Below are 258,050 nucleotides of genomic sequence, written 5' to 3'. Positions count from 1 at the left end.
CTTGATATGGCAGCTATCCTCCAGGCTGAACTTCCTCAGAAACAAGTGCAGCTCCTCTTCCCAGGCTCCTTATCCAGCTCTGGGACCATGCTTACCTTATCTCTTTGCCCAACCTCTCCCCCACCACCAGGTTCTCTTGGTTTGTTGAGGCAGAGTTTCTCTGTGTAGCCCTGGCTGTCAGGGAATTTGCTCTGTAAACCAGGCTGGCCTCGAACTCAGAGAACTGCCTGTCCCTGCCTCCAGAGTGCTGGGATTAAAGGGGTGAGCCACCAATGCCCAACTTTATCTGTGTAACTTTTCAATGACAAAGTTATTGACAAATCCCTGAGGCCAGATTTACTTCAACGACAACCAGTAGCTGCCAATGACCCTCTGTGTGCCCCTTCCTACAGCAGCAGGCAGCAGCTGTCATTGCACGACAGCAACCTCCGTCACCAGAGCCTACAAGCCCAGCTCTGGAGACTGCTCTCTTTGCTTCAGGCTTCTTCTCAGGCCTGGTGTTTCTGCCCACCTCACCCCCATTCTTCCCTTCTTCCTTATACCCCTTTCTGCCCGTTTCCTGCAGCTTAGAGTCTCCGCTGCCTGATCCATCACCTCACTAGCTAGATGGTCATCTGCATGGCCCTTCCAGGTGACATAGGCACTGCCCTGCCATGGCCTCCCTTCCTTGCCCTGGAAGCAGCGCTTCATTGCCGCCTTAGGGATTCCTGTGACACAAAGATAGGTTTAATTTCAACATTTCCTGTCCCAGACCCCCAGCATCCCTTTCCTCACCACGGCTGTCTGTGACCTAAAATCCCCTTGAACCTGTCCTCAGATGTCACTTCCTCCTTCCCTCCCCACAGCCAAGCCAGGCCATCACCTGGCTGCCATTTTCCTGTGGGCAGATGCCTGCTTCTAGGCCAGGGGGTTAGCTGGAGAGAGAAGCCTCCATCCTAGTTCTTGGGGAGGCTAGTCCCAGCACTGCCCCCTTTCCATGGCTCTCTCTGGCTCTGCCAAGGCCAGCCCAGCTTGGGCAGGACCCCTGAGTTCATCCCTCTTCCAGTCTGTGTGCTCTATGTACTTAGCAGGCAGTTCAGCCTTCCAAACTGATCAGCCCATGTCCACGGTGCCTGTCTCCTCTTGGAGTTACCATGCACATACACAACCAGAGCTTGTGATAAGAGCAGCGTGCCCACTGGAGCAGGGGGTATCCCCACTCAGAATTAGCAACAATTCAGAAGTAAATCTTGAGCAAAGGCTGAGGCACTTGGAGATGCAGAGCCCAGATAAGAAGAAGCAGCACAGTCAGGATAACCAGGCTATTCTTAGCTCCCTACCCAGGGTTAAGACCACTACCAGGTCCCCATGAGGAGGCGTGGTTTTTGTGGAAACAGTCCCCCGGACTCAAAGACACTTTTCACCCACACCCCCTATACTGGAAAATGCTTAATCATCCTTTAAAAATGGCCTGGATGTCACATCCTCCAGGAAGTCCTCCACTAACACCCCCTATCAATCTTGAGTTCCCTGACCTTCTCCTGCGCTCCTCTAGTAACTCAAGACACACACTGCTGGTCACAGTGCGCTCTCTCTGTCCTCCAGTACTGAAGCCGCCTTTGGAAGAGACATGCACATCCAAAGGGGTCTCTTAACTATTCGCCATGCTCCTGTCGTGCTTCAACAAGCACATAGTAGATGCTTAATAAATATTTGGTTGACAAATGAAAGTTGGGGGAGAGGGAGTAGAGTGGGGCGGAGGACAATACCACAAAGTGGACACTCACATGTTGTTCTGAGAGGTCTCCCATGGGCTATATTGGCCCTTTCTTCGTCTTCCCATAGTGTTGGGTTCCCTCCAGGTTCCTAATGGAGGTGGCAGAAGGGAAGAAGGCAAGATGGGAGGAGACAGAGGGCTGGAAGGGAATGAGCACACTGTAAGTCACCCAAAAGGCAGCTGACTCAAATGGAAGGCTCCACCTAGGGCAAGGACAGGGGTGCTGCTACCCAAGTCCAGAGGAACCACGGGGGCCAGCTATGAGGCACAGTGGGGTCCTGAGTCAGGACATTCTGAGTTGGCTGAGTCATTTGGTGAAGAATTGTCGGTTGTCACTCATGGAACCCTGTGATACTGAACAAAATGATCTTTTCTGGGTTTGTTTTCTCACAGACAGGGTGAGTCCACATGACCTTCGAGGTCTGGGACAGCTGATGTGATCAGTTATCTTTTCCACGGAAGCAGCTTCTAAGCAAATTAGTGCTCAGCAAACACGAGCTGAGGACCACGAAGGCTGGGAATGGGCAGGGAAGTCTTTGGAAGGGATGAAAACGGGATTAGGGCACTGTGAAAGAAAGAGGATCTAGGGGCTGGAGAGATGGCTCAGCGGTTAAGAGCACTGACTGCTCTTCTCAAGGACCCGGGTTCAATTCCCAGCACCCACATAGCAGCTCACAACTGTCTGAAAATCCAGTTGCAGGGGATCTGACACCTTCACACCAATGCACATAAAATAAAGTTAAATAAACCATAAAAATTAAAAAAAAAAAGAAAGAGGATCTAATTCTGCAAGGCCATTGGTTCTTAAGTCTCACGCATCCAAAGAAAATTGTAGAATTTCTGGAGAGTTCGGAAATGGTAGCAAAAATGGTAGGAGAAGCCAGTTGGATTCCTCCTGGCATACAGTTGACACTGTGCTGTTAAAGATGGTCAAGCTGACTTGGTGATGAGAAGGGGACAGGGTAGAAAGTGATAAGACAGGAGTGGGGTAAAAGCAACTCAAAGAGCTAAAAGAACCCAAAGTGGGGGAAGATGCCTCAACAGTTAGAAGTGTCTGCTGTGCTTCCTGAGGACCCAGGTTCGGGTCCCTGTGCCCATATAGAGAGACTTATAACTAACTGCATTATAACACCAGTTCCACGGCTCAAACATATCCCTCTGGCCTCTGAGGGGACACACACAGGTACACACACATACAGGTATGCACCCAAACATACACACAGGTACACACACACACATACACACACAGGCATACATACACACTAGCCCCCCAACACAGTGTGTGGCATACACAGTACACAGAGACATGCAGATACACATAAATAAAAATAAGCCTTAAAAAGAAAGAAATCAGCCAGACAGTGGTGGTGCATACCCTTAATCCCAGCATCAAGGAGGCAGAGGCAGGCAGATCTCTTTGAATTTGAGGTCAACCTGGTCTACAGAATGAGTTCCAGGACTGCCAGGACTACATAGAGAAACCCTGTCTCAGAAAAAAAAAAAAAAGAAAACAAAAAAACAAAAAGAAAGAAAAGAAATCAAAGTAGAGAGGCAGCCATCACTCTCATTGCTTCCTGCTTTTCAGACAGCTCTGTCACTTGGACAGAGGCTATAAGCTCTTTGGCCTTCCACTGGGCACAACAGTACAAGCCACACCGTGTGGAGAAAGCAGATGAGTACCTGACCTCACCATCCCTTCTTTCGTTTTTGAGGAGATGGGGGGCGGGGGGTCAGTTAGAGACAAGGGTTTCTTTGGAGTCTGTCCTGGAACTCACTCTGTAGACCAGGCTGGCCTCGAACTCACACAGATCTCTCTGCCTCTGCCCCCACCCCCACCCCGAGTGCTGGGGTTAAAGACGTGTGCCGCCGCCACCTGACTCACCGTCCTTTGGAGCACTGAAATCTCTCAAACTCTTTCCAACTCCCATGTGCTGCCCTCACATCTCTGGATAACAGGAACCCAGCTTCTGTCTATATCCCAGCCCTCTGGTCCCCATGTGCAGAGCAAACCACACAGGGGCACTGAGGGAGGCTAGAGTCAGAATTCTGAGACTCTAAGAGAAGAGATTCTTGTCTGCCTCAGCCCTAAGGGAAACTCTTGTCCGCCTTGGCCCTAAGGGTCGCCTGACAAAATGAAGGGGAAGTCGGGGAGACGGAACAGGAGTGAGAGTTCTTGGTGGAATGTTCAAGGCTGGCCCAGGCCCTTGCAACAGGCCTGTAACCACACCTTGGCAAGAAGATTCCCTTAGCAATCCGGTGTAGCTCCACCGGCGGAAGGCGTGCAGGGCCTTCACCTATTCCCTCCAGGTCTCCTGCCCACAGCTCATCCAGGATCTCATTAAATATCTTCTATGTCTCCGAAATGACTCTTCATTCAGCTGAGAAACTTGAGCTCTTGACGGTTAATGTCTTTCAAGAGCTGTAAGAACCACCGCCAATGCCAGGCCCTTTAGCATGCCAAAGCTAGATACCTGGCAGCAGTGCGGCTCCAACCCAAGCCTCCTGGGAGGTGGCTTTCTCAGGACAGAGTTTTGAAGCCACCATGAGGCAAGCAGGGCTACGCCAGAATGGAGCTAGGTGCTTCTGCTTCTGTCCAAGAAGGTAGAAGAGGAAACAAAAAACGTATCCCATAGCCTGTACTGCCAGGCCCAAGAATTCTTGGCTTCCTTCAAGCTGCAGACCTTCCCAGCAAGGGCAGGTCTCATCCCCAGAGCTCCAAAGAGCTGGGGGTGTGAGGCTTTGAGGAGGCTGATCACCCCAAAATAGATTTGTGTTTTTCACAACTTTTTTTTAATGAGCCACTGGCATCTCTTGCGGCATGGGAGAAAAATAGCCTCAACTGTTAACAAATAAAGATTATAAAAAGCCCCAACTCTTCCCCTATGGGTGTCTCTGTGGCTACAGGGAGTGGGGTGAGGGAGGTGTACAACCCAGAGCCTGGATCTCTTCCCTCTGACCTGCCCCCTCCCCCTGAGCTGCCAGAAAGCAGGGGACATTTGCACCTTCGGACATGTCCACTGTGTGCCAATGTTCTTGTTTTCTGCTTCCAGAGACACAGGGCAGCTTAATACAGATCACGCTGTAGCCAGGCTGGTTTCAGTGAAGCTGGAGGGTGGCGTTTGTGCCATCCAAACTTGGAAGGCTCCTTCTTGCTAAGGTCAACTTAGCCTACAATTGAATCCCCTGGGTGTTGCTAGACATCCGTAAGCAGTCTGAGTTTGAGGCTGCAGCTGCTTTTGACCCTGGTTGTGGCGTTGCTGGGGCTGTCCAGGAGAGGATGCTATCCTCACTCATGGCCTGAGTCTCCTCAGAGAGCCCCAGGCTGAATCCTGCAGGGCCTTTTTATGCCTTTACCCCAACCCTGGGAGCCTTCTTGGTACCTGGACGTCTAAGGACACAAGAGAGGAAGTGATGTAAATGCCCTGGCCATGGGTTAGTAACAGGGCCTCTGTCCCTGCAGAGGTTTCAGACAAAACACGGGGTGGTTGGTTGACCTGGGGGACTCTTGTGGGATTCTCGGCCTTGACCACACCTATCTTTGGCCCTGATCTTTGTCAGGAGAATAAAGGCACTGTAAGCTCCAAGGAGGCCCCTATTCTCTGCAAAGCCTAGGATTCATCCAGACCCACTCCGCCCACCTTTACAGGTTCGGCTCTCCTCTCTCCTTGTTTGTCTCCCTTTTTCTTCCCTCTCCCTTTTCCCACCTCCTGGTCTAAGATGCACAAAAATAAATGCACGTGGCTCACCTTAGATAGCTTACAAGATGAGTAGGCAGGTGACTGGCCAGGATGCTAGGGACTCTAAGTGGCATTATTCAACCCCGATGACCGGATTAGGGACTGCTGAGCAGATGTTTATTGGGACAGCTCCAGTGATGAGAAACCCATCACTCATCATCTCCAGTGATGAGAAACCCATCACTCATCATCTCCAGTGATGAGAAACAGTTGTAGCATCCCTGACCTCCTCAGGACCCCACTTCTCTCAGGCAATAGCTTTCAACTGGGTAAAAACTAGAGCAAGAGCTGTGTAGAGATCGCTGAGAGGCCACAGAGCCAGAGCTATGGTTGGACGGAAGTTCAGGCTCAGAGGCAGTCCCAAGAGGAGTTTGGAGCAGGAATGGCTCTGCCATACTGCCCCCATAGGGAGCCTTGAAATCCTAGCTTGGGTCACCCAGATGCAGACCCGAGGACTAAAGAAGCAGGTGCATTGAGATATGGAGTCATGGGTCCAGCTTGGGTGTTCAGGACACAGGCTGCCTCCAATGCAAGGTGGTGATGTCTCAGTCAGAGGCAGTGTAGGGGCACAAGCAACCCTGCAGGAACAAGATGGTGAGCAGTCTGTGCAACCCGTGCCAGGCTGCCTAGCTGAGACTTCGCTTCCTCTGCAGGTAGTAAGGCTTCTTTGCTCACTTGTCCCTGTCATTGGCCTCGTTCTCTCATTCATCAAATGCATGCTAAGCTCCTTCTGGTGCCTGGTGCTGGGCTAGAGGTCACAGAGATTACGGAGTGGCAAGGATGCCAGCAGTCCAGGCCTCGGAGGGACTTAGGTTTAGGAGAACAATAGCTACTTATTCCCTTATTCCGTGGTTATAATATACATGCCCAGCATTGTGCTCTATGGGCTACCTTGTTCAAAATTTTTAAAATCCTGTAGGAAGAAGTCATCATCATCGTTGTCGTCACCATCAACATTATCTTTTTTCTTCTCCTCCCCATTGGCCAAAGAGGAAATGGACATCGAAGCTTCCAGAAGGGATAGGCTTTTTCCAGGGTCACAGAGCAGGCAGTCAAACAGAAAGATTCCCATGAGGCTGAGAAGCTAGGTAAAATGCAAACAGCCTGGGGTGAGGAGGGGAGTAGAAGTGTGGGCCACTGCCACTGTGGTGAAAGCACATCCCAGGTTCCATTGTCTGGGGCTTGTCACGTGTCATGCAGTGTTCCTGACCTCCCAGAGACTACCCTGACCCCCTTCCTGCCTTGGCTCTGTCTCCCTTACAGGGTGTTTTTTTTTTTTTTTTTTTTGCCTTCAGTTTCTCAAAAGGTACTAGGTAGGTAGCTGACCCTCCCACCACCGCACACACCTCCACCCTCCATTTTTGGAATTCTGAAGTATGATATTATCTTGTAGCTTTGTCTGCTGTCAGGGAGGGTCAACATGGTTTCAATGGCTGGAGGGAGAAAGAAATCAGGGAAGCAGGCTCTTCTAGCCTGGGGACCTCTTCCCGGATTCTCTGGGTGGGGCTGGAGCCCTCCTTTCCTCACACAGAGTCCACAATATGAGAAGGCATTTGTCTATTCAGGCTAGAGTCTAAACTCAGTATTCACTTGACCAATGAGAGCCTGGTTGATCTTAACATTACAAGTGAGAAAGTATGGCCTGGAGATGGGGCGAGGGGGACAAGATAGAAAATTCCTGAATTTAGTGCCTGGGGCCAAAGTGAACGTGAACCAGGTCCATCTTTAAATGGCTACTTCAGAGAAGCTCTCTTAGTCGCCCAGATTTGAGCAAGGTGTGTACCGTTCGACCTTAGCCCATGCATGAATTATGACTGCCCCAAGAAGTCTCAGGCTTAGACCTGATTCCCAGCGCTGTCCCTTACTGAAATCGAAGGAGCCTCTTAGTTACTTCTTTGAAGAGACTAACTGCAAGTCTTGAGGGGGAGTGGGAGTGTTTGCTGGAAGCCTGTGAGTCCCTGGTCAGCAGGGAATGGAAAGAGACAAAACATAAAGGTTGGGGGTACAAAAGGGGGGAATGAGAATCTGAGTGATCGATTTCTCTTGGGGCCTGCAGATTCTATTGCCTAAAGGACTGAGAGTCCCCAAAAATGAGGAGCATCATTCAGCGCTCAGGGATCAGAAGATGTAAGTTATCCCAAAGGCTAGAGACACTAGCAGAGGCTTTCCTGGAGTATGTGAGGCATAGGCCCCAACAACTAGGAGAGGCTGCAGATCAGGTCACCATGAAGGCCAAGGTGGCCCCAACATCATTGTCACTGTGGTCTATCTTGACCCGTGACCACTTTCATGAATAAGAATTCAGTGGTCTGGCTGGGCAGTGGTGGTAAACACTTTTAATCCCAGCACTCAGAAGGCAGAGGCGGGTGGATCTCTGTGAGTTTGAGGTCAACCAGGTCTATGAAGTAAGTTCCAGGACAGCCAGGGCTGTTACACAGAGAAAACAAAGACAAACAAACGAACAAACAAACAAAAGAATTCAGTGGTCTGGAAAGTGGGGGAGGAGATGGTGTTTGCTTGTACCACCCTTTCTTACCTACCCTTCCATCCAAAGCAAAGAATGGAACCGAGGTTTGCCCTGGCCCATGGCTACTAGCATAGCAGCATAGCAAAGGAAGCCCTTGCTCCGACCCCAGCAGGCGCAAGTCCTTTGTCTCTTATTCCGAAGCTGGCTGCCACAGGTAGCTGCTGGGCCACATTCCAGGCTAGGCTACAGGTTGTCAGATCAATCCCCAGGTTCCTCAGCCACCTACTCTTTTTCTGTCTTCATATGTCACCTCTCATAAGAGACCCAACACTGAGAGCAACGTGCAATGGTGAAGCATGACCGAAGTAGGCTGGGGTGAGAGATGAGAGAGAGCCCTTTCTCTCTAGTTCAGAGTCCAGGGCCAAGAGGCGTAAGCTTACCTGCTGTGTCTCCTGAGGGACCCAGCTGGCTTGTGTCACTGTTCCTTGTCTGCAGACAGTGGTGGACTGGGCCAGCTTGTTGAGAAGGGAAGTGTAAAGAAACAGCAGACCCATTGGATTTTAAGGCTGAGATCCAAATCCCAGCCTATGGGACAGCGGGTAAGCGCTCTGGTAACCAGGAACGTGGCCAGAAGGTTGGCCTCCTGCTCTGAAACTCACACCCCACCCCACCCTACCCCACCCCACCCCACCCCTGCCTCTAGGTCTGCAGAGAGCCCAGTTTAAGCCACCTGTTCACACCTTTGGCCAGGTGAGTGTTCCCAGTGCTTGGCCTAGCTTCTCTCTCCCTTGGAGCCCTATTTAGCTGCCCTCAGGCTCCTGGCAGGACTTGGGCCCTGGCCTGTCCTCCTGGGTCCCTGGTGACTCACACCACTTTGGAATTTCACTCCCTGGCGCTTTTTGCTGCACTTCCTGACAGCCTGGCCTGGTGCCAGGGAATGGCACTGTAGCAGCAACCGGCTTTTGTCTATCGGGACTCCAGGCCATAGAGATTGGGGAAAGGGAAGTCGGGCCAGAGGAGCCAGGTGGGGACAGAGGGACTTTGTTCTGGCTTGGGCTCACCTGCACACAGGTGGAGAACAGCAGGAAAGCTGAGGATTAGCATGGTTGCCCGGGAAACAGAAGACAGAAAGCCTAAACTGGCTACCAGGCTTCTTCCTTATTGTGTGTTTTTGAGATAGGGCCTCTGTTGCTTAAGCAGGCCTCAAACTCCAGCAATCTTCCTGCCTTGCCCTCCCAAGTGCTGGGATTGCAGGGTCTCTTGGAATGCATTGGGGGTGGGGAAGGGCTCCTTTGACCGGCTTGTGGATCTCCCAGGGCTCCAGAAGTAACTTGCTGTGAGTGCCTGTACCACTGGACTCTTCCAAATGGCTTAGGCTACCACTCCCTATTGCTGCTTGGATAACTGTCATCACAGACGCACATGTCGTTACCCTTGTTCTCCAGCAGGGGTGCTGCTTTGGGAGACTGTGGAACCTTTAGGAGATGGAGCTGGATGGCATAAGTGGGTCACTGGAGGCAGGGTTTGTTTTTTTTTTTGGTTTTGTTTTTTTTTGTTTTTTTGGTTTTTCGAGACAGGGTTTCTCTGTGGTTTTGGAGCCTGTCCTGGAACTAGCTCTTGTAGACCAGGCTGGTCTCGAACTCACAGAGATCCGCCTGCCTCTGCCTCCCGAGTGCTGGGATTAAAGGCGTGCGCCACCACCGCCCGGCAGGAGGCAGGGTTTTGAAGATCACCCAGCCTTTGGTTCCTGGCACACCATAGTGTGAAAAACCCTTACCACGTGCTCCCAGTCACCATAGGCAGCTACCGCCATGCCCCCTGGTGTGATGGACTGAAAACCAAAGCATGATTCCTCCCTTATGCCGCTCTATCGGGCATTTTGTGACAATAACTAATAACATCCCTCATTTCGAAAATCACGCGAGGGGTCGGTCCTCGACGGCATCTCGGAAAACAGAAACGGGAGGAAACATTGCCACCACAGGGTTGAAGAGGGGAAATGGAAGATCTGAATTCATTCTCTGCTTCCCTGGTTTCCCCAAGGGGTCCCACTTCACATGAGACAGGATCTATTGCATAGCTTCCCACCCAGACCCTCTGGAAGGCCATTTGCTTCTATTCCCTGCCTTCTTAGCCTCCCTCCCAGCCTGAGGCTACCACTCTGCTCCTCCTCCCTGCTCTGCTCCTCCACAGAGAAGTCCAAAAACTGACCCTGTGGGTGGACTAAGGGCTTGCCAGGAGTTCTGAGTAGATTCTACAGCGCCGTCAGTCACTCCATCAGAGTCAGCCACGGGCCGTGTCTCTGGCCAGGTTAGTAAGGAGGTGACATGATTGTGAAGCCACACCCCGAAGTCTGTGCGTCCTTTTCAACATTTGTTAGCTTGGGACAAGTCCCCAGGAAAGCTACCGAAGCTTGTCAGCTCATCTCCTGCTCCCTCTGACCCCTCGAGGAGACCCTAAAGGTGATAAAGAGAAGGGATAAGAAAATGAACCCAGAGCCTCTGCTGTGGTCCCAAAGTGGTGGTGTCTTTCTAGACTCCTGTGGAAGCTGGGGTGTGGGGCCATGGCAGGGGCCTCAGGAATGGATTCATGTTATGAGAGAACGCATACATTTTCACAGGACTGGGTTAGTTATCGTGAGAGTGGATAGCTGGAGAACAGAGCTAGCCCTTGTTTGTCTCGTCTATGTGCATTCATTCATGTGTGTGTGTGTGTGTGTGTAATATGCACGCACAGGAAGTGTACCTATAGAGACCAGGAACCAGTGTTTAGGATCTCCTATTGTTCTCCATCATTACCCTCCTCTCTCATTTGGTCTTGGAGCTGACTGTGGGTTCTGCAGGTTAGTTAGCAAGCTCCTGGAACCCACCTGCCTCTCACCCTCGGCACTGGGGTTGCTTGTGCACGCTGTCGTGCCCAGATTTACACATGCTCATGTTGCCATGATTGCACAGCAAACACTTGACCATGGAGCCATCTTCCACCCCTGCCCTTCTGCTTTCCACCACGAACTAAAGCAAACGAAAAGTTGAGATGATAGCAGTGCTGTCACACTCTGAGGTCTCAGTCCCCAACCTGTGAACTGATAGAAACCTCTTTGCTTTATAAACTTCTCAGTCCTGGGTGTTGTGTTATGGAAACCAAAATCGACTAAGATGGGGTCTACTCGCATAAGATTTTCTTTTTTTCTTTTTCAGAATAAAGGAACCTTTAAGTACATCGTGGACAAGTGGGTTTATGGCTTTAAAATCCTAAATCAGATTCTCAGAGTTTAAATCAAAGGCATGCTACTTACAGGTTTTAGATATGCTTCCGGTTTCCTTCTGTGGATATTAACAATCCTTTAAGTCTCATAATATATAATACAAAAATACTACATGCCCCCGAGTTATAAAACATAGCAGAGGCCAAACAATTGTGAAGGCCTTACTCAACTTTAGAAGCATAATATAATCCCAGATGGGAGTGGGTGGCACACGCCTTTAATTCCAGCAAGTGCATCTCTGTGAGTTCAAGGCCAGTCTGGTCTACAGAGTGAGTTTCAGGACTGGCTCCAAAGCTACACAGAGAAACCCTGTCTCGGGGAGAGAAAAAAAAAAAACAAAACAGAAAAATATGCTGTGGGACAATGGTCTGTACCCTGCCTCTGGTATTTTATATAAACACTGATGGGCCAGTAGCCAGGCAGGAAGTAGAGGCAGAGCAACGAGAATTCTTGGAAGAGGGAAGTTTCAGTCTGCAGTCGTCACCCAGACACAGAGGAAGCCAAACATAGAGCAAGCAAAATGTGACTGCCTTGCCAAAAAAGGTACCAAGCCACGTGGCTAACACAGACAAGAATTATGGGCTAATGTAAGTTATAAGAGTTAATAAGAAGCCTGAGCTAATGGGCCAATCAGTTTCTAATTAATGTAGGCCTCTATGTGTTTCTTTGGGACTTAACAACTACAGGAACGGGGTAGGACAGAAACCTCAGTCAACAAAGACAGACTTGTTTCACTCATTCAAGTCCATGTTCATAAGGCATAGATATCTCAATATTTGTAGCTAATGCTCGTCATGCTACAGAATACTAGCCCTCAGCTACAGTAGCACAAGGCTGCTCAGTTTCCTTGAACATTCTTGTGCTTATCTTTATGTGTGTATATTCAATCCCTCCTCGTTGGTGAAATGCCTGGACTTGGAATGCCTGAACGATAGAAAATCAGCATGTTCAGCCACACAAGAAAATGCTAAAGCATTTTCCCCAGTAGTTTCTATGAGGTCCCAGCCAATCACAATAGTGCATACTTGCAATTCTAGCACTTGAGATGAGAAGGTAGAAAGATTTCAAATTCTAAGAAGGACTGCAGTACACAGAAAAACTCTCTCAACAATGAAAAAAATAAAAATTTCCAGCTGCTTTGTATTCTCGTCTCCAGGTGGGATTTTAGATGTGACCTTACATCTTTCTTTGGGGTGTACAGTGTGTCCTTGTTTTAAAATCTGTGGCTTGATGATTACTAACAAGACCAAAAAATGTATTTCCCTGTATCTTGGTGCATTGTGTTTCTTTTTCTATGAGATGCCCGTCTTTATCTTTCACCCTTCTGTGGACGCTATCATTTCCTCTTCCTCTGTTGTGTATAGCAGTTATTTGTGGATTCTGGGGTCTTCTGTCATTCATGTTTTATTTATGTGAATGTGACACTTTCTGAGGACGTGTGCACATGTGTATACAAGAGTCTCTGGGGGTCAGAAGAGGGTGTTGGTTCTTCTGAAATTGGAGACACGAGTGTTTGTGAGCTACCGTGTGGATGCGGGGAACCAAACCTGGGTCCTCTGCAAGAGGGGTTAGTGCTCTGAAACACTGAACTGTCTCTCCTACATCCAGTCCTCTCCCCTGACTGACTGATTGATTGATTGATTAATTTTTGAGACAGGACCTCACTATATAACCCTGGTTGGCCTGGAATTTGCTATGTTGACCAGACTGGCTTCAGACTCAGAGATCTGCCTGGCTTTGCCTTCGTGACAAGGGGCTGGCATTAAGGCCTATGTCTCTGATCTTCCCAATTACAAGCATGACAGATGTGTTCTCCAAGGTTGTGGAGTTTAATGACTTTCCTGTTGTGTCTTTCGATGAACATAAATTCTTAATTACGTCGCAGTTGAGTTTATCAAGCATTCTTTCACGCCAGTTCTGTTCTGTCTTAATCGAGAAGCCCTTCCTTACCCCAAGATGACTAATTGGATTTTCTCCATTTTCTCCTTGGGTGTCAAGTCCTGCTTTTCCTCTTCGAGCTTTTCTGTGCTTGATATTTAAAAATTGGGAGGGCTTTCTCGCTTGTTTTTAACCTTAAGAAAAAGAGTATTTTGTTTGAAAAGGATTCTTCCCCCTGGGCCTGGAAGTTGGTTCAGCACTTGCCATAGATGCCTGCCTACCCAAGTTTAATCCCTGGAACTCACTTCAAAAGCCCTAAACCAGATGTGATGTTGCACATCTGTAATCCCAGCACTTCTACGGTGATGGCGGGCAGAGACGGGAGAATCTCCCAGAAGCCTGAGGCCAGTTATCATCCAGCAGTAGAGCCATAGACACAGGGCCCTGCCTCAACAAGATGGAAGACAACAGGCTCCAGAAAAGTTGTCCTCTGACTGTCACACGTACACTGCAGCACGCACACGTGCATACACACATACACACACACGTACACACACGCACACACACGTACACACACGCGCACACACACACGTACACACACACGTACACACACACTTTTTATCAAACTCAATAAATCAAAAATAAGATAAAAACAAAACCTTTTTTTTTCTCTGTGCTCTAGAAATAACTCAGTGGTAAAGTGTTTCACATGTGAAAGGCCCGAGCTCCATTACTAAAAGGAAAATAATAACTTTTTAAAAATCATACTTTCTTGGTTCCTTAGATACACATACCCATGAAGGAAAAGAACCCTGGAAAACATGAAAACATAGAAATGGTCACCCCGCCAGTAGATACAGAAAACTGAACTCTGAGCCCCGCATTACACTCCAGAGAACTGTCTTCATTCTTTTGTCTTTTTTCCCCGTTTTGTAAATTCATAGTAAAGCGTGTAGAAAATAGGAGAAAAGCTCACACAGCAAGCCTCACACAGCTCTGAAATGTAACTATTTCTCCCATCATCCTCATTGATTACCCAGGAGCAGAGCTCTCCATTGGCAAGAAGGGGAAAATATTTCAGATCCACAGACACCACCGCCATTTGAAAGAGCTCCTAGACCTGCCCATGGTCACTCCTGACTGCTTCCTGTGGCCAAGGTTTATCTCTAGGAGACCTCCCTGACCCCGAATAACTCCAAAGAAGCTGACTCACATTCAAGAAAATAAATCATACTGATGACTATTTAATGGAAACATCCAGAGTACACAGTTTCAATCGTTTATTTAGGTGGTGGTAGGGGTACAACCCAGGCTAGAGAGATAGCTCAATGGTTAAGAGCACTGCCTGCTCTTCCAAAGGTCCTGAGTTCAATTCCCAGCAACCATATGGTGGCTCACAACCATCTGTAATGAGATCTGGTGCCCTCCTGAGGAAGAGACCTGGTCAGTTGTCCTCATCAACTTAGACCATGGAGCCCAATATGGACGAGTTCAACAGAATTGCCATATACAGGCTGCCCATGCATGCTTCAGCATTGCCAGGGCATACATTTCATTTTTCTCAGGGCTACAACCCAGGGCCTTGCTCATGCTGGGCAAGTTTCTACCACTGAACTACATTCCCGTCCTTGAAACTGCCTATTTAAGAGATAATAAGATCAGAACCCTGTCCTTTTCTTCCCGAAGACAGGAAACAAAAATTGAGTCTATGGCTACGACCAACTCTTTTCCTCGTGTTTAGCTACAGTTAAACAAACTGACTCAAAAATTCTGCCCCCCCCCTTTCAAAAATTTCTCTCACTTTGAAAAATTATAAGCATACTGTGGGTATGTGTACTGTGTACTGTGTGAGTGCAGGATCTGCAGAAGCCAGAAGGGGCCTTGGGTCCTTCGGAGCTGGAGTCACAGGCGGTTGTAAGCTGTGGGTGCTGGAAACTGAACTTGGGTCCTCTGTAAGAGCAGTAGGTGCTTTTCATCACCGGAATCCCTCCAGCTACCCCACCCCCACACCTCACCTTTTAATCTAAGCTATCTACCCTGTTTCCTTGGATTAGTGCCAGGAAGTCTGCCTACCGATACAAACTCCATGCTTCCCCGTCATGACTCACAGGTCTGGTCTCTGTAGTTTCTAAAGTGATGTCAGAGACACCTGACAATTCAGATAGTGTCTCATCCACAGGGCTAGAATTCACACAGAAGCCAGGGGTACTCAAGATTCTGCCCTAGGAGAGCTAGGGTCTAGAGGTGTCCTCCAAATGTTTATGTAGAAACATAATATCTGTATGGGACTGGAGAGATGGTTCATCAGTTAAGAGCACTGGCTGCTCTTCCAGGGACCAAGGTTCTATACCTAGAACCCATATGTCAGTTCTCTATAGTCCCTAAATTCAGTTCCAGGAGCTCTGAAGCCCTCTTCTGGCCTCTGGGGATGTGGACTGCAGACATACATGCAGGCAAAACATCCATACATATAAAATAAAATAATGAAGGGGCAGTGGAGAGAAGAGAGATATAATCTGCATTTAAGAGGCAGAGCTTGAGAAAAAGGCTAAGTCACAAGGTCCCGTCCTTATAAGCAGGATTAGTGTCCTAAAAATGACAGAGGGAGCTTGTTTGCAAGTCATGTGAGGGCAGTCAGAATGTGATGTCTAAGCCAGGACTGGCAGAAGAGGTGTGTAATTGCAGCCCCTGGGGAGGTAGAGGCAAAAGTTCAAGGCCAGACTGGGCAATTTAGTTTCAAACTAAAAATTTAAGAGAATCGGAGATGTAGCTCAGTGAAAGGGACTAGATTCATCAATCACCAGGACCCAGTGCTCAAAATCTCTGGAGACAGTCACCACCTTGTCCTTACAGTGGGGGCTTTGAGGACCCAAGAGGGATGGATGCCTGGGGCTGAGGTCACTTACGCTGAGGTTCGGGGAGATGACTGCGGCATCTGGGCGGAAAGTGGCGCAGGGCACTGAGGGCCCGGGGCCAGAGCAGCCAGAGAGGTCGCTGCAGCTAGCACTCAGCTAACTCGGCTCTTGGCCAAGCTGAGGCCAGGACCTGGCACCGTTGGCGGGAGCTGGCCTCTGTGAATCCGGAGAGCGCCGCATAAGCTCTGCAGGGCAAACTCCAGAGTGGGGGGGCTTCGCAGACCCTCCCCTGCCTGCCTTCCGCTTCTAGCCTTGCCCCTCCGAGGTCAAGGGGTCTGAGCTGGCCACTACTTGCAGAGTCCGAGTAGGGACCTGGTGACTGACAAAAGACTCAGCTCTAAAAACCAAACCGCTTGAACAGTCTCGAGGGGCCAGCCCTACCTAGTTAGTTCCAAAGAAGCAAAGGAGGCGTTGGCTGGGGGTGGGTGGGAATGGGAGGGTGGGAGGGGCTTCCTGCTGCTCTGGAGGGTCCCACACTGGGGACCAGCTGAGCGCAGCTCCTCCTAATCCTCCCCAACACAGGTTTGAAAAGAATTGTCACCACAACGGGACTTAAACAATTCCTAGCCACCAACTGTGTTTGCAGAAATCCCGTCCCTAAGAATTACACAGAACTCCTTATGCCCGGGTATTAATGATTTGCTTTTACAATAGGAAATGAAACTGCAAAAAAGAAAAAAAGAAAGAAAGAAAGAAAAAAACCCCACAAAATCTTTGGCTTTAAGCTCTGCAAACAGATACAAGATGACACCAGGAAGAAGACCGGCCCAGAGCAATTTAGCGTTTTCTTTTGATTGGCTGTAGCTAAAAGAGAAAGCTAAATATTAGGAGATGTGAACAAACTTTAAAAATATTGGTTTTGGGTGACAGGCTATGGGGTCTGGGTGCACTTAACAGTGATCAAGTTGAAACACCCAGGTTGTAATTTGGGACCTACTCAAGCATTTGGGGGTGTCACACAAAGTTGGAGGGGGATCAGATTCCTTGGAATGTAGAACTGAAATTTTAAATATCTACAGAATTTGTTTGGTGAAAAAACTTGGCACCGGACATCCGTGCAGTATTGTACTCTGAAGACAGCTAGGATAACAATCAAAACTGTGCTGGTGAGACGAACTGACTCTTTTGTTTTTCCAAAATTAGGAAGGAATTTGGTGATTCAATGAATTCTTTTTTTTCTTTTCTCACTGGTAAGAAAATACTCAGGGTTTTCACTGTCTGTCCTCATAAATATTCTGATGTGACAACTGAGCATTTAAATCTCCAGGGATTTAATGTACTTAAATTATTTAAGCAAATTAAAAATAGGCAAAGAACATGCAAATATGATTCATTAAAAAGGAATTAAACGCAGAAACATTTTAAAACGTTTTACATTGGACCTTACGTGGCAAGGCTGTCAGCTGAGATCCTTGGGCGGTTGAGGCAGAAAGGTCTCCAGTTCAAGGCTCACCTAGGTTAGTTACAGAATGAATTCTGGGCCAGCTTGGGCAACTTCACAAGATCCTGTTTCAAAACAAAAAGTACTAAGAAGTCTGGGGGAAGTAGCTCAGTGGTACAGTGCTTGCCTAGCATGCCCAAGACCCTGGGATCCTGGCATATTTAGAACTGAGAACAAAAGTGAAAATTGGATTAACACCCCCACCTCCAGGGAGGGTCTCCAGCCCAGGACCTCCCTCAAGCATGCGTATAAGAACATTTTTTGTAGGGGCTGGAGATATGCCTCAGGGGTTAAGAGCTCACACTGCTCTTGCAGAGCGCCTGAGCTCGGTTTCCAGAACCCACACAAGGTGGGGAATCAAGGGAACAGACACTCATGTGCACACACCCACACATAAATATGCACATACAAATAATTCAGTAAGATCTCGCTCTCTTTTTAAACAACATGTTTGTTTCTAAAGTACAGCTTTGCTATGTGGGCTAAACTGGATTGGAACTCTTGATTCTCCTGTTTCTCTCTCTCCCAAGTACAGGGCTATGATGTAGACCATCACAGGGGAGATTAAAATGTCCTTAGATGATAATTCTCTATTCCCTCTGCTTGATGGGAGTATAAACTGGCAAACCTTATCTGGCGAACACTTAGATGAGGTATGGAGGGGCCCAGCCAGAGCCCCAGGACTGCTATAAAGATTATTTAAGACTCTCATCACTTTAGGAACCAGTTACTTCCATTTTATTTTATGCGTATGGGTGTTTTACCTGAGTGCACGTCTGTGCAGCATGTGTGTGCAGATTCTTCAGAGGCCAGAAGAGGGCGTCAGATCCCCTGGAACTGGAGTTACAGACAGTTGTAAGCTGCCCTGTGAATGCCTGGTCCTTTGGAAGAGTTTACAGGTTGAGTCAGCTCTCGAGTCCAGTCCAGCTACAATCCAGTCTTCCTTGACTCCACATATGTACAAACAAACCCTTTTGTTTCCTTTAAGCCTGTCCTGTACCACTTTAATTCACAGGGGTAGGGACTGTACATAATAGGGTAGAATGGTTGTTTTGGTTTTTTTTTCCTCTTTTCATATATATTCAGAGGCTTAAAGCATTCTCATCTACTTTGGTCCAAGAAAGTAGAATAAAATCTAGGAAATAACATTAGTCCAGAAATATTTAGCGATATCAGTCACAGTGGGGGAAAACATGAATGAAAATAAGAATACCACAGAATAGGGAAAGATTTAAATCATTAAGACGGAATATGAGTAGCATTGACTGTCCCAGTGCGCGCACACACACACACACCAGCTATATAATTGTTGATTGTTTATTAGTACACTCTCAAGTTATTAAGGAAAAATTCACCCATAAGGAAAAATTCAGAAACACATAATAAAGTTATTCCTAGGTCTCCAAATTACAGATCTTAACACTGAATTTTTTTGCATATTTTAAAAAATGTTTTCCAAACTTATATAATACATTTAACTTTAGATTGGGGTGGGAAAGCACCCCAACCCTAGATTGCAAACCCGCGTGGCAAGACCTACTTCACCCCCCAGGCTCTGGTCTATATCATGGTATGGGGGGGGGGTTCTACTTCTCCAGCCTGTGGTAAGGAAAACAGTGCAAGTCTGAATCTAGTGCGGGAGAAAATAGCAATCTGGAGCTGGGTAAACCCTGAGACATGTGAAGCTGCTGCTGGCAGAAGACGGCCTCCTTTTTCACAGGAAGTTCTGCGAGTGGAAGGGGTGCGTTCCGAAATCGCGATAAAAGCATAGTACGGCACACATGCCAACGGCATACTCGTTACCCCCAGCAAGAATGATGGACGAAGCCAGGCGTGCTGCTCACACATTCCAGCGTTTGGGAGATGAGACAGGACGATCCCAAGGCTACATAGTAAAAACACAATGACAACAACAACAACTGAAAACAGTCTTTTTTTCCCATCAGACAGTGTCTCACATCTGTAATCCTCTTGGAAGGCTAAGGCAGGAAAATCACATGTTCAAGGCTAGCCTGAGTTGCGTAATGAGTTGGAAGTCAGGCAGGATTATATAAGGAGACACTGTCTCAACACAGTGCACACACATGATCACACACGAGCACATACACACACACACACAGAGTACTGGGGAGATGGCTCAGTTAGTAAAATGCCCACTGCATAAGAACACAGACCTGAGTTTGGTTCCCTAGTATTCACCTAAAAGCACTTGCTGCTCTTGCAAAGAATCTGGGCTCAGTTTCCAGCATGCACATGGTTTCCAGCACCACCTTCTATAGCTCTAGCTCCATGGGATCTGACACCCTCTGTTGAACTCCATGGACACCAGACATGCGTATGGTGCACACTCATACACACAGACAAAAACCAAAAACACTCATACACTTAAAATAATTCTAAAAATGAATATGAAGAAACTTTGAGCAGTAATGAGATAGACTGCCTGATAACCAAGACGATGACTGAGTGGCTAGGCAGGCAGCAAATACACAGAGGATACACGGGACAAAGGGATATGGCAGGTCCTGGATGAGGCAGAGCCAGAGGAAGCTCGATTTCTACTTGCTGCTCTGAATAAGGCACATTTAAAACATAAGAATTATTTCTTTCTGGAATCTTCAATTGAGCGCTCTTGGACAGCAGTTGACCTAGGGTAATGCAGACGACATAGAACAAACCATCGATAAGAGACTGTTCTCTAAGTGCCCTACCTACACCGGTGATGCGCTTTACTCTGTCTTGTCTTGAGCTGTGTCCCTCTAGAAGGTTCTAGCCGTCCTCTGCCCCCAGCTCAGATCTGACACTCTCAAGTCCAAACTCAAGCTCTAAAGATCTTCATCTTTCCTCATCTCTGCCTTTAGCTCACATCTTCTTGTCCGTTCTCCTGGGTCACTTCTGCCCATCAGAACTTGCATCATAGAAAACCCACTCCGTGTAACAGTTCCCAGGGGAGTCTCTCCCCACTTCTTGGGGGTATTTCCAGCTGGCTGTGCTGGTTACCATGTGATCCATTTTGTATGCTTGACAAACTCAGTATCTCGTTGTCAGTCAGGCACTAACACCTTGTCGGTAGCCGGCAATGCTTCCTGCATGTGACCTTGGCATCTTCCCTTCCGCATTTAGGGCATTAGGGAAGTCCTCATTCAGCCCTTGTAAGATACAGGTCAGGAATGAGGTAGATGGTGGGACCTGGCCAACAGCAGCACTCCGCTAAAGTGCTGATCTGGGTGTAGAGGTGGCTTGTCGCCTTGGTGAGGGGAGCCAGCAGGATTTGACTCTTTGGAGAGAGAAGGTACAGGAGATGTAGGTTTTGGGGTCAGCAGCCTGGGAACACACACTGGGTCCTTTAGAAGGGTATGGACATCTAGAGAGATCATAGGGTATTAAGGGACAAAACGAAGTGGAGAAAAGGACACAGTGTGTACTTAGGAGGTAGAGTATTGACCTTGCCCCTTTTGTTCACAGGCCTTCCAAATAGGGGGAACTCTGAGTTCTAGAAACTGGACCAGTCACCTCCCATCAGCCCTTGCTCTATCCCTACTGGTCATGTGGTTTAATTATGAGCTTGGGAAGGGATTTCTGGTAGAGGGGACCTAACCCATGACTGCCCTGCTGACTAGACTTCACGAGCCAGCATCAACACAGCCTAGCCTCCAATCCTTGCAGGCCTCAGGGAACCAAACCTTCCTGACCTGTGCGGCAAGGGCTATGGGAGTCTCCCTTAGCAAGACCTTGGGGAGCAAAATTAGAATGTGAAATTGTGCAGAGCCCTATGCCTGTGGGAGTGAAAGGGAGGCCACCCGAACCTCAGCTTTCTATTGTCGTTTGGGCCCTCGTGTGAGACTCACAGGGCCACTTGAGTCTCTCCTCTAGATCTGCAGGCTCCATCTTGTCTGTTTGTCTCACCCTTAACACTGAAAGAGACACAAAGAACCCGCAGGCCACCCTGCACCCGCACCTTGCCTCTGCCTTGTGACTGTGCTTAATATAGGCCAAACGAAAACAGCTCCCAAAATAGAGCTGCTCTGAGAGGCAGCTGCGGCTAGGAAGCACGCCACAGAAAAAGAAAATGTGCAGGTGACGGGGGAGCCTAGTTCTCCTCAGGTGTTACATAACCCAGGCTAGGAAACTGGGACCCTAAATCAGCCGAGGGGGGCAAGCTCACCCTGGCCCTCCGGACCAGGGGCTCAGCTCCACTTGATTTGCAAGGAAGGAGTTGGGCACAAGGTCACCCCTCAAAGCATCCCCAGGGAGCCTGTCATGCATGCCTAAGTGGTCACGTGACTTCCCAGAGCTGGCTAGGAGCCCCAGAGGGGTCAGGTGACTGGGGTGGGTTTCATCTGACCACAGGGGTGGGGGCAGGAGGAGAGGAAAGGAACAAGATGGCCAGAGGAAGCAGCAGCAGCAGCAACAGAGGCTGCCCTGTGGCCAGCATTCTCTGGAGTCTAGAAGAGGCTCCAGTCTCTGGCTTAGCATTTTTCATGTCGCTTTAGCCAGGAGGAGACCTCTATTGTTGTGGAGAGCTGCTTCCTCCCTTCACTGGCTCTCTCTATTCCTTCAGTGGTCATTTCATTGCAGAAAGAAAGTTCAACTTCCCATCTGACATACTTCTACTCCACTTCCGGGCTGACGGTGGGCCCTCCTTGGCTTGCCATATAGTTTCTCAGGTTTCCTTTCTCCTCCCCAGCTAGTCGTCCCTGGCTCTTGTCCTTCCTCTGACATCCTTTAAATGTCATTGTCCTTTGTGTCTCCAGCTGGCTCCCAACTAGATGTAAAAAAGACCATCTCTTTGCTGCTAAAGTTGCTGAATTTAGAAAAGGGAAGAGCCGAGGACCAAGGGGGAGGGGAGTGGAGCCCAGAACAAAGAAGGCCACCGAAAAGGAGCACCCAGAGGGTGCAGGGGTCATTTTGGGGCACAGCTACAGAAGGTTGAAAGGTGCCAGTCAGTTCAGGGAAAGGGAAGGAGAGCTGTAGATGATCCAGGCAGAGGACAGGGGGCATGCGCACAAGCCCGGGGGCCAGACAGAGAGCATGCTTTCACGACAAACTATAGCCACTGCAGATAGATTCTGAAAGGCGGGATGAGGGATGAGCACCATGCCGTGATTAAATGTCACACAGTCACAGAGGACTCTGCACGGCAGGTAGAATGTTTTCCAACCTGATGACATTGGGGCACAACTGAGGCTGAGGGTTCTCAGACTGGGTAGCGAAGAGCAGGATAGAAAAGCCAATCTCTGGCCTTACCTGAGATCTGCTGCATCAAAAAGTCTGGGCGTGGGCCCAGTGTTGGAAGTTTCCGGAACTGCTGAGGCTCAGGGTGTGAGCAGTTTAGAACGACGGCTGGTTTACGGGAAGATAATGGTGTGGAACAGGGCAAGGCGAGGAAGGAATGCCTTTAGGACACACTGGGAGGGCCCAGAGCAGACACTTTGCATCAGCACTGCAACTAAAGCCATCGGCTCTCCCAGGGCTCCTGGTAGGGTCCCCCATTCACTCAGTTTCCTGGATGACTGTACTTCACCAAGTGGCCCTGTGTGGCACACCTTCTGCCCTTGGGATACTTTTCTTTTTGAGAGTACTGGGATTTGATCCCAGGGCTCCATGCATGGGAAGCCTATACTCCTCTCCTGAGGCTCTTGTTTGTAGGGATGCGTGAGTTTGGAGTCCCCCTTTGTGGCAGTCATGTGTCTGCGAGACTTACAACTTAATGAAATAAACTTGTCACTCACTGGAGAAGGCCTGCCTGAGGATGGGTGTTAGTGTGGCCCAGGCAGCTCCCCCTTGGCAAGTCCAGAAAGGTGCTAAACTTTCACTGTCAACAGCAAGGTAGGAAAGGCGAGTATATACTTCTGTCCAGGAGGGGGCGCCTGTTGACCCATCACAACATTGGTTACAGAAGGCTTTTGAAAACATTCTTAGGTGGCTCACAACCATCTGTAATGAGATCTGGCGCCCTCTGGCCTGCAGGCATCCACGGAGGCAGAATGTTGTATACATAATAAATAAATAAATAAAATCTTTAAAAAAAAAAAAAAAGAAAAGAAAGTGCTCCTAAGCTAACATAAATGAAAGGGAGGGATCACAGATGAAGAGAAGGCAAAGAAATAAATGAATGGCAGGAGGCAGAGGTCTGAAGCCAGAAAAGGGGAAAAGTCCTAGGTTCCTGGAAGGACGACGTCCCATGTTGGAAGGAAGGTGGGACAATTCTGGAAACTCTTGTCAATAACTCCTATTTTACCCTGCAGAATGGAAAGGAGAGAGGCAGGGGGAAGAAGGCTTATTGAGGAAGGGAAGGTTTGCAAAGGTTTGTAAATCGGGAAGGACATAACTGAGACATAGTTGTAGCATAAAGCAGTGAATGGATTGGAGAGTTGGAAGGAGGTTGTTAGGAAGCCTTGCGAAATGTCCAGCTGCTGGAGTGAAGTGCTTCTGGGAGAGGTAAAGCACTGGGGTGAGCTCCGGGCCATGGACAGCAAGACAAGATGGTGGTAAGCACCCAGAAGGGGTAGCGTTTAAAGACTAGAAGCCAGAGTGTGCTGTAGCTCAGATGTGTGGCGCTGGCTCTTGTCTCTAAATGGTCTGAATAGAGTAGATGATGATGGGCCTGAACATCATCAAGGGATGAAGGGTGGTACTGATAGGGAGCTGGAGAGGGTAACGTGTCCTGGAGGCTGGATGACCAACCTTAGTTGTGTCTCTAGGCACAGGACAGAATTCTGTTTGCTAGAGGTTCGTCTGAAGTCGCATCTCCCACTGTCCTAATTAGGGTTGCAATTGTTGTGATGAAACACCATGACTAAAGCAACTTAGGGAGGAAAGGGTTTATTTGGCCTACACTTCCGCATCACAGTTCATCACCAAAGGAAGTCAAGACAGGACTGGAATCTGGAACAGGGTAGGAACCTGGAGGCAGGAGCTGATGCCGAGCTGATGATGGAGGGGTGCTGCTTACTGGCTTGGCCCCCCATGACTTGCTCAGCCTGCTTTCTCATAGAACCAAGGGGCCACCAGCCCAGGAATAGCACCACCTACAATAGACTGGGCCCTCCTCCATAGATCACTAGTTAAGAAAACAGCCTCCTGTGGCTGGATCTTAAGAAGGGATTTTCTCAGTTGAGGCTCCCTCCTTTCAGATGACCAGCTTGTGTCAAGTTGACAAACTAGCCAGGACAGCCACCATATAAGAAGCCACGGATGCTACCTTTGGCCCACTGATTTCATTATTTCTCCTCTATCAGTTTGCTCATTCCTAGGTCCACCCATTAAACTGGTTGTGAGCATCTGGCGCTTCTCTGGTTCCTGGTCCCAGTTCTCTCTGCTCCATCTCAGTCTTTGCTCCAGCAGATTCGAGGAACTCGGCCAGGCCTTCCTCACTATGACACACTGCAACCTTCTGAAACCCTGACCAAAACAAATCTTATCTCCCGTCATTGATGTGTTAGGTTATTGATCATGGTGACATGAAAGGTAACTAACACAGAATCCCAATGCAGAAAACAGAATCACGCTCCAACCACTTGGCCTCCCCTCCCCACATGACTTATCCCAACGATTCTTAAAGAACTTCCACAGAGCATAGGTCTGCACATCCAGAGCTCCAAATCCATCCTTTACCGAAGAGTGGAATCTTCTCTGTAATGTCCCTGGTGGGGGCATGGTCGGACCTGTCTAGACATTCTGCTGAAGAGTTTCCTGTGAGTCCCCAGATAGCCCACAAGAGGACTTACCATCGCATCTATGATTGCTTCCCTTATACTAGAAATCTGCCTCCAGGTCACTCCATCCCCTCTCCTATGACAGTGAGACTTCCCTGACTCTTTATCCACACGCCCTGGGACGGTGTGGGAAATGATCACACAGGTGAGGGTTGCATCTAAAGGAAGACAGAACAAACTGCACAAAGACCTGCCCTTTTCCTGGCAGGTACCCTCTGATAAGCCTCCTCTCTGAGTAGGCATCCCAGGAGGAGGACTGTGAGCAGGTCACACTCAGCTTTCCTTTGAGATCGCAAAGAGGAGATCAAGACCACATCCTCGCCTCAGGCCTGATCTTTGTATTTTTGTTGTTGTTGTTGCTGTTTTTGTTGTTTGTGGGGTTTTCTTTCTGATGTTTGTGGATGCCCTGACCCACAGGCCAGGGCCTTCTCTCATTCAACAGGCTACCCTTGCTGTAAGTGATTGTCTTGGGGTTAATGACTTGGCTGTATTCAGTCCTCCATCTGGCTACAGCACAGCAATCATATGATCAGATGTGAGGGTTTGGGACTAAGGTAGGCCCTAAGGATTTGATACATGCATTCTAGACCCATCAAAGAACAGAGGTCGAGCTTACGAGGCACAGCCTTGAAGACTCACCGACGTACTACGTAATCTTCAATTCTAGTCTCATGAGACCGTGGCCCTAAAACTAGCTCTGACCCACGACAGCCCTTCAGCTCAGGACCTGCTCTCTGCCCTTTAGCGTCTGTTCTTCTCATCGCAGTATCTGATATTAAGTAAGTGCATGCCTTTCCCATTAAAGCGCATGCTGCTGTGTGCGGCCTGGGACTAGCATGCAGACTGAGATCACCACTCTGCACATGGGAGGGCTCGAAGAGGTTTAGGATTTGGCAGCTTCTCCACTCACCTTCCCTCAGAAGAAAACAGCTAAGCCACCACTTCAAACCTGGCTGAGACTCCTATTTTTTTCTCTTCTCTAATCCCCCATTGATATTGCAGTAAGATAGCCAAACCCCAGAGACTGGCAGCGTCTGGCCTGGAGAAGACCCAGAGACTGTCTGTTGACTGAGCGAATGAATAAATGAATGAGGAGGATGTCCAAGAAACAGGACTCAAAATGTCCTGCGGCCGCTGCAGTTTTAGGGGAGTGAGAACCAAAGAGACAGTTTGCAGCAAGGAAGGGACATTTGTGTTCACAGGACCTTTGGGGGGAAGACAGAAAATGCAGGCAGCAGAGGGAGGATATCTTAGCAAAGGGGAGGGTAAGCACACAGGCTTTGGATACAGAAGAATCTGGGTTGGGATCCAGCTCTTCCATTCACTAATTGTGTAGCCTTTGATAAGTATGCCAAACTTCAGCAGCCAAGCAGGGACCTAGGTCACAGGGCTGGATTAAACAGAACAGTGCAAGTTAGACATGCTCACAGGGTGCTTGGCACCTGGTGAATGCCAACACTGTCCCTGTCCTTGTACAGGCTCAGTGGCACCAGCATCCAGGAAAGCAGGATACCTGGAGACAGAGAGCAGAGGCAGGAAGCGTTTATCCGCCCTTTCCTTCCTGCAGACTGGCTCAGGAAGCTGTGGGACAGTCAGATATGCCTGTCCTGAAGCTTCCTTTGGAGGTGCTTCCGAAAAGGGAGGCTGGAGGCCAGCACTAACTGTGATCTCATGGCTCTTCTGCAGTTCAGTGGCCCCAAGGACCCCTGGATGCCAGCAGGGACGATCTGGAAGGAATGCCCTCACTGAACTGGAACTCACTGGCACCTCACGAACTGTCGTCTTGCAATGCTGTTTGTCGTAGCCCAGAGACTTGCTCATCCTAGGCCAGCTCTCCACCATCATCTTTGGGTAAAATGGGCTAAGCTTTGAGCTAGGCAGTAGAGGGATCAGCATCTTCCTACCGCCAGCACCTTCAAAGGAAAGGAAGGAACTCGGAGCTGGCAGGTCCAGACTCTCTGAGGAAGAATCTAAGGTGTCTGGGTCTTGTCCTCAGAGAGTTCAACAGAATTCCCCTCGGTTATGACAGCATTTGCTATTTCCTGGTCTCTAATGGGCAGCCAGGGTTGAAAATGAACTAGTGTATGAACTTCTTTTGACCTCTCTCCTCTCTCTCTCTCTCTCTCTCTCTCTCTCTCTCTCTCTCTCTCTCTCTCTCTCTCTCTTTCTCTCTCTCCTCCCTCTCCTCCTCCTGTACTTTCCTCTTCCTCCCCTTCTCTTCTCTTTCCCAGTACAGGGCGTTAAAAGTAATGCCTTGGGCATATCGGGCAAGTGATTTGCGATTGAACTATACTCCTACCCCCTCTTTTTTGCTTTTTAAAAAATATTTGTTTGAAACAGGATTTCATATAGCTTATGTGTCTGGCTTTGAATTTACTGTGCACTGGAAGATGACCTTGAACTTCTTGATTCTCTCGCCTCTACCTCCTCAGTGCTGTGATTCACAAGTCTGCACCACCTTGCCCAAATTTACGTGATGCTATGATCAAACCCACAAGTTTTAATGCACTAAATAAGTACTCTACCAAAAGAGCCTCATTCTCAGTCCCCCCTTTTTAAAAAGATTTGTTTATTAATATACTTTATGCATATCTGTCTTCATGCACACCAGAAGAAGGAATCTGATCTCATTATGTGGTGTGTTTGCTGGGAATTGAACTCAGGGCCTCTGGAAGAGCAGTCAAGTACTCATACTGCTGAGCCATCTCTCCAGAACCACCTTTTCCTCATGTTTTATTTTGATACAAGATTTAACTAAGTTGCTGGGACTCACTTCGAATGCCCTCTATAGCTCAGTTTGGCTTCCATCTTGAAAGTCTCTCTTGCCTCAATTTCAAGCAGTTGAGATTGTGAGTTTGTGTTCTCAAGTTCTTTATTTTCCTGGGAGGAATTCTTTGGAAGGAATTAAATAAAGTTGCAAACCCAGGTGTGGCTATTCAAACGCAGCAGGAGATCTAGGTTCTGAGTGAGACCCAGAGTTTTGTCCTGAGCTCGGTCCTTTGCAGCTGGAAAGAACTGCAGCTATGGAGGCTGGGAGTGAGTTCTTCCTCTGAATTTCTCAGGTCACACAGGACGGGGAGGCAAAAGACTCCAAGGAAGTTTTCTGTCTGAGCCTTTCTGAGTTTGCACACTCTCCGGTGCTGCTGATGTGTGTCCACATGCCGCACCCAGCCAGCTGTTGGCCTTTCTGACTCTGCATCTGTCTGCAGCTTTCTCATCCCGGCTCTATAGCGTCCCTTGAAAAATAAGAGGAACAGGGAAAGAATCGTCCTTGAAGTTCCCACTCTCTGCCTTAGAATCCTTTGGAGGACAACCTCTCCTGTCCTTCTTTTCCATCTCCGACCACCCTAAGTAAAAGCACCTCCTTGGAACTTCCTGGAATTTTCTCCAACTGCCTCCCCAACAGCCAACTGCTTCCCCTGTCCTGTGCTTCCTCTGGGAACATTCTCCAAGACTCTCAGGCCCATTCGAGCAAACATTGTGAAGAGTACCCAGAGGGACCTCTGCCAGCTCCAAAACGGATCAAAATCCCCCAGCTGAGGTCAGAAGCAATACAGTAGCTAATGCCATAGACCAGGTAAGTGAAAAGGGCACTTTCGGCTTCCTTTGTGAGGTTCCATAAGCCGGAGGAAACAAGAGGAGAGACCGAGATACAGAAGCTATGCCTAGAAAAGTGATAGATACTCGTGTCGAGGGTAGCATTTTCTAGCCCTCCAATTTCATGCGATTTGAATACATCATTTATAGTGTTTCAAAGTGTTTTGTTTCTGAGCATAAATACTTCTTTAACCCTCTTTAAAAACAGCACTGGAATTTTTCTCATTCCTGGGACTCAGGGCTTGGCAAAAAGCTCGAGAGACCATAGCATGCCTCAATTCTGACAGTCTTAGCATGTTGTCTTTCTTAGAACAATTTTATTTTAGGTATCTCTGTGTGTGCCACATGTGTGCAGCTATCCACAGAGGCCAGAGGAGGTCATTGGATCCCCTAGCTGGAGTCTCAGGCAGATGACCAAATATCCATCGTCTGCAAGAGCAGCAAACACTCTTAACCCCCGAGCCATCTCTCCAGTCCCTTATTTTCTTCTTCAGTGGCATCCTCTTTCCTTTTGTGAAACAAACAAAAAAAAAAACAAAACAAAACAACAACAACCCCCCCCATTTCCTCCCACCCTCAGAAGTATGGGGATCCAGACATTGAATCTGTTCGTGGAAGGAGAAAGTGAGGTTCAACTTTCCAGCTTGTCTTTTTTGCTTCTAATCCTTGTGCTTTTGATATAAAAAAATAATGTCATTGATAAATCCATGACAATTTAATGACAGTTTCCTCCTGTGTTTTCCTCTAAGAGTTCTGTACTTTTTATACTTAGATTTAAAACTGTGACCAGGTTTTTATATATGGTATATTCCTGGACATGTGACTTTCTGACTTTAGTCAGTAACGCCATTAGTTGAGATGGTGGTCTTTGTTTTATGTTCTTAGTATCTTTATTGCAAATAATTAGACCACAACACATATAAAGGGTTATTTCTGAACTTATTATATAGATCAGGCTAGTCTTGGACTTACAGAAATCTGTTGAACACTTTGTCTTGGGCTACCAACCAGCTCCCAGATCATGACATGGAGACTTATTATTAGTTATGAATGCTTGGTCTTATCTTAGCTCTTATTTTAATCTGTTTCTTTTTATGTTTTGCCTTGGGTTTTTTTTCTTTTTCCTTCCTTCCTTCCTTCCTTCCTTCCTTCCTTCCTTCCTTCCTTCCCTCCCCCCCCCTCTCTCTCTCTCTCTCTCTCGACTAGATTTTTCCTTCTTCTTATTCTTTCTATCTGCTCGCCCTGGTTTTTCCTCCTCTGCCTCACTATTGGCTATTCAGCTTTTTATTGAATCAATCAGGTGCCTTAGGCAGGCAAGATGAAAAAGCGACACATCTTTACATCATTAAACAAATGTAACACATCTTTGCCACAACATTTCCCCCTTTTTGTCTAAATAAAAAGGAAGGATTCAACTTTGATAGGGATCTACCTGTCTCTGCCTCCTATTCGCTGGGATTAAAGGTACACACCACCACATCCAAACCTAATTTTTTAATATAAGCATTTCCTGTTTCTTTTTTTAAACAATTATTTATGTGAACGTGTGTGTGTGTGTGTGTGTGTATTCATTGCAGATGACAGAGAGGACATCAGATATACCAGAACTAGAATTACAGGTGGTTGTGAGCTGCCCAACACTTTGTGTTCTTCTTAACCATGGTGCCCTCTTTCCAGCTCCATCTTCACTCACTGTTTCTGTTCTCTCTCTCTCTCTCTCTCTCTCTCTCTCTCTCTCTCTCTCTCTCTCTCTCTCTCTCTCGGCAGGGTTTCTCTGTGTAGCCTTGACTGTCCTGGAACTCATTCCATAGACCAGGCTGGCTGAACTCACAGAGATCTGCTTGCTCTGCCTCCCACATGTTGGAATTAAAGGTGTGTGCCACCGCTACCCAGCCATTCACATTTTCTTACAGTGATCTGAGAGCATGACAGGTTTTCTCTGTATCCAGTCTGCCTTGGTATATTGTACTTCCTTTTAATTTCTTTTTGGTTATTCTCTGGTCTCCCTCCCGATCTGTTTGTCTGTTTACTGGTGTGCTGTTAATGGACTGAAGATGTCCTTTGGGGATAGATAAATTGCCTAGCAGGCATGAGACCCTGGGTTTGATTCCCAGCATCACCAAAAATGTGTGCTATTTCATTTCAACCTGCTTGTGATTTTTCCAGCATTCTTCAGGCTTGCAGCAAACACCTTTGCCCACTGAGTCCTTTCAGGAGAGGGTTGAAGGCTGAAGGCTGCAACTATGATCATGCTATTTTCTAGTTTTACTCCATGGAATTCAAAGCCCACGCTGTAGGATTTCCACATTTGATATCCATTAAGACTTGCTTTTGTGGCTTAACATGGTATATGAGAGAATATTCCTGTGTTTAGTTGGGGAACATGTTTATTATCCTGTTGTTATGTGAGCAGTTAGGTTTATCTTAATACATTCAATTGGTTTAAAGTATTGTTTGGGTCCTCTATTTCTTTATTGAAATGGCCCGGTAGGTAAAGTCACTTGGTGCCAATCCAAGCCTCATGATCAGAGTTAAAGTCCTAGGACCCAGAGGGTAAAAGGAAACTCCCATAAATTGTCCTCTGACCTCCACATGCACACCATGGTCTGTGCATCCCCCACAATGAGTAAATGCAATAAAAAAAACTTCAAAAGTATGCTATTAAGTTCTCTGTTATCATCATGTTATCCATTTCTCTATTTAATTCTGTTAATGTTTGAAATCTCCATATATTTATAGTATAGTATATATATATAGTATATATATATATATGTTTTATATCTTTATATTAGTCTGTTGTCTGTTGCTAAAATAAAATACTCAAAGATAGTTACTTTATAAAGAAATGGGAGTCACTGAGCTTATAGTTTTGTGGGTAGAAGAGCATGGTACCAACGTCTGCCTGGCTTTGGCAGGGAACCCTTTGGCTGCCTCATGTGGTACGTACGTGGCACCAAAATGGCAGATGAGGCCAGACGCTAGAGAGCTGCCTTCCAGACTTGCTCCTTTATAATAGTCCTCTTGTGACTAACTCCTGCCCAGGACAGGGCCCTTAATTACTAAAGCATTGCCATTAGTCTCTATCTCCTTTGGTTTCCTCATAGTTTTGTTTTTCTTGTTGTTTGATTGTTTCTTGAGACAGTATCCCTTTATGTAACCTGGGCAGGTCTATAACACACTATTATAGCCCAGGCGATCCTCCTGCCTCAACCTCTACCAAGCACTGGGATTAATGGCAAGTGCTACCACGCTAGACGATGCCTCCTAAAGGGTTGTGCATTTATTTTTCTTTCTCTCTCTTTTTCAGTTTTTTGTTTAGAATTACTTTTATTATTTTATGTGTCCGCATTTGTGCACCATATGCATGCTTGGTGTTGTGGAATATATTTTTAAGATGTGTTATATTTGTTTATGCTGTGAAATATTTGTTTAATGATGCAAAGGTGTGTCACATTATTTTATGTTATATTGTTTAAATCTGTGAAGCTGTGTTACTTTGCTTGCCTAAAACACCTGATAGGTCTAATAAAGAACTGAATGACCAATGACTAGTAGTCAGGAGAGGGGTAACTGGGACTGTCAGGCAGAAGGAAGAAACAGGAGAGAGAGAGAGAGAGAGAGAGAGAGAGAGAGAGAGAGAGAGAGAGAGAGAGAGAGAGAGAGAGGAGCGAAGAAAGTATAAGGAGAGGAGGACGCCAGGGCAAGCCACCCTACTAGCAACAGAGTAAGAAGGAAAAAAGATTTATAGAATGGAGAAAGTTAAAGCCCAGAGGCAAAGGTAGACAGGATAATTTAAGAAAAATTGCCTAGAAATAAGCTGAGTTAAGGCTTATTTAAGAATAAGTAAGAATAAGTCTCTGTGCTTTTATTTGGGAGCTGGGTAGTGGGCCCCCAAAGAATAGAAAAAACAAAACAACCCAACAACACGCCCCACCCAGGCAAAGGCCAGTTCTCCTTCGCCCAAAATGCTGTGGTTGCCAGGAAGGGGCGGAGCCAGCTCTCTCAGGCACCCTTGCACCCTTGCTGTAGGTCAGCTCTCCTGAGCCCTTGACACAGGGGCCAGCTCTCCTGCTGCAGCTGCAGTTGACTGGCAGGGCCAGCTCTTCTGAGCTTCTGCCACTGGGCTAGCTCTCCTGAGACTACAAATTGAGTGATTTAAATCTAAAGTAGTCACCAATAGTCAATGACTTTTTTTGCCATTTAAAAAAGTTGTTTTTAGCTCCCCCATGCCATTTCCTCTCCTCCATGTGATCAGCTGAGATATATATATATCTCAAATGCTATATATATGTATGTATATATTTATATATACATACATACATATATATGTGTAGCATTTGGTTAACTTTTAATCTCCTTTTGTGTATATTGTACAGATTTACTATGTAGGTCACATAAGACCTCCCAAAGTTACCAAATCCAGTTTAAATAGATGCACACAACTTTAATTGCTTATAAAAACATGTTCTTATAGGGCTCTATGTTGTCCTCCTTTTGAATGTTATTGCTGCCACAATTTATATCTTTAGGTACTGTATACCTAACTAAGGACACATTTACGGTTCTTTATATTTAATGTCCTCAAATCTTGTATTTTAAAGGGGGAGTTACACACTATATGGAAATAAAAAACTTTTAATTTTATTATTTTCCTCTAATGGAGATCTTCATACCTATTCTGCATCTATTTTCACCTTGGTTTTCATGCCCACCCGAACATTTGGTTTATCATCTCTTGCAATACAGCCCCGCCGATGGTGAGGTCCATCCTCATCTGTTTCCTTAGCTTCGTGGTTAATTTCTCCCTCTCATTTTGAGGACAGCCTTCCCGGATATAGAGTTTTTGGTTGACTGATAGCTGGCTGGCTGCTTGTTCCAGCACTTGAACTACATCATCCCATTTCCGCTGGACTCCAGGATTTCTCGTGAGGAGTCAGCTGCTAATGATTATTGAGGATCCTGTACAGAACGAGTTACCTCTTTTCCTGCTTCTTTCAAGATTTTCTTTGTCTTTGGTCTTCAGTAGTTGAAATACGCATCTCGGTGTAGGACTCTTTGAGTTTATCCTAAGAGTGGGTGCTGATGCCACGGGGTTCACCGATCCATTTTCTTCTATTGATCTCTTCTGAGTATGGGTTTCACTCAACACCGAGTCTTTAGAATTATATATAAATGAGTTAAGGTTTTATATCAATGTCACAAATCCAAAGAGAAGTATTTTAATTCAACCAAGAAGTTGCGATACAATATTTAGATGCACATATTATGTTTCCATAACACACAAATATTTTCTGTATTGAGTATAGTTGACAATTTGCTACTATAAAGTCTTATTTTAAATGTCATTACTTAGAGAAATATTTAATGTTTTAGTAATAGACTTTTAAAAAGGGATTTCATAGGCGATGAATTGACAATATGGGGTATTTGGTTTATGGACCATATTCCTTTATGATATATTTTCTCAAAAAAAATTCATATACTTTTTTGTTGTTTTCTTTGTTTTGTTTTTTGAGACAGAGTTTCTCTGTGTAACAGTCCTAGCTGTCCTGAAACTAGCTCTGTAGACCAGGCTGGCCTCGAACTCACAGAGATCCACCTGCCTCAGACTTCTGAGTGCTGGGATTAAAGGATTGTACCACCACTGGGCCAGACACAATTTTTTTTATGAACCTATGCAAAAGGGTATAGCAAGCTATCATTTTTTCTCTTATTTCAAAGTAGAGGGAGTTTCCTCTTCATGAAGTATGCTGGTTCTCTGCCCCTTAGCATTTTTTATATTTAAGTGTGAAAGAATTTCTATAGATGCATAGCATGAATTATATTTTCTTCATTGGATAGTAAAGAATCTATACAATTGCCTATGACAATGGAGCTGTACACAGAGTAAAAGAAAAACAAGGGATTCTTTTTGTATCAATCTACTCTCTGAAGATGGGTAGTGGCAGAAGCAGAAAGTTGGCAGACAGATCCTAGGACTTCACTGCTCATCCCAAGATCTCTAAATGCTCACGTGTGTTATAACCTAAAGCCTCCTTGGAAATGGGACTAGCTGGAGCGATTGTGGAGGTAGAAATTTGCGGGGTTAGTTTTCAGTGAAAATACTGTCGTTTCCTCAGCCCCAATGGTGTATCATTTGTTATTTCATAGGAACTCAGAGTAAAAAAAATGGCCAGGTGGTGGTGGTCAGGAATTCAACTGCCATCTTCCCCAGACAATATCGTGCTCTGACTCTGGATGACCTACAAGCTTTGTGAGCCCAGGCACAGCAATTGGTCCATCTGTATGCCACAATCTGGCATGTAACTAGATAGAGGGATGGATGATGGATGGGTGAATGGGTAGGTGGATAGATGGATGGATGAATAGATAAATGATAGATGATAGATAGATAGATAGATAGATAGATAGATAGATAGATAGATAGATAATGTATGGATGTAAGTAAGTAGATGAGTAGATCTGAGGTGTGGTTAGCTTACCCAAGATGAGCGCTTACTGCATTCTTGCAGTGTAAGTTCTTAGGATGGGGGAGTCATGCATGTTTGGCATGCTTCAGAGTGTGAGACTGAAAAGTATGCTCAATTTGTAGGACCCAAAGGAAGAATGTCCTGCTAGAGTTGGGGTCCTGGAAGCAGAATACAGAAAAGAGTTCCACTGAAAATCAAGAGACACACCCTCCCATCTCATGCTCCCAAGTGAGGGCTGAGGGTGTCGGAGTCTTTTGACTTGTTCTTGTGATGGGGCATGGTGTGACTTGGCAGTTACTGGAGCAGAAGCTAGGGGACCAAAGTCCCCAGTCTCTGGGATCAACAGGGTAGATCACACCTAAATAGCCCCTGCTGCAAGTTCTAATCAGAATTCCATACCTCAAGCCCAACTGAAGGGTTACTTCAAGGGACAGAAAGCTTCATAACAGGAACACTACCCCATCTTCCCTCATCCCTCACCTCCCCCACCCCTCATCTTTCCCACAGCCACCTGCCACCTCCACCCCAGATTGGGACAGACCCTGCTGCCCACCTTCAAGCTCTACGAAGCCCCCTTCTCCAGACAGAGTTATTTTGGGAGCGCATTGTGCTCAGCACAGTGCAAGGCACAGTCAGGCACCCTCTGTCCCCAGGTGACATTTTAGAGCTGGTCTCTGGGTGGTGGCCCCATCCCACATAGCAGCAGCCCCTCTTACATAGGGTCGCTCTGTCCAACCGTCTCCACCTTCTGGTGGCCCCTAGGCCACGGAGATAGGTAGCAGAGAAGCCAAGGTAAAGTAGAGCAGTTGTGGGATATAACTCAGCTAACCCCCCAGCCCTCCCCAGTCTGGACAGTCTTCTTCAGAGCTGGCAGCCAGAACAGGAGTGTCAACAAAGCTATGTCCTGCCAGGGAGGGGCCTCAGCCAGAACAGCAAACAGAGTCCAGCTTGGAGCAGGCTCCAATCCTCCCAGAGTACAAGCAGCTGGGTAGTGGATCAGTGGCTGGAGCCCACCAGGAGGACTCTGGAGTGGGGCCTAAGAGGGGAACGGAACCCCCGCGTGGAGGCACTGCATCACGGCATCACGCCAGCTTTGGTTTTCTTTCCTTCAGTTGCCAGGGACCGTGCCAATGAAGATGTGCGCAGTGGCCCTTTTCTTGAGCATCCTTGCGGCCGCTGTGTGGTTGGGCCTCTCAATGACAACACCCGAGTCCTCTGGAGGAGGTGCAAATCCTGGAGGAGAGGAAGAAGGAAAAGGATGTGTTCCTACACTGTTGCCGAAAGCGGACGTTGGACTATGCGGGTAAACAGAGCGGGCGCGGTGGGGAAGGGTGGCCTGACGGAGTGTGCATCTGGAACTCAGTGGCACAGGTGTCTTAGCCAGCATTTGCAAGAACAAGCATAAAGCCTGGAGATCACCTTACCTGGGGCGGGGATGGGGCCAGAGGGTGGTGCTCGGGGGAAGCTAGTCATCAAAACCCACCCAGAAAGCCCCCTCCCCAAGGTTTCCAACAAAGTGGCATCTTAATGGAAGAAGCCCTGCCCGTCTTCAGAGATTACTTTTTCACCAGTCGGGCCCTGTGTGTTTTGCCAGGGAGCCTTCCAGAGAGTGTGGCCCCAGCTGGAGCTGATCTCTCTTCATTCCTTCCAAGGCCACACGGCCTCCTCACTCTGGGTTGGCACCAGCTACAGACCCCAGAGTTCCACAATCTCCCCAGAGCCCATAGATTGGAAAAGTGAGTCTTTAGCTCTCCAGACCCCTGAGCCACCCTGAGGTTTCCCTTGCCACTTTTCTGCCATTCTCCCTGCAAGTTGCTGGCTGAGGAGACTTGACACAAACTAAAATCACCTTAGAAAAAGAAACCCTAATTGTGGAATTACCTCCATCAGACTGGCGTAGGGTTGTTTATTTGATTAATGATTGATGTGGGAGAACCCAGCCCACTGTGAATAGTGCCACTCCTAGGCACTACTGATGTGGTCCTGGGCTGTATAAGGAAGCAATCTGAGCAAGCAGTGTTCCTTTGTGGTCTCAGCCCCTCGGTTCCTGCCTCGGCTTCCCCAGTGATGGGCTGTAAAATGTAAGATGAAATAAACCCTCTCCTCTCCCAAATTGGTTTGGTAGGTGACCACAGCAACAGAAAGAAAAGCGGGACTTTTCCTAAACAGTACCACCAGCTAGGGACCAAGTATTCAAACACAGGAGCCTCGAGGGGACATTTCTCATTTAAACCTCCAGACCTTTTAAGACGTGGCCTTGGAAATGAAGCTACGTCAGGTCAGCCCCGAGGACAGAGCGATAACTTCAGTGCGGGATCTCTGCCAAGGAGGCCTGCTTAACTTAGTTCCAAGTCTTGACTGCAGAGTCTGACCCTCTGTGGAGTCTGGCAGGGAATTCTGGAATGTTGAACTTAGTACTTAAAAGCATGGATCCATGAGGGAGAAATGTTAGTCCTGTTTCAAATGGTGTTAACTTATCATTAAGATAGATTTTCAGGGCAAGGCCTTACCTACATCTGGTAGAACCTAGGCTCAGTCTCAGAACTGGAATCCATCTGACTTTGTCTGGTATCCTCCATGGTCACAGCAAATGTGCATGGGGTCCTGTGAACCTTCCCCACAATGGGGAGCTTCTCCCAAAGCCACGCAGGAGATCTCAGCCTTTCAGAGTCCCCCTTATCTGCACGCCTAGGATTCTTCTTCAACTTTAGCCCATTTCCCCTCATTTTGCTTAAGAAACTGCATACGACTTCTACAAGTTCTTTCTTCTTAAAGAAAAACATTCTTAAGTGTATGCAAGTTTATAAACACCATGTCCCCTGCCAATGCTTCTTGGCATATCCTCCCATGTGAAACAACATGAGGTCTTCACACGCTGGACTGGCAGTGCCCTTTAGGTGAGGTAGGCGGGCAACAAGAACACGGAACTGCCACCCTATCCCCTGGCAGGTCCAGTCAAGCAGTTTCTATGGCACTGAACCCACCCACCAAACAAAGGTGCTGGAATCAATTGTTTAACCCTTTCAGTTATACTAGGACAAACTGGGGGAGACCTGCTACGGGGTGAGGAGGTCTTCTGTTTTTTCCTCCTTTTGACCCTTAGTTTTTAAAACCCAAGTCCCTGCCACATGCAGACTGTTTCTCTTGTGCAAGAGAGCATCTCCTCTGCCTCCCTCACATCTTGTTAGCTGCAATGAAAAGTCCCGGAGGCAGAGTAGAAGTGAGTCATATAGTCTTCAGAATGCTGCTACGAATATAAATGCAAAAAGAAACGCCTTTACTCCCAGCACTCAGGAGGCAGAGATAGGTGGACCTTTGTGAGTCTAAGGTCAGCCTGGTCTATAGAGTGAGTTCTAGGGCAGTCAAGGCAACACAGAGAAACCCTGTCTCAAAAAAAAAAAAAAATGAACGAATGAATGAATGAAAACCCATCCACTAAGATGCCTTCAAAACCTGCCCAAACCATACCATCCTGAAAGAGTGCTGTACCCATGCAGGAAGTTAATAGAAACAAGTAAAACTCCTGAAGCATTGATTCTTCCACCTTCTGGGACCTCAGCAACTAAGTCTAGACGGTGGGGGTGCCCACCCACCAAAGCACCCTCTGTATCAGAGCAACCCATGGGCTCAGCTGCCTTTGTCCAAAGCTGAGCCTCCAGAGCTGCTGGACGGATGGGGGACAAGGGGTTGGGAGGGCCACGTGGGGCCCACTAGGAGGCCGTCCTCAGCCTCTTCTCAGTTCTGCTCTGCAGGAACTCTCCTTAAATTACGTTCTCCCCCGTACCGCCCCAGCAGAGCATGGTGGACTGTTGTAGGTAGCCGTTGTCTATTTGGGGAATAGCTCAGCTGCACTGGGCTACTAGGGAAGGCGATAAGAATGTATGTGGTTTTTTTTTTTTTTTTTTTTTTTTTTTTGCATTGGCAGGGTCTACATCTGTAGATTCAACCAATCATGAATTGGAAATGTTTGGGGTGGGGGGATTACCTCTGACCCAGATACAGTCACACATTTGTAAGCCAAGCACTCAGAAGGTTGAGGCATGAAGACAAGAGTCCCAGTGCAGCCTGTCTCAAAAAGAAAAAGAAAAAAAGGCAGGGATTATGGGAATATAGCTCAGCGGTAGAGTGCGTTCCTGGTATGTACAAGTCCCTGGGTACCCCCCCCCCCACATAAGCCTATGCATACACATGCACATATATGCACATACACATGTATACACATAAAAATATATACATGTGTACACATATACAGATATACATATATACACAAATACACATGTACACATATACAGTATGCTCATAACAACATGCATATGTATAATATATACACAAATACACACATGCACACATACACACAGACATTTACTTAAGTATTGAGTATGTATAGACTTTTGTCTTCATTCCCTAATTGCATAAGAATTTTGCTGTGTGTATCATGAATATAGACATGATCTGACTACACAGAAAGACGTGTGTGTCAGTGCAGACATACTCTTTTTTTTTTTTTTTTTTGAGGGACTCACGTATCTGAGGGTGTCCATGGACGAGGTGTCCTGGAGCCAATCTCTGGGCATACTCAGGATGACTACATTCCTCCTGGGGCACCCACAGTGTGCCAGTGATCTACCCCCTGACCGATGCTGTATCCCCACAGCAAACCTATGAAGCAGGCACCAGCTCTGTTACAGGCTAGGAGACCTAGGCCAATGACATCAGGCAACTCATGGGTCACACAGCTACCTAGTGGTGGGGTTAGGATTTAGTCCCATAGTCCCACCAAGCTCTCCCTGTCCAGGGGTATAGACTCTAGCCTTGTGAGCCCCAGAAGTGGTTGACACCCTGGCATGAAGTGGCTTGCTTTCTTCTCTCCGTAGGAACCTTGAAGTTTTCTACGTGGAGTTGGGGAACGTCAGCTGCAAAATTATTCCTAAGTGCGAGCTATACAGACAGAAGATCACAACATGGCCGCAGCCGATAGTCAAGTTTCCCGCAGCCATGGATGTGAGTGAATGGGTTGACTGAGGAAGGGATGGGGGGTCCTGACATGTCTTTGACTCACTGGTTTTGGTGACTTGGAGCCTTATGCAGAGCCCCCAGGGCCAGGTTTGCTTAGAGCTATTGCTTAGAGCAGTGGTTCTCAACCTTCTTAACGCTGCAACCCTTTGTTCCTCATGCTGTGGTGATCCCCCCAACCATAAAATTATTTTTGCTGCTATTTCATACATATCTGCAATGTTGCTACTGTTATGAATTGTAATGTAAATATCTGATAGGCAGATGGTCTTTGACAACCCCTGGGAAAGGGTCATTTGACTCGCGAAGGGGTTGCAGCACACAGGTTGAGAATGATTGGCTTAAAGGTTGTGTGAACGCTATTATAAACCCCTGTAGGATGAGACCTTTGGACTCCCTATTAATTCATTACTTCATTAATCCCAAGGGAGTCTCTCACTCTGGGTTGCTATTGCTGCAAGGATCCACTAGATGGAAGTGTCGACTGCCAAGCTCCTGATCTCCCTCCTGGGAGGAATCGGAGGCCAGTCAGGAGAATCTGATCTCCTTGGGTTTACTTGATTGTCCTGGGACACAGACACACAGCAGAGAGGCCATGGTCTTGGCCACGCCCTGAAATCTACAGTCTCATTCTGGAGGTGAGGGTGGAATTGAGAGAAAAGAGACTTAATGCAACCGAGGAGTATCAAGACACAAGAAGGAAGGACTGGGGGAAGCAGTGGGCAGAAAGGGGAAACGGTTGTGTACTAGGACAGACCTAACAGAGCCGTGAGAAGGTAAAGCCGGGGGAACTGTAAGTGCACCAAGTATCACTTCATGCATCTATGCCATTGGCCTGCTTATTTCTCTCAACAAGCCTAGGGACTAAGTATTTGCTTTTGTAAAGGGGTTAGTGGTAAGTCCCAGGATCCTGACTGGATTACATGTTAGTCCCCAAACCAAACAGTGGCTTCAGTTATCCACACTGAGGGTTTGTGGGAATGGGGAGTAGCAAGGGCTGTTCTGGTGGATGTAAGGGTCTAGCCTGCGCTAAGCTGGGCAGTGCCAATGCCAGGCTCAGCACATAGGTCTGTTCAATATCCAACTCGAGAACCCTTGGGCTCCAGCATTCAGTCACTGCCCAGGGATCTGAGGAGGACATGAGGGATCATCCTTAAAGAGGGTGGTGGCTGGAGCTTCCTTATAGAGATCAAGGAAGGAGACAGCTATAGAGAGAGTAACGAGTGGGGCAGAGAGGAAGTCGATGCTATATTGGAACAGCGTACCTCAAAAGCTAAGCAGGGGTGGGAAGGACTTGAGTCTTCAGCTAGAGGAGGAAGGCATTTCCTCAGAGTCCACAGGGTTGATGGAAAAGGGCAAGAGTGGCATGTGGCTCCGTGAAAACAGCACCTCTTTTCCAAAGTGGCTGAATTTAAGCCATCAAAGTAACAACTATCAGGGGACTTGCCCAGGGAGATCCCACCCCCACAATGCCAAGCAAGCTCTGAGGCCTGGGCAAGAGTACCTCAGGCATGGGGCAGGTCTCTGCACCCCCATGGAGGTCCCTGCCCCGCCACACCTTTGTATAGGCTTCTCCCATTGTTGCCCCTTGCTTTCCCCCTCCAGGAAGACTTTCGTGGCTGCTGGCTCTGAACCTCAATTCCATCTTTGCTGATCTCTTGCATAAAGTTCATTAAATATCCTCTGCCTTCTAACCAGAACATCTGCACTCCCTCTGTTGACCAAACTTATCCTCATACCACGGCAATCACAGTAAACACGGACTCACCTACAGCACCTGCTGGCATGGTGGATCCTGTGCTGAGTGACTGGGTAAGAGGGAGTGAATGATGGATGGATGGATGGATGGATGGATGGATGGATGGATGGATGGATGGATGATGGATGAATGGATGGATAATGGATGATGGTGGATGATGGGTGGATGGATAATGGATGGATAATGGATGAATGGATGGATAATGGATGGATGGATGGATGGATGGATGGATGGATGGATGGATGATGGTGGATGATGGATGGATGATGGATGGATGGATGGATGGATGGATGGATAATGGATGGATGGGTGGATGATGGATGGATGGATGGATGGATGGATCAATGAGTGGATGGATAAATAGATGGGTGAACATACAAGTGTATGGATGGATGTACAGATGGACAGATAGTGAGTAGATGGGTGGATGGACATGTGGATGGATGGATATGCGCATGAATGGATAGGCGACTGAGTGGGTTAACAGATTGATGAATGGATGGATGGCAGGCACAAAACCATCCCTTGGTGTATAAGCTATGAATGGTAAGCCCCACTGCTTGTCTGTTAAGCTGTCTGGAGTTCTAGGCACTGTTGAGACCAGAGGCTCAGGAAAGCGTTATCTTCCCAGGTGGAGTTAGCTTAGAATTGGAAGGGAAAGCAGGAAGGGAACTGGAGAAGGTCAGGGGTCCTCAAAGGGCAAAGGAATTCAGGAAGCAGGATGCCTCCCTATGATCTGTGGCTGAGAACTGAGGGCCAAGAGCAAGCTGGTTAGTGGATGCTTTTCTCCCCTGGTGTTCCCACCCCGTGTTCCCTCTCCTGGTGTTCCTTCTGACAAACATTAAGTGGCCAGCATTTTAAAATGCATCCCGTTCTCCAGCCAACGAAAACTGAATAGCGCCGAGAAGCGTCTTGACTAAGGCTTATTCTTCACTTTAAATCTAACCAGCTGGAATCCTCTTGAAGGGAACAAATTGCCCTTAAGTGGGGAGCATGTGCTTGCATTAGAGGGATAGAATAAAAGCCACAGCACTCTGTCCTGCTGTCCCCTAGGTTTCCAATCAAGATCCTGAAAGCCAGTGACCCTGAATGTTCTCCAGAGCCGAGCGGGCACATCCCCCTGCCGCCTGCGTCTGCAGCAGCACGTCTGTGTTGCTGCCCCCTAAGGACCACCTCCTTGCCAACATTGTGAAGACAAATTTCTCAAGGGCTAGCAATCTGGGGACAGGCACAAGGGGCAGGCAGCCACAGACTGCCTTCAGCAGGGCTCAGCTCTCACAGGCCTACCCCAGCCTTCTCTTTCCACATGGAGGAGGAGCCTGCTACAGTCGTAGAAGATTTCACTGTGGGATGACACAGGGCTTCAGAAACCCTGAATAATTCTGGGCAGAGTGAGCAGAATGGTTCCTGGTGGAAGGGACAGATTTACGGGGTCTGGAATCAGGCCTTCCGGGCAAAGGGGAAGTACATGTATACACTGTACCTGTAAGCATTTGCCCGAGGGTCTGTGACCCCACAGGCTAAGCCGTGTTAGTGACCTAAAGAGAGTCGCACGCTGTGTTCTCTGCGCCGTGAAAGTGCTATTGACTTAAAGATAGAAGATGTCATCACTTCCAGAGTAAGTGGAGGAGGCAGGCAGGTAGCCCCAAAGCAGAGGGATCTGGGGTACGTGTGGGCCATGACTAGTGAGGGACAGACAGCAGCTGAAATGGCCAGGTGGGAAAGTGTGGTGTGGGATGCAGCAAGGCCCTGATGGGGAGCCGGGATTTCATCGAGAAGCTACTTGAAGCCACTATCTCATGTTTAGGCAGGGGATTGTGAGCCACATTGGAAGGGCAAGGTCATGGCGGCCACAGATAGGATGGGGGAGGGGAAACTGAAAGAACCCCATGGCAATGCAGAAAGAGATGCCAGGGTGGTGGTATCCTCGGGGTGCTGTGTCTGTGGGGATAGCAGGTGGGTTTGAGTGAGGCTGAGTAGCCAATTTATCATTCCGAACAGGACCTTCTGAGAACGGAGGCAGCATTATTTATACTCATGCCTAGATGTGGTCTCCTTGGGCACTGTCCTAGAACAGCACACAGCAGCGTACCCCGATCCTAAGAATGGCACCCCCACCAAGCAGAGGACACAAAGGAAGCCTTAGCTCTACCAGGGACAGCACCTGGCAGTAGCCCCTTCGTTGTTCAGCGTCTGAGGTCCGTGTGTGTGCAACAGAGCTGCAGACAGAAGCACAGCCTTGTCTGATTGACTTCAGATGGAAAGACTGGGCTGGCTACCTGGAACGGGGTCTCCAGTGCCTGAGTCGGGTGAAGGTTGTAGAGCAAAAGGGTCCTCAACCTTTCTAATGCTGCGACTCTTTAATACAGGTCCTCACGTTGTGCTGATCCCCCAGCCATAAAACTGTATCTTCGTTACTCCATAACTGTAATTTTGCTGCTATTAGAAGTCATAATGCAAATACCTGCTATGTGGGGTAGCTGCTGTGTGAGTCCCCATGGGGTCACGACCCACAGGTTGAGAACCACTGCTGTGGTGGCAGCCTCTCAGGTAAAGGATGTGGCAAGTTAATAGGCGCTGGCCAGAGGTGTCAAGCTAGACATGCAGTGGAAAATATGCATTGGAGCCAACTGCAAGGGAGTCCTTGGTGGCTCTCATGAGGGGACTAGGGAGAGAAAGGAAGTGGACATTGTGGAGTAGGCTGGTGACTCATGTCAGTTGGCCAAGAGACAAAGATACCCAGGGGTGTTTAAATCTGGCAAGACAGAGCAGATAGGTGGAGTAATGCCAGACTGGGGTGGGGGAGTGGTTCTGTCGGAAACCTTTACATCTGATCTGCATCAAAAGAGAAGGACAATAGAGGGCAGCCCACAAAGAAGACTCCCAGCTAGCCTCACAGACCTTGGAACTCACTGGATCACTAGAGTAAGGATCTCCCAAAGACCAGGAAGTGGAAGAGGGGGCGCTGCCAGCTCTGGGGTGAGGGCCCTGTGCACCAGAGTCTCACCAGCAGAGCCTCAACTCAGGGGCATAGAAATGATGTGGGAAGTATCCTGGAAATGAGTGGGAGGCTTTGGGTGCAGAGCACGAGGGATGGTTACTCACGCTGTTGGGTATGGCAGGAAAGGATAACGAAGGAGAAGGTGAGAGAGGCCATAGCAGTGGCGAGGGGTCTGCCTTCCCTAGAAAAGAGAGGGAATCCTACCACCCTAGAACAGCAGTCTAAGGGCAGAAGGTAAAGTGTGACAGGGTGTAGGAAGGCCATCGACACACCAAACAATGGTTTAGGGAAGAATTGGCGAGATATTTACTCATTGCTTAGCACCTAACAGAGCTTAGTGAATGGTACCAAGTTGTATCGGGTGTTATTGTCCAGAGGGACTAGAATGGTTTGCAGTTAGTCTTTTGAAAGGCAAAGGATGGAAGAAAGACTGCTTTCTGAGGCTGTGGAATGCCTGTGTGGCTGGAGGCAAGAGCTAGGAACCCATGAGGGCAAGGCTGCAGAAGTAGGGGTGCCGACAGTCAGAACTGAATCTGGGTAGGCAGATGAGAGCATCAGTCACAGACTAGAACACATCCAGGAGACTCTGCTCATTCAGGTGCCATTGACTTCTTTTTTAAAAATTTATTTATTATGTACACAATATTCTGTCTGCGTGTTTGCCTGCAGGTCAGAAGAGGACACCAAGACCTCATTACAGATGGTTGTGAGCCACCATGTGGTTGCTGGGAATTGAACTCAGGACCTTTGGAAGAGCAGGCAATACTCTTAACCGCTGAGCCATCTCTCCAGTCCCTGTCACTGTCTTCTTAGCTTGAGTGGTCCAGCCTGTCTGTGTCCCATTTCAGCCTAGGCCACATGGCCATCCATTGTCTGGGGGCCACTTCTACACACAGCAGAGCCAAGTGGTGAGGAGGGGGGGCCAAGAAATTCCCCAAGACGACAGGTGAAATAAGAAGCCCCAGACAGCAGACAGGCCCGTTCTTTCACACACAGAATCTTGTCTCTAAAACCTACCCTGAGAACATCCACTAGTGCTTCTGCTAGACTCGGGGTGCCATTCCCTCGCTGATGCATGCATCTATATGTGCAGCCATCATTCCTTCATTCTATCCGTGCATCCATCCACATCTTCGTTTGTCCAGCCCTCTGTTTATTGGAACTAATCTTGATGGAGGTTCGCTTTCTGCAGCTCCTGCCAGACACTATTTCAGGAGCAAGGGATGCAGACAACACACTACTGTCCTGCCCAGACATCTCAGAATAAGAAGGCTCTTCGCGGCTGCCGTTTCCACGCTCCTTAAACACTGAACGGCAAATGAAACCAACTATAGCGGAGCTGGGAATACAGCTTCCTATAAACCGCGTGTAGTAGCACTACCTGTCATCCCAGTGAAACTCAAAGTCATCCTCAGCTACACACTGAGCTTAAGGCCAGCCTCAAATAATAAACGTGCCTCCAAAACTAAAACAGAATAAACCGCATGCTTAATGAGCCGTAAGCTCCTTGGTCTTGACCTTTGACATAGTTCTCTTCATTCCCCCCCTCCCCCGCCAATATCTTTCTTGTTGAACTCAGTCTTTTAGGGCTTGCAGGACTTCCAGCCAGACCTCGGTCTACTCAGGATCCCCAGGGGTCCCCCAAATGACCACCCCAAGCACCAGCTGGTGCTTGCTCCAGGAGCGCAGTATCTGATGTCTGATCTCAGCCCAGGCTCCCAGGCAAGGGGTGAGGAAGCACTAGCAGATGTTTTTCAGATCAAATGATGTCTCTTTGAACAATCGTGTGGGCCACTTGCATGGAAGGGCACGTGGGACGCGAGAGGAGAGTTCAGTAGGTTTGCATCTGGTTGAGGCAGGAACGCGTGTCTGTGTCTGCGGCTCTTCGCTGCCCACAGTGGTCTGTTGAGCTTCTGTAAAGGCTTTTTAGAGTTTCGAACATCTGCCCAGTCATTGTTGCAGTCTATCTCAAGGGTTGAGCACAAACATCTCAAAGGCTACAGAGACTTGCTGCTTGCCCTCACTCGAGAAAGAAGGTTCAGAGAGGTCTGAGAAAGGCTTTTGCAGATTTTTTAAGAGATGAGGGCATTATTTATTGTTCACACTGGCACAGTTGGTGGCGAAGGGAGGCAAAGAGCCGAGGAGGGACAGTGACAGGAGGCAGTGCAGTGTGGAAGCTTGTTTGTTACCCTGACTTTAAAGGTTTCGCTCAATCTGCAGGGACCAGCGTGCCCCATCCCGTTGGGGAGATCATTGTATATCACGAAGTCTGCCTGACCCTAATCACAGCCTTGTGGGCATCATAAACAGGCTGAACAGGTTTCAGGGCCTCTCTTTGCAAATGAGGAAACACAGTTGCAGGGAAATGATTTAATAGACTTTATATTTTAGATCGGTTTTAGGTTTGCAGTAAAATGAAGCAGAAAAATCAAAAGTCCTCCTCTCCCCTCCCTAGCTCCTATGCACATAGCTGCCAATATCCATCTCTGTCACCCCAAGCTGGTGTTGTACAGTCCATGGCTTTGTGGACTCCTCATGACATGTGGCCGCTGTTACAGAGTAACCCAGAGTAAGCTCACCACTCTAAGGACACTTTGTATTCTTCCTGTTTATCCCTCCTCCCGGCTAATATGCCTGGCAACCGCTGATCCCTTCACTGTTTCCAATTTGCCTTTTCCAGAGTGTTACATAGTTGGAATCATTTGGCATGTAACCTTTTCAGACTGGCAGAGCCTCTGCTGCCACCAGGCGTCCTAACTCCTGTGACAGTGTCTTCTTCCCCTCCAAGGGTTCCAGAAAATGACATCTATCTTTGCTCAAGCCAATGACCAGCTGCCCTGGGCTCAGCTTTTCCTTTGAAGATTGCTCTTTCTCTAAATGGGACGTTTCTACCAACACTTTGGTGTGACCAGAGGACCACCCCCTTCTGCCCTGGGGTCAGTTTCAACATTCCTTTTTCTTTTTGTCTCTCCAATGAGAATATGAACTTCTCTAGGGCAAATGTCTATATGCCTGGGAAAGAAACAAGATCACAGGTAGTTCTCATGGAGTGAGATTCATGCTGAGATACAGAGCAGAGTGCAGGCCACTGGGAGTTTTGTCCCTTGGTAATAACAGGGTACACGTTATGATTTTCAAAGCACTTTCCCTGTTATGACAGTCTTTTCTGCATGCTCTATGCCATACTATAATTTCACATTTCCTATCTCAGATCAGTCCCCGTAGATAGGATGGACGGGTGTGGGGCTCTGTCAGAGGGAATCTGAGATCCAGAGAGGCACAGGGATTCTCCCCAGATGCCCCAAGAAAAGACAAGTATGGTTTGGGGGTAAAACTCAGTTGGTAGAGTTCTCGCCTAGTAACACTCCTAGGTCTGATCCCCAGGAGTGAAGAAAACCAAGGGTGGTGTGTGTGTCTATAATCCCAGCACTCAGGAAATGGAGGCAGAAGGATGAGTTCAAGGACATCCTTGGTTATGTGGGAGTTCTAGGTCAGCCTGGACAACATAAGACCCTGTCAAAAGGATGCACATTAACCTAGAGCCCAGTACTCACTGCTTGCTGCCTCCAGGCCTTATCTGAGTCTTGTCACTACCCTGGGACGTTATTTTCCTACAACAGGGAGACCAATGCTCCGGTGTACTGACTTCTAAGTCATTCGCTATTCCTTCCTCCTTCCATTCCCACCATGCCCGGATGTTTATATGGAGATATTTACTGCTGCCAGCTGCTGTGCTGAGCACTTCATGAATATAACCACACTTAAATCCCGATACCACCGTGTACAGTAGATTCTAGGAGACCAAGGTCTGGAAAGATTCCTTGGTAGGAGAGTCTGGAATGGAGCTCCCATCACTTCTTACTGCTTCCTGTGGGGACAGTGAGCCCTGCCACATGGAGGGTGCTCTACACAGTCCAACTGCAAGATCCGGCTGTGAGTCAGGAAGCACCCCACACTGCTCCCCCTCACCCCCACCCCCTGCAGCCTACATGGCCCAGTCCCTTCCCAGAGTGATGGAAAGAACACAGGCCTAGATGCCCAAATGTCTCTCTCCCCAGATTCAAGGGAGAAGCCAGGACAGGAAAGCAGAACAGGTAGATTGCAAGGTTACTCCAGATCCCACTTTCCTTTACAGATATGTGATTGTAAATGACCGCAAATGTTCCATAAATGTCAAGTGTCTTAACCAAGGGACAGGTGGAGGAGGCTTGGTGCGGGACAGAGGTGTGTGTACATCGTGAACTCTGCATTTCTTTGCCGCTTTTTGGGTCTGCAGGGACAGAGTGACATTTAGACATAAAGACCTGTGTTCTTTCCACCACAGGGGAATGAAGAGGAAGTAGACCATGGGGTTCAGGGAAGTGTGGCCCCCCAGACTTACTGCAGGAGGGTGTGGTGAGGGAAGGGAACGCAAAGGTGCTCTAGGGGTACAGTTCCCTAGCCTGCTTGTGGGTAGGCGGAGATGGCCTTCTGCTCAGTCTGGGACTGCAATGAGAAGAATCGCCACCAGGGGGAGATAGGCGACCGTCATCCCGCCCCAGATAACCCAAAGCTCACTGCTTGACTGGGGACACCAAGGCAGGAAGGCCCCTGCTAGTTGGTGGCGGGTGAGGAACCCATAAGTGAAAGCAGAGTTCTCCGTTTGGGTCTGGTAGGAAGTGTTAGGTCGCAGGCCCTGCTGGGTCTCTCTCTTCCCCAGTCCAGTGTGAAAATGCATTTCTGTTATGACAATACAAATAACTAGAAGTGGAATTCTTTCCATTTAAAATGCCCCTAATTAGCCCCCAACTCCTGATTAACTGGGTGAAACGGCTGATAGGAAGAACAAGAGGTTACCTCCCGCTACCTACCCCAGATCACAAAGATTTTGGAGAAGTGCGTGTGGCTCCCTGCTCAGCCTGGGCTTCCCCAGCCTACAGACTTCCTGAGGGGAAGCTGTGAACCATGAAAGCTGCCTGCCTCAGTTTGCGGAGGAAGCTCCGAGCCAGGGACCCTAAGAAGGTCTAAACCTTGGTGCTGCTGCCGCCTGGAGCTCTGCCACCTCGTGCAAAGTCCCCAGTCCCTTAAGATTCCTTGTTCTCACCTTAGAGTCCCGAGACTATCCCTTTCAAGGTTAGGAGCCCAAGGGCAGTCCTCTGTGGAATCCTTCTTGGTCCCATCTGGGACGTTTCCCCAGTGGGTGTCTCCCTCTTGCGGGACACAGATGGATTCCGGGACCCATACTCTCTGGGCTGGCCTCTTCCTCTCTTATTCATTTCCCTGTCCTCTCTCTCGTTGTCTGTCTTTCCCTTGGGTGGCCTTATCCACACACCAGTGACATCAATCGTCCTGTGCGACTCTCATATGTGGTACGTACAACCCCAAGTATCCAATCCCCTTCTGCGCCCTCACCAAACCTGCTCCATCCTCAGTTTTAACTCCAGGATGGGAGGAAGGTGTAGCTTCTCCGTCTCTCTCCCTGTGCCACTAGGGCACCAGGGGAACCGCCTAGAAGCTAGCTACTTCTCTCCTCATGGTCCAGGCTTGAACGGTTGCCAGCCCTCTTTTGACCTGCATGTTGCCACAGTCCCTCACCAGTGTCCTTGTCACCACCACCACCTCTGTTCGTCCCCCAAGGCCTGGCATGGTCTCAGTGCAGCCATCAGAGGGAGCCCTTAAACCCACTGGTTGCGATCAGTTCAAACCTTTGCTCAGAATTTGTCTTGCTTCCCTTTCCTGAGTAAAAGCCCCAGCACTGCCAGTGCCTGCCAGAGGCCCTGGGATCTGACCTGGGCTTCACATCCTCTCTCCTCAACATTTCTGCTGTGTGTCCACCTAACCTAGCTGGCTTCCCAGCATTCCAAAGGTCCTTTGTATACACACACACACACACACACACACACACACATACACACACACACACACCGTATTTGCACGACTCTTTCACTCCTTTTTAGATCTTTGCTTGAAGGTCACCTCTTCAAGGAGGTCCTGCAGAGTCCCCTTCCTCCCCTCCACTTCTCACCCTCTTTGCAACCTTTCAACCTATGTCTACCTTCGTCATGAGCTCCGGGTTTTGCTAGTTTGTTTTTCTGTTGCTACCACTATGCCACAGCTAGAACCTAAGCTCTGGGAGGGCAGGACGATTTATCTGCTTAGCTCCCTGCTGCCCGTAAGCTGGAGGACAGTCTGCACATAGCAGACTCTAGCACAGGTTTGTTGATCGCATATGATTCAGAGAAGAGTTCTTCCTTCCTTCCTTCCTTCCTTCCTTCCTTCCTTCCTTCCTTCCTTCCTTCCCTCCTTCCTTTTAGGTAAAACTGAGCGGTGTTGTTGTTGTTGTTTGTTTGTTCTTTTGTTTTTCTTTACTGCACATTAGTAAGGTTCCTTGGTAGTATTCAGAAAGATCACAGCCATGGTGTTTTTCCTGACGACTTGTAGTCTTCCATAACGAATCGGAATGATTTGTATAAACTCCCTGTCAAACCAGCAAGGCCATATTTATGCACCCATCATCTTCAGGATGGTTAGCAACTTGGGCACACTTTCCTCATCCCGCCTTGCCTTCCTGTGTGACTAGGCCCAGCTCATTTACGTTCACATCAACAACTGTGCCTGTGGCGGTTACACTCAGTGTTGTATAGAATGGGGATGATGGATGCTTTTTCACACCAAGTGTTGGCAGGCAAAAGGTGGCTTTCACCTCAGGGTGTGTGACACGGACTATTTTGAAACATAGGCCCACCGGCCTAATGAACTTTTCTATTTAGGTGGTTTCCTCATACAACCATTGCCGGTAAGGCAGACTTTAGTAACCATCCTCTTCCATGCCTTCTTTCTTTCTTTTCCTTTCCGAATAGCTCCCGACATTTCTGTTCTGCTGTGGAACAGTGGTCTTTCATCCTGACACTTGTATTATTTTAATAAAATGCTGATTGGCCAGTAGCCAGGAAGGAAGTATAGGTGGGGTGACCAGGCAGAAAGTAGAAGCTGAGCAACGAGAATTCTGGAAAGTGGGAAGTTTAAGTCTGCAATCGTGACCCAGCCGCAGAGAAAGCAAGATTTGACTGCCTCGCCAAAAAAAAAAAAAAAAAAAAGGTTCTAAGTCACATGGCTAACATAGACAAGATTAATGGGCTAGTTTAAGATGTAAGAATTAATTAATAAGAAAAGCCTGATCTACTAGGCTGATCAGTTTATGATTAATGCAGACCTCTGTGTGTTTACGTGGGACTAAATGGCTGTGGGACCTGGTGGGACAGAAACCTCTGTCAATATTGCTCCTCCTTGGGCATGGACTTTGTGTAGTGGGACTTCCTATTGCTCCTCTTTCTATTGCTCCTCTTGGAAGGTGCTCTTGCTCTGGCCTGTCCCTCTCTGTCCAGCAGAGGAGCAGATAATACTCCCGGCAGGGTCTTCTCCCGTTGTTTTCTCTGGTGTTTCTCTTTTCATGCGTCTCAATCATTATTCATCTACAGTTTTTCATCATGGCGCTATCTTGATGGTAGAGCTTAACCTTCAGACCAGTCTTCTGACTTTCTCTTTTTCTCCTGGTAACGCAAACGCTACCCATAACACCTACAGTACGATTCAGTGTATTCATTGTGGGGCATGATGGCAGCAGGGGGGGGAACAGTCTTCTGAAACTTCTGGGTCTCACCGTTCCTGTATGCAAAGTCTGTTGGTGTCTGACCCTAACGCTGTGTAGATGATGATGGTGGAGATGAGATCGAGATAACAAAGTGATTGATAGATAGTCTCAGCTGTCCAGGCGACTGCTGCAAACTTACAACCTGACAGTCAAAGCAAGGTCGAGCCTAGGTAGCAGGAGAGTGAAAATCAAGATTTTTCTCCCTCCCTCCCTCCCTCCCTCCCTCCCTCCCTCCCTCCATCCTTTTCTTCTTCTTTTTCCTGGGACTCTAGGGTTCCTCGAGTACTGTTGGACTGGAGAGAAGAAAAACATTGGGGGACCAGAAACCCTAGGTCCTCTCTGCACCCAGTATTTCTTCATGATGAACTATGTCACAGAATTCTTCACCAAGTCTATCTTCTTTTTTGTTTGTTGGTTGTTGTTTGAGACCGGGTTTCTCTGTGTAACAGTTCTGGCTGTTCTGGAACTCACTCTGTAGACCAGGCTGACTTTGAACTCACAGAGATCCGCCTGCTTCTGCCTTCCAAGTGCTAGAATTAAAGCCATGAGCCACCATCGCCCAGCGGATCTCCATATTTCTAACTCTTCATGCGTCTGGGGCTCCTCATCCTCCCAGATAGGGAGCCAAGGCTGTGTGAAGTGTACCTTGCTTGGTGTGTAATCATGGAATGTCTCTTTTCTGCTCCAGTCATCAACAGTGTCCCAGAGCCCCCAAAGGGAGGTGTCAATAAGGCCAAGGTCAGACAGGCAGATGCAGGTGGATCAGGTCCTGCTTCTGCCGGGCATTGTTCTCTGAGCCAGCCCACCAGGCTCCTGCCTCAGAGCTCTCAGGGAAGTGTGTGCTCCGCTGCCCACCTGCCCAAACCCATGGTGGCTTGCAGCAGTTCATGCAAACCAAACCCAACACAGAATAACCAGAAGGGCAGCATTTGGGTAATATCAATGTGCCTAAAAAGAGGATCAGAAGATAGCCAATCAAGGCCAGGACAGATGTGAGTTACAAGATTTAAAAACTTCTACATTCCCCAAAGTGCCTCACAGAGATAAGAGTCCAACACAAACATTTATTGTCTTTACACATAAGGGTTCTTGAGAATCAGTATCCGAAAGATGAATAATCCATAGGAAAAAAGATACAAAGGATGCAAAGAATGTTGCCAGATGATTCTAGAAAAAAAAGAAGGTTCATTAAAAATATTGGAGGTTGAATATATACGGTTAAAAATGTATTTTTTTTTTTTTTGAGACAGGGAATCTTGTAGCCCGTGCTGGTCTCAGACTCAGTCTTTAGTTGAAGATGGTCTTGAACTTCCAATCCTCCTGCCTCTGCCTCCCAAGTGCTGGGATTGCAGACATACCTTTGGCACATCTGGTTTGTATGCAGTACTCGGGACCAGATCCAGAACTCGGAGCACGCCGGGCAAGCACCCCACCAACTGAGCTGCCTCCTCAGCCCCACATTAAAATATAATTTAAAAATGGTATAGACTTTATGCGAAAGCAACCAGATGGCAGTTTGTATCCTTATCTTAAAGGGGAGAGTGCTCCGCAGATACAGGGAGAAGTTGCTGCGACCTCCCGGGAAGGCGATCCTGTGAAGCATACGCAAATTATTAGCATGTTCGTCTATATGGACAGTAATTTCAGTCCTAAGGAATGTATCCTAATCAGATGACTTAATCAGCCACAAATGGACATTTATGTAAAGGATGTTCATTGTAGTGTTATTTAAAATAGCAGGGAAAAAAATGAAAGCCATCTAAACGTGCAGTAATAGACAGGCTGCAGTGAATGTACTCTATCCTTATGAAAAAACACCAGCAAGCCATTAAAAAAATGACATTCTTAAAGAATATCTTCGCTATTGAAAAGCTTCACAATATACGTTAAGTAAAAGAAAACCAAAGGATAAAACAGTAATTTCACTCTAGCCCCAATTTTTTTTTGAGTGCAAATTAAAAAAAAAAAAAACTAGACAAATGGAGAAATGCATGAAAATGTTGACACTGGATCATTTTGGATGGTGGAATTCAGGGTGAATTTTATTTTCCTCTGTACACTTCTCTGTGATTTCCATATGTTCTCCAATGAGCAAGTATTATTTTAATAATAAAGAAAAATGCTATTTGGGGAGGGGAAAAAAAGTGACTGTGAAGAGAAAAGGCTTCGGCTACCCAAATGGTCTGAGAGCTGGTTGCTGTGGAAACCGGAACTTTGAATTGCCCAACTTTTTGTGAATTACTTTGCTGCTCTGCAGGCTTAGAGCAGGCGCAGGATGCAGCTTTCTTCAGGCTGACACGTGCCTGGGGGTGGGGGAGCTGGAAACTGGGGGCCCTGGTTTCATTCTGCTTTCCTTTCTTCTCCCCAAATGGGGAGGGCCCTTGCTCCCACAGTAGATGCTGAGATGAGAGCCGCTGAGCCTGCCCCTCTGATCTGGCTTCTTCTAAGCCTCGGAGGAACATTTGATGGTTCTTGTACCTCTCCTAGCCTGGAGACCAAAGATGGGGTTCTAGTCACCACATGGGGTAGGTGCACGCCAGCTCAATGAACATCCAAGGGTATGGATCCGCAAAGCAATCATTTGCAGAGTTCGGTCTGAAAGCAAAAGTCTTGCTTGCTCAAGCTTGGTCTTGCTTTCCTCTTGTGCCACCGGAGATAGTGCACACCTCGAAGCAAAGCCAAAGGTGGAGGCTGGGTACCAGGTGATCCTGGTTGAGCGGTAGTGGCGAAGGCACGCTCCTCAGCCTGCTCTCGGGCCACGGCATGGCTTGCCGCTGCCATTTGCAGATCCCATCGGGAACTCTTGGGTGTGGAGAACGGATCGAGGCAGCCACAAGTTGGAATTTTAAAGAGCCATGTGTCCTTTGAGCGGGAGCCCGGGCTGGGGGCTTCGCAGGCTGTCGCTTTGTCCCGGGGACCAGATGGAACTTGTTTTTCTGTACACTCCATGGTTTAACCCTTCATTGTGCTTCCTCCCCAGCAGACCCGTTCAGGAACTGCTGCCTCTGGGGTGAGGAGTTGGGGGATGAAAGGGAAGTCACGCATTTAAGTCTCAGAGATGTTGCTTGGGAATGCCTCCTCGCCTTTTTATCTCCCGCCCATGCCTGGTTATTTTGTTGTATTTAGCAGGCGCAGGCATGTGCCAGACAGGGCTCCGAGCACATTAGAAATATTAACCCATCTACTTTTCAGAGTCATTATTAACCCCGTTTCACAGATGTAGAAACTGAGGTCTAGAGAAGTTAAACAACTTGCCGGAGGCCACACAGCCAGGGAGTGGTAAAGCCCAGATCTGGATTAGAATACTTAGTTCTGCCCCTGCCTCACGTTTATGCATCTAAACACAGCCTCATCCCCACGTTTTACATACCAGGTAAATAAATCCTGTTGTCAATGTTTCTAGCACCATGGCTGAGTTTTCTCATGTAGAGTATTAGGAGCATCAGGCACCAACACGAAACCCAAACCTGAAAGGCCACGGCCCTCTTTTCAACTCCACCGGGCTGCTCATAAAGTATGTATAGTGTTATATAGAAAGACAGAGGGGCCAATGTCTACCTGTACCCTACCCACAGCGCATGCAAACTCGGGCTTGCCCCCATCCCCCGTGGGGTCTGTAGTCATGATGTAGTCTCCAGGTAAGTCTTACTGTTATTCCCACTTTCCATACGGAGAACCACAGGGTGTGTCTTACCCCGAGTCACGACTGTTAAGCTTCAGGGTTGGCTTCCAAACTCCAGTGATGTGTCTCTAGAGCAGTGGTTCTCAACCTGTGGGTTTTGACCCCTTCTCAACCCGTGGGTCTTGACCCCTTTGGGGGGGGGTTAAATGGCCCTTTCGTAGGGGTCGCATATCAGATATTTACATTATGATTCATAATAGTAACAAAATTACGAAGTTATGAAGTAGCAACAAAAATAATCTTATGGGTAGTCACCACAGCAATGGGAACGCTCACTCTATCCGCCTCAAGCTCTGATCAAAGGAGAGCTGGGAGCTTGGTGTCATCAGCCTTGGAGTGACCTAGGCTTGGAGTCAAGAAATACACTTGAATTTTAATTATTACCTTGAATGACAGTAAGACCATACACCACACATAGGATGAAAGGAGCTATCCGAAGCTCATCTTTTGAGTAGCATCATCCCATTCAATTATGGTCCAAATGTCTTATTTTCATCATTCCTATGCTGCTTCTGCTTCTTCTTCTTCTTCTTCTTCTTCTTCTTCTTCTTCTTCTTCTTCTTCTTCTTCTTCTTCTTCCTCTTCCTCTTCCTCTTCCTCTTCCTCTTCTTCTTTTTGAGACAGGGTTTCTCTGTAGCTTTGGAGCCTGTCCTGGAACTAGCTCTTGTGAACCAGGCTGACCTCGAACTCACAGAGATCTGCCTGCCTCTGCCTCCCGAGTGCTGGAATTAGAGGTGTGTGCCACAACCACCACCACCGCCCGACCCCTATGGTACTTCTAAATAGTTTACATATGACCTTGTCTTCTTTGCCCGGGTCTAAAGAGCATGATTTGACTTCTGCTAAAGTTGTTCTTGTCATCCTGTAAGCAGCTGTCACACAGCGATGTCCTCCCTCAGGTCTCCTTCTTTCATTTCTTTGAGCTGCTGGCTTTTATTCTGATGGGGTTCTGTGGGTTTGCTTCTCCCAGGCCAAGGCCACACCCCTCTGGGAACCTAGGCAGATCCAAAGGTGGAGAGTGAGTGCTTGAGGGACAGTTTCAAGACCAAATCCCCAGGTCCAGGGCTGGACCCATCCACTAGGGTCCTGATTCCTAGTCATTGATTATGTAAATGACAATGCAAATGACGAACAATGGCTACTTAGCCCCAGATCATGGGGTTTCTTACTGTTCTCGCCCTGTTGTTCTCAACCTGAAGAAAAGTCGCCCATTGCTCTGCTCTGATATGCTGTGGCTCCTGAAGATTCCTGGACAGACTGGGGGTTTGATGCCCCGTGTAGTTGAAGCACAGCAATGGAACTGTATCAGCAAGTGTGTGGCCTATTGAGAGGTGGCTAGGTCCTTGGAGGAACCCCTTTTGGAAGGGATTACTGTCTTTATAAAGTGAGATCTCACCAAAGTGGATTGTTATCAAAGAACGGCTCTGGCCCCTGCTCTTTTTCTGACTTCCCATCTCACCTCAGTTTCTCTGTGTCTCATCTCCTTCCCCTCTTCTGTCGTGTTGTGTGTGGTCCCACCATGGGAATTCTCATCAGGGGCCATAGATACGAAGCCACCTGGTCTTGGACTTTCAGCCTCCAGAACTGTGGGCCAAGGAAACCTCTTTTCTGAAATAATCTTTGTCTTATCATTTCTGTAATGCTGAATAGGACTGGGACCCTACCGGGTGCCAACCTAGCCGTAGGCCCGGGAACCAGGTTGGTTATGAAGTTACCTAATACTCCTCCCACCTCATTAGACAGGCCTGTGCTCTTGGAGAGAGTTGGTGGCATTCCTTTTCGATGTAGGGACTTGGGGAGGAAGAAGTCTTCTCCTGGTCCAGCCTGCCTGTGTGGTTTTTAATGCCTATCTGTTGTCTACACTGTCCTACACAATGAAGGCCACCACTAGAGTTCTAATGACCTGTACTCGATGAGTGATAGCTGGGGGTATTTAAGTCTTGTTTCTGTTGCTATAATAGAATACCGGACCCTGACTAGGTTGCACAAAGCAGGGGCCCAGCCTTGCGCATTACGACGGAAATGATAAAGCAGGGGCTACTCTGCATAGGTTCATCTGACTTTGTATCTCTTACATACTGGCTTCCCTCTTTACAGACTCCCCATCTTTACTAACTATGTTCATAACCTCCAGGGTGCCGAGGACAAGCGTAGCACCCCATCCCTAGGGCAGTGTCTCAGAAAGAGGAAAAAGGATCTTAAGGACTTGGGAGAGGTCCAGCTGCCCTACACAGGGTGGAGACTTATTTTCTTGGTGCCTGGCTTGCTCAGCAAATAGAGATTGTAACCCACACTTATGAGGAATGCAGGAACTTCTCCGACTGCTCAGTGGTATCTTAGGGATCAAGGAAACTTGTGGGGTTTCTTGCTTTTCCCTGAAACTACCCAAGACTGCTAAAATTATTTTAAAATTTATTTTCCTCCTGTCATCTGTCACTTCTTGCTGCTGTCAGAAGATGATTAGTATCCTTATGGTCCCTCTAATTCTTGACAGGATGGGAAACCTAATAGCAGAGAATGTCAGAATTATGTCTAAACTAAGAGTAAATAGTCCCAGAATGCGGATGCGAATCTAGAGCCTGCAGTGTTAGCCTAGTCCCAAACATGAAAGATTCATTTGTGTGACCTTTCCTCACTGGTGGTGAGGACCAAGAAGGCCACACAGTGCACAACCTCAGCTCAGTCCCCACATGCAAAGCAAGGCAAGACTGAGTTCAGCCCCCAGTTCTGTATCTAGCTAGCAAACGTACCTCTCAGGGTCTTTTGGCCTCATCTGCGGATATGGATAAAGGGGCCGAAGAGATAGCTCAGTTGGTAAAGTGGCAGGAAAACCCCAGTGCAGTCCCTAGAAACTATGCGGCTGTGGTGGTTGAGGGAACGCTGAGCATAGTGGTACGTGCTCGTGACCTCAGCACCAGGTGGAGACAGGTGAATCCTTGGGGCTCATTGGTCAGCCAGCCTTGCCTACTTGATAAGGTCCAAGTCAATGAGATACCATTTCAAAAAAAAAAAAAAAAAAAGGTGCCATCTGTGAAATGACAACCTTTGTTTTCCTCTGGCCTCTACGTACATGCGCAAACACACACACCCACAGGGAAAATATACTCAAGGGCCTGGAGTCTTTTCCACAGCAGGTGTTCCACTAAATGCCATCTTGTACTCCCCCGGGGTTTCTGATACTCCACCGTGCTTAGTGGGATGGCTGGCCTCCCTCTTGTGCTCTCCTCCGATTTTCATAGAAGGTTGCTTCCTTTCAACCCCTTCACCCTTTCGCCGGCGTTGGACCAGTCCTTCAGGGTTGGGTGGCATATTTTCCTGTCTTCTGTTCTCCAGCCAAATCCCACAGAAGCAGAGGCTCTAGCCAGAGGGCACACTGGCAGGTGGCCAAAGATTTCCCCCACTACCAACCAGGTCTCCTGCCTCCCTAGAAACTTCTCTGAGCCATGCTCCTATTATCATCTACCCGATGGCCACAGGTAAGGTTAGCCATCAAGGACCTTGACTTCTTTTTTTAATTTTCTTTTTATTGATATTTATTGAGCTCTACATTTTTCTCTGCTCCCCTCCCTCCTCTGTCCTCCCCTTCAACCTGCCCTCATAGTCCCCATGCTCCCAATTTGCTCAGAGATCTTATCTTTTTCTACTTCCCATGTAGATTATATCCATGTATGTATCTCTTAGGGTCCTCATTGTTGTCTAGGTTCTCTGGGATTATGATTTGTAGGCTGGTTTTCTTTGCTTTATGTTTAAAAAACACTTACGAGTGAGTACATATGATAATTGTCTTTCTGGGTCTGGGTTACCTCACTCAATATGATGTTTTCTAGCTCCATCCATTTGCCTGCAAATTTCAAGATGTTATTGTTCTCTGCTGTGTAGTACTCCATTGTGTAAATGTACCCCATTTTCCTTATTCATTCTTTGATCGAGGGGGATTCAGGTTGTTTCCAGGTTCTGACTATGGCAAACAAAGCTGCTATGAACATAGTTGAGCACATGTCCTTGTGGCACGATTGATATATACCCAAAAGTAGTATTACTGGGTCTTAAGGAAGGTTGTTTCCTAATTTTCTGAGAAATTGCTACACTGACATCCAAAGGGTCTGTACCAGCTTGCATTCCCACCAGCAATGCAGGAGTGTTCCCTTTACCCCACAACCTCTCCAGCATAAGTTGTCATCAGTGTTTTTAATCTTGGCCATTCTTACAGGTATAAGATGGAATCTCAGAGTTATTTTGATTTGCATTTCTCTGATGGCTAAGGATGTTGAGTGTTTCCTTAAGTGTCTTTCAGCCATTTTAGATTCCTCTGTTGAGAGTTCTCTGTTTAGGTCTGTACTCCATTTTTTTTTATTGGATTATTTGTTCCTTTATTGACCAATTTCTTGAATTCTTTGTATATTTTGGAGATCAGACCTCTGTCTGATATGGGGTTGGTGAAGATCTTTTCCCATTCTGTAGGCTGCCATTTTGTCTTGTTGACCATGCTGGACCTTGACTTTTTATGTCAGGTTCAGTGTGGTGGCACACACCTTTAGCCCCAGCACTGGAGAGGCAGAGGCAAGTGGATCTCTGTGAGTTCAAGACCAGCTTGGTCTACATACCGAGTTCCATGCTGGTCAGAGCTAAACAGGGAGTTCCTGTCTCAGATGCAAAACAATATTCCTAACCACCACTAATGTGTGATTCTATTATCTCCTTCAACTCAAAACAAAAATATATCTATTTATTTGGGGAATGGGCATCTACCACAGGGTCCTTTATGGAGGTCAGGAGACAGCTTGGAGGAGTCAGGTTTTTCCTTCTCCTGTGTGGGTTTCAGGGATCTAACTCAGGTCATCAAGCTTAGCAGCAAGCCCCTTTTACCCGCTGAGTTGTCTCGCCAGCCCATCGCCAATGCATCTAACTAAAGAGTCTTTGACCTGGGCAAGGGTGATGAGGCTGAAATGCCCTCATCAATCCTTGTACCCAGGTCTACCTGTGGACTTCTTTGAGGATTTCCATGGTCAAGGAGCAGGGCATGACGGGAAATGACTGCGTGTCAGTTACTACTCAAAGTTCGTGTGTGTGTGTGTGTGTGTGTGTGTGTGTGTGTGTGTGTCTGTATTGTGCTCTCTCTATCTCCATTTTATTAACCTTGAGATGGTGTCTCTCACTGAACCGGGACCTAGGCTGACTGGACAACAGCTCCAGGGGTCCTTCTGTCTCCACTCCCCACAGTGCTGGGGTCATAGTTATATACATGGCTGTGTGCAACTTTTATGTGGGCAGTAGGTATCTGAAGTTTGCTCCTCATGCTTGCGCCAGAAGCACTCTTACCCACTGAGCCATCTCTCTGGCTCCCCAAGTTCTTTGCAAGTCCTACTGTCATTTCCACTTTCCATATGGAGAACCAGGATGTGTCTTGCCCCGAGTCACTACTGTTGAGCTTCAGTGCTGGCCTTCAAACTCCAGGGATGTGTCTCTGTAGCTAGAGCAATGGTTCTCAACCTGTGGGTCTTGACCCCTTTGGGGGGGTTGGATGACTCTTTCATGGGTTATAATATCAGATATTTACATTATGATTCATAATAGTAGCAGAACTACAATTTTGAGGTAGCAACACAAATGAGTTTATGACTGGTCACCACAACATGATTGAGAACCACCGCCCCTGAGGCAGTGTACCGACCACTATGCCGTACTGCCTCTCCAGGTCAATGGCTTTAACTAACCGTGACACACTTCTGTGAAACATTCATAGCGGGGACCAGCAAGGGACAGCAAGGGAGGTGGGGGCTCAGTTTCTTATCCAGTCTGTTGGTCTGTTTGTCTTGATGAGGCCAGGCCCTTACCATCTTTCTCAGCATCCCCTTTGGGGACATATGGGAGATACTGTAGCCCTGCCCTGACCTTTATCCTGTAGCCACGGGGGGCCTTAAGCTTTTGTTTATGTTCTGTTTTGTTTCAAAGATGACCTCTTATTTATTCTTTGACAATTACATGCAGGTAGGAGATGTATCTTGATCATACACACCCACACTCAACTGCCCCATCCCACACTTCCAGATACTCAGTATTTCTCCCTCCACCTTCATGGCCTTTATTTTATTTTGTTTTGTTTTATTTTATTTTGTTAATGTTGCCCACTGGCTTGCTGACTATTAATGTTGGCTGGCTTAATCTTATACAGATCTTCTGCAGGCAACCACAGCCACGGTGAGTTCATGAGTACCATGGCCATGCCACACAACGGCCTGGTCATACCTGACAGACAGCACTTCTTTTAAGAAAAAATTTTTAGAAATTAAGTCGTGTGTAAATGTGTGGCTGTGTGTGGGGATGTGGACACGAATGCTGGTGTCTGAGGAGGGAGGCCAGTAAAAGGTTTTGGGGGTCCCTGGAACTGGGGTTTTAGGCAGTTGTGGGCTGTCTGACATGGTGGCTAGGAGATCAACCACTCTGCAAGAGCCAGCCTGTGCTCCCAACCACCGAGCCACCTCTCCAGCTCCACAAAGACAGATGTCACAGTACTCTTTCCCATTTTCTGGCTCTTACCCTTTGCTTCCTCTCCACCTGTTTTCTCTAAGCCTTGTTGATGTGTGTGTGTGCAAGTGTGTGTGTGTGTGTGTGTGTGTGTGTGTGTGTATCGGGGGATGTCTCCGTAAAACCATAGTATTGATCCACCAGAGGCAAGAAGGCAGTTTGGTTCAACAAGACAATAGCTGGTGTTGCTTCAATTTTTTTTTTTTTTTTTTTGGTTTTTCGAGACAGGGTTTTTCTGTAGCTTTGGAGCCTGTCCTGGAACTCCCTTTGTAGACCAGGCTGGCCTCAAACTCACAGAGATCCGCCTGCCTCTGCCTCCCGAGTGCTGGGATTAAAGGCGTGCGCCACCACCGCCCGGCTTGCTTCAAACTTTGAAAATCTGGCCTCGGGTAGTTTATCTTAGGTCTATTTAAACATAGCACAATTTGGAAAAAAAGTTCCCCGATGATCATCAACTCAATGCCGTGTGCCAAAGCTTAAGACATGACAACATTGGAACTGTGTGAAGTACAAGTGGCATCTTCCATAAAGATAGGTTCTGTGGATTAACTGAGAGCAAGGCTCAAGATAAGGGTCTGGTCTGGGGAAGGAACTGGCGTGGTTTGGCCTCCCAGAGAGCACAAGGGTCACTGGGCTATTAACCACATCTGCTCCAAGCCTTCTGGGTGGAAAAAGGTCAGACATGTTTTCCTTTGAAGAGGCTGCCCTGTGTGTTTAACCTTCCTGGTTCTCCTAGTGCTTATCTGTGAGCCCAAGAGCCTCCTACAGGCAGAGACAGCCCATTTAGGGCTAAGCACTCAGCAGCTGCTTGTTCTTAACTCTTTCACTAGCAATCAGTGTTTGTATTGGTGCTCACTGCAGAGAGAGGCTGCTCTGGCCAAGACTAGCCTATGGGTATAAACATAGATATTTAGAAAGCAGTTTGAAACATCATCAAAATAACAGCAGACAGTTCCCCCAAGGGCCTATGATCCTGGGCTTTGGATCAGGTTTCTAATACCAGTAGGAAGTCCCTCCTAGGGAGCAGGACTCAGATCCAATCACAAAGTGGTTGGTTCCTCTTGTGACCCTCATGCCGTTATCACACCAGTGTTTGTGGTCCAGTGGTCCAGCACTGGGGAAGACTACTGATGTCTTTTCTCCCCTGGCAGCCTGCCCAGTACCTTCTGGCACCATGCAGACTAGCCCTTTTTCAGGTCAGCCTCAGCTGATCTCTCCATGTTCTACAATCGGAGTGTGCTGTTTCTCCAGCAATAGGGCCTTACCAATGTATAGCAGGCAATCAAGAGCAGTGGCAGGGGCTAGAAAGATGGCTCAGTGATTAACAGTTCTTGCCGCTCTTCGAGGACCAGAGTTTATTTCCCAGCACCCACGCCAGGCAGCTCACAATCACCAATAGCTCCAGCTCCAGGGGATCCGATGTCCTCCTTGGCTCTCAACTGGCACCCACACATTTGTGGCATGCATGCATAGAGGTATACGTGCATACACATAATTTTTTAATTTAAAAAATAACAATGACAACAGTCTTCGTTGTTTGGGATGGGAGGCTCTGAGGCAGTAACTTGGAAGGAGGTATCTTACACCCGGCATTGAGATTTTCCTTTAATAATCCGTGGCTTCTGGGGCAAGAATTGTTCGCCCGTTCAGGGTACCAGAGTTCAAACTCCTTTTTAAAAGCTACATTTATTTTAGTTTGCTTACAAAGAAGGTTTTCACATATTTTTGGCTCTGGAGAATCCACCTTCGCTCCTGCCACCCCATCTCCACTTAACCCTTTAATCCCCAGTATTCAGCCCTTCACTTCCGTATTGCATGTGTCCTTTGTCCCCTTACCCTTTATGGCCTTGGTCTCTTGATCTTCTTGCCCCAGCCCCAGTGTCTGAAGGGTCCAGGATTTCAATCATGCCTTGCCTCTACAAGGGGTAGCTCATATACCCCAGGATTCCTGAGAAAGGCTTACCAATTGCAGATCAAAAAGAAATCAGGGAAGGAGGAACTACTGTACGCCCAACAGTCTATCCATCTGGGGCAAGCCATGAGAAGAGCACCCCCGTAAGGAAAAGCAGCTGTGTTTATCTTCAGCGCAGGCAGGACTGGAGCACGGAGCACTTTGGTGGAAAGCCTGCGCATTAGATTGAGCTGTTGGTGACTGGGAAGATTGGCCCCGGATGCTGAGATGGAGTGGGCAAACCTTTCACTTTGCTGCAACACAATTTCAAGGATCCAAGGCTTAGATAGTAAACATTTATCCTCCTAATTCTGGAGGCTCGAGTGCCGAATCAAGGTGCTGGCAGATTCTTTGTCTTGTCAAAGCCCGTTCTCGTGCTCAGATTGTATGAGAACTCACTACGCGCTGACGTGGTGGTGAAAGGGGCGGAGCTCTGCTGTTTGTTCTCGTGGGGCACTAATTTCTTCAAGAGGGCCCCGCCTAATCGCTTCCCAAAGGCCTCATCTCCAAATGCCATCACAGTGGGGGATGGGGACTGTGAATTCGGGGAACAGCATTTAGTCTACCACATAAGAGAGTGATTAAACAGGGCAGCAGTTCTAAAAGACAGGTGCGGAACGCCAGGGTTCTCTGGTCTGGGCGTGGTGCATTGGAGATGCTATCAGATACCAGGCAGACATTGCAAAGAATGCTCTTATAATGCAAGAGTTTGATGTTCAAGGGAGTCATATGGGCTGGAGACAGAAATAGATTTGAAACCTACCTTTCCAAGAACAGTTTCTCAACAGCAGAAAAGGAGCCAGGATACCTATCTCACAGGATTGCTCCAAGTTTTGAATAAAACCACAAAGCATGTATGTATGCATACTAGGAGCAGAGAGCTAACGGTCGAGAGTCAAAGGACAGCAGCAAGCATGGAGGAAATCGTGAAACCACTCTCCCTTGTCAGTCTTCCAAAGGCCCTGTCCTTTCCGCATTCCTGTCCCCGAGGATACAACAGCATCCCTTTCTTTGCCATATCCGGCCACAGGTGTCCTCATCTGACTCTTCTGAAACACACCATAGCACACCACAGGTTACGACCGACCGAGGGAAACTTGAATATTAGCCATCCCCAGGGACTTTGCTAAGTAGTAAGAGGTTAAGTAGTCTTAGTCTAAAGGAAAAACAGAAGAAGGAAGGAAAAGAGGAGCAGGAGGAGGATGAAGAGGAGGAAGAGAAAGGGGAGGGGATGGAGCAGCAGGAGGAGGAAAGATGCTTTTCTCAATTAGCAGAAAAAAAATACAGATTTTTGCTCAATTTTAGATGTTTCTTCTATACTCTTCTTGAATCTTTCTTACATATCAATAGCAATATTAAGTCTTCGTCTCTGCTGTGCCTGGGGGCATACACCTTTAATCCCAGTGCTTGGAAGGCTGGAAGGCAGAGGTTTGGAAGGCGGAGATCTCTGTGAGTTCAAAGTCAGCCTGGTCTACCTTGAGTTCCAAGGACAACCAGGGCTACACAATGAAACTCCATCTCCAGAACACCAACCAAGCAACAAAACAAACAAAAGATACATAGTATACTTGGACATTTGATTCACACACATGTACACAGACACAGAAAAGCAAGGACGTAGATAAACAGTTGTCTTTCGCATCTGTAGCTTCTCCATCCTTGAATTCAACTAGTTATATTGAAATTCAACTACTTATATGAAAAATATTTTTAATTAAAAATGCATTTAATGTGTATGAGCATTTTACCTGAATCTTTACATGTGTATCCCATGCATGTGTGGTACCCGAGGAGCGCAGAAGAGGGCATCAGCTTCCCTGCAACTGGTGGTCAAGGGAGCGTGTCCCCTTGTGGATGCTGGAAAGCTAACAAATGCTCTAATCTGAGCCATCTCTTCAGCCCCTGAAAAAATGTCTATTTTTTATTATCATAATTTTTTTACTGACTCTTTGGGAATTTCACATCGTGCACTCCAATCCCGCTCATCTCTTAGTCCTTCCATATCTACCTACCTGCCTGTAACCCTCCCCTCTATAAACCTCCCCAAAGACAACAAAAAATTAAAAGTAAAAAACAACAACAAAAGCAAAAACCGTCTCGCCATCTCCTCTGGGCAAGGGCCTGCTCCTCTGTCAATCACAGCCCTCTCTTCCACCCATCACAGCTGCCCTGTCTCCAGCTCCTCCCTCCCTACTTAGCTCACTCTGCTCCATTTCCCGCCTCTCCATCACATATTCACTTGCTGTAGTGGCACCAGAAGCTGCGGTGTGTCACACAGCAGACCCTTCTGCCCAAACAACTGTGCTTACAAATATCGTTGCAGTGAGTCCCTGGGGTCTGGTTCAAGGCTTCTGGCTTTTGCTACACCATCAGTACTAGCTCCTCACTGGGACTCCTCTCAGATAGCCTGCTGTTGACCTGAGCCATGGAGAGCCTGTGGCTATGGCTCCATGGGATGGGTCCTACATAGGCTCCAGCAACTCATAAGTGGGGTAGATGTTAGGGTGGGCCAGTTCAAAGCCCTGGATCTGAGTAACTGAGTCTATTAACCCGGGTCTCCAAGAGGCTCCCCCTTTGGAAGAGGGTGGGGCCGGCTCCCCTGAGCCCTCCTCTGAGTCCTCCCCATGCCATTGTGCTATAGCCAGTGAGGGGCGGGGCCAGCTCTCTATGCTTATTACTGGCACTACAGATCAAAAACATTGTCATTACAAACATACATAATGACCTCTGTGTTGAACACTTACATGTACAGACACTTCCCTGTGATTAGTCCCTAAGCAGGGACAGAATGTCACTTCTCCAGTATTAGCTCTAGACGTACATTAAAGCATCTGGGAAGATGTGTGTAGCTTTAGAACATCTTTTTATATAAGAGAACATTATATAGGGCATCATTTATGTATAAGAGATGAATATTTTGGAATCTACGTGGGGGGAGGTCCGGAAACCATACCCTTAGATAGTAAAGGACAGCAAAGTTATCCACTTTATTTATTTGATTTAGGAATGGCTAAAATCTAAATATATCACACACAAACATATTCAAATGTATTATACGTTGTGGTTTGATCTCAAATGTCCCCTATAAGCTTGTTGTGAACATTGGTCCCTAGCTGGTGATACTATCTGGAAAGGCTGTGGAATCTAGCTGGTGAAAATATGTCATTGGGTTAGGCATGGAGGGACACACTGCCTGGTTCATGGTGGCGAGAGCTTGTGGTGGAGGCTGTTCCACACCACAGCAAAACAGGAAGCAGAGAGGGAGGCCCTGGCAGCGTGTTCCTCCATGCCTTCCCTACCACGACAGACAGACACCCCAGAAACCATGAGACAAGATAAGTTCCTTCCTTACGTTGTTTCTCTCGGCTATTTTGATCAGAGCAGCACAGAAGTAACTAGCATACTGTATACGATATACCTCGTATATTACACTTTTCTTATTACATGTGATCTGTGAGCACAGAGAAGCCGTCATTTATCAATGTAAGGTGAGAAATCTCGAGTTGCAGGATGGAGAGACACTGACTGTGGAGTTCCAGGAGTCGTGTTTGTGGACGTAGTGAGATGTTGAGGCACCCAGCGTTGTGAAATCCTGTCTTACATATGGTGGCTCGTTCTGCCCTTTGTCGTGATGCTCCTATCAATGGCCGAGTCGGGGTAGCTGCTTGGCCTCCACTTCGCAATGAGAGAGTCAGACCGAGGACAGGGTGTCAAGGGAAATGAGAAACGAAATATCCATCTTCACAAAATGCTCCATGAACAAAAGAAAAGTAGGGGTGTGCCTGTCTCTGCCCCCAAGAGGCCTATAGAGACAAAAGGGAAGGATGATGAAGGGAGAGATCAAAGACTGTTTAGCTTCAGGAAGCAGGATGGACCCCTGATAATGTTCCCACTGAACATTGCAACTGTCAGTTAAAGAAGCCACTAGTTGGAAGTGAGGGGCCATCAGGGCCGAAAGTCGACAATGACTGATCAATGGGTGTTAGCTCCAATCCATTCATTGCCCTAGATCAGACCTTCATGATCACACCAGTGCAGCAACAGCAGATCTCTGAACTCTAGTCTCCGTCCATTTTCTAGATTAGCCTCCTGTCCCCCTTTGGACTCCCACATCACCCCACGTTCTGCTGGCACTTGCTCCACAGTACATCAGGAAGTGACATTCTGGGAACATGTCCCAGATTCTGGTACCAGCAACTTTACAGCAGTTCTCTGTCAGGCAACAGACCTGCCCCAGGGAAGAGGCACTAGGAGGCAGTAACGAGGAGCTCAGGCAGGCAGGGTAGCATGAAGAAATCCGCCCTGCAGAAGCACAGCCTGTGCCACCTAGACTGAACTCACAGATGGGTCTCATGTTCTTGGGAAAATGGCAGAGGCTTAGTCAAGCCTAGGACATCAACCGACTTAACTGGATGGGTTCACTAGCAAACTGGACACCGTAGCTGAAAGAAGCAATGAACTTGATGTCAGAACAAGACACGGTCTAAACAAACAGAAAGAAGCTTGGTGGACAGGCCAGAACATCCAAGCAGCGTGAGGCAGCCTAACATACACACTAGTAAGACTTCATTAAGAAAAAAAGACGGAGCATGGGTCAGGAGAAATGTCTGGCAAGATGATGACCGACAACTTCCCCAAAGCAGTGGAAGACAACAAACGGCAGAGTCATGAGACTCAGAACTTGAATCAGGATTTTTTTTAATTACCCACATATCACAACCAAACTGCCGAAAGTCAAGGCACTCTGAAGCCACCAAGGAGAAAAAGAAAGCTGACTTCTCCTCATTGAGGCATCTCTATGTGTCCATGAAGGAAAGAGCTGTCTTCAGGGGACAGAGTTGGAGAGGCATGGAGGATGACCACGTATGTAAAAACCACACCTCCCCCAACATTCCTGCAGCTCTCTGAGTGTTCAGATTGTTCCCTCTAGGTTACACCACAGAGCTCCTGACACTGTGGTTCCCTGTGGTATAGAATATATTAAGCTCAGCCGTTGTCAATAACCCTCTTAGCATATAAGCTCACACCCACATAATACAGCTAATTCTTTGGGTCTAGACTCTACATGGGTCCACAAGACCCAATAAAATATTATCTTGTTTTGTATGTGTACACGTGTGCAGCTGTGTGTGCGGAGGCCAAGGAACAGCCTCAGGCCTCCTTCCTCAGATGCCACCCACCTTGTCTCGCTGGGGCCTGGAGCTTGCCAATTAGCCTTGGCTGCCCGGCCAGCAAGCCCCAGGGAGTTGCCTGTCTCTACCTCCCCAGCGTTGGGGAGTGTTTACTTCCAAACCTGCTGGTTTTACATGGTCTAACTTGGGTCCCCACGCTTGCATGGCAAGAACTTCGCCAGCTGAGCCATCTCCCGGTTTAGCTGGTGGCTTTTTACCACATCTGGAAACGTCATTTGTTGTTTCTTCTAAGTTTTTTTTTTCCTACCTCTTTCTTCATGGACTGGCAAACCTGGTTCCTCGGAGATGCCCACGTCTTGCTGACGGTTCCTATTGCTATGCCTCTTTTGTACAGCTCACCTTCTGCCACTTCCCATTCACTTCATGTTTTATCACAGGCATTGAAACACATCTCTTAAAATTCTATGGGAGCATCTTTAGAAGCTACTTTCCACCTCTCCGGGGGAGGCTTAAGCATTCTTATACTTTGTTGGATATAGGGAATATGGTTGTAAGAACTTTTAGTGGGCTGGTGTGTACTGTTCTGAGTATCTGAACCGTTTCTGGATCTTTCCCCATTGACTGAGTTTTGTCTTTGTTAAGGCTCAGAGTTTCCTGCATCTTTGCATGACCAGTAAGAGATTTTTAGGTGCCAGACCTCGTGAATCTTTACTTTGTTGGTGTGAAGTGCAACCGAAATCTTGTAAACAGGTCTCAGCTTTGTTCTAGCCTGCTGCTGGGTTCATTAAAACATTCCCATTCTTCCTGGGGTTTGATATTATGCCTTGGGAAATGAAACCATGACAGCCATTTTTTTTCTAGAGCTGTAGCTCTAGAAATAGATAAACAATAAAATAATAAAAACCCAGAGACAGGTATTGGGGTTCAACCTGAAGATCAGAAGAGCAAATCCGCCAGCCACTAGAGAGAACTTTTACCTCTACCAAATCTTCAGGCCAAAGGTGGGAGATCTTCTCACTCCACACCACACTGAGTTCCTGTCTATTCCATTTTATATTCCTCTCTCTGCCCAGCCATATCACTCCTGTCTCCATCTCCCTAGTGCTGGGATTAAAGGCATGGGATCCCAAGTTCTGGGATCACCTTTGTGTGAGCTCTGTTTCTCTTTTAGTCAGATTTAATCTTGTGTAGCCCAGGGTGGTCTTGAACTCATAGAGATCAGTCTGCCTCTGCCTCTCAAATCCTGGGATTAAAGGTGTGTGCCACCACTCCCTGGCCTGTATGGCTGCTTTGCCCTCTGATCTTCAGGCAAGTTTTATTTATTAAAACACAAATAATATACCACTATATTTCCCCCTTTTTGTCTAAAATAAAAAAGAAGGCTGTAACTAATATGAGAAAAACTATATACAATAAGTATAATAGCTATATATATTATATAAGGCAATAAATACATCAACAATGTCTAGTCCATTTGCATTTGACAAATTCAGAGAAAATACTCCATATCTATCCTATCTTGGTGATTTCAAAGTCTTATACCTAACTTACTTTCTATCAAAACTTGCTTTCTGCACTTGGTAAACAAGGAAAACTATAACTATCTAGTCTTCAGCTCCCTCAGAAACCCAAGAAGGAAATAATATTAACTGAGTAAGCAGGATTATGTGGTATACCTGTAATATGCTTTATATTATAATAAGCAAAATACTGCTTCATTTTCTTAGAGACATATGCTGGAGTATTGACTATCTTTATTTGTATAGGTATACCCCTGATGGCCATAACTTTTAGCAATTGTGTGATTACCAAATCAGGCTTTTCTGAACTTAAAGTAGTTGCCCATTCAAAACCTGGATAAATACTAATGGTGTGGTGTACGTATTTTAGTTTTCCAAACTCTACAAAATAAAACACATCTGTATGCCAGATTTCATTTCTTTAAGTAACCTTTGGGTTACTTCCTGCAGGTAGTGGTGTTTGGTTGTTTTTTTTTTTTTTTTTTTTTTTTTTTTTTGAATTTTTGAGACAGGGTTTCTCCATAGTTTTTGGTTCCTGTCCTGGAACTAGCTCTTGTAGACCAGGCTGGCCTCGAACTCCCAGAGATCCGCCTGCCTCTGCCTCGCAAGTGCTGGGATTAAAGGCGTGTGCCACCAGCGCCCGGCCTGGTGTTTGGTTTTATAAAGAACGGGTAAGACATTTCTTTGACTTTTTGACACATGATGGGAAAGTCTTTTTAAAAACCTTTGCTATTGACATGATATTTTTAATGAAATTCTGTATTCATTCATTCATCCATCTATTTATTTATTTATTTATTTATTTATTTATTTATTTTTTGAGGCAGGGTTTCTCTGTAGCTTTGAAGCCTGTCCTGGAACTCCCTCTGGACCAGGCTGGCTTTGAACTCACAGAGATTTGCCTATTTTTACATATTGCAAATAGTAGTAAATATGTTGAGAGGTTCTTTAAAATCCCTTAGTACTATGAGAATAGCATATAATTCTGAGTTCTGGACAGAACCATAAGGGCTTTATTCTGATTTACTTAAATTTTCTGTTTTGTAACCTGTCTTTCCTATTTTATTTGCATCAATACAAATCTAGGGGCTCCAGTTTCTGGTATGTCCTGTACAATGCTAGGAAGGATCCAGTTGTTTTCTTTATAAGTTGAATTTTCTTGCTTTTGGGAGAGTTGTTGTTAATCTCTCCCAAAAATTACTCCAAGCTCTTTGCCAGGGTTCACTTTCTTCCCATAATTTTTCAGTTTTATCATTATTAAAATGTACTATAATTTCTGTTGGGTGGGTCTACTCTTGCTATTTGATGAAGTCTCTATTTTCCTTTTAGAATTAACTCAGAAACCTTTCCCACATAAGTTTTTAATTTTTTTACTCAGTTTATGTAGTAAAAAGATATATTCTAAGATAATGTCTTTTCTTTGCATCAGAATTCCTATAGGGGAATATTTAGAGGGTGATATGACCAGAATGCAGTTAAGATTCAGATCCATACTATGTGTGCCTTCTGTTATTTCTCTTCAGTCAAAGCCAATTCTCTCTCCTGTGACTATTTAAGTCCTTGTAACAATTTAAGGGTTTGTTTAAATTAATCAGTTTATCAGGTTTTATCCCAATAGTGTGAGAAGTATCTCCTAGCCATCTTTGGAAGTCATTTAGAGTCTGCAATCACTGTCTCCTAATTTGGACATTATGGAATCTAATTTTTAGTTTTATAGTCCAAATAATTAATAGAATCTCCTCTTTGTATTTTTTTTTTCAGGAGTAATTTGTAATCCCCAACGAGGCAAAATTTTCTTTACTTCTTCAAATATTCTTTCTAAAATATCTACATTTGCATCAGACAGTAAAATGTTATCCATATAATGGTAAACTATAGATTCAGGAAATTGCTTACATATCATTTCCAATGGCTGACTTACAAAATATTGGCACGGGTGGGGTCATTAATATTCCCTATGGGAGAACCTTCTATTGATATCTCTTAGCAGGTTGAGAATTATTGTAAGTAGGCACTATGAAGACAAGTTTATCTCTGTCATTTTCTTGTAAAGGTTTAGTGATATAGTGAAGAAACAACCTTCTAAATCAATAACTGTAAGAGGCCATCCTGTAGGCAATAGAGAAGGCAAAGGAATGCCAAGCTGTAGAGAGCCCATTGGCTGAATCACCTTATTAACAACTCTTAGATCTGTTACCATTTTCCACTTTCCAGATTTCTTTTAATAGCAAATACAGGAGAATTTCAGGGGCTGATTGATTCTTCAATATGGTGAGCATTTAGTTACTCCTGTATCAGTTGTTCTAAAGCCTGAAGTTTTTTTATTGTAAAAGGCATTGTGCAGCTCTTACAGGTTTGTCTGTCAACCATTTTAAAGGCAGGACTGTTGGTGCTTTTGGAAGATCAGCAGCTGTAGTGACCTGTTCTTGTACAATCTGAATGGTTGGTGACTGTCCTTTATAATATATTTCCCAGAAACATATATTAATTTATGGTTTGTTTCTAAGACTGGGGGAATGTTAATCTGAGTATTCCGTTGCTGTAGCCAGTCACATCCCTGCAAATTCATTGCTATGTTAGCCACATATGATTTTAATTATTCCTTTCTATTCTCTTGGCCCTATACATTTGACCCATCTCACACTCTGCTTTACCTGAGATAAAGTTCCTATGCCTGAAAATTGAACATTTACACCCTGAAGATATCAATTTGGATGCCAAGATTCAGATGAAATTATTGCTACATCTGCACCTATGACTACCAGAACTTCAATGACAATGTCATTTATTCATATTTTTAATTTTGGTCTTTGTTCATTTATAGAAGTTTACCAAAATACTCACTGTATGGTTTCTCCTGATTCTTTTGTTCTCTCTTCTGTAGCTGTTTTATCATTCAGAGCAGTATGATTCCTTACAATAGGCATTAAGTTCTTTAATTGCTCTGGGAAAGAGTTTCCTTTATGATGGCAGCAAATAACTGAACCGGATTTGGCATAGGGGCCTGCAAGAGGCCCCTCATGGAGTTTCTGGATGACAAAGGATTACCTTTGAGTATCCCTTGTTGACTTACATTCATTAGTACAACACCTGCCTTTGCCATATTTTCTACATAATCCAGAAGAGAGGGGCATTCTGAATGGATTATGCTTAGAAAAAACAATGTTTCTAGGAATGCGCCGTTTAAAATACCTTTTAAAGTCACCTTGTTTGCCAAAATTGAAACACTTGACATTGCCAAAATTGAAACACTTGACATTTCAATTTTTCTTCAAACCTCTGGAAATCACCTCTCCCATCCAAGTATCATCAGGGTCATGAGATTCAATATTAATTGTATCTCAGATCCATTCCTCCAAAGGTGCTGACCTTGCCTTTAATGACCTGATTATCCTTATGCATTGAGAATTAGCATGTTCCAAAGCCAGAGATTCAATTATTTGTCTAGCTTCTGAATTTGGTATCATTTACTGCTAAAATCAATCTTTGTTAAAAAAAAAAAAAAACTCATAAGGGATTCCTTTGGGCTGTGTATATCTTTAGTAAATGACTCAATTTTCTTTTCTATTTCTTTAATTCTGTCCCAAACATTGAAAGCTGTTGCATGGCATAAAGCCAGGGTGTGGTCATCATATTCACAGATTGCTTTTTTATAGTCACATAATCTCCCATGAAGTTGGTCGTGGGAGATTTCCCTACCTCTAGCTTTACTCCATTGTTCAATAATCTTAGTCTCTGTAATTGTAATTGTGGACCAGGCTCTACAAAAGCCTTAACCAACTCTTTCTGGTCTTTAGGGATAATTCTATTACAAATTGACCACAAGTTTAACATTTGCTTCACAAAAGATGAATGCATGCCATACGAGATTATCACTTCCTTGAAGCTCCTTAAATCTAACATTGGTACATGAGCCTCTTCTGTTTGGCAAATCCTATGAGGTTACTGGATATCTGTGATTTGTTTAACTTACTTTTTCTAAAACTTTTATCTTAGCACTCAGATTAATCAACTTTTTTAGTGATAAAGCAAAATGATAATGCTGATAAAGTTTACAATTGACATTATGTATAAATTCCATCTAAATTAGTGATTCTCCCATTTAATTATTCCACTTCCAAACTGTCTAGCATACAATCATATGGAGTCCCAAATCCCTCTATTGTAATGTTTTGTTTTGCTTTTTTTTTTTTTTTTTACCATTTTTAATTCGAGAAAAAAACCTCTCTCTTTTAAATAATTCCTCTGTTTAAGAATTCCCAATTGTCTTCCCAAATCTGCTGGTGATTTTGATAAGATGTGAGACTTACTGCTCCTGCATAGAACAGGAAAAGCCTGACTGGATTTCAAGGCAGTTATCTACTTTGGCAGCAGACCAAGAAGGGGGAGTCAGGGAGTGCCAGGAGAGAAGAAAAGAAAAACCTACCCCCAGTCACTTTGGTTGCTTGTAGCTCCGGCATATGCTGGTGGCTGTAAAGCTACAGGCAAATGACTTTTTCATGAATTTTTTTAGCTCAATCATTGGGTGCCAAATGTAGCATGAATAATAAAAACCCAGAGACAGGTATTGGGGTTCAACCTGAAGATCAGAGAAGTAAAGCCGCCAACCTCTACCAAATCTCAGACCTAGAGCACCAGATCCTCTCTCCAGGAATCTTCTAATTCCATACCATACTGAGTTCCCGTCTCTTCCCCTTTATACTCCTCTCTCTGCCCAGCCATATTACTTCCAACTCCCTAGTTCTGAGATTAAAGGCATTCTGTTCTGTCTACTCCACCTACCTAATTTTCTGTCCTATCAGGGCCAAGCAGTTTTCTTTATTAATTAACCAATGAAAGCAACAGATAAATACAAGACCCACCCCCATCACTTGCTTTAGTTTTCCATGATCTTAGGGAGCAAGGAAAGTCTTGCCTCTGACACTCATCTTGGCTGGAGCCAGCAGATCCTGAAATCCACCCAAATAAATAAGCACGCCCCTCCAAAAGAGGAAGATCTATTGCCTGCACCCTCCTCTCATTTCTGATGCTGTGTCAGTCGGAGCTCGTTTGCAGAAGACTCAAACCACGTTCTAGCTCTTTAAAGCAGAAACCTAAGCTCCCCCAACACGTGTGATGGAATCAGCAAGAGGCTGGAGCTTGGGCCTCCAGCAAACCCCACCAGGAACAAAGCTGCCTAAACTGGCCTGCACGAGGTTGCTGAGCACTTTCTGCTATTGTAAGAAGTCTGGGGGAGCTGAGAGGTCACTGTCCACTTTACCAACAAGCTACAGTCTCAGTAGTTTAGAGATCAGGAAGCCCCAGTCTCGCCGATCCATGAGCCTCTAAACTCCTGTGCTGGCTATGCCAACTTGACACAGAAACTAGAGTTGTCTAAAAGGAAGGAACCTCAACTGAGAAAATGCCGCCAAGAGATTCACCTGTAGGGCATTTTCTTAATTAGTGATTGATGTGGGAGCCCAGTCCGTGGTGGGTGGTGCCATCCCTGGGCTGGGGATCCTGAGTTGTATTAGAAAGCAGGCTGAGCAACCCAGGGGGGAGCAAGCCTGTAAGCAGCACCCCTCCATGGCCTCTGCATCAGCTCCTGCCTCCGGGTTCCTGCCCTGCTTGAGTTCCTGTCCTTAATTTCTCCCCACCATCAGTGATCTGGAAGTGTAAGCCAAATAAGCCCTGTCCTGCCCAAGTTGCTTTTGGTCATGGTGTTTCCTCTCAGCCATAGAAACCCTAACTAAGACAACTCCCATGAAGTGAGAGACTAGACTTGACAAGATGGAGTCTAGAGGTCTCTCATTCCAGTACTCTCTCCCCAGATCCATGAATCACATGTCCAAACCCCATCAGTCATGTGACTACTGTAGCCCAGGAAGAAGGAGGTAGCCTCTGCCTCACTCTGCTTCAAGAGTCTATCTCCCTGGGGAAATCACCTTTGCCTCTAGACGTAGCATCTTCAGGGCAGGAGCTGCCCTTTTTCTATCGTCATCTGCTTTCAGATCCTTGGTCCTCTCTGCTTGCTGGGAATAGTGAGGTCTAGCTGGGACTCTCCCCACTCTTTTCAAGGAGTGTTATTCTTCCAGGTAACATCTGGTGGTACTCAATGCCTCGCTCAGAGACTTCAATATTGCTTGGCTCAACCAAAAAATAAATTGGAAAAGAAAATTGAACATTGCATCAATTTGGAGCAAGTTTATAAATTCTGCAGCTAAGCAATACCAATAGAAGATGATAGATCGCCACAGCGCGGGGCGTCCCTGCAGTGATGTATAGTCACATTAGCTGAAATACCGTATTACATGATTCTGCTTTATTACCCGTACTGGTGGCAGACAGAAAAACAGATTACACTTGAGTTCAAATCGATAGGAACTTTATTTACTGGCCTTTTAAAAACATATTTCTGCACTTTATAAAAACATACGGTAGATGCTATTGATAGAGCTTGTCTACTTGTTAAAAAGCAATTTGCCCAGAGCGAGGCTTTTAAGCTGTAATTTACGGCATTACTTTTTGCCTCCTTTTTTTTTTTTCAGCGTTCTGTTCATCTGGCTGCACTTTGACGACTTCCTTAGACTTCTCCTGCCTTTAATATTCTCTCCCACTTACTATCTCCCTAAACACCCAGCTACCCTGAGCCTTCGAGAAGGATGGAGGACCAGGTAGCATCTTTTCCCAATGGAGGCTGAGCGATGTCTCCTAGAATCCACTTCCTTCCTATCCTCAGCTCATCCACAATGGCTCTGGACTTTGAGGAGACTCTCGTGGCTTTAGATAGTCCCTTAAGGCCACTTTGACCCTTGAACCCTGATCCCAATGGTCCCATGTGGTGGGATCCTTATCCTCACTTTATAGCTGTATAAGAGTTTTGACTCCAAGAGGTCAAACTTAGATCTTCTGAATCCAAATCAAAACAAGGTCTGTTTAGGTTCAGGATGTGCCTGGCAGGTAGCGAGGCACTATGGGGACACCGCAGGTAGCTGACACATGAGCTAGAGCGTCCAGCGGGTGTCACTGATCCAGTTGGGGAGGGTGAGTAGATGTATTATGGGAAGCGTGTGTCACTGCGTCGGTGATGCCCCACATGGTTGTTTGAAGAGGAGCAGGTACAGGCGGTCGCAAGCCTGGTGGTCTTCCTGGTGGAGAGCTAGAGAAGCCCTGTTGTTTGAGTGTGCCTGCAAAATTCACTTGTTGGAGGACAGTGGCGGGAGATAGCTGAGTCAATAAAGGACTCGCCTCCTAAGTGTGAGGACCTGAGTTGGATCTTGAGAGCTGATATTATTTTTAAAAGATGGCTGGTGAGATGGCCCAGTGGATCAAAGCACCTGCCTTCATGCTTAAGGGTCTTGGGTTTGACTCCTGGATCACACAGTGGAAGGGGAGAGCAAAATTGTCCTCTGATTTCCACACACACTGTGATACATGTACTCCAGCCCTGTCTCTCTCACATGCATGATAAAAACATATGTAAACCAAAATAAGAGGATTAGGAGAAAAAGAACAGGAGGACCCCAGGGGAACATCTGGAATTATCTGCTGGCCTCCACACACCTGCACACATGTAAGCACATGGGCACAAACACATTCATATAGACGCATTCACATGTTGGACTGTTGGACATTCAACTTCCAAATTTATGTATTTAGGGAGTTTAGAGATGAGATGCCCAGGAGGTAGTTAGGGCTAGGTAAGGTCATAGGATGGGTCCACTGTGGTGGCGTCAGTGGCTTTATAGGAAAAGGAAGACGTGCTTGAGCTGGAACACCAAATCTGTCATACCATGTGGTACCCTGCTGTTGTCCTGAAGCCTGCAGGCCTTCTCCAAATTCCTGTGCCGTGCCATTGGATGTCCCAGACTTCAAACACTGAGGCCTGAACCCTCTGTCCTTTGTGTCTTGGTAGTCTCGGGTACTTTATTATAGCAACGGAAAACGGACTGATTGCTCATAGTTAGCCTTGGGTTATTTCCGCCCCTGCCTCAGAGTCCTTGCTCTCTGTATAATGTGTCTAGTCAGGTCTCACCTGATAGGTCACACTGTTTTTTTTTTTTAATCTCTGTCACTGTCTTTGTGGCTACTGGGCGAGGGGCAGATGTGTTGACGGCTCCCGAGAGTGAGTCAATCCCTCATAAGTTGCCAAGGCTGGAAGATGGTTCGTGTGAGCGTGTTGGGAGCTAACAAAACTTTAAAGAGGTGGGGATTAATAAAAAGCCACTGAGTCATTTGAGGCTCTGCCCTCAGGTAAGATTATGATGGTTCATGTTCACATGACAGCAAGCAGTTTTAAAAAGAACAAGCCTGGCCCCCTGAAATTGCTCATGTTCTTGTTCGTCGTGTGATCATGTGATCCTGTCCCACCCACTCCTGCTATCCACCATGTTCTAAAGCAGCTAAGGTGGCCCTCACTGGAGGCCACAGATGGCACCCCTGAGCTTGGACTTTTAGCCTTCAAGTGGAGCTATATGATCCTCTCTCGTCTATACATTATGCACCGTACGTTACCCAGTCTTGTTAAAGCTACAGAAAACCGATGAGGGTAGAGAATTACTGGAAGGACTGAGGACTTAACTCAGGTAAAGTCCTCAGCACTCAACAAATACAAGCTCTCTTTATTAACCAGAGCCAAGCAAGGATGGCATGGACATCCTAGGGCCCGATGGGACCAGTTTCAGTACAATGGTGACTCTGTTCCCCACTGAGTGGACCACTGTGTGTGAAGATATTATTACTCCATCACTACTTCCAACAGGCACGTGCTTTGTGTGTGTGCTGGGGAGGGGGCTTCTGTGTGGGAGGCAGCTGGGCAGATATTAAACAGTGGATGCTGCTGTGACTTGAGATGGAGGCACCTGCAAAGCTGGCACTTTCTGGAAGAGGAGAGCTGGGAGAGGTGGGAGGGACTTGAGAGAACCCAGGGAAATGAGGAAGACGTCTCAGGCAGGGAACAGAGAATAGGAAAGGCTGAAGACTGTGGAGGCAAAAGCGCACACTGGAAGATGCAAAGTGAGTGAGGAGGAGACATTTGAGGGAATATATAGAGAGAAGAAGATCAAGCCCTGTCACGGGAAGGCTGGGGACCAGCGGGAAAGGCAGTTAAAGGAAAAAGGAAAGCACCTTGGGTTTGGGGGAGTTCAAGTTAGAGGGAATGCTGGTGTTTGGTAGGGACCCCCCCAGTCCAAACAGACAAGAGCCAAGCAAGTCTTGTCCACGAGCTTTCCTTTGATCAGCTGTTTCCCGCATTCTTATTTGTGATGCACGCAGGCTCCTGCCTAATCGCCATTGCTGCACTCCGCCATCCTGCCCAGAAAGAAGAATACATACCCTGACAGTACAATAGGCTCAGCAGAGGAGGCAGTACTGTCACTGCAGTGGTGACAGCGGGCTCCAAGCCCTGCCAGGTAGCTTTAGCAACTTTCTAGTCTTCCTTGTCTGACTAATTAGGAGAGTCTATCTCACTGACTTGGGCTATGAGTCTCAGAGAACAGCTATACTTTCATAAGTGTGTCTAACTGGCTACTAGAACCAGGTATATTTGATATTCGTTTCTAAAAACGCCAAAAGCCTGGAACCCGTATGTGGCCCCTCTCTGGACTGCAGGGACCAGCAGGAATGCTGCTGATGACAGAGGGTGACATCTAAGTGGCTCTTCAGTTGCCTCCAAACTTGCAGACTCCTGAGCCCTTGGGCCCTGCTCTATCTTCCCCACACTCACCTCTGGCTCCGTTTTGCGGCTCAAGGACCTGTGTCCAGGGTACAGGAAGCCTTTCTACCTCAACATAAATATTTGTGATCACTAGAACCAACGGGGGAGATCCCCTCCCGCTTCTCGCAGCCTCCATAAATAGAATACAGTCATCCAAGTTGAAGCCGCCCGAGATGAAATAATTGCTTAACAATCATATAAGACAAAATGATTCAACAAATGACAATGCCGCCCCTCGCTATAAAGAACAGGTGCATCCAGTGTACCATATTATAATGTGCTAATGCAGGATTGACAGCACAATAATAGGAGTGAGCAACAGCTCAGCCTATAATTCCAAGCCAAATTCGAGGCTGTCCACAGAACTCAAATCCTAGCAGGCTGTAAAATTAGAGGTAACACCGCGCAAGGTTCAAGACGACTCATTAGCAGGTTGGCAGAGTGTTTCGGGAGCAAATTTGTCTGTTGAAGGAACTAATTTTGTGCCATCTTTGGCTCAGTTATTTTTTTTTTAATTTGATTTGTATTAAGTGTGCAGATACAGTCTTCCCTGGAGAAGAACGTAGGAGTTTTGGGATCTGGCTGTCGTGGCCCCTGCGGCATAGCCAGGACACTGGGGTGAGTGACCGGGTGGCCAGAGTTAGGAAGCAGTCTGGGTATGTCGTGGGGTGAGATGCAATGCAGAGGCGTTAATGCCTTTTGGCTGGTTGGTTTGTTTGGAGACAGGGTTTCACTCTGTAGCACTTGCTAGCCTGGAACTCACTTGGTAGACCCAGCTGGCTTTGTGCCTACAGAGATTTGTCTACCTCTGGCTCCCCAACTACTGGGATGAAGGGCACACATCACCATGCCTAGTGAAAGTGGCAAAGAGTATTTCAGTCAGGCCTATTGTTTTAGAGATAATTCTCTTTATGCGTATGATTTTTTTTTTTTTTTGGCCAGTATGTATGTTCATGCATGAGTGCGCCTGTAAGATCCCCTAGAACTGGGGTTGTAGACAGGTGTAAGTTCCCATGTGAGTGTTAGGAATCGAACCCTAGTCCTCTGCAAGAGCAGCAAGTGTTCTTAACTATAGAGATAACTTCTCTAACTTCTCTAGACCCAATTCCAGTTAGCCTTAACATTTAAAAGCACCGAGAGTTCCTACTGGCTCCTACTTTCCATCTTGCGAGAAAGGGTTTGATCAAGGATGTAATTAAGGATAATTGTGGCAAGGATCCTTCCAGGTTCAAGCTTTCTGAAGCTCTAAGCAAGCATTATATATAATCCCTGCCTTGTTCGGGTGTCCCTGTTATGTTGAGGGTCCTCGGGATTGGTTTTAATCAGGTATGATTAGACACAATAATGAGAGGGCAGACGTGAAGGAAGGACCTCACTCTCACAGAGCCCTAGACAGATGAAGTATGTCATGCTACCCGGGGCCACACGGAGAAGCTGGTCAGGAAGCGAGGGCAAAGTGTGCATAGGACTCTGGATTGCAGTTCCAGGGGGAGGGGGGCAGGTGAGGAAAGGCGAGCAGGCCTGGGGCTGGCTGGTGTGAATAGTTCAGCAGGCTCTGGGTGCCAATGGAGTCCCTGTCAGAGGTACTGGCCCTGAGTACTCAAGACAGGCAGCCAATGAATGGCCTGCAGCAGTAGATCTGGCTAAAGGATTGGTCGCGGTGCACATGACAAGAGTTCAAATGGTGTTTATTAATTTTCTCTGAGAAGTAGCTTTCCCTTGGGGGGGGGGCAATCTTTTCAGAGTCAATGAGGCTCCAACACATCAAAGCATTTGTCTTAGTTAGGGTTTCTATGGCTGTGAAGAGACACCATGACCACGGCAACTCGTTTAAAGGAAAGCATTTAATTGGGGTGGTGGCTTCCAGTTTCAGAGGTTCAGTCCATTATCACCGTGGCAGGGAGTATGGCAGTGTACAGGCAGACGTGGTGCTGGCTACATCTTGGTCAGAAGGAACAGGAAGTGGTCTGAGACATTGGGCACTATCTTGAGCATAGAAAACCTCAACGTTTGCCCCCACAGTGACATATTTCCTCCAACAAGGCCTTATCTGTACTTCAGCAAGACCACACTTCCCTTCATACCACTTTGTTTGGGGCCATTTTCTTTCAAGCTACCATGGGGGTGGGGTGGGGGGCGGTATATATGTATCTCAGCAGATCAGGAAGCCAACAAAGACGAATACTGATCTCCTCCTCCTTTTTATGGGAATGACGTCAGCCACATTCAGAGCTGGCAGTCTACCTAGCTTAACTCTTTCTGGAACCATCCCCACAGACTTACTCAGAAATGTGCCTAACCATCTTGATCAGGTGATTCAAAATTGATTAAAGTTGACAGTGGCAATTTACCAACACACTTAAGAAGTGGGAATTGACAAGTTCAGGGTCCTCTGCGTGGCAAGGCCTTGTCAGGTGACCATCTTTGACCACCAAAGCAAATGAGCGCCCTCCTCCACAGCTGGCCCTTGGTGTCTGGGTCAGCTGAGAATTTTCAGCTTAGTCCAAATCTACATGAGTCCTGAAAGTAAAGGGGATAGTTGTTCTGGGGTAGTTGTTCTGGGGTAGTTATGCGGAGGTAGTTGGGCTGGAGAGATGGTTCAGTGGTTAAGAGCACTGCCTGCTCTTTCAAAGGTCCTGAGTTCAATTCCCGGCAACCACATGGTGGCTCACAACCATCTGTAATGAGATCTGGTGCCCTCTTGAGGAAGAGACCTGGTCAGTCATCCTCATCAACTTAGACCCTGAAACCCAATATGGATAAATTAATCAGAACCGCCATATATGGGCTGCCGATGCATGCTTCAGCACTACCGGGGCATACATTTCATTTCTTCCTCAATTGTTCAGGGTAGTTATTTGGGGAGTTGCTTCTGGAGATGATGCAGCATCTGAGGCATGAAGAAAGGTCATCCCAAATCAGCAGCAACAAGAAGCAGTTCCCATCCTCAGGCTGGAGAATCTGAGTGAGGATGAGGAATTCTAGATCCCCTGAGCCTAGGTATCCTTGGGAAAGTGTGAACCAGCCAGGTAGACATGACTGAGGGCAAGATCATTGTCTGGGGCCAACAGGGAGAAATGGAAATATTCCAGCTTCCTCCCTCTGCCCTTTAATTCTTATGAAATACCTTTGGATGACCCAGGCAAGACTAAATCCAGCCACTACAGGAGGTTGCGGAGCCGTTTGCAGAAGTCAGTCACTGTACTGCAGCAGAGCAGGAAGCAGGAAGGATAGCTCTTCATGAGGGCTGAGGCTCCCCCTTCTAACAGGAATGCCTCAAGGGCAGCGAAGCTCCTGGTAGGTCAGGGGAACCACTGGTTTTCAGGACGGAGAAGTCACTTTCCTTATGTGGAAAGCAGAATACCTTCAGAACCATTTGGCCATCTGCGGCCCATTTCTGCTCCATTCATTGCAGTGAGGTTCCCATTCATAATACCAGCTGTGTCTCCAAGTGACTTTGTGTGCGATTTGATGCTGGAGCCTTGTGAGAGACATGTGCCTAGACAGTAATAAGGTAAATACAATCAATCATACCAGAGTTCCCTGGTAGACAGAGACCATCCAGGGATTCTCTGCTTAGCTGATCCTTCCTGATAGCCCACTGCCCAGACTCTCATTGTTGTAATTTCCATCCCATAATCTGCTTTATTCTGGGCTCAGGCGTTGGGCAGGACAGAGAAAGACAGTCCTGTTCATGGCTGGTCCACTCTCTTGTATCAATTCCAAGTTTGGGAAGAACTATTCTGGCTTTATTGTTGTTTGTTTGAGCCAAGGTTTCATGCAGCGTGGGTTGATCTTGAACACGGTATGCAGCGTATGGCTGTGAACTGATCCTCCAAGTGTGGGACTCCAGGCACGTCCCATTCCTGGCTGGGTGGACCTACTCTGATTTGAAGCCAAACACACATGTGTGGCCCCTTACGTTTCAGAAAGAACAAAAGAAACACGATTTCAGCTGCTGTAAAAACCAGTTGCAGCCACTCACAGAGATGCACGCCTTTAATCGCAGCACTCAGGAAGCAGAGGCAGTCAGGTCACTGTGAATTCGAGGCCAGCCTGGTCTACATAGTGAGTTCCAGGACAGCCAGAGCTATGTAGTGAAACCCTGTCTCAAAAAACAAAGACAAAACAAAACAAACAAACAAAAACCCAGTTGCCACCACCAGGAAGTAGTATGTGGCATGTGGTATTTTGTGAGGAAAACGGCACATAGAGTACTTGTTCCCTTCTCCCTAAGAGGGAGGGTGAGAAATTTTGGTGGTTGCAGCTCCCATCGGCCATCATTGCTCGGGTCTCAGAGATAATTGCGTTGCTGCCACAGATGTGGGCTGGATCGTGCGGCTCAGTTGGGTCTCCAGTGTGTGTGCCACTCTGTCCTCTCCCAGCAGCACAGGATGGTACAGTAAGCATGCCAGGGTGGCAATCCCATGCCTGTTTAAAGGATGTCAGGGTGGCAGTCTTGTCCCTGTTTAAATTGGTCACGTGTGGGATTTATGCATGGCCTCGCCTCTGTGGTACACCATTGTCTCTCCTGTAACCTGAGGAGTTGAAACCTAATTGCTCCACAGTTGTTTCCACTTCTGTTTTCCTTTAGGTCTTTCCTTTTCTTATTTTTTTTTTAAATTACCCTTCGGTAATTTCATAATACACAATGGCCATTCTGATTATTATAACCCCCTCCTTCTAGCCTCCCTCCATCCTCTGCTACCCCCTACAAGCCCCCTTCCCACTCCCGTTTTTATCGTTGTGATTGCTGTCGTTGTTTGAGATCCGTTGAGTTTAACCAGGATCATCTGTGTGGCCACGGGTTTGGAACTATCTGGGGGAGCCTGGTGAGCTGCTGAGTGGGTACACAGCTAATGACAATGACTACCTCCCCGCCCCCAGAATCCATCAGTCACCAGTAGTTCAGCTAGGAGGGTTGGAGCCTGCACGTTCCTCCCTGATGCATGACTGTTGGTTAAGCCCAGTCTTCCCTTAGCCTGCTGCAGACACTATTGCTACTATGAAGTCACGCCTGAATTAGCTGTGCCAGCCCAGAAGCCAGCATTTCACTGTTTCTATGGTGCTTCTTGGAAGGTTAAATGTTGTCTTTGTCACTTAATGAATCACACAGGCACAACCCACTGGTGGATCATGTGTCTCTTTTGCGCCTGGGTTTGGGCTTAGAAATCCGAGAGTGACTTGGGTGAAGTCCTTGCCTCTGGGGTGCTCCCAGGCTGGTGACTCGGGCATCCCAGATCAGATACATTGTGACTGGAGTTTTAGGGCAAAATCCCTGGCTCTGAGAGCCGGAGTGGGCTAGGATCAGTCACCTGTCCAGTGTACCAGCAAAAGAGAGAGCAGCAGTGGCGGGCACACAAGGAGCTTTGATCAGGTGCCCACATTGGAAAGGGAGCATAGACCTGGGACTTTCTAGGAAAACAGAGCAAAGGAGAAGAAGGGGAAGTGCGTCACCGTCTGCCTCACTACAACCTCAGCTCAGGTTCCACTAGGGCTTTTCGAGGAATCATTATGGCTTTTTCATCCCCCCTACTTTAGGGAGCAGTGTCTGGTCCATCCTTTGGGTATGATCTCATCATGGGAGATCTGTTCTGTGAGGCTTGCTGTTGCCTGGGGGTACTATTTGATATCTTGTCACAAAGATGTTTGTCTATCAGTCCAGTCCATCATTCCTGGAATCTAGGGAACTCACAGCCAGCAGAGTGAATCAGGGACAAAGGAGTTAACGCGCTGCTCAGTTGGTAGAAGTGTTTCCCAGCATGCACAGAACCCGGGGTTCAACCCACTGCACCACACGAAAGACAGACAACAAAAAAACTGGGGCGTTGTGGTGCATGCCCCTAATCCCAACACTCAGGAGGCAGAGACAGGAGAATCAGGAAGTTCATGGCCATCTCCAGCTATGTAGTGAGGCCAGGTAAAGTATAAATGAGACCCTGCTTGAAAAAACAATATGGCAAAACTAGACCAGTGAGGGGCTGTATAGAGTTAGTTAGGCCTTTCAACATCACAATAAAATATATTGAGGATCCCTCCAGAGGGTGTGCGCTTCTATCCCGTGTACTCAGATAAGTTATGTGTATTTGTGGGTATCCATCATTTGAAGATACCTTCCTACCTGCCTGTCTTATGGCACCATTGGCTATGAGTAGACTCTAAGACAGGAAGACTACATCTGAGCAAGAACTGAAGCAGAACTGTCTAGGTACAAAAGCTTGTCTCCGCCTTCCTTCCTTCCTCCCTCCTTCCCTTCCTTTCTCCCTTCCTTTCTCCCTTCCTTTCTCCCTTCCTTTCTCCCTTCCTTTCTCCCTTCCTTCCTTCCTTCCTTCCTTCCTTCCTTCCTTCCTTCCTTCCTTCTTTCCTTCCTTCCTTTCTTCCACAAAAGAGACGGAGGTACCCAGTCAAGTTTTCCACTCTTGTTCCTCTCCATTGTTCTGCCATCCGAAACCAGGCTGGCATCATCCCGCCAGCCCTCCAGGCTCTAGGCTCTGTCTGTCCATCATGTCTTCATGGAAGGAAGTGCAATTAAAGAGCAAGGATGTTTTGGAAAAAAGAGTTCAGTCCCCAGCTTCCCACACACCCCAAGTTCTGTCCTATCCATGCTGTGTCTCAACTTTGGTGAGTCCAGGGAGTACACACTCCTTCCGGCCGATCCTGAGTTCTGCCCCAGGTTGGCCAGGAATGGAGACGTGCAGAGCTTGGGAGAGGAGATGCCTGAAGACCAGGACCCAGATCTAACAGAGGGAAGCCTTCCACTCTCTCTGTGCTCTGCAACGACATGTGAGCGCGTGGAGTGACTCACAGCGGTCACTGGCAGCAATCTCACTAACTTGGCACCTCAGGTAAACTGATGCAAAAAAGTGTGAAGGTGCGAGCCAGACACAGGAGCCTTCGGCAGCCACACAAGAACAGCGCCTTCTGGGGGTGCCCCTGAGCACCTGGCCTCTCCCAGAGAGTCCATACTGAGCTGGTCTGAGGAATGTTAAGTAGAGTCCACCCCCAATACCAATTAAAAGGCTGTAATCCTACAACCCCTAATCTGAAATCCTGGGGAAATCGCCCTCTACAGATGCCACCCTCAAGCCCAGCTCCCTCTCTGGAGCTACCGCAACTGTCTTCCATTTACCTGCAAACAACCAGCCTGAAGCAGCAGGGGTCTCAGGTTCCCTGTGTCAGCCAGGCTAGTCTTGAGGACATAGGAATGGCTGGGTACACTGGCCTGCCTGCCTGCCTGCCTGCCAGCCTGCCTGGCCAGTTCAGCTGAAAAAGCAACAATCCTGTGTGTTGACTGATGCCGTGTGTGGGTGTGAAGTCATCTCCTTCTCCGGTGGGGCAGAGAACTGATCTCCCTGATGCTGCTGGGTCTCCGGGTGCCTTCTCCCTCCTGCTGCTGCTCCAACTCCTATTGGCAAACACTGCAGGTGTCCCACAGGCAATGCTTATGGAATCAGCAAGCTTTGCAGCGTGCTATATCAAGCAGCTGTTGGGGATGCCTTATGTAGAAAGGCCTTGTTGCTCACATATGCCGTTGTCCTGGCACGTTTTGTAGGTATCAGGTGAGTCACCGACAGGTGTCTTGGACTTGCACCAGGCTGACCTGGGAGCCTCCTGGCTGTGCTGTGCCTGCCCACGTCACACATGACCAAAACACTGATCTCAGGCTTCCAGGGTGATGCACCTTCCCTCTCGACCCTCCCAGTGCATTTTCTAGTAGATCAGCTATGGGACAATACTATGTGCCTCCCTGGCTCTTGACTGCAGTACCCAGGAATGGCATCGTAATTGGATACACTCTCAAAGTAAGGACATCTAAGCTGGCCCCTTGTGAGCATTCGAGTCTTGGGGATCTAGTTGTCCACTTAGAAGGTACAGAGGACGTGGACCTAAAGCGAAAAAAGTGTAACCTAGAGATGGGAGCCTCATGCAGGTCACCAGCACAGCTCCTTCTCAGAGTTCTCCTAAGCATCTGGTCTCTCCACATCCGAGCTGGCCTGCAGAGTCTTAAGAAGAGAGTCTGATTCCTAGAGATATGACCTCACCCAGATGGCCATGGACAGGAAAGCTTCGTCAGTTGGGATGAATGGCGAGGGAACCTTGTGCCCAAGGTCGGAAGGGGTGAGTACAAGGGAGTCTCCTCACTGCTTAGCTGGTTAGGGGCTGTCTCTGCCTCACTAGGAAAGATGGTTTGAAAGCAGCATCTCAAACATGAAGTCCATTTGATGAGTTTATAAGGACAGAGTAGCTCCCCAGGGCTCGGACTGTAATTCAGAGAGCGAATAGGCATAGAGAACATCTCTGTCCCAATAATCAGGCCACATAGTTTGTGCTTAGATCCTTACCTGGACTTTGGGAAAGGGGCACTGTAGAAGGAGCAGCGGGCTGTGTTCCTGCCACCCGGCTCCCAGCCACCTGACTAGCTTATGCCCTGAAATAACAACACACAAATTGTATTCTTTTAAACACTGCCTGGCCCATTATATCTGGCCTCTTCTTGGCTAACTCTCATATCTTGCTTAACCCATTTCTAATAATCTGTATAGCACCATGAGGTGGTGGCTTACTGGGAAAGATTCTAGCCTACGTCCGTCTCAGGTTGGAGAATCACGGCGACTGCCTGAATCTGCTTCTTTCTCCCAGCATTCTGTTCTGTCTACTCCATCTATCTAAGCTGCTGTCCTATCAAAGGGCCAAGGTAGTTTTTTATTAACCAATGAAAGTAGCACATAGACAGAAGACCCTCCTCCATCAGGGCACAATGATTATTCTCATTTTAAACACAACCAGCTAAGGCCCAGAGATATCAAATAACTGGTTCCAGGTCACGTGGAGTCAAAGGGAAAGGGTTCCCATCAATTCCCCAGCCTGCCTCCACGTTTAACCTTCCTAGTTTGGACTTTACTTAAAGAAGCTAATGGGGCCTTTATTAGCCCTCTAGAGTAACATTAGTTCTCTAGAGTAACAACTTACAGAATGAATCTCTCTCTCTCTCTCTCTCTCTCTCTCTCTCTCTCCATATATATATATATATATATATATATATATATATATATATATATATATTGGATTTGGATTTATTGGAATGGCCTACAGGCTGTAGTCCTGCTAATCCAACAATTGCTGCCTATGAACAGGGGGTCCAAGAATCCAGTAGTTGTTCATTCCCGAGACCGGATGTGTCAGCTGGTCTTTAGTATACAATGGAATCCCAAAGAAGTAGGCTCCAATGCCAGTGAAGACTTGGACATGCTAGCAAGGAAAGAACAAGCAAAGAACAAAACTTCCTACCCCCATGTCCTTTATATAGGACAGAAGAAGGCACGGCCCAGATTAAAGGTGGATCTTCCCACTTCAGATTAAGCAAAAATTCCTCACAGGTACGCCCCTCCATTTGGGGCTTTTAGCTAATTCCAGGCGTAGTCAAGTTGACAACAACCAAGAGGAGCCATCACAGGATCCCAGCAGCCCAGCTGAAAAATAGACTTGTCTGAGGAGGAAAGAAATTCTTCCCCACTTTTCTTCCTTCTTATTGTCTACTTTGAGGGTTGTTTGGTACATAGCCCAAGCACTGTAAACATACATCATCTGGAAGGTAGCCCTGCTTGTAAGCTGGAGTCTAGACAGGAAATGGTACCAGCCTTCTCCTGAAATGGGGACCGTCCCAAAGAATAGAGGAGTGAGCTGGGTATGAATGGTTCTGGGTAGTTCATTCATTCAGTTCTTTGACAGCTGCTGGATGCTGTTCATGTAACCATGACATCACAGACTGATAATGCAGGAAGTCCTAAGACATGTGCTCTGCCCAATAGGAGGCTTGCGAGGATGGCCAGAAAGGTGTGTGGAGGCACAAGAAGAGCTGAACCTGATAATGAAAGAAGCAGGTATGAATAGGTGACATCTAAGTGGAACCTTGAAGACCCAGGAGAGACATTTAGAAAGGTCAGAGAGAGCAGGCAGGTGGAGGAAAGAGAGAAAGTAAAGGCAAGTGTTGTAATATGAGTGGCGGGCCGCTTTCCGCCACCCAGCTAGCTTTACCAGAAATAATTACATGGAAACTGTATTCTTTTAAACATTGCTTGGCCCATTAGTTTTAACCTCTTATTGGCTAGCTCTTAGATATTGATCTAACCCATTTTTGATATTTTGTGTAGCCCCACGAGGTAGCTTAACAGGGAGATCTAAGCCTGCTGTCTGGAGTGGGAGAATCATGGCGACTGCCTGACTCGGCTTCTTTCTCCCAGCATTCTGTTTTGTTTACTCCACCCACCTAAGGGTTGGCCTATCAAATGGGTCTAGGCAGTTTCTTTATTAATTAACCAATGAAAGCAACAGATTATAAAGAAATCACTCCCACATCAGGCAAGGTCTAGAGAGGCGGGATGGATTCTGAAGCATAGCCCCAAACTACTGGTTTTCAGAACAGCGTGAATGGGAATTCTGGGAAACAGACAGGGTGGATGGGCTGGGCCAGATCTCAAGAGCTTTGTGTGATCAGATTGGCAGCCTGGACCCCTGTAAGTCCCAGCCTCTACCCTCAGAGATGATGGAGCAGGGTCCTGAGCATTTTATTATGGACAGAAAGTGACAATGGGGACTGGAGAGATAGTTCAGTAGCTAAAGTTCTCGCTGCAAACATGAGGGCTTGAGTCTGCACCTTCAGAAGCCGTGGAAAGCTGAATGTCTCCATGTAGCATCTGTAGTCCCATCATATTCCTCCAGAAGGTAGAGATGGGGACAAGAGAATCCCCAGAGGCCTGAGGGCCAGCTAGCCTGCTGTGTTCAGTGGATGTGAGACTTTGTCTCAAACAAGTGAAAAGTGAAGACCAATACCTGAGTCTGTCCTCTGACCTCCACACACATGCCATGCCATGAACCATGTACACAAACATGTGCCCCCGTACATGGGAAATGTCAACATTTGTGAGCAATGTCCTCCTTTATTAAAAAGCAAAACCAAAACTGAACCTGATAACTGGGTGTGGCCATGCTCGCCTGTAATCCCAGGGCTCAGGAGAATTGTCACAAGTTCAAGGTCAGCTTTGAGACAAACAAAAGCCAACACCAAAAATTTGGGTCCTACTGAAGATCATTACCACACGGCTCCAGAGAGAAAATGGGGAGTTTGATTCCATGCCTGCTCATGGGAATGTCTCTCGTTTGGCACACGAAACCTCATGAATCTCAGCGGAGAAAAGGCTGCTTGAGGCTGACTCCAAGGGATACGCCATCATTTCGCTAACAAGGCTGGGTCCCAAGGCCATGGAAGGAGTTTGGAAATTTAACGGCCTAAACGGGGAGGCAGGCAACCAGTCACCAACCCCACTGTTTATAAAGCGTGAAGGTAGGTGGACCCCTAGACCCTCGATCTAGGTTTTTACAGCCCCGAGGAACAGCTGGAAATGTCTTGCCTGTCTGGAAAAAAAAATAATAAATTCCACATTATCATTTCAAAGCCTCCTCACACAAATACTAAAGAATCAGGAAAGCGGGTACCTCATGTTGCTCCCGGAATCTAAGAAATGGTATCTTTCAGTTATCGGATTTTATTTCTTTGCAGAATTACGTTTTATACATATTTATTCATGCAGAACAGAAGCACAGAGTTATTGAGGCTGCCATGGGAGCGGAAGGAAAAGCTGTTATACATAAGAATGCATCGCATTTACGTCCTCACACTTCCAACAATTGAACTATATGCAACCGCTTTTTTTTTTTAATAATAATAAAATACCTCTCTGGTTTGCATTTAATTTGCTGTTTTTTTTTTTCTCTTTTTTTCTTACACCTGAATTTTCATACGCCGGTAGAAAATTTGAAAGGGCTGAGGGATCCAGATCCTTGAAGATACAGACAGGGTCGGGGGCTGGCAAGAGGCTTTGATGCAGAGGGGATGGGAAGCCACAGCTAGGTTAGAAATCTTTCTTTCTTTTCTTAAACAGGCACAGTTAACTGAACTGCAAGCATTCATCGCCTGATTTAATAACTCCTTCTTCCTGCGTGGAGAGCCAGCGTATTACAGTGCGGGTATTGCTTTTCAGGTTTTTGAGTGTCAATGATAAATTCCCATCTTCTAATAAAATACATTTTCATAGTAATTGAAATAATAATTTCCCAGGTACTTAAAAAGAGACTTTTGCCCTCTTTCCCTCTGCACTCTCCTGACCTTATTATTTATTTTTATTGCTGAAATTCTCTGCATTCCCAGGCTCTAGTGAGCTGGCATCTGGGCTCCATCGGCCTGCACAGCCCGTCCCTGCTCACCGCCACAGGATGGCTCCAAGCACACAGCTGGCTGAGGGGATACAGGGAGCAAGACCTGCAATTCCTTGCTGAGTTTGGCTTTTTACTTTTGCTTCTTTAGAGCTGAGTGGACAGGGGTTGTGACCAGACACTTGGGCGGGACAGAAAGTCACAGAGGAACACTGAGGGGTGGGAGCCTGCAAATCCTGAAGTCACGTACCAGGCAAGCCCTATGTCTCCCCCCACACCCCAAAACACCTCCAGGTCAAGATCTGGGGCACACCTTTTCCATGCCATATGCCTTCCTCAGGTTGCAAGTACCGCCATCCCTGGGAGCGAACACGTGTAGCATCAGGGGCTGCATTCATTTCCCACACATAAAACTGAGGCAGGAGTGATGTGGGCCTTGACAGTACGAAGAGCAGCGTGTCTAATCAGAGCTTCCATGAGCAGGGTTACTTTAAATGCTGTCTTAGTGAACTTAACTTGAACTGAGAAAATGTAAAGCTGTCTCCTCAGACATCCGTTCCCTCATGGCTGACAGTGAGCAGAAAGAAAAGAATGTCACTTAAGATTGATGGTTTTAAGGTGAACAACGGAAGTGCAGCCAGCCTTGGGGGGGGGGGGGCTGGCTATTTCTCGGTGTGCCCTCACCAGGAACAAGGGATATTGGGGAGAACTTGCTTAGTTTAGGCTGTTGTTCAATTTTAGCTACAGCAATGTGCCCATTTCTGTGTCTGATTTTTTTCCCGAATCTACGAAAAAACCTGGGGTTTAGAAACAACCTTGGGCAGGAAATCAGAGAAGTCACAGAGGAAATGGCCAGGAAAACTCACGACTTCAAGGGCAAACGCTTTCATGTGTTTCCTGTGTCTAAAACAAAATGTCCAAGACTGTGCAGTTCATAAAGAAAAGAGGTTTACTTAGCTCACAGTTCTGGAGGTTTGTGGGCATGGCACCAACTTCCGCTTAGTCCTGATGAAGGCATTGTGATGATGGCCTCACAATGTCAAGCTGGAGGCACATGGGAAAATGAGATGTCAGAAAATGGAGAAGGGCCAGGTTTGCATGAATGTATATGTGTGTGTATGTGTGAGAGAGAGAGAGTGTGTATGTGTATGAAAGTGCATGTGTGTATGTGTGCAAATGGGTGTGAAAGCACATGTGTATGAATGTGTGTATGCATGTGTGTGTGCATATGAGTATGAATATGCATGTATAGGACTCATGTGTGTGAGTATATGTGTGTATAAATGTGCATGTGTGTATGTGTGCATGTGTGTGTATATGTGTTATCATGTCTGTGCATGTGCATGAATGGCTTGTGTATGTGGGTGTGTGTATGTGAGTGTGTGTGTGTGTGCATGAGTGTGAGTATGCATGTATATGACTGCATGTGTGTGTGTGAGTGTGCATGAGTATGAATGTGTATGTGTGTATGTGTGTGTGTGAGTATGTGTGTGCATGTGTGTTTGTGTATTGGAGGTGGATATGTGGTTGTCAGGACAGCTTTCAGGTGTTGGTTTTCCCCTTCTCTTGTTAGAGACAGTTGTCCCTGACTGCCTAACCAGGCTGGCTGACCCGAGCCTCTGGTCATTGATTCCTGCCTATACTTATTGAAAACATTTAAGCGTTTTTTTTGTGTGACCTCTGGGGATCCAAACTCAGGCTATCAAGTTTGCCCAGAAAGCATTTTTCACCCACTGAACCACCTCCTCAGCCTGAGCCTTGCTCTTTTTGCTAACAGCCCACTCTCAAGGGAGCAACTCGTAGGCCAGCATTAATCGCTTCTGAGGGCAACATCCCCAGTGACCTCCCCACCTCCCACTAAGCCCCATTACCTCTCCATCACCACACTGAAAACACAGCCTCCAGCACACAAGCCCTTGGGGGACAGACCACAGCTGAACCACAGCATGTAGTAATGGAAATCGTAATTTTTTTCCTTCCTCATTTTCTCAAGCACTTAAAAAAAAAAAAAAGACTCTAGTTTCCCTTTCTCCCTCTTCATCCATGTCACAGGTATGTTCTTGGAGGTACACTTTCATGCATGTAGAGGGTTGGGTGCTCATCCATGCTAGGCAAGTGCTCTTCCAGTGAAGAACAACCCCATCGAGACAGGACCACTGTCTTTTGGTCTAGTTGACCTGTTGTGTGGCTTGGCAAGGTGGCCAGACATTAAATTTTATTTTATTTATTTACTTTAATTTTTTCAATGTATTGCATTATGTCATGTGTATGGATGTTTTACCTGCATGTATCACTGAGTACCTCATGTGTGCCCGCTGCCCTCAAAGGCCAGAAGAGGGTATCAGATAGACCGAGACTGGAGTTACAGAGAGTTGGGAACTGCCATGTGGATGCTGGGAATCAAACATGGTTCCTCAGCAAGAGCAGTCAACACTCCTAACACTGAGCCATCTCCTCAGCTGCCAGACACTGGATTTTGGTTCTCCTTTTGCCTGACAGCTTCCTGACATACTCTATTATGTCCACATTTATGCTGCCTTGGGCAAATAGCTTGATTTTGTACTTTTATGGTAAGACTATTGTATGAACTAAGTAAGATTATATGTGTGGCTCTTTTAGCACAATCCAAATCTCTAAGGTCACAGTGAGTTTATATTCATTCACTAATTCATTCATTCATTCTTGTCTTTATTGCACATTTCAAACTATGACAGATAATGGGGGTGACAAGCTGAGATGTGAAATGTCCTCAGGACAGAAGTACTGGGAGAGAGAAAAATCAAGAACTGGCTTAATCTTGCCTTCTAGGCAGAGGCCAGACTCCAGGCGCTGCTTCCTGGTACCATCCTTCGCAGCTATTCCTGCCTCTCTGTTTCTCTCCACCACACCCGGGGACATGGCAATATTTCAGTGGCTTCAAGGATCCAGCTTTGCATGGTTAGAGCTGGGGGTTGAGGGCAGCATTGAGAAGTCTGTCTTGCTGTTCTCCAATTGAACAGAAAAGGCCCCTGCAGAGTCTTCTGGGATCCTGAAACTTTTGAGATGAAGACTGTTCCAGAACAAAGCCAATCCCTGACAGAGGCCCACGGGCTTCTTTAGATAGGAAAGAGGTTGCTATTCAAAACCTAAAAATTTAAAATCCATGGCTAAGCTACCCTTATTGGAGTAAATAATGCCAGGCTCATGCAAGCAACCCTAATTAAATGTGGGGGGGGGGAGCTTAGAAGGCAAAGAAACTTAAAATAGGAAAGAAACTTCTTGGGGAAGAGGGAGGGGCATGACAGGAGGGGAGGGGCAAAGGGGGAGATAAACATAAATCATATATATGCATGAAATTGTGAAAACAAAACAAAAAAGACTAGTGGTCAACTCAACTTAGACCCTGCTTTAAGAACAGCTTTAGAGCCGGGCAGTGGTGGTGCACGCCTTTAATCTCAGCACTCAGGAGGCAAAGGCAGGCGGATCTCTGTGAGTTCGAGACCAGCCTGGTCTACAAGAAACCCTGTCTCAAAAAACCAAAAAAAAAAAAAAAAGAAAAAAAAAAGAACAGCTTTAGAATCACAGCAAAATGAAGTACAAACTGCAGGAAGTTCTCATAAAACACCCCAACCTTGCCCATCCCTCAATCCCACCACACACAGCTCTCAAAATCTCCCACAAGACTATGGGTGTTAGATTCAGTAAGCCTGCAGAAAAATCACTCTTGCCCAAAGTCTGTCGTTTCAGTCCTTGTAGTACACGTCTGTGGATGGGTACTAATGCCCAATCACATCCATCCATCACCGCAGCAACACAGAAAGAACTCCCATGGCCATAAACATCCTCCTATCCATCCTTCCCCTGCCCCTTAAGCCCCAGCCAACCATTGATTTTTTTTTAAGGTTCCCATAATTTCATCTTTCCCAGAATGCCACAGAATTGGAATCAGACAGTATGTAGCCTCTTCACATAGTTATAATGCATTCCAAGTTCCTCCAGGTCACTTTGTGGCTTCACCAATCATTTTTTTTTTCCAAGACAGGTTTCTCCGTAGCTTTTTTGGTTCCCGTCCTGGAACTAGCTCTTGTAGACCAGGCTGGCCTCGAACTCACAGAGATCCGCCTGCCTCTGCCTCCTGAGTGCTGGGATTAAAGGCGTGCGCCACCACTGCCCAGCTTCACCAATCATTTATTTTAAGCGATAGAAACATCCTCAAATGGGTATACCGTGTTTACCCATTCACCTACATCTTGGCTGTTTGTGAGTCTTAGCAATTTCGAATACCTGTAAGTAGACAAAAGGTTTCACCTCCCTCAGGTAAATATCAAGGAGCACAATTGCTGACTGTATAGTAAGAGGGTGTTTTGTTATATGAGAGACTGCCAAACTGTCTCTCGGAGCACCTCTATCAGTTTTGCGTCCCCATTGTCCATGGATGGCATCCCTGTTGCTCCATTGCTTCACTGACTTTGGATGTTGTTAGTGTTCTGGATCTGGACCATTCTAACAGGTGTAATGGCTTTAGTTTGCAATGCTCTGATGACATACAATGGTGAACATCATTGCATGTGTTTGTTTAGTGCCTGCACATAACAGTGCCCCCCTTATCCATGGCAAATACATATCCCCAAGCCCCCGTGGATGCCCGAAACCACAGGCGGTAGCAAAGCCTATGGGTGTAATACCTGTTCCACCTTCTCTAAGCATTTATCAGGCGCTGTGACTTTAACTTTTGCAGTCTGAGGTGCCGCAATGAAACTGTCTTGAATTTTGTTTGTTTCTCCACGATCTCATGGATAAGTTCATTCATACTTACGTATGTCTTAACAAGCTCTCAGGCACGATTCCCTTCCTGAAGGCAAAAACTTTTACCTTTCCACTTAAATGGTACTCTACAGATTCTCTCTGGCATACACTAGTTGCTGGCATTGCTATCCTCATGCTCTGGGATCGTGCTGAAGCAAACCGAAGGTGACTTGCACACAAGTACTGTAGTCCTGATACAGAAGGTATCCCATGCTGGCTACCAAGTGACCACTAGGCAGGTAGTACGCACAGAACATATCCATGGGATAAAAGAATGATCCTTACCCCAGCAGGAAGGAATAAAGGGCACTGGAATTCAGCAACCTTACTTAGAATAGCACCTAATTTAAAACTTGTGAATTACTTAGTTCCGGGATTTTCCATGTGATATTTGTAAACCGTGGTTGATTTGGGATAACTGAAACTTTAGCAGTCAAAACTGCCAATTTGGGGGAGGTGATGCTTTTCTTCTTGGGTAAGAGCTTTGGTCTTCTCTTTCTTCTGGAGATAGAATGCGAACCCAGGGCATCTAAGCATTCATTCTGCTGCTAAGTTACGCTTCCCATCTCTGGCCCCTGTCTTTGTGTCATGTTTTGTTTTTGTTTTTTTTTTTAGATTATGCCCCCAGTCTTTATCAACCCCATCTTTTCCAATCTGTCTCCTCCCTCGTGACTCCATCTGGTTATGTCCAGTGGGCCCGTTGGTTGAAATGAGAAGAAGTCAGGGTAGTTGTACAGGGCACTGATTCGTGGGGCACATGTACAGGGCATGTGCATGAGTGGCCACCAAACTACAAACTGAAAGGCTTATCCACTCCTTAAACACCCCTTTAGAAAAGGCACCAGTTCCTGGGGCTGGAGAGATGGCTTAGCGGTTAAGAGCATTGCCTGCTCTTCCAAAGGTCCTGAGTTCAGTTCCCGGCAAACACATGGTGGCTCACAAGCATCTGTAATTACGTCTGGTGCTCTCCTCTGGCCTGCAGGCATACACACAGACAGAATATTGTATGCATAATAAATAAATATTTAAAAGAAGAAAAGGCACCAATTCCTGCAGACATGTCCCTGCAGGGGAAAAAAACCAGTAAAAGTTCCTAACTTTGCCAAGCACACATTCTAGTAGGGGCACATATATTATGGGATACAGGTTTAAAATAGATGTAAGTATACTGATATCTATGATATCAAGATCTGAGATTTACATGAGAATACAACAAAAAAATTAAGAGAGGCTAACACAGGGGACGCTGGGACCTTGCAAAGCTCCAGGAACTTGATCTGACCGGGGCAGCAAGAGAATGAAGAACAGACAGACACATGGACACAGAACAGCTGGGGGCAGGTGGGCTGGGCTCCACCATGGAGAAGCCTCAGCACCCTGGAAACTCAGCCTGTTTATTATGTAACAGTTGAACAGAGAGGTGGGGTTGTTGCTTACAGATGAGCAAGGAGGTGGTGTTATTATAGACAAGGAGACAGGTTTGACTGATCTTGGCAGGGGCAGTTTCTACAGGGGATCAGTCTTCAGGCCATAAACACCCAGCAGGAGAAAGCTATGGTGGACATTTTCCGCACATGCTATCAGGACCTGCACACAGACCAGAGAAAGTCTCACCCTGAAGGGAAGGTTTACCATTCCCACGGGTCTGAGGCTACAGAGTCTCTCTCTCTCTCCTCCCCTTTCTCTCTGTACCTGCTGCCCATAAATCAGGCTATAAATCTCTCAACTACTGCTCCCGTGCCATGCGGGTCTGTGTCTCTCCATGATGATCACAGACATGTAAAACCATAAGCAAGCCCACAATTAAACGCTTTCTTATGAAAGTTTCCCTGGTCATGGTGTCTTTTCATAGCAATAGAGGGGTGACTAAGACAGGGCCCTTGGCATGGCTGTTCTGACATCGACAGCACACATTCCCTCAGGACTTCATTCAGAGCTTCCCCCCGAGGAGACTTTCTCTATCTAAATATGGTGGCAGGGTGGGTTTCATCAACAAAGAGGCATGGAATGTAAGCAAACGAGGCTCCAGGACAACCAGAGGATGGAGAAATTAGAGGGATGGTACCAGGAGAATGGCTGATGTGCATGTGATCTCGAGGAAGCCGATGTGATTAAGCTATGCGGAAGAAGTCAGGTAGCATGAAGGAGAGTTCTGCTCCTGTAAGCTCTCGGTCCTTGCGTATCTATGGCTTTTGCTTGGAGAGTAATGGGGTTTCACGGGGAGAGATGGGAGCAGAGAGGTGATGTGATCCCACTTTGACAACAGTTCTCTGGCTCCCATGTTGAAGGCTGGCCCAGGCTGAAACAGGGAGGCCAAGGCAGCAAACCGGAAGGAAGGGGCGGGGGAGAAGGAAATAGCATCAGTTACATGCAATTGGTTTCCCCTCACGCTCAGTGGGGTCGCTGCAGGGTTAGATGTGCACCGAGAAAGAGAAGGCTCATACATGACCCCAAGGTGTCCAGCCTGATCCCTGGAAGGACAGCGCTGCTGCGACCTAAGCCAGGGAGATAGGCCCTGCATAGACGAGGAGCCCCCTCTCCTCTCCCTGATAGTCAACCTCCTTGAGATATCAGGTGGGCTTGGAGTCCAGGGTTGTCTGCATACCTTGATTGGGTGCTTTGGAGGATCAAAAGAATAAAATCCTGTTCCTCCTGCCCCCACCTCTGCAGGGACTTCCAGGGGAGGTGTAGAGACTTCAGGAGAACCAACTCATAACACAGCCTCGCCCAACAGAGAGCAGCTCTCCCAGACTCGCTTGAGGTTTGAGGCAGTGAAGAAATCCAAGCTGCCAAAAACCACACTCAAGAGGATTAGATAGAGGACCTCCCCACCCCATCCTGACTCCAACCACAACTGCTCCCTGCTAAAAAGGCAGAGAAGGGGGAAGTCCTGACGCATTTCCTTTCCCCAGTGGCAAGGAAATAGACCTTGGAGGTTTTAGCTAATTACAATCATAGTGTGCGTGCCTCTTCATCTCCAAGGCAAGCAGGTAAAGGAAGAGGGAGAAGGTTAGGGGCGGGGAGGGTACTCTCAACCTACATCTTGGGCCAATCTGATGAATCCCAGCCCGTTGGCCAGCCAGTACTGGCCTGGGCCCTGCTGTCTAGTATCCTCTGTGAGTTCAACTAGGTAGCTGTGTAAAGAGAAGCCATCTATGACGGTGGCTTCGCTACATATGAGCCCAGTATTGGACAAATTCCTCACTTCAGTAGCCCAGGCTCCTGGTCTAACATACCAGCTGTGTCCTCACCCTGGAATACATCCAACTGCCCAAGCGAGAGTTTTCACATTCCGCGTCCCCGACTCTCTCGCTAAGTGGCAGATGGTGAATTTCATGCAATGACGTGAGCAAAGGCCCCTCTATTTCCAGCCTGGAGCTCAGAATCTTCAGAGGAGCTGCTAGGCTGCTTCCCTTGCGCTCCAAGCTGCGTCTCTGGGGTGGGAGTGGGAGGAGTCAGAGAAGCTTCTTGGGGCTGGACCAGGATGGGGGAAGAACAATGAATTGATTGACCTTTCCTCCCAGGTTCCTAGGCAGGGAAAGGGGAACCGGGGCAGTCGGACAAGCCCGGGGTAGGGGTAAGGGACAGGACCTGCCGTCCACCACCTGGAAATCTAGTGCTTTAATAAACCAGCGCTGATATTAGACCCCGTGTGCTGAGGGGACCTCAGAGAGACAGGCGGAATGGCCAAGTGGGGGTTATTGATGGAATGTCTCTGCAGGCGCTACTCAGAGAGAGATTAAAACCAAGTTATGAAATAGGGCCAGATTAATGAAAATACGTCCAAAACAGCCCATTCCATCTGCCTTGATTTCCACCCAGCACTTGGCACCTTCTGACCCAAACATGCTGACTGCGGCATCTAATGTCCTACACCCAGCTTTCTCACCTCTGAAGACAGAGAAAAGATTTATCACATAATAACCTTCAAGAATCGCAGCCCACTTCCAGACCACTGGCTCAGGTCCCCAAGGGACTTCTAAGCAGGGCAGGTTGCAGGGCAATATGAGGGGCTTGGAATCTGCCACCAGGGGCTTCCCTAGGAATGGGACTGGGGCCTCGTTCTGTCCTCTCTCCTCTTTATTCCTTGCTTTTTGTTTTCCCAACAGGCCAGTTTTCCTGCAGTTTCTTGAGCGCCCCCCCACCCCCCAAGCAAGGCAAACAAAGCTCACTGCTCTATGTGGCTCTTTCCAGCTCCCAGCTCCACTCACCCCTCTACCCTCATGAAGACAAAAGTACCGTCTTTAGGCAGCTCTGCATTCACCCTGAACATTGATAACACGGGTTTCCTTCTTAGAAGCTTCATATTCACTATGGCAAATATGGTGCTTGTGGGAAAAAAACCAAGAAGACAAAATCACCCGTCATTTGGATATATATAGTCTCCTAGTCCCCCCCTTCCCATTTATTATGTGTATTTCAATTGAGAGCAGACTAGGGGGCTCACTTCAGGCTACATAGTTAAACACAAAAGAGGCCCACTGTCATGGTGGCTCGCTGTGGGTGAGTTCTGGAGTCTAGCTGTATATAAATTTGCGATCCAGAGACCTGAACAGTGACTGTAACTGTTTTTGTATTTAGAATATGTAATTGTCATCAAGCTTTTATATGTAATTTTGTTTTCTCCTGGTGCAGTACCTGCATTTAGGGATACCCACCCTAGCATCTCCCTGGGGACATAAACAGCCAACCCCAGGGCCGTGTAATATCCCCAAAGGATAATGCCTAGAGCAGGGAGGGAACCCAAGATTTGCTGTTAGAACTGCTTATTTGTCCCACTGATTGGTGAGACAGGACTAGTAATTACGAGCGTGCTGACGTTCCCCTTCCTTTGGTTGCCAAACAGGTACAAGCAGGACATCGTGGCCCTGCTCAGGAAGCCTTACTTTGCAAGTGAAGCTTTAGTTGAACAATTTCAGGGGACTCCGGTACCATCTAGGTGATAGGGCACCATGATGGCTGAGGGTCCCTGGAAGCCCTGTTCACCTGGATGTCTCTGTGGCCCCTGCCTACAGACTTTCTGTACCCAGGATCTTATAGTAGGGGTGACAGGCTGGTCCGGTCACCCAAAGACTACATTCCCAGTGCATGTGGGGTTTTCAGGGCACCTTCCCACTTGCCCTTCTTGTCCCCCAGGGTGTGTCCTTCACCCGTTTGGTGGGTGAGTTGAGCCGCCTCTCTTGCGATCCCGGTTTGCCCCTCAGCCTGGACTCGGGGCACAGCTGAAAGCGAGTACTCAGCTTGTGGCTGTCTGCTCCCACGGGCAGCATCCCGGGCTCCTCCTACGGGTGTGTGTGTGTGTGTGTGTGTGTGTGTGTGCCGGGAGCAGCCGGCCGTGCACAGGAAGCATCCTTCCTCTCCTCTGCTCAGTGGTGGTGCTGGGGCACTCTCCAACCAGGTCTGGGGACAGTACACACACACCCACACCCAGAGGGGCAGGTATGTGTGGACAGTCAAGGATCCTGAGTCCCTACAAGCAGACGGGGGGGGGGGGCAATTGCCACCCTAGCCGCATTCACCCCTTGCCTGACTACCCTAAACGAGTGCTTTGTCATTTTACAAAAACACCTTCCACCCTCCCCACCCCGCCCCCAAGATGCTTCAGAAATGGCATTGAGTCAGGCCTGAGTCACCGGAGAATGTGGGCCCCAGGCCTTCTCCCAAGGTTTTGCCCAGCTGTGGCCAGCTCTCCACCCAGGGCTCCACAGCCCAGCAGACTCCTACCTGGCTCCCTAACCCCTTCACCACCTCCCAGGGCCAGTCCTGGCCTGGCCTGTTGTCCCTGGTACTGTGAAGACAGTGTCTAAATCCTTTGGTCCAGTCTCTTTCTCTGTCCCTTGTCCCCCAGGTACTGCGAGCCACTTGCCTCTCACCTTCCCAAAGGGAAGCCCTGTGTCGGGAGTCAGTGCAGGAGCCCAGGGCTCTGGGGAGGACAGACACTATCCCCTGGAGCCATTAGCTCACCAGAGTGCGTTGCTCGGCATGGACTCGGGCCAGACACCTCTACCCCTGACTACCTTTCCTTCACCCTTCCACCCTTTCCCAGCTCTGTGTTAGAAGGTGCCACGCTGCTCTATTTTTAGTCCCAGCAAGCTGCCTGCTCGGAGCAGCCTCCATCTGCAGCGCGCAGAGCCCTTCACAAATGCTAATGAGTGGGAGCGCTTCCTCTGAGTGAGGGAGCCCGTACCTCACCCTCCTCAATGGTACTCTAGGAGGGGAAACTGAGGCACGGGGTTAGGGTTCGGAGAGGGGATCCAGCTACCCATCCAGAAAACTTTAAGCTGCCTTCTGCCTTTAGGTCCTGAGTTAAGTTCAGAGGGTAGGCAATGCCTTTCCTCCCAGACCAACCAACGTCCCAGGACAGGTGAGCCTAGACACTGATCATCCAGCCAGGCCCGCGGCTACAGAAAGTGTTACTGAGCATGGGGAAAGGGGGCGGGCGGGTGGTTGGTGATGTTCAGGGCCCGCTTAAAATCCCATTGAGCTTCCGGGAGGAAATGACACCCGAGTCCAGACTGTGGTTGAAAGCGAGAGTTAAGTAAAGGGCAGAGCGTGTGATGTCAGACCTTCTACAGAAACACCCGGCAGAGAAAAGTCCAGGGTTGCTGCTAGTGAAATGTGCTGTGCGGGGAGAAAGGAGGCAAAGACTTCAGTCAGGGTGGGCGGGCATGGGCCAGCCGAAGGGGGTCTGGTAACCGTGCTGGTGGCTGGAAGGAGCATAGAGGCGGTAGGTTAGGAAGCTCTTGCAGTCATGTGGGCAGGTGGTGATAAATGTCTTGGAGAGGAGCCCCTGATGGTCACTTAGCAGAGATCCCGGTGGCAGCACCTAACTCTCCCCTGTGACCCCTTATCAGACAGGTGTTTCCCCAGGACCACGGTCAGGCCCTCCTCACACAGGTGGAGGAACTGCCTCCTGCCCCGCTTTGAGCAGGATGCCTGGTGTTCCAGGGAGGTAGGTGCCCCGCCTTCTGACTCTGCCATGGCAACCAGAGGCCAGGCATACCTTCTGAATGCTTGTTGATCCGATGAACATAAACAAAGGGATAGTAAACCCTCCCTGCACTGGGAGTGGAGGGGGTGCAGGATGGCGGGAAACCCTTCCTGCCCTGGGAGTGGAGGGGATGCAGGATGGCAGGGTGCAGGATGGTGGGATGCCATATCACAAGCTCGGAAAGGATGCGGGCAAGGTTCCCTGTTTGGCCTTCATGGCCCTGTCTGTGGATCTGGGAATGCACCTGCAGGGAACCCCCTTACTAGTTTCAGGGAACCAACTTCTAAACCCCAAATTCAGAGCCGTTAACTTTGAGTGTGCTGTATATATTCTGCCTGGGGAAGGCCATACAGACAACAGACTTGGGTCAGCTACTCCTTTCACTTTCTGAGTAAGGCTGCAGCAGGCTCAGGTTCTGTCCCCACCCTCACAGAGTTGGGTCACCTCAAGCCTTTCCCAATGTTCCTCTTTCCTCCCCTCATTTGCATTAGGCAGCCTTCCACCACCAGCAGAACATTTGACATAATAAACTTATAAAGAAAACAAAGTTGCTCTTGGTTACTTATTTCAGAGATTCCACCAGATGTGGAACCCATAGCTGTGGGTCTCTGGTGAACCTGCTGGAGGGCAAATACAAGCTGGGAGCTTGCAGAGGAGCAAAGTGCTCGCCACACAGCAGGAAGCAAACAAGAAAGAGCAAGGGATGGAGTGTATAATATGCTTTGAAGGCAAGTCCCCAGTCCCTATTGACCTTTTGGTCGGACACACTCCCTATTAGGTTTCACCCGCATCCCACTCAGCAGTACCACCTCGGAGCCCTAGCCTACAGCACACAAACCAATGGAGCATCATTATACAGCATTTCAGTCTAACACCATCTCACTTGCTCCCGAACCTTCACTGCTGGCCTGTGTATCATCTGCGCATCAGCCAGGGAAGGAGAGCCTCCAGGAAACACAGGAAGCCCTGTCTCCCAGGGTTGTGGGACTGGCAAGTCCCTGGTCCACGGAGTAGGCTGTGAGGAAGATCAGGCAGGCAGCTCACTGGCATGACCTGACCTCAGCTGGTAGGCAGCCCTTCCTCTAGGAAATGCCTCGTGATGGAATGGAGCCCACCTGGTCATTGGATATGAATCACATCTACAGAATACCCTCACAGCCACACCAGCATCAATGCTTGCTGGTTTCTTTTTTCCTAGTGAAAACAAAAGTGTGTTTAGAATAGACAGCTGTGCCGTTTGGATAACCCTGGTTTTATTGGCCACTTGCTACTTTGGCAGCATCACAATGAGGAGCTTGTGGGTTGTGGACTGACCTCTCTCCATCAGGCAAGATGGGGCTGAAAACTGCGTTCTGTAGCCTGCCCATGCTGACCCATCAAACTGACCACCGTTGTTCCTTCTCACAGCTCAGTGCCACAGTGAACACAAAAAACTCTGTCTTGTCCCTTTCTACAATGTTTTACATGATGTTCCATGGGTTGTGGAAGAAAGCCTAGGGGCTGTCAAGTTGGCTCAAAGGGTAAAAGTGCTGGCCGCCATGACTGACAATCTCAGTTCCACTTCCAGACCTACACGGTGGAAAGAGAAAACTAATTCTGACTTCCTCCCATGTGCCACACACACACACACACACACGCATGCACACACACATACACGCACGCATGCACACACACATACACACATGCACACACACGCATACACACACACGCATGCACATACACATACACACATGCACACACACACGCACACACATATACACACACACGCACACACAAATAAATAAAATAGATGTCATCATTTTAAAAAGTCAAAGTTTGCCTGTCCAGATCTTCATGCTGGCTCTATACTTTCCTTGGAGATGTGGACCCAGGTGTGCTTAACCTTCATGCCTTGGCTTTACTGCTTGTAAGACAGGTGTGATATAAACATTTATTTGATCTGTGACAAACACCCATCTCTTGGGTTTATCAGGAGGACTCAGTGGGTTTTTGGAAAGTACCGAGAGAGCCCAGCCATGGCACACTGTGGCAATTCATGCAACCTATTTCAGGAAAAACTGAGCCTCAAACTCTCCCTGTGCACACAGTGACATTAGTGGCTGTGAGGTGAACACTCCACCGTGGCCACAGGAACCCAAGCCTGTGCCCTGGCCTTGTGTCGGGGTCAGCCCTGGCAATGAGTGGGCACCGACTTCCCTCTCATCCTGTCAACTGGTGAATGGCTGAGAAGTCAGGAAGCCCTGCATTCCCCAAGGATGTGGTTCTAATTCCAGTTAAGCAGTGTTTATTTGTGTCCACTGGGTCCAATACATTGTGCTGGTCAGAGATCCTGATGGAAAGTGTGGTGTAGGCCCTAAAATTCTGGCAGGTAGAACAGGTATCGTGGAAAGGACCACGAAGATGTCAGAGTCATAGGGGTGTCACCAACATGGGCAGCCAGGCTGTAGTGGAATCCTTCAAGTATGCTGGACCTGGACAGACCACGAGGGAGCGGCTGGCTTTTCAACCTTATGTCCCACTGCCACAAGACACTGAACAGGGGCTCCAAACACCTGTGTGACCCCTACAGCGAAGGAGCTTGAGGACAGCTTCCTGGGGAGCCACAGATTGTAAGCTCTGAAGATAGTCTCAGATGTGGCGAGATCAAAGAAACCCATGAGAGGATGTGGTTTATCCACACAAGGGAAGAGGACCGGTCTTGAAAGAGATGGGAGTTCTGAGGACATTCGTCTGACTGAGACAGGCTCACCACAGAAAACACAAACACTGTATTATTGTTCTTATTTGAAGTTCTCAGAATAGTCAGATTCCTAGAGAGAAAGCAGAATCGTGGTTGCCAGGGCTTGAGGGGAGGGGAGAACGGGAAATTTTTAAAATGAGTGCAGTTTTCGTTTGCATTTGCAGCGTGAAGAATCCTGGAGATTGATTATATATCGGTGTGAATACACTTAAAAGTAGGAAATTGTGCATTTGCCACACATATGTATATACATGATACCCATACATAGGCATATATTAGATATACAAATATGCACATAGACCATACATACACACACATGCTGTGCTGGCTACTTTTATGCCAATTTGACACAAGCTAGACTTACCTGAAAGGAGGGAACCTCAATTGAGAAAATGCCTCCATAAGATCCAGCTGTAAGGCATTTTTAAAATGAGTGACTGATATGGGAGGGTCCAGTTCATTGTGGGTGATGCCACCCTAGGTGGGTGGTCCTAGAGTCTATAAGAAAGCAGGCTGAGCAAGCCATAAAGAGTAAGCCAGTAAGCAGCACCCCTCCATGGCCTCTGCATCAGCTCCTGCCTCAAGATTCCTGCCCTGTTTGAGTTCATGTCCTGATTGGAAGTGTAAGCCAAATTAACCCCTTGCTGCCCGAGTTGCTTTTGGTCATGGTATTTCATCACAGCAATAGTAACCCTAAATGCATGTATATTTATGATATGTATTATGCACGTATTATAAGCATATTTTTGCAGTGATGGAGACGGTGAACAGCCACAGTAATGGCTCAGTAGGCAAAGCACTTGTAACTCAAGCATAAATGACTACCTAAGTTCAGTCTCCACCACACACGTAAAAATCCAGGCATGGTGGTGCACACTTGTAATCCCAATGCTGGGAAGCAGAGATAGGCAGATCTCTGGGGCTTGCTGGCCAACCAATGTGGACGAATCAGTGAGTCAAATCAGAGGTCCCAGTGACAGACCCTGTCTAAGAAGGTAAGGTTGACAGTTCTAAGACACCATCATCTTCTGAGTACTGGGGGGGTGTGATCTCACACACTCGAACATGTATACACATCAAAACACACATAATTAATTAAAATGACAAATTTATGTTACATGTTATTATAGCTTGGCTCTGAAATGTGTGATAATGCCTCCTGTATTTGAATGTTTGGTCCCAGCTGGAGGAATTTTGTTTCATTTGGTTTCTTGAGACAGTTTTCCTGCATAACTGCTATGGCTGTTCTGGAACTTGCTTTGTAGACCAGGCTGGCCTTGAACTCACTGAGATCTGCCTGCCTCTGCCTTGCAAGAGCTGGGATTAAAGGTGTGTGCCACCAACACCTAGTGTCGGTGGCATTGTTTAGAGAGGTTCTGAAATTTTTAGGACGTAAGGGCTGGGCCCAGGAGGTGAGTCATTAAGAGGCAGGCCTTTGTGGGCATGGCCCAGTCCTGGTTCCAGGCTACCTCTAGCTCTCTCTGCTTCCTGATCCCTCAAGATGTGAATAAGCCATGCCACAGTTTCCTGCAATCAGAGCCACCCCAGCTGCTGTGCCTCCTCCACTTTAATGGGCCATATACACGGATATCATATGGCAAAACAAACTTCCCCTCCTAGACCTTGTTCCTGATAATTTTGTCACATCAAGAAAAAAGTCACTTAAACATGTGTATTAGAACATCTTAAAAGTAAAAATAAGATAAGGACGGGAGGTAAAGTGAAGAGGCAAGACATGCAAGTGAAAGGGTGCTTGATGGACAGGGCTTCAACTTAACGAGCAAGACAGGAGATGGGACTACAAGGAGACAAAACGGACCTTGAATGCCATGTCAAAGAGTATGGAGTTTAAAGTTTTACTTTCAGTTTGGTGTGTTACTGAGGACTTTCAGTGTTCTCTTTAACTTTGACTGCTGTAGAGCAAGTATGCTGTGCTATTGTCTCAGTTCTACCCCTGGTTTAGGTTTGATCTAACTGATCCCCCTGAGTGTTCTAGTCCTAGTAACTGATGGGGATAAGTGAGATTTTCCTGATTCACTTGATTTTTTTTTTTCAACTGGAAATCCTCAAGTCATCCCAGTGCTGTGAACTCAACACAAGGCCTGTCCCTAAATCTGCCTTAGTTCCTTGGACTTCTCATCTTTGGCTTTCTGTAGGTGCAAGCTCCCAGAGAAGTCTGATGGCCGCATGATGAAGTTCCTTGGCACATGGGTGCCACCTAGTCTCGGTTTGTTTCCTGGGCCCTTGCTTTGCCTAAAGCCAGCTGAAGACCTGCCCATTGATAGCAAGGAGGATTTGCCTTAGGAATTTATGAATTCAGTTATATTTTATTATCCTTAGTGTTTGGGTGTACTGGGCACACCCATGCAAGGTTGGCGTCTAGATAAAACTGGGAGCCAGATGGCCACAAGACAGGCCTCCCCGTGTAGCTCCATCATGTGTTTAGCACAAAAATTTTAGGCTTCTGTTCTCTTCTACAAGAATTTTTTTTCCTCCTATAATGAGTGTCATTCCTTCCTGACTTTCTAGGGATATTGAGATGATGAATGAAGTAGAAACAGGACATATTTGAACTGTGAATAATAAGATGAGATAATAATAATAATACACATGCTTAACATTGACAGTATTGTGGATGTCCCAGCATGAAGAGAGAGAGAGAGAGAGAGAGAGAGAGAGAGAGAGAGAGAGAGAGAGAGAATATGAATATTCTGGCCTGACCTGTGGTTCAGTCGGTAAAGCATCTGCCTTTCAAGTGTAAGGACATGAGTTCAACCCCTAGAACTGCATAAACTAGAAAGGGAAAAACAACAACAAACCAGGTATAGGGACCTGTGTGTCTGTTATCCCAGCATCGGGGAGGCAGAGACTGCTGGATCTCTGGGGATCGGCCAGTCTAGCCTAGTCTACTTGGTGAGTTTCAGGTCAATGAGAGAGCCTTTCTCCAACAACAAGATGGATGTCTTAGTTAGGGACTCTATGGCTGAGAAGAAACACCTCGAACAAAAGCAACTTGGGCAGGAAAGGGTTTGTTTGGCTTACACTTCTACATGTGTTCATCATCTAAGGCAATCAGGGCAGGAACTCTAGCAGGGCAGGAACCTGGAGGCAGGAGCTGACGCAGAGGCCGTGGAGGGATGCTGTTTACTGACTTGCTCCTTGTAACCTGATCAACCTGCTTTCTTATAGAGCCCAGGACCACTAGCCCAGGCTTGGCTGCTCCACAATGGACTTGGCCTTGCCTCATCAATCACTGATTAAGGAAATACCTTACTGCTTGATCTTACAGAAACACTTTCTCAGTTGAGGTTACTTCTTCTTATGTAACTCTAGCTTATGTCAAGTTGACATAAAACTAGCCAGCACAGTAGATAAGGCCTGAGAAATGACACGTGAGATTGATCTCTAGCCTCTATACGTGTACACATATGTACACATGCACCCCACACACACAGAAACACACACACACACACACGTGTGCTTTTTTCTTTGTTTGCCTTTCCCCAACCTCTACCCTTTTGAGATAAGAGTCTTATGATGCAGAGACCCTTAAACTCACAGAGATTCACCTGTCTCTGCCTCCGCAGGTGCTGGGGTTAGATTTACGAAGATACCCTGCCTTACCTGTTAGGAAGATTCTTGCATTGAGATTGACTTGACGATGAACAGTCCCTGAAGTGGTCTTTCATTAAAGACAGCCAGTTCCCCTCTTCTCTTTAGCAACATTGCTCAAAACAACTGAATTATGGCTTTACTACCTGAGAGTCAAGAGGAAAAGATGCCAACCTCACCTGTTCCTTGTCCCTTTCAGCAGTCCTCATTGAGCCTTTGATCAGTTGCGTCTGTGGGTACAACTCCAGTTCCCTACCCTTCACTCTGGGGTGTAGAAAGGACCCCATCCTTAGTCACAATAGCAGTAAGAAAAAAAACGTCTTCAAGTCCCCTCAAAGAATTCTACCATATGATCTCCATGTTGTGCAGAAGGTGGAAGAGATGGTTGGCATGACAACAAAGAGTTTGCTCCATTTGTGGTTCATTAAAAATAGCCTACTACCCTCTGCCCTGTGAGAGAGACATCTGTAAGTCACCCCATGGCTACTGCCATGTCCGGCAGTTATCACCAGAAGCTCTTCTCTTGCATCCTATCCGGCATTTCCCGTTCATCTCCACAGCTCACAGACGCAAGGTTGCCCAAGTTGTCTTAAATGCATACCCTTGAATTTCTGATGAGCCTTCAGTACCTTGGCTCTGGAGACTGGGGATGTAGCTCAGTCAGTAGAGCGCTTGCCTAACATGCACGAAGGCCTTAAGTTTGCTCCCAAACACTGCATAAAGTAGGCATGTAATCCACTTGGGTGGTCAAGGTTAGGGGATTAGAAGTTCAGTCTTCTTTAACTATATAGTGAAATGGAGGCCAGCCTGGGCTATGTGAGATTCTGTCTCAAAAGAGAGGGGAAGGAAGGAAAGAATTTGGCTCTGGCCATGTGTGCTCCTCAAGATTGGAAAAAGAGGCAGGTGTAGCCTTTGGGGCACATGTGAGACCCATGCTGTGTGGAGGCTTTCTCTTCAAATTGTGCATTGTTTCTGAATCCCTTAAGGTATTAAACTAAAGTAAGTGTGTGTGGGTGTGTGTGTGTGGGTGTGTGCCACTTTAAAGAGGAACTTAAACGTTGACTATAAAAATTGGACTAACTAGATATTTTTAATTGTTTATTTATTTTATGTGTATGGTTATCTCGCCTGCATATATATCTGTATACCATGCACATGCTTGGTGTTCACAAATGCCACATGAGGGAGTCAGACTCCCTGAGACTGGAATGACGGACTGCTGAGAACTGAACCCAGGTCCTCTGGAAGAGTGGCCGGTGCTCTTAACCACTGAGCTATCTGTCCCAGAACCCAACTAGATATTTTTAAGGATAAGAAGGAGAAAATGAAGCGCTCCTGCTTTCACACCAGCGACTAGCAGAAACGCTGGGGCACACATTCTTCCTTTGTGAACTCTCCTACAGCTCTCATTGTTGCCACTTTGCAGTTCATCAGCCCACGCTGTCGGGCACTTGCCTCTCCTTGTCAGTGACTGACTTAGTGTCCCCAGCCAGTGGCACCTCCCCCAGCACACTCTGACAGTCCCCCTTTCTCGGGTATGGAGTTGCTCACGTGGAATTTTTCCCTTCGTTTCAAAAATAGTTGGAATCCAGGAGAACTTAGAATCTGATTCTTTGACTATATTTTTAAATTTTTTAGGTAAGATACCAGAAGAAGAATTACTAAGTAAAGGGTATTGCCTCTTTTTTTTTTCATTGCTAAACTGGCTTTGAGGACTTGAACCCATTTCTTTAAACCTATTTCTTCACACCTCACCAATACTGTAGAATTTACTAAAATAATTACTAATGTAATAGGTTAAACATTGTATCTCTCCCACTGACTGTGCATTAGACTGCTTTACTTTCTCTGCTCTTTGGTCATTTGTACTTGGTTTCTGTTTTTTCTAGTAAATTGTTCATATTAACACCTCATGTCATATGTGCTGAAAATGTCTTCTTAATCTGCGGCTTTATTTGCTTCATTGTAATTTTTTAATGTGGAGAGATTATATACATTTTTTTTAAAAAGATTTACTTATTATGTATACTATTCTGTCTGCATGTATGACCTTATTCCCAAAGAAGGCACCAGATCTTACTGTAGATGATTGTCAGCCACCATGTGGTTGATGGGAATTGAACTCAGGACCTCTGAAAGAGCATCCAGTGCTCTTAACCTCTGTGCCATCTCTCCCAACCCTATATACATTCTTACATAGTCTACTCTACCAATCTTTTCCCTTTAGGATTACATTTTTTTAAGAATGATTTTTTTTAGATTTATTTGTGTGTGTCAGTGTTTTGCTGCATGTATGTATGCACCTTCTGTTTTTGGTGCCAATGGAGGCCAGAAGAGGATATTAGATCACCTGAAACTGGAGTACAAATGGTTGTTAACCACTATGTGAATTCTGGGACTCGATCCTGGGTTCTCTGTAAGAATGACAGCACTCTTAACCATTAAGCCATCTCTCCAGTTCCTCCCTATATGATTTCTCTTTTGATATTAGTATTGGGAAGGCCTTCCTCATTCAGCGCACCTTTTCTCACAAGAGCACAACATTCAGCATCTGAGTCACTGATCTATGGATACGAAGAGGCACCGTGACCAAGGCAACTCTTGGGAAAGAAACCATTTAATTGGGAGCTGGCTTACAGCTTCAGAGGTCTAGTCCATTATCATCATGGAGGGGAGATTGATGACAAACAGACAGGCACTGGAGCAGTAGCTGAGAGCTACATCCTGATCTGTAGACACACACACACACACACACAGACGTGTGTGTGTGTGTGTGTGTGTGAGAGAGAGAGAGAGAGGGAGAGAGAGAGAGAGAGAGACTAGATCTGACTTGAGCTTTTGAGATCTCAGAGCCCACCCCCAGTAACACACTTCTTCCAATAAGGCCACACCTCCCAGTCCTTTCAAATAGTGCCACTCCCTTGGGGCTGGAGAGATGGCTCAGAGGTTAAGAGCATTGCCTGCTCTTCCAAAGGTCCTGAGTTCCATTCCCAGCAACCACATGATGGCTCGCAACCATCTGTCATGGGATCTGATGCCCTCTGCTGGCCTGCAGGCATACACACAGACAGAATATTGCATACATAATAAATAAATAAATATTAAAAAATAGTGCCACTCCCTCATGACTAAGCATTCAAATATATGAGCCTATGAAGGTTGTGCTTATTCAAACCACCATACACAGGGAAGTCATGCTCCAAAAGACTTGTGGAGTGAAAAATGGGAGAAGGGAGAATGTAGGTCTTGGTACAGATCCTAAATGCGCCCTAATTGATTGAAGTTCTGCTTTGAAACCCCACCCCTGTGGGCCCCACCTGAGAGAGTTACCTTCTTGTTCAAATCTTGGCAGGCATTTTCTGGGTTCAGAACAATGTCTACATCATAACAAGTATCTCTTTTCTAGGAGTTCATAGGGTCACAAAACTAGGTGGTCTGTTCACTGACATGCCCGCTCCTGCAGGGCACAGGTCACCCCAGGGACTTTACAGGTGAGAAGAGTGTAGGGGAAGAGGAATAGGGGTTGGTCCTGGGTCAAAGAGTTATCATGGCCGGCAATGTTACTGACTGACTGGATACGGGGATGCTGGTCATACCCAGAATGTAGCACCCCTTCCAGAGGCAGAAAATTTCCCCTGTGTGTGCATGTGTGTACATGATCATATACACCTGCCTACATGTAGACACACGAGAGAGAGAGAGAGAGAGAGAGAAAGAGAGAGAGAGAGAGAGAGAGAGAGAGAGAGAGAGAGAGAGAGAATATCTAACTTCACTATTCTGCGAGATATTTCCAAATAGAAGAAACTATCTCTGCAATTTGAAAAGGATAAGTGGTGGTGGTAATGGTGGTGGTGGTGGTGGAGGTGGTGGTAGTGGTGGTGGTGGTAATGGTGGTGGTGGAGGTGGTAGTGGTGGTGGTGGTAATGGTGGAGGTGGTGGTGGTGGTGGTGGTGGTGGTGGTGGTGGTGGTAATGGTGGAGGTGGTGATGGTGTTGGTAGTAGTGGTAATGGTGGTGGTGGTGGAGGTGGTGGTGGAGGTGGTGGTGAGCTAGTAAAACCTCAGGTAGAACTAGGAAAAGAAATGAGCATGTGCAGAGTAATTTTTCTCCTGCATGTTTTATTAAAGAATTAGATGACATAATTACACGTTATAATGTCTTTACACATATTTATGGTAATTACGTCAATGCACACTTGATGTTCTGTAATTACAGTAAATACACAACAACCCTGACAAATACTTGATCAAGAATTCAGATTCCCGAAGTGAAGATGGGGCAGGGCAAGGTTAACCCCTCAGCTTCCTGACAGCCCAGACCCTGGGTATTCCTCCTGCCTTTTCTAAGATTTCTGGGGATGTGAAATATGTCCTCCGGTGTCATAACACACAGCTACAACTTATCAGGGATGTTCAGCGAGATTGACTGCTAGACAACCCTCCTCGTTTGGGTCACTTCCCCTGTAAGGTGCTCAGTTTTCAGGTAGGATGAGAGGAAGGGATGCCCAGACTAGGGGCATGCCCAAGACTCAATTAAGTGGTGAGCATACGTATCCGGGAGCCGTCCCAGGTTGTGGGAGCGGCGTCCAAATGTGGAGTCTTATGAACCCCAGAAGCATTTCTCTTAGTCACAGGTGGTCGAAGAGCCACTTTGCAGCTGGGTCAGCTGCTAAGAGCAGGTCATGCCCCGCTGTCGAACCGTTAGACAGACACACTGGGAGTTTTCACCATGGTTCTGTGACGTCACTGATGTGCACAGCATTGTTATGGTGATTATATTGGATGTATTTCCTTCTCTTACATGGTTGTTTTCTTTATGGTCTCATGCACATAGTGATGTTTTATTTATGTTTTATTAAATATAATTTGCCTAAAGATCAGAATTTGTGCTACACTCTGGATTCTAAAATTGGGGTTTGCTGTTGTGTTTTTATTTTTTAAGCCCCCCTCCTTTTCAAGCAGGGTCTTGCTATGTAGCCCTGACTGACCTTGAATTCACCATCCTCTGCCTCAGGCTTCTGAGTGCTAGAATTACAAGCAACTGCTGTTCTTGCTATATATAATTCTTCGCCGGTTTCTCAAAAATTGTTCCAGGCACGTTGGAGCACACCTGTAATCCCAGCCCTCAGGAGGATAGTGAGTTTAAGACTAGCCTGAGCTACACATAACAAGACACCCTATCTTAGTAAGCAATTGATGCAATTTTTGTCCCAGTGGAGATATATGTCCTGTGATCATTGTCTGTGAGTCACAGCTCATCCGCCCTAAGGCCAGGAAGCAGAAGCATGTATCTGCCTTTACCTGACAAATTTCTGGTTAGAACTATCCATTCGCTTGGGTCATGGTTACTTAGCCCCAGGAAGCTCTGAGCTGAGTCCAAAGTGTGGGCTCTGGCTCTGCAAAAGGACATAGCCATGGTTCATTGTCAGACTGAAAGTAGACAGAATCAGAGCTGGGAAGTCCTGATTCTCTCTGCAGCTCCTGATCCCTGGCCAGCACTTTGCAAACCTTTCAGAAGGAGAAGGGAGCGCTCCCCATCCCACCCCACCTCCCAGGGCCTCAGCTGATAGACATTAAATAGCTGTTAAGTTAAAGCTTTCAATAGTGTAAGGACTTGTCGATACACTGTCTCCATCCTGCACATTGACCTCCTTCAGTATGGAATGGATACAGGACAGGCGTCTGGATCGCTTTATTATTCACCAATCCCATCCCACCTCTGTGACCCGCAGGAACCAATTATCCCTGGAAGAGGTGGTCTCAAAGAGTGATTTCTCTGGTCCCCACAGAGTGGGTGGGGTGGGGGTGGGGAAGAAATTTAACCACCCTGGTTCACTGCAGTTCAGGAAAGGACTAAAACGAGGGCTCACTAATGACTCATAAAAGCAGCAAACTTATTGACTAATACATTTCTTAGTCATAAATTCACCATGTCCCGTACATACCGAAATCAAAGCAATTACGAATTTAAACGAAGCCATGATTTTTAGTGCAGAAAATGCTTGTTTTAGCCCAAGATGCGGCTCGGGACTAGTGACCTCTAACTCCCCTGTAATGAGAGCATCTTGCAGCCTGAAGACTTCTGGGTAGTAATTGCTACGGGCTGAGAGAGTGATGGCTTTGTGCTAATGATGCCTTCTTCTGAAGTGGAGCTCCCCTGTTCAGCAAGGGCCAGGATCGTACAGGGGTAGATCGAGGCAGAAGTGAACCCATGGGCTCCTGCCTCTCACCATCCACACTTCCCATCATCGCCATCCTCTTTCTTCTCCTTCCCGTCTTCTTGCCCTTTTAACCATTAGCTGCTCAGGACCCGGTGAATTTCAACCTAGGTCTCGTGGATGTATTTAAAACATGTGAGCAAGCGAGATGGAAACAGATGCAGCCTTTTCGTTTTACCTCAATTTTTTTTTCCTTTCTGTTCAGTGAGGACTTCACATGGCCGGGAACCATAATTCATATTTTCTTCACAGTCACAAAAGACTGCTGGAACTGAGTTCCTGTTGGGAAACAGATTTTCTTCCGGGCTCTTCCCGGTTGGGCTTTGTGGTGTTGTAAACTGCTGTGCATTTCTCAGCTCCTAGAAAAGGTGGGTTCAGGGGGACACCAGACAGAGCTGCCTGTCTGTCTGCATAAATTCCGACAAGAAATTGTGATGTTTGCATTCCAAAGAGTTGGGGGGGGGGGCTCGGGATTTGTTCCTGTCGTTGGAGCAAGTCCATTTTGCCAAAGCAATTTCTAACCTCAGTACAACAGGTAGGTAGAGAAGAGAGGAGCGGGGGTGGAAGGGAAGGAGAAGCAACACGGCTCTTCTCATTTCCAGGGTTCATGTTTTGGAGGTGGAGGGCAGCAGTTTGAAATTAAATATTCGAGAGAGAAATCAGCAAGACACCAAATCTCCAGGAAGGGAATGTCCATTAAGTTCCAGTGATGGGATTGCCAAGAAAGACTGTTGCCACGGGCCTCTTCCTCACCTCTTCAGCACCCGCAAGGGTGCCTGGGAGCTCAATAACGCTCATGGAAGGATTGTAGTCTGTCCTCCCTATCTCTGCCTCATTGTTAGCTGCTGGTCTACCAGGTGCAGCCCCTGGGAATTGAAAATTAATTTCGTTCCTTGCCCCATGCAGCTGATCCCAGCTGGCCAGTGCTTCCACTGAGCTCCGGGGTCAGCTGCATGAGACCACCAGGTACCCGGAGTAAATGATAGGGGCCTTGGGCCGAAAAGACGTCTACCAATTCAGAAATCGCATTTTCCGCTTAACTCAATTTCAGTGTGTCCCTTTGTCTCCCCGCAACAAGATTCAATTATCAGGGCAATGGGCGTTCTCTCTTATGCATGTCCCGTCCCCCGTCTTGCTTACCTGTGTGGAGTGTTTAGTGTTCCTTCTTCCTGGTAACTGTGGGTAATGGGACTTCTTTAAGCAAGAAAGGGAAGAGATTCTCTTCTCCCTCCCTGTCAGGAACTGAGCATCTTTGATCATTGCTACACCATGGAAAAGCACTGGAATATCAGTTGGAAGACACTGATTTTAGCTGTGTGACCTTGGGCAAGTCACTCAGCCTTTCTGAGCCTCTGTTCTCCCCAACTCCAACCCCTACCATACAGTAACGAGTTATAGCAGGGCTCGGATGACAACTTCATTCCTAAAGTGCTTGCCACACAAGCATGAAGACAACCTGTGAGTGGGCTATGGGGGTGGGGGCGTATAATGATATGTGTTTATAATCCCAGCACTGAGAAGGCAGAGACAGGCAGACCCCTAGGCTTCACTGGCCAACCAGTCTAGCATACTTGATGAGTTCCAGGCTAATTAGAGACCCTGTCTCAAAAGAAACAGGGTGAATGGCGCTGAGCAATGACATGTGAGCATGCACGCGCAAACACATGTGTGTACACACACTCACACACACACACCTTAGTTACAATTGTTTATCTCTGAGTTCATCATCTACTTAGAAAATCCTGAGGGACCCAAAGCACTTCCTTGACAGAGAACCCTTATTCCAAAGCTGACTTGGACGCAAAGTCACAGCAGAGACCATTCAGGGCTCCAGTTATAGGGATGGCTGTAATGCACCTTTGGGCTTCTGGTCCAGGGTCTTCTATACTCCTTCCTTAGAAAGCCCAGAATCTGCTTTAGGTCTACATGGCAGAACTCTTCTTGTATCCTGGGTGTAGGTGGGAGCAGGAACTAGATAGAGACGATCCCCAAGACCCATTTGGACATCGCCCCTTAGGGTTTGCCTGCCCAGGTTCCCCACCCCCTGCCTCTCAGTTTCTCTCAGTTTGCGAGGCTGTCACTGGAAATGGGATCCAAGCATTGCTGATTCAGTGGTGTTTGCCCAAATGCCATTTCCTAAGAACTGGTGGATGCCCAAGATGCTCCAGGAGTCTGTTTGCTATTTCCAACAAAGCCTGCTTTCTCCTTTTTTTTCCTGGAAGTGGAATGTGGCATGAAGCCCGCAGAATCTGAACCCAAGTCTGTTCCCACTCCCTCCTAAACTCAGCAAATACTGCAGTGAAAGACTTTCCTCCTATCCTTCCCCAAAGTCCTGAGACTGCGACTGCTCATGGGCACTCACGCTATGTGACAGACTACTTAGAGACGCTGGCCAGTGGTTCTGGGCCCATCCCCTCTTTTGTGTGTGGGGTGGCAGGTTATATGTGCTCACCTTTGTAGGCATATGCACACTGTTTGTGAACACCAGACGTTGGCACCGGGTATCTCCCTCAGTCACTCGCAGCCTTACCTTTGAGACAGCATCTCTCCCTGCACCTGGAGCTCCCTGTAGGCTAACCTAGCCATGCAGCAAACCCCTGAGATCCTCCTGTCTTTGCCCTCATCTCCCAACCTTGGTTGAAACCTGTCCTTCCAGGAAGTTCCATTTTTCATGCCTTTATCTGTGTGCGACCCACTGGGTTTAATTATGGTTGCTTGCAAGAGCGTGGTTCAGAGGTAATTTACTGGACCACGGGCAACTTTTTAGTGGCTACCCTATCACCTCCCCCAGCAACTATTAACTGCCAGGAATCCCTTATAAGTCTTTCTCATTCAGGAGGAAATATCGGCAGCACACTCTTCCTCAGCATAGGATTTGATAGCATCACCATCATTATCAGTCTTTAAAGGGTCTGACGGCAATATTTTCTTCACTGGAGTCTCGGAGGAAGCCACTAAGTCCATAGGAGTGAAGAACTGTAGGACACAAGCCCCTCCGTGCCCCCGTTCCACCCCAGGTGACGAGTTCTTCTCGGCCACGCACTGATCAAATGCCTAGCCAGGCTGTTCTCTCTTTAAACTGTACCGGAACCCTTTTCCCCCCGTCCCACTTACTCACTGGTTGCATTCTAGGGCAACAGATAACAGACTGAAGCCATGAACCTGCTAGGGAAATCTAGTTCAGTGGGGAGGGTGTTCACTTACCATGCACAAGGCCCTAGTTTCAATCCCTGTGACTATAAAAAAGCAAACAGACACATAAAACTGTGGATACTTGTCTGTCTTGGGTTGGCTTTAGTAAGGAGCATTAGCTTTCGACATATTTTCTCTTTCTCTCTCTTCTTTCCTCCCTCCCTCCCCATCCCACCTCTTGTGCTTGCTCTCTCTCTCTCTCTCTCTCTCTCTCTCTCTCTCTCTCTCTCTGCATAAAAAGTAGATACAGAAGAGAAAAGAGTACAGTAACACCCCAGGCCAAGTAGCACATTGAAGACAGCATGGCAGGTGACATCCAGGATGTCAGAGAATGTGACAGCAGCACCCGGGATGTGAACAGCATAATGGCACACATCAGTGTTGCCGACAGAGCTCCGAGGAGCTGGCAGTGGGCATGGAAACACCGTCTGGGTCAGGAGAAGCCGAGGCGAGCTGGTGTGTTATCATTGGCTCGAGCGACACACGGCCGCCACCAAGGCTGCTAACATGGTAGCCACGTCTCAGCTGTCTGCTGCCTACTTACTGACCCCAACTGGTGGCTTTTTGTTTCCCTGCCCGTCTGTACCCTGAAGGTGCCACGAAAGCATGGGATTTTGCGTGTCAAAAACCCGTGTTGCGGTAGATGGAGCACAGCACCCACAGACTCAGCAGCCACCTCAGTGTGCTTGATTCTGTGCCTCAGTTTCTCCATTTGTAAATGGAAAAAAAATTGTCATGTCTTTTAAAGCATGTATGGGGGGGGGAGACGCAGCCACAGGAAGTATTAAAGCCACCTATCAGCACGATTTACTGGATTGTGACCTTCTCTGTCTCTTCCTGGTCCCAAGTACTAGACACCTGCCACCTTCCCAGCTAGGCCCTGCACTGTCCCGGGGAGAGGGAGTGGGGAGCCCAGCTCATCTTGGCATCTTCTGATCCAGAGGTGGAGTAGTGGACTTTGGTCCTCTGCAGTTCTCCAGACAGAAGCAGTTCCACCTCCTTAGCAGGTCCACCTTTTTCCAGAACTCCTTGTCACTTGGTGATGACATTCCCCTTCACACACCCTAAAAACACAGTGGAGGCTGGGCCATCTTTCCTTTTTTTTTTTTTTTTTTTTTGCTGATTTCCTTGGCCTCTGCCCAAATGCAGCAACTTCACCTACATATCTCCACATTTCTACTTCACCCTTCCTCTGGTCATCAGGTAACCAACATTGATCCTTTACCTATCTATCCATCCATCTGTCTATCTATCTATCTATCTATCTATCTATCTATCTATCTATCCATCCATTTATCTACTAGATTTGGTCCAGCCTCAAAGTCCCTCTGCAGCCCAGACAGGCCCTAAACTCACAGTAATACTGAGGGTGTCTGCCCCCCACGTGCTAGAATTACACAGATGTATATGTATGGCATCATATCGGGTTAATTTTTACCTATTTTATTTTTCTTTTTGATGTTTTCATAGACAGTCTTATATAGCCCAGGCCGTCCTTGAACTCATTATTAAGTAAGCAAGGCTAGCCTTGAACTCCTGATTCTTCTGTCTGCTCCTCCAATATGCTGAGATTACAGCATGGGCCACCACCGTCTCGCTCTAATACCGACCCTCTCTTATGGCTCCAAGTGGAGGTTGACTCCGCAGGGAAAGAGCCAGGAATCAGGAGTGACATCAGACAGCAGGCACAGTTCCTAACACAAGTGTGGGAGGAGTGAGCACACACGTACATACAAAATACACATATGAACACATGCACGCTCACCTCCCCCTCTCTGAGCCTCCAGGGCTCTTTCTCCTTTCTTCCCTTTGGCTGATCCCATCCACTGATCCTGTCCTAGGTTCTGTTGCCACCTCTCAGTGGCCCTATACCTCACTCCCTTGAGCAGATGCGCCCCCCCCCCATCTCTAGCCTCCTGGTGCTGGGCGGGGGCAGGGACGCTGTGGGATAATGAGTTGAGAACTTCCAGCCTCCCGTCTCTTCCTGGCTGCTGAGTGACACAAATGGGATTCATCTTTAATCATCTGTTAACTCGTTGTCTATTATAGCTCTTTAATAGCACCATAGATATTCTTAATGAAGCATGATTTAAGGTATTTACAGCGCAAGGACCGACAGACATCACTCACAGTGTGCGGGTAATGAGGCGGAAAACGGCTTTTGAATTTCCCCCAAAAGAGAAAGCACACAGAGACAGAAAGAGCTTTATAGCACAGGGGCAGAGGAAAAAAAAAAGGATTAGAAGCCTCGTGTTGTAAGGTTTGTTTTATAATGTTTAGGCATTTAAAGTCATTTTAGCTCTTTTGAGGTGTTTGGCTCACAGAGTTCAGCAATTACAGCTCAGAGGGAGGCAAGCTCTCTGGAAGCCACCTCGGGCCCTGGGGCCGTCACCCTACCCTAGGGACTAAGGAGGGGCTGGTGGGATTGCTGGAGGTGAAGCACGGAACTCAGGCCTTCCTCGGTTCTCTTCGTAAATGTCTTCCCTTAGGGCACTCCCTAAGGGAGTAACCGCTCCCCAGCATACAAGGGTTCGCCTTCCTACCCAGTCAGGGGCTGTCAGGGGATGGCCCCTGTTCTTACCTCACAAAACCTCCAAGTTTTCTCCTTGAAGTGAATGAAGCCTGTGATAAATATGGAGACTCAGCCTGGCATCCAGTAAGGAGATCTAAGGTCACCAGGTCATTGGTGGCAAAGACCAAGGGGAATCCTCTTATCTGCCTAATTCGATAGGCTATGATCCCTCAGCACGTGGGAGCTTGGGGATTGTCTCTCCCAAAGTTAGGCTTTAAATACGGAGATCTCCAAGGCAAGCAGGACACCCTAAAGGATTGAGGGCTGTCTTGTGACAGGTAAGGAACTATCCAGTTCCAATTCTGACTCTTGGCCCTTTGAATAGATTCCCTGACCTTCCTGCAATTCCTCTCTTGCCCTCAAAGGGTGTCTCTGCCCCTGTGACCTCTGCAGTCAAGGAAAGACGTGAAGAAAAGTGACTTGGGGGGAAGGAGACAGAAGTTACGTCATTCACACTAGCTGAGCAATATTGCTTTATCTGTGGTCTAGCTCACAAAGATCCCTTCCCCATGCCACTTCCACAGCTTTCCTTGCCTCTCTATGTCTGCTTGACCCAACATGAGGATTGATTAGATATTCCATGTCCCTAGTGACATCTCATCAAGCCCTCTTTCTGCAGCTGACAACAATAATCTTTCTGAGGTCACCACAATTATAGTCAGGCCCAGGATATAGGAGAGAGACCCAGACCTAGTGGGGTCAGTTTTCCAAGGGAGCCATGTTGGGCTGTTTAAAATTAGTACCTCACATTCCTGCCTGGCTCAGGGGGTGTAGACCTGGGACCTCTGCCACTTGTGCCTTTTCATTTCTGAGAGGAAAGGGGGCTGTGAACAACGGAATGCGCATTCAGCTTCCAGAAGAGAATGTGGATCGGGTGGGAGAATCCCACAAGGTTTCTTCGGGTGGGATGCGGAGCATACCTGTGCTGGCTCGAAGCCCACCGATTCTCTTCCAGCCAGAGCCTTCTTCACAAGCATCTGCCCCTCACTCCTAAGAAAAGCGTTTCCTCTTGCCACCTCTAGAAAGTGGCACAGAGAGGGAAAGGGGCTAGCCTTGGTTGCACAGGATCCAAATTCTGACTCGCAGCATTTCCCAGGCTCTAGCCTCTTGCTCTGTACCAATCTGCTCCTGCCTGGCATGTGTTGCCTCCTCCCACGCCTGAGGGAGCCAGACGTCCCGATCCACACATGGAAGTGCTCATGCAGGGGGTGACATTCTGAGGACACAGGCAAGAGATGGGCTTCTCTACTGCCACATCAAAGTGAGGTTCCATGCCGGAGTAGGATATTGAGCCGCATGTGGACCGATTCCATTCATCATTTTTACTCCGTTCTCTCCTCTCTTTGCTTGTGACAGTCTTGCTATGTAGTGTTGGTTAACCTGGAACTGGCTACGTAGCCCAGGCTGGCCTCAAGCATATGATAGCCTCCCAGATGCTGCTGTTATAGGTGTTTGTAGCCCTACCTAGCTAATCTTTCTCTTTTTTTTCTCTTCTCTTTCTCCCTCTTTCCCTCCCTTCTTTTCCTCTCCCTCTCGAGTACTGGGGGCCAAACCTATGACTCTGTTCATGCCAAACAAGCCGCATTCCCAGCCTCTCCTCTCCTTCCAGAAGTGCTCAGCCCCATCACAGTCTCTGCCACCCAAACTATACCTCAGACGGGCCCAATCTTAACCAAAAGGGATATAGAAGCAGAGACTAGGGTGGGCGTAGGGGCCAGGGCGTGGTGGGTTCATTCGTTTGTTGATTTGTGCATCTTCTTCCACCTGCCCCAGTCTTGTGGAAGTCGGGATAATGGAGCAGCCCTACCTAGGGAAGCAAGCACAGACAAAAAAAAAAGCCTGCCGGTAATTTAAAGAGGTGAGACTGAGCCATGCCTTATAGAGCCCAAGGGCAGAGTGTAGCTGGGAGGATTAAATATGACACACGATAAGTTTCTCAGCCTTGGGTGGTAAAGCTTTTTCCAGAACAGTCCACGAAACTAAGTACAGAGCCTACCACTGGAGGATGCCCCCAGTTTTTATGATTTCCCTATAGTGTGATAATGTGCTGGTTTCCCTCCCCACCCCAGTTCCCAGCAGTCCATTGGTGACATGCGGTATGGACCCTCAGGGTGGTGAAATCCATCTCTCTTTGCTTTCCATGGAGATGCCTGAATCCTTCCCTTCCCTCCCTATCAGTTAGGACCAAATAGGGAATGGAAGGCTTACAGGGCTCAGGGTGCCCTTGGGACTTTAGTCTGTTTTCTGCCATGCTTAACCTGTGATGTTAGGTCATGACAACTCCTCGGGAGCCTCACCTGCACCAGAGGCCTTTAGCTGGTCATGGCCCTGATGTTTACTTTCCCTTCCCCCACCTTGGTTCAAAGAACTAACAGTGGTAGAATGGGACTGGCTCAACACAGGAGTGGCTGTCCCAGGCCAAGTACCCATCAGGGTCCAATCGCCTAGGGTTCAACTCAGCACATGAATGAAAACAAAGAGAGGGACAAGGGTCGTGTCCCAAACATGCTGGCCTCCTGCCCAGAGTGAGATGTCTACTTCACCTGCCTCTAGAGCCCCAGTAGAAATAAAGCAAGTTCCTCTAGAGCCAATATGTCTCAGCTTCTGAAAACCAGGCTTCTGTAGAGAATATGGATAAAAAGGAGTCACACAGGCCTCTTTATTGGGGATAGACTTGAAGTTGATTTTGTTTTGTTGATATTGGGAATTGAACACAGGGCTTTACATACTCTGGGTAAGTGCTCTACCACAGAGCTATATCCCTAGCCTTATTATTATTATTATTATTATTATTATTATTATTATTATTATTATTTGCTATTTTCATTTCAAGATTATAGATCACAAAGTTGCTCAGGCCAGGCTTAAACTCACTCTATAGCCAAGTACATCCTCCTGCCTCAGCCTCGCAAGTATCTAAGATGGCAGACCTCTGCCACCAGGCCTGGCCCCTTGCATTGCTAAAGTCATCAAAGCGAAAGTCCTTGTCATCACTGACGGTAGGTAACTCCCTACCCTCAGCTGACAGATACCAGCTTGCCGTTGCCCAGGTGACCGTGTAGCCATCCCAAGTGAGGACCCATCCTGGGTCTGTCCTCCGCAGTTATTTCCAGGGCTATCCGAGCTGCCCAGTTCATTATTCCCGCAGTATTTATGTTTCCCGCTTCCCAATGGCATTTCGAGAACACTGGCTCTGAAGATGGGAAAGGAAGCCCCTCCCCAAAGCAAGTGATTTTAGAAATGTCACTTCAAAGTGGTTCTAGGAGAGGTGAGAGGAGCCGGAGGCTCCGCCCAGCAGAAGTTCCTGGCGCTCTTATCTCCCCTTTCATGGTGTTACCCACATCACCTTTGTCTCGGTCACTTTGTCTTAGTCACTCAGGCTGTGACAAAATACCAGACCGAAGCATTTTGACAGAAGGAAGACTTATTTTGTCTCATGGGTTTCGGGGGACCCAGTCCATCAAGGTAGGGAAGCCTTGATGGGGTTCCTGCCAAAGGGAACATGTGAAGGAGACCCTGTGTTTGAGACAGGGACTCACCATGTAGCCTTGGCTGACCAGGGACTCTCTGTGTTGACCAGGCTGACCTGAAATCACAGAGACCCACCTGCTCTTACCTCCTGAATGCTGGGATTAAAGGCGTGCACCACCACAGTCTTTGGGGGAAGTTGTGGAGGCGCTGGGACTGCAGCCCTCTCCGGTAGAGGTGGTGATGAGTGGTGGGCCCTGTCACTCCTGGAGGTACGTGGTGAGGGGTGAAATCGATACCCTACTCCGTTTCCGATCCAGCACTCGGCTTCCGGATCTGCTGAGATGCTCCGTGGCTGGGCGTGGTGGCGTGAGTAGCAGCTTCTCTGCAGACAGCCACAGAATGTTTCTCAGAAAGACCCTTAAGTGATGGTCTGAGCTCATGACCAGGGCCGCTCCTGAGATCTCTGGGAGGCTTGAAGAGCTTGTATTGAGGACTGTTATGGTTTGGATGTGAAATGTGCCTAAACATCTACTTGAGATGGGGCTTAATGAACCCCCCTTCTCTGTCTCTCCTTGTCCCTCTGTCTTCTAGATGATTCCATATACAAGATGGCCATACAAGTCAGTCCTTGAGCACCACACCCTGAGCCCCGCATTCCTAGGGCCAGGTCTCTATTTTATTCCAAGCTATTAGAAATTGTTTTTAGCAAAGCATGTGTGTGACACTTAGATGGAGCAACCCGTTACCTAGGAAACTGTCCCCTCTATACATCTCTGCTGCCTGGTATCATTTGGATCCAGCTGCCTCGATTGGCCTTTTTCCTCAGCGTTTCTGTGGCCCCTTTTACCCCCAACTATTGTACCAGAGGAGTAGCTCCTAGGCAGGATCAGCTCTACAATTTGTGGGGTTCACTGTAAAATAGTCCCTGATTCAAAATCTACCGGAGATTTCTAGATAACAAGCCGTTAACACAAGCACTGGACCCTTCTAAGTGTGGGGCCCCATGCAGCTGCACAGGTTGTATGTGAGTGAGGCTTATCCTGCTTCTGAGGTGGTCAGAAGAACCCTGCACAATCTTCCTTTGTCCCTGTAGGCTGACCAGGATCCTGGCCTGGTGACAGAGGCGTATGCCTTTCATTTCACCACAGTTGTGTTTAGCTCAGATTGGTTTTTTTTTTTTAAGGTTTTCTCTAACTACATCTAAATGTGGGGGCTTCTGAGTTTGTAAGGACCAGAAACTGCCTTATTTTATCTTCTCAGCATATGTAAATATTTTCTACCTCCTTCAGTATGAAAAAAGCACCTGATTAACAATCTAGGTCCGTATTGAAAACTCTGGACTGCCAAATCTGTGAGTGCTGCCACTGGCTAACACAACCCAGAGACTTTAGAGGTGTATTATACTTCTGGGTGCACATTCCTTTTGGACCTCCTCCAGAAAGTCACCACCCCCAAACCCATCCTGAATGAATCACCCACAGGTTACCCCAAACCGTTTGGAGCAATTCATGTTTTCAGCCTGTCTGTCTTCTGGGGACTTGGAGAGAAACTGTGCCCCCCTTCCCACCCCCCAGAGTAGGCTAGCAGTTCTTTGCTTCATCTGCAAGCTTGTTGCTTCCTGTTCAGGAGGCAAGTGGTCTTTCCAGTCCCACTTCCCGGGTTCCAGGTCCAGTACTGCGTCTCTTCTCTCTTGGTAATGTGGCACACAAGTCACACCTCAACTTCTGTTGGCAGGGTCTCTCTTCTTTGCTTCCTTCTGTATGACCTGGGGGATGCCCCTCTCCATGGCCAGAGCCCCAGTGAGCACAGAGCCTTCACGTTCTGAACTAAGGAGCACTGGTTTCTCTCATGTGTGCTGACTTACCATCGAATGCCAACCTTCTGTTGTCTTCCGGGATGCAGGAGACCTTTGGACTCCTGTCCCCTGGGAACCATCTGTAGCCATTCCCAACCTTCTGAGTAGTTCTGCCTTGGGTTGGTCTGGCTCTAACCCACCCAACTTCTCTGACCCTTTGGTGAATCTAGACTTCTGCCCCTGGGGTGACAGTTCCACAGACCAAGGACTCCATGGTGTCTGATTTCCTGGTGACTCGATGGGAGGTCCTGTTTCTTACGGATGCCTATAGACACGGAATTGAACTGAGAAACATGTTCAAGAGGCACAGAATGAGACTAGCTTGTTGGTGTCTTTAAACGCCTGTCTGTCCGTGACAAAGTACTTAAAAGACAACAGCCTTTGTAAGATTGATGACTAGGTCTCTTCCCACAAGAACCCAACAAATTACAAAAGCAAGGATGCCCCGGACAGAGATCCTGCATCCCCCTGTCTTGGTTCCCCAGAGGGAGGCCCCAAATGTCCTGAGCCACAGACAGAATGTCCTTGGCTTTCTGCCTTGGCTTTGTGATCATGATGTGCTCACGGGAAAGTTGTGCAATCTCCCTGCGAGGCAGAGTTCTTAGCTTTAAAATGGGCACAGTGGTGCCGAGTCGTGCACTCGAGTCGTGCACTCACCGGCTGTGGAGTTAAACGAGGCAAGGGAAATGGAGTGTTTGGCAAACACCAGAAGCAGGTCTGGCTCGTGGTAACTGTTATTTGTCTAAGAACTTTAGCCACTGATTGCACCCATTTGCAGTGCCAATGTCTGAACTTCTAGTTTTCTTTAGGAGACAGGGTCTTGCTGTGTAGCCCAGGCTGGCCTCCAGGTGGAGAGCCTTCTCCCTCCCCTGCCAAGCAGCTATGATGACAGGTCCATGACACCACACCCTACTCAGTGTTGACTCCCTGTGGAAAAGCTTCTCTTTTGTGGAGAGCTTCTCAGCAGTGTGTACTATTAGTTCTATAGTTTATGGGTTTGATCCCTGCATTCATCCACATGCTTTCTAGGTGCTTGATGTGTGTCAGGAGCCTCGTGGAAGGAGTCAAGTGTCACTTAATAACAGGGCCATGCTCTGAGAAATGGCTCTTTAGGCAACCCCATCATGGTGTGACCATCCTAGAGGAGAGAAAGAGAGAGACAGACAGAGACAGAGACAGATGGAGAGACAGAAAGAGAGAGAAGGGGCCGCCTGAGCCCACTGACAGCCCCCAGCATAACACAGAATGTTTACAAGTGTATGTGTATAGGGTGTATCTTTATGTGGGTACACATATGAGTGAGGGTGCACATATACATGCACAAACATATGCACAGAGGTCAGAGGGCAACTTTAGGTGTCATTCCTCAGGTGCCATCCACCTTGTTCTTTGAGGAAAGAGTGTCTTATGTCCTTTGTCTGGGGTTGCCAAGGGGACTAAGCTGGCTGGCCAACTGTCCCTAGAAACTTGCCTGTGGCCAGCTTCTCAGTCCTGAGATGATAAGCATGGGCCACCACATTGAGTTTTATATGAGGGTTCTGGGGATTGAACTCAGGCCCTCATGTTTATGTAACAAGCACTTAACGGACTGAGCCATCTCCCTAGCCCCATTGTATAATTTTTTTTTTTTGGTAAGGAGGACTATACCTAAACATAACAATGAACCGTATAATGAATACACAAAGAAGAAGCAGAATTTTTAGTGTAATCGGGGGGCAGGAGGTCACTTCATAGTCATGATACCACGGCAGCTTTGCTTACCACAAAAGCGAATGCATTGGTCACATGATGTCATTTATTTATTTGTTTATTTTATTTATTTATTTATTTATTTAGAAACAGGGTCAAAATCAGGGTTGGAAGCCAAGCTTACCTCAAACCTGACCTCCTCCCCCTTCAGCCTCCAAGTGCCACAATGCAACACGCCAGCCTTCTTATAGTGTTAAGAGATTATATGTCTACAAGCAGTCTGCTGATGGCGGGAATGTCACACATAGGCACTGGCTCAAGAGACCAGTTCTCTTTTTCCTCAGTCAGACCTGTGAAAAGAACAGGTGGCTTCTCTAAGACCCTGTCACTCTGAGAAGGTGTCACTAGGCAGGAGGTAGGTACATAGGGTCCCACTTCTAATTCCTTAATCAGAGGAGAAGGCTGTTCTGGGACCACTGCCCGATGGGGGTCATGTTTCCACCATGCCTCCAGTGAAGTCCCCGTGGTCTTCGGAGCCTGCTTCTAAAGACTGAGAACTGCCTGGTCATGGGAGCAGGTGACGTGAGCAAGAATGGGGCAAAATCCACCTCACATGTGCAATGTTTAGAGCAATGTGGTTGACGCCAGTAGGCCTGTCCAATTCCCTGGCCCCGCCAGAATAGTTATTTAAATTCTTTTTAAAAATTTTGCTTGTTATTGTTGTGTGGGTATGTGTGGTAGGAGGTGCAGGCATATACGTGTCACGGTGTATGTGGAGATCAGAGGACCATTCTTGATAGTCAGTTCTTGTTTTTCTCTTTCCGCCATGGGTTTGAAGAATCAAACCCGGGTCCTCAGGCTTGCGCAGCACACACATTTGCCCACTGAGCTATTTCACTGGCCCTGTTGGAATCTTTTGACGGATTTGGAAAGCAGAACAGTATGTCTACCCCCACTCCCGGACACACAAAATTTTCCCCCTAAACCAATGTTTTATTTACAGTGATCTCGTTACATTATGCGAGTTTCTTTGAATGGAAACACTCTCTTGACATTGGAAAGAGACTTAGAAAGCATACAGCTGGCTTCATCCATATGCTGCTTACTCCATAGGAAGCCAGTGGTACTTCCCCCCTCAGCCATCCCAAGAAGAGCGTGGGCCATGGGTTAGCTCTGTCTTCAGCCTTCAGAGAGGAGATGTGGCCCTGTGAGTTAGACCGCTCACATTTAGGGGCTGGGTGAAAGAGGAGGCGTCAGAGCAAGTTCTAACTGGGACTCATCATGGCACGTGGTTTTATACCCTATAGGAAGAAAATCCCACACCAGGGTCACACTCACAGCACTTGGCACATGTCGAGATTAGCTGTGAGTGTTTAGTAGTGTCTGTTTCCCACACTAGGTCTTCATAGTTCTTTGTGCTAGTCCTCCCTTGGGAGAATCTGGATATTTTGTAGTAGCCCATCCATTGTCCTAATGATTCCCCCAAGGTTCTGGCTCCCTGATTTTGTGTGTAGAGAAACAGTCCCAGACAGAGCCAGCTCCATAGCTCCTGGTCTCCTCTTGCCCTGGCCTGTCTTGGTTCTCTGCCATCCCCTCCCAGACCATGGCACCTTCCAGAGCCCTGAGAAGGACACCCAGTGACAAATCAATGCCCCACCTCTAGTTCCTGCTGGGCGCTCAGACCAAGGTGTCCCCACTTCCGGGTGTCCAACCCTTCGGAAAACAACCCTGTCTTCAAAAGGCTGAGCTGCCAGTCCAGCTCCTCACCCCACGGAGCTGGGCTTGGTCACCCTGATGAGCGTGAAAAAAATCGCCGCCTTTGCAGGCCGGAATCGGAAAGAAATTGGAAAGCTGCTGCCCGCTCTATTCCCACTCTCTTTCTCGTGTTTGCTGTTATTTTTTAACACTTTTTTTTCCCTCCTCATAAAAGCACTATCCTCTTCCCCAGAGCTTGCCTGTAGCGAAGGCATGGTCTGTACAACTGCAATTATTTCAGGAACAGATGGAGCGAGGAGCAGAAAGTCTGTTAATAGTAATAGAAACGCTACATGTTAACCTGGACAGCACACGATGACAATCCCATGACTACCGTTCTGTTCCCACCAGCTGGGCACCCAAAGGAATGAGATATTCACAAACAGCCATCAGCCACGTAGCCACCTAAAGTTAGAACTCAAATTCCTTCACACTAGGAGCCCTGGCAACCACGGCGGCTCAGGCCCAACACAGAGGGGCCGTGCCACAGCTCAGCGCAGGCCCCACAGGATAGCCAGGCTCAGGTTGGGCCACCGCCGGGGCATCCTGGGCCGACTGAGTCACAGGCCTGGTCTTTAGGCAAATGTTTAGTGCACCGGTGCTAGTGGAGGTCAAAGGGCCAGGGATTTCAGTGGATAGTTGGGGGAAACAACCAAACTGCTCCTGACTTCCTGGGAGCAGGGTAAGGAAGTGTGAGATCAAAGCTCCGTAATGAATGGCCCAGTGCAGGGCCTAATCCAGTTCTGGGACCAGAAGAGATGCTTCTGGTCCCCTTACTAAAACATAGAAAAACAATGTCTTATCACAACATGGGGCATGGATAAATTTATTTCAAGAAAAAAAAAAGTGAGCTTTTGTTTGTTTGTTTGTTTTTAGCACTTGCTGCAAAGGAAGAAAATCATCATCCACTAAAAGGGACTCTGACCATGAAATGTCCTCCCACAGGCTCCCCGTGTGAACATTTGGTCCCTAGCTGGTGGCACTGACTGGGGAGGCTGTGGAACCTGTAGGAGGTGGAACTGCCCTGGAGCCACTGGGTCCCTGGTGTGGATCCGAGGTTTAAGAACCCGGCCCCACTACCTATCTGAGCTCCACTCCCAGCTGTAAGGCAGTGTGAGCAACTGCCTCATGTTCCTGCCAGCTCATCTTCCCTACCACGTTGGACTATAAGTCCTAAAATCAAAATCAAACAAGCTCTGCTCCCACGAGGAGCTTCTGGTCAGATATTTAGCCTGAATAAATCATCCTGTGCCTATCGATGTAGCAAAAGGTGGAAGGACCCAGCAGAGGGCAAGCAGGATGCAACAGGGCTTCCTTCCTCTGGGGCCAGGGGACACAGAAGACTCCACAGAGAGCAAGTGGTATGGAGGATGAGCAGGGACTTCTGATGGGTACAGAGACCTCTAAGCAAACAGAGGCACCGTGCTGGGAAAAGTCAGTCACACTGGGGACCAGAATGTCTGCCTTTCATATGGGCATGCATAAGGGCCTGCTGGGGACAGCTGGGCAAATGAACCAGGCCTCCCGTGCCGGGGTGGGAAATGTGCACAGTCTGAGGCCTGTGGCCAGTTGTTCTTTAGGGCTATTCCCAGGCAGTCGTTGCCACAGCCAGTCCTGGGTATCCTTTTAATTCTAAGTCTGATGGCCATCAGGATGCTGTGGAAGCAGTGGAGACATGAGCTTCTAGAACCCTCACAGACGTGCCAGAAGGAATGTAGAGAAGCCAGGGTGGACCCCGGACTCTGGAAACCCTCAGGCACAGAAAGAAGAGTGCAGAGATTAGCGCTTGGTGACTATAGTGACATTGGTGTTTGTCGGAAAAGGAAGAGGAGGAGCGTGCCAGGGTGGCGATAGGAATGTGGCCGTGCAGCCAGACATGGCGCCTTTGCGGCTTCAATCCTAACAATGCCCTGCCCCTCCAGTCCCTAAGAACTCTCTTTTCCCTCTGCTTTCCTTTGTTCCCACCTCCTGGGCAGTATGGGTGCTTTCTCAATGTGTCCTTCAACATGTAAAGATTTTCGCCGCCTCCTCGGCTGTAATCTAAATAGATCACTTGGCTTTATTAGCAGAAAAGCTTCAGTGCCCCAGAGGTGTCCAAACACTCAGACGCTAGGGAAAGGATCATGATTTGAACTCGTCACTAGGCATGTCAGCAGCCTCTTGGCATGCAGCCACATGAACCCAGAGAATATATTCCTTCCCCGAGATATGTGGGGAGGACAGATGCTGTAGTGGATCAGTGTCTCCAGAGGACCGGACAGCACAGTGGCACACAGCCGTGAAGCGGGGACTCTAGAACCTATTTCCAGCAAGTACATCTTGGTGGTACACATATTAAAATTATACCAGTACCCAGAGCCTTAGGTGTGCAGGAATTTGTAACATGAGAACAGATACCGTATTGTTGTGAGTAGAAACCAACCCTAATTGTGAGAACAAGTACCGTATTGTTGTGAGTAGAAACCAACCCTAATTGCTAGGATATGACTCAATGGCAGAGCACATGCCCAACATGGGTGAGGCCCTGGGTTCCATTCCTGGTCCAAAAAAATTAAACAGATCCCCAAATCTGTCCATCTGTCCCTCGGCCCCTCACTTCCCATGCTATGCCTGTCACTCTGGTAAAAGAAGAGGTTGGTCATTAAGATACCATCTTACACCGGTCAGAATGGCTAAAATCAAAAACACCAATGATAGCCTCTGCTGGAGAGGTTGTGGAGAAAGGGGCACTCTCATCCATTGTTGGTGGGAATGCAAACTTGTGCAACCACTTTGGAAAGCAGTGTGGCGGTTTCTCAGGAAAGTCGGGTTCAACCTACCTCTTGACCCAGCAATACCACTATTGGGAATATACCCAAGAGATGCCCAAACATACAACAAAAGTATATGCTCAACTACGTTCATAGCAGCATTGTTTGTAATTGCCAGAACCTGGAAACAACCTAGATGTCCTTCAATGGAAGAATGGATGAAGAAAGTATGGAATATATACATATTAGAGTACTACTCAGCAGTAAAAAACAATGACTACTTGAATTTTGCATACAAATGGACGGAAATTGAAAACACTATCCTGAGTGAGGTAAGCCAGACCCAAAAAGAGGAACATGGGATGTACTCACTCATATTTGGTTTCTAGCCATAAATAAAGGACATTGAGACTATAATTCGTGACTCTAGAGAAGCTAAATAAGAAGGTGAACCCAAAGAAAAACATATAAGCATCCCCCTGAATATTAACCTTCATCAGGCGATGAAAGAAGACAGAGACAGAGACCAACATTGGAGCACTGGACTGAAGTCTCACGATCCAAAGGAGGAGCAGAGGAGAGTGAGCACGAGCAAGGAACTCAGGACGGCGAGGGGTGCACCCACACACTGAGGCAATGGGGATGATCTATCGGGAACTCACCAAGGCCAGCTGGCCGGGGACTGAAAAAGCATGGGACAAAACCGGTCTCGCTGAACATAATGGACAATGAGGACTACTGAGAACTGAAGAACAATGGCAATGGGTTCTTGATCCTATTGCATGTAATGGCTTTGTGGGAGCCCAGGTAGTTTGGATGCTCACCTTAATAGACCTGGATGGAGGTGGGTGGTCCTTGGACCTCCCACAGGGCAGAGAAACCTGCTTACTCTTTGGGCTGAGGAGGAAGGAAGACTTGATTGGGGGAGGGGGAGGGAATGGGAGGTGGTGGCGGGGAAGAGGCAGAAATCTTTAATAATTAAATTAATTAATTAATAAAAAAATCAGCAAGAAAAAAAAGAAATAGAAAAAAAAAATAAAATAAAATGCAAAGAACCACAAAAAAAAAAAAAAAAAAAAAAGAAGAGGTTGGAATTTAGAGAGCAGAGGCAAGGTTTGGAATTCCAGAGAAGGTCATTTGTTCCTAGTGATTGGAATTTTACTGGTCACTAGACCAGCACCAGGCTCTCTTCTGAGCCATGTGTTAACTCCTTTAATCACATAGTGATTCAAGAGAAGAGAATTGCACTCATTGTTACTCCCACCTGATAGATGGTGACTATGGTACCCAGAGAGTTCAGACACCTTGCCCAAGGCAGCCCAGCAGCTGACTAAGAGACTCATCACTAACGTACATTGCCTCACAGAAATATAGAGTATACCTGCTGATTCCCCGTAGCCTCGGTATTTCTACTGTAGACTCCAAAAAACAACTTGGTTTAAGGTGTTCCACGCAGTGGTTCTTGTCTCCAGTTATATGACTCTGGATACACCAAATTATGGCATCGACTGACCTGAACCTGTGTTCCCTGCCACCACCAACCCTTGTTTTCTTCCTCATCAGGTATTACTTTCTCAGGAAGGGTGTGGTGACATGTCTTTAATTCTAGCGCACTCAAGAGGCAGAAGCAGGAGGATCTCTGTGAATTCCAGGCCAGACTGGACTACTTAATGAAACCGTAAAGGAAGGAAGGAAGGAGGGAAGGAGGGAAGGAGGGAAGGAGGGAAGGAGGGAAGGAGGGAAGGAGGAAAGGAGGGAAGGAAGGAAGAGGGAAGGGAAGGGGAAGGAAGGAATGAATAAATGAAGGAACAAAGGAAGGAAGAAAAGAAAAATCACCTTTTCATACTGAGAATGTAGCTCAGTCATAGAGTGCTTGTCTAGTGTGTATGAATCCCTGGACTCTATCCCCAGCACTGCACACACACACACACACACACACACACTCACACACACACACACACACACACACATCTTTTCTATGTATATTCACTTCCAGCCCACCTTCTCCTGGGCCCCCACATTCATGTATTTGCATCTTTAAACTGGGGTCTGGTGGGGCCCTTCCAACTGTGGCTGTTGACACATTGCTTCCTCCATAGCTTAGGAACACTCAGGGCAGGTATCAGATATGCTACAAGGAGATGAACTAGTCAAAGACACTAGGATCTTGGGCTTGAATGGAAGGTAGCTGGAGAATGTGTTGGCTCCGAAGATGAGGCTTATTTTACAACCATGCTGGAAGAACATGTATGTCTCCAGAAGGCTTTTATTATAAGGCTCTGTGAGCCATGGCTGTTTATACGGATCTGAGAGAAGCCCAAGCAAGTGGTACCCAGGGCCCAGAGGTTATGGAGGATACTAGGTTCCCCATGGAGACACACACCCTGGCATTCAAGGATACTGAAATCCATCCCATGCTGAGAGAGCACAGTCCTCCTAGGGATGTGGAAAGAGAAAGGAAGAAGAAGGGATATGTGGGGTACCACAACTCTGTGTGTACTAGTGTCCCAGACATTTGGAGGAAGTCACCTTAAGATAACTGATGTCCTAGGAACCACCAAGAAAAGGTTCCAGGGCACTTGCTCATGAGAACCAAACCTGAACCCCTAAACATTGCTAAAAATTATCATCTGCCTACAACTCACTCTACATCCAGAGTAATCTTGTGGTGGAAAGCAGACATTATGACCCTTTTTCAGCTTAGTAGAAGGCACCCCAGGAAGGGTAAATGGCTTCCATCCTGATGAACAATTGAGGCTAGAAGCCAGGTCCTCTAGCGCTGGCTCAGGCGCCCTCTGCCTCATCAGCATGGCTTTCAGACAGACAGCGTCCAGCACCTACTTACCTAAGCAAGCATGGAAAACTGACATATATGTCTCTAGGAACATACTTGTCTGTGTCACCCACGCTTTGCTTCATGAAAAAGCCTAGGGCAGCGCTTTGCAACCTGTTTGTCACAACCCGTCTGGGACCCTTTCACGGGGGTCACATAGCAGCTATGTTGCATATCAGATATTTACATTATGATTCTTAACAGTAGTAAAATTACAGTTGTGAAGCGGCAGAGAAACAGTTTTACGGTTGGGGTCGCCACCACACGATGGAACTGTAATAAAAGGTGGCAGCATTAGGAAGGTTGAGGACCACTGATCTAGAGGCTGGCCACCTTAACCCGATACAGGCTGTTCACATCTTTCTGCTTTGCGTTACTGGTGCAGGGGACTTCATCCCTCTTGGTCACGCATGTAAATCACATCTACATTCCAGGAAGAGATACTGGTAAAGGAATGAACAACAGCCGGGATTTACCCTTAGGAACTTTGTCTTTTACTCAGGGAGAGACCTCCCCAGAGACTTTCTTTGACATTTGGCCACATCGATTATTCATTGTAACATGTCCTAGGAGATCTAATACTTATTAGCCCCCCCCTGTGCCTCTGGAACAGATGGGGAGGGAGGGGGCAGCTGATCCACAGTGTGGTGGTTTGGTTCTGAAATGGTTCCCACAGGCTCATGTTCTCTGTGTCTATTCTGGGCTGGTAGCATTGTTTTAGGAGGATGCGGAGTCTTTAGGAGGCAAGGCCTGGTTGGCAGAGGTGGTTCATAAAAGACCGACCCTTGAAGGTTGTAGCTAGCCTGGCTCTTGCTTCCAGCCCCTTGTATCTGTCTCCCTGTGTCTGCTGTAGTGCAAGGGGGATTCCGCTTCAGGTTCCTGCTGCCACGGACTTGCCCCGCCTTGATAGTGCACTTCGCCTTCCCTCAGAAGCATGGGCCAACCTGAATCTTACCTCCATCAGTTGTGTTTGTTGGGGACTTGGTCACGTTGACACAGAAGTAGCTAACACACACAGTGCCCTCTTCTCGACATGTCAAAGCGTGATGGCTAGTATTCATCACCAATGTGATGGGATTGAAAATCTCTACGGGAACCGACTTCAGGGTTTATCTATGAGCGTGTTTCCAGAGAGGTTTAACTGAGGGAGACCTACCTTGAATATGGATAGCACCATCCCACGGGCTGGGCTCCTGGACAGAATAAAAAGCAGAGAATGGACGGAGCAGAGGCATTCACTGCTCCTTGTCTCCAAACTCACACCCCTGCCACCATGTCTTGCCCGCCATGATGGACTCTATGCCCTCAGACTATGAGTTATGATAGACCTCTAAGTTGCTCATTGTCAGGTATTTGGTTACAGTCCCAAGAGAAATAACGAATCCCCAAAGCATTCTGGGAGGCTCAGATCCTGTCTCCTCTGTCCGCCGAGTCTGGGTACTCCTTCCTCAGCAGTACACAGAGAAAGGGTTAGCTGGACTAGAAGCCAGTCCTGGTAGGATAGGCTTTGGGCTTCAGGGCAGTACCCAGCTGCTATCCTGTTAGGCTCACCCTTCCAGCAAGGAGCAGCTGCTCACTGCAGCCTCCCAGGAAGGAGGTTCTTAACTAGATTTCCCATGCAGAACTTGGTGGGGGCGGCTCCAGCCTCTACCCACTGCGGACTAAATTTGTGTTCCACCCATTACCATCACGAGCCGCGGGAGCCCAGGGCAACTGTGTTTGTGCTTCAGCTGTTCCATGGGCGCCCAAGTCCTTTCGCAACGGCCACGGCTGAGTCCGCAGAAGGCTCTCTTCCTGACGAAGAAGACTCAAGGGCCCCCTGACCCCAGCCCTGTGTGCTGGACAGGAGAAAAGGAACCCATGTGGTTATGATGGGAAGCTTGGTGAGGACTTGGAAAGAACCATACATTAGGGCTCAGGTTCTCGTCCCTGTCTCTGCGTGAGAACCCCCTTGGGCAGATGCCAACTCAGTGCTAAGGCCTGAGTGTTTGTAAATCCAAACCTCTGCCAGGGAAGTCGAGTCTAGCCCTGGTGCTCTGAAAAACGCCACTGGCAATACTCAGATGCAGGCAGGGGTAAGCTGGAGAAAATGGTTCTTTGGGGGCCTGGGGAGATAACCCAGTGGTGGGTAAAGTGTGTGCTAAGCAAGCATGAGAACCTGAATTTGCATCACCAGCCCCCACTGAAATAGCCAGGCATGGCATTTATAATACATCAAGGTGGAGACAGGATCCGTAGGGTACACCAAACAATTGGCACTAGTCTAGCCAATTGGTGAGTTCTAGAGTCAATGAAACATCTTGTTTCAAAAAAAAAGTAGACAGAGATAAAGGAATATATTCAACGTTGACCTCTGGATTGCATACTTGTGTACATAGGTAATCACACACACACACACACACAGAGACAGAGACATACAGAGACAGAGAGACAGAGAGATAACTGTCCACTAAACTTGACCATGAACCTGAACCTGGACCTGCCAGCCCGGAGTCCACTGAAGGAATGCTACAGGGAACAAGCCACACCCACAGTCCTATTGGAAAATGGGAGCACCCATCCCGTGTTCCTGTCAGTCTCCAGCTAGGCTTCATAGACAGCTGGCGTGACAGCATCAAAGGCCCCACTAAAAAGGTATTTGAGGTTTGTTTTACTGGAGTGGCAAGACAGGCAGATGTGGGCGAGTGTGACAAAGGAGGGAGCTTTGATCTCTAGACACGAGATGCCGCACACCGAACAGGGCCCTACACGGAAGTCCTGTGACAGATCATGAGGTAGAGGGAGCAAGGGGACCCTTGAGTATTAGTCTACCTGCTGCTGCTATAACTCATCTTACTTGCTAGTTGATAAAAGAGAGCCCAGCTCACTGTAGGTGGTGCCAGCCCTCTGCAAGGGGGGGGGGTGTTAGGCTATATAAGAAAGGGAGCCAAAAGTCAGGGGATAGTGCAAAACTTTAATCCCAGCCCTCAGGAGGCAGAGGCACATGGATCTCTGAGTTTGAGGCCAACCTGGTCTACAGAGTAAGTTCCAGACAGCCAAGGACATAAAGAGGAAACTCTCTCAAAACCTGTCCCCAACTCCAGAAAAAGAAAGGTAGCTACACAGCCAGTACTGGCAGCGTTCTTCCATGCTTTTCTGTTTCAAGCTTCTGCCTCCGCTCCCCTTGGGGAGAGACTGACCTGTAAACCACAGAAACCCTTTCCTCCCCGGGTTGATTTTTATCACAGGAACAAAATACAAACCAGAGAACAACGATTCCATCACAGAGAGTGGCGCAGCCTTCTGAGGGAGGCGGTTGGGGTGGTGAGCCTCAGAAGGTCAGTTTGCCACTGAAAGAGGTGCCCTGTTTGAGAAATGGCAGGCTCTGGCAGAAGCTGTCCCTCCAGGTCAGCAAGACATCAAAACACCAGAAAAGAAAAGACATGATTAATACGGGCTTCATCCTTGCGGTATTTCTAGGACTCATGACTGTCCTTAGGGCTCCTGAAAGACGGTCATATTCCGTCCTAGGATTATTTTTCATCCCTCCTTCTAGCTGGGGAAGAAGACTCTGTAAAAACGGCCAGGAGGAAGGAAGGGGCCTTGGAGACTCGTTCATATCCATGTTGGGAAACACCTCCCTCAGCCTGGGCATCTGTCTTAGTCAGCTTGAGCAGTGTACTTAGGAATCTCAAGATTCAAAGGGTAGGATCTGAGCAAAGATCATCTCACTAAGCCTCCTTTGTGTTTTAGAAAGAAACCAGAAAGGGATCCCAGGTCACTGTGTAATAAGCACCCTTCTAGGTCAATATGATCCCCCTCAGAGGTTTCGAGCAGTCCCTAGACTGGGCCAGGCCACATGGAGTGAGTTCAAATGGCTCTGGGGACAATTCCATTCACTATCAGTTTGTGGTTGGGTTTTTTTGTTTTTGTTTTTTTCCGTTGTTGGTTTTTTTGTGTGTTTGTTTTGCTAGGATGGTCTTGTGGTTTCCTGCAATGCTGGGAGCTGACCCCAGGCCTGTCAGCACATTATACAAGGTCTGCCACTGAGGCATAGCCACATGGCAAGATCTCACAGTTTCACATGCTGACTGGACATCTCTCTCTCAGCTATGCTTACAGACTGAGTCTCCATGATAGAAAAAGAGACTCTCTTCTCAAGGACTTGCTGGCCTCTTCTTGACACCATGGCAGCCTGTATGCTCTAGGGAACAGCCAGATTTCCTTCTGGCCCAGCTCTGGAATAGATCACTTCCTTACTTGTTCCATGAACAACCCCCACAATACATCCTAAACAGTTTCTGAGAACGTCTGTTGGTCATCAGGGTGGTAGAAAAGCATTGTGACCCACAGTCTCTTCAAAGAGATCTGCAACCCCATGCTCCGGGAACCCTTCCCTGAGTTCCTGAAGAGGTTGTCTATGAGGCAGCAGGGAGGTAATGCTGATTGTCTATTTTCTGTTGCTCTAACAAAATATCTGAGGCTGGGAAAATTATAGAGGGGAGTATTGTTTGGTTCAGCATCCTAGAGATTCAAAGCCACAGCAACAACTTAAGCTTGAGGCTGGTAAGGACCTGTTAGTATGTGACACGGCAGTGTCAGGGGATATGCAGATCACGCTGTGTGTTGTCTGGTTTCTTTCCATCAACTCGATACAAGATAGAGCTATCTGAAAACAGGGAACCTCAGCCAAGAAAACGCCTGCAAAAGATCAGGCTGTAGGGCATTTTAAAAATTGTGCTATTCCTGGGCTGGTGGTCCTGCCTCCTATATGAAAGCAGGCTGAGCAAGCCAGTAAGCAGCACCCCTCCATGGCCTCTGCATCAGCTCCTGCCTCCAGGTTCCTGTCCAGCTTGAGTTCCTGCCATCACTACCTTTGATGATGAACTATGATGTGGAACCCTTTCCTGTCCAAGTTGCTTTTGTCATGGTGTTTCATCACAGCATTAGTAAGCCTATCTAAGACACACGATAGAAGGAGGAGGAGGAGGAGGAGGAGGAGGAGGAGGAGGAGGAGGAGGAGGAGGAGAAGAAGAAGAAGAAGAAGAAGAAGAAGAAGAAGAAGAAGAAGAAGAAGAAGAAGAAGAAGAAGAAGAAGAAGAAGAAGAAGAAATTAGAAAGCAATTGGAATTAACTACAATCTCTCTTGAGAATTGAATTAATCTCCTCTAAAGGCTTAGTCTTAATGGCCCAAGGACCACAATTACCATCACAATGAGGGCCAAGATGGAAACCTAAGAATGAAGCCTTGGAGGAAGAATCACACACAAACTGGGGTGACCCTTAGCAGATGAGCACCCTGGACAGGGTCATGCAGCACAAAGTCTCTTGGAGTACTGAGCAGTGAGCCCAACAGGAGCATAGGAGAGCTGCAGTGGACAGGGAGGAGCCGCATGGAAAGCAAGGGAAAAGAAGGGAGAGAAGCCATCTTTGGGCAAAAATGCTCCTTGGTGCTGTTCGAACAAGAAGGAAGATTCTGGACCTTTGTACAGTGGCTTTATTTTTTTTTAATTATTTATTATTTTTATTTTTTGTAGGTCTGAATCATTGATCCAAAGCACAAAAGCAAGCGTTTTTGCCCAGAAACTCTAGAAAATATAGAAAAGCATAAAGAGGAAAACGATTCCGAATTACCTCAAGCCTAAGAGAGCTGTCAGTCACATGCATAAGCACTTCCTGTTTTTCTAGTCTGAAATTTTCAGTCATTTTGTGGTTTGAAAACGAAACGCCACCCATCATCTCCTGTGTTTAACACCTGGTGTCCAGCTGGTGGCGCTGTTTTGGAAGGTCATGGAACCTTGAGGAAGTGGGGTCTCACTGGGGAAGTGGCTCACCCTCCTAGGGCCCCGAGGGGTCATAGTCCGGCCGCTTCCGGTCTGCCCTATGCTTCCTATGGATGCCACGTGACCAGCTGCCTCCTGCTCTGGCTGAAGGTTCCTTTCACTCCAGGGTGGACTACATCCCCTCAGTTCTAGTCCCACGTAAGCCTTCCATGTTTGGGTTGTTTTTAGTAGGGCGTTTGTCACAGTGACCAAAAGGCGACCCAGAATGTGGCTGAAGGGAGGGTATTGTGCACGCGTGACCGAGAATGGCCTACGCCTTTCTTTGCAAGAAGACGGTGAACTCATGGGGTTCCTTGGTTTTTTTGTTTGTTTGTTTGTTTGTTTTGTGTGTGTGTGTGTGTGTGTGTGTGTGTGTGTGTGTGTGTGTGTGTGTGTGTGGTTTTTCGAGACAGGGTTTCTCTGTAGCTTTGGTGCCTGTCCCGGAACTAGCTCTTGTAGACCAGGCTGGCCTCGAACTCCCAGAGATCCGCCTGCCTCTGCCTCCCGAGTGCTGGGATTATGAGATTAAAGGCGTGCGCCACCACCGCCCGGCCTTGGTTTTGTTTTGTTTTTTTTTTAACCCACCCTTTCGTCTTACACACTTACATAAAACTCTGGGGATAAACTTTAAAAATACACATTTATAGGCAAAGATGAGCTTTGGTTATATATTTTGTTTGTATTTCACCGCTAGTGAAATCCAGCATTTGTTCCTCTGTGTATTGATCACTTGTGCTTCTTTTTTTTAAAAACTGACTTCCAGTATGGTCTATTCTTCCACTGGGGTGCTAGTCTTTTCCTTATTGATTCAAAAAATTACTTTATATATTAAGAATATTGTTCGTTTTTATAGATCATGTAACTGTTTCCCCTCAACTTGTTGTCTTGGAATTTCATTTTACATTTTTTTTTGCCATATAAAAGACTTTAAAATATATCCAGTCAGATTATATCAATCTCTCCTCTCATGCCATTTACTGTTAACAGTTTGGTATGTATTTTTCCAGACATTTTCTGTGCATATGGAGATATGTCTATAAATATATATATATAGCTAGATATATAAAGTTTCCTGCACACTGAAGATGTCATACACACGGTTCTGCAACTTGCCTATTTCACATTACTGATATAAAGATCTCACTCCAGTCTCATATCCCGTTCCACGAATCCAATGTTCTGTTATTAAACCAGCTTTTAGAGATGGTATTTCTTTCACTTTCGTTTTTAATTTTAACAGCTTTCTGACGTCTGAAAGAAATAGAGCCCTCGATTATCTATTCCATGTAACAAGCTGGTTAATGTTAGCTGACAAATTGACACAACATGAAACCACCCAAGAGGAGAGTGTCTGTGAGGAACTGGTCTGGTGGGGATTGTCTTGACTGGTAACTGAGGTGGGAGGACCTCAGTCTGAATGCGGGTGGGTGCTAGTCCAGGATCTGGCCCTTGACTGTGTAAGGGAGAAAGCAGATATCTTAGCAGAGATGGCAATCAGGGATGGCTGTATTCTCTCTGTGCTCTTGACTGTGAATGTGGTGTGACTTCCAGCTTGAGTTCCTTAGCCTGACTCCCCCAAAATGATGGACTGTAACCTGGAATTGTAAACCAAACCTTCATCCCTTATGCTACTTTTGGTCAAGTTGTTTTATCAGTGCGACTATGGCATCACCGTAGTGCATATATATATATATATATATATATATATATATATATATATATATATATATATATAATTTTCTGAGATAAGATCTTGCTTTGTAGCCTTGGCTGGAGCTCACTATATAAACCAAGCTGGCCTTGAACCCATAGATACATGCTTTCCTCTGACTCTCCAGTGCTGGTATTAAAGGTGTATACCACCACACCTGACACCTCATAGCATTAATAATAATAGTCCACCCTTACCCTTCCGACTTGATACAACTCTGTCATATATTAAATTTTATATATATATATATATATATATATATATGTGTTAAAGAGTACTATCATGCATAAAATACATGCACTGAAACTCGAGTTTCTCACTAGATTTTTTATTGTGCTTCTTGTACCTGTCTTTCAGTGCCATGTTGTTCTAATTATTTTAGCTTTGTAATATATTTTTATGTCTTCAAAGCCAATACCACCCCCTTTCATCTTTTCCAGTGCCGCCTTTGATAATTTTTTTTCTTTTAATTGCTTGTTTCTTGAATTTAATTATGAGTTTTAGAATCTTGTGTGAAGTTTGCAAAATATTTACTTAAGGTTTTAGTTAGGACTGTGGTTACACTAATGAATTAATTAAAGCCTTTTTTAGGTTTTCATAAAATACTTATTCAACTTAAAAGCGAAATGTGTCTTTGCATCCAGTCAATTTTGTGTGTGTGTGTTTAAATAAGTTATACATTTTTTAATCATGCTTATTCGGAGGTAGTTTAGATATTTGTTACAACTGTAAATGGGGTTTTAAAGAATATTTTATTACTATTATTAGTATGTAGAAAAGTAATGGTTCTGTGTCTTCTGGTATCAGCTCACTTTACTTTTTTATTAGGCTAGTTATTTTCAGGGTTTCCGTAAAGGAATTCTCATATAGACAATCATGCCGTTTGGAACAAAAGGAAAAAGTGGAAGATTCAGTGGCTTTATTTCTCCTTTCACTGTACTTGCGCCTTGTCTTTTGCTTGTTTTCCCTTGTTGCTTAGTTAGAACCAGTTCTGAGATGCATCAAACATGCAAGCTCCGCCTTCTGGAGCTCCCCTGGGACCACAGAGCACTCCTGTGTTTTGTCTTTCCTTGCTGAGTCCTGGGAGACTTGTCTGAGTTATCCTTGAATTCTCAGGTTTGGTTACTGTAGTGTCTAATATGTATGAATTGTTCCTTTTAGATTTTTAACACTCTGCGATCAGTGTCTGTATCTCTGTCCTGTCTTCAAAAAGTAAAGAGTGGTTCCTAACATCACATCCATGGTCTCTGTGGATACACATCTTCCCAGTGCGACACTAGCCCCCATACTCTTAGGCGCTATGTGGTTTCCCTAGTTCTCTCCTAACGCCCTTCAGCCCTCTTGTTTCCACACTCATTTGAGTCCCTGGCTTCTCCCTTTGATTCTCCACAAGTTATCCCTAGATGGTCCTTGAAATCCCCAGATACATGCTAATTTTCCAAGTCTTGGAAAACACGTGAAAAGGTTATTTCTGCCTGTTCCAACTCCTTAGTTACCAGCTATATTGGCTGGTTTTGTATGTCAACTTGACACAGAGAGGTAGGAACCTCAGTGAGGAAATGCCTCCATGAGATCTAGTTGTAAGGCATTTTCTCAATTAGTGATCAATGGGGGTGAGCCCATTCCACGGCGGGTTGTTTGGTGGATATTTTGTTTGTGTTCTGACAAATAAAACATGCTTGGAGTCAGAGGGCAGAGCTAGCCACTAGTTAACCATAGAGGTCTGGAGGTCTGTACAGAGAGGAGACAGAAAGTGATAAGATGGGGCAGAGAGAGGGTCTAGCCCCTATCTGATAGAGGAACGAGAGAGGTAGAAAGCAACCGGCAGCTGCTCCTGGTTCTCTGACCTTTCAGGTCTTTACCCTGATATCTGACTCCCAATTTATTGATTAAGATTAAATAGATTTACACTTCCCCGAACATCCAACTCGGGGCATGAAAGCAAGAGATAGCCACTCACCCTTGTGCTTTGTAGCCAATGCTGCTGCCACCTGTGGACACAGATGCAACCACAGCCACCAGAGTTGGCTGATTTTCCTCCCTTGCCCCATGCCCTCTGAGCAAGTATGGGGTTTTTCTGTTGCAGCCTCTCTGCAGAAACTTCCACAGGCCCTTGGGCTCCGAGCATGGCCAGAGTTAGCCTCTAACCACCAACCAGCTCTGCCTTTGGGCAGCCCCCACCACACATGCTGCTTCCACACCATCCCCTGTGTGCGCTTTTCAGACAGCCAGCTCCCTCTCCCTATGGGCTGTGGCTTCCCCTGGACCCCCTCCATGGGGTGCTGCCATAATAGGTAGCTGCCTTGCCACCCACTCGGACCTCTACTGTTGCTGCAACTGCCACACACTCTCAGCTCACAGGTAAATGCTAACAGCTGCAGCTGTGCACCGCCTGTGTTCTCTGCTCAGGGGTACTACACAGCAACAGTCGGTCTCAGGCTTCACGGCCATCAGCAGCAGATTTGGGGAGACAACTTGGAATTCTTAAAGGGGGGAATCTGATAAAGAGAGAGTTTTCCCCACACTATTATCATGGAGGGAGTTAGGTCTCTGTACGATTCCACGGTGGATAGTTTAAAAATGGAACAATTAAATGAGGGGATAATTAACTCATATAGGGTTTGTGTAATGTCAGTTATAAATATTATCAGTTTGATAATTCTTGTTTTATTCCTGAAAAAGTGGGTTGATATGAGTGCCAAGACACAGCCTTAGGAAAACTTACTAAAACAGATAATAGAGATAATCAGATAAAGACAGAGGAATTTGAAGGAGAACCAACTTCAGTATTTCATTATAAAATTATACAGGAACAGCTAAGGTTTTCTTTTTTTTTCTTTCTTTCTTTTTTGGTTTTTTGAGACAGGGTTTCTCTGTGACTTTGGAGCCTGTCCTGGAACTAGCTCTGTAGACCAGGCTGGTCTCGAACTCACAGAGATCCGCCTGCCTCTGCCTCCTGAGTGCTGGGATTAAAGGTGTGCGCCACCGTCGCCCAGCTCAGCTAAGGTTTTCAAACGACCAACCTTAATTTATCTTGTCACCTTATGGGAACAGCTGTCAAATGACAGGTATCCTCAAGTCTGGGTAAGAGCTGACTGGATTCCTGTGGAAATGTTAGATTTGAGGAAATTTAAGGAAGCAATGGTCTCATGTAATATGTATTCACCTTTGTGACGCAGATGTTGAATTCATGATCAACTAGTAACAGAATTTTCCCACGAGACTGGAAAGGCTTGGTTATAGCAGTATTGGAGCGTGGTCCTCAATTGCAATGGAGGACCTGGTACAAAGATGAAGCTAAGACCATTGAACAATGAAGTAGGACTAAAGGTATTGAAATTTCCCAAGACCAACTTCTAGGAGAGGGTGATTATGCTAATGTACAGAGACAATCTGTATATGTTGACCACACCTTGGCTCTACACTAGGCAGCAGCTTTGAATGCTTGGAACAGACTTGACCTGAGACATTTACTAAAGTTATACAGGGCCCTAAAGAAACCTTCACTGGTATTTTAATATAAAGATTGGCTTCAACTATCAATAGAATGATACCAAATTCGGAAGCTAGACAAATAATCATTGAATATTTGGATTTTGAAAATGCAAATTCACAATGCAAATGGGTAGTTAGGCCTTTAAAGGCAAGATCAGTATCCATAGAGGTATGTATTTGAGATACAGTCAATATTGAATCTCATAACCATGATGATGCTTAGATAGAAGACGTGATTTCCAGAGGCTTGAAGAAAAATCAAAATGTCAGGTGTTTTAATTGTGGCAAACAAGATCACTTAAAAGGGGATTGTAGACAGGACATTCCTAGAAACAATGTTTCTTGTGGGAATAATCCAAACAGAAGGCCCTTACCATCTGGAGTATACAGAAGGTGCAACAAAGATCAACGAATTCATATCAACAAGGGAAAGACATGGTAACATTTTGCCATTGGGAATTGCCTTGGGGTGCTCTTTCAGTTCCCCATGTCAAATTTGGTTCAGTCTTTCCCTATCATCATGGGGGAAACTCCTCCCAAGAGCAATTAAAGGACCTAATGCCTAATGTAAAAATCCATACTGCTCTGAATGATAGGACAGTTTTAGAAGATAAAACAAAAATTTCAGGAGAAGCCATAAAGTAAATACTTTGGTAAACTTCTATAAATGATCAAAGATCAAAGTTAAAAAAAAAAAAAAAAACAAATAAATGGTGTTGTAATTGAAGTTCTTGTAGACACAGTGATAGATGTAATAATAATTGCACCAGTATCTTGGCACCCAAATTGGCCTTTTCAGGAGGTAAATGATGAGCCTTTAGGGATTGGAATTTTATCGCAGGTAAAACAAAGTACAATATAGGTTAAATGTATAGGGCCAGAAGGATAGAAAAGAAAGTTAAAGCTATATGTAGCTAACATAGCAATGAATTTATAGGGACATGATTTGTTACAGCAATGGAATACCCAGATTAACATTCCTCCAATCTCAGAAACAAACAACAAACTAACATGTTTCTGGGAAAAATACTAAAAGGTATTAGAAAGAATACTCACCAGCCATTCAGGTTATACAAAAACACGGCATGACAGCTGCTGATCTTTCAAAGGTAACAAAAGTCCTACCTTTAAAATGGTTAACTGACAGCCGGGCAGTGGTGGTGGCGCACGCCTTTAATCCCAGCACTCGGGAGGCAGAGGCAGGCGGATCTCTGTGAGTTCGAGACCAGCCTGGTCTATAAGAGCTAGTTCCAGGACAGGCTCCAAAACCACAGAGAAACCCTGTCTTGAAAAACCAAACAAACAAACAAACAACAAAAAAAAAAGGTTAACTGACAAACATGTCTAGGTGGAACAATGGCCTTTGACATCAGAAAAATTACCAAAAATTGTCTTAGAACAACTGGTACAGGACCTGCTAAATGCTCAACATATTGAAGAATAGGCCAGTTCTTGGAATTCTTTTGTATTTATTATTAAAAAGAAATCTGGAAAATGGAGCTGATTGGCTCTCTACAGCCTGAATTCCCCTGCCTTCTCTATTATCTAAAGGAGTTATTATAGTTACTGATTTAAAAGACTGTTTTTTTCACTATACTTTTACAAGAAAAGAATAAAGAAAAATTTGCTTTCATGGTGCCTACTTATAAAAATTCTCATCCTGTTAAGAGATAACAGTGGAAGATTCTCCCACAAGGGATATTAAACAGTCCCATCCTGTACCAATATTTTGTACAATGGCCATTGGCAATGATTCATGTACAGTTTCCTTAATCTATAATTTGCCATTGTATGGACTTACTAGCTGATTCAAATATAGATTCTTTAGAGAAAACATTTGAGAAAGTAAAGAAAATTTTGCTTTGTTGGGGATTACAAGTTGCTCCTGAAAAAAGTATAGAGAGGAGAGTCTATTAATTACAAAGGATATAAAATAGGTTTACAAAAAATTCAACCCCAAAAGGTACAAATCAGGAGAGACCAATTGAGAGCTCTTAATGAATTTCAAATAATGCTGAGAAACATTAACTGGCTACAGCCTACAATTCGATGAACAACGCAAGAACTGAGTAATTTACTTCAAACCTTACATGGCAATGAGGACTTAAATAGTTCTAGAAAATTATCAGCTGAGGCTGAGAGAGAATTGGCTTTGGTAGAAAATAAACTACAGGATGTGGATTGTGTGGCTCCAAATCTTAACTGCATTTGGTCATAGTGCCCTCCAAACACTCCCCTACAGGAATTTTAATGCAGAGAGAAGGTAATATCTTAGAATGGATATTTTTGCCATACAGAGTAAAAAATTAAAGACCTATGTAGAAAAAGTTTGAGTTGATTCTAAAAAGAAAAATGAAACTTCATCAGTTAGCAGAAATAGACCCAGCAGAAATTGTAGTGCCTTTTACTAATGCTTAAATTTTCTCTTTATGGCAAAGAGCTTTTGGTAATTTTTGGAGATATTAACAATAAATATCCCCAAACAAGATAATTAAGTTTATAAAGAGAACTAACTAGATCCTTCCTTACATTTTATGGGGAACATCAATTTCTGGAGCCCCTGCATTCCATACTAATGCAAACAAATCAGTAAAGGAGGTTATAAATCAGGAAATTTGAATAAAGGGACTCAAAGTTCTGATGATTTTGTTCAAAGGTCAGAATTATATACTTACTATTCTCATGGTATTATTAGATTTCACAGAACTTCTTAATATAGTTACTGGCTCTCAATATGCACAAAGAGTTGTTTTACATACTGAAACTGCTGAATTTATTACAAATAATACAGAATAGACTTTATTATTTACCCAGTTACAAGAAGTAGTCAAAAATAAAATCATCCCTTATATGTAACACATATTAGATCCCATACAGACCTTCCAGACCCTCTAGCACATGGTAATGATGAAATTGATCAACTATTGGCAGAAAATGTGCTAGGAGCCTCAGAATTTCATAAAAAATACCATGTCAATAACAAAGATTTAAAAGAAGGTTTTTCCATCACCTGGCAACAACCCAAGGAAATTATAAGGAAATGTTTTTTGTACAACCAAACTCCACTACCTTCAGGAAGTAACCCAAAGGGTACTCAAAGAAATGAAATTTGGCAAATGGACAGCTTTCATTTTGCAGAGTTTGGAAAATTAAACTATGTACACCATGCCATAGATAGATATTCAGGATTTCAATGGGCATTGGCTTTGAGTTCTGAAAAGGCTGATTCTATAATCTCATGACTGTGAGAAGTTATGGCCGTCATGGGTATAACTGTTCAAATAAAGACTGACAATGCACCAGTATATGTCTCTAGTAAAATGGAACAGTTTTTTGTATATTACAACATAAACATATTACATGTATATCACACAATTCTACAGGGCAAGCAGTTATAGATCTAATCAAACTCTAAAAGATATACTTAATAAACAAAAAAGAGTAATAAAGACCACCAAAGATAGATTGCACAATTCTTTATTAACTTCAAATTTTCTAAATGCTAATGAGAGAGGAATGACAGCTTCAGAAAGACATTGGATAATAGAAAAAACTACTGAATTAAATCAAACTGTATAGTTTAAAGATGTATTGACCTGAGAATGGAAACCAGGACATGTGTTACACTGGGAAAGAGGTTTTGTTATTGTTTCTACAGGAGAAGAAAAGCTATGGAAACAATCAAAATTGATAAAGATTAGATTTGAATAAGAGAGACCTCTTAGAAGAGGTGATAGTTCATCAAACAGCATGGCTATTCAATCTAAACTACCTTATAAAGCTAACAAATGCTTTTCATTTGATTAATTATAACTTGTCAAATGCAAAACTCCCCAAAGTTAGGGCTGTGGCAGGGTTTTGTTTTTGTCTTTTCAGGAGAATGAAGGCATCCAAATAAGAAATCTAAAGACCACTAGACAAATGAGACATCTGAAGAAAAATAATGAATCAGCCAGAGAAAATGTCCCAAGAAAAAGAGTAAATTGGCCTAATGGTATATCACAATTCCAATAATATAAAATTTTATAAATCTTCCGAAATGTTTGTTTCTGCTGTTCTCCACAGACATATAATGCAAATGGCCTTTTTGTAGTCCAACTACAATTAAAAATTAAAGTTGGCTTTGGAGTTGGAGCGTGGCTTTCTCCTTCTCTAAACTCAAGCATGCTTGTTAGAGGAAAATCCAAAATCTCTGTCTCATGTCAGAAGAGCCACCTGATATAGGACAGAAGAAAAAACAAAATTAGGGACTATTCTATTGCCACTAATCTCATAATTCTTTGGTTTTATTTTGGCTCTTTAAAACTTTTCTTAAGGTTTAGATATTATCTCAGAATTCATAAAATTAATATATATACACATTTAAACTTTTTGTCATATTATTAATAGAATACTAATTCTAGAAAAAAAGGCTTCATCTCTTTTCCCATAGATGATTTTGGGTTTGAGTCTCTAGCTGGTAACTAGGAATTAAGGTTTTTATACTCTGGATGTACATAATAAATTATTATCCATTAACCTCTTCAAGATCTGCTACATGTGATATTTAAAATGTTTAAACTTTCTGCAGTGATCCCTGTCCATGCCTAACAGTGACCTTTGAAATCTTCAAAAGGAAGACGGGGCCCTACAACAATTCCACTAGGACTATGATAATGCCACTAAGATGACAATACCACCCAAAGATTGACTTTGGACTAAAAGCTGCTCAGGACAATTTCAAGGTAGTTAGCTGAGATGGTTCAGCCTCACAGACTACTCTAGCCAACGGTTGAGATAAGCCCTGCATTTTCCCATTACACAGAGACTGGACAACAAATGACACAGCTATTTCTCCCAGGACTTGACAATTATATCAATTTTTTCAGGGTCACCTAAAAATACAGCTACTCCCAGATAGCAGGAAGTAATTTTAAGAACACAACACCAATATTCCTGAGAGGTGGGATGGGTGGTTTTTCATAGTAGGTTATGGATATTTATCATCATTTAGGGGGACTGATTACAAGTTTGATAATGGTCAGGAAAAAAGCTGAACAAAGGAGATAAGATTCAGGGATCTTGTTCTGAAAAGAAAAATGGGGGGATATAGAAATGATAGGATAAAAGAGTAGATTATTGAATCTACTTTTAAACTAAAAAAGGAACTACTAGTATTAAATATCTGATATTGGTATGGATTTTTATATATTGATACAAATTTGAGGTTATTTTGTTATACTGTATATATGTTTCTACTCTTGTTTAAGATATTTTTGTATATTGATACAAATTTATTTTTGTTAGAACATACCGTATATATATTTCTACTCTTGTTCAAGGTATTGTACCTATACAACTCATTTAACAATGTAATATAAACTTATAGTCCTTGAAAGTTATTATTATAATTGGACAAAGAGCACACAATAGAAAGTGACCTTGCCAAACTTTGCCAAGAGAAGGTGAGACAGTCCTTCAAAAATCCTGCCTTACAAATAAGTCTGTCAGGTATTCTAGGCCTGTAGGCCAACATGGATGCCCCAAAGTAACAGAGGAACCTTGGGTGACTGTCCAAGCAGCCAGCTGTTTCTGTCATTTCTTAATTTGGGAGGTTTGTACTTCCTATTTACTCAGGTAATATTCTATCCTCCTCACGTTTCTGATGGGAGTTGAAGATTACGTAATTATGGTATAGCTTTCCTTGTTAACAAATTCAGAAATGAAACTAACAAAAGAAGTGTAAAGTGTATAAAGGTGAGAGATATAAAAAGATATTTGGGGGTTGGTAATGAATATTGGGAGCTACTGAGTGCCAGCTTCAGCATTCCTCCAAGGTTCAGAACAGGACTTCTCTGACAAACAAAAACTGGCTTGGGAATGGGATCTGAGGAGTAGAACAAACTAACTGACTAAGCATGTTTTTCCTGCGTGTTTTTTCATTCCTTGGGGGAAGATGAGCATAAGGGCAAATGGCATAAGGGCAAGGCATCAGGGTGAAAAAGGGCATGGCATAAGGGTAAGGCACAGGGTACAAAAGGGGCAGGGTGATCTCCACAAAGCTTTCAGTCTATATAGGCACACAGACAAGCTAACAGTCCTATAGGTGGTAGCAATAGTATCAAGCATGCATTTTCACAGAGTCACAAGAAACCTGTAGATCTGGCAAGGAGGCAACTTATGTCTCAGAGCAGCCTTGGTTGTGAAGTTCTCCTGCAGCTGGGAACACAGCATAGGTAGCTATACTGACCTGCAGGCTTGATTTGCATTAGGGTCTAGCCAGTTGGGTTAAAAGGAATCTCTTCTGGGGACCTTGCTTTTGACTCCATCAGGGTATCCAGGTGAGAATGTTTTCCTCTGAAGCTAGTTTTAGTAACTTAGGCCTTTTTTTTTTTTTTGTATAAACAGTTAATTTCCTGGGCTATGATCCTATGTTAGTTGAAACCAAGATAAAGGGTAATTATTAGTAGCCTGTTAAGTCAGAACAGAAGCCCAGTAGACACCTTCCTGAGTCTGTTGTTAGGGCAGACATATTACTTCCTGTATGAGTCCCATTCCTTATCAGTGATTACTATCAATAAAGAAAGTTTATGGAGTACTATTTTTAAGTAGATTTTGGGTATAAAAACAAGGACTTGACTGACTAAATCCTTTTCACACCATGGCTTCATGGTGTGGGAAGAGGTATCCAAGTGCCCTACAGGAGATGTCAGGTTTATACACTGCTGGGGTACTATAAAAGAAAAAAAAATGCCATGATTTCACAAAATGGACAGTGACTTATCCAAAGGATAGGTGTGCCCCTAGCTCTGCATACACTTCGCATGGATAGTCCAATAGATCTGCCAGCTGTGCATTTACTGTGTAATACCTGTGGGCTCACCACAAATACAAGTTAGGATAGAAAGTGATAGCTATGGAGTATTTTCTTCTGAATTTGTCAAATGCAAATGGACTAGACACTATTAATGTAATTAATATATATATTTAATGTACTTATTATATATAGTTTTTCTGTGTTAAACCTTTACTTTTTATTTAGACAGAAAGGGGGAAATGTTGTGTGATATTTTGTTTGTGTTCTGACAAATAAAGCTTGCTTGGAGTCAGAGGGCAGAAATATCCCCTAGTTAACCATAGAGGTCTGGAGGTCTGTACAGAGAGGAGACAGGAAGTGATAAGGTGGGGCAGAGAGAAGATCTAGGCCTTTTTAGATGGAAGAATGAGAGAGATAGGAAGCAACCGGCAGCTGCTCCTGATTCTCTGACCTTTCAGGTCTTTACCCTGATAGCTGACTCCCAATTTGTTACTGATTAAGATTAATTAGATTTATGTTTTAGTGGGTGGTGCCAATCTTGGGCTGAGTCCTAAGTTCCTTACTGAGCAAGTCAGTAAGCATCACTCCTCCATGGCCTCTACATCAGGTCCCTGACTCCAGGTTCCAGTTCTGCTTGAGTTCTTGTTCTGATTTCCTTCCAATGATGGACTATGATCCGGAAGTCTAAGCCAAATAAACCCTTTCCTCCCCAATTTGCTTTTTGGTCACAGTGGGGTTTTTGTTTGTTTGTTTGGTTTTTTTTGTTTTGTTTTTTGTTTTTGTTTTTGCAGTTGAAACCCTAACTAAGACACCAGGACATTGGCATCCAGCTCAGCTTGGCACAGTCTTCCCAGGAGAGAATTTCTAACTCACTCTGGACTGCTCCCTCTCTGAGCAGCCCCTTGTCTTTGCATGTGCCCTTTGCTTTACCTAGAAAGAGATTGTTCTGACCCTTTGCCTGCTTATCCCTTCGAAATCAAGCTCAAACCTGCATTTCTAAGGTAGAAAAATTCAAACTGCTCTCTTCTGCATCCCCCCAGAACTTCATAAATGTTCCTCTGCTGGAGTGCTTGGAACACTGTGGAACAGTAATGTGTGTTTCCAGCTCAGGAGGAGGGCCAGGACACCTGTACCCCTCTCCAATCTTTACTCTCCTGCTCCTTTCTTCCAGTAGATCACAAGACTAAGTGTCCATCCAAGTTAAGCCACCTACCGGTTTCTGGTTCCATCTTTACCATTAGCATTCAAGATACCATCATCCTTTCCTAGCCTCCTGCCGCCACTTAAAATCTCCTGCTTATCACCCGTTCTCTACCGGGCAGCCCACACGATCTTCAAAAAAAGTAAAACAAGGTGTAGCACTGTCCTGAGTTATCCTGCTGTACTTAGAGTCAAATTCCACTCCTCACCCGTTCCTAGAAAACCTTTTGTGTCTCCCCACTGCCACCTTCCACTCTTTCCATACATTCATCAAATCCCCTCTCTCTGCACCTAAAAATGTTCTCTCTCCCTCCCTCTATCCTCTTCTTTCTCTCCCTCCCTCCCTCCCTCTCTCTCTCTCTCCCTCCTCTCTCTCCCCTTTCTTTCTCTCTCTCCTCTCTCTCCCTTTCTCTCTCTCCTCTCCTTTCTCTCTCTCCCCCTCTACTTCTCTCTCCCCTCTTTCTTTTCCTCTCCTCTCCTCTCTCTCTCTCTCTCTCTCTCTCTCTCTCTCTCTCCCTCCTCTCTTTCTTCCCCTTCTCTCTCTCCTCTCTCTCTCTCTCTCTCTCTCTCTCTCTCTCTCTCTCTCTCTCTCTCCACTGCCTTCATCTCCTCAGCCCACCCTATTGCATTTTCAACAAAACACTGACCACAAACGGCCATGCCCTTTCCTATGTGTTTATCCTTATTACCTATTCCTTAAAACAAAACCCTCCTGGGCATGTGGTTCTTACTACATCATGTTCTAATAGATGGAGTACTTTCCAACATACTAGTGTTCAGCTAGTGTTTGTTGAAGTGGTTCTGATCCCAGATCAAGCTCTCACTGATGTGTTGCGTGAACAGTACCTGGAGGGCACACACTCTGCTGTCGGGTTTTTACTGTTTTCTCCATGGTACCTGGTATGGATTCATGGCCTCTCATCCACCAGGTATGAGTTAAGTCTTGTTGGATTTATTTCTTCCACAAGCCCAAGAGTCCTAGTAACTATTTCATAGACTTAATTTTTTGTCTGAGAATAAGCATGCATCATGAGGGAAATGCCATGGGAACAAGAGCAAAGCAGGTGGGCTGTGGTGGGCATTGGCAACGTTCTCCACTGGAGAGTGGGTAGAGCCTTCCTCTTTGGCATTGTCCTATTGAGTGCCAGTCACAATGTATGTTACATTACTTCTTGATGCATGTGTTTACAGGGTGCGCAGTACCTGCTGGTGATGGTGGATCCGGATGCCCCCAGCAGGAGAGACCCCAGGATGAAATACTGGAGACACTGGGTGGTGTCCAACATCACAGTAAGGAGACCAACGGGTATTGTCAGACGGTTTCTAATTGTAGCTGAGGTCATCTTCCTGTATGGCTTCTTAGCATTCATCCGAGAGGGCTGGAGATGAGGGTGAGTGAGGCCTTCTGGGCCAAATGCCCAAGTTTTCTAAGACCACATCTAAACATGAATCACGGTGGGCTAGAGAACAAGGTATCAGGACAAGAGCAGCAGAAAATGCCAATTCTGTGCATTTGCTATTCTTTGTGATAGAGGTCTTCCGTTCTGATACCATCTCGAGGTATTGGAGACTGAAGAACTGACTCACAAAACTTCTGGAAGTTCAAGATTTTGGCATAAGCACAACACTGTGGATTTCATGCATGTGGGGGGAAGCGGGGGGTCCTCCAGTTTGATTGGTGGGGTGTGGAGGATCACATGATGGGCCTTCCTATTGCCGTGAGGGGCGGTAGGAGAATGTGTCCCCGCACAAAGAATGCAGGCACAGCTACCTTCTTTATATAGAAATAACTTGCTGCTTGCGAGTTGGTTTCATGATAGCTGGGGAGGAGCCTAGATCACCTTTTTCAGAGTATGTCTGAGGCGCACACTATACCAACACAAGTGTTAGATCTCCTGGCTTGAATTGGTGTGCTCACTCATCTCATCAAGTGGGCTTTTAAAAATACCGCTATCATAATAGACATTGCAGTCACCCTTCGGCACCCTCAGGGAACTCCCATGTGTCTGTTATATAAAACAGTGTTTGAGACAAGCCTGTGTACTTCTTCTCAGATGCTCTAAATCATCTCTAGCTGATTATCACACCTAATACGATGTAAACGCTGCCTAGATATCGTGTTGTGCTGTATTGTTTAGGGAATCAATGATGGGGAGAGAAAAATGCCTGCACTTGCTCGCAGATGTAATTCTCTCTCTATTTTTTTTTTCCCAATCTGCTTTTGGTTGAATTTGAGGATGTGGAACCCACAGGGAACAGAGGTCTAGCTGTATGTAACCCACATTTGTTTCCCAATCCTGTTCAATTACGGAATCTCGAATTCATGAGCGGCCTGGTAGAATACTTTGGTGAAATCCACATTAGCCTGTAGCCTTTGAAATCTGTGCCCAGACAGCCTACAAGCAGCTTTTGCAAAGAACGTGGAAAGCCCTCTGCCTTCTAAGACAATAGACTAGCAGAATGAAGTTTGAATGTGTTGTGAGTTAAGAAAGAACTGGTTGCCAGCCCAGAGACCAGACACTCCCTGTTTCTCTTGACTTCCTATGGTCATCCTGATGACCCCGTGAAGAACATCCAGGAAGCTTTTAATCCCAGCACTCAGGAGGCAGATCTCTGTGAATTTGAGGCCAGCCTGATCTACAAGAGCTAGTTCCAGGACAGACTCCAAAGCTACAGAGAAACCTTGTCTCAAAAACAAAAACAAAACACCCTAGAAAATGTAGAGAAAGCCACAGGGGCAAAGACTAGTATCTTGAATGCTGGGACCACAGGCAGAAGCAGGGACATCAGTTTAACTAGCCACTGACTCCTCATCAGGGAAGACTCTCACACCAGAGTGGGTAGGTGGATAGGGAGGGGGGAGTTAGCCCAGCAACCAACCAATGTCCCAGCACCAGACCCTTCGAGGAAGTTCAGGGGGGGACATGCCTCCTTGGAAACAGCCTGGTTGTAGCCCAGGTGGTGCTTCATAAGCAGCAGTGGACTGCGGGAGAACTTGGCAATTAGGATAATAAGGGACAGTGTTACGGGAGGGTCTTGATGTGTGTGGCCGGCGTGGGAGTAGAGGGCACAATAGATGGGCAGTTTGTCAGACTGGCTTCCATCTAGAGCATCATTGTTCTCCAGACCTGAGTAAAGTTCACGGGGTGGAAGTTCAAAAAAGGAATTTTCTAGGTCATACTCAAAGACACCCCATACACACTCGCACACCTGCACAGGTACATGCACATAGGGCTCCACATGAGAAGGTTCCAGTCGGGATTCTTAGGCTGGAGGAAAAAGCCATGTGGGCAGAATGGTTTCCCAGTTGGGGACCCCTGGGACTGTGACAGAACCCCTAGGGATGTCTGACACCCCATGCCACCTACTCCCGTCACCCCGATACTCACTCAGGACATAGCCCTCACACCAGCTCTGTACTGTGAGCCAGGGTTTAGCCCCAGAAGCCCTGCTCAGAGGCACAGCAGGTGGCAGGTGACAGGTGGCAGCTGTCAGGCAAGCCTGCTAAGCCACAGCACTTAACCACAGCCACCTGCCAGGGCATGGCCCTCACTTCCCGTTAGCCCAGAGGAGGCTCAGGTTTCAGTCACATTGCCACCCACTTTCCCTCTTCTGGGTGCCCGGCAGGAAGCTGTGGCTCTCCCTGATGGAGTTACTTGGCCCTGCCACCTGCCCCTCTATTCTGCTAGCCAGAAAGATAGCATCAGCCAAGTGGGTTCAGGTCTCAGGTCCCGGAGCTCTGTTGAAAGAAAGGTGGAGGGTGGGGGTTCTGGCCAAGCCTAGGAGCCTCTCCTCTAACTTGAGGTTCACACAGAAGGGCAGGCGGATATCATGGAGGAATGTAAGTTCTTGAGCCCACCTCCCCACAGAATTCCACAAACTTGGGTTGGGAGGGGCCCATTACCTGGCAACTGGCTCACCTCCAGGTACCAGGACCTTCCCAGGAAGTTCAAGAGGACAGAGGCAGCCTGGTTATGGCCCTGATGAAGTCTTTGGCCATAACCAAGGCATCCTCTAAGGTGCCACCCAGTTCCCTGGCCGTGCTGTGGAAGGGTTCACAGACACACAAGTAGCAGCTTCCACCTTGACCAAGTCCTCTGGAGGAGTTCTGGGATGGGGAGGCTGTAGCACTCAGACCTGGCATGACAATTGATGTCACCCATTCGTGAGGCTGTTTTCTTTTCTTTTTTAATTATTATTTTTATGTGCATCTGTGTTTTGCCTGTGTGTACGTTTGTATGAGGGTGTCAGGTTCCCTGGAACTGGAGTTACAGACAGTTGTGAGCCGCTGTGACTTGAACTCAGGTTCTCTGGAAGAACAATCAGTGCTCTTAACCGCTGAACCATCTCTCCATCTCTCTCCAACCCGTGAGGCTGTTTTCAAATAGAAGCATTTTGAAAATGGTTGAAACATCAATCACTTTGTGAGCTAGCATTGCTCCATTAAATGATAGGAAAGCAGGGGTTAGAGAGGTTCAATTACAGCCTCCGCTAGCTGTCGTAGTAGATTGTAGCCACAGGTATTGGATATGTGTCCCATACTCTAGACTATCCATATCATACAAGACTGTTGTGGGGTCCCACCATGTCTATCCGTCTCTTATCAGTCATCCCATTATGTCCAGGGACCACCATGCCCCTCTGTAAGATGAAAACAATCTCTGTCCCATTCCCATGACTCCAGCACACTCCCAGATGAGTAGAGGCTTCCAGGGCACATTGCCCGTGTGATGCTACCTTGGCATAATAACAAATACCTGGTCTGTGTTTTACCCCATAAAACTACACCCACGCATCCACCATTACCCAAATACCCTCATCAGTAAGCCATGTAGTAAAGTCACTGCAAACAGAGTAACAATGGCCCTGTGATTCCCAATGACCACAGAGAGAAACCTGGAGGAACATAAGCTAGCCTTGGTATCAGACAGCCAGATATAACTGGACATCAGGCCAAGTCATGGCCATGGAACCCCTTCAGTAAAGATAACGTTTTCAAAGGCGATCCGGAGCAGAACAGGACCATGGGGACATCTGTAGCCACCTTCCCCCAACTCCATCCAAAAGACAGGCTCACAGGGTCCAGATAGAAAAGGATAATGTTCTAGGAATGAGAATATCTTAAATAAAGAGTCGGAGGTCGAAAGAGGCAAGAAATAGGACCAGTCCTTTGTAGTGGTTAAGAGCAATGGCTCGAGTCAGACTGCTCTGGTTCAAATCCCAAACCAACCATTATTGGCTGTGTGATCTTGGGCAAGCTGTTCAGCTTCTTTGGGTCTCAGTGTGCTCATCTGTAAAGTGGAAATATTTATAACTTCTGCCTCACACTGTTAAAACGATGTTTATCTATGTTATTTCAGGTAAAATGCTTAGAGCAAAAGCCCATAGCACATAGCTGGCTTTAAACAGTTGGGCGCTGTGCTGCTGCTATGGCCATTGGTCCAAGCCAAGTACCCCTTGAGCCCCAGAGCCACGAAAGCAGATGAAATCCAGGAAGGCGATGTCTTACACAGGGGAGGTATTATGAGGTCAGAGGCGGTCTTGGGTAGAACTCCCTTCCCCTGTCGGTTCCCATGGGCTCAGCAACAAGACTAGGTAGAAGATACCCACCTCCACCCAACCTGGCCATGCCAGGGGATAGAGGGATATAGACATAACTCACGAGGTGCTCATCAGCCCCTCTCTGAAACTCTCTCAGGGAGTGAAAAAGATTCCTAGTCAAAGTCAGACATGGTGACACACCTGTGATCCCAGCACTAGAGAGGCTGAAGCAGGAGGACCTGGAGTTCCAGGCTAGCTTTGCCTCTGTACTGAGATGCCGCCTTAAAACACAAACAAAGGACCAGGGATTCCCAGCATCCCACAGCGGGATAGCATCCTCCTCCCCGGTGCCATGTCCTCAGGTTTCTTTACAGATGCTTTTCGGTTCTGCTGAGGCCCAATTGAGATATCAATTAGTCTGCATCATTCACTCCAGGAGAAGAGTTTATTGGCTCCTTGTCTTATTTGTCTCTGAAATTAGCGCTCGGAGCTTGTCATGAAGATATTTTCATTAGGCTCTTTTTTTTTTTTATTGTTAATGGGAATATTAAACACAGGAAGATGGTACATGAATGCTTTTCCACAAAGACTATCATGACTGGTGACAAAGAATATGAAGAATAATTAAGGAGACGAGTACCTTTTTTTCTTCCAAAAAAGAAAATCTTCCTAGAAACCGTCAATGATTCTAAAATTTGTCCTGAATGTCTTTTTTGTTTTAAAAAAGAAAAGGAGCCGCCAAGTTCACACTTCCCCTTTCACTCAGTGCCCTCAACCTTTGGCAGCTGTAAATGGCAAGCAATTCTGGGTTAAATCAAAGGGACCTCTAAGGGGTCATTATTCTGTCTACTTTTCTATAGGGTTGGATTTTTTTTCTGTAATAAAAGGTTATATATATATACATATATAGTGTGTGTGTGTGCGTGTGCGTGTGTAAATGACCTTTAAGTATGTTAGGTTAACAAGAAGAATAGAAAACCTAACAAACAGAGACAGGATTAGCTCTCCCTGCTTTTGACTTCTGTGGTTAGCACGTATTTGAGTGACCCACACTGGGGCTGGGGCGATAGCTCAGCTAGTAGAGCACTTGCCTTGGAAACAGGAAGGCATGAGTTCCATTCCCAGGTCCCATGTTAAAGTAAATAGACAAATGAATAGATAAATGGAAAAAACTGGGCACACAGTTGTAATCCCAACACTGAGGAAGCAGAGAAAGAAAGGTCCCTGGGGCTCTTCTAGGCTACTTGGTGAAATTCCAGGCCAATGAGAAACCTTTACTCAAAGATAGCACCTAAGAGTGACCGCTAGGGTTGTTCTTTGTCCTCCACATATGCATACACGCACATCTGTGCACACATATTAAATAGATTTTTTTATAAAAAAGTATGTTCTAATGTGCTCCTGAAAGATCACTGGCAAGTCCCCTGACATCTCTGAGAATTTGGCTTCTCCACTGAAAAATGGACACAGAGTGTTCTTACCCAAGGAAGAAGGAGTTTAAATTCACCCAGAGGAAGAGCCTTCCTAGAAAGAGGCACCACAGAAAGCATTCTGTCCTCATTCCTAATGAACCAAGCAGCAAGCCCTGTAGAAATTTACATATGTACCTATAAATAATTATGGAATATGGCATATGTATGTATGTATGTATATCCAGAACCCAGCTAACAATAATAAGCAGAATAAATTATCTTTATTAGGACCACCAATAGAAATGAAGAGGGCAAATTGAAGAGATAAGTAATTCCTTTTTGTTGTTGTTTGTTATTATTTTAGGGGTTGTTTTATTATTATTCTGTGTGTGTGCATGTGCGTGTGTCACTCTACACACACACACACACACACACAGACTCTTTCTGTAGCCCAGGCTACCCTCAAACTTGAACTTGCCGTTCTCCCACCTCTGCTTTCAAAGCGCTAAGATTACAGGAATGTGCCACCGTGCCAGGGTTGGGAGCAGTCAGTCTTTTGTCTCCATTTATTGCCCCCTGACCTCTGAACCAGACCAGCGCTCTCCTGTCCCCAGCATCAGGGCAAAGTGCGGGCTTCTATGTACTTCCCTTGGGTCAGAGCCGCAGCCCCTTCCTCCCCAATACTCTCTGCTTTATTTTTAACCCCTCGCCAGTTTCTTATCACTCACAGTCCCCCACTCAGCTGTCATTGTCCTACCCCAGAGATGCCTTCACTCCCATTCAAAATAATTTAAATAAAATGTTGCTACAAAGTGGAATATTATCTTTTGATGAATGTTTTTAAAGCCCTTTAGGTTTTCACGGTAATTTGCAGTGTAAAATTATTTGGAGATAAGAGCCAAATTAGCTCTCCTATGCTGAGGTCGCTGTGTCCTGTTATCCGTGTGAGCAGTGTTTAAATATAATCAGCCCTTAGACTAATGCAGCATAATTGTTCATTTGAAATAGCTTTTTTTACTCCATTCAATGAGTCATTAAAATATTCAAGGGATAATGCAGTGAATTGGAAATGAATTTATCATATTATCCCATACATACTGCAGTACTTCAGGTAACTAAGGAGAGGGAGGGAGGGAGGGAGAGAGAGAGAGAGAGAGAGAGAGAGAGAGAGCACATGAATGTGAGACACACAGGAAGAAAGGGGGCTTGTGTACATAAGGATGTGATAAGGGTTCCAGTGGGTTTATGGTAAGTAGAAGAGGGAGGGGAGGACAAGAAAGAAAATGTTGTTCTTCAAGGCGTTCTCTCTCTCCTCTCTCCCCTTCCCTCCCTCCCTCCCCCTCTCTCCCTGCACTCTGAGAATCTGCTCTACCACGGCTCCACTGTTAACTTATTTTTATCAAATATGTTTATATCAGAAAGTCGTTATGGAAACCAATTCTGCCATCCAGGAGAATTCCTGGAGCAGGCAGAAAACATTCTCTCTCTCTCTCTCTCTCTCTCTCTCTCTCTCTCACACACACACACACACACACACACACACACACACACACAGAGTCTTGTTCTTCTCCAGCTCCAACAGCCCTGAAGAGCAGGGTTGCGGCTCTGGCTCTGCTTCTTGGACAGAGTGGTGCAACAAACCCAACTATCACCCATAGTCCCAACCTGTCCCTGTCCTGGGCTTGCCACTGTCCCCTGGGCCTCAGTTACCTAACCTGTGTTTTCTAGTTTCCTTTCCATGGCTGTGATAAAGACTGTGACTGAAAGCAACCTGTGAAGCAAGGAAAGCATCTACTTGACTTAACAGGGATTCAGAGCAGGGAACTGAAGCAGAGACCATGAAGGAGTGAAGCTGGCCCTCCATGGCTCACTCAGCCTGCTTGCTTAAACCGGCCAGCACCACCTGCCTAAGAGCAGTACCGCCCAAGTGGGCCAGGCCCTCCCACATCAATCATTAATGGAGAAAATGCCCACAGACTTGTTTACAGGCCAATATGACTGAAACAGCTTCTCAGTTGAATTCCCTCTTCTTAGATGACCCTAATTGGGGTCAAACTGGAAAAAAAAAATACAACAATAACAAAAAATTAAAACTATCTAACACACTATGGCAAGCAGTTCTTAGGCAGACCGGCAGGGGTGGGGGGCTATGGTAGACTCTCTGAATGCTCCCAGGGTCTGAGGGAAGTTCTGCCTGTTTGCAATGCTGAGAATGAACAAAAGCATTAAGGTAGAAGCCACATCCAGAGTGAGGGCCTCTGCCCTGGCCACACTTCCCTAAGGTGATAGGTGACCAGCCCCCAAGAAAGCAGCCTAAACCAAGAGGCTGTCTAGAAACCGCCCAGGAGATCAGCACTCACAAAAGGAGGGGGGAGGGTAGTTTTCGACTCCAGTAAGCAGTCAAGGGACTAGAGAGATGGTTCAGTGGTGAAGAGGCACTTGCTGCTCTTTCAGAGGACCTGGGTTTGGTCCCTAACACCTACATGGTAGCTCACAACTACCTGTAACTCCAGTTCCAGGAGATCCAGTGTTGTCTTCTGACCTCTTTGGGCACCAGGCACTGACTTGGTACACAGATATACATGCAAGCAAAACATCTACACACATTAAATATAAATATTTTGTTTTGAAAAAAATAAGTGGGGCCTAGCAGGAGGAGATTGGGTTGTGGTATTAGGGCAGGCACTAAAGATTTCTAAAAACCTAAACAGTATCAGACAGCTCTCCTACTGGAACCCAGATTCTATGCTCTCCTCAGGCCCAGGCCCACTCCTGAAGACTGCACAGCCCCCTCTTGACCTGTCTGTGATGTCCCCACACCTTTCTGTGGTCACAGCCTCTGGGAACCATTGCTTACTTTGTCCCTTCATCCCACAAGCTTTTGTGCAATCTGCAAAAACGAGGTGCTTTAAGTAGGTCAGGAGCTCTCGACGAATTGCGCCTCCGGGATCCAGAAGGGGTTAAGAGGTATGATCATGAAGCCTTATGCGAATGTGTGTGTTCCTAAGCGTGTGTGTGTTCACTTATGAGTGCAGACATTTTTGGAGGCCAGAAGAAGGGTACTCGATCTGTTGGAACTGGAATTGCGGGTGGTTGTGAGTTACCTGTCTTGGGTGCTGGGAACTGAACCTGGATCCTCTAGAAGAACAACCAGTGCTCTTTCTGAACACTGAACGATCACTCTAGCCAATCCTTATCAAAATTAAAAAATCTCCTCATAAACTCAACCTGAGGAATCCACACAGGTGCACTAAAAGCCGGTCACTCCAGTCCATTTGGATGTCTTCACAGGCACATGCACTGATCCCTTGGACGGAAGGGAGCCCTAAGCAAGCACAGCCCATCTTGATGAGAAAGCTGAAACCATACCAATCACGGGAGCTTGGCTTGGTTTCACTGACTGTGCGGTGATGTGGGTTTGTGGCTCGTTGACAAGCCAGTTCTGAAGAGCATTGACAAGTGAATTAGCAGTGGTTGCAAAGTAGGTCACTGGGGACAAGTCATTGCCTTGTTCTGTGCCTGAGGGATCACATGCCACCATATTTGTAGGTCACACAGAGTTTCAGGAAGTAGTTAATAATGATGAGGAACATAAAAGAGTTGCTCTTGACAAACAGGAAGTAGGGGCCTTCACTACAAAAAGCAAAACAAAACAAAAACGGATTTAATAGGGATTGATGTAAAGTTCTATATTTAGGCTTCAGGTCAGTTTTATGCATTCAGGATGGGGAAGGTCTGGTATGTCAGAGGTTCATGGAGGAAAAGAGCAAGACAAGTTGGTGTTAATTCCTAAGCTAATTTAAACCTGAATTCTCAGATAATAATAGAACATCAAACCATAATGCAGGAGTTAAGACAGGATAATCTTAGGCCACATTGGAAAAAGAGGAGGCTTTTGATCACTGAAGATGGATGCTCATGGCTTCTCTCTCTCTCTCTCTCTCTCTCTCTCTCTCTCTCTCTCTCTCTCTCTCTCTCTCTCTCTCTCTCTGACTGGCTCAAACCATGGCTGTCCATTCATTCCTTCACTCGGCATGTACTCAGCATGTCCTAAGCAACAGGTTCCGTTCAGTCATCTGCAAGCTTACGCCATCAGACGCCTTCTTTCTAAAGAACTTCCTGTCTGGCAAAAGAGACCAGCAAAGAAAAACAATGACTGATATAGAGGTAGGGAGTGTTGGGATGGAGCGAAGTCTTGAGGACCATGGAAAATGAAAAAGAGGGCTAGAAGCAGGCCGCCCAGAGGAAGGGATTTGTGAGCCAAGTCAATGGTCACCGTGTTACCAAGTAAAGAGAAAACCAGCCAGGGAGAGTCGGACACCAGTGTGGCTGGAGAGATGCCATGAAAATGGAGGTTCTAATGTTTCTTACCATTCACTAGAGTCTCCCCGGACACCACACCTGGAGCAATGAAATCAGAGCCCAGGGGTTGGGCTCAGTAGCCAGTTAGTTTTTTTAAGGTTCCCCAGGTGAGGCGAATGTGTAGGAGAGGTGATGGGTATGGGAGAAACATTGCCAGAGAGCAGCTCTCAATTAGGCTAGATAATTAAGTTCCGGTTCCTTGTTAACAATGTATCAGACACTCAGAACTCAAGGGGGAAATCTCATATAAAATATTCTTATTGCAAGAAAGGAAAAGGAATTTTAAAAAAACAAAAACAAAACAGATACACCAGGGCTAAGAAACATCAATGCAAGGCCATTGCCTAGATTGGGGCAAGGATTTTAGCACATGGACCACAGAAGGGTTTTGACCTGAGTTAGAAACTGCCTGTTGTGGGTTAAGGGAGGTTTTTCAGCGGTTAAGAGCATTTGTCGTGTTTATAGAGGGCCTGAGTTAGAGTCCCAGCACCCAAATGACAGCTCACAATCACCCATAGCACCAGTTACAGGGGATCAATCAGACACCCTCTTTTGACCTTCACTGGCACCAAGCATGCACATGTTACACAGATATACATTTGAACAAAAAATTTATTTAACATAAGAAAAAAAGACAGGAAGGAAGGAAGGAAGGAAGGAAGGAAGGAAGGAAGGAAGGAAGGAAGGAAGGAAGGAAGGAAGGAAGGAAGGAAGGAAAAAGAAAAACTGCCTGGGAGTCAGGTATAAAGTCAGACACCTGCAATTCCTTTTATAGGAGGCAGAAAGAGTACTTGAGCCCAGAGTTTGAGACCAGCCCAGACAACATATTGTTTCTAAATAAATAAATAAGTATCATAAAAGTGGGCTTGCATTTCTAAAAGTTCTCTCTGTCTGCCATGGCTGTAGATGGCCCCAAGAGTCAATTTTGCTCTTTCATGGGGGATGACAATGGTCTTCCCCAAGACAAGAGTAGAAAACATGGAGGAGACAGCTTCAGGGCCTGCCCTGAGGTCAGGAGCCATCAGGACCTGCTGATGGATTAGACAAAGGGGGTGAAGCTGCCTTGAAGGACTTGAACAGGAGGCTGGGTTAGACTGACAGTCAAGTGTGGGACTTGGGCGCTCGAACTCCATGCTGAGAGATGTGGGACCTCAGAAGCCGTGGGGAGTCAGCTCTGTCTTGATGGGGACTGGGTGACATTTCAGAGTTTGGGAGCAGGATTCAGACCTTGGCCAGGTGGGTGACATTACTGTTGCCTCTGCTCTCGGGTCTCGGGTCTCTTATGTCTCCCGTACACACTGAGGCAGGCAGGTGGACTTCAGTGCTGGTTGGTACCAAGTTCCCATAGTAAAGGACTCTGGGCCGGGTCCTGTACATAGCCGCTCTCCCTCTTTCTGCAAAAACATTGTTCATAAGCACAACCTGCTCTCGCGGGTCTCAGAACACACAAAGCAAGCTGTAAGTTCCAAGCAATTCCCTGCATGCTTGTTCTCTCAGTCTACAGGGTATTTCCGAATACCAGCAAGAGTAGCATTGCTGGAGGGAGAACATGGAAGTCGCTCTCACTTATTTAAAAAGGTGAATCATTTCTCAGTGGGGCTTTATGGTTAGTCACACCTGCCTGGGAACCTGCGTCCCTAGTGATCTGCCCCCAGTGGTTAGTACTACTGCCTGTCATTGTTGCAAGCCTCAGCTATTAACCAGAAGACCACAGTGGGCCACAGAGTAGGGCAGGGCCGGAACAGCTCTCATTAAGGATGAGGGGTGGAGGAGCCCCAGCATCCTGGCTGTGTTGGGGATGGATAAAGCCCCAGCTAGGAGGTATGTCTGGGAAGCCAAACATGCTATGGCTAGAGACTTAGGGTGTGATGAGGAGGCTAAGGAGAAAGACTCGGGAGCATCCTCAGGTTCATCAGCTAACCTGCTCGGCCCCTCAGAACCCTAGTGGAGCTAGTGTGGAAATCACGAACTAAGGGACAAGTAGTTGGTGACCCAGAAGTACAGTGCCCTCCTTAGTTGGAGTGTTTGTTTGTTAGAGAGGAGGAGGATGGAGGAAGATGAGAAGGAGAATGAAGAGGAGGAGGGGGAGGAAGATGGTGAGGAGGAAGATGAAGCGGGGGGGGGGGGAGAAGGAGGAGGAGGAAGCTAGTCCAGAGTTCCTCCATACTCCCGTGGAGGAATCAGCAGATCTGCAGAATTGGGGGGGAGAGGGGCACACTTTCCAGGAGATGAGGGTTTCTTGTCGGGGGAGAATTGGGGGGGAGAGGGATGGAACCCCTCCTCCAGGGGTGGAAGGACAAATGCGCAGAGCTCTATGGCTGCTGGCCTATCAAACCTTCCGCGAAGAACTAGCTCTTTCCTTTCAAAGAGGGTGGAAGTCACTGTTCTCTTGTCTCCGTTGATGAACAGATTCTGGGTGGCAGGAGTCACCATAGAAACAGGTGCTATCTTAAGCAAATGAGCCTTATTAACCTTAAGAGTGGTGGAGTTTTCACAAGATTGCACATATAGGGTAGGAGGGAGACGGGGTTTGGTGGGGGGAGGGTTGAGGTGGCTGGGAAGCCATGTTGCTCTGGGTGGGGAGGCCTGTGTGTGTGTATGTGTGCATGCCATGCACACTGCATGTGTGGGTGCCCATCTTTATGTGTTGTGCAAAACCGCTTCTGAGGAGGTAAGCTCGGGTCCCGCCCACCCCTTTCCCTGGGAGATATGCTGTTTCCCCATTCCCTCCCCCAACAAGAAACCCTCATCTCCTGGAAAGTGACCTTAAGGCTGCAGTGCCCAGAGGCCCAGGCACGACCCCTCTTCTTCTGCTTGTGCAGACCCTGCCTGTGGTCCCAGGCCTGATGCACATGTGAAACAGGTGTTTCTAGAGAGAAAAGCCAGGACGTGGGGCCCTTTTTTCCCTAGGAAGCAGGGTAGTTCAATAGCAGGAGCAGGAATACAGGCATCTAGGGGACTTGGGTCCATGCGCTCTGTCCCTCAGGGAGTCCCCATCTGTAAAGGGCAGAATCACCAGGCACCTCACAGGGCTGAAGCGAGGCTCTTATGAGATCACCTAAGTTCACACAGAACATATACCCTCAGAAGTCCTCATTGTGAACTGCTTCCTTTCTGGGGAGAAAATGGGATCTCTTTCCACATTAATATTTCCTCAGTATGGCTTCATCAGCCAACAAACTTGCTTGGGATACCTGCCCTGTTTGTAGAGGCAGGTAGGGATGGCTAGAGGAAGATCAGGACAGAGAGCCTGGCCTTCAGAAAAACTGTGGTGGTCAGGTAGGCCAAGGAGAGTTAAGGTTGGGTGGGGCTTTGAAGTCAGGTAGGATTGGGATGGGCAGAGAAAGGGGCCATACATTCGGCTCTTGGTGATGCCTGGTAAAGAAGAGTCCTGAGCAGTGAGGGTTGGCTCCTAGACACACATCTGCTGCCCTCTGCAGCCCCTCCTCGGGCAGGACACTCCACTCCACCAGCTAGCATGCCACCTGCTCTCATTCCTAGGAATAAATCTGAGCTGTTGCCTCAGGGACGCCGACACACGCTGTGTGCCCCCTGTAGCCCAAGGCGCTGTTTATCAGGGATTTAGGCTAGCAGAGACTCTATGCCCTGGGAGGACTCTGAGAAGGGGAAATCTTTTATTTCCTTGTTTTAAAGCGTCAAAAGCCCCAGGGTTGGGGAGATGGCTCAGTGGATAAAATGCTCATGCATGCGACCTGAGTTCAAATCCCCAGCACTCGGAGACAGAGACAGAGGGTCTTAGGCACTTGTTAGCCTAGTTAATCAGTAAGTTCCAGGTTCAGTGAGAAGCCCTGCCTCACAAAGTAAGGTGGGGAGTAATAGAGGAAGATGGCTGACACTGACCTCTATACACACACACGCGCACCACACACACATACACACACACACACACACACACACACATGCATGCGCGCTCAGTCCCAACACGTGCCTGAAATTGGGACAAGGTTGCCACCACAGACGGGCTCTTCCCTCCTTCACATCTTCTAGGTCTCTAGAGCCGGAAGGTACCTCAGGTTGATTTGGTCATACCTATGAAGACACGGACACCCGAGGTCCACAATGAAGGGAGAGTCCTAACATTTCGTCTCTAGTATCCCAACATTACTGAGATGGCAGAAGCCACCCCTCAGCTCATGTTTGGTGGGCCACTGGAGATTAGTAGGTGGTTCGTTAGGTCTCCAGGGGTGCCAAGGGACCCATCTTTTGGGTCTGACTAACAAAGAAGAAAGGGGAAGCTCACCCTGGGCAACTCACCTCTCACCTTCTCTCCCTTCAGAAATCAAAACCAGGCATTTGGGATTTCACTTGACCCTGGCCAAGGGATGCAACTTTAGGGATATCAGAAAAGCTTTCCCAATCCACCCATCTTTAACTCCAAAATCATCTTCCACGTTGGCTTTAGAGCTGCCAATGAATGTTGCAGGGAAACAACACAGCTGAAGGCCTGGCTGAAAGAATCACTCGTGGGAAGAAGCTGCGAGCTGACCTGAGCCCCAGATTCAGCTTAGCAATAAACAAAATGGGAGTTGTTGCACGGGCCTCTTGGAGAAGACCAAATTGGGAGGCACTGGCAACAAGGGAGAGTAAAAGGAAAGAGCAGGATTTCACCCAAGTTTGTCTCCTGCAAAGTCTGGTCCCTCCTATATATCAATGGCCCTGAGAACTGATAACCTGCCTGCCTGCCTCCCTTCTTCCCAAGGGCATCCAGGTCATACTTTATAGGCATGGCATGAAAGAAGGCAATGCCACTGAAAGTTTTATCACTCACAGTTTCGGCAGAAGGAGGCCTGCTGTGCCGTGCCATGCAAGGCCACATCGGGAAGTCCCTGGGTGTGTCAGGAAGCAGAGGTGGCAGAGGAGAGTGTGGCCTGGAGCCCTTTCTGTGGTTTCTGCAGGGAAAGAGCAGAATCAGGGCAAGCAAGCTCTAACTGGTGAGCTGGCATGATATCAGTGGATTCTGGGGCAGTAGGGGTATGCTCCAGCCTGGTACCCGCCCTAGGGTAGCACAGGTCAGGGGACTATTGGCAAGATATGAGAGAGTTAGGGAGAGGAAGTGATGGAAGGGATGGGTTCAGGGCTGGTTGGTGTGTACGTGACAGATATGCTTGCAGGCAGAGGCCTTACAGACTTTCGGAAGTAGCCAGCCATGACAGGGACATAGTCCCAGAACAAGTGCCCCTCAGGGTATCAAAGCAGCAGCACAAAATGCAGAAGATAAAAAAAAAGGATGACCAATCCCCCCTGCACCCTGTCTCTCTGAACACTTCTCCTTTGAAATCATTCCATTTAAAGATCCTCTTGTTTCAGGTACCTTCCTTGGGACTCCAGGACCTGGCCCTTCCCCCCACCTCCCACTTAGCACAGGTTGTGTGCCGCACAATTTAGCACCCAATTCCATGCTCTCTCGTTCCCTAGCCGTCTCGATGTGCTTGCTCCAGTTTCCCAGCCCCCTGGGAAGGCTCTGCTTCCCTCCTTCCTGCACTGGCGCATGTCCAACTCTGTACCTTGAGCCCACCGTATACATTGACGACAACCCTTAGCCTGTCTAGAGTACCAGTTCTGACCCCACTGCCTCTGACACTTTTGTAATGGATGGCCAGGCTGTCATAACATTGTCCCTCTCAAGAACCCCTCTCTTCCCCAGGACCTTCTGATCAAAACGGCCTAGTAGAGAGGTTTTCTCATAGCTTCCTCTGGAAACCATACACCTTCCAACGCTGACCACACGCCTCTGCTCATCACCCACAACCTTCCCTGCCGCAGTAGTTTGAATGTAATTGGGCCCCATAAGCTCACAGGGAGTGGCACTATCAGGAAGTGTGGCTTGTTGGAATGAGTATGGCCTTGTTAGAGGAAGTGTGTCACTGTGGGGATGGGCTTTGAGGTCTCCTTTGCTCAAGCTTCACTCAGTGTGACACTCAGTCTACTTCCTGTTACCTATGGATCAAGATGTAGCAGCCCCTTCTTCAGCACCATATCTTCCTGTGCACCACCATGCTGCCCACCAAGATGATAATGGACTAAGCCTCTAAAACTGTAAGCTGCCCCCTCAGTGAAATGTTTTCCTTTACAAGAGTTGCCATGGTCATGGTGTCTGTCCACTGCAATAGAAACCCTAACTAAGATACCAGCCTCCAAATATCCTCCATTCCCCTTCACCAAACAGCCTCTTCCTTCTTCTCTCCCACAGCAAACTTCTCTGTGGTTTCCAGACTGGCCTAGGCCACAAAATGACTTCTAGGGAACCCATGAACCAGCCCTACCATGAGTTTATTGACCTCAGTGAGATTGCTCATCTTTCTGGCCCCAGTATACTGCCAGTTTAGATGATGAATTGACTGTTTGACTACCAAGGCCCCTTTGGGTGTTGCCACCTGGGGTATTGACATCGACTAAATAGCTATTTCTTGGCCTAGGCAAGAATGCCTTCGTAGATGGCATGGGGGCAGATACGGGAACTGTGATAGCAGATGCATCCTCTCCCCAGAGCCAGCACCGTATGCTGGGTGGAGAAGCCTCCTTTCCATTCCATACTGTTGGCCATATCATTGATAGTTTCAATAGCAAAAGAAGACTCAGCCCACGCAAGACTGACCAGGCACATACCTCCATTCCCCCACCCCTGCCCCAGTCAATGCTCTACTTGGCATTTTTGGAAGCTATAGAAGGTTAGTAAGGTTAGTATCAAATGGCCTCAAGAAACTCAAAAAGCCCACGGAGAAATGCAACAAACACACATATGCGCACACACATATACACAGCACACCATCTGAGAATTGCCGAGGAAACCAGACGATGCCATAGACCAACAGCCTGGTATTCCTGCCAGTTTAGAATGCTGTTTACAATCCCTCCTCTGGATTTGCCAACATCTGACTCTCAGTCTCTGGCAACACACAACGTGAAGCCAAATATGGGTACCGGATGTCCACCACTTTGAAGGAACTGTATGCTTTGAACTTGGTGGGGTTTGTCTGCTGCTGTTGCCATTGTAAACACTCCACATCATGGTCCTCTTCACCACAGAACAGTCCTGAAACCACCACATTTCCATATCTAAGATGCTCCTCTTCAAATGTCCTTGACACTTAGAAGCACAAAATCCATCTTGTTTATACTGATACTTCAGAAAATATGATAGATCTATTTATTTATATGTTATACTAGTAAATGGGTATGAACCAGCAAAAAAAAAATCATCCAATAAATGTGAAAAATTTCAATGAAATGTTTTAGAAAATATGTGAAAGGCTTGAAGATAGAGATGATAGATACATGAATATGTAAATAGATAAATATATATGCATATATATGTATAAGTGTATATATACATACATATATATGCATAGATAGATACAGACATGCAGCTATGCATGTATATGTAAGTTCATAAGCTGAGAGTCTCCAAATTAATTTGTTTGATAAACAATGATTTTATTAGAATGCAATATAAAAGTTCTATAGACTGGAGAGAAGACTCAGCAATTACGAGCACTGGCTGTTCCTGCAGAGGACCCAGGTTTAATTCCCAGTACCCACATTGTATCTAACAACCATATGCCCACTCCAGTTTAAAGGAACCTAACACCCTTTTCTGGTCCCGATGGCCACTGCACACACACACACATGATGCACAGACAAACATGCAGGCAAAACACCTATATACATAAAATAAAAATAAATAAATCCTTTTAAAATGGTTTTATTATTGAAATTTAAGGTATCCAGTGTTCCCTAGAAGGAAAAAAGACTCATAAGGGATACTCAAGAAAATTTTATAAAAGAGTACTAGTGGGAGGAAGTTAGATGGAACAGTCTTGCTGATATTGAGGCAAAGTGTGAAACTATAGGAATTTAAGGTGTAGCTGTGGCGGGAAATGACACAAACATATCCTTGAGATGGAACAGAAAGATATGGAAGCAACTAGAATACTCAGCCCGAGTTGAAGAGGTCATTTCGAACAAAAGAGAAAGGATAGGTTACCCTCTAAGAGGCTTTAGGGAAATATTATGTTAGCCAAGACGAGCCTGGCCTACATCATGAGTTTCAGGCCTTTCTGGAAAACATTCTGGGACTGTGTCTCAAAGCGTAAAGAATTTAGGAGGAGCTCGGTCTGTAGCTCAGTGATGGATCACTTGCCTAGCATATGGAAAACCCTGGGTTCCATTCCCAGCACAACAGCAAGGTTATTGAAGTTCTTTCTCATCTAATAATCAAAATAAATTCTAAATTAACTAGGTGAAATAAGATTTATAAATGTTAATTTTTAAAGAATAAAACACACTAACATTTTTATATCATGGTGAAAAACCTTAAAGCCCTAAGTACAAAACCTTCAAAGGTCAACTAAAAGGCAATGCACATGGGAAAGACACGATGTGCAGATGACAAAATGTCATCACACTCACACACACAGCACTTAGAATGAGCTAACCCCTGCACATATCCCACGGGAAGGAAGAAAACGAATAGTATGTAAAATGCTCAGGACAGAGTCTGGCACAATAAATTTGAACAGTTACCAATCTATTTTAGCCCTTGATAGAAAAACATTAAAAAATTAGCAAAGGACATAAATTGGATGTTTTCGGTGGGGCTGGGGATGGGACCCAGGGCCTCCTGGATATTAGACAAGCACCTTGCTGCTGAACCGTACTCCCAGCCCAGAAAATTCTGTTCAGAGAAAAGCGTCATAAATCTGTGAAAAATAGACATAGGCAGTGAGGAATGCAGACCAAACGAGAAATCATCTACTTTCCTGCCCCATGGTGACTATGGCCATTAAATTGGCAATTTTTAAATGTAGCTTTGGTTTTTTGTTTTTGTTTGTTTGTTTGTTTTTGCAGGGAGGGGGAGGTTCTGGGTATTTTTTGTTTGTTGGTTGGTTGATTCTTTTTTGTTTTTTGTTTGTTTGTTTGTTTGTTTGTTTTAATTTTTAAGACAGGGTTTCTCCGTAGCTTTTTTGGTTCTGGTCCTGGAACTAGCTCTTGTATACCAGGCTGTCCTCAAATTCACAGAGATCCGCCTGCCTCTGCCTCCCCGAGTGCTGGGATTAAAGGCGTGTGCCACCACCGCCCGGCTTGTTTGTTTGTTTTTTGAGACAAGGTTTCTCTGTAGCTTTGGAGCCTGTCCTGGAACTTGTTCTATAGACCAGGCTGACCTCAAACTCAGAGAGATCTTCCTGCCTCTGCCTTCTGAGTGCTGGGATTAAAAGCATGTGCCACCACCACCTGTCATGGCTTTATTTTTAAATTAATTAATTAATATCCAGGGTACTTTCATATGGTGTTGGTGGGAGTATAAATTGCTGAGATTCTGCCAGGTGCACCAAATGTCAAATACCTTTCACATGTATACAGGCTTTGACCCAAGGTTCCTTCTAGAAACCTGTACAAAAATTATATTGAACAGTGCTAGCTACCAAAATAAAATCAGCCATGTTAAGTAATGGGCTGATTCAGAAAATTATAGGGGATGTGAATAGCGTATCATCTACAATTTACTGCCAGGTAGCTTATACTACTTACAAATTAGTGTGTGTGTGTGTGTGTGTGTGTGTGTGTGTGTGTGTGTGTGTATAAGTTAAAAATTAGAAATGACCTGTTTACCCATTGAGAGGATCAGTAACTAATAGTGGCATGTGGAATAATATGCAGCTATCAAAATAAACACAATATAAAAGGACCTCATCAAGAGATGTAAGCCACGTTGCTATGTGAAACAAAAAAAAGCCAATCAAAAGTCGTTAAGATATGGGGCATGGCTGCAGCTCAGGCGGCAGGCTGCTCGCCTAGCACACACAAAGCTCTGTTTTCTATTAGTGTGGGCCTCTGGTCTACATGAAGGGAGGTGGAGATGGGGGGAACAGAAGTTCAGGGCCATCAACAGCTGCATAGCAAGTTAGAGACCAATCTGGGATATACAAGACCTGCCCTCTCCAAACAAAACCAATACAAGTCTCGAGACAGGTGTTGGCATAATTGTGCACATCTGTAATCCCAGTACGTGGGAGGCTGAAACAGGAGGATTCCAGGCTCAAGGCTAGCCTGGGCTACATAACGAGATGCTGCCTCAGAAAGAAAGAAAAATGGTTAACCCATAATTAATCTAAGAGTAGTCAGGAAATGTCTGCAGGTCCATCTGCAAAGGACACTGGCTCTGCCCGCAGGGCAGTTCCAGCCCAGTAAAAGTAATTAGAGGGAGCCTACCCCATTTGGGTGTATGGGGAAATTTGCATGGGAGAATAAACTGGAAAGTGTACCCACCAACATGTTCCTAAGAGTCAAATCCAGGCGGCAGCTATAGGATTGGAAGTGGTTTTTATGTTCTTCTTTGGGCTTAGATGTTTTTCCAAATATTATATAATATGTATTTTTATCACCATATTTTAAGTGCTGTCTAAAAAAATTAAACTGCAGAGCAGAGCATATGACCAGCATAGCTCCAGGGGTGATGGGGAGGACTAAGAAAGGTCCGGAGGCTTCCTTTAGGGGGCTCTGAAGCCCTGAGGGCACCCTGCCACCACCTCCCTACCACTACCTCCTTTATGACATCCAGCACATGCCTCTGCCATCCACCTGGAGCTCCATTTGCAATTACAGGTGACGTGTCTGTCCCAGTACTGGGCTGAGAGTGCCCTATGGGCAGAGCCAACATCCTGGAGTTCCGAGTGCTCTTTGACAGGGCTACTCATACATACTTAAATAAGGCAAGGCGTGTCAGGTGTTAGATGAATCACACTGACTCAGGGCGTCTATGAAATGTTGGTGCTAACTGGTAAGAGCAAGGAAGGTTTTACAGAGGAGGAGGAAGAAGCGTGGAAGCCTGGAAGCATGGGCGAGATGTAACCAAAGTCAAAATCCAGTATCATTGTGGGCTAAAAAGATAACAGGTCCCTGAGGGATCTGGGAAGACAGCTCAAGTCTGTAAAGTGCTTGCTATTTAAGTAAGAAGAACCGAGCTTAGCTCAGAACCCATGTTTTAAAAGCTACGCATGGTAGCATGTGCTTGTATTCCTCGTGCACATCCCCGGGGCTCGTGGTCAGCCAGCTTAGCCTCACAGCTCCAGGCCGGTGACTCTGTTCCAAAAAACAAGGTAGATGGCACCTGAGGCTCAACAGCCAAGGTTGTCCCCTGGTCCCCTGGCCTACACACACACACACACACACACACACACATACACACACACACACATAGAGGCAAGCATGTACACACACATAAACGCACAAATCACACAGGTCACCATAGAAATATTCCACCAACCTGCTGCCATCTCTTTTCATTGACAATTTAGAAAGATCTAGAAGTTCTTACTCTACTGGACCAAGCCCCAACATCCCTGAGAGTTCATCTATGGCAAGAACCCCTGGCACCACTGTTGGACTCTATAGATTGGTCTGTGACGTTACCCATAGCCAGCTCACCCACTGTAGTTCCTGACATTGGCTGACAACCTTTTATTAACAATCCCTTGAATTTAAATATTAGCTCTCCAAGACCGAGTCTTTTTTATTTTTTTAATCTGACTCGCTCACTGCTTTATGCCTAGGGCCTAGGATGGTGTTTAATGAATCATGAGTACTTATTAAATGTTTGTTACCTAAATTAAATAGAACTTAAATATTGGCTTATGGGAGTCTGTACTGTATTACACATATATGTGACAAACACATATGTATATATACACACTCTGTGGCTGCCTTGTGAATATGCATTATGTGTTTGTACATAAGATATGCAGAGAATCCAAAAGAGAATGTGCATGCATGTGTACACACACACACACACACACACACACACACACACCATTTGGGAAAATATCAAAAGGAGAAGCCCACAGCTTTCTCAGGAGTCAACTACATCCTTTGAGAATAGAATTCCAATAAAATAGAATTTGGATGGTGTCACAAATAAATTTGCCTTTCTAAAAGCTCCCAAATTAAAATTTGAGAGGCTTGAACATGAGGACGAGATGGCAATGAATAGATATGAATTTGCTTTATTTGTGCAGCATGAAAATCGCACTGTACCATTTCAGGGAGAAGGAAGAAAAGCTGAGGTGAGGGAAGCGAGACGCCGGAAGCGGCGCAGCTCCCCAGCCTAGGCTGCATCCTGTCGCAACCCACAATCCTGGGTCTGTCCAGGAGCCCAGTGAACACTGTGGCCCCTTACCCTCTCCCACCCTAGGAGCCCACACGATTCAGCCTCTCCCTGGGTGCTCAGAGGAATGGGAGGAGGGCTGAGGGTAGGGCTGTCCATGGGAGACCAGTGCCTGAAGCTAAGGGTGCCTGTGAATTACCAGCTTTATTCTTTTGGGCATTTGGCCAACCGAAGGGCGCTAGCTGTCTCTGCGTCCTCCTCCCACCAGAGCAAAAGAAAGTGACTTCTGTCACTCTGGTCTAGCCTCTCAGAGCCCTGAGGGATCACTGCATGTCCCAGGCGCTCACAGATCTCAGTGCCTCACGCTAGAGACGGCGCTGAAGGGTAATAGAAACAGTTTGATCTTTCAAGAACCCTGGATGCATAATATCTATACATAGTTCTTGAATTTTCATCCTAAAAACAATTAGCCAAAAAGTCCTTTTTATATGATATTTGCAACTACACTGACAGTAACAGCAATTAAACCCCGTCTGTTTGCTAAGAGGAGCCAACTCCCCCTTTCTCCAGAAGCCTGTAAAATGTACAAAGTGGGGAGTGTACCAGCAAGCCTGCAGGGATAGCTCGAGACACTCCCAAGACAGGCTCCAGCTCAGCTGTGTCCTCCCTAACCCCAGTTACCCTCAAATCTCAGTCATAGCAACCCAAGAATAGTCTTGGTGCTTCCTGTTCTACCTACCTCCCCCCACCACACCACACACATACACACACACACACACACACACACACACACACTGTGGCAGCTTACTGGTCTACCCCTTCCCTGACCCTCTCCCCTGACTTCCTGTATCTGACTCTCAGAAGAGTCTTCCACTTGCTATGGGAATGGTCAGTCCTAAATGCGTCTGTGCTCTGTGGAGCTGGGGTCGGCTTAAGAAGAAACTGTGTCAGCTGGGAGGTGGTGCCGCGTGCCTTTAATCCCAGCACTCAGGAGGCAAAGGCAGGTGGATCTCTGTGAATTCAAGGCCAGCCTGGTCCTACAAGAGCTAGTTCCAGGACAGGTGCCAAAGCTACAGAGAAACCCTGTCTCGAACAAAAGAAGAAGAAACTATGTCTAGGTCTGTGCTGATGGGTATAATGAATAAATGAGTGAGAAGTTAAATGGGTGAATTGGTCAGCACAGCACTTACAGTAATGGACGGTAACGAAAGAAGCCTTTGGAGTATATGCAACAGAGACTGGGGTTCCAGGGCTGGGAGAGGGCATGGGCCTGCGATGGGAACGGGACTTGTACCTGCATTTTTTTCTTTGTTTATTACCCACAAACACTGAACATGACCTAAATAAACCCTCCTCCAAGTGCACTCCAGACTAGGGACAGACAGCTTTGCCACCAAGCAGCAACTTTTGGGTTCAGTGAGAGACCCTGTCTCAAAGGAATAAGGTTGGAAGACAGGACATCCAATGTCCTCACCTGGCCTCTGTGTGCACTCAAGAGCGTGTGCAATTGCACATACACGTACATACAATATAGTCCTGTGTAGAATGTTTGCCTTGCCTGTACATGGCCCTGGCTCGATCCCCAATACCACAACCAAAATTAAAAATAAAAATCAATGCAAAGTACAGTAGGTAGTCTATTCAGGAACAGGACTGCACAGTGAGATGGCAGCTATAGTCTGTGCCAGGGAGGGTCTCCCTGACAAGGTGACATTGGGATGAAAATGTAAAGGAAGTGAGGGAGGAGGTTTACGGAAATCTGGGAGGACTCTGAGATGAACCAACCAATGCCAAGAGCCTATAGCAAGAATTATCTCTGGGTTTCCAATGTGGAGCAGGGAGGCTGTGGCTTCAGGGGAGGAAGATCAGACCAGAGTCGAGGGAAGTGAGAGGGTAGATGGAGCAGTCAGGCCTGGCCAGACTCCACTATTCCTGGGAGTCTGTCAGGAGCTCCTGGAACATGTGACAGAGAAGGGACACGTTTTACAGAGGTCCTATCAGGATTCCTCTGGCTGTTTAGGACTCAAAGTAGAAGCAGGAAAATGTCACAGGCTACTGCAATAGTCCGGGCAGAGTGAAACGGGAGGCCACAGGTTACCTTGTCCACAAGAGCCAAAGCCGTCCACAGTTGCACCTCGACTCCGAACTGAATTCAGCGAAGACCAAATGCTGCCTTGAGTTGGGAAGTTAGTCAGCTCAGAACAGGAAGCCCATTTTAAGGAAGACGAATCTGGCTGGAGGACTGGCTCAGCCGTTAAATGCTAGGCTCACAACCAAGACTGTAAGGAAGGAGACTCGCTTCAGCAAGTGCCTAAGAAAGCGGAGGTATGTTCTTAGGAAAACCAGCAGCGCCTCACCCATGAACACCCAGATACTGGTGATATTTCCCTTTGAGGCACCATATCAGCTCCAGAGACCCCAACATACCTAGAGGAGTCACCCTAAAACTGTGCTGTAGTCTCAGGCACCATCCTGCCACCTTCTGATCTTCACAGACATCCAGCGGTGGAGGATGGAGGAAACCCTCATCTCAGTTCAAGAAGCTTCGAAACAGGGTCCCCCATAAATGTCAACACAGACTCTTTATTAGCATATACTGGAGGTTGAGAGACCCTAGGTCTTGGCATGGCATCCACCTTCCTTCTAACTAGCTACCCCGAACATCCAAGCAAACCTAATCACTTGTGAAGTGGAACGCCCGAGCCCCCTAAACCCAGGGTAGTTTCCACTTCTAGACACCCCATAGTTCCTCAGCTTCTCCACTTGCTTGACTTGCCAACAGCCTATTCTCTCTCCTAATGATTCTAAAAATCCACGTGACACACTTAGTGTGGGACTCTGTCTCTCTGTTTCATTTTCTGGTTACATTATTCCAGATAATACTCCTCTTGCTTGCCAAGAGAAGGAGAAAAAAAATGACATTAATTAAAGATTTGGTCTGTGTCCTAATCAAAAATTTTGAAAATGAATGTATCATACTGTACGTTCCGTAATGTAGTCGGCTTTTTTACTTAGCAATGTATCATTAACATTTTCCCATGTCAACACATAATCTTCCCGAACCATGATTTTTACTGCAGAAGTAGTTTACCATATGGGTGTACTATAATTTCGTCAGCCAATCCTTTACTGTTGGACATTAGGCTGCATCTCTTTTTTCCTCAAACATATATAATTATCGCCGAGGCTATAACGAACACGTGAGTAGATAACTCTTCATCCACTTCTTGTGACCTCTTTCTTAGGTTGAACTTCAGAGGGCAGAAGCTTCGTGTGTTCAAAGGCTTGATGGTACATGTTACTAAAATACCATCCAGGGTTTAGAATTCTACAGACCATATTTGAAGGGGGGTGAAAGGAAATAAAGTAAGGCTATGTGACTCTGGCCCCTCCATTTTATGCATGGGTAAACTGAGGCCAGGTAGAGGTATGGTCAAGGATTTGTCCTGGGCACTCTTCACAAGTGTTTGAGACCTAACCCAGCTAGGAAGCAACAGACCGACTTTGTATCCCACAGCTGCCTGGCCTGCTCCCCGTAGACCCCACTGCCATAACTCAGGCTTCTGGAATCTTCCTCTGCCTTTCACAGTCATTCTGACTCTGAGAGCTACTGGTCTATAAGGGTATCCTTCATCGCCCCTCACACACCCTTTCCTTCCGTCCCCTCAAACAAACATGTTGTCTCTTATCCCAGGGACATCTCCAGCATAGTTAGAAGACGTTTCCTATTGCCAAGCTGTCTCCATGAACTGCCAGGGCTTTCCTCCTACCTCCTGGCCAGTCCCCCCCTCTGCCCCATTATCCTTCCCAGGTACCTCCCACTGCCTGACTGTCTCGATTAGTTTTCTCAGCACCCCTTCCCCACTGTGCGTTCCAGAAGACATGGCTGTACTTCCAAAGACTTCCACCACACATCCCTTACCTCTGTCTAGAGTTCCTCGGGTAGGCCTGCGACCTATTCCTCCCTGTACACCCTACAAGGACATTCACAGTACATGAGACAGAATATTCGGGTCACCTTTGGCTGATCCAGCCCACAACTGCCCCCTCACCTGCCTAGACCATCCTTTAAGGTTGACTATACGCATCTCATCTTCTAAGGTGGGCCTTTCAGGAAGTCAGGTACCTGCAAAGTATACACAGCACCCCAGCCTAAACTTCAGGAGGGCAGCACATTTAGAGGCCAGGGCCACTATCTCCCTGATTCTTCCACTAGGCTCACTCACTAGGCTCACGCACTCGAGATGACTTAATCCCAGTGTGTGTTTGAGGACTGAAGAGCCAATATTATCCTGACCTCTTAAATCCTCTTCTCTCTTCCATTACCAGCCAACTGGAATTCTACGCCAAGAGTTGCTTCTGAGTTTAACGGAAGGGTGTGGGCACCATGGAAACCACCCTCATCTGTCAGGGCACCGCCACTCTCACCTGCTTCCTCTACTTTTGTCAGTCCCCCAGACCAGAACAACAGCATCCATCAGGAAAGGCCATTTGGAAATTTAAGACCTGCTGTAATCCTTGTCTTCTGCCCACTTCTCCAGTCTGAACTCTACATCACAACCTGACTTCCATGACTAAAGCAGGCCTTCAGCTCTCAACTGGCCCTGTATTCTGCCCATCCCTCTAAACGATCACCCTTTCACTCTGAAGGTAAATCCTATCATGCTCCAAGAGAGGCAACCTGGGGGTATTCTCAGAGGGGCCCATCAGTAAAGACTTCTTCTATCAACAGCGGGATACAGCCCAGAGGGACAGATCTGTTACTATGAAGGGCCACTGGCCATCCTCCCTCCTTCTCTGCTCCTGTTCCTGTAGTCTTGCACGGAGCTGTGTCGGAGACATTTGCCTGATGAGTGAGCACTGAAGGTTTGACAGAAGGACAGAAAGGCTTCCATCCTGCACTGTCAAGTCACTTGTTAAACACTAATAGCAACAACAACACTAAGAGATGGGTTTTCAGATGCCCAGTAATATGTCAAGCCATTCTCCATGCATCCCCACTTCATTCTAGGGGAAACACGCACAGGATACAACAGTGTCTTTGGGGGCTCCCATCCTGGTGTCACTAATCCAGAACTCTCCAGAATGGGAGGATTATCAGTTCTCTTGCTGGGAAATCAAAAAGATCAATGAAGTAAGCAGGAGGGCGGGAACGAGGGTGGATTCCATTTCTGCTCCATCCTGGACACCTCCTAAATGCCCATGGTTTGGGGTCCTTTCCTTTTCACACCCCACTGCAAGACTATCATGAACTCTGAGAAGGCATTCCTTCTCAAGGAAATATAGGCTCAGAGCAGTCATTCCTTTATCCAGCGTCATTTGGAGTGGAGATTTAAACCCAGCTCTTCTCTCTGGTGTCGGCCCTCTTACCTATACAGCTGCTATCTCCAGACTCCACTACCATATAGCCACAAAGCCCAAGGTACGGCTCGATGTTCGACTCTTGGTCCCACTTCCTCCCTCTTCTCGGTTAGCAATCACTAACAACTTCCTCCACGCCAGACCCCAAGGACCCTGCCTGCTAACCAGTGTCTTCGTTGTCAAGGAGGAAGCTGGCAACCTGGTTTGCTCGGGTCGTGCTTCCACCAACGAACAGTCGAGTCCATCTGACTCAGCTGTGCTTCCGACCATCTTGCTTCCCCTTCCCAGCTTTTCTCTCCAGCCCACTCTCCTAAAGAACAGGATCTGTGACCAGAGAGACATGTCCTGAAATATCCCATCCCTTTGGCCCTCCTCCCAGATGGATCATCTCGATAAACCTCAGCCGTGACCCGGGCTTTGGACTGGAGTGACCAGGAAAGGTCTGGCCAGATTCCCAAAGGTGTCTCATAGGGACAAAGAACTCCCAGTCCTCCTCTTTAAGGACTGGTGTCCTTGGTTAGGGATCACTGGAAGCCAATGGCTTATTTTTCCCTCAGTGAACCAGGACAGCACTGACACGGACCTTTGCTCACACTTCCCGTCATTTATAGAAAACACGAAGACGCACTTCTAGGTCAGTCACGCTTTCCCTGGCTCTGCGGTCAGCCGCTCTGCTGTCCCGCAGCAACTTGCAGGCCTGGAACGAGCAGAGTCGAACCGAGTAGCTAAGGTGGACACACCATGGCCCTGAGACCTCGGCATAGTGACAGCCACATGACCAAGGGGCACCTGCAGGCATCATGGGAGCCCGGCTACAACTCCACCACCCTCCAAAGGCGGCTGAATTCCGGATGGAGCCCGAGGCGCCTCTGATGGCCTCCCCCTAGCATGGTGCTTTTCGGTGCTTTTCTCCTCGTGTCGTCACTGTTGACAGAGGGTTATGTAACCCAGAGTGAAGGCCTGGAGTTCTCCCCGAAGCTGCCGCCGGAGTGAATCAGTTTTTTTGCCGCCGTCATTTTCTCCGCAGGAATCTGCTTTATGCAGATTGGATTTAGGGGTTTTTCCTGGATGCTTCTGTTTCATTTAACATGCAAGGGCTAATAACTTGTCACAATTCAATAAGGCGGTGGTTACAAACACCCAGGCAGCTGCTTATTTAAATGCAGGTTTGTTAATTAGCTTCTCTTAACAAGGCTTGTGCTAAATCAAGCTCCCGCCTGGCAGCACCCAAGCCTGGCACTGCTCCCAGGACGGGAGGTCGGGACGTTGGCAACAGGGTCACAATTCAAGACGAGGAGACCTGTCCTGGCCACTCCTCTGCCTCAGTTTCCTTAAAATCGTGGTGTTGGTGACATATGTTTTAAACAGCCACAAGAGAACTACACTATCTCTCCCTGCTTGTTTCTAGTGCCTTCTCTGCCTCTGGTTTCTGAGCCCATCCTCCCATCCAAGGCCTTGGTTTGTGTTTGGTGTCTTGGTCCGTCCCCCCCCCCCCCCCCCCGTTTCCACTTTCTCCACTAAGCTATCCTATGTTCCCTGAGCCCTCTCTGGCACCAATCTCCACCAAACATCGCTATGTATTCAGTTGTGGGGACAAGGGTGCCAGGAACAAAAGAGAACTAACCAACATAGGGTACTCTGTGACCTTCATGACGCCTAGAACGGAAGTCCTCAACCTGCCACAAATATCATAACTGAGACTATGAAGTTGCAGGGGGCCAGTGAGAGTCACTCTGGGCTTTCCTGAAGGCCTGACTCCAAACCCTGCTCCTCCAAAGTGTGAGGCACTCGGAGACCAGCGTGTGTGATGTAGGCATTGTTAATTTGTCAACCTCGTGATCGCCGTGCCAAGGTCTTCCTTAAAGAACAGGACTCTAGTTGAAATTAGAGGCCTACAGGCCTCTCACTGAGCATCTGCCCACCAGCCCCAAGAATGATGCTGGGGGCCTGAGAGGACATTTAAGAGGTTGTGGGGGGAGGGGCTGCCCTTTGTGAGGCTAATGAGGCCCATCCAAGTGCCAGTACTCAGAGAAACAGTGCGAACAGAAGTCAAAGGCTTCTGGAATTCCGAGGAGGGGTAGGCCATAGATACCTTCTGACCTGACAGAATAGCCCTACTCATTTCTCCTCAGAGGGTCAGCCACACGAAAGACCAAGAAAACAGCTATATGTGCCTGCTTATTCTCAAGAAAGGACTGGGGTGCATCAAACTATAAAAAGGAAACACAAGTGGGGTTTGAGAGGGGGAGGGGAAGAGCCTGAGAATCTGGTTGCCCAAACTTAATTCCAGAGCAGCAGGAGCCCAGCACTCACTCGTGGCCTCCCCCAAATGGTGGGGCGCCCTTTTCAGTAGGAAAGCCAGGTGTGCGCCTTCGCGAAGCAGGCGGCTTCCAGGGCTCCCTACCAGAGGCTGGGCCTGAGGTGGCTGACAGCTGGGATTCTCACTGCCGCGGGCCTTCCCTGTGGCTCTGGCTGAGGCAAGAACGGGAGGTCGGGAAGACTGGCCAGGTCACCACTGTGGCTGCTAAGCTCCAGGTGTGCTGGGGTAACTTTCCTTCTTAGGATACCCTGGAGTCTCACGGCTTCTAAAACTGGGCCAGCCTCTAGAGAACCTTCTAGAGAATCAGAGACCCCAGTTAGATACAAGTGGTGGTTTCTCCTTAGAGCAGTGTTTCTCAGCCTGTGGGACGCAACCCTTTGGGGGGGGGGGGGTCAAATGACCCTTTCATAGGGCTCGCCTATCAGATAGCCTGCATATCAAACATTTACATTACGATTCACAACAGCAGCAAAATGACAGTTATGAAGTAGCTTATGGCTGGAGGTCACCACAACCCGAGGAGCTGTATTAAAGGGTCCCAGCATTAGGAAGGTTGAGAACCACTGCCTCTGAGAAGCATGCATTCAAACTTACTCGAAGGTGAAGAATTTTTTCATTCCCGCTCACTTGCCAATCTTTTGAAATCTGTTCATGGTACCCATGATTAAGAGGCTGAAACTAATGGGCCAGGCAATGATTAAAAGAATACAGTTTCAGTGTAATTATTTCGGGTATAAAGCTAGCCGGGTGGCGGGATGCAGCCCGCCGCTCCTACTACATACCCAGACGGCTCTCAAGACCTTTCCCCTAATTAGCATCCCTCTGAGAGTGTGTGAGACTTGCCACGCATGGCCCACGGCCCCTGTGTGAAAACGACTGTTCTTTACCACTTCCTGACCCGGGAAGTTTCACGCTGCTAGAGGCAGAGGTCTAGATCTAGTGGTTTTAAGGACGCGGACACCACTTAACGCATACATAGTGGGTATTCCACAAATGTGTGTTTCAAGAAGGAGCAAAAGGGTTCTGTGTGATCTGTGATACTGCACTGCTGTTTTTATACTTCATATACACGCCCTTAATTCATAGCATCGAGTTCCTTGAATCATTATAGCCAGCATTAAGGGAGTTGGTGGGTTGGCTCAATGGGTAGAGGTGCTTGCCACGAAGCCCGATGATCTAAGGTCAGGACCCAGGTGATAGAAGAAGACAACCAACTCCCTGTAAATTATCCTCTGACCTCCACACATGCATTGTGACATGTGTGAGCCTCAAGTCAGACACACACACACACACACACGGGGGGGGGGGATCAAGAGAGAGATTTAAAAGAATATTTTACGGCCTTTTGGGATTAAGTGGAGGAGGCACGCAAGGTCAGGCCTTCTGAATTGTCTGCTCTATGTTTCCTACCTCATGAGAAACCTACTGCCTCCCTAGTGCCTCAGTCTAATTTCCCCAAGCCACTGGGCGCTGCTGGGTAGCCACTGCGGCTGTGGGCAGTTTTGAGGGAGCCAAAGAGGAGGAAGGACGTGGAACCTACTCTGCATCCACTCCCTACACTGAGAAGAAAGAACTGAGAGCCGAGGCCCTTCACCTGAGGTGCAGCGGCAGCACGGCCTCTACAGTCCTCAAGTCCCCTGGGCCTTGCTGAGGCAGACCCAGCTTTGAGATTTCACAGGGACTCTTGGCCTGCTTTCTCTCCCCGAGAGAAGCAGGATGAGAGCCAGCCACATCCAAAGCCCCATATGGGCATCTCCAGACACGGGTTGGGGGCTGTGAGCCTCAGCCAGGGGGGTCCAGAAAGAGGTCCGAAGCCGGGCACCAGAGTTCGGTCTCCCCAGATGTCTCCGGCAGCTGGGCCACCTGACATGCCAACTGAGGCAGGAGTGGCTGTGTGGGAGGCCTGGGTACAGGGGGAGGGAACTCCTACCCCCGCCCAGGCCTTGGAGCATTTGAAAGGCAAATGTGCTGGGTTGCCTAGGGAACAGGAGAAAAGGGACTTCCCTAGCACCGGTGACTAGTAAGGGATGGAGACGGGGAGCTGTGATGCTGAGAAAATTGTTTCCAAAAAAAAGTAAAAAGCAGTGACTAAGCAGGCCTGGTTATGTAAAGCGATCCCTGAGGAAGTGTGGGGAAAAGCCTGGGACCCACCCCCGTGTCCCTCCTCCCCACTCCCAGCCCCGTGCCTGGGAGTTTCCACCACCCCAGGCCCCCTCCTATTCTCCCGGAACTCCTAACTCCTCCTCAGGACTGACAAGAGCAGCCGCCCACCTGCTAAGGACAGCCCATCATGGTAGGCAAGGCAGAGAACGGAAGAGGGATTGTCATGCCCCATCGCGTAGCCCCCCCCCCCCGCCCCAGGAGTGGTGGTTCTGGGAGCTCTGTCCCCCAATGGGGAGCAAGGGGTTATTTATTTACCATCCCAGAGTCAAGGGCTGTCCTCTGAGAAGACAGAAATCCAGATTCGATCCCCCCAATGCTGCTGTGTGCTAGTTGTGAGACTTTGGGCGGGAGGTTCTCAGACTTTGAGCTGGTTGGTTCCTGTGCCTGAAGATGTCGGGGGGATATCTACCCCCGAAGGCTGTGAGGGTAACTTGCTATGATGTCTTAAGAGCAGCATGACATGAGGGAGGTGCTTGCTCCATTCCAGGCAGAGAATCACAGGGACCGTGAGTCCAGTTTGGGACCTCAGAAGTGTACCCAGCACTTCAGCATCCTCCAATCGTGTTTGTCTAGCTGAAGGCTCCCAACCACTCAGTAGACATGTGGCAGGGTGGACCTGTGCCTTCAGGCCCAATGATTCCCACCCGGGGTATCTGCCTCACTTCTCAAAAGGATCTTCTCAAGAGACCTTCAAAGGCTGATGAAATGTTATATCAGACCCCTCCAAGAACCCTCACCTAGGGCTCAGGAAGGGTCACAAATGCCTCCGTTCCCCCTGCTATGTATTTTGCCATCTTCTAAGGGCAGACTCCTCTAAACACATAGATTTTCTTTTTAAGATTTATTTTGGTTTTAATTGTGTGCCTGTGGGGACAGGGGCTATGTTTCTATGAATGCAGAGGTCCCCAGACTCCAAAGCTATCAGGTTCCCTGGTCCTAGATTTATAGGCAGTTTGTAAGCTGCCTCATGTGGGCTCTGGCAGTCCAACTCTGGTCCTCTGGAAGGTACACGCTCTTAACCACTAAACCCTCTCTCTAGCCTTGGGCAAATAGATTGCAAGGCATGAGCTATCCTGGACTTTACAGGAAAGGCCTGGGAAACAAGGGTTTTTGTTTGCCCCCCCCCCCCCCCCCAGTGAACCTGACCACGAAGAAGGAGACTATAATCTATTCCCCGCCTCCAGGTAAAGCAGGCAAGACTCCCAGGAGACGGCCCGGTGCAGTGCTCAGCTGTGTTTGTTAAGAAGGCATCTTACCTGAATCCCCTGTGGGCTAGTTTAAGACTTGGCCCCTCTCATTTGTCCTCCTTGGGAAGCGGAAGCAGTTAACTGCTTTCCGTGTGCATATACCTCAAAGGTTTGGAAGACCCACCACCTCCCATCTTCCCAGAGCCTTCTGAGGCTTTTTAAAGCCCTGATCCCTGCCTTTCTCTTAACAGGGTGCCCTAGGATGAAGGGCCTATCGCTCCCTGGCCTGAGCCCTTAGCAGAGACTGGGGGAGAAGGGCTGAAATGGCTCTACACTCTGTCTTCTCCCATAAGGGCATATCGCCTTTCACTCTGCTCTGGATGAGGGTTCAAATCCAGCCTCTCCCAGGGAGCCAGTTCAGTTTTCTTCGGGGCCCCTCAGTTCCTCTTACATTTGCTACTGAACTTCAAGAGCTTTTCGTGGAGACTTGGCTTTCCTGGCCCTTCCTAGTGTGAAGCCCAGGCCTGGGAACGTAGCCTAACTCATCCATGGATGTTTAAGCCAAATGGATACACATTCCAGTGGAGACACTGCCCAAATTCCCAAGAACGCTGCTCCTAGTGGGCAAGGAGAGTGGGGGGAGGGGATCCAGGGAGCCACCCTAGCTAGTTATCTCCTTGAGTGTCTAGTTTCTCCACAGAATGGGGTGACAGGAGGTAGTTGTGACCTTTAACTCAGGTCCCCTACTGAGACCCTCAGAGCTCCTGTCTTGCAGCCTCTGACAGCATGAAACCCATGGGCCTTAGAGTCACACATTCATTTGGCCCCATCACCTCCCAGCTAAGTGACTTCTGATATGTCACCGATTTCTCTGTAGCTCAGGTGGTTTTTTGTTTGTTTGTTTGTTTGTTTGTTTTGGTAAATTGAGGCCAGCTTGGAGTAGTGAGGAAAGAGGAATGCCTGGTCCTCAGAAGGCATTAAGAGAATCCAAACATGGGGTGCCTTGAACCCCGCCACAGGCTGTGGCCCTTTCTGTGAGGGAGCTGAGTCCCTGTGGCTCCAATTTCTGAGGACTGCACACTCTCCTCTGGCCACCACCAAAGGCACAGTTTGCCCAGAAGCAGCTAACTGGGTGAGGAAACCCCCTCCTCCCACCTCCCACCTCCCTCACCCCCCTCACCCCCCTCACCTTCCCACACCTCCTCCCTAGAGGCTCATAATTGGTGTTGTGTGAGGATTAGTCACCTCACCAGCTCAAGGAACCTCCCCCACAGCCCGGGCCCCCACACAGGCAGACTGGCTGAATGTTTAATTGGAGTTCCTCACACCTCCGAGAGGACAGCCTGTGATGAATGACAGAGGAATCAGTACCCGGGCAGTGACCAGCTCTTATTCTTGGGGAACCGGTGTGTGTGTGTGTGTGTGTGTGTGTGTGTGTGTGTGTGTGTGTGTGCTGAGAGTGACCAAAGATCTTACCTTCCCTAAAAATGTCCCCTTCAGATGGCCCAGGAAGAGCTGAAAGAGTAGGACCAGGTAGACCACCAAGAAGCTTGGAAATGCATTGGTACTCAGTATACAACCAAACAATACTTCCAGAACCTTCTATCCAGGGGCCAGGGAGGAAGGTTGCCACTCAGGTCCATCCATCTCAGTAGAAAGGGTAGCCCCAGGCTCAGACCCACCAACAGGTTCTACCCCTCCCTGGATCCTCAAAGAGAAGGGAGCAGCTGCTGAAGGCTGGAAGAGGTCAGGGGCCCATCCAAGGTCACAGTAAGTCACTCCTACCAACATGCGTAGGTGTCTACCATAGATGTCCCTCATTGAGGATAACTGGGATATCTTGGAGGCAGGAAGATCCAGGCTCAGATAGTAATTCATTTAGTTGAGTGCTAGGGACAGTTGGGATGATGGTTCCAGAAGGAGCAAGGTCACGTGTCACTATTTGTGCCAAGGCCAAGTAGAGGGGGAGTGAAGCAGGCCCTTGCTGCAGAGTTCAGAGAAATGGAGGAGGGAAGGATGGGCACACAACTCCCAGGGGAGCAGGAGGCAGCACCCCACCCAAATTTAGAGGCAATTAAAGACACAGTGGTGGCCGTTGGCTTTGGGGTGCTGCTGACTCGGGGTTTCACTCAGTCGTGACTGCCCCACTCCAAGTTAGATGGGGTGGGGTCAGAGCGCAGTGACTGGCGAGGAAAATGGGGCAAGAGGGGCTGCTGTGAGGGAGCCAAGCTGTCGCATCCCACTGAGGGCCAGGGAAGCCAGAAAGCGAGAAGCAAGCTTAGCCCACTCACCACCTAGCTCCCAGCCTTGCATGTCTAATTGATTCTCCCTCCTACAAGGTTATCCCCAGCGCCTGGAAAATACCTCATGGTCGGGCTCTCTCCTCCCGCTCAAGAGGGAGGCGAGGGGCTCAGAACAGCTCTGCCATTCATATTTCCCCTGTGCCCCAGCCGCCAGCAGGTCCAGCTCCACCAACAGGTTCTTCCCCTCCCTGGATCAGCCTGGGAGCAGCACGGCTCTGGATGTGTTTCCCAATTGCCATCAGGCTGTTACTGGGAGACCCTGCCCAGTGTGGCCCCAGGAAATGCCTGCTCATCCTCTTCAAGATGAGGGTCTTGGGAAGGCACAGCCAGCCTCCTCCCTAGTCATACTTGACTCTTTTTCAAGGAATCCTCATAGTCTAGAAGGTCCTTACCCACCAACTCCCCCAATCCAGCATAAATCCTACCTGCGGCTTAAAGCACCCTCTTTTATGTACCCTCTTCCATGTACCCTCTTCCATGTACCCTCTTCCATGTACCCTCTTCCATGTACCCTCTTCCATGTACCCTCTTCCATGTCGTTCCTAACATCATTCAGCAACATGTTTGCCAAGCTATTCTCCAACCCCCTGATAGAAGGGATTTCCCTCTGGGAAGTGCTGCCAAGGGGCTGGATCATTTCCTGCTGCCCCTCTTCTATCATGCTTGAGGCCGGCTTGGATACCCACCCGTACTGGTCCCTGAAGGTCAGGGGTGAAACATTATGGTTTGAATGTAAAATAATCTCCTATCATAAGCTCCTGTTTGAACAGTTGTTTTGGTTCTGGAAGGGCTATGGAACCTTTTGGGTAGGAGATCAGTGTGGCTGGTAGAGGTGACCCCTGTGTACAGATTGTTTTAGGCTATAGTCTAGTCTCACCTCCGACCCGAGTTCTCTGCCTCCTGATCCACCAAGCTGTGAAAAAGTCGCACCACCGACTCCTGCCACTTTAACTGACAGGTTACCCCTGCTATGATGGGCCTGTGCCCTCTAAAATATGAGTCAAAATAAATTCCGCCTCTCCCTTAAAACAAGGGCAGGTGCCACTTAGCTCACATAGGCAGCTGCAAGAGACGAGGAGGTATATCTCCCTCCCCAGAGATGCTTTTCTTTCGTCAGTGAGTTCCTAGAGGGAGTTGCTGATGTCATCTGTGGGGTCCACATAACACATAGCATCACACGCCACAGGAGCTCGGGAGAGGAGTGTGGGAAGTGCCACAGCATTGCCCCTCCATCTCATGGTCCAGAGTGTCCCTTACATCCACTGGAGAGGACTCTAGCTGAGCTCCAAGGGTCCTTGGCCTGCGATGAATTCAGCCCACTGTTGTCTCTCCAGCATTTCCCACAAGCATCTGCTCTGGGGAAGGGCTGCCTCTCTCCTTAAAGACAGCTTACACCTAACCTGATGTTACCAATGTAATATTCCCGAAGGAGACATGCCTCACTCTCTCCAAGTCCTCCGCTTTTGGCCTCCTCTGGTCCCCTCCAACTCCTTGCTCTCCTACCTCTCTACTTTAGCCCTCCCCTCTAAGCCACTAACCATTATATTGCATTTTTCTACCAACTGAGGGACCAGGGACAGAGTAGATTCAGTGATTAGTATAGGCATATCTCCTCCAGTTGACCCAAGCTCCTGATCTTGTGGGCACTGAATCCAGAACCCCGACGGGGCATCTTCAACAATAGTCTTGTCTTCTCTGCTCCAGGAGGCTCCCCTGAGGCAGCCATGTCCTTTCCCCACCCAATGTATATGTGGGAGATGCAATGGATTGGGGTACATGGAGAATGAGGGAGTAAAAGAGGGGTGCAGCAGAGATGAACCAGAAGGAAGGGGACACACAGGGAAGGTAGGGCAGAGGTTGTCATCTGTCCTCCTCCTTGGATGACCAGTACCAGACTTCCTTCCCAGCTACCCACTGGTAACCATGACCCAGCCCACTTACCTGTACAATTGCCCCCTCTAGACTGGCTTCTTCTAGACCAGACCTCAGTGATGCCATTCCCCTTTCTGCCCAACACTCATCCCACCACTTTACCAGACCTGCCTCCCTGGTACCCATTCAGCCATCCCAATTGTGCCCACATGCCATCCTTCAGGCAGGCACGAAGCCACTTAACAATCCCTTCCATATTCAGCAGGATCCACACTGGGGCAGCTCGGGAGAGGAGGCACTTGCTAGCGGGGATGACTCAACCAACAACATCATGGATGTCGCAGTCTCGAAAAACAGCCACCTGACACCCTTCTGTATCAACCCAGCTCCTTTGTTTCCTAGGTAGCCACATGATTGCGTTTTCATCCCTTGGAAAGAAGCAATGAATTCAGAGGAGGGGGAGCAGATATGGAGGGAAGCATCCTTAAGGAAAAAAAAAGACTCATAAGTTCAGGGGACTGACCAATGGAGAAATGGGTGGGTGGGGTGTAAGATGGTGATGTGGCAGTCTGAATAGAAGACCAGTGTTTTGATGGTTAAGACTAAGAAAGGTGATGACCAGGTTAATCAGCCATCAAACGTCTCACGCGTGGGCACTCACAAAAACCTCCTCAGAGCCACATGAACTTGCTATCAAAAGACTGGCTCTATCTGGGTCAATGTAGATTGGTCTTTCTAGTCTAGAAGGCATCTGTGTTTTCTTCCTTCTGTCTATGAATAATAAGAGAACTGAGGCACAGGGGGAAAAAGTTCACGACAGTTTCTGGGGGCCTGTGTAACCCCAAAGTGCTTCTGCATGATCCTCAAACCTGCATCGTTGGGATGCTTTCTGCAGAGAAACCACTACCCCACTTGAGGCTCCCCACTTGCTTCTTTGAAATTGAGACAGAGGAGGAGGTAGGCTAGCCGTGGCTGCCCTATCCAGACACTCCTCTATGTATGTCAGAGACCCCTCCAGGAGTGAGCCCAGATCACCCTAGCCACCCTCCTCAGTGGGGACAGATGCCCCAGAAGAGCTCGCTGCCAGCATCCGGAAAACCCCCCAAGAGCCAAGGAGTCGGGCAATCCTTCCTGCCCACTCAGAAATTCCGGAAGCCCTTCCAGCCGGGAACCCGCCTCCCCAACCTCTCTCTAGCTTCCTCTGTCTGTCTCCTTCTCGCGACTCCTGCGAGTGCACAGGAGGGTTGAGGGAAGCCCCGTGTGCCTGTGATGAACGGAGCTAATTTCTGGTTTGCTGGTATGCCGCAGAGACGCTGCCTCCATCCCCCTCCCTCCAGCAAACCCTCTCCCACACACAGACAAATAGGCTGCATATTTAATTGGAATTCCTCACACCTACAGGGTAAAGCCTTGTCAGTAGAAATAGAGCCCACAGCCAGCTGGCTTCCCCCATTCCACCCACCTTGTCTCTTAAAAAGAAATCCCCCCCCCCATACGTGAACACCACCCACAGGCCCTTGCACGTCCCTCCCAGCATGGTTGTAAAGGAGGGATTGGTTGGCAAGGCTGCTCCTTGCATGGGCTGCTACAGCTGGGCCCACCCAACAGAGACCACCCAGCGACTTCTCCCCATAGACAGACCCTGGCGGCTGTCTCACTGCTCACCTCAGGAACCCCTGAAGCAAAGCTGCAGAGGCCCCGGAGCCATTGAAGGATGCTGCCCAGATATGCAGGCTCCTTGATATAGGAGACCAGGTGGGTGGAGAAGAAAAGAAGTGGAGAGCTCCCAAAGCTAGAAACTTCCCTTTGAACAGTCCTTGGCCAGTCTCTCATGGTACAGGAGGGAAACTGAGGCTGAGGAGGCAAAATAAAGCATATTGCCTGTCTAACTTATCGCTGGGCTGAACCTTGGCCACCACCCTAAGGTGCTATGACCCCCTACTGTGTGACGTGCCTCTTCCAGAAGGCAGGAGGGAGAAATAGATAGGACCACAGAGACAAACAGGGACAAAGCCGGGGGACTCATAAAGGAAAGCAGACAAGAGATGAAAGGTTCGGAAAGGAAAAGGGCCCTGAACAGACCCGTAGAAGGAATTCCAAGTGGCAGGTGACAGCAAGGAAGGAGGTCTGTGGGGCACAAAACAGGGCATCAGGGGATAAAAGATGACAGGCCCCAGATAGACTGAGCTTCCAGGTCAGCCTCAGGGACACCCAACCCAGACACACAGCTCAACACTCTAGTGGGGAAAGATGGATGAGGGATGCTCCTCCCTGTCATCCATTCCAGAATAGGACCCCACTACCACCAAGCCTCAGGTGACCTCAACATTCAGGTCAGCAGTCTCAGATGGCTTTGCAGCCAAAGTGCCCATAGAGGGTTTCCTATCTTGCTGTCTTGTCCCCACGGGCCCCTTTCTTCCTTCCCTGGCTCCGACGCAGCCTGGCACAGGCCCGCGCCAAACCGGTGTGTGTCAGCGAGTAGACAGCTGCCTAGGGGGCTCTGAAGAGCGTTGTGACATCCTCGCTCCCCCACAAAATATCATCTCAGTTTGCCTGAAAGTTCACCATTAGTGACTCATTTCTTTGGGTTAAACATAGCCCTCCCTTCTCAAATGCGGCTGCTTTGGGAAAGGAGAACTCATTGAGATCTTAGCATCCCCGTGTGAATGGGGAGACGAGAGAGATCTGGGAGGCAGCCCAGAGGAAGGGAGGAAATGGAAGCTGAGAAAGAGACAAAAACGAGGAAGGAAGTTTATTGAAAAGGAAGAGGAGGCCAAAGGGAGAAGAGGAGGGTCCAGCTCCAGTCATGCCGTTCCACGGTGAATGCGATACTCGGCTTCACTGATGCAGCGTGCCGGGATTCGCAAGGACCTTTTCTCACTTCTGTCCTCATCTGGTCCTCACAGGTGGGGGAGGCTGTGGTTCCCATTCCATAGAGGAAGAAGCAGAAGCCTGGGGAGCTTGAAGGACTTGTCATCTAGCCAAGGAGCTGGAAAGCCAGGACTCTGCTTGACTCACCCCTGCAGAGCCATCAGGAGGCATTCTGGGAGCACCCTTTATCCATATCTCCCAACCTCCACCTCTAGTCAGAGCAGGGAAGGTCCCTGGTAGAGAAACAGGAAGGACAAGAATGAAACCGGATGAGAGGGTTGAAGCAGGCAAAGGAGGAAGAGTGAGCCTCGGGCTCATGCCCTGAAGTCCCATCGAGAAGAAGGTGGTGTGGGTGAAGGCAAAGACCCATTTACTGACTGGTACCATATCCAGCACTGCCATGGGGACCAGCTTACCACATCCCCCTGTGCCACCCTCTGCTCTGCTCCCACCTTCTCGGCTTGCCTGGCCTTCCCTCCAGCCATAATAGCCCTGCAGGAAGTGGCCTGTCGGCCATATTGAAACCGTCTGCTCCTCTCCCTCTTAACGAGCCAGGTTAAATATGCTGTAATCAGAGTAATCATACACCTGGGCTGGTTCTCGAGAGAACTGCCTTTTGTACTGCGATAGGACATTAATAGCAATTATTCTGCTTTGTAATTGGAGCTTTAAATACTAATTCAAACAGCCAGAGGAAAACCAATTAGTGCTAATTTATCTCTATGTGTTTTCCAGAGCTGGTGTCTGTCACACTGTGAAGAAATAGGTTGGTAATTAGTACAGTTGGGTGGTAGATAGAAGTAATTATCAGATTCTTTCATTTTTCTTTGGGGGAGAAAATGGGTAGGGGGCAGGGAAGGCCAACATAGGTACTGTAAGTCTTTGTTGTCTTGAAGTTTACAGGGAGGGCCTGTGGGTACCTAGCCCTGAGCATCCTGAGCCAGTGAGGTATCCCTGAGCCAGGTGAGTTCTGGTGGGAAAGGCACTGGAGGCTTTCACAAGGACCTCCCCACTAGCAGGCCCATGGAGAATGGTTGGCAGTGTTATGGTAAGCATCCTTCTCCTGTTTGTTTGGTGGAAGGCCTGGGAGCCCTCCTGCTGACCAGAGACAGGATCAAATGGGTCTGAACCCCAAGGCATCCCCGCATTCCCTAGCTGCGTGGCCCGGCAGAGGCACGGGATCTCCGTGGTCACTGCTTCCCTCCCGTATGAAATGAACAAGAGTGCACTGACAGTGTTAACTGTGCACTTGATGGTGTGGAAACACTGGGCCTCTGGGCACGCCTGTTCTCCTGACTGAGTTCATGGAGGCGGGGAGACCTGTCCACTGTGGGCGGTGCCATTCCCTGACTGGATCCTCGATTGTAGATGATTAGAGAAAGGGTGCCGAGCAGCCTCCGGCACGTATCCATCCCTCTCTCTTTTCTGATTGTGGCCAGGATGTGGCCTATTTCTGCCTCGACTTCCCCGCCATGACAGACTCTCTCCAAACAAACCCTTTCTCCCTTAGACTGCTTCTGCCAAGACATTTGATCACAGCCACAGGAAAAGATACTAAGACAAATACCTTCCTCACAGAGTTTTTGTAAGGATTGATCTAAATCAAAGCCATGCTCCCTGAGGCCTGGTACCGCACAGTAATGCCTATGTGTGGCTGCATGCTTGTAGTTTGCCTGAGACTCTTCTGGGCACCTTTGTGAGCATGACCTCTGATGGCCTATAGCTTCTGGCTCCTCGTACCCTCGACTTCCCTGTTCGCTGTGCAAACCTGTCACCAGGTACACAGACAGCTTCATTCCCCATCCATAGGTAAGGGCAACAACCGTACCTTGCTTGAGGACTTACTGTGAAGATTATAGGAGGCGGCGATCAAAAAGCTCTTAGCAAGGTGTCAAGCATGCAGTAGGGGCTCTATCAAGGTTTCTTGTCACTGCCAATGTCATTATGTTATTATTTCACTGCGCTTGGTCGTGTTGGAGTCCGTGTAAAGCCCGAAGGATGCAGTGCTAAAAATGCATTCTACCGACGAATCCACAAGTGTTTTATCAAAAGCCCGGAACGCCCTCGGGACCGTCGGGAGCCAGCCACTACCTCTCAGAAACATGAGACAAGAACACTGTGAACAAAGGAAGACAGGATGTTAATGACACTTCCCAGATATCCACAGTTGGCAGAACGCTTTCACATATATGGTCCTAGTGCCTTCTCACAAGTGAGTGGGCTGAGGGTTGCCTTAATCCCTACTCACAGGTCAGACAGTGAGGGCTGGAGCGTGTAAGTGACTTGCTCCAGAACGTTCTGGAATCAGAAGCCAAAGTCAAGGTGCTGTGAAATCTTGGAGGGTATGATACTCAAGTCTGCCTTGTTGAGTGGAAGAATAAACAGGAGTATTTGCTAGTGCATCAGGCGGTTGGAACTGTCAAAGGGGGCACGGTCCTTCTGTGTGAGCAGCAGAGTTGACCACAGAGAGGTGGGGCCAGGGCCAGAACTCTTTAAAGGAGAAATAGGTCGATGGAGAGTCAAACAGTTGACAGCTTTGCTCTCCCTGGGCCAGGCCTTTAAAGCATTAGATAAGTCTCAAGTTGACAGTGGTTCAGCTTGTAATTTTCAACATTAGGCCAATGTGAACATGATCATGCATTCAGTAGAAAGAAACCATGCATGGGTTTCATAGGGGTGTTTTGTTTTGTTTTGTTCTGAGATGGAGTCTTGCTATGTAGCCCAGGCTGGCCTGGAAGTCACTTCATAGCCAAGACTGGCATTAAAGTCCTGGAGATCCGTCTACTTCAGCTTCCCATATGCTGGGATTGCAGCTTTGTCTACCACCACTGGCCAGGCTTGGAATTTGGAATCTTGATCTCCTCCCCGGCTAGCAATATACACACTATGAAACTTATGGTGCTGGGCAGAACCTTAGCTCTTGATCAGTCCCATAAACTCAAGGGGAGACAATCAACACTTTACAGGGTGATGTGTTACTAACCTGTGGTATATTGTAAGTTCGGGGGGTAAAACGCATCTACAGCTAATGCTAGCTACCATTTGTGATGAGTCTGTCATAACTGAGAAGCATCTCTAGCAAGCAACACTGAAAAGTTGGGGGATTGTTTTAATAGCAGAGAGGGACATCTGGTAGACCCAGGCCCTCAACACAGATCCTCACCTTGCTCATTGATGCATTCAGGGAAACTGCCTGGACTTAATAGGCATTTGAGGGATGACCCTGCACTGCAGCAGTGGGTATATAGGAGTAGGGAGAAGGAGGATGCTGGAGAATGGTAGAACTCCAGCAGAAGCCTCGAAAGGGGTAGAACACGCATTTCTGAGAAGCAGGGTGTAGCCCAGCTCAAGCAGAGATGGTAAGCCAGAAACTTTGGCCTTGCCAACCATGTGACAGAGGATATTTGAGCATGGGCACTTCCTATAATTGTTCACTGCTCCCCAGGAGGAAGCTTGTTCTCTCCCTACCAAGTCACTTACTTACCCATCCTTGGTGTCTATATGTTGTCTGTTGCTATAACAAAATACCTAAGAAAGGGTAATTTACAAAGAACAGGGGTTTGGGGCTGGGCAGAGGGCTCAATCAGTAAAACGCATGCTGTGTAAGACTAAGGACCTGAGATCAATCCCCAGAGTCCACGTTTTTCAAAAAGCCAGGTGCCCTAGTTCATACTTGCAATCCCAGCACTGGGGAAGTAGAGACTGGAGGATGCTTGGGATTTGGTGTCCAATCTGCTTAGCCTCCTTTGTGAATCCCAGGTCCAGTGAGAGATCCCAACTTGAAATGTAGATGACATCTGCATGCAAATAGCACACACATGCGTGTGAACATGCTTAGACACATTAAAAAAAAAGTGGGGGAAAATTACAGATGTGCACAGTCATGGTTCTGAAGGCTGAGAAGTCTGTGAGCATGGCCTTGGCATCTGGCCAGCATGTGAGCAAGCACATGGGGAAGCAGAGCAAGCATGGGTGCCTGAGTTTCTCCTTACTTTCTTGTAGCACGATTAATAAAAATGCAGAGACAGATATTGGGGTTCAACCTGAAGGTCAGAAAAGGAAAACAGCCAGTCACTGACTATCTCAGTCCAAAATGGCGATCCTGCCTCCAGGAGTCTCAGAATGAGACTTACTGAGAGCTGTCTCCTCCCATCTTATATTCCTCTCTAGGGCTGGGATTAAAGGCCTGTACCACTACTGCCCAGTTTCTATGACAACTAGTGTAGCTACTGGGATTAATGGTGTGTGTCACCATTGCCTGGTCTGTAAGGCTGACCAGTGTAGCTCTTTTACTCTCTGACCTTCAGGCCAGCTTTTTATTATTATTATTATTATTATTATTATTATTATTATTATTAAAATACAAATGAAATATCACTATACCTTCTTACTGTTAATGCCATCTGACTGTGGCCTCACCTAAGCCCAGATACCATCAGCATATTAGCATGGGAATAAAGTCTTTGCTCCATGGTCTTTGAGGGAGACCCTCAAACATACCACGAACTTCCCCCACCCTGAATAAGGCCAAGCCTCTTTCTAATTTCCACGGAGGAACTGACCACAGGCTTGCCAGACTGTGAGCTTCATTGCCAGGGTGGGGTACCTGCTTCCTGTAGACTCTCGGCTCCCCTGAATTCAACAGGCTGGGAACAGGAAGTTCCTAAGATGGAGTCTGAGGAGCTTAGACATGTCAGCACCTAAGAGGGTGGGAGGAGACAAGGGACAAGAGCTTGAGACCTTGAAGGGAGTGTGGGGGCAGGAATGGGGAACAATGGGAGGAAAGAGAAAGGTGAAGGGTGTAGATACATTAGCAGGGGCAGGGGACTTGGCATGTGGCCAAACAATGGGGATGGTTAACTATCAGGGGAGGAACTGTGGGTGATTTTCATTTCTTTTCTTCTTATTTATTTTCTATTTACTTATCTATTTATTTATTTATTTATTGTCTTCTTCAGTCACTGGTACTATATTTTCTAAATATTTCACATGAACATATTTCTGTTATACAAAGGAAAAAAACAATGAAATTTATTTTTAAGGAAGGAAAGAAGGGACATATGCTAGAGACATTTTGAAGGAAGAACTGACAGAATTTGATAAGCGACTAGATATGGGTGATAAAGAAGATAGATGAATCAAAAATAACTCCTGGGTGGCGAGACTGGGTGATGGGGGAAGTGACAGCGTGCGGGGAGGCAGGGAATGGATATGGGGAGCTCTGGAGTGGGGAGAAGATTGGCGTGATGTCAAGGTGTGATTTTCTAGCTGTTGGCAAGACCGCAGAGGCTACCCACCCAGCCCCGAAGAGAGTATCTTGAAAAAGAGGTTCCAGGGGACCCTGTGAAGGTTCTTTGACTCAGCAGGTGGAGGAACAGCCTGGGGCCAAGGACAGAACTCAGACTTTCACACAGCCAGAGCTGTGAGAAAGACCGGAACATAAAGATGAGCCTGATACATTGCCCCAGGATAAAACCCCTAAGGACCAGACTGTTTTCTCAGCCCATGAGCTTAGAACGAAGAAGCAGGAATAGGCCTAGGGGATGGGGGTTTGAGAATGTACACAAAGAGGTACAAGGTAGGGAGCCAAAACATACGGGCAAGAGGTCCCAAAGATCCTGATACCAGGTGGTGAGCTTAGAATGGGAAGCCAGGAAGCTCCTCTCTGGAGAACGCAGAGAAGACTTTTCACAGAGAAGAAACTACCTGAGTTTTCCACCTCACCAAATTGCCCGGGACAAGAAATCCTTTTCCCTGGCTCCTGACTGTGCTGTAGTGTTCAGAGGCTTTGGACCTGGTAAAGTCCCAGGAATACCAAGGCAGGATGAACTGTTGCCACTGCCCTATATTTACTTTGTATCTGCTGGTGGCACAGTAAAGGACAGGTCTCTGGAGACTGTGTAGGACTGGGGCCTGCAGGGGGGCCGAGCTGCCCACCACTCCCAGCTCTAATCTCACCCTGCTCCAATTCTTTCTTAGTACCAACACATGCCTCCAGGCCCACCTCCCTGGATGTGGCCTCAGAAGACTCTATTGACCAGCTCAGGCCCCACCCTGGGATGCATCACAGTTTCCTTGGCAACTGAAGGAGTGGGTTGAAAAGTAACACACAAAGCAAATAAAACCAGCTCCAAATGGGTGGCCTAAGAACAGTCACATCAACATCCTGAATCTCCAGATTTAAAGGGGGTTGTCTGTCCAGCCCTTTTCACCGAAACGGCTCCGTGAAACCCCAGGCGCAGAGCACTTCCCAACACGCTGTGGGCCTCACGCATGCTCTGAGTTTGCAGCAGAGCTGTCACCAGAAATTAGATCTCTGATAAAGATCCTGTCTGTATAGGCATTGGTGTTAATGAGGCGAGCAGAGTCAGTCATCTCCCCAGGGGTAGGTAGCTGAGAGCAGACACCAAGCCACTAAATGGAACAGGCAGATGCGGTGTAAACAGAGTTCATGGGCAGAACCTACAGGGAACCTTGGGAACCTGCTAGAGACCCAAGGCTCTCAAAGTCCCTAAGTTCCTATGACTATCCCACTGTCACACCCCAAGACCTGAGAGCATTTAAGGACCACCCCCAGCAGGTGCTCTAGGACAGCCCCCTGTAAGTGTATAGCTAGGACTCCATGGAGGTGAACCAGCACTTCCCTGTGAATGTGCAAACCCACAGGACAAGGACATAGACCTTTTTGGTGGTCCTGGCTGGCCTCAAACTCAGAGATCTGCCTCCTTCTGTCTCCCGAGGGCTGGGGTCAGTGGCATGCACACACAGCCCGAGGATGCAGACCTTAACTAAACACCTTTGTGGTATTTTCGCTGCAGGTCTTCCGCCATACCCAAACTATAGACTCTCTTCAGTACCCCAAGTATCTCTCCTTCATTCACTTCCTCCACTTTGGGGACATCTCCTTGACAATGCTGTCACCATTAACTGGGCATCTATTTAAGCATCGTTGATTGGCGTGGTGTGGCAGGTGCTGGTTTGTGCAGAAAGCAGGTGTTTGTCCCCTTGTCTCTGTTTCTCAAAGACTTTCACCACTGGGTTTCTCTGTCTCACAGGCAGGGGCTTGAGCCCATGACATTCAGAGCATCCATGACTCAATCAAGTGTGTACATTCCTGTGAAGCCGGGCCCAACCCCCAGGTCCTTCCTCTTCACATGGGCAGGAGACTGTGTCTGACGACACGAGAGCGATAACCTTGAATTCCCTCTAATTTACACAAAAGAAAAAACAGGGGGAAATTATTCGAAAACTGCAACACTTTATTATTAGTAACGTGTTTGTCTGCGATGCATCTCACAACTGCTGGTCCCACACCAACGTGTCACAGCTTTGGGGCTGAGAACTGCTAGTCTAAGTGGTGTGATTTCAGAAGTAAAGGAGGGCCACTTCCTGCCCCCAAAATATCTCCTGTCTCCACCCCGCTGCTTTCCCCTGAAGTCTCGCCCAGTCGACCTACTGCGCTGTGTTAAACAGCCCAACATCCTCTTTTAAGGTGTAAGGGCTCCTGAGGGGAGAGAATCCATGAAGGCCACAGTACCCTTTAGTGAGACTTACAGAGAACCCAGAAACTCACACGCACCCCGCATCCCGTATGCCACTCTCTCCATCCCCTCCACAAGGTAAGTGGGAAAGTACTGTTATCCCCACTCCCCACTTTTCCCATGAGAGAACTCAGGCATAGGGAGGGTACACAGCTATCAGGCTGGAGGCCATCATTCCAACCCCGTTTGGCCTCTTCCAAAGCTTGTGTTTTGACACACGTGGATGGAGCAGAAGGTCTTCTGCATCTGTGAGCCAGGACAAGGAAGCCTGCACCCAGGAGGGAAATGACACCTTTAGGACATAAGGAGGATGTTTATTCAGGGTAGAGAAGGGGCATCTTCATGCTTTATAGCACATTCCCCAGGCAGGCTTCTTCTCCACCAGAGGCCCAGATGATGCCCTTCATGGTCACCAGCATCTGTCCCATCCTTGGTTACCTCCAAGGCCAGGGACAGAGATATATCAAAGCCTCAAGTCACATCCTTAAAGAGATGTGCGCAGGTGCTCCTGGCCCAGAAGGGCCAGTTTCTTCCATTTCTTCTGGGTTAGAAAAGAACGCCCACTTGGAAACCGTGTGAAGTGCTTGCTCCTTATCAAATGTCTCGCGTGTGTATTTCCACTGCAGTAGCCCTGCAGAATGGGCCTCCTGGGCTCTTTTGTAAATGAGAAAGCCTGCGCTCCATCAGTTAAATTACTGGAGGCCAAAAGCTCCGTGAAGACAAGGATAGTTAGTGGCCAATATGATGATCATCTATTACCAGCGTCTTTCTACTACACGAAGACTTGTCCAAGTATTCATTGCCCATACGTGGGCTTCACAGCCCAAAGTCCATGGGCTTCACAGGCCAAAGTCCCATGGACCTGTCTGACCCTGAAGAGCACATCCTTCCCACCATGTCTCCACCACCAAAAGGACTCACTACAGCAGAACTGCCCAGGGATGTAAATTAAGGATGAGAAAGCAAGCCTGAGCTTGGCAGAGGAGCAGGGGCCACCTGGTTGGCCAAAGAGCTGTCGGCTGGCTCTGCTGGTATGAGGCAAGCACTGTGCCTTCAAGATAGCGTCCCCACCCATGATACCACCGGAGTGTATTTATTCCTTATGGTCCTAAATGCTGAGAATCATGATCGTGTAATTTACCAAACTTGCATCCAGGACCCAATCGGTGCCTAGGTTGTGTAAGGCTGGGAAGGGACAAACTGGAGTGTGTCTGTGAGTTCTATGGCAATCAATGGGCTGTGGAGGGCACCCACCCAGAGTGTGGAGCCAACATGTAAAAGGCCATAGACATGAATATCTATTCACATGTCCACATGCCAAAGGGTTTGTATGCTATCCTGGAATCGACAGGGAATACTGTAGAAAGGACTTTAACTGGAGAGTAACTAAAAGAAATCCATCTTCCTTGATGCCAGCTTTAGCAGGATCACCCATGGGAAATGAGAAAGCAGGAGCTGGGGTTTGCCGAGGTGGTCCCCGCAGTGCTGAGCTGGGCTCCTGTGGGGCTGCATTTGTCCCTGAGAGGAGATTTTCCTAAGAACTGGGAACTCAATAGGACTACTGGAGGGGACGGGAATGGAGAAGGAGTCTTCAGCTACATCCCTGGCGGGACTGATGACATGGCTATAGAACTTAATGTGACAAGGGACCTGGGTCTGCAGAGAGAGAGAGAGCTGGTCACCCCTAGCAGCTAAGGAGCACCCCATACCTATGAGTCTCAAGTGCTATGGTGTTTAGGAAAGAGAGGCTCAGTTTCGCTGCCGCTTTCCCTCATCCTTGATCTGTTTCTATTTCCTTGAGGTTTCCCTCAGGGAAAATGGGTAGAGCAATTATGACGTCATGCCAAGGGAGCACTATGTCAAGGCTCTGAGGAGGAGTCCTTCTGAGAGAGATAGGCTCTAAGCTTGAGGGGGGTCTTTGAAAGCAGAGACCAGGTATCCCTGTAGGCAGGGGTCACCTGATAAAGGTGACATATGTGAGATCATGAGACATTTGAAGACAACTGGGCTGGGAGAAAGATGATCTCAGTCCATGGGGCCAAAGATAAAATCGTAAGCACGTAGGTCTTGAAAAGACACAGATTTTGTTTTTGTGTGTATGTGTATGTGCGCGTGCGTGCATGTTTGTGTATGCACGTGTGTATGCTTGTGTGTATGTGTGCATTGCGTGCATGCATGTGCATATGTGTGTGTGCATGGATGTATATGCGTGTGTGTGCATTTGAGTGTGTGCGTGCATGTGTGTATGTGTGTTCATGCCACAAATATGAGGTCAGAGGATAACCTCTTGTGTCAGCCCTCACCTTCCTTGTTTTTTATTATTAATTAAAACTTTATTGTAAAAGACTTTCAAATAAAAAAGACACACCAAAACAAGCCAGACCCGAAGTCTACATATCTTAGTGAACTTCTATACAGTGAGAATGGCCATTCTGAAGCTGGGGAGCTTCAAATTGGATTTTACACCTTCATATCAGCTAAATTTTTATGCGTTCATCTACCACACACACAAAAAGGGGAAATCAAGACAGAGTAAAAACTAGAAAAGCAATTAACTTTATTTCCTCCTTCATGACTCACATCCTGCATCTATTATTTCATCACTTAATATTTAGCCTTTATTGCTCTCCTTTCTATGTGTTATATGGTAATCATACATCGCTTACATGTACATTCATATATATATAATATGCATATATAGTAGACTAGGATCCCATATGAGGGAGAACATGAGGGGTTTTTTTTCCTAAGATTGTGTGACCTTACTTAATATTATACATTCTAAATCCATCTTCTTGCAAATTTTGTAATTTCATTTTTTTTAGAGCTGAATAATATTCCATGCCATGTCAGTACCAGATTTTATTATAGCTTCACCGTCTCAGACAACTGGATTAGTTTCATTTCCTTGCTATAGTGAATAAGCAACAATAAAGCACCCATGAGACCAAAGCTACAGAGAAACCCTGTCTAGAAAAAAAAAGCACCCATGGGGATCAAATACCTCTCTGGTGGAATGTGGAATTCTCTGGGCATATGCCCAGAAGTAAAATAGTTGATCTGATCCTTCTATTTTTAAACTTGGGGCGGGGGTCTCCAAACGGATTTTTATAATGACTATATTAATTTACAACCTACCTTGTTTGGAAGCATGGTTCCTTGTGTTTGCCAATGTGCCATGTACTATATAGCTAGCTAACCGATGAACTTCCAGGAGACCCTCCTATTTCTGCCTCCCGTCTTGTCATAGGAGTGCTGGATTTACAGATATGTGTGCCACTGCTTCCAGGTGTTACAAGGTTTGGTGATCAAAGTATAAAGCTTGCCCGCCAAGCACTCTCCTCACAGGGCCTGCTCACCTGACCCTACCCCTCTCTGTACTTGCTGTTTGAGATAGGGTCTTGCTAATTTGCCAAGACCAGACTTGACCTCATCTGTAGCCCAGAGGGGCCCTGAGCTTTCTATTTCCCTGCATCAGCCTCCCGAGGAGCCTTACAGGCCTGCATCACCGGTCATATCTAGTTCTTCTAGGTTACTAGAGTGTGAGTTTTTGAACAATAATAACAGTGAACCTGAGGTGGCTCAGCTAGCTGGAAGTAACATGTGTGATCTCCTTCCTTCTCACAAAACCCTGCAAGACAGGCACTTCAATTCCCAGTGTACAGGCAATGAGGAAACAGGAGCAAAAAGAAAACATTGTTACTTACCCAAGGGCTACTAAGTAGCAGGTGGCTGTACAAGATTTGAAAGGAGTGCCAGCTCTAGTTGTCCCTGCCCTTTGAACACCTTCCAAGCAGTCAAGTGATACAGCATTGACCTGAGCACCGTAAGAGAAGATCCAGAGCCAAGAACAAATCCATCCATCTATAGGTAGGAATACTGTAGGAATGGCCCATCAGAAACAAGAGAGGCAGACTCACTGACTTCCAGCTCTCAGAGAGATCGCTGTCTCTCCATTCCTTTGCCCTTGGCCAAACTCTTAAAAAATAGTTGTTTGAGTCTACTCTGCCTGAAGGAGATCAGGCGGGAGGCAGGGGTCCAGCTGGAACTGCGGATGGCTACGGGTTAGTAAGTGGTGTGCCTGTACCGTTCCATCAAAATCATCCGGCTGGGTAACAAAGAGCAAAGGTAATTCTAATCCTTTTTTCCCCGCTAGACCAAAGGTTCAGTGTGCAGTCAAAAAACAAAACAAAAAATAACAACAACAAAAATAGAACCATAGAAGAAATACACTCTAGAAGTTTTGTCTGTTGATGTTGTTTGCGACAACATCAGTAGCCCAGACTGGTTTCATGCTTCCTATATAACCAAGTATAACTTTGAACTCCTGGTCTTCCTGCCTCTGCCTCCTAAATTCTGAGCTTACAGTCATGCAAGGACTTGGCTACTCAATGGTCAAATAACTCAATAGCCCCAAAGACATACGGTCTCTTTTAACTGTAGTGCCACCAGCCACTGGAGGCCTGGCCAAGAAAAGGGACAATATCAGGCCATCCACCTCCGTAGAAGTTGGCCTTTTCCTCCCTTCTGAACTTCAAATCTGAGACTCCAGCACAGCTCAACATTGACTTTGCTTCTCCCTACCTATGGCAAGGGTGAAAGTCAGAAAGACCCAGAGGCTGCTGAAGCAGGATGCTGGCAGCATCTGTGGATGGGCATTTCTGAAAGAATGCCCCCCAACCTCATGGCTTTCCACCCCTGTGTTGCTTTACAGATATATATATATATATATATATATATATATATATATATATATATACATATAAATATCTTTTCCCCCCGAGGGACAATGAAACTCAGCCAAGTGGGAATTCAGCGTGATCTGGTAAGATTTGTTGCAAAGGAATTTTACTGGGGTGGGGAGAGAAACTGTGTATTCAGGACACCACCTGGTTAATAAACCAAACACACAGTTCCCAAAACACACGAGCGTTCCTTCCTTCTTTTCTTTCCTTTAAGTTAACCAAGGGTTTATTGTCTGGCCCCTTTTGCCAATATAAGTTGTGGAGATTTTCCCCCTCTTTGAAACAATAAGCAAACTAACAGTAGGGGTTAAATAATTTGTTAAGGGGTGGTGGGTAGAGAGAAGCCGGGGCTTAGAAGGGGGGTAGGGGACTAAAATCTGCCAGTAGCAGCAATAAATACCAAGTTGCGCCTCAGGCATAATATATCAAAGAAAATATAATGCATCCAGCTTAAAACTAATGATTGCCATATAATTAGATGAGAAGCATTGTGCTATAAATGTGTATTCTTTAGCGTGCTGTGATTTTACTGTAAAAAAGAGAGAGAGAGAGAGAAGAGAGAGAGAGAGAAAGAGAGAGAGAGACAGAAAAACACAGAGCCCAGCAACATACTATAAAAAGACCCCTCTGTTGACTTCGCTGCTGTTTAGTATTCCTTGGCTGTTCTCCCTTGGGAGTGTGTAATTAGTGCTTCATGAAGAGTACATTTAAAGCAATTTAATATTCACCTCATTCAATCTGAAACAATGTGATCCATGCTTAGACAAATCAGTGCTCCTTGCTGACATAATCTGTCAGAACATTACCTCTGAAAAGACCTTTCAAGAGGTTCTGCTGTTAATTAGTTGTCTATCATGTATAAACAGAGCAGTGAGCAGAAGGGCCTCGACAGGCCAGAGGGATACGTTGGGAAATGCATTTTGTATGAACGCGGGTTGCAAGGGTGTCTTCTCACTCGCCAGCCTCCCTCCTCCCCCCTAGCCTCGCCTTGCCACGCCTGCAACCACACACGCCTTGGGCCTCTTCCAGGCAAGCAAAGTGCTTTCCAGTTGACTTCAGGGGGCACTGCCAGTCACCACAGTGACGTGTTCACACACACACACACACACACACACACACACACATACACACACCACACCACAGCTCCCTGGACAGACCCACCTGCAAGATACAACAGCTGCTTTTACAACCCAGGGTGCATGACCTCACAGGCCCACTGGAGCATGCTGGGAGGCTCTCTAAGCTTTGAGTGGGACAGGCCCCACCCACCATGGGCAAGGGCCAGGCAGAAAGTAAAGGTCTCATAGGCGTCCTCTTGCTCCACTCTAAATGAGAGAGACTAACACACGGGAGTTTATTTGTACGCAGGAACCTCTCTGACTGCCACGGGCACAAAAGACAGTCATGTTCAGAGGCCCAGTTAAGATCACATAGTCCAGGCCTTACCTTCAGGGGGCACTTTTGCCCAGGTCCATCCCCCAGGGATGGGTGCTGGCTCTTCCTGTGTATGTTGGCTAAGGATTGGAATGGCTCTTCTTTATTCTGGACTTGGAGCACCTGTGTGTGCACAGCACATAGACCTTGTAGTGGGTCAAGATGCACGATTCTGCTGCCTTCACTAGGATGGCAATTGTGAGATGGTATGACGCGGGCTCCCCAAGCGCCTCCTACCCCTGTAGGGTTCCAGAAGTCCCCCGCCCCATACTGTCACCATAGGTCTGTCTCCTGTGCCTGTTTAAGGGATGTCACCTCCCTCAGTGACCTCAGCCGTACAGTTTCAGCATCCGGCACATAAAGAGCCCTTGGGCACCTACTGTGTGCTTTATATGAGGTGCCACATCCCAGGGCTGCTGAAATGAGTTAGTTAGTCAGCCTCCACTCATAAGATGCTTACAGACCCATAAACTTCTAATTACAGTTTGGGGCAATTATAAGTAATGAAGAGAGGCAATATAATTCAGTAACCAGGAAAGGGGGGGCACTGGAATTGAACTACCTGGACTCAGACTTTAGACTACTTACCAGTTAAGTGACTCTGCGCAAGTTATTTGGCTGCCCCAAGCCTCTCTGCAACGGGAGTCAGAAATATATCTCATAGGTTTGTAAGGATTAACTGAGATGATGCAATAAAGTGCCGAGACAGGGGAAAGTCCAAGTGCGAAGGGGTAGAAATCAGCAGGTGACATCCTAGGAGGGAGGTCCCAGCTGAACCCTCCAGAAGAAGCCATGAGATGGCACAGGCTGAGTGATGACCCTAACAACTAGGGATCCAGCTATTCCTCCCCGTATTTCTGAGAGAGGGGGACAGGGAGAGAATAAGGGAGGAAGAGAGGGAGAGGGGAGAGAAGGGGAAGGAGGGAGGGAGGGAGGGAGAGACAGAGAGAGACAGAGAGAGAGACACACACAGAGAGAGACAGAGAATAAAATTTAAAATCTCAAAATTCCCAGAGCCTTGAGACTTCCGCTGACCTCAGGCCACACAGGAGAGAGAAAGTCCCCCCGCCCCCCGCCCTCTGCTCTGGGCTGTGTTCTTCTACAGTCCTGGACTGACAGCCCTGACCCATCGGCATGGCAAAGGCAGTCTGGGAAGAGGGAAACCCGAGTACACCCAGCCCTCACACAGCCCTTGGTGCCCAAAAAGGTGTTCGGTGCATGTTCCCCTTTGGCATTCATGAAAAGCATGGAGCTGGGTCAGCATCACTACATCTGAGAGAGGTTAAAGGAGAAGTTCAAGGGTGCACAGGCACCCAAAGCTGGAGGTCAGGCATTTCTTCTTTCCAACCTCCCACCTGCCTTCATACTACTGAGCAGCCTGCTTTTGCAGGGCCTGGGAGTTAAGAACGGACTTTTGTGTTTTTTCAAAGGTGGTAAGCAAAGAAGCAAACACAGAGAGAACACATGACTGACACCGTGTGTGCCCCACCCACCCACCCAAGGCTCAGACAGCTGATCTCTGGGTCCTTCCAGAAAGTTTGGCGGGAGGCTGCTCAGGGGTGGCTCACACAGTGAGGACCAGGCATTGAGTACCGCATGCATACACCAGGTATGAAGGGCACTAAGGGGAAGCCAGATATGGGACCTAGGACATCAACCTGAGAAGTAGCCCACCCACTTCAAAGCCATTTACACACACACAGAGAGAGGGGGGGTGTGTGGAGGACAAAATGGGGCTGGAGGCAGCAGCTGTGGCCCTCTTGCAAGCTCTGTGGTTGAGGGAGAAGCAGTTCACACATGATCATCTTTGTGAGTTGGCGTTCCTACTCTGTGAAAATTAGGGATAGGATGAGTAACTGAGGGGTCACCCTCAGTTCCTATGACCAAAGACCAGTTTCTGTCCATCACACCAGCCCACTCTGATCCCCATGGCCTCCGGCAAGGGAAACTGGAACACAGGCAGGCGGGGAGGCGGGAGGGTCCTAGGCCACCCCTGCTTTCCATCAGACTTAAATTTCTCAGCATCTCAGATTTCCCTTTTCAACACTAGCCCAACTCCCTTGGAGTTGCTTCAGCCTCTGAATCATCCCCCACCCCCACCCTCACCCCAGAAGGAGTGCCCCCCAATTTTCAAGATCTTGGGGGATGATTTTGGCTCCTATCCCATTAATCTAAGTGACCAACCTAGAGGACAGGAAAGGTCAGTTTCAGTCCTGGCTAGCTGTGTGACTGAGGGTGGGTCTCCATGCCTCTCTGTGTCTGCCTTTTCTCCCTAGGAATCAGAAGTCAGAATCATCCCCCCCCAGGTCTTAAGGGATCTGGGAGAGTGAATGAGGTCATGTCTGTGAGCTGCCTGCCTGGCGGAAGGAAGTTGCAGGACAAACACAAGGCCGTATTATCTTCTGGAGTTGGCAGGGCAGTTGCTATGAAGTTGCTGGGATAGGGCAATGTCTCAAAGGCCGCAGAAGCAGCCCTGGGAATACCAAGGGGAAATGGTGGGTCACACCAGATCCAGCTTCCCAGGCTCGGAGATAGAAGTTCAAATCCAAGCTCAGCCGCCTCACAGCTTTAGGAAACCACATGATCTCTTTCGGTCTCAGTTTCCTCTCCTATAAAAATGAAAAGAATCCGAGCCCCAGATGGTTCTTTGGTTAAAAAACAAAAAGAAAATGTAAATAAAATGAACCTCGGCATACAGTGGGCATACTGTGGCAAGTACCCTGGTACTGTCACAGAGAATACCTGCCTTTGTCTCTCTGGGAGCTGTCCCACATACGTGCCAACGTGTGTCTTCTTGAGAACAGCCTTCTGCAGTAGAAAAGGGCTCAGTGCTCCACACACCTGCTTTGGAACACAACAACAAAGGACTCTGGGAAGCATCATCCTGGAAGCCTGCAACCCACACAAACGAGAGTCCAAGGTCAGAAGATGAGAGCCGGCCCTCCCCACACCCCCTTGAGGCACAGTGAGACTGGCCACTGAGTTCTGAACCCAACATTCTTAACCTTTGCAAGCCAAAGCTCCCAGCCTGACTGCCTGATTCCCTTGGCGACTGTCACTTAGGAACAGATGACAGACCTCAGTAAGCTCCCAGGCAAGTGGGTCTCCAGGCAGACAGGTGAATGAACTCTCTTCCTCTGGCCTCCTTTTATCAGGGCAGGAAACCACATGAACGCAGGAGTGGGGCTGCATGAGGAGAGGAGAAGCTTGCCTCCCTAGCTCCCTGGGTCTGAGTAGCTTCTGGACAGAGGTTACATCTGGGGAGCTGAGAACAGTGAAGAAGAGATCTATCCAGCAGAGGGTGTGAGGACCCGTCACCGGCTGGCTGAGCCCTCCGCAGCTAAGAGCAAGGCTGCCGAGCCAATCTGGCAGAGAAGGTCTGAATTAGTCACCAGTTTTGATGAGGAGGTAAACGGGTTACATAACAGCCTCTTTTCCTCTCTCTTCAATAGCTCTCCAGAGCTGGGGCTCTCCTCTCTCCCTCTGGCCATGAAGGGGCTCAGGGACAGGGAGGGCCGCATACCAGAGCCTAGGGGCTAAGGTTCAGACAGGAGCCCTCCCCAGCCCTGCTCCAGCCCTACAGGGCCAGAAGGAGGCGCCCGCAATTCACCTCCTGTCTGCAGCTTGCCACCCTGCCTCCAAAACAATTCCACACTAGTCTTGCGACCTGCGGCTCACAAGCTCTAGGTGTTAGCCCGGAAGATGCCCCAGACTAGGAGGTAGAGACTTCTCAGTTACCAGAGGCTCCTGACCCTCTGGGTTTATTCCAGAACCCCTTCCCCTGCCAAAGGTATCATAATTCATCATCATAAAAGTTAGTATCAGTCAATGCCAAGCCAGCACTGTTTGCCCTACCCTGGTGGAGGGACTGTGGTGTGGGGGCATTGGAAGGCACAACTGAGAAGCAACAGCAGGAGCATGGAATTCTGATGCTTATCTTCCCCAGAAGAGCATCCTGGCAAACACAAGAGCTCAACTCTCTGGCTCCATGTTCTGCCATGAGTGAGATTTGGCTTCTAGGTAGAGGTCAAGTTCACTGATTTATAAGAGATGCCTAGGATGGGGGCAGAGTCTGTAACCGGACTTCCTGTGGATTTACTCATCCACTGTACAGGGCTGAATAAAGAACAATAAATGTTCAGCATTATTAATAATGGGCAATGGTGATGGTGATGACTACGGTGATCAGAACAGGGGGAGGGGGTATGTGTATCCTGTTTAGCCCCCCAATCCTGGAGGTTCTGGCTCATTCTGACCACCTATTGGTGCATCTGTTGCTCCTTCTAGACAACTGAAAATCAGAAGTAAGAGTCTGAGAAACTGTAAGAATCACGCTGACCTTCTGACCCCAGGCGAGACTAGGCTCCATCAGCACAGAGAGAGGAGTCACCATTGCACAAGTGAGTGAGCCAGCACTCAGCAGGTGAAGTCAGCGCCTCTCGAACCTTCCTCTTTTCCAAGCCTGAGTGAAGGCAAAGTCCCCAGCCAAACACAGAGAACACAGCAACAACCCTCGAAGGCCATCTTCGCTCCTGCCACCCTCCCAGATTGCAAGATGGAAGAGCTTAGCGGGGTCTCCGGGGCCCACTGGGGCAGCCTCCCTTTATACAGATGTGAAGAAAAGTGGGTCACTCAATAGTGCCCAGCAGAGCTGGGGCGCAAGCTCCCATCTCCTTTTGTTGGCACAGTGGAAAACAGAGAAGGTGACAGGAAAGTGGACACGGGGACTGGGCTCTGTCAGCTGCCAAGATTGCCGGTGTCTGTTCGGATCCCCCTCCAGGTGTTCCCCTATGTCTGTGCGGACCCCACCTCCAGGTGTTCCCCTATGTCTGGCGGACCCCACCTCCAGGTGTTCCCCGATGTCTGTGTGGACCCCACCTCCAGGTGTTCCACCTCTCAGCTCCATACTGGGCAGGTGACAGCTTTGCATGAAGAACGGACCCCACCGAGGCCACACAGACGGTGGTGATGACAAGCCAGCATCTACAGTTCCTAGAACAATGAGCCTTCCCTCTTTGCCCTGCTCCCTAGAACACAGGAAAAAAAAAAAAAAAAAAAAAGCTAACTCACCCCCTATGCCTGAGGGTAAATTCCCCAAGAGAAGCCTGATCCTGCTTCTATCTCCCAAAGATCTCTGCCAGGTGTCTACCTGGGATAAGGTTCCTGGCAGTAGTTGAAGCTAATTAGAGGAAATTTCGTGCCACTTTAGGCCACAAAACCATTTATTCATTCAACGAACTTCTGCTCTGCTCTTGTGCCTTCCCTCTCCACATTTCCACATTGCTCAGCAACATTCTTGGTTTCCATCTGAACACACACACACATGCACACACACATACTCACACACACATTCACACACACATTCACACACTCACACACATGCACACACATACACACATATGCGCTCATTCACACAAACATTCACACACATGCACACATTCACACACTCACACACACATTCACACACTCACACACACATGCACACACATTCACACACTCACACTCACACACACATGCACACACATTCACACACACATGCACACACACTCACACACACTCACACACACGCGCACGCGCCAGTTTCCAGCCTCAGCCTCTAACTTGGCTCTTTTCTTTTCCATCATATTCCCCATCTGGGACCCAAACCCTGCCCACACTCGGCAGAGAGGCTGTGGGAGGGGCCCTACCAAACTTCTTCCCAGACAGATGTGCTCTGTTCCTTGCACAGCTGTCCAGGCCCTGTCCATCTGTGCTCACTTCCTGCCTCTCTGCTCCAGCCCCTCACACTTCCCACGCCAGGGTGGGGACGTCTAGTTCAGAGATTTACTTCTCAACCCAAAAGCTGTAAGTGGCCACTGGCACAGCAGAGCGCAGCACCTTGGGTCCTGCCCTCCCTGGGCCTCCGGGCAGAGTGGTAACTTAGGAAACACTCCAGCAAGTCTGCATCTACCCTGATCTTACACTTCCAATTTCAAAGTCTTGACGGCTGCTCAGGACCCACCTGGCTCTAAAGGTTTCCCTCCTAGCATCTTTGCCCACATGAAACACATTGACAGTGATATCACTTCATTATTTTCTCAAGCCTAAGAAGTCCACTCTGATAGGCACCCCGAAAGCAATAGTTCTCATCTTTCCTAATGCTGTGACCCTTTAATACAGTTCCTCGCATTGTGGGGGCCTCCTAACCATAAGATTATTTTTGTTGCTGCTTCATAATTATAATTTGCGACTGCTATGAATTGTAATATAAATATTTGATATGCAGATCTGTGATACATACAACCCTGTGAAAGGGTCGTTCGGAAAAAGGAAAAAAACCCGCAAGGGGTCGTGACACACAGGTTGAGAAGCACAGCTATAAGGGAAGTAAACATTGCTTTCTAAAACAGCTTGGACAGGGGCAATGTGCACATTGCACAGGTGTGGGGCCTGGAATCTGGATCCCCCAAATCCACATGAGAGCCAGACAGGCATGGTGGCTGCTCATAGTCACAGCACTTGAGTGGCAGAGACAGGGGATCCCTGGAGCAGGCTGACTAGCGCTGCTTACAGTAACGGGTGAGCTTCGGGTTCAAGGAGAGATCCTGCCTCAATAAATAAAAGTGGAAGGTGATGATAGGCATCTACAGATGTCAGCTTCCACACATGCAGGCGCACACGCTCACATACACCCCCACACACAGAACACACAGAGACACAGACCACATAGACATTCACACTCTAAAAGACACTAAAGAATGACACCGGAGGTAACCCTCTGGCCTCCACACACATGTACATTAATGAATGCATGCATGTATGATGGGTGCAAAAAAAAAAAAAAAGATGTGACACCCTCATGACTAATACCTGCAGAAATTCCTGTGTGCCTTCTCCTGGTCTTGCTGCTGTGAGGTAGGGTCTGCTTTGCTGAAAGGAGGTTGCGTCCTCTGGGACCCTGCTGGTTTCTAAGGTTCCCCAAGCTCTCTCCTGGCTCCTGAGCATGGGGCATTATTCATCCTCTGGACTTCAGAGGTTTGGGAGGCTCTGTAGCATCCAGGTGATAACCCCTCCTTAAGACCAGGAGCCGGAGGACTGTAAATGTATACCCTGCAACAGCAGCCTTGACTCTAGACGTAGAAGGTGCTTAGGAAGGATGTGCTGAACTGGGCTGCCAGCCCTCTCACATGTCATGCGTCACCGTCAAAAGGCAAACAGGGAATCTGATCAACCCTTGCGCTTTGCCTTTGGGAAACTCAGATTAGGCAGTCAGGGAAAGGAGAGGCAGAAGTGTGTGTCTTCACGGTGGGGAATGGTATAGGCAGTGTGGGAGATGAGTAAAATAACTGTTCCCCCAACACAGACACGGCCTTTCTGACACCACGACCTAACGTTTCAGGAGTGACCAGAGAAATGGGCAGTCATTTCCTTTTCCTAGAAGTGTATTAGGGGTGTGTATGAAACTCCAGAATCCCGTACTTTCTGAGAACTGGCTTCTCCAGGAAGGAATAAACCCCAAACAAAGTGCTCATATCTAGGACAGGAGCAAAAGGCTAATCCAGACTTCGCAGTTACAAGACAGGGCTCACTTCCTGAACCGCCATTTGTAAAGGAGGCATTAATTTCAGCTCATCCTCTCTCCCCGGCTTCCAGAGATACGCATGGTCTGGTGTATGTCTTTAGGTGAAGCCAGTTGCTGATCTTTTTGCCAGCATGCCCCCCCCCCAAAAAAAACATGAATCATGGAACTCAATTTGGGTTTGTAGGTGACACCCTTGATATGAGCTGCCTCTAAACTATAGACATAGATGTGGTGTTTCTTGTTTTTATTGTTTTGTTTTGTTTTAAAGCATTTTCTTAAATATCTAAGAAAGAAAAGTTCTTGGGACTGGGAGAGTGACCCAGTTAGTAGAATGTGTGCATAGCATGCACAAGGCTCTTGGTTCAATTCCCAGCATCACATAAACCAGGCATAGTGACAGGTACACGCCCATAATCCCAACTCCCATGAAGTAGAAAAGAATTTAGAAGCTCAAAGTCCTCAGCTACATGAATAATTTAAGCATTTTGGCCACAGAAGACCCTGTCTCATGAAAGAAAAAGAAGGAAGGGAGAAGGAAGAGAGGGAGAGGAGGAGAGAAGAAGGAAGGGGGAAGAGAGGAGGAGGAGAAAAGTTCTTTGACATGGGCATTCACGTCACCTTTATTCTACTTTACAAATCTGGAGTTCCTTGGCACTCAGGTCTCAGCCTGAAACGTTTAATCTGATAAGTCGGAGCCTCACATCACAGAACGAGAGGATGGATGAGTGGATTGCTGATGACAGGAGGGCTGATGACAGACAAACCGGAAGGTAGACACTAAACAGACACAAAGGCCAAGGCTCCTCCTCACTTACGACCTTGGAAGCAGGCTGCCTGGCAAAGGCCACGCTCCTCTGCTTGAGGGATCAAGATGAATTATACTCTTCATATGGCTTCAACCAAGAGCAACCAGTGTTTGTTACACACACACACACACATACACACACACCTCTTCCAAGGCAAAGTTCCTATTCTGCCAGTCCACCAATGGTTGGCAGTCTCTCTCTTCTCTCTTTCATAGAAAGCGGAAAACTATAGGCACACATTCACCTGGATTCCTCTGATAATTCTTCCAGGGAAGTCCTGCGGTGTCACAGATGTCCCTGGGTGTTAAGGCAGCTGGGGCCTGGGAGGCAGGGACGGGGCTTCATTCTGTAGAAGCCCTAGGCTTCTGAGTCAAGGTTCTCCACCCCTGTTATCCCTACTCATAGGATCTCAGTTCAAGCTAGCCACCTCAATCTACCTAGGAGCAGGGACCTTGACCTCAGAGCCCCCACAGCATGGATTCCTTGGGACCAATTTCACAACCCAGCCCCAGGTTTACTACACGTTTCAGACGAAGGTGTGTCAGAGCCGAGAGCAGGCTTCTGCCCGCTGCGTGGGCGTCGAGTTCAATGCCTTCTTGTCAACACTTGAATGTGTTGAACATCACTCACAAGGGCATTCTTTAAGAAACCTATTAAGTTAATTACCCAGGCATTTTTCCCTCTCTCCCCCTATCCATGCATCTCACATAAGGCAAAAAAAAAAAAAAAAAAAAAAAAAAAAAATTGGCTTTCTTCCTTTCCGAGATACTTTTGATGTAACTCCTCTCTTCTTGGCATAATAGCATCTTGTTTATTTCTCTAGAACTTAGTCCGGATGGCAGTACTGCACAGACCCACTGCTTTGCTCAGGTCTCAGGACTGATGGGAGCTAAGCGAGGGCTTGTGACCCAAAACGATGGCAGAGTAGGTCATCTCTATCCTCATTTCTAGCTAACCGCCCTCAAGAGTGGCAAGGATGAGGATGAGAACAGCGGCGATGGCACGGGATTCCCCAAGAGGTGCAAGTCCACGGGCAAGCATTTATGAAACAGTAGTCCTGTGCCCGGTACCTCACACCACTGGCTTTGGAAGAAGAAAATACTCCACCCAGATAAAAAATTTTCCCAACTCCAGGCATAATGCCCAAGTCCTAAGAAAATTCAAGTATTATCTTAGTAAAGATTATCACACTGAGTGGGGAGATCAGGAGAAGTGAGTTCTAGACCCATTCTGTTGTGGGTACCTGGTCCTGTAGATGCCAGGATCATGAATGTGGCCCTTTGTTGAATGTAGCAGTAGCTCTAGCTCATGGGTTATAGTGCTTTCGTGGAGCTGCCGTTCATGGCTCGTCCATGCCTGCACAGCTGCCTAGGGAAGCCTACCTAGACCAGGAGGTCTACTCAAAGGAAGGGGAGGTGAGGCAGTGTTCAGACAGACTGTAAACAGAAACCACCCTGGAGAGTTTATCCATACTCTCTGCTAAGCGAATGGCTGCAGCCCTGGGTGACGACACTTCTGGATAGCGAGATGGATAGAGGCAAGGCCCCGGGGCAGGTGGAGCTCTCCAGCTCTAGCTGGTCGCTGTGCTGTTGGTGCCATCGTGACACAGATGGGAACTTCTTGCTTTTGGATGGAAAGCAAGAAGAGCAAGAAAGGGCCATGGAGACCTAGGCGGAGGTACCAACTGTCCAGACCCCAACCTCACCCTATGAGATGGCGTCAGGGCTGCCAGCTTTGAAAAGAGAACCACATCCCACAGCTCCTTTGTAAAGACCCTACACAACCCAAAACCATCCCCAGTCTTTGCTACTTATGAGGACGCAAAACACCCAAGGGCAAATGGAGACGCTTTAAGAAGACTCTGGGAGATGCTCTACCCTTAGTCACATCCATCTTGGTCCCCTGACACGAGCCTGGAATTCATCCAGTCACAAGAAACCATTTTAGCTCTCAGCCAGAGGATCGGTGTCCACAGGGCCAAGGAGTATGAATACAGTAGGCCTCCGAGTGGAAGGAACCACAGAGTTCAGAGGAACCCAAGGGACCTACCTACCCCTTCCCTACCCCTAGGCAGCTTTTCTCCTTTCTCCTAAGTCACTCAAGCTTTTGGTGGCCTTTCCTGTTCTTGGGTGTGTGTCAGTGGCCTGTAGATCTGGGCACGTCAGGAGCCTCAGACCTTCAAGAAGGCCTTGGTTTCCTAGGGAGACTTTTGTTCCTCCGGAACCACAAGACTATCTCCAGTCACTCCTCCCTGCCTTCCCTCTGATTCAGGGCTGATGAAAAGCTGGTCACTTCTGACTCATACCCCCCTACTCTCCACATGCCCCTAGAGACCACGTCCATCTGTGTAAGGTCTAGTGCAATAGTGTTGGGTGTATGGAGAAGAGCTGGTGGCGTCCCAGGGCTTGCTTGACCCTGAGCACCTCAAGGTTGGAAAACTGGGCTCCCAAGCCCTCAGTGCCTTCTCCCCTGAGGCATTTAGCACAATTTCACTCTGACACAACAGGCAGGTTATATGACCCAAGATACCCCAGGCCTGGACACCGTGTAGGGGAGGAAGAGAGAGGCAGCTGTTGCTATCCAGATTTTGGCCATGGTCCATTGAATGCTGATTTCAGGACCTCTTCCCTAATCTTGAGCCCTCCTCTCAATGGTCCATCAGACCTCAGCCCTAGACTGGGAACGGCCCCAAACCCAAGCAGCCTGACAGCAGCTCTGTGTCAGGGGTCACCATCCTTCCTCTGGATCTTGGCGGGTGGGTGGGGGGCTTATGATGGGCAGAGGCTTTGCAAGGAGAGCATAGCAGCAAAGGATGATTGTCTCTCCTCCCTCTCCCTCTCTGCATAAAGCCCATGCTCATCTGTAGAAGCTCATGTGTGCATGCCCTCATTGTTCAAACTGACTTGAAACATAAGCATTTCATAAAGCCAGGGTCTTGAGCCCCAGATTCCTTCACCCAAGCTGGGGCAGACACACACACACACACACACCTGCTGCTAGACCCTGGCTCTTTGGGATAGCCTACTCAATGACTGAGTGCACACACTTACACATTCCCTGAGAAAACCCCTGAGGCCTCTGTGGGAAGGCTTTCCGGGAGACTTTTATGGGCAAAGAGGAAGTCTAGGCACTGTGAAACAAACAGCCCAGGCCAGGGAACTTGCAGATGCCTGCTGGGAGTGGGGTGGCAACCATCTCGCTAGCTCTGTAGCCTTCAACCCATGCCCTAGACCCGTGCTCCTTGAAGAGACAGGCCTGGGCAGAAACCCGGATGCCCTTGTAATCCCAGTACCGGGGAGACAGGAGAAGAATGATGAGTTCAGGGGCAGTCTAGGTTACATAGTGAGACCCTGTCTCAAACCCTACTCTACCCCTTCCCCCAAAAGAAAATAGCATCTGTTAAGCGCTCACTGCTCCTGCACATGTAAATGCACACGTAGGCACAGACATGCATGCACATTATAGGCACACCTGCCTGCTCTCCAGCTCCCACCCACCCAGGCCTGATCATAACAAGCTCCTGTTCAAAGATGCTCAGAGATTGAGCAGGAAAGAAACATCAAGGCATACAAGGAACTACCCTCAGTATTTCTCAGAAAAGGCTCCAGAGGCACAGAGATCAAGTGATTTGTCCAAGGTCATCCATCTCCACTCCTGGTACCTAGATCTCTACATCCTCTCCACAAGTCTTGGGTCAGGAGTAGACCTGGACGAAGTCACCGGGGTAGGGGATAGCCTGGACAATGCCGAGGGCACTCCCAGGGGGTTTCTGAGGTCTAATGCTTGGTATACCCCTTCCCCACCCCGTGTTCTGATACCCAGCAGTAACCACTAGCTCTGAGCAGCTCCTTGCATTTAGATGAAGTAAAGTGAAGTCATTGTTGCTCTAATTCCCTTCCTGAGTAGTGCTAGCTCCCTGTACAGAGGTGGATGAGAACGCAGGGCCACGCCTGGCCTGTAGGAGGGCACAAGGGAACACATTCCCACCATGGTGGGACAAGGTTGACCTGGAGAGAGGGAGGTGGGAGGTGAAGTCCCCTGAGGGATCTGTTCCTGGACTGGGGCAATGATGCTAATGAGCTCCACAAAAGAGGGATAAGAGGATGTGGCAGAAGACGGGGAGGCAGGGAGGATGGACAGGCGATGGGAGGGTGGGGAGAGAGGAGGCAAGACAGGAAGAGTTGCAGAGATAACTCTAAAGCATTCCATCACACCGTGACCCCCACCAACTGGTCATGGCCCCGGAACGACTCACACGGTCTCCCACCTACTATAGAAGGGCCATGTTGCAGCATCCAGCGGCCGAAGAGATGACAAGGAGAGTACAGATCTCTAGAACCCAACTTGTTTCTGACCACGTGCTCCTCCGTCCTCCAGGTGGCTTCCACACCTGAGCTCATAATAGCAGAGAAGAGTGTCCCTTGCATTTTTTTCCCATGGGAGGACAGATCTAACAGGGATACTGTTTAAGGCAGCAATAAGTATATCTGGGTGGAAAAGAAAGGAAGAAACACAACATAGAAAGAGACAGACAGACAGACACACAGACACATGGGCAGACACACAGAGACAGAGAAACAGTGAGATCTGAGATCTAATGATACAAAAATGCATCTCCTGTGCCAATGAGAGGGCTCAGCAGGTAAAGGCACCTGCTGCCAAAGCCTGACAACCTGACTTCAACCCCTGGAGAAGGAGAAAACCAGGCACTGTGGGGGGTGGGTGTGTGCACCCACATACATACATGAAAACATGTTTACACAGAGAGAGAGACACATATGTATATACACTCTATGTATGTGTATACACACATACACAAGTATATACACACTATATGTGAAATCTTTAAACTTTTTAACAAAAATGCTTCTTCTGCTACAAACAGACTGTTCCTCCCAAAGCAGAGGGCACTGGGGTTTGATCACATGGGCATACCAGCAGTGCAATTTGTCACTTTTTTTTTTGCATCCTTCTAAGTAAACATTTGAAAGACAGCATTAGTCTGGGCAAAGAGCATACCCCATGCCATCAGAAATGCCTAGCTTTCATTCAAAATTTGCTACCTAAAGACCTGTACGGGCCCCATCCTCTCTTCTACCTTGGTTTCTCTCACCGGGATGTGATGGTTGAGTGGCTCTGAGGGACACAGAACTAAGTCATGGGCAAAGCAGGCCCTCTAGCCTACATGTGTACACAAGGTGGAAGGTGGAGAGTGAGGTGGTGCCTTGTCAGACTGTTCACAGAAGAAGGGACAGCCAGGCCTGGCGGTAGAGACCAGCACAGAGGAAAGCTTCCTCGGGGAAGCTGTGTGAAAGGACTGGAAAGAGAAAGGCACCTGGGCCAGAGAATCCACAGACCAAGCTGAACGGCAACTCATTAGCTCTCGTGGTCAGGCCAAAGACTGCTAAAACTTACATGGAGAAACCTCCCATCCCACTCACTCATCCAGTCTCTCCTGTGCCCCCAGAGGACTCTGACCTCAAGCAGATTACAAGGGACCTGTCCCTGTCTGGAAAAGCTTTCTGTCCCTGGGTCTGGCACAGTGCAGAAGTATAGGAAGCTCTCACCCAACCACCTTTCATCCCAAGGTTGCCAGAAAGATTCCCGCAGAGAGGAGAAACCAGCCCTCCCCTCAGAACTGGATCCCTTCACACAGCACTTCTGTGTTCCAAGGTGGAAGCTGAAGCACTTTGGGCCATGAGCCAGGAGGTGGACATGGGCCAGGATTTCCGGATTCCACTCCCAACTCTACTGCCCACAGGGACCATGATCTCGGCGGGTCACCTCCCAGGGACTTGTGCTCTCCAGCTGCAAACTGCTCATGAAGGAAGAGTATATGACACAGTGTCCTCCCACAGGGCCTGGAACACTTCGGGTAGAGGGTACCACTTGTGTCCTGCAGAAGGCTGAGTGTGACCTAGGGGTACTGTATTGGGCCCCCTCCCTTTAAAAGGGAAAGGACATAGAAAGGGAAGGTTGGCTTAGGATGCAGGGAACTTGCATTCCTGAGATCCTCTGTCCTCTGCTGACCCCAATTATCTGAAGGTCACCTGGAAGAAGGGCTGGGCCTGATGGTGACATTGAGACCTGCCGAGTAAGTCAGACATGACCCTTGCCACTTGTTACAGACTCTGCCATGTTGGCCTGTAGACCTTATCCTGGCTGTGACCAGAAGACCCTGGTTAGGCAGTTCCAGAATCTTCCTTCCATCCTTGGAGGCTATGGGAGCTTTAATGAGGCTTATCCTATCTCCCTCAGGTGCTGTGGCTTACTAAGATCCCCTGTGCACCCTCAGGTGTCTATGTATAGTAAGTGGGTAGACTGTTTTCTGCTTCGTTTCATGGTGTGCCCTGGGTGATTTGCTGTTCAGTGACCAATTTCTACTATCCCATGGGGATGTGGACTCAGAACAGCTCCATTCTCTCTCTCTCTCTCTCTCTCTCTCTCTCTCTCTCTCTCTCTCTCTCTTATTGAACTAGTCCTGGGAACACAGGGGCAAGTATCTCCTTAAAAATCCTTCCTGCATAGCAGGTCACATTGGCCTGAAGCCATAACACCCTAGGCTGTGATCTCACCAAGCTCCAGGAAGCCAAACAGGGTCAGGCTTGGCTGGTCTCGGAGCAGGAGACCTCCCAAGCAAAACACAGGTGTTGCTGGTGATTCAGCAGTCCAGCCCCTCCCTCCTGGAGTCTCGTCCTTCTCAGGTGGTGGATGGCAACTAGGATGATTCAGGGAGCTCCTATCAGCACCCAGCCAGGGGAAGGGGGTGTGGTGCCGCCTCTGGGCGCTCATGTGCTTTCTGGGCCTCTGCTGGGTCCATGGGTTCTGTTCTTAGGAATCGGGGTGTCAAGTTGTGCCCTTCTTTCATAATCTCTGCCCGGTATCCTCGGGCTGAGCATTCTCGGCCGTCGACCCAAATTCCTCGAGCTGTTTGTACCAGGTAAGGGGTGGAAGGACTTCAGGCAACCTCCAACTGACATCCCACCCCCCACAACTCTAGCTGTGGTCTATGGCTGCCATCGGGCTCAGGGCCTCAGCCCCCCAAGATAGTCCCTTCTAGTTTGGGAACAGTGAGGATAAAAGGGGTCCATGGAGCAAGGGCAGTCATTAGCCTGTTTTATGAGACCAGGGATATTCATTACACCCCAACCCCATTATTAGACGCTATAGTGAGAGCTCTGGCCCGTTCTTAATGACAGTAGAAACTGAGGGGGTTTCTCCTCCAAAGGGAGTCCCTCTTCTGCCTCCGAAGAAGCTGTTCAGCCGAGGGGAAGGGCCGTAAGCCTCTGTCTCAGACCTGCCTCTTATTGCCCCTCCAACTCTCCAACCTCCAGATGCCAAGCAGCGCAAGACAGGTAGCATGCAGAGGGTCGTAGAAAGATCTGAGGTTTCTTGTAAAGGGGTCCCGTTGAGGGCTTAGGAGCGGCAGCAGCTCCCTCCCAGTGCACAACTCCTTCCACCCTCACCTACTAGGCATCATTAACTCAGTGCACAGCTTCCTCCAAAAAACCTTCCTTGTCCCCACTCGGTCCTCTGTATGTCCTCTTCTTAGCTCTGGTCGCAGCGATACCTCTGTACTCTCAAGTCCCTGATATTCCATGAGCTGCTTCAAAGCTAGTCCTGTACTCAGCTAGCAATATTTAAGAACTGAGTTGTCGTGAACCGGGAGCCAGGATAGGGCATGTGGACCGAGCTCGAAGGAGGGTACTGTCTTAGCCTCAACTCCTCTTCCTGCCTTTTGCCACCAGGCAACAGGTTTAGAGGCCTGGCTGCCTTCTCAAGGCCTTAGTCAGCAGGTGGCTGAGAAGGAAGCTGCCTACCAACCTAGGAGGTGCCCTGCTCAGCTCCTAAATTTAAACCCTTTCTATAAGTCCCACCCAGTGGTTAGTTGGCCTTCCCTTTGCACTCTACCCCACTTCCTGTCCCCGGGAAGGTGACCGTCTCACTGTAAGGGAACACCAGATAACAAAATGTGAGAGGGTGAAGACCCATCCTCCAGAGCCATTCCACAGCACTTCAGTCCTGAGGGACAGGAGGAGGGAAACCCAGTAGCAGGAAGCTGAAGCCTACCCCACTGGTGCAAGCCGTTCAGGTCGAATGGAGCATGGCTGTAGCCTGCAGGGAGAGCCTGCAGATTAATCGGTTGTCATTTGTGTTCATTAAGGACCCCTTTGCCTGTGTGCACAGCAGCCTGAGACACTGTTGCGGCTGCTACAGAGGTTTTTGTCTCTCTTCTCTGTGACCTAGCCTAGGTATCCAAACTCCCAGACTGCTCCGCAGAGGTGAGGCGTACCCTGGAATAATTACAATGGGCTTTTATTGGCGGGAGGCAGGCTAAGGAGTCAGCAGATATCCCTTGATCCTTTTGGGGTTCTCTTCTACTGTCACCTGGTCCCCTTTCCTCCCATCTCCTTCTGCCCCTCGGCGCCATCACCTGGAATGGCCAGGCCCTCCTCAAAGTTGTGCAAAGGTTCATTTCAACACATTGAGACTGAGGATGCTCCCTACAGGGGCTGGATGCCAGACACCTCAGCCACCCTGCTCCCCACCACCACTCTTCTGCCTGCCAAAAACTCAGCAGCCAGGGATCTCTTCATATGCACCTTCCCAGGGACTGCTGGCACTAAGTGGCCCTTAAGAAATGTCTGCCGAGGTTCTCCTAGGAGCTCCCCTCTCCGTGAGGTCATGCCAGTCCCCAAGCGCTCCAGACACCTCTGGGACCAGCTGTGAGGTCAGGGTGGAGTTGGCTGTGTTAGCCTGAGTTGTTTTTCCTCATTGTTAATTGCCAAGCTCCCCGGGTTGGCATTTACCTGCTGGGCACTGTAAAAAGTGACACAATGGAATGAGAGCAAGCCCTGGGCCTGACTGCAGACTGCATGGCCCCAACCCCTGGCTGGGCTCTGGGGGGGCCCATTCATAATAATTCCCTGGGCCTAGAAAACAGATCTGGTTTGTCGCAGGCAGGCAGAGACATGAAGGCCCACCACACAGGTCCCAGCACAGCCATGGAATGAGAGGGTAGTGTGGTATCTGGTCATGGATGGCACCTCGGACATCTGGGACGAGGGAGACTAAACAAAGAAGGGGCTCAGCTACAACCCTCCTGCTGCCAACAGGGCCCACAGAGAGGATGATGGCCCTCAGGACCAGGTGCTCCACACCATCCTCCAGCCTGTATGTCCCTACTTTCCTGTATCCTCCCTCCCGTTGTTCTCTGAGGTCCCTACCTATTTGGAGAACAGGAATACTCCGCATCACGTAGGATTGTAGAAGGGAGTGCTGTGTGGGGGAGGATTATCAGAGGGTATCAAAAGCCCACAAGTACTTCACGTACCTATCAAATGGGGATGGGTGACCGTCTCACCCCCAAGACTTCTAGGGCTCAAAGTCCAGTGTCCCTGTGTGAGGTCACAGACCCTCTTCTGGCTGTCCCACCCTGTCTGAAACCAGCTTGCTTGAAAGTAGGCACCTTAGGATCTGAAGGTCAGCCAGAGCCTATCAAGGAAAGGATTTCAAGGGGCCAGAGCCTGAAAAAGACAGGAGGGTGGAGCCCATCCGGGACCAGAACACAGAAGGTTCCCATTGCTGCTACCATATGTCCCCTTCCTGGGTCCAGAGACACTCAGGGAATCAGGATTCTGTGGCAGGTAGTATCCAGGTTAAGCATGTGTATGAATCACCTTGGGTTGTTGAGGGATGGGGGGAAATCGTGTTGTTCCTTTTGATCACACTGGAAATTGAGCCTGAGGTTTCGCCTACGCCAGGCAAGCATTTTATCACTGAGCTGTACCCCTAGTACCCACCCCACACTTTCCACATTTAAAAAACTTTTGAAACAAGTCCCACTAAGTTGCCCAACCTGGCCTCGAACTCACTCTGTAGCTCAGTCTAATCTTCAACTTGTGATCCACCTACCTCAGTCGTGATTACAAGCCTGCATCCTGCGACCAGCTTTCCCCAGTGTTCTTATTAAAAGAAACGCTGGGATTTCCTAGGCTGAGTAGAACCCCAGGGGATGCTGTATCCCAGGCAGGCTGCTGGAGACTGCACAGGCCCAGCTACTGCTCTGGTGCGGCTTCATTTTCAAAAACAAGGGGCTATGGGTAGTAGGCAGAAGCCAGGATCTCTGTCAGTCTTTGGGAATGACTAAGATGCGACTTCAATGGGACTTAGACTGTTTCTGCTTATTGTCACACTTTCTCACGAGTATCCGTTTCCCTGTGCCTCCAGCTCATCAGCATCTTCTCTTTTGAAAAGTTCCAGATCCTTCTTCCTCGAGTCCCTCTCTCCCTCCCTCCCTCCCTCCCTCCCTCCCTCCCTCCCTCCTTCCTTCCTTCCTTCTCCCCCTCCCTCCTTTCTTTCTTTTTCCTTGCTCACAGAGCAGCCTCAGGCCTGGATCTGTGGATGGGAGGCTCAAAAGTTTGGATTTTTGTTTCCCTTCCCAGCAGAGTTGCAGAACAAAGGCTGGCCCTTTAGTCCTCTTCGCTTCTGATCTTTTGTCTAGGAAGTGTCCCTTGGGCCCCTATATTCACCTTCTTGTTCTCTACTGCCAACTAGGAAATGTATGCTGAGGGTGGACTCACCAAATGGGGCAAAGAAGAGAGGGGCGGACAAAGCATAGACTAGAACCCAGGAGTCCGGTTGCTGCTGCTCTGGCTCCCCCATCCCATCCCTGAGGCTACAGTAGAAGACTCTTGACAGTCCAGTTTCTCACCCAGCTCTGTGCCCTAGCCCAGCCTGCGTGACCCAACTTCAAGAAGGCCTGTCATCTCTTAGATGGGAAGTGGGGAGAACAAAGTAGCCCAGAGATTGTTGACAGTTTCTGACTGGCAGCTGAAAGGGAATGGATGGATTGGGGTGAGGAGTGAGGAATGCCTCAGCCAAACAAGGGGAGACAGAAGGTTGGCAGGATCGTGGACAAGGGGAAACTATGGGGCCAGATGCTCTGCAGGGGGAGGAAGCAATCCCAGCCACCTCTGAAGCCTCCCAAGTTGGGGCATGGCACTCTAGACATGAACCTGGCTAGCCACCACTCCCTAGGGGTCTGCGGTGAATTAGGAAGCAAAAGTCTGGTAGGGTCACCTCCTTCCAGCATGTGGGTCCTCCTTAGCTCGTCTCTCTACCCAATTCAGGGCAGGGAGGGGGGATGTCAGGTGTGGGGTGCAGTCAGCAGCCAGAGAGACAGGGTTCTACAGGTCAGAGATGAAACCAGATAAAAGGCAGGGCTGAAGAGTGAGTCCTTAGCTCCCTGCGCTCTAGCTGGGCTGTAGTTTCTCAAGCCCTGTTTGCTTTAGGGATTAACTGCACTCCTTTCTTAATTGCTCCCAGAGCCAGAGTACCTGCTGCCTCCTGCGGGCACCCAGGGAGGAAAGCCCAGGATGACTAGATTTATGGGCCCACCTCCCAGAAGGCTGCCCCCCATACTCTCTGTACCTCATGGCTGAGGCTTACCAGCCCTTAGACCCCCTGAGCCACCTCTGGACCTACCCACAGACCTCTCCATCAGTCTGTTATCTCTCTCTCCACACTCCTGCCACTTGTCTAGTTCCCACAGTCCAAGCTGGAGCCTAGACACCTGCCCAGCTCCTCCCATCACACTTACACTCTGACAAATGACACCAGTGACAGTCTGCCTGGGAGGGAAGTGTATGTGAGTGAGGGTCATGTATCTGTGTATTAGTTAAAATGTTAGCATAGGGGTCCGAGTTTGAGCATGCTCATGTACATGAGCATGTGTGTATGTGTGAGTGTACACGCGTGCACATATGTGTGTGCCTCTTCGTGTGTTCACAGTATGTGAATATAGAGGTAAGTGTATGAGAGACTGTGTCCTAGTTGTGTGTGAGTTTTGTGAGTGCATGAACATGTGAGCATATTGTATTTGCTGTGTCTGTAGATGTGTATTGTAAGCACCTGAGTGATATGTACGCTGTGTGCATATTGAGTATAGACATTTCTATTTATTATGTTTGTTATATATTATATTTATTATACTTGAGCATGTGGTGGGTAAGCATCAGCAGACAAATGTGATCATACATATGTGTGTGTGAACACATATGAGTGTTGTATGTATGTTAAATGTGTTAGTAAATTGTAAATGGGCCTTTTGGGTGAGGATTTGTGTGTGTGTGTGTGTGTGTAAGTGAGTGCATATGTGAATATGGAGATGTACATGTATGTGCATGTATATGTGAGCACATGTGCCTAAGTGTGTGAATACACTGTATATGTGTACATTATATGTGAACATAGGGGTGTGCATGAGTTAAGTGTGTGAATACACTGTATATGTGTACATTATATGTGGACATAGGGGTGTGCATGAGTGCATGTGAGTATGTGTATGAGTGTATTGAGGATGAGAACATTGTGACTATGAGTGCATACATGTGAGCATAGATAAATGTTTAATATGGAAATTGTGAGCATGTTCAAGTGTGTGTGTGTGTGTGTGTGTGTGTGTGTATCAGTCACCATTCTTCCTGCCTGTGACTATCTCTCCCCTGCCACTTATCCCTCAGCCCCAACCCCACAAGGACCTGATAGCCTCCTCAGCTCCCCCCACCCAGCTGCTGTGCCCTTCAAGGTAGCCAGCCCTCTGTCGCTTCTACTATCCCCCAGCCATCCCCATTTCTATCAGTTCTGAAAGGGTCTTACCACTGTTCTGCTCCCCTCAGTCACCAAGCCATGTCTGGCCAGGTTTCCACAACTCCTGCCTTGTTGCTCACTGGGGCCCTCCCTCTGATCCCCGAGGCTAGACCTCCCATTCATTCCCCGACAATGGCTCCTGCCTTGACCGTCTGGCGTGAGCCTCCTCCAGACCTGACTGTGCCTCTGTGTTCTCTGTGTATGTGACAGTGTGTGTCTCTGTGGGATGGGGGATGGGAGTGGGCAGAAGGGCCAAGGAGTAAGAGAAGAAGAGCGGCCAGGCTCAGATGGTGTCATTAGGAGATACTAATGCCCCTCATCAAGGCCTATTAATAAACATCATATACTGCTCGCTCCACAAGCCTGGGGTTAGCACAGACCCAGCGGGACAGGCCACTGTCGCAGCTGGGTAACCTCTGAGCCCTAAGCACAGTCATTAGACTTGTGAGCGTGGCCTGGCATGGGCACTTCTTGGGCCTGTCACAATCCAAGAGCACTGGCAGCCACAGAGCCCCTCCTCCCTCCACAAGCCTTTCAGGAAGCCTCAGCAGAGAGCTCAGCTCAGTAAATGACCCTTACACTGTGGGGCTCCTGGGCTCTGTTTCCCAATCAACCCTGTGAGAAACCCCAGCTGTAGGTTGCCATCACTACTTAGAGGTAGAGAGATTGAGACACTTGGAAATTGAGTGGCTCCTCAAAGTCACTGAGCTAATTGGTAATGACACTGGGTAAAAGTCTGGCTGGTCAGGGGCGGGGGGCGGGGGGAGACAGACCATCATGTTGGACCCCTGAGTGGCCTGTCAACTGGACATCTCCATTTTCCTGGTCTCGTGACTGCCAAAAGTCAGACCAGGAAATATGACTCCATAGGCGGGGCAGCAAGTGGGCCTTCACCCTCCAAGCAAGAGGTCTCCCAGCCTCACTGCACTTCAGCAGACACATTCCTGGGAAGCCGGAGCCAGCATGAACTAACTCATGCAGAAACCCTGGTGAGAAGCCTGCCCCTGCTGTGGTTGTCTTGTGGCCTCTCTGCAAATGTGCACACGCGCACACACACACATTCACACACAAAGTTCTAATAGAACAAACGTGGAGTCTTTTTGTAACCTTAAAGCAAAAATTACTCTTTATAGAAGAGAGGTGTTTGCGGGAGCCGGGGGTGTCCCCCAGATCCCAAGTGCACGTGCTTTGACGGAAGCAGCTGCTGATAATGGAATCTAACCACTTCCTTTCTGACCTTTGGCGTGGTGAGGAACCAAAGCCAAGCTTAACCCTTATCCCCTCTTGACCTGAGGGGCAGCTCAGCCAGCTACCTCTGATAACTGTCCTGGGAAGGCAGTTGAATCTCTGAAAACAAGAAAGGCTTTGCCTAGGATCGGTGAACTCAAAGTTCAACACCTGGTGGTAGCTTTGGCTCTCCACTGTCTGCTGTATTTCCTGTCATCGGAGCCTGGCCTCTCCCTTGCATGTCCACCCTTCTCTTGAGTTTCTTTCAGACATGCATCTGGCGATTGGCTCTAACAGGTGGCCCAGTCCGGCTTCATCTTCCACGTCACTTCCATGTTCACGCATCACTTACATAATGTGATAGTTATTCTTCTCATTGATCTGACATGAACAAATTCAGGGAGGGATTTGTCTTAGCACACAGTTTCATGACACACAGTCTGTCTTGATAGAGGAGGCATGGTGGTTTAGGGAGGCTCCATATGAAGCTACGGGTCCTCAGATTTTGGTGACTTAAGAAGCAGAGAAAATGATTCAGAAGTCAAGTGCATAGAACTTGCGAGGCTTGTCCCCAGTGGCCTATGGGTGCCACCTAGGTCCCATGTCCCAAAGACTCCACAAATTCCCAAGAGAGCACCACCGGCCAGGGGATCACGTGTTCAAACATACAGCCTGCAGGGGACATTGGAGACTTGAAAAATAACAGGCAGATTTCTCAGCGTAAGCTGTCCTTTTCTCTCTTTTTTTTACCCACTGACGAAACAAAACACTACTCCATATCCTTCAACACCCAAAGGCCAGCCTCCCCTGCGTAGTTTTCTCAGATACCCTTCTCTTCTCCTCTATTTGTATCTTCTGTCCTTTGAGCACTGCCTACTCATTACAACTATTACAGACGTTCCTTTGTTACTTTAGCTGCTAATCCGGACCACGGGCTTCAGAACACCAGGTCTCATCAGTACTTCATGTCCAACACAGACCATCTCATTCATTCCTTCATCTTCCCATCTCTCCAGTCAGTCGTCAAGCCTCAGAATTAGCTCCATGCTACAGACTGTCCCACAGTGTCAAGCCAGCAGGTCTTACTGAGACAGCACTTACACCTCACTTGGCCTGGAACAAAGGGCCAGGACCACCCATATTTTTCAAGCCACAGGGACCCTTGACCTTGGCCTCAGGAAATATGCCTATTAACGCGTGATACAGGGTGGTTAAGCTTTGAGCGATGTTCCTCCCATCCTGAGCCACGACTTTCTTGAAGAGTTAAATCATTCCTCTTCAGCTACACCCCACTATGGTATCTGGAGACCTAGATTTGAAGCTGAGCTCAGAATCCAAACCCAGGGATCCTGCTGTCAATTGGTATCAAGGTACCAGACTCTGCTGCCCACCCGTTGGTCTGTTCACCAGTATTCACCATGCTATCTCTACTGCCCACGAGGGCACAAGGACACAACCTGACAAGTCTTTGATTTTGACATAGGTTGAAGGAAACAAGCGTGCAAAATAATTGGCCGTCTTACACCCTGGGGTCCAGAAGCATTCAGCTGACAGGAGGCCTCAGATCTGTGTGCCTCCATCTTCCCGTGAGCTTCCTTCCACTTGCCCCAGTGACCAAGCCCCAGGGCAAGAACAGGCCACAGGATTAATTGACTGGGAGGTTTCCCCTTAGAGTAGGGACCATCTCCAGAGCTGGGTCTCCTCCAGGCTGGCATTTGGTGGCCTGGCAGTCACAGCCCCTGGGGATCTCAGAGCCTGGGAGCTGTCAGTGCCTTCCACTCACTCAGCCCTTGTTAATTGCAGAATACACAGATTGCTGGGTAGCACTTTCCAGTGTTGTGCCTTTCCCTGGCTCCTTTGCCACTTGGCAGCTTGCAGGCAGCTGTGCGAAACAGCAAGGAGCGTTCTCTTTCCGTGCCAGTGTCACGGGGTCCATGTTTCTAGTTTCTTTTTGTTGTTGTTGTTGTTGTTTAGTTTTGTTTTGTTCGGGGCGTTTGTCTCTGCGTTTTCTACCCAAGGACTCTGTTGCTCATTTCTCCTACCACCCTCCCCCCATCTCCTTGTGCCTTGCCTTTCAAATTCAGGGCTGATTTGATGCCCTCCGTTCTCCCTGAAATCAAAACACAGAACTTCCCCCCTTTGCCAGAGGGAATCCCCACTCAGGCAGAAGTGATTGAATCCTCCATGGAAATGGGAAGAGGTGGATGAAGAGATTAAATCATCTCCTGAGTGCTAGAGGAACTGTGCCCTGATCCTCCACCTGAAGGTCAGATAGCCAGAGGACCTGGGGTTTTGAACCCCCACCACCACTGCCCCCCATCCCCGGGTGGCTTGTTGCCTGTAAGCAATTAGAGCAGAATGAGGCCAGCAGACCAGCAACTCCGCTGAAACCAGCAACAGCCAGGGCCCCTTCCCCCACCCACCAGAGATTCATGAACCAAATCAAGAGCCTAAGCCTTCATCTGGTGAACTTTCTGAGCAGGGGAAGCGAGAGGCCTTGGGTAGAACAGCACAGAAGTGTTCCCATAAGGAGAGGAAACAAAGGGTATAGAGGAGAAGTAGAACTGACTGGGTAGCAAAGATAAGGGAGAAACATCCCAGCCCACTGTGTGCAAGACATCCCAGGAGAACAATGATGGTGGGATACAGCCCCTGCCCTGGAGAAGCTGGGACCCTTCTACTTTCTGTCTGGCAGCATGATCTACCGCCTCCATCTTCCCATGCAGGGAGTGTGCTGAGATCAGACAACAGAATAGTGCCCTGGAGAATCAGAACGTGAGTCAACAGTGGCTAGAGATAGGCAGGCAGGCAGACAGACGGATGGACGGACAGACAGACAGACAGACAGCCGGGCAGATGGATGGATGGACGGACAGACGGACAGACGGACACACACACACCACCAGCTTCCAACACCATGTTTTGACTTAACCTGAGACAAATCAGCCAGAAGCTTTTTAAGATGTTTTAGGTTTTCTTGGTTCTTGTGACTGACTCTCAGTCAAGCCCCTGCTTTCCCCAAGTATCTCCAAGCTAGCTCAACAAAAGTGTAGCAGATACTGAGAGAGGGGCTAGCAAAAGGAAATCTCACGTCTACCAACGCAGAGAAACCTACATGCTCCCAGAGTCCAGATCCTTCTGTGTAATTAGAATCTTTGTGCTGGAGCTGGGGGTGTTGTCCAGCAGTAGAGTGCTTGCCTAGCATGCACACAGCCTTGGACTCTGTTCCTGCAATAAGTTACGTGAATTCCAATGCCAGGTAGTCGCGGGTGTGCCCAGCACAGTATTGCATACACACATACATGGATGTATTCCCATAAGCATGTATGAGCACACATGCACAGGCACACTGGACCAACTTCTAAGAAACAAGAGCAAGTGCTACTCTTACATCCTGCACGCATAAGGTCTTCCCTGCAGAGCAGTTTCCTACACCTCCTGCGACCATAGATTCCCCCTCCCCAGAAAAGGAGGAATGGAAAGAAGTTGTGAGAATAAGTTGCTTCCATCTGTTGCCATCTGTCCTTGACACTTACGAGGGATCCCTATCGTCCTTCCAAGTACATGGCATGAACATGCCTAAAAAGACCCCAGTCCTGCCACTCTTTAAAAAACTCATCCTCAGCTTCTCGGTGTTCCTGGGTGTCAGAAATCCAACTGCATCTACAATGTTTGTAATTTCTATAATTATTTTTTTAAACTGGCCATTTAGAAAAGTTCTTTCTGAAAATTTCAACCTGTCTTCAGATACAAAAGGGGAAAGGAGGTTTGGGCTGGGTTTTCTGGGTCTCAGAGAAGACCAGCAACACTTGGAGTCTTCCAGAGCAGGTGAAGACAGCAGGTTGGGGGCAGCAGGAGAGGCTAAAGGTTTCAGGGGTTGGGGGAGGCTCTCAGTGGTCCCTGGTCTCTCGCAGGCACTCCTTCAAAAGTGCCAAAGTGGTGTCTGTGCCCCTCCAACACCAGGTCCCTACTCAGCCCCATCAGGGTTCCTTCTTGGCCTGGCCTCTAGGGCAGCCCTGGCATTTCTCAACACCCTACTCACATTCTACCACAGAGTCTGGAGTCTGGACCATCCTCCAGTGTCCCAGCTTTCCAGGCCAGATATGATTTCCTATCAAGATATTTTAACCCCAGGCCTCTAGATACAAATTAGTTCAGTCTGATTTGGGTTAGTACTGAATATTAAGCCCAACACTCCACACATGCTAAACACCCCATTCTATTGAGCCACACCCTCATCCAATGCCTGTGTATTTGCTAAGGGATAACTGAAAACCATGCTTACCAGTGGAGCAATGGGGCTGTCTAGATGTCATGAAAAGGCACAAGGCAATAATATGGGCTAAAATGCCTGAGCCATTGATCAGTCAGCCTCAGGAGTCCCAGGGTCCCTCGCTTGCTGAGCAATTCTAGAGCTCTCCCACTCAAATAGCTTGGGATAATTTGTTTAGCCTCTCTGGGCTCCCAATTTCCTCAGCTTTTAGAGTTTGACTCCTTTACTGATGTTGATCCCATAGTAGGAATTTCAGCCCCTCTGGAACTAACCTGAGGAGGGGTTATGGCGAAAGGACACTTAGCCACCCTCACTGGACCCGTGTGAGTCCACTCACTGCATATGGATCCACAGCCATCATGTCCTGCCCTTCCTGCCAGCAAGAGTAGCATCTGTCTGTAGGACCAGCTTCGGCCATCACAAGTGGCTTTAACTGTCCCGAGCACCCAAATGAAACACAGGTGCAGAGAGGTAACAGAGGAGGCAGGGAGGAAGGGCAGAGGGCATGATGCCGGAAGCCCAACCCAAGGGTTTGCATCCAGCCTTTGCCAAGTGGCCCTGGTGAGCGAGAAGATATTCCCAAGGTCTGAGCAGGGCTTCAAGTCAGACTTTCCACATGGGCCCAGCTCTGATTCCACAACAGCAGTGCCCTGACCCAGATCATATGTCTCAGCCTCCACCCTCACTGCTTCCCTGCCCTCCCTGGAGGAGAGAAACCCGTTTATTGCTCTGGGTGGTACCCAAACCCATGGGGAATTGAAAAGAAACAGCTGGTCTAGGTTGCTATTGTTTGGTTTAAACAAACCACTGGCTGGGCTGCCTTGGAGAGGAATAAGGGGGTGGCCAGAGAAGAGAGAGCAGGGTTGCTGGACCAGGCTTCCCTGCCTCCTCCCCAGTTTGCTGGGGTAGCGAGCTATTTTGGGAGACTTCTGGAAGGGACAGACATTGAAGAGAGAAGCCTCTGGGCTTCAGACCTCCATCCTCTGCCTCGGCATCTCAGCTTCTGGTCACATCTGGGTCTGATGCCAGCCCCAGACAAGTGCCAGGCCCCAGAGCAGAGGAACTAAAAGACTGCACTGAGAGAAAGAAGTGCCAGGCAGGCTACAGTGGGCATAATGCAAGGGCCTGGATTTGAGGGCTACCCAGGCACATCTGAGGCTGCAGGACTAAGGGTGGGGAGACGGAGGGGGAGGGAAGGAAGGGAAGAAAGAGGATCCAGAAAATGAGATGCAGCGGACTTAACAGTGTAAGATTCTGTCCTTCTAGCCTCCTGCCCCTTTTCCCAGCTGAAAATGACCTAGACATAGTGGAACCTAGAGAAGGGACACAGGCAAGGAGACCCACAGTGAGCAGTGGACAAACATAGCCTAAAGCAGAAAGAGGTCAGATCCCTGCCCAGCCCCCATTAGCAGTCTGCCTAGATCCTAGAATGACCAATCAGCTAACCGTGGTACAGTCCTCACCTCCCCCAGCCTCCCTCTCCCCCACCACTCTTCCACCCTGCCTCCACTTTCAGGGACTAAGAGGTATAGACTGCCCCAGGAAGGACTGGGTGGAAAGGGGGACAGGGCACAGTTAGGTGTTGGCAGAATCAATTAAGAACCACGCTAATCACCATCATTACGGCTATAAAAACCCCACACCTAGGGCCCTCGGGGCTCCATGGCATGGCCCCGGGCCCCAGAGCTGTGGCACAGACCCAGGGGCCTGGCTCCAGTCTCTTTCATCTAAGCATCCACCAGTCCTGCAAAAACAATAATTAGCACCCGCCTCCGGGAGCAACTCATTATCCCACAGACACTGAGTGGAAGGAAGGAGGGCAGAGAGAAGCAGGGAGAAACTGAGGCCAAAAGGACTGCCCAGAGCTGCAGCTAAGTCTAGTCAAGCAGTCCACCCCCAAAATCCTCTCGTAGAAGCAGCACACCCCTCCTCCATCCTGCTTCCAGAGAAAAGTCAGCTGCTAAGGACAGTGTAGGGGTGGGGAGTGCTGGAGCATGGCAAGGGTCAGCTTTTGCCATCACTGCCCAGGAAGTAATCCATAGTATTTCTGTCTCTCCTTCCAGGCTGCCGACCTAAAAGCTGGGAATATTCGGGGCAATGTGATAACAGGTGAGTGTGTCCCTCCAGCATCCTTTCTCCAACCAGGGCATTAATGACAGTCATAACAGTAACCGTGACGCTAATTCACAATGTGCAAATACCAGCTACAGAGGTTACCTGGAGTCTAGGTCACTGATATCCAGGTTAATTGGATTTGTGGCGGGGGGGGGGGGGACAGGGGAGGTTGGTTTTTGTTTTGTTTTTGAGTCAGGGTCTCATGTATCTCAAGATGGCCTCAAATTCAACATCACTCAAGAATTATCTTGAACTTCTCATCCTCCTGCCTCTGTCTCCTGAATTCTGGGATTGTCGGCATATGCTCGGTTTCTGCCATGCCAGTGGTGGAACCCAGGGCTTCAAGTCTGCTAGGCAAGTGGTCTACCAACTGAGTCATATCGCCAGCCCCAAGGTCTACTTTTAAAGAAGCTGAGGCTGGAGTAGGAGCTGGGGGTGGAGGGCGGTTTCCCTTTATCATGAAGCTAGGAAGGCAAGAAGCCAGCCAAGGGTCTAGATAGCTGGAGGACACTCATGACAAAATTTCCCAGTCCCCTTCCTTCTGAGGTCCCCACCCTTTAGATGTCCCTTAGATGCTATTTAAAGGGGATACTCAGATGGTAAGTTGGCCACAGACAAGAGACTAAAGACAAATGGTCCCACACAATCCGTGAAGCAGCGTGAGCAGGCATCGTGTGGGCCAATTCCAGCTTCACTTCCTGGGGACCCAGGCTCACTTCTCAAAATCTCAATCTCCTGATAAACATGGACCTAACCAAGGCCTGGGTGGAAGGAAGTTGTCATTTATATACCTAGCCAACATGTGGGGAACCCACTCTCAAATCTTTACTTCTGGAGGTTTTGAATGGGGGAGGTTTCTTCAGGAAAGCCCTAGTAAGAGGGGTAAGAGTAAGTCCCCATCTCCCTTGAGAGTAAACCCGTAATTCTAATTTCAGGTTTGTCCATGCAGAATTTTAGCCCACCTGTCTTTGGTCATGAGGAATATACCCTCCTCAAGGGCCCAGTAACCCCTGAGTCCACCAGCCTGGCCAGAAGACACCTGTTACACCTGCCTTCTATACACCCATGTGTGCATGAAGTGACAGCCATTGTCTACTCCCCATACTCAGAAGTCTTTTGTAGCCCTAGAAGTATTTGAGAGGAATCCCGATTTACCCAAATTCCAAAGTTTCAAAGCAGCCTCAGAGCGTTGGCATGCCACCACCTGCCCCCTTGTAGACCCTGAACCACACAAATGAACACAGCTCTCGGCACACCCTGCTCTCTTCCTTCAGCACACACACACACCACACACACGTACACTCACAATCTGATCTCAACCTGAACCACACAAATGAACACAACAACACAGCTCTTGACACACCCTGCTCTCTTCCTTCAATACACACACACATACACACGTACACTCACAATCTGATCTGACCCTGAACCACACAAATGAGCACAGCTCTCGACACACCCTGCTCTGTTTCTTCAGCACACACACACACACACACACACACGTACACTCACAATCTGATCTGACCCTGAACCATACAAATGAACACAACAACACAGCTCTTGACACACCCTGCTCTCTTCCTTCAGCACACACACACACACACACACACGTACGCGCACAATCTGATCTGCAACGGGAAAGATGAACAGTTAGGAAATCCCCTGGCTCTTGGTATGCTGATGGCCCCGTGGCCGGAAGTATACTATGAGAAATGCTTCCAACAGTTCCAAACAGTCAGTCCCTCTTTTGTTTCACGGCTAAGAGAGGAAAGGGGGAAGAGGGAGGCCATGAAGAACCAGTGTTCCCACCCACCAGCGTCCCCTTGCAACCATGCCTTCCCTCCCCCCACCCCCGACCCAGGAAGATTCTTGGCTCCAGCTTTTATACCCTCCTTGGAAAGGGAAAAGGGGAAAGGAAGTTGAGGAGGGGCAGAGCAGCCTTAGAAGGAGTTCCAGCTTAGAAGGTCCAGGCCAGGCCAACCAAGTCTCCTGTTGCTGCATAAGCATGAGGCAAAAGAGGAGGGATATTGTCACCCTAAACTCTTACCTCTCCCCCAAAACATCCAACCTCCAAGAGGGAGAGTGGAAGGGAGGGGACCTTCATCCCAACTTCTGCAATGCCTGTGTGCAGCCCTTTTGAGTTCAGTCCCACCCGGTCTGGGAATCACTTCCAGATCCTCCCAAACCAGCCAAGAAACTGGCTTCTTCAGGGATTGATTTCATAAGGAAATGCTAGGAAAAAAAACAAAAAAACATGTAATCAAAACACACTGCCAAACACATTCATGGGGAAGATGGGTTTCTCTTGAGGCAGGAAATCCATCAGGATAGACTAAAACAAAAACAAGATACCACCAACTCCCCATCCACTGGCCCAGAATGGCCCGGGAGTCTCAATCCTTCATGCTAATCTGAAGTCCCACTACCAATAACAACACACCTACCTATCCCTAACAGAGACCTTAAATAAACGCACTGAAGGGGAGATCCCACCAAGCATAAGTTCTAATGGGGGAGGGAGGGGCACAATAGGTGTAACTTCATTTGGGTGACCCTAGGAAGGTCGTCAGGGATGGAACAACACAGATGATTCTTCTTTAAAGCAGCCAGGCGATGCTGTAAGCGGGAACTCCACCCTGTGTGGCATGATGGTGCATACACCTGTGTCTCTGGTCCTCTTCCCTATAGACTACCAGCCTCCTACCCCACCACCGACCACTGGCTTACACCGCTATCAGTTCTTCGTCTATCTTCAGGGAGACAGGGTCATCTCCATCCCCACCAAAGAGAACAGAAACCGAGGTGAGCCCATCGGCACCTTCACACCAAAGCTAGGTTGGATTCTGGGACAAAACTGAAGTTGTGGATCTTTATCCTGAATTCCCACTTCCACCCAAGAGCCTTGAAGGCTGGGGCGGGGGGTCAAAGGGCAGTATGTCTTGGGGGTGAATTGATTGGGATGAATGTCCTAAAGGAGGTGTTGGCTTCAGATGTGGTCTCCCAGAAGTAAACACATCAGCCAAGGAGCGCCCCCCAAAACTTGACATGGCATGTACGGGCAACTACCCTACAACACCTCAGCAGGTAATTGTGCCCTATAATTGAGGCCAATCTGGGCAAGAGTACCCTGGAATGCCACCCTGCTGGTCTGTCTTCATTAGTGGTTAATTGCCTGGTCTGCCTTGCCATCTCTGTGATGGAGCAAAAGATGTCCCCAGCCACGCCCCTTCCCCAGCTTCTCTGAGCAATTCTCCTCAGACCCAGGAGAGGATACATTTCCATAGCCTTCCCATGGCTAACCTGCCTGTTTGGCCTCAGTCATCACGCCAATGGGGCTCAGAAGCTTCCCGACAGACTGAAGGGAGCTCGCTTGTAAGCCTCAGATTTCTCCTCGAGAAATGGGGAGTACAGCCATCACTGTGTACTCTGTCACCTACCAGGTTTTGGAAGAGGGAAGGTCCTGCAGAAGTCACAGGGGACAGTGTAAGAATCATAAACACACAGGGCTCAGGCTGTACAAAGAAAGATGAGTGGGAAGGCAGACGTGGGCAGCCGTTTCCTCTCCCCCAGTGACCCCAACTAACTTCCACCCACTGGGAAACCAGCGCAGGTATTGTCCCATACTCTGTGCCTGAGGCTCCAGAGGTAGGAGCTGAAGCCCAGAATGGGACTGGCATGCTGGTGGAGCCCTTTAGATGTGTGCCGAGAAGGGGCCATCAATCACAAAGGACTCGGCCCCTGGAGCCAAGACGGTACCATTTTTCCACCCGTGAGCCCTCCCAGGTGCCTCCAGCCCCTTGCCAATATGCGAGTCTGTTTAAACAGCTCTGTCAAGGACACACTTTTAAATCTGGGTACCAAGCGGGAAGAAAGGAAAAAAAAGTGTCTTGACCAGACCAAAAGAAGTCTCATGTTTCCCCTAGCTTCCTGGGTACCCATCTCACCAAAATGGTAGGAAGCCACCAAGGTTCTGTAGCTGCAAGGTGCCAGGAGCTAACGCCTTCTGCACACTTCCCACTCATTCTTGTAGGGTAAGGCAGTGCCTCAGCACGCTACCTTAGACTCCAGGAGCCCAACACCAGTGCCTTAACCAGGAAAATGCTCTGAACAGGCTCAACAGGATGGAAGAACAGCAACGACGGGGGCAGGAGGGGAAGGGGGCAAGTGTGTGCCCAAGCCGTTGCCTTGCTCTGCTGAGACAAGGCACCAGAGATAGGACTTAGCCTAACATCCGTGAAACACAGTGACTCAAGTGCTCGGCAGAGACTGCCTCCTAGGACAGACAGCAAGGCCAGAAAACTGCACATCTATGAGGCCGAAAGCATTGTTAATCGCTCTGGATCTTTACCTGAATCAGCATTCCTTACACACACTCATGCTTGCTCCTCGCGTGCATCTGAGCAGAATAAGGCTCCTGTAGTTTTCTTAGCTATCAAAGGTTCTGGTCCTACCATGCGGGTACCTTTCATGTGCCTAGCCTTGTGCCAAGAGAAAACAGTCCCAGAGCCCACAGGATTTTCCCTGCCCTCAAGGAGCTGACAGTCTAGTTTGGAACTGATTAAATAACAGCGCAGAATGGCTTATAATTAAGTCCTTAATTGCGTTGTTCTTTCTCTGGAGACACAATAATACCATGTGGACTGGGGATTGGTCTCATCCCTTCCCAGGGTCTCTTTCTCTCCAGAACAGCACCCCTCTTCTTCCAGGTAGATAACAAAGGTGTTTCACTGTGGGGTGAGGAAGCCTTGCTTCCACTTTCTAACTGGTAATAATCCTCTCAGGGCCTCAGTTTCCTCTCCAGAAAGATGAGGTGCTCAGAGGTGCTCACTGGCATCCAACCTACCGACATCTTACGCTGGGGCTTCATGGAGGAGTGGAGTATAGATTGGGCCCTGCAGAAGATCTGAACTCTTGAGTGAAGGAAGACAGAGCTCGTGGTCATGGAAACCAAAGATGCAAAGTTGGCCATTTGTTGTTGTTGTTTTCAAGTGAGAAAATAGGAAGCAAGCTGGGAGGCAAAGGCAGGTGGATTTGTGAGTTCGAGGTCAGCCTGGTCTACAAAGCAAGTACCAGGACAACCAGGGCTGTTACACAGAGAAACCTTGTCTTAGAAAACCTAATTAATTAATTAAGTTGATTAATTAATTAAAGGAAGAAACAGAGGAAAGGTCCACCAGAAATGTGGCATTCATGGGCAAATCCCAAGAAGTCAGTAGAGATTGTTTGTGGGAGAGGAAGCACATGAGAGTGGCTCTCTAGAAAGAAACAATCCAAATCATCAGAGAGAGGGGCAAGAAACCACCAGAGGTATGAAGACATGAGGCAGTAAGAGGCCAGCAGAGATGGACCCAGGGCGATTGCAAAAGCAGAAACTGGTTGTGGTCCTTGCGTAACTTAGAGTGTTGAGAGCCCGGTACACTCTGCACTACCTGACAGCGCTTAGGAACTCACAGAGCCCTAGGCAAAACCAGCACTCAGGTCAGGGCATAGGGCCCTGCCAATGAACACAAGCCCCGGGGCTTGCCTTGATCTCGTTTTTCTGTCCATAGGACTAGAGCCATGAGAAAGGTAGGTAGGCTAGAAGCAGATGCTGTGTGTGAACAGGCAGGGACAGCTTCTAGAGGCTGAAGGGGAAAGGTAAAGCTAGCTCTAGGAGTTAGGCAAAGGCACATCTAAGAAGGCAGCTGGCTGAGTCGATGAGCTAGACAATTAGAAGAAACGTTTGCGAAGCCGTTTTGAAACCCAAGTAACCAAAAGGTCCCCAGTGTGAAGCCGGGTACAGTTCACTTGAAAAATAAATATATCAAAGTAGAGCCAATTGTGTTCTATTCCTACTCAGGGCCTGGTCCTCTTGGGGACTCATTTGTGACAGGCTGAATGTGGCAATGGGTTGCCACTGAACCTGCCATGACGGGTAACCAGTGGCAGGTGGCATTGCTCAAGGCAAAGAGGGTGAAACCCTTCTCAGGATTCTGCTGTCTGGTGACTCAGGACAAATACATGTCCTCAGAGAATAAGGACATCTCGATACTCAAGCTCTCTCAATTACTGCTTGACCTTGCACCTCACACCCTACACCTCGATTCCTATCTCATCAAAATAGAATGGATTATCCGACAGTGGAATGATCTGGAAATCATTCTTCTCGCCTGAGCTCTGCCACACAAATGGGGGTGTTGACCAGACTGGAGTGAAGCAAAGGTCTGATCTCCAAAATATATAAAGAACTCAAAAAGCTAGACCGTAAAAGGCTAATCAACCCAATTATAAAATGGGGCACTGAGCTGAACAGAGACATCATCCCAAAGGACACACGTTGCCCTGACTTGGAGCTCGAGGCAACTCTAGCCAAGGATGTAATGGACTTTCACTCTCTGCGTCCCAGTGGACTATCCCGTCCTATATATCTACCCACACACGCACACATGCACGCACCCTAAACATAGCCTCGGCTCATCGGTGGTTCTTTATGGTCTCCCCCCACATTTTTCCTAGCAGCAGCCTTAGCCACTTCTATATACTAGAGGAGCCAACTGATCCCATAGCAGCCCCCTACCAACCCCACGCCCCACAACACACAGAGTCCTAGGAGCCTCACATATTACCCATCCCTGTCTACCAATCTAGATGGGCCAGCTCCCCTCCCCCTACCTGGACTGTTCCTCGGCATGCCCCAGAGTAATCCAGGGCTGTCTCCTCTCAGCTGAGCCTTGCCTCCACTCTCCTGCCAGTGTGCCTTCACTATGTCAGCTCTCCTAGTGCTCTGTTGTGCCCAAGCACCCGCCTGGGTCTCTTCAGTGTTAGTGAATACGGCTCTGCTCACATCCATCCTGCTTCCATCATGACACTAGAGATTCCTTGAGAGAAGAGGTCCTTCCTCTGATCATCTATCACTTCGCCAAGCCTACTGTGGCCTCTCAGTCACCGTGCATGCGTGCGTGCATGTGTGCCTGTGTGTGCATGTGTGTATGTGTGATACACCCACATATACACATTTGCAAACCACACACATATCTGCACATTCTCACACCTCCATGTCCACATACACACCCTGTCAACGTCCTTCAGCACCTGAGGAGGTAGCGTCTCTATGAGTACTTATGCCCTGCAATGACAACCTCTACATCCACATCCGCCCCATCCAACCCCAGGTCAGCAGGCTGCCCTCTCTGCCAGCGACATTTTCCCTTACCCCACCTATCAGGAGGCAGGATAGTGGCTGACATCCCCTGAACGACTGAGGAAAATTGAACTCCACGATAAAAGATCCGCAGTAACAGTGGGCCAACCTTCTCCTGGCAGATGGCTCTTGACACTGGCACCAACACACTCAGCACTGTGCTCTCCGCTCCAGATCACCGGACTTCGGGGGCATGGGTGTAGGGACACACGGGAAGCAACTGTATCTTGTCCTGAGCCCATCTTACACAAAATCACCTTTGCCTTTGACTAAGCTTCAAACTCCTAAAAAGCTACAGTCTTCACTACGCTGCATCTAAACCACTGGTCCTCAGTTGTCACAAGCCACACACATGCTCGTGGGGGTGGGGGTGGGGGACCTAGAAGGACTTGGCAGTCATTTGGTAGTAGCAACACCTGGCTGGGATTTGTGGCATATCTGGGGGGGTCTCAAGATCTATGTTCTATGATATGACAGATGGCATGTCACCACGTGCTCCAGAAACCATTCAAAGGCCACAAGTCCAGGATGGGGCCTCTGTGAGAGTTACCTCCCCAGGGACCTTCGGTGGGAAAGCTCACCTGTTGCAAAATGGGATGAAAACGGCAAGCAGGAATGGTTATGGTCTGAAGCTACACAACTGTAAAGAACTCCCCAGCACACAGACATCTGGATTCCAGGGTCAATGAGGAGGAACAGGCATGGGCCTGCCATACAATGGCTCCTAAGTCTTGCTTTATGGGTTTGAACACCTGTGGAGCTCTCTGGGTGAATGAGACCAGGCCATTGTGGGGCCACGGGCCTTAAGGCAACAGAGCCCCAAAGCAAAAGCGGTGGTGGCATTCAAGTCTAGAAGGGACCCGATTTTGCCTGTAGGCAAAAGCTAAAGCTCAGAGGAGGTTGGGGAGTATGAAAGGAAGAGGCTCAAGAAAAAAGGGAGGTCATATCTGGAGAACAGCCCCACCTTCAAACTATTACCCTCCAGCACATACACACAGACAGACACAAACACACACATGCAGGCGGACCCACTACAAAACAATTCAACCCAACCCCCCCCATGACCTCCCACAGTGGTTCACCTGGCCTGGCCCCAGAATCCCCCAGGGCCTAGCCCCTGATCCCATCCCACTGTGGGCTTGTGTGGCAGACAGCTAGCTCTCTTTTGCCTCTGTTGGTCACCACCCACCTGGCAGAGCTCGGTACCTCTGGGATCCTGGCAGGCACCCAGCTGGGAACATCCTAGGCAGAACACAATCAGGCACCCTGTCCAGGAACTCCCTGAAATTTCTGTAGGCCAAAGGTAGACCCCTTGGAGAAATAATGTGTGCTAATCAGGCTAAACATTGTTCATTCAATGCAAAAGAGGACACGTAGATCATGGAGAACCCACGGATAACTCCCAAATTCCAGCCACCCATTGCTACCACCAAATACAGAAACTGGTGAGGGCTAACCTGGCCACTGAATTCCTTCATCTCGCTCCCTTCTCCATCACTACCCTTGGCTACAAGATGGAAAGAGGCCCCAGTGCCCCCTGGCTGAACGATGAGAAATCCCCTCATTCTCCAGCTCTCCTGGGTTCTCTTCTACAGAGTTTAGAGACAGCTCCTCGCTGCAATAGGCCCTGCCCGGCCTCCCTCCTGCTCATATGGACCAAAGTCCCAGGTCCCAGTGGTCCCTCTATCCCAAGCCTCTCAAGCCAGCGGGATCAGCCACTCAGCAAATACACTTATTTAGAAGTAATTGGATGTGATGGAACGAGGGCTTTTCAGATCCTGGGCTAAAGTCTCTGGATGTCATTTAATGGCACAAAAAATAAAAGGTTCAGGCCTCCCGCCTACCACCACCAGGACATCATTAATCTCTGTGGAAGACATCAGCACTTCCAGCGCTGCGTCCAGCCCTGGCGAGCCAAACAAATTACAGACCTGAGCCGGGCTCTCCATAGGGTAGTTATGAGGTTGGACTTGAATTTGTGTTGTTTTCTTCAGAGCCCCCATCACCTGCTGTCTCAAAAGGGAGAGTAGATAGAGCAATGCCAAGGCCAGGGAAGGGGCTAGATACCTTGGTTAGCTACAAGTCACTTGCCTTGGGGCTCAGCGGGCAGCTAAGAGCCAGGTGCCTAGGTCCCTGTATGGACTGACTGGAACAGGAGGCCAAAGTCAACAGCTAAGAACCTGGTCTTTCATTCTCTGCCTTACCTGAGTGGGAGCTGCCTCCCTCAGCCTCCTAACCCCACATCCCAAAGCTGAAAGGACCAAATGGAAAGCCAGATGAGAACTGTCTCTCACCAGAACAGGGCTAGGCAGCACCCATCTATGAAGGCTGGAAATCCGAGAGTGGGCTTGCTGCAGGGACGGTGAGCATCAGTCAGGAGTCGGCTACAAAGCTGTGCTACTGGACAAGGCCTCCCTGACCAAGACTGATTTAATGCAATGTTCATGAGGTGACCACAGAAATTCACTGAGGTCAGGAGTGAAGCTAGAGAAAGAGATGAAGCAGCTCTCACCACCTATGCCCAGGAGAGGCCCAGGGAGGCCCTGCCAGTGTTACATAAATGGGGCAAGCACCGAGATTCTCTTTACTCGGGGTGGACAAACTCTAGGAGACGAACTGCCCATCTTATTCCCCTGAAGCCTGCGAATGATATGCTCACGCGCAGCTGCCACTTCCAAACAGCAAAAGCCAGCTGCAGAGTTTCAGGACCCAGAATGGAGAAAGTGACCCTCGACATCTACCACCAAGGCCATTCCAAACCTGCAAACCATGGCATTCCCTGGGAGTGAAACTCAGAGGACTAGTCCCTCTCCTGGATGCTGAAGGGAGGATCCTTCAACTATCCTAACCGTGATGCCTAGTGTGAGGTCAGGCATCGAGTGTGGCTCAGATTCCTTCAGGCTTTAGATAGGCGTTCCTCGTGCTCCCTGCCCTGCCCGCCCCCCCAGACCCCTTCCACAACCAAATTAATATCAGCACCTTGGCCAGCCTCTTCTCCATCAGCTCTGAGCAGTAGCAGTGGCCTCTTCACAAAGCTGCTACAGCCCCTTCTGTGGGATGAAAGGAGTTACCCTAGGGTTGTGCAGAGACCAAACTGCACGTGATCTGTGTGGCTCTGCAGCAGGAATACTAACCAGCCTCTGAGCGCTTCCCTCCAGGCAGCTCAGGATGTAAACACCAGAGGCCGCACTCTCCACCCTGCCCTGTCCCTAGAAGAATCCTGAGGGCTACCAGGGTAGCGGCCCCGCCCTCTTCCTGCAGCTCTGAGACAGAGCAGTGCCCTACAGGAAGGGGCTTTCCTCTGAGCAGTGACCACAGAAGCCACAGCTCTCCATTTCTCTCCACATGCCCCCGAGGGCCTGACTCACCCCTCTTCCTTCTAGAGCTTGCTCTGGGTCAGTTCCTCCAACCCTCTGTGGCAGGAAACAAGTGGGGGTGTACAAGGGGTCCCTGCTGAGCCAAAGGAAGAGACAGCAAGAGACTGGCCCAGGTCTTGGCTTTGTGGAGAAGCTGCCCAAGCTGCTGAGAGCCACAGGGTTGCTAGAAATATGGCCACAAGGGACCTAACTACCGCAGGACACTCTGAGCTCACACAAAAGACAGCTCCTCATGAGGGGAGCCAGGCCTCTCTCAGGGACATAGGGGATTTCTTTCTACCAGCTTGCTCTGATCTCGTGATGGGTTTCAATTCCTTCATTGCCACCCAGACTCCTGCCTGTCATATTCAGCGAGGAAAGGGGAGAACCACCTTGTCCCCTCATCCCTGCCACATACTACTTAACCCAAGATCCCTTCTCTGGCACACACACACACACACACACACACACACACTGGTGGAGGGAGGGAGGCATGCATGCCCATGCACACAGAGACACACCAGCATGTGTTTTCCAAGGGTCAGATTACCAAAATTTCTTTCCAGCCAGCCTGGCCCCCTGGGGTACAGGGGTTCTTGCCAGGCACCATGTGCACAAAAGAACAGTGACACAAAGCCGCACAATGGAATTGCCCAGTTTAGTCAGAACCTATCTATGGGCCAAGCCAGCAGGCAGCATCTCAGCCGCCTTTCCAAGACAGTCAGATGAGCTCTAACTCTTTAACCCTTGAGACTCAGTCTAACACGCAGTTACTGAGTCGGGCTGAAGGAACCTTGCAAAGCTTTGTATCCCCATCCTGGCACTCCATCCTACCCCCTTCCATCTGTGAGCCGAAATAATCACAGTCCTCCACATTAGAAGTGACATGAAGTGATGTATGTACTTCTGTGATAACACCTGCCTCCTAGGAAACACTACAGGGGTGCGCTCTTATCGTTACTGTTTGCATTATCATCATCATAGCTTTGGGGAGCTGGTATTATAAAAGTGTTCCGGTCCTCCAGAAGATCTTTGAAACATGAACCTCACCTGGGGGGGGGGGGAGGTAAACTGAAAAAGAAACCTGTGTGTACTTCATCTCATCTTCATTATAAAAGCGTCTGTGGATATCACTGGGGACCACCAGTGGTCTATGACTCTAAGGTGAGGCTGTGCAGGGACTCCCAAGCCATCTTCCATCTGGATCTCAGTGACACCTGGCCTCCACACACCATGGCATGTTGGCCACTGCCTGTCTGTACTCTGGACGAGGCCTTCTTTGGGTGTTCTGCCACCCAAGAAAGATTTAGCCTCTAACCCTAAAAGAATCAAACACTGTAGGGAGCATGTGAATCACAGTTCCAAATAAACAGGAAAAGAAAAAAATTAGCAGAAGTATACTCCATGAAGCAGGTGGAGATGGCATACAGCAAATTACTTGTTATCTGAAGTCCAAACGTACCCGTTTGTGGAGCTGTACACAAGACCCCTTTACTCTCATCTCAGGAGGTACACCTTGTTGGGTCGACACCCCCTCAGAAGAGACCCCCTCTGGCCTAGGCATTGAGTAGGACTCTCCAGCTCCAGGCAGGGGTCGTATCTCCCACACTTGATCCCCATGGAAGATCTGAGGACAGCCCTTCTCCCTTCACCTCAAGGAGGAGCCGTGTTTTGTAGGGTGCTTGGGGCTGAGGGGGAGAACACTGTAAGACCAGCCATGGGCTCTTGCCAGTCTCAGCCCCAACAGCTAGGGCGAGCAGGTGTGATAAACAGTACCCACGCGTCTGCCGATTCAGAAGTCAGAAGATCTTCAAGAGGAGGGGGTGGGGAGCTCAACAGCCATCTGATGACACTCTCTACTTGGGGTGAGAAGGCAGCAATGTATATTAAATAAAAGACCCTTGGGAAGGAAGCCCAAAGTGGCTTTAACTCACTGAGCCGCGTCACCATCACCCTCTAGCAAGCAGGCGTCTGTCACATGTTAGGGGCTCTCCCAACATTCAGACCCTCCTAAAGCTAGGGCCCAGAAGATTCCTCAAGCAGTATGTACTCCCTAGCTCAGTGACCAAGGGTACCTCTGTCCACTCAGACCTGAGAGTACCCCCTGTCAAACCATCTCAAGTCCGAGGTTATCTCTAACTGTCTCTCTGTGGTCTGTCTGCCTTCCTAGGTGCTTGGAAACTGCAGAACTTTCTGCAGGACCACAAGCTGCAGAATCACGAAACAAGCACCCAGTTCATGACTGAGCATGACGGGGAGCTGACACCACCGGATTATTGAATGAACGAGGCCAAGGGCAAGTTCAGTGAAAGATAGAGCTGCCCACTGAGCTGCGAACTTTACCTTCCAGGTGTGTGCCCATGTCATGTGATCCACTATAGACGGTCTGGAGACAGAATCTCCTCTTGGTATCTTCCAAATAAAAATAAAAACAAAAACAAAATACACAAAGAAAGGAAAGAAAAACAAAGTTACCCAGGGCTTAGCAATTTGCTTCCTAACCTGCATTCCTTTCAAAAACAACAAGGGAGGAAGGGCTGAGGAGATGGCTCAGTCAATAAAGAGCTTGCCTTGCAAGGATTAGGAACCGTGTTGGGATATCCAGAACCCACGTAAAAAGCTCCGTAATGGGAAAATGGAAATCAGAGGCAAGCAGGTTCCCCAGAGCTCACTAGCCAGTAGCCTAGGCTACTTACCCAATATCTGGGTCAATAAGAGACAGTCTTAGTTGGACAGAGATTTGCAGAGGCAGGCAAATCTCTAGGACAGCCTTGTCTACAGTGAGTTCCATGAAAGCCAGCCAAGACTACACAGGAAAACCTGTCTCGAAACCCAAGTGGTGGGGGCAGGGAAGGGGGAGAAACAGAGGGGAGGAGGCAGAGAGGGACCCTGTCTTAAACAAAATGCTGACTGTGCCTGAGGAACAATACTTGAGCTTTTCCTCTGACCTCACATTCATGCACAAACACATGGGCGTATGCACACACACCCACGTGAACATACACACACAGAAGGAGGAAGAGGAAGAAGAAAGGGGAATAGGAGGGAAAGGAGAGAAGAAAAGAAAATCAGTGAGGAGGACTGGACCAGTGTCTAGCCCTAGGTCTGAGGATCCCATACAAATGCACGGGAGTCGGGCTGACAGGCAGGAGACCTGGTCCCAGGGCCTGAGCGGCCAAATCATGTGTCCTCCCTAAAGCCCCACCTCCCCAGCTATGGCAGTGAGGAAGGAAGAAGAGATAGTGGAAACTGGGGTTTTGATCATGGACCTTTCCCGCTCCAATAGCCAACAACCTTCATTTAGGAAATTTGGGTTCCATGCTAGATCCAGGGCAGACAGGGAGAGGTGCTACTCTTGTGGAGCTTAGCAATCTGGAGTGGGGAGGGGGGTAACCATCAGATGGTAACAATCAAGTTATAGCAAACTGATAGTGTCCATGGGGTTGTAAACGGGGCCTGGTTTCCGGCGAGAGCGCAAGAGGGCCAGGCCTTGTGAAAGAAGTGGTGTTTGAGGCAGGAACTGGAATGTGGGGTAGAGATGGGGGGCGGGAAGCTCCTTAGAGCTTCCCCAAGCTGCTGGCAGGAACATGTGTGGCATCTTCCAGAAAACAAAGGGCCAATAAAGTAGCTGGAATGAAATGCAAGAAGGACATTGGTCAGATAGGCAGACAAAGGCCAGGCCCACCCTTATAACCATGTTCGGACTTGAATCCCCACAAACAGTAAGAAACTATGCAATGATAAGTAGCTGGGGAAAGACAGGTGACAAAAATCAGATGTGTGAGGTAGGTGACAAAAATCACATGGTGCTTTGAAGAATCTCTGAGTAGGCTTCTTGGTGTGCATGGGGAAAGGGTTTTCATCATCCAAGGGCCTTGGATTTTCTTGTATGTTTCTTGGCTTTGCTGCCCAAGGACCCCTGGAAATGTGTCTCTGCTCCTCTCGTGTGCAGCAGAAACCATAGCTCCTTAGCTGCTTTACCCCACCCTAGTCCTCTCTACTTACTCCCTTTAAGATCCCCCTCGATCAGTTCCCCTCCAAGATATAATAAGATATGGAGACCTTGGCCAAGACACATGGTGACTCACGTACAAGATGCTTTGAGATCTCCAGATGAAAGGGACAGGATGAAGCTAGGCATGCCCCATGATGGCTACACGGGAGAGGGGCCTCACCTGAACCTTCACCTGTGGAACACACTCTTAACTCATTAGTTAATTGTCAATTGCTGGGATCTGAGGAACGCGACGGGGCAGGGTACTGAGTCTGTGTCTCGGGAGGATGCTGCCCCTTCCCATCACTAGGTTTAGATCCCTGCCCAAAAGAATGAGAGTAAATTCTTACGTTCTAGCGGCACATCTGATGCCAGCCCAGGGCAAAAGGAACCTCCCGCTCCCTCTAACCCACAGGCAAGCAGAGCTCGTAAGCAGAGCTAAAATAAGAAACAAAAGGAAGTTTCCATTTGCAGTGTCATGGGAGACAGCCACAAAAGGGACTTTTTGGGTTCCATGTTCCCTGGAACCTTCTCTCCATAACCCTTACCATGCCAGCTGCAGAGTGTAATTGGCAGCTGCGATTGGTGCCCGGGACTAGGGTAAATAGAAGGTTGGCTTGCTAGAACAACCCCAAATTGAGACATCCTCCCCTCTTCTGCTTTTAATTCCTTGTGGCTAGCGTGTTTATTTTGGGGTAAGGGAAAAAAATCGGATGTTTATCCTTCGAGGAAATTATCATCTTGCTTTCTTTCCCTTCTTTTCACCCCTCCTTTCCTTTGCCCAAGAGTTTTAGGCTCGGAGTTCAGCCCCATGAGGCACCTCTACTCTTGAGGTCCTGAAAAGTGAAAGACACAGCTGGCCCAGGCCCTAGGCTAAAGCCAGTCCTGCCAGAACCACAGGGGGAAGGCCGAGAGGTGAGGAAAAACCTGAAGTCCGGGAGAGCAATCTGTGGGGATGCCCAATCTTGACTCTGCTTTTTACCTGCAGAACTCTGTGGGCCTCGCACCCCTTTTCACTAACTTCTCCAAAGGAAAACAAAGGCATGTAAATTGCCAAGAAATATATGAAGAGACATAATGTGACCCTTTACACACTAAGGAGAACTGACATCTTTAAAAACAAATCATCATTGCTGTCATTGTCGTCATGGTCATGAGAGGTTCCCACTGAATACTTGCTGCATACCATACACTACACCAAACACTTTACATGGAACATTTCATCTTCTGTGCTCCCTCCCATGATTCACACTGTCATATTCCCACCCTGATTCACACTGCCGTATTCCCACCCTGCTTCACACTGCCGTATTCCCACCCTGCTTCACACTGCCGTATTCCCACCCTGCTTCACACTGCCGTATTCCCACCCTGCTTCACACTGCCGTATTCCCACCCTGCTTCACACTGCCGTATTCCCACCCTGATTCACACTGCCATATTCCCACCCTGATTCACACTGCCGTATTCCCACCCTGATTCACACTGCCATATCCCCACCCTGATTCACACTGCCGTATTCCACCCTGATTCACCTCCTACTCGGGTCTTCAGACTTGCTTTCTCATTTAATTGATACAACAACCCAAAAGTACAGGTAGTAGTAGCAGACTCATTTTATAGACCAGGAAACAGAGCCCTATGCTCTTGATCCATAAAAAGAAGTGGCAGAATATTGTATTCACTTAAAGCCTCTCACCACAGTATCCAGAGGGAAAGATAACTCTAATTTTACTCTCTGGGCAATATAAAATAAAGTCTGGGTCTTCGATTCAGTCATGGGGTTGACTGGGCCAAAGGGAAAAGGCTGTTAGCCCTCCCGGACCTTTGTGGAGAAGGCTAGGGCCTCAGAGTACTCAAGGCAAAGAGGCTGACACAGCCAAAGATCATGTCACCACTCCCTACCTGTCAGAGGCCACGACTTTACCTCTTCACCATCAATTGAGTGATCTCCCTTCTGTATTCACACACACACACACACACACACACACACACCTGCGTGATAGCTACTTCTAGAAAGGTAGACAAGTGGAAAAGGAGGGAAAGTCACGTAGGAGGACTCAAGAATTGTAGAAATGATAGTGAGGGTAGTGATGGTGGTAGTGATGGCATTGATGGAGGTGGTGATGGTGGCCATGTATCTAGGTATTAGGGCTAAGTAACCACAAAATAGAAAGAAAGCCCAGTCCCTCTACCCAGCCCAAAGACGTAAATTCACATGGACGTCTGCCACATGGCAATCCAGTGACCTTAAGCAGCCTGTTTCAGACCTCTGTTTCAAGTGCAATAAAGAATATAACAAAAGGGGTGGGTGGAGTAAATGATTTCTTTCTAGGATGGGATAAATGAGATAGCAGGGCAGATACTGGAACGAAGTATCTGGCGCGCAGGCTGTTTCAACACATACATGTTTTCCTCTTCTTCTTCCCTGCCTCCACTTCACCTGCTCTTCCCGGCTCAGCTGAACCAAGCAATGAGGCTCAAGACAAGGAGCCACCTCCTATCAGAGCCATAAGAGCCTCAGCAGCCTAGGGAGAGGGCCAACTAGCTAAAGGAGCTTGCGCTCCAGCCCAGCATCCCCCTCCCAAACTAAGAAAGCATTGGGAGGCTTGAATCAGGAAAGACACACAGTTCCTTAGCAACTAGTAAGTATTTCCCTGTAAAGATAAAGACCCTTCACTCAGAATACTCCCCAGCCTCTCCAGGTGTCTGATCCACTTTGAAGGAATGAAGGAGTATAGAGCCACCCGCCTCTAGGACCTTAGTCAACTTAGTAGTACCTGAGACAATTCCAGAACACATTTCCTCCTTCTGGTAATTAACTTTTAC

At 47.8% G+C, this 258,050-nt stretch overlaps 1 protein-coding gene across 1 annotated transcript; it reads left to right on the top strand.

Moving 5' to 3' along the window:
* Positions 1-36,228: 36,228 nt before the first annotated feature.
* Positions 36,229-253,624, top strand: Pebp4 (phosphatidylethanolamine binding protein 4). Its single transcript, XM_057786601.1, has 6 exons — positions 36,229-36,547; positions 40,119-40,245; positions 158,017-158,115; positions 240,640-240,685; positions 243,380-243,493; positions 253,398-253,624. The coding sequence occupies exons 1-6, from the start codon at positions 36,375-36,377 to the stop codon at positions 253,505-253,507; spliced, it is 669 nt and encodes a 222-aa protein (XP_057642584.1). The 5' UTR covers positions 36,229-36,374; the 3' UTR covers positions 253,508-253,624.
* Positions 253,625-258,050: the final 4,426 nt, after the last annotated feature.

The sequence above is a fragment of the Chionomys nivalis genome, chromosome 12 (genome assembly GCF_950005125.1).
Source record: "Chionomys nivalis chromosome 12, mChiNiv1.1, whole genome shotgun sequence".
In the NCBI taxonomy this organism is placed as follows: domain Eukaryota; kingdom Metazoa; phylum Chordata; class Mammalia; order Rodentia; family Cricetidae; genus Chionomys; species Chionomys nivalis.
Note: the sequence above shows the minus strand (reverse complement) of the source record. Positions and strands in the feature narration are given on the sequence as shown.

Coding starts and splice junctions, on each gene's coding strand:
- Pebp4 (XM_057786601.1), top strand. CDS start 36,375: ATGAAGATGTGCGCAGTGGCCCTTTTCTTGAGCATCCTTGCGGCCGCT. Junction 158,116..240,639: donor GGGTGGTGTCCAACATCACA/GTAAGGAGACCA, acceptor CTCTCCTTCCAG/GCTGCCGACCTAAAAGCTGG. Junction 243,494..253,397: donor CAAAGAGAACAGAAACCGAG/GTGAGCCCATCG, acceptor CTGCCTTCCTAG/GTGCTTGGAAACTGCAGAAC.